We start from the raw sequence: 285,052 nt of genomic DNA on the forward strand, positions 1-285,052 counted from the left end.
AAGGGGGATTGAAACTGTGAGCCCCACACGGGGCTGATGTGTCCAACCTGATTTGCTTGTTTCCATCCCAGCGCTTAGTGCGGTGCCTGGCACAGAGTAAGCACTTAACAAATACCACAACGATTATGTCAGGACCTATGGCTGAGACCCTGGCGAGGGACCGTGTGGCTCAGTGGCTAGAGTCCGGGCCTGGGAGTCAGAAGGACCTAGGCTCTAATCCTGGCTCTGCTGCTTGTTTGCTGTGTGACCTTGGGCAAGTCCCTTCACTTCTCTGGACTTCAGTTACCTCTTCTGTGAAACGGGGATGAAGATTGTGAGCCCCATGGGGCACAGGGACTGTGTCCAACCTGATTAGCTTGCATCTCTACCCCTGTGCTTAGTACAGTGTCTGGCAAATGTAAGCACTTAACAAAGACCACTATTATTATTGTTATTATTATTATTATCACAGGCCGAAGGCAGAAGCCAGCCACTAGCACCAACATTAGATCTTGGGCCTGGAAGATCCTTCCAAAAGTTTAAAGAGCAGTATTAAGATTTATCCTACTCGCCATTTCTAAAAACTCTCTTGAAGTGTACGCACCAAACTCCTCTGACCCCCAAGATTTTTTTTTCCCTTTGGTATTTGTTAAGCACTTACTATGTATCAGGCACTGTGCTAAGCTCTAGGGAAGATACAAGCTAATCGGGTTGCAGTCTATGTCCCACATGGGGGCTCACAGCCTTAATCCCCATTTCACAGATGAGGAAACTGAGGCACACAGAAGCGAAGTGACTTGGCCGAGGTCACACAGCAGACAAGCAGCAGAGGCAGGATTAGAATCCAGGTCCTTCTGACTCCCAGACCTGTGCTCTAGCTGCTAAGGCCATGCTGCTTCTCACGGCCTTTTCTGCCTTCCGCCTGCTCTCACAGGCCCCTTGGTACTGTCAAACCATTTGATTTTTCATAGGGTTAAGGAAGGCCATTATTTCCTTCGAAGCGTTCGCAAAACAAAATGGGGCAGTTGTCTTGAAAGTGAGATGCTCATTCTTAAAAAACCATCTTTATATAGAGTATTTTTGTATATATCGATTTATACACCCCACTAGTCAGTCAATCATATTTATTGAGCACTGTAATAAGCGCTTGGGAGAGCACAATATAGCAGACACATTTCCTGCCCATAACTTAGCACTTGTTCCTCCTCTCTCTACATGAGTTTGAATTGATTTCCCCCATTAAGATTCTAAAATGCTTGTGGGCAGAAATCCAGTCTTTTTCCTTTAGCATGCTCTTCCAAGAACCTAGTACAGTGCTCTCTGTGTCTGGGAGGCTCTCAATAAATATAGTATTATGAGTGGATGGATGGAGGGATTGATTGAATGATTGATTGACTGATTGATTTCCAGATTCAGGAGGCACTCGATAAATATATTATTTGGGGTGGCTGGCATGATGATTTCCAAACTGGGAGCGGAGAGACCAGAAGGTGGAGGGGGTGGGCAGCCTTCTGGCCCCAGGGCCCCTCTCCGAAGCCTGGGGTGTCCTGGGTGTGAGTACAGCTGGGGGAGAGGGGAAGGGGGAATGGCGGGTAGGGGCAGATTACAGGAGAGTCCCAAGTCACTCCTCATTCATTCATTCATTCATTCATTCAATTGTATTTATTCATTCATGCAATTGTATTTATTGAGCGCTTACTGTGTGCAGAGCACTGTACTAAGAGCTTGGGAAGTACAAGTTGGCAACATATAGAGACAGTCCCTACCCAACAAAAGGCTCACAGTCTAGAAGGGGGAGACGGACAACAACACAAAACATATTAACAAAATAAAATAAATAGAATAGTAAATATGTACAAGTAAAATAGAATAATAAATCTGTACAAACATATATACAGGTGCTGTGGAGAGGGGAAGGAGGTAGGGCGGGGGGGATGGGGAGGCTAGGGCTTTGAAGGGAGTAGGGCTTCCCTCAAGGAGCAGTTTTGTTCATTCAATTCATTCAGTTGTATTTATTGAGCGCTTACTGTGTGCAGAGCACTGTACCCAGTTCTTGGGAGAATAACCACAGGCCCCCTCAGGGGGTCGGGGCTTGGCAATTTGGGGGTGGGAAAGGAAACGATCATTAGTCATAATAATACTAATGATAGTTGTGGCATTTGTTAAGTGCTTACTCTGTGCCAAGCACTGCTCTAAGCACTGGGGCAGATCTGAGGTTATCAGCTTGCATACAGTCCCCGTGGCACATGGGTTTATTGTCACAGTCTTCATTCCCATTTTACAGGTGAGGGAACAGAGGCCCTGAGAAGTGAAGTGACTCCCCCAAGGCCACACAGCAGACATGCAGCAGAGCCGGTTTGAGAACCCAGGTCCTTCTGACTTCCAGGCTTGTGCTCCATTTACTTATCACTCATCCTCTCTTACACTCTTTTAACTGTAGTGTAACCATCACTATTGTTATATTGTGCCCCTCGACTACTAATGTGTGTCTGTATGTGTGCATGTGTGTATGTCTTCCCCTTCTTCACCACCTATAATAATTTTGATACTTAAGCACTTACTATGTGCCAGGCACTGTTCTAAGCGTTGGGGTAGTACAAGTTAATCCAATTGGAGACAGTTCCTGTCCCCCATGGGGCTCACACATCCCCATTTCCCAGATGAGGGAACTGAGGGCCGGAGAAGTGAGGTGAGTCACCCAAGGTCACGCAGCAAACATTTGGCAGAGTCAGGATTAGAACCCAGGTCCTTCTGACTCCCAGGCCAGGGCTCTATCCACTTAGCCATACTGTTTCCTAATGTCCTGGGGTGTGTGGGGGTGGTGTGTGTGTGTGTGTGTGTGTGTGTGTTTGTTTTTTCTGTGAGCTCCCAGAGGGCAGGGTCCTTGTGCCCTCCCCGGTCTGCCCTTTCCCTGCCTCGGACACACACAGGACAGACAAGCGATTGCATCACATAAAATCTCCTTTATTTATCTTCCAATTCCGTCCCCCACCTCCCGGCTGCTGATGCCCAGCCTAGGGAAACTCCGGCTCGTGCTCACAAATGGGGTCCACGCTGCATCCGTCTGAGGGGGGTCAGGAAGGGGCATCAGGCCAGATGTTCTCCAGGCCCCCTGGCCCATCATCCCCTCGCCCCAGGGTCGCCCCCAGGGCCCCAGGGTCTCCCTTCCCCATCCCACTCTCGCTGTTCCCCCATCCATCCTCCTCTTCCGTCCTCCTGCCCCCATCCATCCTCCTCTTCCGTCTCTCTGCCCGCTATCCATCTGTTCAGTCTGGCCCCACGTCCATCCTCCCTTCCCTGTCCGTCCTCCGACCATTCCCCAATCCATCCCAGCTGGTCCTAATAATAATTATAATGGTATTTGTTAAGCGCATACTATGTGCCAAGTACTGTTCTAAGCACTGGGGTAGATACAAGGTGTTCACATTGTCCCACGTGGGGCTCAGTCTTAATCCCCATTTTACAGATGAGGGAACTGAGGTCCAGAGAAGTGAAGTGACTTGCCCAGAGTCACACAGCTGACAAGTGGGGGAATCAGAGTTAGAACCCATGACCTCTGATTCCTGGTCCCGTGCACTTGCCACTAAGCCTCGCTGCTCCCTTTCCTTTCAGCCCCATCCACCCCCCCCCCCCCCCGGTCCACCTGTCCCTCATCCAGCGCTTAGAACAATGCTTGGCACATAGTAAGTGCTTAATAAATACCATCATTATTATTATTATCTCAGTCTCCCCGTGTCCCAGGACCAGGACCAGTAGGTGCCCACCTCCCACCCCCAACATCCCCCACCACACCCCCACCCCCTCACCCCCCATCCCCAACCCCGCCTGCCCTCACCGCTGCTGCAGCAGATGCCTGGAGTGGCACAGGTGCCCCCTTCACCGCCGCAGGGCCTGTGTCCAGCCTGGCATGGGGAGGGCAGGTAGTTCTCCTCTTGGCAGCGCAGGGCCTCGGCCGTGCCCATGTAGCAGCCCAGCTCCTCACCACAGCAGATGTTGGGCCCAAAGCAGCGCCCTTTGCCCCCAGGGCCGCAGGGCAGGCACTGGGGCAGGATGGGCACAGAGAGGGAGGGCCGTCAGCCCCGAGCGCAGCCCCTGGACCCAGGTGTCCCGACCCCGTCCCTTCCCCTCCCGCCCCCCACCTCCCACTTCTCACCCTCCTGCCGTCCCGGTCTGGAAGGGCCCGTTTGCCCCCCAAGGGGCAGTTCTGGATGTAGCAGGCCGATGCCAGGGCGAGCAGGCCGAGCAGGGAGAAGAGCAAGCGGGGGCAGGCCATGGCTCCGGCTGGGCTGGAAATACCCAGGGCCAGGACCACTCATCCTTTATAACCCCCGGCCCCACCCCCACCCCATCTCCTAAGGAGCCAGATGATCGGAAGCTCACGGCCACACTGACCTCAGGGGTCAAGGCCGTGAGGATGGGGCAAGGGGCCTTGTTTGCTCCAGACCCCGGGACCGAGGAGGAGGGAGGCACTCCCCCCCTCGGCCCCCCTCGACTCTGTGGCCCGAGGTCACGACCCTCCAGCGGGTGGGGGGTGGGGGACTCTTTCCGGAAAACCAGGGGGTCAGCGGTGTCAGCACGGCTCTACATTCCAGCCTTCCCACCACCTTGGCCAAGGGCTCCGACCCCATCAGGCTGAAAACCAAGCAGGTCTTGGGGCTGAGCCCTCCTCCGCCCACCGCAGGTCCCCACACTGTCCCGGAAGACCTCCCCTCCCCTCGAATCTGGGGCTCCAGGACTCCTTGGTCCAGACCCTGGTTGCCCACTCCTAAATGCAGGCCCACCCTGCAAGGGAAGCGGCATGATAACAATGACAATGGTATTTGTTAAACGCTTTTTGTGTCCCAAGCACTGTTCTAAGTGCTGGGGTAGATATGAGGTAATCAGGTTGTCTCACGTGGGGCTCACAGTCTTAATCCCCATTTTACAGAGGAGTAACTGAGGCACAGAGGAGTCAAGTGGCTCACCTAAGGTCACACAGCTAAGTGGCAGAGCCAAGATTAGAACCCAAGTCCTGTCTCCCAAGCCTGGGCTCCTTCCACTCTGCCACGCTGCTTCTCAATGGTGTGTGGGTAGAGCATGTAATGATGATGATGATGATGGCATTTATTAAGTGCTTACTATGTGCAAAGCACTGTTCTAAGCACTGGGGAGGTTACAAGGTGATCAGGTTGTCCCACGGGGGCTCACAGTCTTAATCCCCATTTTACAGATGAGGTAACTGAGGCCCAGAGAAGTAAAGTGACTTTCCCAGAGTCACACAGCTGACAAGTGGCGGAGCCGGGATTTGAACCCATGATCTCTGACTCCAAAGCCCATGCTCTTTTCCACTGAGCCACGCTGCTTCTCAAGTACCTTGGGCAAGTTGCTTCACTTCTCTGGGCCTCCCTTACTTCATACGGAAAATGGGGATTAAGACCGTGAGCCCCATGTGGTACTGGGACAGTGTCCAACCTGATTAACTTGTGTCTACCCCAGTGCTCAGAAGAGTGCTTGGCATATAGTAAGAGCTTAAAAAGAACCATAATAATATTATTGTTATTAGACAGGACAGGGCAGCCTGACCAGACCCACCCTGCCGTGAGCTGGACACTGAAGCCTGGACTTCTGGGACTTTGGACAGAATTACCCCTCGCCTTCATGCCGGTGGAGTCAAACCCCTGGGGCCCCTTATAACTGCGGCATTTGTCCCTGTCCCACCCCCACAGTTCTCCGCACACAGTAAGTGCTCAATAAATATGATCGACTGACAGTGCACTTCACTTCCAGGCTCCAACTGCAGGGTGTTGTCATTGAGCAAATTTACCCTCGCTTGCCAGCACTCTGCCCTCTCCCCTTTCACTCAACATCGCTACTTCGGCCCCCTCAAGTGGTATCCCACCACTAGGCAGCGAGAAGCAGTATGGCCTAGTGGACAGAGCACAGGCTTAGGAGTCAGAAGGACTTGGGTTCTAATCGCGGCTTCACCATGTGTCTGCTTTGTGAACTCGGGCAAGTCGCTTCACTTCTCATTACTGATGACGAAGATGGTATTTGTTAAGCGCTTACTATGTGCCAAGCACAGGTCCCTGGACCAGGGTAGGGGCTGTTTGGAAAGGAAGGGTCAGAGACGAGATGCTAGGGGAAAACCAACAGTATCTCATGAGAGATTAAATATGAGAAGCAGCGTGGCCTAGTGGAAAGAGCCCGGGCCCGGGAGCCAGAGGATCTGGGTTCTAATCCTGACCCTACCACTTCTCTGCTTGTGACCTTGGCCCTGTCACTTCACTGTGTCTCAGTTCCCTCATCTGTAGAATGGGGATTGACTGTGAGCCCTATGTAGGATAAAGATTGTGTCTACTAGTTACCTTGTATCAACTACCTTGTATCGACCCCAATGATAGGTATATTAATGCCTGTCTTCCCCAATAGACTGTTAGCTCCTTGTAGGCAGTGAATATGTCTGTTTATTGTTATGTTGTCCTCTCCCAAGTGCTGAGTACAGTGCTCTGCACACAATAAATACAATTGACTATGGTGCCTGGCATGTAACTGCTTAACAAATACCATTTTTCTAAAAAAAGTTGAAAGAGTGAGGAGTCAAAGAGTATACCAACTGCAGGCTGTGGACACAGAGGACGGTGGTCAATTGTTTTGGAAAGTTAGGTGTAGAAGTGGAATTTGGGGGGACTTCAGCATTTGACATATTGAACTGAAGAACCAGAGGGATACTCATGTGGAGATGTCCTGTAGGCAGGAGAAAATCTGAGATGGCAGAGGTGGGAGGTCAGGATTGGTGAGACCGATTTGGGAGTCAACTATGCAGAACTGGTAGCTGAAGCTGTGCTGATGGCTGAAGGGAATGTAAAACGAAGAGCAGATCGAGAACAGAGAACCCTTGAGAGATAATTACAGTTAGGGGGTGGTATGTGGAAGAGGAGAGAGATGAGAAGCAGCATCACCTAGTGAATAGAGCCCAGGTTCGGGGAGTCTGAAGGACCTGGGTTCTAATCCCCCTTCCACCCCCTTGTTTGCTGTGTGACCATGGGCAAGTTGCTTCACTTCTCTGGCCCTACGTTCACTCATCTGTAAAACAGGGATGAAGACTGCGAGCCTGCTGTGGGATGGGAACTGTGCCCAACCCGATTCCCTTGTATCTACCCCAGTGCTTAGAACAGTGCCTGGCACATTATTCTCAGATGCCGTCGAGTTCCTTCCGATTCATAGCGACTCTACGGATCTTTTTCCATTGCATTTTCTTGGTAACAAATACAGAAGTGGTTTAACATTGTCTTCTTCTGCTCAGTAAAAACGTGTCTCGACGTTAACAATGATGGTATTTGTTAAGCGCTATGTGCCAAGCCTTATGAGCTACGTGCTGGGGCAGATAGGTGATCAGGTTGTCCCACCTGAGGCTCACAGTCTTAACCCCCATTTTATAGACGAGGTAACTGAGACAGAGAGCAGTGAAGTGACTTGCCCAAAGTCACACAGCTGACAAGTGGCAGAGCCGGGATTAGAACCCACGACCTCTGACTCCCAAGGCCAGGCTCTTTCTATTAGGCCACGCTGCTTCTCGTTGTAGCTGATCAACACTTTGATGGCTCCATAATCCGCCTTTGACCCTTTGCCATGCTGCTGCTGCCCAGCACGGGTGAATCATATTTGTCTGACGCTTCGGCTTAGACCTTTTCCATTATGGGTGACCCTGACAAGTGAGTATCTCTTAACGGCACAACTCTAAACTTCATTAGCGTATGCAAACTCTCCTGCCACTTTAAGGCGTTGCTTTGCAGTTGGCACATAGTAGGTGCTTAATACCATAAATATTACTAATAATAATACTGAGAATAAAAAAGACGGGAAAGGGTCTGCCTCTATCCCGATTAGCTTGTATCGACCCCAGCGCTTAGTAGAGTCTTCCCCACTAGCCCTTCAAAAAGGAGACGCTTTCCCATGGGGTAGAAAACCTATCTTTCCCTTTTATTCTGGAGGTTACCCCTCTGGGCACCAGAGGGAGCAGGATAAGTGGGGAGAGGGGCTGGGTAACGGGCTCCCACAATCCCGAGCCACCCCGTTAAGTTCCCCGACCCCGTGCCCAACTTGGTGCCTGGACGGAAATCCCAGCCTGCTCTCTCCTCCTGGTGGTCTCGCGCGGACACACGCGTGCGGGCCCGTGCCCGGCCTCTACGGGAGCGGAGTGCGCTTCACCACCCGGCCATCCTTGGCCACGGCAAAGTGGTAGCTGCACGGGTTGTCTAGGGCTTCTTCGATCCTCTGCTCCAAGTTCTCGGGGGTGATGAAGTGTTTCGCTTCTTCCTGTGTGCGGAGAGGAGGGTTGAGATCAGCAGTCATTCAACCGTTCATGCGATCGAGTTTATTGAGTGCTTACTGTGTGCAAAGCACTGTACTGAGCACCTGGGAGAAGAAAATACAACAATGGACACCTTCCCTGCCCATGATGAGCAGGAAGTCAAACCCTCTAGAAAGGTGACCTTTCCCTTCGGCTGTTCGTCTGGGGGCCCCCAACCCCCAGCTCTATGCAGGAAGAAGCAGTGTGGCCTAGGGCAGAGCCCAAGTCTGGGAGCCAGAAGGATCTGGGCTCTAATCCTGACTCTGTCACTTCAGTCACCCAGTCAGTCATGAAGCAGCACGACCTAATGGATAGAGCATGGTCCTGGGAGTCAGAGTCAGATGAGGTAACTGATGCACAGAGAAGTGACTTGCCCAAAGTCACACAGCTGACAAGTGGCAGAATCAAGATTAGAATCCATGACCTCTGACTCCCAAGCCCATGCTCTTAAAAAAAAAAAAAAAAGGCAAGTAGATGACCTCAAGCTGCTCTGGACCCCCTGGAACCACCCTCCTGCTGGCTGGATACTTCCGGCTCTGCCCCTCCCCTGGATCCTTGGGTGGGGTGGGGTTTAATGGAGGAAGCTGAGCTACTCCCCGCCCCCTGTGTGGATCAGGGACTTCCCAGACCCACACCCCCCACACCAGCTAGTCTCCCCGCTGCCCCCCACCCCACCCCCACCAAGAACCAGGAGGGGGGCAGAGACACCTTCACGCCTCTGCCCCCTGCCCCCGTGCTCCCCTCCGCCCCGTCATACCTGTAGCTGGAGGACCTCCTTCATCTTCTCCTGGATAAACTCCTCTGTAGCCCGGGCTCTCTGGGTGGCTTCCTGGGCCTGCCGGACCGTCAGCTCCTCCTGCTCCTTTTTCAGCCGCTGCTCCCTGAGGGCGCAGATGGAGTGGGTGGGTAGGTAAGACTGGGGGGTGAGCCATGGGCGAGGGGCACTACAGCGGAGCCAGTGGTGTGACCGTCCATTCAGACTGACTCCACCAGCCACTTCCGCATTTACTTGTTTTATGGTTTATGTGTCGAACCCAATCATCTTGTCTCTACCCTGGCCCTTAATACAGTGCCTGGCACATAGTAAGCGCTTCACAAAAACTACTATTATTATTATTAAGTGCTGGGACAGATACAGACTAATCAGATTGGACACAGTCCCTGTCCCATGTGGGGATCTCAGTCTTCATCCCCATTTTGCAGAGGAGGGAACTGAGGCCCAGAGAAGCGAAGTGACTTGTACAAGGTAACACAGGAGACAAGTCGGGGAGTCCAGCATATCTGCCGCTTGGATGACCCAGCCTCCTTTGTGGTGGTGTGGGCAGACCCTAGAGAGCTGGGGGCCTCGCCCCACCCCCCCATGCCCTCCCTGCTGAAGACCCCAACCCCCTCCTCCGGCTCACCGTAGTTCCTGCAGCCGCTGGTTCTCCGCCTGATTCCAGGCCATGAGCTGCTGATGCTCCTCGGCTTCCTGCTTCGCTCTCAGGAAGGCCATCGCTCCCTGCTTCTCCTCATACACTTTCCGCCGCACTTCCTCTATGAATTCAAACCTGTGCGAGGTGGGGGTGGGGGTGGGGTGGGGAGGGGGGCACTTGGGAGTCAGGGCTGTGCATTCCCTCCCCCGCCCCCCGGCCCCTCAATGGCAGAGACCACAATTCCCCTTCCTCCTCCGGACCCACCCAGGAGAGAGTGTGTGCGTGTGTGTGTGAGGCTTGTCTTCCCCAGATCAGTCTGCCACCCCATCACCTCCACCAACTTTCTCAAACCTTTCACTCCCTCCCTCAGCCCTCAACCCCTCAATCCTCTCTCCTTTTCCTCTGATGACTGGACCAATCGGGTCCCTCCCTGCCTCTCTCTATACTGTAAAATCCTTGAGGGCAGGGAATCTATCCGCTTACTGTTGTATTGTACTCTTCTAAAGGCTTAATACAGAGCTCTGCACACAACACAACTGAAAGAATGAAAAAAACTGACACCATTAGTTGTGAGTTCCCTAAAGTCCCCAGGTGGACAGCATGGCTTACTGGAGTCAGGCCTGGGAGTCAAAAGGATCTGGGTTCTAATCCCAGCTCTGCCACATTTGCTGCGTGACCCTGGGCAAATCACTTCACTTCTCTGGGCCTCAGTTCCCACATCTGTAAAATGGGGATAAGAGTATGAGCCCCATTTGGGACCGGGACTGTGTCCAACTTATTTAGCTTATATCTACCGCAGCACTTAAACAATGCTTACCACATAGTACCATAACTATTCTTATTGTACCTACCACAGTGTTTAGAACATCCCCGGCACTTTGCGAAACAGCACGGTTTAGTGGTTGGAGCATGGGCCTGCAAGTCACAATGTCATGGGTTCTAACTCCAGCTCCACCACTTGTCTGTTGTATGACCTTGGGCATGTCACTTCCCTTCTCTGTGCCTCAGATACCTCATTTGTAAAATGGGGATTAAGACTGTGAACCCAAAATGAATGGGGCCTGAGTCCCACTCGATTTGCTTGTACCCAACCCCAGTGCTTAGTACAGTGCTTGGCACACAGGAATTGCTTAACAAATGCTATAAATTACTATTATTAGCAAATACCATCACTCTCATTACTGTTGCAGAGAAGCAGCATGGCCCAGTGGCAAAAGACCGGTCTTGGGGTCAGAGGGCATGGGTTCTAATCCCGGCTCTCCCACTTGTCTTCTGTGTGACTTTGGACAAGTCACTTCACTTCTCGGAGCCTCAGTTCCCTCATCTATAAAGCGGGGATGAGGCCTGGGAGCCCCACGTGGGACAACCCTATTGCCTTGTACCTACCCTAGCGCTTCGAGCAGTGCTTGATGTGTCGTAAAAGCTTAAGAAATGACAGGATAACAGTGGCATTTGTTAAGCGCTTAACTATGTGTCAGGCACTATACTAAGCGCCGGGGTGCATACAGAAGCAGCGTGGCCTAGTGGCAAGAGCCCGGACTTGGGAGTCAGCGGTCACGAGTTCTCATCCCGGCCCCACCACTTGTCTATTGTGTGACTTTGGGCAAGTCACTTCACTTCTCTGTGTCTCCGTTTCCTCATCTGTAAAATGGGGATGAAGACTGTGAGCCCCACGTGGGACAACCCGATAGCCTAGTATCTCCCCCGGCGCTTGGCCCGGTGCTTGGCACGCAGTAAGCGCTTAACCAACACCACTGTCCTCATACAAGCCGCTCGCTCATTCAAACCACGTATTCAATCTTTCACCAAATGCTATGGGTTCTCCCTTCTCCGCGTCGCTAAATCCACTCTTTCCTCTCCATCCAAACTGCTACTAACCCTGCCTTACGCACTTCTCTATCCTGCCTTGACTACTTGCATAAGCATCCTCGCTGGTTTCTCTGCCCCCCCCCCAGTCTCTGACTCCAAAGCCGGAAGTCAGGGGTTCAAATCCCGGCTCCACCCGTTGTCAGCTGTGTGACTCTGGGCGAGTCATTTCACTTCTCTGGGCCTCAGTGACCTCATCTGTAAAATGGGGATTAAGACTGTGAGTCCGCCCCTCCCTCCGCCCCCCGGTCGGACCTGAGCGCCCTGAGCGCCAGTCGGTGCAGCCGGTAGCGCTCGGTGACCACCAGCAGCTCGGAGGCGTCCACGCTGGGCGGCGTCCGCACCAGGCCGGCCTTGGACTTGGTCGGCGGGTCGTGGCGGCTCTTGCGGCCCCGCACGGGTACGGACACGGGAACGGGCACGGGCACCGGCGGCGTGGGGCGGCCCGGACGGCCGGCGCGGCCCAGCGCCCGCAGCATGGCAGCCATGGCGGCCCCCTCACCGCGCCGCCCGGCCCGGCCCGGCCCGGCCCGGCCCGGCCCACCGCGGGCTCGCCGGGAAGTGGAAGACGAGGCCCCGCCTCCGCCCCCCTCACCTCCCTTCTTAGTCATTCATTCAACCATTCAATCGTATTTATTGAGCGCTTACTGTGTGCACAGCACTGGACTAAGCGCTTGGGAAGTACAAGCTGGCAACATATAGAGACGGTCCCTACCCAACAGCGGGCTCACAGTCTAGGAGGGGGAGACAGAGAACAAAACCAAACATATTAACTAAATAAAATAAATAGAATATGTACAAGTAAAATAGAGTAATAAATACGTACAAACATATATACATTTATACAGGTGCTGTGGGGAAGGGAAGGAGGTAAGGCGGGGGGGATGGACAGGGGGAGGGGGAAGAGGAAGTCTGGAAAGGCCTCCTGGAGGAGGTGAGCTCTCAGTAGGTCTTTGAAGGGAGAAAGAGAGCTAGCTTGGCGGATGCGGGGAGGGAGGGCATTCCGGGCCAGGGGGAGGACGTGGGCCGGGGGTCGACGGCGGGACAGGCGAGAACGAGGCACGGTGAGGAGATTAGCGGCGGAGGAGCGGAGGGTGCAGGCTGGGCTGTAGGAGGAGAGAAGGGAGGTGAGGTAGGAGGGGCCGAGGTGATGGACAGCTTTGAAGCCGAGGGTGAGGAGTTTTTGCCTGATGCGTAGGTTGATTGGTAGCCGCTGGAGATTTTTGAGGAGGGGAGTAACATGCCCAGAGCGTTTCTGGACAAAGACAATCCGGGCAGCGGCGTGAAGTATGGATTGAAGAGGGGAGAGACGGGAGGATGGGAGATCGGAGAGGAGGCTGATACAGTAATCCAGACGGGATAGGATGAAAGCTTGAACGAGCAGGGCAGCGGTTTGGATGGAGAAGAAAGGGCGGATCTTGGCGACGTTGCGGAGCTGAGACCGGCAGGCTTTGGTGACGGCTTGGATGTGAGGGGTGAACGAGAGAGCGGAGTCGAGGATGACACCAAGGTTGCGGGCTTGTGAGACGGGAAGGATGGTAGTGCTGTCAGCAGTGATGGGGAAGTCAGGGAGAGGGCAGGGTTTGGGAGGGAAGACAAGGAGTTCAGTCTTGGACATGTTGAGTTTTAGGTGGCAGGCAGACATCCAGATGGAGATGTCCTGATGGCAGGAGGAGATGCGAGCCTGGAGGGAGGGAGAGAGAGCAGGGGCAGAGATGTAGATTTGGGTGACATCAGCATAGAGATGATAGTTGAAGCCGTGGGGGCGAATGAGGTCACCGAGGGAATGAGTGTAGATAGAGAACAGACCAAGAACTGAACCTTGAGGAACCCCTACAGTAAGGGGATGGGAGGGGGAGGAGGAGCCTGCAATAGAGACTGAGAATGAACGGCCGGAGGGATAAGAGGAGAACCAGGAGAGGACGGAGTGTGTGAAGCCAGGGCTGGATAGCGTGTTGAGGAGAAGGGGGTGGTCCACTGTGTCGAAGGCAGCTGAGAGGTCGAGGAGGATTAGGATAGAGTATGAGCCGTTGGATTTGGCAAGCAGGAAGTCATTGTTGACCTTTGAGAGAGCGGTTTCTATAGAATGTAGGGGACAGAAGCCAGATTGAAGGGGGTTGAGGAGAGAGTTGGCGTTGAGGAATTCAAGGAAGCGCGTGTAGACAACTTGTTCAAGGAGTTTGGGAAGGAATGGTAGGAGGGAGATAGGGCAATAACTAGAAGGTGAGGTGGGGTCAAGAGAGGGTTTTTTTAGGATGGGAGAGACATGGGCATGTTTGAAGGCAGAGGGGAAGGAACCAGTGGAGAGTGAGCGGTTGAAGATGGAAGTTAAGGAGGGGAGAAGGGACGGAGCGAGAGATTTCTTGAGATGAGAGGGAATGGAGTCAGAAGCACAGGTGGCCAGAGTAGCACTTGAGAGGAGGGAGGAGAGCTCCTCTGAGGATGCTGCTGGGAAGGATGGGAGAGTAGCGGAGAGCGTTGAGAGCCGGGGGGTTAGAGAAGGGGGGGAGTGACTTTGGGGAGGTCAGACCTGGTGGATTTAATTTTATTAATGAAGTAGGAGGCCAGATCGTTAGGGGCGAGGGAAAGAGGAGGGGGAGGAACGAGGGGCTTGAGAAGGGAGTTGAATGTATGGAAGAGCTGAAGGGGATGATGGGCATGGGTGTCAATAAGGGAGGAGAAATAGTTTTGTCTGGAAGAAGAGAGGGCTGAGTTAAGGCAAGAAAGGATAAACTTAAAGTGAACGAGGTTGGCATGGTGTTTAGACTTTCGCTAGCAGCATTCAGCAGCTCGAGCATAAGAGCGAAGGAAGTGGACAGTGGCAGTGACCCAGGGCTATGGGTTAGTGGTATGAGAGCGGCGAAGGGAAGGGGGAGTGAGCGAGTCTAGCTGAGTAGAAAGGGTAGAGTTGAGAGCAGTAATCTGATCATCAAGATTGGGTAGAGAGGAAAGGGAGGCGAGGTGGGGTGTGAGGCGCTCAGAAATTAACTAATAAATCAACGATGGCATTTGTTAAGTGCTTACTGTATGCAAAGCACTGTTCTAAGTGCTGGGGTAGAGACAAAGTAATCAGAGTGTCCCACATGGGACTCACAGGCTTCATCCCCATTTTACAGATGAGAAAACTGAGGCCCAGAGAATCCCTGGCCCATCTTCTCAATTCAATTCAGTTCAATTCAACTCAATTAAATAATAATAATAATAATGACATTAATAAGCCCTTACTATGTGCAAAGCACTGTTCTAAGCACTGGGGAGGTTACAAGATGATCAGGTTGTCCCACAAGGTGGGGGGGTTTACAGTCTTAATCCCCATTTTACAGATGAGGTAACGGAGGCACAGAGCAGTTAAGTGACTTGTCCAAAATCACACAGCTGACAATTGGCAGAGCTGGGATTTGAACCCTTGACCTCTAACTCTCAAGCCGTTGCTCTTTCCTTTGAGCCATGCTGCTTCTCTGTTAAGCACTTACTGTGTGCAAAGCACTGTTCTAAGCACTGGGGTAATAATAATAATAATGATGACATTTATTAAGCACTTACTATGTGCAAAACACTGTTCTAAGTGCTGGGCGGGGGGGATACAAGGCAATCAGGTTGTCCCACGGGGGCTCACAGTCTTAATCCCCATTTTACAGATGAGGGAACTGAGGCTTAGAGTAGTTAAGTGACTTGCCCAAGGTCACACAGCAGACATGTGGCAGAGCCATGGAGACATGTGGGTAGAGACAAGGTAATCAGGGTGTCCCACATGGGACTCAAGGCTTCATCCCCATTTTACAGATGAAGGAACTGAGGCCCAGAGAATCCCCAGCCCTTCTTCTCAATTCAATTCAGTTCAATTCAATTCAAGTCAATCGAATGTATTAATTGCTTACTGTGTGCAGAGCACTGGACTAAGAGCTCGGGAAAGTTCAATAAAGCAATTAAAAGGTAAAAAATAATACAAATATGAAAAGCGGCACAGCGTAGTGGATAGGCCATAGGCCTGGGAGTCGGAAGGTCGTGGGTTCTAATCTCCACTCCCCCACTTGTCTGCTGGGTGACCGGGTGTGGGCGGGGTGGGGGGGAGTCACTTCACTTCTCTGGGCCTCGGTTACCTCATCTGAAAAATGAGGACTGAGACCGTGAGCCCCACAAGGGACAGGGGACTGTGTACAACCCGATTTGCTTGTATCCTCCCCAGCGCTTACTACAATGCCTGGCTCATAATAAGCATTTAAGAAACACCATCACAAGTCTCACTTCACTTCTCTGGGCCCCTGTGAACTGGGGACTGAGAGTGTGAGCCCCAAAGGGGACAGGGACTGTGTTCAACCTGCTTAACTTGTATCTACCCCAGTGCTTAGAAGAGAGAGTGGCCTAGAGTAACAGCTTTAAGAGTATAATAATAATAATAATAATAATAATAATAATAATAATAATAATAATAATAATAATAATAATAATTCTGATGGTGGCGGTTGTTCCGGATGGCCACCAAGTCGCCGGGCGACTAAGAATTAGTCAGCCAGCATGTGACTGTCGAAAGTTTTAATAAAGTTATATTGGTATGGCCGAAGACCGAATAATCAATCAGTCAATCAATCAATTGTATTTATTGAGTGCTTACTGTGTGCAGAGCACTGTACTAAGTGCTTGGGAAGTACAAGTTGGCAACATATAGAGACAGTCCCTACCCAACAGTGGGCTCACAGTCTAAAAGGGGGAGATGGAGAACAAAACCAAACATATTAACAAAATAAAATAAATAGAATAGAAATGTACAAGTAAAATAAATAAATAAATAGAGTAATAAATATGTACAAACATATATCCATATGTACAGGTGCTGTGGGGAAGGGAAGGAGGTAAGATGGGGGGATGGAGAGGGGGATGAGGGGGAGAGGAAGGAAGGGGCTCAGTCTGGGAAGGCCTCCTGGAGGAGGTGAGCTCTCAGTAGGGCCTTGAAGGGAGGAAGAGAGCTAGCTTGGTGGATGGGCAGAGGGAGGGCATTCCAGGCCCGGGGGATGACGTGGGCCAGGGGTCGACGGCGGGACAGGCGAGAACAAGGTACGGTGGGGAGATTAGCGGCGGAGGAGCGGAGGGTGCGGGGTGGGCTGTAGAAGGAGAGAAGGGAGGTGAGGTAGGAAGGGTCGAGGTGATGGAGAGCCTTGAAGCCCAGGGTGAGGAGTTTCTGCCTGATGCGCAGATTGATTGGTAGCCACTGGAGATTTTTGAGGAGGGGAGTAACATGCCCAGAGCGTTTCTGGACAAAGACAATCCGGGCAGCAGCATGAAGTATGGATTGAAGTGGGGAGAGACACGAGGATGGGAGATCAGAGAGCAGGCTGATGCAGTAGGGTCAGATAGCGTGTTGAGGAGAAGGGGGTGGTCCACAGTGTCGAAGGCAGCTGAGAGGTCGAGGAGGATTAGGATGGAGTACGAGCCGTTGGATTTGGCAAGCAGGAGGTCATTGGTGAACAAGGGGTAACACTTCCAGTGGGCTCATTTCCTTAAGGGAAAAGGCCCCGAAAGCCCGATACAACGGGCTTATTACCGCGTTGCTGATCACAGTGATTGGTAGATTTAAAAACAGTGGGGACTGGATTGGTGCAGATTTGGTACAGAGCTGGGCGGAGTCTACCCACTTATGTGGTTTGGTTCCTGGCCCCAGCCAGTGGGCTGCAGGGTCTAAGGCCCACACCAGATATGGCAACAGAACCGCGTACATTCAAACAATATCTGCAACCTTTCCATGGGGCATGGGGGTGGGGGCCCAATCAATCTTCCCTGCCTGTCCTCTCTCTGGTCCCCCCACCCGCCCCTCAGCACGAGCGAGAATCCTCGTGCGGCCCCGCCCCGCTGTCCACCAATCGGCGCTCGCCGTGTCCTCTGGCCCCGCTCCCCGCGGGCGGTGCCTCGTGCCCAACGCTCGCTCTCCCTGAGAGGAGAAGCGGCCGGTCGTGAGGCGAAGAGAGGCGGGTGGCCTCCGCCGTCGACCGCCACCTTCCTCCATCCCTCGCTCCTCAGTCCTGTGGCCCTCTCCCCCCCCACCCCACCGAGGGCAATCACGACATGCCCCTGGGCCAGTATCTGGAGGGGGCTTGCCGGGCCCTCAGGGTTTGGGCAGCAGGTAATAATGAGAATTATGAGAATTGTGATAATTTGTTAAACGCTTACTACGTGTCGAGCAATGTTCTAAACGCCGGGGCAGATACAAGCTGATAGGGTTGGATGCAGACCCTGGCCTAATGGGGCTCGCAGCCTTAATCCCCATGAGGTAACTGAGGCCCAGGGAAGTGAAGTGACTTGACCAACATCACCCAGCAGATGATAATAATAATAGCATTTATTAAGCACTTATGTGCAAAACACTGTTCTAAGCACTGGGGAGGTTACAAGGTGACCAGGTTGTCCCACGGGGGGCTCACAGTCTTAATCCCCATTTTACAGATGAGGTGACTGAGGCACAGAGAAGTTAAATGAGTTGCCCAAAGTCACACAGCTGACAATTGGTGGAGTCGGGATGGCCGAGATGGGATTAGAACCCAGGTCCTTCGGGTGAGGGCAGGGTGGCCTGGACCCCCAAAGTCTCAGTTTTACACCAGACTCAGCCCACTGAAAGTTTTCACAACGGGTGGGCCTTCGTTGGTTGGAGGAAGGGTAAATGACAATTATTATGAGTGATTGTGGTATTTGTTAAGCACTTGCTATGTGCCAAATACTGTACTGAGCACTGGGGCAGATACAAGATGATCACATCCCACACTGGGCTCCCGGTCTAGGGAGAGTAGCCACTGAATCCCCACTCTGCAGTTGAGGGAACTGAGGCCCGGAGAAACGAAGTGACCTGCCTGAGGTCACAAGACAGACCAGTGGTGGAGTCCGAATTAGAACCCAGGTCCTTCCCGACTCTCCTGGTCTATTCCCCTACCCCGTCCTCACCATGGGTCCTATGTCTTGACCCCCGTCAGACTCTATTTTACCCCCACAGATGAGGGGAATGACCAGTTTGGAGGCAGAAAGGGTTGTTAATGCTGACCCTGCTTTCTCTGCCCCTCCACGTTCCCTAAAGTGCCTGTCTCAGGCAAGTGGAGGGGAGAGAGAGAGAGGCAGAAACGCTGGCAGGAGTAGAGGGATGCAGCTCTCTGCCTCAGTGTCTCCGTGAGTCCTCACCTGTCTAGTTACGGTCCGAGCTTCTCTGCTACTGTGTTCGCTCGCCTCTCTCTTCCCCTCGTCCCCGAATCTTTGTGCTCATTCACACCCCATCCATCTGCCTTTTTCTTCCCATGAAGCTTTGGGCCTTTGGCCCTGCCCCTGGGAAGCTCTGCCGTCAGTACCACCTTGCCCTCTGGAAAGCACAGCTACTTTAATCAGACGCGGGGGTTGGGTACCGGGCCTGCCACACAGTGACCAAGTGTCTGATGGGATCTTCTCCCTCCACAGCGTTCTCCCGCGACAAAAGAACTGAGTCAGAGCCAGAAAACCCATCATCTGAGCAGCGAGGAGAAGATTGGAGGACTCCAATCATCCAGGTTTTTACATTTTTATTTAAATTGCAATCACTGTCAGAGGGGCTGTGGATAATGTGGCAACTGGGCAAGAAGAAGATTTGGGGTCAGCCCTGAGGCTTGCTGATCTGGTGCCTACAGAATAGCCCAGCTTTAAAACTCGGGCCCCATGTTTTCTCCATCTCTCAGTCCAAGACATTTTAGCGGCATAACTAGTCTGAGAGCATCAGTGTTTGCCCTGTGTTGGCACCTGGGGGGGTGGGGGGATGGGTCTGCGGCTCAACCAGCCTCCTGGTGAGGCCAGACAGACTCCTGGGGAGAAAACACCTATCTTGGCACTTTTCAAGCCGCACTTGAGTCCAACCCCAAATTCCGGTGGTTTGGTTGTGTCGTCCATGTCGACGGGTACATGTCTTGTCTGCTCTCTTGTCAAAGTTAGGCGCGAGGTTGTTGTGGTTCTGTGTCTTGTGATCAGATCCGATTTTAGCGCCTTGGGTTTTAAGTGAAAAGAAATTGCCAACTTTTGGATCAGGACTTGTTTGTTCAATCATTCATTCAGTCGTATTTATTGAGCGCTTACTGTGTGCCAAGCACTGTACCAAGCGCTTGGGAGAATACAGTAGAAGAATAAACAGACACATTCCCTGCCCACAGCGAGCTTACAATCTAGAGGGAGGACTGCAGGGGGGTAGGGGATCAGGATTGGATGGGGATTAGAGAAAGAGGCCAAAGGACGGCCAGAAGCAGCAGTGGGTTCCTAGGGCCAGCCACGAGGGGCCGGGGTGGTTGGGGTTGGGGAGAGTCGGGGGGCCGGTGGGATGGCAGTTTTCACCAACGAGTGTCAGGCAGCTTCCGGATCATTTCTCCCTCTGTTGGGACTGGGCCAAGATGGTGGCCTAGGGAGGGAAAAAGGAAACTGACACTCTGCAGCTTGCCATCTTCCCTTTCCCCTAGCCAACCCTACCTTGGCTGGCCAGAGGTTTCCTCGTTCATTGATTCAGTTGTATTTGTTGAGTGCCTACTGAGTGCAGAACACTGTACTGAGCGCTTGGGAGAGTTCAGTGCAACAGTAAACAGACACATTTCCTGGCAACAGTGAGCTTGCAGTCTAAAGGGGGAGACAGACGTTAATACAAATCAATAAAAGACAGACATTGACGTAAGTGCTGTGGGGCTGGAAGGAGATGATGAATAAAGGGAGCTAGTCAGGGCGACGCAGAAGGGAGTGGAAGAAGAGGAAGGGAGTGGAAGAAGAGGAAAGGGGGCTTAGGGAAGGCCTCTTGGAGGAGATGGGCCTTCAGCTCCAGCAAGACTTTGAAGTGGGGGAGAATCATTGTCGCATTTGAGGAGGGAGAATGTGGGCAAATGATCGGCACCGAGCTGGACGAGATCGAGGTACAGTGAGAAGGTTGGCATTAGAGGAGCGAAGCGTATGGACTCTGAGTATCCTCCCTGCAGCTCTGCCAGGAGGACTGATCTGGTCAGAGCAAGGTTTGAGGACCGGAATGCAGAGCCCAAGCTGTAGGGGCAGGGCAAGCCAGACCAGGCCCGAAGGGAAGTGGCCGGCTTCCTTAATCTGCCCCCCGGAAGGCCTGTCCCCTTGCCTGCACTGTGGGCTGTTGAAGAAGAGTCATGCCTTAGCCCTGAAGGAGCGGTGTGTTTAGAGGCACTTAGTACAGTGCTCTGCACAGGGAAAGCGCTCAATAAATACGACTGACTGACTGAAGGGGACAGACTCATTTATTCTCCTCCCGTCCAGGCCCCTGGCCCAAGCCGGGACTGCCCTGCTCCCTTGAGAGCCCCGGCAGTTCCTCGGAGGCTGGGTTTGAGGGTGGGAAGCAGTGTGGCCTAGTGGACAGAACCCAGGCCTGGGAGTCGGAAGACCTGAGTTCTGATCCCGGCTCTGCTGCTTGTCTGCTGTGTGCCCTTGGGCGAGTCGGTTCTCTGGGCCTCAGTTTCCTCATCTGCAAAATGGGGATTAAATCCTACTCATTCCTACTTAGACTGTAAGCCCCAGGTGTGACAGGAACTGTGTCCAACCTGATGATCTCGTATCTGTGTCACCCTTGCACTTGGATTTGCACCCTTTATTCACCCCTCCTTCAGCTCCACGACACTTATATACATCTCTATCATTTTTTATATCAAAGTCTGTCCTCCTGCTAGGCTCTACAGCCTATCTGCCAGCTCTATTATAGTGTACTCTCCCAAGCACTTAGCCTAGTGCTCTGTAAATAAACAGAGAAGGATGGCTTAGTGGATAGAGCATGGGCCTGGTAGTCAGAAGGACCTGGGTTCTAATCCCGGCTCCCCCACTTGTCTGCTCTGTGACCTTGGGTAAATCACTTCACTTCTCTCTGCCTCAATTCCCTCATCTGTAAAATGGGGAGTCGATTGGGTCCAACATGATTAACTGTATCTTCTGCAGCACTTAGGACGGTGCATGGCACACACTAACAAATGCCATAAAAACAAATTAATATGATGGATATGTCTTACCCAGTGCTGGCACCTAATAAGCAGTTAATAAGTACCACTGTTATTATTGCTGTTCTATCCCCCATGCCTTCCGGCTGGCCCCCGGACCCTCCCCAGCCTCATGCCATGGACAGCAATAAGCATGCCCGAACCCAGGACCACCCCATCTCGAGGCTGGCAGGAGCCAGGCCGGTAGTAGCCAACCGGGGTGGGGATGTGGGGTCCCCGAGGACTTACCAAGAGGGTCTTCCTTAGGGCCATCCTCTGGCTCCACAGGAAGCTGCACTCCTCCCTGCTGCACAAGTTCTCCTCCTTGGAGTCCTGGGCTGTGGGGCTGTGGGGGTGGGACATGACTTCCCCGTCCCACCCCCACCTCGGGAGAGGTCCCAGAGAGGGAAGGAACAATCAGGGCAGGGGAGAACTCTAACCAGCCCCCCGACCCCTGACGGTGTCTCTGAGCCAGAGGGAAGAATTGTATTTACACCCTGAACAACCCCTGTCCCATCTACCCTTCATTCATTCATTCAGTCGTACTTACAGAGCGCTTACACAGAGCCCTGTACTAAGCACTGGGGAGAGTACAATAAACAGACACATTCCCTGCCCACAGTGAGCATGACAGGCAAGGGAGGATCAAGTTTCCCCCAGGTGTTGGCAACAGAGGCCCCTGGATTTCTCCCTGCCCACCCCATCACCCACTTCCTCAAAACTCTCCAATTTTGGTTTCCAGCGAATGGGGGGACAAGGGGACCAAGGTCTGTGGGGAGAGAGACAGATCCGTAAAGAGGTCATCATCACCCACTTCTGGGGCCTGGGCCAGGGCCAAGTCCAGGGCCCTCTTCCCCCTGGGGTACCAACCGTGAGACCAGTCCTGGGCCAAGGAGCGCTCAGTGCCCAGGGCCAGCAGCACCAGGAGTGTGAGCAGAAGGGACCGGTGGCCGCTCCTATCAGCTGTAGTTGTGGTGGGCAGCCCGGAGGAGGCTCGCAGATGGACCTGCTGGGGGCAGGGCAGGAGATTGAGCATCTGGGGCATGGAGGGAGGTGGCTAAGGAGAGAGATAGCGGTCCCGCCAACCTGGTGGCCCACCCTGCCTGTCTTCAGAATAGCCCGGGGCAGGGAGGGGCACCGCTCACCATTCATTCATTCAATCATATTTATTGAGCACTTACTGTGTGCAGAGCACTGTACTAAGCGCTTGGGAAGTACAAGTTGGCAACATACAGAGACGGTCCCTACCCAACAGTGGGCTCACAGTCTAGAAGGGGGAGACAGAGAACAAAACAAAACGTATTAACTAAATAAAATAAATTGAATAAATATGTACAAGTAAAATGAATAAATAAATAGAGTAATAAATACATACAAACATATATACATTTATACAGGTGCTGTGGGGAAGGGAAGGAGGTAAGGCGAGGGGGAGGAGGGGGAGAGGAAGGAGGCCTCCTGGAGGAGGTGAGCTCTCAGTAGGGCCTTGAAGGGAGGAAGAGAGCTAGCGTGGCGGATGTGCGGAGGGAGGGTATTCCAGGCCAGGGGGAGGACGTGGGCCGGGGGTCGACGGCGGGATAGGCGAAAACGAGGCACGGTGAGGAGATTAGCGACAGAGGAGCGGAGGGTGCAGGCTGGGCTGTAGAAGGAGAGAAGGGAGGTGAGGTAGGAGGGGCCGAGGTGATGGAGAGCCTTGAAGCCGAGGATGAGGAGTTTCTGCCTGATGCGTAGGTTGATTGGTAGCCCCTGGAGATTTTTGAGGAGGGGAGTAACATGCCCAGAGCGTTTCTGGACAAAGACAATCCGGGCAGCGGTGTGAAGTATGGATTGAAGAGGGGAGAGACAGGAGGATGGGAGATCGGAGAGGAGGCTGATACAGTAATCCAGACAGGATAGGATGAAAGCTTGAACGAGCAGGGTAGCAGTTTGGATGGAGAGGAAAGGGCAGATCTTGGCGATGTTGCAGAGGTGTGACCGGCAGGTTTTGGTGACGGCTTGCATGTGAGGGGTGAACGAGAGAGTGGAGTCGAGGATGACACCAAGGTTGCGGGCTTGTTAGACGGGAGGGATGGTAGTGCTGTCAACAGTGATGGGAAAGTCAGGGAGAGGGCAGGGTTTGGGAGGGAAGACAAGGAGTTCAGTCTTGGACATGCTGAGTTTTAGGTGGCGGGCAGACATCCAGGTGGAGATGTCCTGAAAGCAGGAGGAGATGTGAGCCTGGAAGGAGGGAGAGAGCGCAGCGGCAGAGATGTAGATTTGGGTGTCATCAGAGTAGAGATGATAATTGAAGCCGTGGGAGCGAATGAGGTCACCAAGGTAGTGAGTGTAGATCGAGAACAGAAGGGGACTAAGAACTGACCCTTGAGGAACCCCTACAGTAAGGGGATGAGAGGGGGAGGAGGAGCCTGCAAAAGAGACTGAGAATGAACAACGGGAGAGATAAGAGGAGAACCAGGAGAGGATGTGAAGCCAAGGTTGGATAGCGTGTTGAGGAGAAGGGGGTGGTCCACAGTGTCGAAGGCAGCTGAGAGGTCGAGGAGGATTAGGATAGAGTAGGAGCCTTTGGATTTGGCAAGCAGGAGGTCATTGGTGACCTTTGAGAGGGCAGTTTCCATGGAATGTATGTGGAATGTTGGCAATATGTTGCCAACTTGTACTTCCCAAGCGCTTAGTACAGTGCTCTGCACACAATAAGTGCTCAATAAATGTGATTGATTGATTGATTGACGGAAGCCAGACTGGAGGGGCTCGAGGAGAGAGTTGGCTTTGAGGAATTCGAGGCAGCGCGTGTAGACGACTCGTTCAAGGAGTTTGGAAAGGGATGGTAGGAGGGAGATAGGGCGATAACTAGAAGGTGAGGTGGGGTCAAGAGAGGATTTTTTTAGGCTGGGAGAGACATGGGCATGTTTGAAGGCAGAGGGGAAGGAACCAGTGGAGAGTGAGCGGTTGAAGTTGGAAGTTAAGGAGGGGAGAAGAGACGGAGCGAGAGATTCATGAGATGAGAGGGAATGGGGTCAGAAGCACAGGTGGCCGGAGTAGCACTTGAGAGGAGGGAGGAGAGCCCCTCTGAGGATACTGCTGGGAAGGATGGGAAAGTAGCGGAGAGCGTTGAGAGCCAGGGGAGCTTACCGGCTAGATGGGGAGACAGACATTAATAGAAAAAAGTTACAGCTACGGACAGAGGTGCTGGGGGTGCTGAGATGGGGGCTGAAGAAAGGGAGCAAGTCAGGGCAACCCAGAAGGGAGTGGGAGAAGAGGGAGGAAAGGGGGACTTAGGGAAGGCCTCTTGCAAGAGATGTGCCTTTAGTAAGTCACTCAGTGGTATTTACTGAGCACTTTCTGTGTGCACAGCACTGTACTAAGCACTTGGGAGAGTCCAATATAACAATATGATCATCACAATCTGTGCTTTGAAGGTGGGGAGAGTGAGTCATCATCTGTAATTGTCCAGAACTGGGGAAAGACGCTGAGACCTTGAGGAACGGGGTCTCTCTCTGGCCGTGGGCCAGGGGCGGGGGCTGGCCTTGGAGCATCATCTTGACTGCGCTGGAGAGTCATCTTCATCGTCGTCATTGTCAACCCCAGCCTCTCCCTCTCCCTCAGCAGCCCTGCAGCCTCCATTCCCCCCCCCCGCCCCCTGTTCTTTCCTCCCTCCCTCCCTCCCTCCCATCGCCCCTTCCCGGAGCAGGGTTGAGTCCATGAACCCAATCAGAATGGGGCCAGCTTGGTCAAGAGGCCAAGTTGATGGGCGGTGGTGGTGAACGTGCATCTGATGGCTAATTTCCTTCCCGAGGACATGGGAGCCTGGGGGCCAGGATCCAGCCATCTTGCGCACTGTTTCCCGAGGCTGAGGAGAAATACAGGCAGGGACTGGGAACATAACTAAACCCTTGCTTCCTGCATCCTCCTTGCCATGCCTTGGCCCCCTACGTCTGGCATGTACGATAGGGGGCGGGTGGTGCACATAGGTGGCCCTTGAAGGGGTTGAGGGGTAGCAGTGGGGGGGCAACAGGAATTTCCTTAAAGGAATTTGGGTAAAATCACACTAGTTCCTGCATTTTTGTTGTGGGAGGGAGTGGTCCAGGTCACAGGGTGAAGATCATCATTTTAAAAAACTGAAAAACCCTACCTCCTCCTCCAGACTGTTATCTCCTTGTGGGCCTTCATTCATTCATTCATTCATTCATTCATTCATTCATTCATTCATTCAGTCGTATTTATTGAATGCTTACTATGTGCAGAGCGCTTGGGTGACTACCTGGTGCGGTGGATAGAGCATGGGCCTGGGACTAAGGAGGTTATGGATTCCAATCCTGGCTCTGCCACTTTTCTGCTGTGTGACAGTGGGCAAGTCCCTTCACTTCTCTGTGCTTCAGTTACCTGATCTGTAAAATGGGGATTGAGACCGTGAGCCCACATGGGACAGGGACTGTGTCCAACTCTAATTGCGTCTATCCACCCCAGTGCTTAGTACAGTGCCTGGCACATAGTAAGCACATAACAAATATCATCTCGTTCAAGCTCTCATCCTATCCCGTCTGGACTACTGCATCAGCCTTCTTGCTGATCTCCCAACCTCGTGTCTCTCCCCACTTCAGTCCATACTTCTTGCTGCTGCCCGGATTGTCTTTGTCCAGAAACACTCTGGGCATGTTACTCCAATCCTCAAAAATCTCCAGTGGCTACCAATCAATCTGCGCATCAGGCAGAAACTCCTCACCCTCAGCTTCAAGGCTGTCCGTCACCTCGCCCCCTCCTACCTCACCTCCCTTCTCTCCTTCTACAGCCCAGCCCGCACCCTCCGCTCCTCTGCCACTAATCTCCTCACCGTGCCTCGTTCTCACTTGTCCCGACGTTGACCCCCGGCCCACGTCATCCCCCGGGCCTGGAATGCCCTCCCTCTGCCCATCCGCCAAGCTAACTCTCTTCCTCCCTTCAAGGCCTTACTGAGAGCTCACCTCCTCCAGGAAGCCTTCCCTGACTGAGCCCCTTCCTTCCTCTCCCCCTCGTCCCCCCTCCATCCCCCCATCTTACCTCCTTCCCTTCCCCACCACACCTGTATATATGTATATATGTTTGTACATATTTATTACTCTATTTATTTATGTATTTATTTTACTTGTACCTATCTATTCTATTTATTTTATTTTGTTAGTATGTTTGGTTTTGTTCTCTGTCTCCCCCTTCTAGACTGTGAGCCCACTGTTGGGTAGGGACTGTCTCTATATGTTGCCAACTTGTACTTCCCAAGCGCTCAGTACAGTGCTCTGCACCCAGTAAGCGCTCAATAAATATGATTGATTGATTGATTGATTGAAGGGAAAAGACCGGAGGCAGGGAAATCAGCGAGGAGGCCAGGTTGAGATGCAACAAATTCCCGGGCCAGCATGGGGGCCATTTGGAATGGGGAGGAAGGGGTGAGTTCTGAAGACCTTGGGGAGGCAGGATGGATGAGATTTGGCAACACACTGCCCACGGTAGTTGAAAGAAAGGGAGTGGAAGGATGATGCCAACGTTGTGGGCTTGAGACATGGGGAGGGATGGGGGTGTCATCAACCGGGATAGAAAAAGTTGGGGGACGAGTGGATTTAGGGGCAAATATGAGGAATTAATACATAGTAAGCACTTAATAAATATGACTGATTGATTGATTAGTTCACTTTCAGACTCTGCTTTCGTTGCCGCTACAGTTTCTGACCGTGAACCTCTGTAATAGGTTGAACAAGAACCTTTATCCTTTCTGGAAGTCTGAGTTGCCTTTCGTTTCTCTTCTACCAGGCTCTGCTTAATACCACAAATGACCTTTCACCTCTGATCTGACACCTGCAGCTCCCCCAGTGGACTTCATTAAGTTGCTTTCGCACTGGCAGGCCTCCGTAAAGTGTAGCAACTTACCACATATTCGTTGGGACTGCCTCCAGAAAGCTTTCTCTCCCCTTTAAAATCATGTGCCCTCAGCGTACTCGTTAAGCTTGCAGTGTCCATCCTGCATGATTACTTCATGAAACAAAGTAGCTGATAAAGAAGCTGAGAAGCAGCGTGGCCTAGTGGATAGAACGTGGGCCTGGGAGTCAGAAGGACCTGGATTCCAATCCTGACTCCTCCACTTGTCTGCTATGTAACCTTGGGCAAATCACATCACTTCTCTGGGCCTCAGTTACCTCATCTGTCATAGGGGGATTAAGGCTGTGAGCCCCAGTTGGGACATGGACTTTGCCCAACCTCTTTGGCTCGTAACTACCCCAGTGCTTAGTACACTGTCCGGCACACTAAGGTGTGAAGAAGTAGTGTGGTTTAGTGGCTAGGGCCCGGGCCTGGAAGTCAGGAGGACCTGGCCTCTAATTAGACCTCGCCACTTGTCTGCTGGGTGACCTTGGCCATGTCACTTCACTTCTCTGGACCTCTGTTCCCTCATCTGTCAAATGGGGGTTAAAGACCAGCAGCCTCATTTGGGACCTACTTAGCTTGTGCCTTGTGCCTACCCCAGTGCTTAGAACAGTGTCTGCCACAAAGCAACGCTTGACAAATGCCATAAAATAAAAAAAAAAGGCGAACTATTCCTTCTCCTCCTTTCCCAGTGAGTCTTGGGGAGTGGGAAAAAATGAGGCCCCCCTGGGGAGAGAGTGGCAGAGGACTGTGTCACATGGAGGGAGTCAGGTTTCAGGTATGGTGAAGAGCGGGGTGAGTTTGCCCACACTTGGGGGCGTGGGGGCATTCCTAAGGCCACATATGGAGGAGGCTTGTGGAGTGGGGATGGGGCGGGGGGCACACAAGGGGTGGGGAGAGCGGAGAGGGAAGCAAGTCAGTGGGGTTTGATGGTCAGTGGACCTGGTGGGCAGGGACAGGACAGAGGTGAGGAGTGGGTGGGGCGAGGAAGAAGTCCTAGACCCTCAGGGTCGCAGCTTCTAGGTCCCACGCTAGAATGGCCATGGTTCCTGGGCTCTGGTCAGCAGTGACCGCAACTTCCAGGTGCTGGTCTTGAAAGCTCGGTGTTCTGTGTCTTGAAGGTGAAGGCTCGCTCCTCATCTTGGGACTGGTGGTGTTGGTGGTGGTCAATTTTAAAAGTGATTTATTTAGTCATGTTAATGTTTGTCTCCTCCATTAGACTGTAAGGGTGATATGAGTGGGGAACATATTTGCTAAATTCTGTTGTATTGTCTTCCAAGCACTTAGAACAGTGCTCTGCACATAGTAAGCCCTCATTAGGAACCACTGATTGATATATCATGTCTTCTCAAGCGCTCTGTGGTGCTCTGCACTCAGGAGCTGATCGATAAGTTCAATTCGTGTCTCCCCACTCTTCAGGGACCTCCAGTGGTTGTCCATCCCCCTCTGCACAAAACAGAAACACCTCACCGTGGGCTTCAGGGCAGTCCATCCCCGTGCCCCCTCCCACCTCACCTCGCTGCTATCCCACTCCAACCCAGCCCGCATGCTTCGCCCCTCTAGTGCCAAATTTCTCACCATACCTCCATCTTGTCTACTTCACCGCCAACCTTTCGCCCATTTCGTACCTCTGGCCTGGAACACCCTCTCCTTTTATGTACGCCAGTCCATCACTCTCTCCACCTTCAAAGCATTACTAAAGTCAAGCCTCCTCCAGGAAGCCTTCCCCGATTAAGCCCTCTCTTCCCCAGCTCCGTCTCCATTCTGCGTCATCTGTGCACTTCAATCTTTGGACATTTGATATTCGCCCCAACCCCACCACGCTTACTGTACATATCTATAAATTATATATTATGACTTATTTATTCATATTAATGCCTGTCTCCCCCACTAGGCTGTAAGCTCTCTATGGGTGGGGAACATGTATGCTAAATTCTTTTGTAGTGTAGTCCCTTACTGCTTAGAACAGTACTGGCACATAGTAAGCCCATGGTAAGTACCATTGATTGATTGATAAATACTATTTATTGACTGATGGAGAAGGGCATCAAAGTAAATGGGTAGGGCAGAAGGTGATGGTAACTCTTCCCTCTGGCTACCCCCAAGTGTGTAGTACAAAGTGTGCTTCCTCCTACCCCTCCCTCTGTCACTCAGGCCACCAGTTCTTCTCCCTGACCCTCCTTCAGCTTCCACGGGTGTCCATCGGGTCAGCATCAGCCCTCAGCGGCCTCCTCCATGTCATTCAGCACCAGGCTTAAGCAGCTGGCCTACTGCGTAGAGCATAGGCCTGGAAATCACAAGAACCTGGGTTCTAATCCTGGCTCTGCCACTTGTCTGCTCTGTGACTGTGGGCAAGTCACTTCACTTCTCTGGGCCTCCATTCCCTCATCTGGAAAATGGGGATGAAGACTGCGAACCTCCTGTGGGACAAGGACAGTGTCGAACCTGATTAGCTTGTATCTGCCTCAGTGCTGAACCAACACCACAATCATTAACACATAGTAGAGTGCCTGGCACATAGTAAGCACTTATAGCACAGTTGTTATTACTTTTCAGGCAGATTTGCTGCCCTCACAGTTTCTCTGTGTTGTCCTACAATTCGTGGGGGCCAGGCTGGGGACCCTGGGGTAAGAGGGGAGGGGGCTTGGGAATGGGCAGGCTCTGCAGCCTGTTGGCTCATCGTAGGCCAACAAGGATTTTTTTTTTCTTCCCTTAAGCCTTGTTGGAAGCTTTCCCTGAACTGCTAAGTCTTCTGGGTTAGATAGACTCACGTGTATCCATCCCAGCGTTTAGTACGGTGCCTGGCACACAGTAAGTGCTTAACAAATACCATTGTTATTACTATCATCCGAGGTTTCCAGGTTTTAGGTTCTAAACCTCTGCCTGTGGCTCCTCAGGACACTTAAGGTGGGGCTGTTGGGAAGGTCACCCTGACTTCTTACCAACTCTGAAACCCCCCTTTGGTCTCAGAACTATGTAGCTGTCTCCAGGGGCTGGCCAGCTACCCTGGCCTGCAGGCGGGGCTAGTGGCCGGCCTGAATTCAGGAGCACTGGGGAGTCAGTCTGGCACAGGGGCTGCCGAGAGGAGTTACCGGCTCCCCCAGGTAACCCCCACTCCACCTCCATGGCCTCATTTCCCCTAATTCCCTCATCTTCTCCATCCTCCTCCCATGGCCTCGCCCGAAGTGGAACCATTCCCAGCCCTGGAAGCCAGCAGGGGCTGGGTCCTCGAACCTACTCTGAAGGGATTAATGCATGTGGTTGGGCTTTAGTGGGAGGGGGACTCGGGGGAGCAGGGCATGGACCCGGGGGCAGGTTAGAGGGAGCTTCTGGGAAAGAGGAAGTGACTCTGGCCCCTGCTGCCCACCTCTCATCATCCTAGAAACCCCAGGGTGGAGCAGGAGTGCGGGTCTATGGACACCAACCCAGTTGCAGCTAGGAGAGCCTCCTCCATCCTGTCCGTCTGTCCTTGGCGCACCCCAGGGTAGACTAATGCTCCCACCTGCTCCTGCTCCCACCGTCAGGTCACCTCCTTCCCTCCACTGAGCCCCCCAGTAAAGCAGAGACCACCACTAGAAAGAGTGACGTCCCTGTCCTCTACCCACCTCCTGCTACAGGGCCCGGCCCAGCTGCCCAGGCTGGTTGGTGGGGAAATTCAGGACATTGTTCATAGGCTGGAACACTGTCCCTGTCCCGGCCCCATCCAGTACAGCAGGCTGAGATCAGGGCTTGGGCTAATGTCTCCCCGGGGAGGTGGCCATGTTGTTACTGCAGAGAGTGTAGGCTCTGGGGCCGGTCCAGCTTCCTGTTTCTCAGCTTTTGGCCCCTGGCCCGCCACCTCCCCCCCCCCCCCCCCCCCCCCCCCCACCCAGCCAGGCCAAGCAGGTAGCTCCTGGTTCCGAAGGGCTGCTCGGTAACAGCCCCCAGGGTTTAGCCAACCACCCCCTCTGCTACAGTGTAGCGACCGGAAGGAACCCAAGAGAAGTTTTAGCAGCAATTTTAGTCTTCGTTACGGACGCTTCGCAAAATCCTGCAGCAACAACCGGGTCGGGTCCAGCTGGCTTCTCCTCCACAGCTGAGACATCTGTTTTCCTTCAGTTCTTGCCCGACTCCGAGAAACGGTGATCGTGTGAGCCTGGGCCACACCCCAGCCTGGGGACCAGGGAATCCACCGTCTGTCATCGGCCAAGTGCCCCACCCCCACCAGAGCATGGGAGCCAAGCCGCTGGCTCTGGGGAGGGTGGGAGAGCAGGGGGCGGTGAGAGAAGAGGGTTATAGCTAGGTTCCTTCCAGGAGACAGACTCCAGCTGTGTCCCCCAGAACAGCTGGACCCCAGCTCATCTCCCCCACCCCTTGAGGGAGCTGCTTAGCTTGCCTCTGGAGTCATGAGGGTGGGAGAGGCATGGCCCACAGATGAGGGACAGGTCTTCAGGGAGGCCGCGCCTTGGTCCCTGGTGGCAGAGGTGGGCAAAAGGGGCTGCCCAGCTCCCACCCCCTTTTTGGGAGTGGCAGAGGGGTCACTCTTTCCCAGAGGATGCGGCCCACGGAACGGGTGGGGGATGGAAGGGGCAGATGGGAAAATATGGTGTCCCCTTTGGGCCGGGAGGTCTCTCCACAATGCCGGCCCCCCAGGGGACCCCTGGGAGTCTCCACCCAGTCTCTGCTGGCCAAATAGTTGACTGCTGCCCCTCCCAGGAGAGAGAGAGACCCCTCCCTGCCCAAAGCCTTTCTGTTTGCCTAGAGAAATCCCCTTGGGGTGGGGCCCACCAGGAGGGTTGGCTTTGCTTCCCTCAGAGTGGAAAACAGGCCTGACGTGTGCGTGCGAGCTTTGAAAGACAGTGTGGTTTTCTTTTTTTTTTTTTTTTTGGTTCCTTGTTGATGGGCGGGCGGGGATCTTTCGGAGCTCTTCTCCCCTAGGGATGAAAATTCCCCAACAAACCCCAGCCTGGAATCCTGTCCGGCAGACGCCCCAAATCCAAACACCACGCTATTTAATTCCCCAAGAAAACACTGGAAAAGGACTTGGCCGCTATCACTTTGCTACATAGAAAATCTCCAGCTAATTACGAAGCCTAGGGTACCCACGGGGTAAACGGGTTAGGGTATATATATATACACAGATCAGGGGGTATATTAACAAAGAGAATATTACAAAATAGCGAAGGCCACTGTTGCTGGCTGGCCCCAGGGCCTCTCCTCTCATTTGAAGTTGGCGTAGTCTGAGAAAGCGTCGATGTACTCCTGCACCACCTTGTAGCAGAATTCATACTGTTCCTGCCAGGAAGGAGGAGGAGACGGCAAACACGGGAGTTAATGGTGGGAGGGGCAGGAGCACTGGCCGATGAGAGAGGGAGAGCAGGGCCATCTGCTTGAGGTCGGGGCCCTGCTTCGTGCCCCACCTGCCTCCCGGAACAGGTGGCTGCCAAGAGACCATGGGTGGCTCCAAACACCCTGGCCTCGTCCTGGGGACGGTGGGGGGAGGAGGCTGAGACCAAACTGGGTAGCTGGACGGATTCTAGGACCGCTCCCACTGTCAGCCCCTGCCCCAGGCTGCTGGCATCGCTGCCTGTCAGGCACCTGGCCCGCCCCCAGCTCCCAGGTTTTTTTGGTCCGGTTCCATCCCTGTGGACCCTCTCACCGGCCAAGGGACAGATTCCTTCGGTTTGTGGCCTGGGGTTCCGTCCCAATGTGATTCTCCCCCCGGGGGCCCCTGCCCCAGATCCCAATCCACTGGGGGTTGTGGGGACTCAATTCCTCGAACCTGGGACCCGGCCCCTTCCTGTCTGCCCGGAGAAAGTCCACTCAAGCAGGGAGTGCCTACCAGTGTCTGGACCATATGTGGCCGCTGCAACCTTAGACTCTTGACGGTCTGAAAGACGTCCAGGATCCCCTCGGCTTTCACCCTCTCCAGCACAGTGCTCAGTGCACAGAACGTTCCTGTCCTTCCCGCTCCCGCGCTGACAGAAACAAACAGACATGGATGGACAGCCGTGAACTTTAGCAGCCACAGGAGCCCTAGAGAAGAACCTTCTCCACCCACACCCACCTCCTAACTCCCACCCCCGCCGGGGCCAACTTGGTTCTTGTCCAGCTCCCCATGGCCCCTCTTTTCTCTCTGGGGCTGGTGCCTGTCTGCCTAGAGCCCAGGTGACTCCTCCGTGTCCTGCTTGGCATGGGCCCAGGAGTGGGCTTCACATGGCAATGTCCCAAGCCCGAATGGAAGCAAGCATGGCAAAGGGAGAAGAACAGCTTGGTTTACTGCATAGAGCCTGGGCCTGGGAGTCAAAAGGACCTGGGTTCTAATCCCTCTCTACCACTTATCTGCCAAGGGACCATGGGCAAGTCAATTCACTTCTCTGGGCCTCATTGACCTCATCCATAAAATAGGGATGAAGACTGTGAGCCCCACGTGGGACAAGGTCTGTGTCCAACCCAATTAGCTTGTACCTTACCCTAGTGCTTAGTACAGTGCTTGGCACACAGTAAGTGCTTAACAAGTACCACACTTATAATTAAAAGGCCCAGCGATTTGTCAGGACAGGGAATATGCTCTCTCCTCAGGACCTCTCCGGAGAGTGTTTGGCACGGGGGTGCCACTCGACCACTAACATCACCCGGAGCAGTACCAATTCTAGGATGGGAACTGGGTAAGGAGGAGCAGGCAAGGAAAGAAGGGGAAGAAACCCCAGAGTCACAAGGAGTTCAACAATGGTGGCCAGAAAGGCTGGACTGGCGAGGAAGGAGGGAACCCCCATGGAGGGTGGGCCCACAGGGGAGCTGCTCCGGGAAATGGAGTGGGGCTCAGGGGTGCCGAAACTGTGGAGCCTTCCAGTCGAGAAAAAGAAGCAGGACAGGGATGGGCAGCGGCTCGACCTCAAGCTTCCGCCGCACCACCCGTGTCACCATTGACACGTCTACCTGCTGTCTGACCACTGTTAACCATTTGCCGTCCTCGTGAGGGTTTGAGTCGTCATCGTGCGAGGAGCCTGCTGATCTGGAGAGCCTCGCTCTCCCAGGGAAGACGGGGGGAGACATCTGCCACCCCCACCACCCCGTCCAGATCCCGTCCACAGCTGGTCCACCCGGGGCCCGGAGAGCCGGGATGCCCGCGGGAGCTGTGTGTGCCGGCTGCCTTCCTGGCCACCTGTTCTCAGAACCGGGACGGACCACCTCGCCACCGGAGCTCCGCTCCTTGCTTTCTCTTCTGCAGAGACCCAGCTTGGACCCTCATCTGCTTGCCCCAGGGCCATGGGGCTTGGTCCCGGACAGCTTGGGGGCCTGCCTGCTCTGTTGGCTCCACTGCCCTTAATCATAATTAGAGCACTTGTTAAGTGCTTACTGTGGGCCGACCACTGTTCTAAGTGCCAGGGTAGGCTCAAGCAAATCAGGTTGGACACAGTCTCCGTCCCCCGTGGGCTCATAGTCTCAATCCCCATTTTACAGATGAAGTTTACTGAGGCACAGGGAAGTGAAGTGACTTGCCCAAGGTCACTGTAAAATGGGAATTGACACTGTGAGCCACACATGGGACTACACTGTGAGCCCGCTGTTGGGTAGGGACCGTCTCTATATGTTGCCAACTTGTACTTCCCAAGTGCTTAGTACAGTGCTCTGCACACAGTAAGCACTCAATAAATACGACTGAATGAATGAATGAATGACAGGGACTGTGTCCAACCTGATTTGCTGGTATCCCCCCAGCGTTTAGTATAGTGCCTGGCACATAGTAAGCACGTAACAAATACCAGCATTATTATCATTATTATTATATGCTTAAAAGATACAATGTACGTATGTATGGAGTTGGGCTCCTGCGGAAGCAAAAAGTAGACAGAAATCGAGTTTGGGGCTCGGGCTGAGGGCTTGATTTTGATCTTTTCAGGTGCTTGTGCTTTCTTGGTGGGTTCGGAGGGGGGTTCTTGGACTTCTCTTCCCTCAAATGTGAGCGGCCTGACGGGACAGAATCCTGCCTCCCCCCAACTCCCCCTTACTGTAGCGAGCCCCGCCCACCCCCCCACCCTACCTTCCAGGCTCTCAGAAACAGAGTGCTCCAGGAGCAGCAGCGGCCCAGAGCACGTGTCCGCTGAGGGGTCCGGAGGCGAGGCCTTCCCCCGGACTTCCCCACCACCCTAGCCCCTGCCACTTCACCTGCAGTGCACCGTAATGGGGTGGTTGCCCGACTGCTGCTGCTGCTTCTGCACCGCAGCGATGATGTTGATCATCCCCTTTCCGTCACTGGGGATGCCCACCTCTGGCCAGCCGTGGAAGTGGAACTGGCGTACCTGCCGGCTCTTGTTCTCCTGAGTGGGCGGCCAGAGATGCAGAGAGAAAGTTAGAGAGCCAGGGGAGCTGGTACGGGGAAGGAGCCAGGCCACCCAGGTCCTTGAGCCCCCCTGCTTACATCTCCCGCATCCCACCCTCCTCCCCCCGGCCCCTACCCTTGTGTTGGTGACGAGCAGGTCGCGCACGGTGTAGCTCTCACACTCATCCTCCTTCTTCAGCTCCATAGTGATGTCTCCACAGGCCATGGGGCTGTCGCAGGGCCAGTACTGGGCACACTTCTCCTGAGGCCAGATGGGGTGGAGGCGGGCAGTGAGGAGCCTGGCTACGCCAGTGGTAGTCCCGTCTCGTGGTAGCAAAACGCTGGAGCCGAGGATGGGACTAACCGCCCTCCTGAGGCGGGCAGGACTTGGCGGCATGGCAGCTGAGGGCAGGCTAGTCTGGGGGTGTTTCCTACTGACCTGGCCCCTCTCCTCCAGCTCGGTGAGCATGACGATGGAGCAGGATTTCCACTCCCAGATCATCCTCCAGAAGTCTTCAATGGTGTGCTGCAGCGGGCCCTGGCTGGCAATGTACGAGTCCTTCTGCCGATAACCCTGAGGGGCCGGGTCAGAGACAACCAGTTAGGGCTGCCCCGGGACCGGCTAGGACCGACAAGGGGGCCCGACCCCCCAAGCTGGCAGAGGAAGAGGGGGCACGGGGGCACGATGCCTGCAGGAGGCCAGGTACCACTTACGTCAATGAATGACGCGTTCACATAGTCCGTGTTCTCCTCCCCCCTCTTCACTGGAATGATGACTCTGTTGAATTCGTCTGCCAGCGGCAGGAGCAGACAGGCATGGCCTGTGAGCAGGCCCCAGCCCCCGCCCGAAACCCACCCGGAAATTCGCCCCCTTCTCCCCCCCGCCCCCCCAGCATAACCAACCCCCTTCCCCCGGTGTGCGTGAGTCGGAGCTGGAGGAGGCACGTACAAGGAATGATCTGCAGAACTCGGTTCTTCTTCATGTTGGCGGGCAGGTTCCCCGTCCGCATCTTCTCGTTCTGGATTTTGATGGAGGTCAACTTCTGGATTTGGTGGGAGGGGGTGGGGAGAGCTTGGTTACACCCCAGGTGTCCCCAGCGTCCCTCGTTCAGCTTTGGCAGCAGGCGCAAGCCTGGGCGGGCCCACGCAGGGGCGGACGTGAGCGTGGGAAGGGTGCACACGGCCTTTTCTTGTCCAGGAAAAGGCCACCGAGGTCAGGGAGGAGACGACAGCCGGCAGGGTCGGGAGGCTGGCATGGTGGGTTCAGGTGCCACCTCCCACGTGCCGGAGACCTCTGGGCGCGAATGTGGGTGAGCAGGGGCTGGGCCGGGCGCCCCCCGAGACTGGTCTCTCCCCAGCACGCCCCGCTCCCCTTCAGGGCCCCCCTCTCCCACAGACCTTAAACTCCTCTTCGAGGCCATTGCTGCCGGTCCCGGGGACTCTGGTGTAGATCTTCTGCAGGTGACTCTCTAGCGAGGTCACCTCCAGCTCCGTGTCCCCGTACAGGTAGTGCTCCAGCAGGGCTTGGTAGATGAACACGTACTGCATCTACAACAGGTGGAAGGCCTGCCATCCGTCACCCGGCGGCAGCGGCCTTGGCATCCCTGCCCAGGCCGGGACCCCAGATGACCCTCCCCAGGCTGTGACATCGGGCAGCCGAGGGATTGAGGCTCCCTGCTGGCAGGGTCCCCTCAGGAGGGGGTGCATTGGGTGTTGGAGAAGGGAAGGGTCCGGGACAGCATGGAGTGAGTCTGGCTGCCCAAGGCCTATACCCCCCCGCCGATAATGCCCGCCTTTGTGAGTTCTTCTTCTTCTTCTTCTTATTATTATTAATAATAATAATAATAATAATAATAATAATAATAATTGTTAAGCACTTACTATGTGTCAGGCACTGTTCTAAGTGTGTGGGTAGATACAAGTCAATCAGGTTGGACACAGTCCCTTGTCCCACATAGGGCACACACTCTTCTACCCCATTTTATGGATGAGGTCACTGAGGCCCAGAGATGTGAAGTGAAGTGACCCCTTCTAGACTGTGAGCCCGTTGTTGGGTAGGGACTGTCTCTATATGTTGCCAACTTGTACTTCCCAAGCGCTTAGTACAGTGCTCTGCACACAGTAAGCGCTCAATAAATACGATTGATTGAATGAATGAATGAATTTGTCTAAGGTTACACTGCAGACAAGTGGCAGAGCCAGAACTAGAACCCAAGTCCTTCTGATTCCCAGGCCCGGGCTCTATCCACTAGACCACGCTGCTTCTTGCCCAAGGCTCCCAGGGCAGGGAACCACCAGAGGGAAAGCACCACTTACGTCAGTCTGTACCATCTGGCAGCGCTGGGCCCGGATGCGGCCCACAAAGCCGTACACGTCCACCTTCTTCTCCGTGGCCATCATGTCCAGCATGGCGTCAATGACAACAAAGGTGCCTGTGCGGCCCACACCCGCGCTGCAGCCAGAGGGTGGGGAGGGGAGATGGGCAAGCGGCTGGGCAGCGCTCACACGCTCAGGAATCCCTCGGTCCTGTTCCCCGCGTGGCCGGAGAGCAGGGGAGGGGACCCGGGCCAGGCGCCAGCCTCTGCCCCAGCCCCCGGGACCTGGCACCCAAGGCTGGATTGGGACCCATCTCCTCCGAGGGGCCTTCCTTGACTAAGCCCCCCTTTCCTCTTCTCCCACTCCCTTCTGTGTTGCTTTGACTTTCTCCCTTTATTCAACCCCCCTTCCCAGCCCCACAGCAATTTATGCACATATCCATAATTTTTTGATTTCTGTCAAAGTCTGTCTCGCCCTCTAGATTGTAAACTCATTGTGGGCAGGGGATGTGTCTGTTTATTGTTCTGTTGTACTCTCCCAAGTGCTTAGTCCAGTGCTGTGCATACAGTAAGTGCTCAATAAATACGACTGAATGAATGAATGAATGAAGCCAGGCTGTCCCTTTGCCCCAGCAGGAACTGCCCATTCTTGTCCCTTTTTTTAAAAAAATGGTATTTGTTAAGTGCTTGCTATGTGCCAGGCACTGAGGTAGATACAAGCTCATCAGGTTGAAAACAGTCCATATCCCACATGGGGCTAACAGCCTTAATCCCATTTTCCAGTTGAGGTCACTGAGGCCCAGAGAAGTGAAGTGACTTGCCTAAGGTCACACAGCAGCCAAGTTGGGGAGCTGGCATTAGAACCCAGGTCCTTCTGACTCCCAGGCCCGGGCTTTATTCACCAGGCCATGCTACTTCTCTGTTCCTTGTCCCTTTTGCCCCCGAACCGCTCGGCTTGCTAGGACTTCCATCACAGAAGCAGTCTCCCTGAAACCTGCCCTCCACGCCCCCACCACCCAACCCCCTAGTCTAGGGTATGTGTATGTTGGGGGGGGGGTACCCCCATCCCTCATGAGTCGTAGGGGATGACTGACCTGCAGTGCACCACGATGGCGCCAGCATACTGGGGGTTACATGTCTTCACCTTCTTCAAGAACTTGAGCATGCCGATGGGGGTGAAGGGCACGCCGAAGTCTGGCCAGCTGGTGAAGTGGAACTGCGTGACGAGGCGCTGGGCCTTTTTGTTGGTCACGTCCCCAACCTGGGGAGGAGGAGGGCAGGGAGGAGGGGGCAGCGTTGGCCGGGGCGGGGACGGGGGTTGGGGATGAGAAGGAAGCCTGTGCCCCTGGCACAGTCTGCCCACCCGCCCCTCCCTGCCGGGGAGTTAGTCCGCACAAGGGGCAGGGGGGGTCCAACTCCAGCCAGAATCAGGGGGCCAGAGCCTCCCCCTAGGTTGGTGTCTATCAGTGACATTTATTAAGCACTTGAACTGTGCAGAATGCTATACTAAGCACTTGGGAGAGGATGACAGAACAGTATGACCATACATTTTCCCTAGGGCGGGCCCTGCAGCCTGTACAACCCAGGTGGGCCCCGCCAAAGCCCACTGAGTGGGGCTTCAGTTGTCTGGGGACTGACTCCTGCCCTGAGCCCCTGGGGACCCAGCCATTGGCAGGAGAACCAGCTCCAGGGTACCAGCAGGTACGGGCTGGGTCAGGTGGGCCGAGCCCACACTGGAGCACAGATCCATAGAGCCTGGTAATGCCACCCGGATGGGGCTGTGGTATGGGGGTGGCCACCCCCCCCATGGCATACCTCTGACCAAAGGCGTCCCCGGCTGGGCACCAGAAGTGTCCAGTCTATCGTTGGCTCCCAGACACCTGAAACGCCTGGTCTATCGCAGGCTCCTGGGCACCAGGAATGCCTGGTCTATTGCTGGCTCATGGGCACCAGGAGTGCCCAGTTTATTGCTGACTCCTGGGCACCAGGAACACACGGTCTATCGCCAGCTCCTGGGCTCCAGGAATGCCCAGCCTATCGTTGGTTTCTGGGCAGATCCAAGTCTCAGACCCCGGGGCTTGGCGGGGCTGGGGAAGGGCCTGATGCTGCGAGGGGCGGCAGAGGCCATGGGGGGCGGGGATGACCCCCGTACCTGCTGAATACAGAACTTGCGCACGGTGTAATCGACCAGGACGGTCACATCTTCTACAGACACGCGGATGTTCCCATAGGTCCAGCAGCCTTGGTCGGGCCAGTACTGGGCGCATTTGCACTGGGGAGAGAAGGGGAAGCAGTCCATTGGGAGCCAGCCCCCCGCTACGCGAGATGGACAGAGACAGACAGAGAGACACCCACACTCCCCCACTACCCTGCCGCTGCATCAGCTCCCTGCGTGCCATCTCGGCCCTCCCCGTTCTACCCCTGTTGCACCCCAGAAGTGGCCACATGTGGCGTGGATTCCCACCCCTGGTTCCAAAACCCTCAGCTCCTGCAACTTCCCCAGAGCAGGCACTGACAGAGCCTTGGGGGACGGGGTGGGGGTCCTCAGGCTGCTCTGGAACCGGATTCATTCACTCATTCAGTCATGTTTATTGAGTGCTTACTATGTGCAAAGCGCTTGGGAGAGTCCAGTAGAAGGATAAACAGACACACTACCTGCTCACAAGGAGCTCACAGTCTAGAGGCTTAGGCTCACTGGAGGGTGGCACCCCAGGAAGCCACTCGGGCAGGTAGGGTCTCAACTACCGGTGCTTCGCCGCCTACTCCCACTAAGCCAGTGGGCCACTGAGACCCCCAGACCATAGCCTACCACCCGGAGCGCCTAGCCAGTCTCCCCGCGACCCCATGCTCAATTTCACCCGTTGTCTCTCAGTTGGCGGACCCACTTCCTGCCCTCCAGCGTGTCTGGGACTGGCGGCCAAGGTCAGAAAAGCTGGCCCCTTCGGCTCGGCTGGGCGGAGGCTGCGGAGAGGCCACCTCCCTTCTCACCTCCTTTCTCTCTTTCAGGTTGGTCACCATCACAATGGTCGCCGTGTTTTGTTCCCAGATCATTCTCCAGAAATCGTTTACCGTTTCTTCTTTTGGTCCTATGGTCAAGCAAGCCATGGTATTGATTTTGGCGCTTACCATTGGCAGGGCGCTATGCTAAGCAATGGGAGAGGCCAGGCCAATGGAGGAGGGAAATTCGATCTCTGCCCACCAGGGGAAAAAACAGTCAAATAGGTTACAGATGCCTATGGACATAAGTGCTGTGGGGCTAGGGCAACTATCATGGTGTTACGATTAATAATATAATATTAATAATAACAAAGGTAATTGTTAAACGCTTATTATGTGCTCACAAGGGGCTCACAGTCTTAATCCCCATTTTACAGATGAGGGAATTGAGGCCCAGATACGTGAAGTAACTTGTCCAAGGTCACATAGCAGATATGTGGTGGAGCCAGGATTAGAACCCAGATTTTTCTGACTCCCAGGCCCGGCTCTATCCACTAAGGGGTTCGGACCTAAGCGCAGAAGCAACACAGAAAGAGAGGGCAAATAGGGCAAGTTGGCGAATAGGCTCAGTTGTCAAGACCTTGTGGAGGTGTGATTTGCATAGGGCTCTGAAGTTGGGGAGGGAGAGATGAGACCAAGATACAGGCACAAAGTTAATAATAGCATTTGTTAAGCACTTCCTATGTGCTGGGGTAGATTCATGGTAATCAGGTTGGATACAGTCCCTCTCCCACATGGGACACAGTTTTCATCTCCATTTTACAGATGAGGGAACAGAGGTCCAGAGAAGTGAAGTGACTTGCCTAAGATTACACAGCAGACAAGTGGCAGAGCCAGAATTGACATCTAAAGGGCAAAATGTGTGGGTTGGGGTGGGTTGTAGCATAGTAGGAGATCAGCGAGATGAGATAGGAGGGGGTAAGCTGATTGAGTGCCTTAAAGCCCATGGTGAGGAGTTTCTACTTCATGTGGAGATGGATGGGCAACCACTGGAGGTTTTTGAGGAGTGGAAGCAGAGTGGCCTCCTGGGTTCTAATCCCACCTCTGCCACTTGTCTGCTGTGTGGCCTTGGGCAAGTCACTTCACTTCTCTGCGCCTCAGTTACCTCAGTTAAGATGGTGAGTGAGTCCCACGTGGGACAGGGACTGTGTCCAACCTGATTTGCGGGTATCCACCTCAACACTTAGTACAGAGCCTGGCACATAGTAAGCACTTAACAAATACCCCAAGTATTAATAATAATAATAATAATAATAATCATCATCACAATAAATCTGAGCCCAGGAGCCTTACTGCTCAGAAAGACGTGGTGTAACAGGCTTTGGTACCCGTCTCCTCGCAAGTATCCAGGGGTGGAGGCCAGCAGCAACATAGCTGAAGTCCACAGTAGCGTTCAGCAACAGGACACACCAGAGGCAGGGGCAGGCTGCAGGGCTGGGATGGGGCCAGGGCACTCAGCCTGAAACCCCAGGGCCCCTGAGCAAGCCAGAGGCGAAAAGATGCGGAATGGAACGTACCTTGGGCAGCGATGAACTTGTTCTTCTCTTGGTAGCCCTGGGAAGACAGGAAGGACCGGAAGAGGAGGAGGAGGAGGAGAAGGAGGTATGTGGGCCTGGTTATCTTCATCCCCTTGCATTCCCCCCGCCTCCCCCACCCTGATCAGCCTCTCCTCGAGGCCTCCACGCAGGAGGCTGGACCAGAGGGGCCTAGGATCTGAGGGTCGCAGCCACGGGGCATCCAAGCAGCCCAGTGTCAGATGTTGAATGGGCCCGCTTGCCAGTAGTGATAATGATAATTGTGGCATCCATTAAGCACTTGCTCTGTGGCAGGCCCTGTACTAAGCACTGGGGTGGATACAAGCAAATCGCTTTGTCCCCCATGGGGTTTCCAGCCTTAACCCCTATTTTACAGATGAGGTCATCGTGGCCCAGAGAGGCGAAGTGACTTGTCCAAGGTCACCCGGTAGCTAAGTGGCGGAGCCGGGACTAGAACCATAAGGGAGACGGGCAGAGCAGTCCTTGGGGCAGGGCCCAGGGAGACACAATCCGGGCCCCAGCTGTGGCCCAGGGAACAAGTTGCCCTGCAGCAGCGACACTGGACGGGAGGAGGGGAGGCCGGGCCAGTGTCCCCTTGGCCCCCGGGACAGCTTCTGGGCAGGGCGATTGCTTAGGGTGGGGAGGCACCGGCCAGGAGCTGTTGAAGACCCAGAGCAGGACGGGATGATTCGTTCGGTCTGTCTGTCTGTCTGCCAGTGGCAGGCAGTGCCACGGGAGGCTGGGCGGGGGTTGGGGGGAGGGTTCTAATCCCGGTTCCACCACTTCTCTGCTGTGTTCACTTTTCTGGGCCTCAGTTCCCTCATCTAGAAAATGGGGACTGAGACTGTGAGCCCCATGTGGGACAGGGACTGTTTCCAACCTGATTTGCTCGGCTCCCCCCAGCTCTTAGTACAATGCCTGGCACAGATGACATTAACAAATGACATTATTATTATTATTATTATTATTATTATTATTATTATTATTATTATTAGGCAGCTGGGCCAGTTAGCAGGGCAGATCCCAGGGAGATTTCCCCCAGCTTCTCCGTGGGCCCCATCCCATCTTGGGGTCAGGATGGATGGGGACCCTGTCTCCCCGCGTTGGTCTGTCAGCCTATCGAAGGCAGGGACTGTGGCTTGCCCTGCCCCGGTCCTTCCCTGGATCTCTACTCTCCACACGGGTTGAGGGTGACGGAAGAGCAGTCCCCCCGCCCCCTGCCCCTGGTGCTGAGTCACCCGTTTCCCGAGGATATGGTGGCCCTTACGTTGATGAATGAGGCGTTTATGTAGTCCGAATCCGGGACCCCTTCCACAGGCGTCAGATGCACCCGGGAATGGTCATCTGTGGGGGAAGACAATCGTCCAATTCTGTGAATGCCCATCTCCCCCTCTAGAGTGTAAGCTCTTTTGGGTCTGTTATACTGTTCTAGTGGACTCTCCTGAGCGTTTAGTACAGTGCTCTGCACACAGTAAGCACTCAAGAAATAACGATTGACTGACTGACTCTGACCCCGAAACCCTGCCTTCCCTCCACGGTGCCCCCCATCACAGGGCCATCGTCCCCACCCCCAACTTCGCCAGTATCCCCCATCTCCTCCCAGCCCCTCGCCCTCCAAAGCCACCTTTTGCCAGGTAGGGGACGAGGGCCTTTCTGGAGTTTAGTGGGGCAGCCTAGTGGAAAGAACAAGGACTGGGAGTCTCCAATCCTCGCTCAAGCTCCTCGCTCTCTGGGTGACTCTGAGCACGGCACTTTACTTCTTTCTGCCTCCATTTCCACATGGGTAAAATGGGGATTAAGTATCGTTCTTCCCCCGATTTTGGACTGTGAACACCCCCCGTGGGCAAAAAGACAATGTCTGAACTGGTTATCCGGTACTTCCGGTGACGCTTGGCATTATTATTGGCAGTGGGAAGGAGGGGGCACAGAGCACGGAGCAGGATAGGCGGAAAGTCGGGGAGCATAGGGTTCATTCATTCATTCAATCGTATTTATTGAGCACTTACTGTGTGCAGAGCACTGTGCTAAGCGCTTGGGAAGTACAAGTTGGCAACATATAGAGATGGTCCCTACTTGGGGAGGAGTTGTCACTAAGGACAGTATGGGAGGTGGGGATTAGGGAGGGAAGAAGGAGGAGCCCAGGAGAGGAAGCCAGGGGCCACTCAAGGCTGGCAGGGCTACCTCTGTTCCTCCAGGACTGCTCCCCTCCTTTTTATTTATTAATTTTTTTAAATGGTATTTGCTAAGTGCTTTCTACGTGTCAGGCATGGTACTAAGCGCTAGGGAAGATATGAGCTAATCAGGTTGGACACAATCCACATCCCACATGGGGCTCACAGTCTTCATTCTCATTTTACACATGTGGGAACTAAGACCCAGAGAAGCCAAGTGGCTTGCCCAAGGTCACACAGCCGACAAGTGACGGAGCTGGGATTAGCCCTCCTGCTCTGCTTGCTTGGTCTCGTGGGGGGCCTGGGACTTGGCAATTAATGATGATTATAATACTGACACTTACTAAATACCTGTTTTGTGCCAAGCCCTGTGCTAAAGGTTGGGCAGGGGCAAGGTAATCAGACTGGGACAGTCGCGGTCTCACCTGGGGCTCACAGTATAAGAGGGAGATGAGGCCCCCAGGCGCTCAGTGACTTGGCTGAGGTAGGCAAGTGGTGGAGTCAGGATTATAATCCAGAGCTCCGGACTCCCAGCCCTCTCCCCTTTCCACCAGACCAAACTCCCTCCCAGCTTCTCTCCCAGAATCCAGGGACCCACCCCTCCTTCTCCAGGGAACTACCCCTCCTTCCCTCCCTCTCTTTGTCCCTCCCTCTCTCCCTCTATCTCTCTCTCTCCCTCCCCCACTTCATCCCTTCTTTCCTGAGTCAGGCAGTTGTCCCACAAGGTCCCAGAAAGCAGCCTCGGGCTAGTGATGACGGTTCCCCGTTCCCCTCATTCCCGGTGAAGTCTGGCCGGGACCCCATTCCCTTCTCCCGGATGCCCATGCTGTGGGCCTGCGGCAGCCCCCGCCCCCGAGCCGGGAGGGCCACGTACGTACAGGGTAGGATGTTGACGTATCGGTTCTTCTCCTTGTTCTCCTCCTTGGAGGCTGCTTCACAGGTGGCCTGGATGGGGCAGGCGGGCAGAGCCTAAAGCGAAGGAAGAGATTGGCACCGTCATCGTCCTCCCCATCCCCGCCCCCGAATCGGCCTCCACCGACAGAGGCTGCTGCTACTGCTGCCCCCACCCCACGGAGAGGGCCCTGGCCACCAGGCCCGACGCCTTGTGGGGACCCCTGGAGGGGGCCGGCTGGGGGAGGGCTGGCTCCTGGCACACCAGCGCCTCCGCGTCCTCCCTGGCCTCGGCCCCGCTCTACCCGCTCCTGCCCTGCTCCAGTCAGTCGGCAGCCAGGGTAGTCTCCTCCACTTCCGTCCTCCCCCTGCTCTCCAGAGCTCAGTCCAGTAATCTCAGTCACCCTGGTTCAGCTAGGGGGTCTTGGTCACACCTGCCGTGGGACTGATTCCCACGCCCACCCCCACCCCCCAATCCCCCACCAGGGGCTCGGGCCCCGGAGCCCAGAGTCTCAGCTGCAAGGTGGAAATGGGTGCAAGGTGAATCATGAATTTAATAAATGACCACGGCACTGGTCAGATGCTTTACCCCACACCAAGCACGGCGCTGAACGTTACAACCAACATGGTACTGGACCCACGTGGGGCTCAGGATCTGAGGGCACGGGAGAGCAGGAAATGGACCCCCACTTTACCAATGAGGAAACTGAGGGCTAGAGAAGTGAGGTGAGTTGTCCGAGGACACACAGCAGATAAGAGGCAGAGCCGGGATTAGAACCCAGGTCCTTCAGACTCCCAGGCCCAGGCTCTCTCCACTAGACTGCGCTGCTTCTGTTTCCACTTAGGGGCAGGACCGGGCAAATGTCAAGAGGCAATGGCCCGGCCCCGAGGTAAGGGGGGTGGCCGGCAGACCTGAGCCGAGATCCGACAGGCACTGGGGGGATGGAAGGGGGCAGAGACCGAGGCGCCGCGCATTCCAAGTGGGACGGGCTAAGTCTTTTCTGTGCTCCCCCTGATGCCGCGCCAGAGTCGCTGGACATCAGCTTGGGCCCTGGAACCCCGGCCGTGTGGGAGAGGGAATAGGTCCGGTGTCTGGGCCCACTACCAAATTGTGGATTAGGGAGTGCCAGTCGGGGTCAGGGTGCGGATCAGCGGCATTGCCACTGCCCGAAACGGCTCAGGAAGTGTCCACTGCTGGTTTTAATACTGATAATGACAGTAATGATAATAATAATAATAATAATTGTAATGGTTAAGCATATACTAAGGTCCACTGTAAGAACGATAACAGTATGTGCCAGGCACTGTACTAAGCACTGGGGAATAACAGATTTGTCAGGTTGGACACAGCCCCTGTCCCACGTGGGGCTCACAATCTCAAACCCCATTTTGCCGATGAGGTCACTGAGGCCCAGAGAAGTGACGTGACTTGCCCAAGGTCATACAGCAGACCGGTGGTGGAGCTGGGATAAGAACCCACACCCTTCTGACTCCTAGGCCCGGGCTCTATCCACTAGGCCACACCAGTTGGTTGGAGGTGTGGGAAGCTGCCAGCCCTGGCGGACCCTGCCCCGCAGACAGGGCCTGGGGTGTCAGGTTGGGGGCCTGGTAGGCAGCAAAACTCACCGTCTGCAGGGGAATGGAGCACTGGGGTCAGGAATGGGAGGGGGTCACGGGGAAAAACGGGGGTGGGGTGGCCACGGGGTGGACGGACTGTGGCAGTCGAGCTATGGCAATCAAGCTCTCATCGAGCCCTTGCCGTGTGCACAGCAGCGCACCAGGTGTTTGGAAGGGAAACTAGGAGGGAGCAGGTAGGCACGATGCCCGTCCTCGAGGAACTCCCAGAGGGGGCACCTCCCCTGGCAGTAGCTGGATCGCCTGCCCTGCCTGGCCATTGGGCACCAGAGAGCGGGTCTTGCCGCTGGCCAGTCCCCAGCACTGCCGGCTGTGCCATGTTACTCTCCAGGCCTCTCACGGCGGGGCCCGGGCACGGTTGACAGTGCTCACGGCTCTGTGGCTTGCCAGCCCCAGGGCGTCCAGTGCTGCCACCGGGTCCAGAAGCTTACCTGCTCTCCCCCGACCCACCACATCCTGTCCCTCAGCCCAGTGCCCAATGGGAGCAGTTGGCCCTGTCCGGCTCTGCCCTCGGAGAGAGGGCCGGTCCACCCACCAAGGTGTGCTGGAGCTGCTCTCTCTGGGGGTGCTGGTGCCAGCCCCTTCCCCTCACTGCTTCTGGACCCACTGGGCCCACAAGGTCAAGACCGCCCAGGGCACAGTAAGGTCTACAGTGACCAAGTGCACAAATCAGCCCCTGGGGCACCCCACCCTCTGAGGACTTTGAGGTGTGGCACTGGAAAGGGAGGGGGCGTGCCTTATCTTGAGAATCAGTGTGGCCTAGTGGATAGAGCCCGGGCCTGGGAATCAGAGGACCTGGTTTTTAATCCTGGCTTTGCCAAATGCTTGCTGGGTGACCTTGGGCAACTCACTTCACTTCTCTCTGCCTCAGTTCCCTCATCTGGAAAATAGGGATGAAGACTGTGAGCCCTATGTGGGACAGGGACTGTGTCCAACCTGACTAGCCTGTATCTACCCCAGCGCTTAACACAGTGTCTGCCAGATAGTAAGCACTTAACGAATACCAGGATTACAATGATTAATTAGAGAAGCAGTACTAGGAGAGGTAACCGCAATTACAAAGCATCTACTCTGTACAAAGTACTACCTTAGCACCTCCAATTCTTCACTGAAGCCCCCTGTGGGGATGGTTGGGGTGGGGAGAAGTGGGGGAAGGGCTGGGTTGCAGCACCCCAGGGTTGGGGTATTGACCCTCTGAGCTTAGCGGGGTGACAGGGACAAGCAAAATGAAAATTCAGTACCCCATATGAGACCGGATTAGCTTGTACCTACCCCAGCGCTCAGTACAGTGCTGGACCCATGATATAATAATAATAATAATGATAATGATGATGGTGGTGGTATTTGTTAAGTGCTTATTATGTGTCAAGTACTGTTCTTAGCGCTGGGTAGACACAAACTAATCGGGTTGGACAGAGTCCCCTGTCCCACATGGGGCTCACAGTCTCAATCCCCATTTTCCAAATGAGGGAACTGAGGCCCAGAGAAGTCAAGTGACTTGCCCAGAGTCACACGGTAGACAAGTGCGGGAGCCGGGATTAGAACCCAGGTCCTTCTGACTTACCGGAGCCCGTGCTCTATCCATTAGGCCCTGCTGCTCCTCAAGAGTAAGCGCTTTAACCAACGCCACATTTAAGCAGGCCCCGTGCCATCAACTCTCCCCACAAGGGGGCAGCAGAGCACCCTGTGGGGCCAAGGGGGCCAGAGCAGGCACCTCTCTCCTTTCCCCCTCCCCGGGAAACCTACCCGCTGAAGGGCTCTGAGCAAATGCCACCTCCCCACCTCCCCTGGTCTGGGCCTCCTCCCTTCCTGGTGGTTGGTGGTGGTCAGCTGGGGGCTACTGGTCCTCCCTCTGGTCCCTGGGACCAGACCTGGCTCAGCGCAAGGCGGCAGCCAGTCCAGCCCCCACGGGCGCCCCCAATCCAGACGGGGCCGTGCCAGCAGCCCGCCCACGGCTCCAGACAGGGCCATCGGCTCCGAAGTTCCCACCGCCCCAACCCCGCCCCTCTCCGGGGCTTCTGCAGCTGCTGGCTTCTGGCCCATGGGATCAGGAAAGGTTCACCACGGCTAGGCTCGGCTCGGCTCGGCCGGGCCTGACTGGGAGGAGGGCCGAGCCCAGGGCCGGCCCGACGCGCGGGGACTCACGTTGAATTCTTCCCGGAAGAGCTTGTTGTCGTCCGCCATGCGCCGGTTGATCTCCTCCTCCAGCCGGTCCACGGGCAGCGGTGGGTACTTCCGGTTGGTGCTGGGCGATCTGGCCAGCAGTGGCACGCTCTGGGGCTCTGGGGCACAAATGGTCACCCTCCTCATCGTCCTCGTCATTGTCGTGGGACCCGTTAATGATAACAGTGCCATCTGTTAAATGCTTACTATGCGCCAAGCTCTTTTCTAAGCGCTGGGGTAGATACAAGGTTGGACACAGTCCCTGTCCCACATGGGGCTCCCACTCTTCAGTCCCTCTTTTACAGATGAGGTCGCTGAGGCACAGAGAAGAAGCCACTTGCCCAAAGTCACACAGCAGACATGTGCTGGAGCCGGGATTAGAAGCCACATCTTCTGACCCCCAGGTCCGGGCTATATCCACTAGGCCATGCTGCTTTGGGATTACTCCGTGCCAAACGTGGCAGTAGATACCGGATGATTAAGTCAGACCCAATCCCTGTCCCACATGGGGCTCACAGTCTAAGGGGGAAGAGAGCAGGGAGAGAACCCCCTCGTTTTACAGAGGAGGTGACTGAGGTGCAGGGACATGAAGCTACTCGCCCCAAGTCCCACGTCGGGCAGGCGGCGGAGTCGGGATCGGGACCCAAGTCCCCTGACTCCCAGGCCCGAGCTCTTCCTGTCGGGCCCACGTGGCTTGTCCCAGAGGCTGAACTGGTGGCCCAAAGCTAGGGGAGCTCAGGGCCAGGTAGACCCAGGCGGGGGAAGGAGCATGCCGCCTCCACCTGATCAGCCAGAAGGACGAAACCATCCCGTGGAAAGCCCGGCGGGGCCTCGGCCCACCCCTCCCTCCTACCTCTGACGAATGGTCTGTGTCTCCGGACACCTCCTCCTGTCCCCGCGACTCACCTATGTCATCCGTGCGGCCATTGGACAAGCGGAAGGAGTTGGAGTGGCTTCCGGCCTGCTTGTATTTCTTGAACCTGCAGCGTGAGATGGATGGTGAATGTAGAGCACCTACCACGGGTGGGGTCCCTCCCTCCCCGCTGAAACTGAAGCCGGCGTCCTTCACTCTGGTCCCTTACATTTCCCTCCACTGTTTTTTTAAAGGGTACCTGGTGAGTGCTTACTATGTGCCAGGCACTGTCCTGAGTGCTGGGGCAGATGCAAGCTAATGAAGTTGGACGCCACCCGCGTCACACTTGGGGCTTACAGTCTTCAATCCCATTTTGTAGATGAGGGAACCGAGGCCCAGAGAAGCCCCAGGTCACACAGTGCACAGGTTGGCGGAGCCAGGATTAGAATACAGGTCCTTCTGACTCCCAGGTGCGGCCTGGGCTCTCTCCATTAGGGCACACTGCTTCTCCCAAGGCAGTGGGAACGTCTCCGCTTTGTGCCCCCCAAATCCTGTCCCCTGTGCCACCTTCATCTGGACCTAGGCAGGTGATCAGTCCTGCACCCTCTTTTAATGGCCTCTCAGAAGAAGCAGTGTGGTTCATGGCTACAGCCCAGGCCTGGGAGTCAGAAGGACCTGGCTTCTAATCCCAGCTCTGCCACTTGTCTGCTTGGGCGATCTCAGGCCGGTTGCTTTGTTTCTCTGGGCTTCAGCTCCTTCATCTGTAGAAGACCATGAGCCCCACATGAGACATGGACTGTGTCCAATCTGATTTAGCTTGTATCTACCCCAGTGCGTAGTACAGTGCTTGGTGCATAGTAAGCCCTTTAACAAATACCGTTATAAAAGCAAAAACCAAACCAAACCAAACAGAAGGGAGGGCAGTGCTGAGGGAGTCCTCATTCACCTCCAACCTGCCCAGGGTGCAGGGAGTTGCATAAGGTAGCTAAATGTAGCTTGGCCAGCAGAGACAGGCACGAGTGACAACAGACCGTCTCCTACCCTCCTCTCCAGCCCAGATAGCATCATTATTAATTGTTACTGTTATTATTATTATTAATAATATTCTTATTATGGCACCCATTAAACACTTACTCAGTACCGAGCACTGCACTAAGCAGTAGGGACACAGTCCCCCATCCCCCAGGGGACTCCCATTATGTAGAAGAGAGAACGGGGATTGAATCCCCATACTGCAGATGAGGACACTGAGGTCCAGAGAAGTGAAGTGACTCAGCCAAGGTCACCCAGCGGTCAAGGGGCGGAGCCTGCATTAGCACCCAAGTCCTCTGACTCCCAGGCCTGGGCTCTTTCCGCCAGACCGCACTGCATGGTCTACTCCGCCACTCCCCTCTAAGCCACGGGGCCAAGTCTGTTCTGGGTTTGGCCCCCAACATCTTTCCTTGTTAAGGCAGCAATGTGAGTACTCCACCCTGCTTCACTGCCACCTCCTGCACCCACCCCCACCGGGAGGGGCTTGAGGGTATCCTGGGCCCTCAGGGCCATGGCAGCTGCTGCTGGACCGGGCCGAGGCAGTGACCGGGGCCAGGCGGAACCCCAGCTGGCTCACCTGAGCATGTACAGCACGATGATGATGAACACGATGACCAGGAGGGAGGACAGGGCCACCATCACAGCGATGATCGGGGTCTCATCTGAAAGCAGTTATTATTATTATTAATATTACTGAGGCAAGCAATCAATCCATCAATGGTGGCTTTTTTATGGGTATTTGTTCAGCATTTACTATGGGCCAGGCACTGTTCTAAGAGTTGGGGTAGGTCCAAGCTAATCAGGTTGGACACAGGCCCTGTCCCACATGGGGTCAGTCTTAATCCCCACTTTACAGGTGAGGGAACCGAGGCCCACAGAAGTGAAGTGACTGGCCCAAACCCACACAGCGGACAAATAACGGAGCTGGGATTAGAACCCGGGTCCTTCTGACTCCCAGGCCCCGGAGTCAGCTTCCCATTGAGCACTTACTGTGTGCACAGCACTAAGCTATGCACTTGGGAGAGTCCAATACAACAGGGTAAGCAGACATGCTCCCTGCCCATAGTGAGCTTACAGTCTAGAGGACGAGCTTACAGAGCTACAAGGTCAAAGCCCACGTTTGGGTGGCATCCTTCTCTTCCCCCCGCTCCAGCCCCATGTACCTCCCTGCTTGCTCTGCCTCACCAGACACCCAAGTGCTAGGGCCTGGGTTTTCCCCTCCGTCCGTTCTGCCCTCGCCCCTGGGGCTGGAGCCAGTGGGCACCCTGTCCTCAGCTAAGCAGACCTGGCCCAGTTGGCCCGCTCCAGAGATTCCCGGGCAGCCCCGATCCCCAGCCCCAGAGTCAACTCTGCACAGCCTCACCAGGTGCCGAAGCCAGGGGTGACGGGTAGGCACTGGAGGGGGCCCGAGGCTCAGTCTGAGGAGTGCTACCCCGGCTGAGCGATGTGCCAGCTGCTGAACCACAGAAACAGGGGTGATCCCACGAGTCCAAGACTGAACTCCTTGTCTTCCCTCCCAAACCCTGCCCTCTCCCTGACTTTCCCATCACTGTTGACAGCACTGCCATCCTTCCCGTCTCACAGGCCCTCAACCTTGGTGTCATCCTCGACTCCGCTCTCTCGTTCACCCCTCACATCCAAGCCGTCACCAAAACCTGCCGGTCTCAGATCCACAACATTGCCAAGATCCGCCCTTTCCTCTCCATCCAAACGGCTACCCTGCTCGTTCAAGCTCTCATCCTATCCTGTCTGGACTACTGTATCAGCCTCCTCTCCGATCTCCCATCCTCTTGTTTCTCCCCACTTCAATCCATACTTCACGCCGCTGCCTGGACTGTCTTTGTCCAGAAACGCTCTGGACATGTTACTCCCCTCCTCAAAAATCTCCAGTGGCTACCAATCAACCTACGCATCAGGCAGAAACTCCTTACCCTTGGCTTCAAGGCTCTCCATCACCTCGGCCCCTCCTACCTCACCTGCCTTCTCTCCTTCTACAGCCCAGCCCGTACCCTCCACTCCTCTGCCGCTAATCTCCTCACCGTGCCTCGTTCTCGCCTGTCTCGCCGTCGACCCCCGGCCTGGAATGCCCTCCCTCCCAACATCCACCAAGCTAGCTCTCTTCCTCCCTTCAAGGCCCTTCTGACAGCTCACCTCCTCCAGGAGGCCTTCCCAGACTGAGCCCCCTCCTTCCTCTCCCCCTCCTCCGCCTCTCAGTCCCCCCCCCACCTTACCTCCTTCCCTTCCCCACAGCACCTGTATATCTGTACATGTTTGTACATATTTATTACTCTATTTATTTATTTTACTTGTACATATCTATTCTATTTATTTTCTTTTGCTAATATGTTTGGTTTTGTTCTCTGTCTTCCCATTCTAGACTGTGAGCCCGCTGTTGGGTAGGGACTGGCTCTATATGTTGCCAACTTGTACTTCCCAAGCGCTTAGTACAGTGCTCTGCACACAGTAAGCGCTCAATAAATACAATTGATTGATTGATTGATTGAGTGGCAGCCCAGTCTGCCCTCCATCTGATCAGCGAGCCTTGTGCCAGCCTGACCCGCAGCTGGCTCAAGAGCGGAAGGAGCTGGGCCAAGTCAGACCCAGGGAGACTGGACGGGGGCACTGGGTTGTTGCCCTGGGTCCCCCGCCACCAGCCCCTCAGAGCTAGGCACATTGGGGCTGCTGTCAGCCAGCCAGGCTCTGGGGGCTGCCCAGCCCTATCCCTTGCTCCACCAGGGACAACTGGCAAGGTGGACAGCGGTGGATGAGCAGACTGTTAAGCTCATTGTGGGCAGAGAACGTGTCTGTTTATTGTTGTATCGTACTCTCCCAAGGTCTTAGTATAGTGCTTTGCAAATAGCAAGTGCTTAAAAAATATGATTGAATGATTGATCACCCGACTGAGGGCTCGGTGCAGAAATACAATCTCATTTCTGGGGCTTTTCCAACAACGTCCCTCACTGCCCGGCCCTGGCACCAGAATAAATACATGAAGAGATATATTCACGGAGCAATGATCTGGGGGTGGATAAATACATATGCGGTCAGGGTACCAACTCTGTTTTATGGTTTTGTTAAGTATTTTTTATTTGGCAGGCACTATACTAAGCACTGGATTAGATACAAGGTAATCAGGCTGCACACAGTCCCTGTCACTCACTCACTGAATCGTATTTATTGAGCACTTACTGTGTGCAGAGCACTGTACTAAGCGCTTGTCCCACGTGGGGTTCACGGTCTTCATCCCCATTTTACACATGAGGAAATAGAGACACAGAGAGAAGCTAAGGGGCTTGCCCAAGGTCACACAGCAGATAAATTGGGGAGCTGGGATTAGAACCCAGGTCCTTCTGGTACTGGGCGCTGTACTCTCCCAAGTGCTTACTTATGGTGCTCTGCACACAGCCCTCAGTAAATACCACTGATGATGATATAATAAAGAGCACTTCTAAGAAGTGGGCCATTTCTAATTAAAACTGTATTCTACATATTCAAAGGCTGAAATGTAGCCTTAAAATGGCTTCCCGTTCACTCAAAGGCGAGCTAGGTACGGCACTAATAGCCTCCAGACCAAAACTGTGATATTTGGTTTTCAATTCAGAAGCAACTTGTCTCCGGGGGCCCCCACAAAATCCAGTAGCCCCTGACCCAGTCACCGGAAGCTGGCACAGCCGGGCAGAGAGGCCAGTGACAGGTCGGTGGTGGGGGCAGGGTGAGGCCCCCCAGGCTGGGGTGGCCCACGTGCTCCAACCAGACACACCAACAGTCCGGGGTGATCTCACACACCCCGCCCACTGGATTCCCCACAGGAAGTCACCGGTTCCAGCTGACCTGGCCAGCAAGACTCAATCGCCCAGGGCTTTGGCGGGAAGAAAATCTGGTCCCTCCCCCAAGACGGGCCAAGTCATAGACTCCCCTTCCTCCCATCCCCCCACCCCCACAGGCAGGCGGCAGCACAGGCTTGTGCTGGGGGTGGGGAGGGGTCCTCCCCATTTGGCTGGGCTTCTCCAGGACTGAGCCAAGTCTCGTCATTGTCCGTCATTGTCCGCCTAGCTTGGGCAGGCAAGCAGGGAGCACAGTGGCTTGGAGGCTAGAGCAAGGGCCCGGGAGCCAGAAAGACCTGGGTTCTAATCCTGGCTCTGCCACATGTCTGCAGCGTGACCTTGACTAAGTCACTTCACTTCTCTGGGCCTCAGTTCCCTCATCTGCAAAATGGGGAGTAAGAGTGTGAGCCCTATGTGGGACAGGGACTTTTTCCAACCTGATTAACTTGTATCTACCCTAGTGCTTAGAACAGTGTTTGGCACATAGTAAGTGCTTAACAAGGACCATAATTATTATCTGGCTGTGGGGAGTGAATGGGTTGGGGTCAGGGAAGAAAGGGGAGGATTGGGGTGGGGGAGAAAGGGGAAGCAGCTTCTCTGGCCTCTGGCTTTTCTTACCAGACCACCCCGACGAGTTTCCTGTGGAGTGCAGGCTGGGCTCCCCCGCCTCCGAGGAGGGTTTTGTTAGTGTGTCCCGCGGCCAGCCTGCAGCCTTAGTATCTTCCCCTGGCCAGGATCATTGCCCATCCCTTATCCCACTGACTGCCACCTGGCAGGTACCCATTCCTCTGCCTGCCCCGTTCCTTGGAGGAGGAGGAGGAGGAGGAGGAGGAGGAGGAGGAAAAGAGAAGGAGGACGAGGATGATGAGGAGGATGACGAGATGGGGGACGACAAAGAGGACAAATAGGACAAGGATGAAATGGAGGAGGGTGAGGATGACACGGAGGAGGACAATGAAGAGGAGGAGGACGATGAAAAGGTGGGGGACAAGAAGGAGGAGGATGAGTAGGTTGAGGGGACAAACAGGAGGGGGGACAAGAAGGAGGCCAAATAGGACAAGGAGGAAGAGGGCTGAGCCGCAATCCTTGAGGAGGTGGCTCAGGTAACACCCCCAATCCAGGTCCCCGCCTCAGGGCCTCTGTCCTTTGTGTCCCACTAATTTGTCGTGTCTCATCTCCCCTCCCCCCACCGCCCCGCCTGGGCCCAAAGGGCATCCAGCCCACATTACCCTGGCCACTTATCTGGCTGGTTCCCCCATGGTGGAGACTTGGGCCCAGCAGGCAGGCAGGTGGGCCCTGTCCTTATCCCCCAGTTCCCAGCTCCCCTTGGGGAAGGCTTCGGGGCACGTTAGGGAGCCCCAGGGTCTGAGTGGTTTGCCTGCCTTCGGTCTAGACTAGGTTAATCTCAGGTTTAGCTGTCAGAATCCAGGGCCAGCGGCAAGGCCTCAAATAGCCTACAAGTGGTTCCCTCCCTCCCAGCCCTGAGGCCAATCTAAACACACACAGAAGCCAGAGAAAACTTCCACACCTGGTCTGCCCTTTGCTGTCTGATGAACACTCCTTGGCCTTCCTGGCCCCCTATCCCCTAAAAAACAACACCACCGCCCCCGCCGCCCCCCCCCCCCGGCCCCGCCTTCCTCTTTCCTTCTCTCCTCCTCTTGGATGCTGAACACGAAGAGATGGAAGAGGAGGCAGAGTCTCTAAAGCCACCCCTGCCCCGGCCCTTTTATAGTATTTGTTAAGCGCTTATTATTGTTATATTGTACTCTCCCAATTGCTTAGTACAGTGCTCTGCACACAGTAAGCAATAAATACAATGGAATGAATGAGTGCCAAGCAATGTACTAAGCACGGGAGTGGATACAAGCCAATCAGGTCGGACAACAAGGGGCTCACAGTAGTCACCCCCGTTTTAAAGCTGCAGTGACCAAGGCCCAGAGAAGTGAAGTGACTTGCCCAGGGTCATGCGGGAGACACATGGTGGACTGGGGTTAAAACTCAGATCCTTCTGACTCCCAGGCCTAGGCTTTCTCCACTGGGCCATGCTGCTTCCCTTGAGGGGTTAAGGATGAAAAGGGAGACAGGACTCACACCCCCACAATGACTTTACTGGTCCAGTGGGGAGGGGAGGAGAAGTATAGAGACGCTTGATATGTTCCGTGGTCACTCTCCGCTGATGAGGGAGGGCCAACCAGGTGTTCCCAGAGGGGGCCGGAGGTCCTGCTCTCCAGCATTCACCAGGCAGCAGGGGCAAGGGCTGACAGCAAAGGAAACCCTCAGAGAATCGAGGAAACGCCCCTGGCAATGGCTCCAACCCAGCTCCTTTCAACCCATGGCCTGCCCAAGCCCTTTGCCCAGCAGGAAGTGGAGAATGTGGCTTCTCTCCAGCTTGCCTCCATTTACCCAGGGTGCAGATTCATTCGTTCATTCATTCAATTGAATTTATTGAGTGTTTACTGTGTGCATAGCACCCTACTAAGCGCTTGGGAAGTACAAATGGCAACATATAGAGACGGTTGTCCCTACCCAACAGCAGGCTCAGCAGAGAGGCAACAGATAACTCATCAACCTCCACCCTCCCTCCCTCATATGGGCATACTGTACTCTGCTGAGTTACTCTGGGCAAGTCACTTAACTTTTCTGCACCCCAGTTCCCTCACCTGTAAAGTGGGGACTGAGACTGTGAGACAGACATGGGACAGGGACTGTGTCCAACCCCATTTGCTTGTATCCACCCCAGCGTGCTTAGTACCATGCCTGGCACATAGTAAGCGCTTAACAAATACTACAATTTTTAGTACACTCCCAAGTGCTTATTTCAATGCTCTGCACACAGTAAGTGCTCAATAAGTATGATTGACTGAGAGTAGTTCAGAAGAGCAGGGCTGGGCTGGGAGACGGTGTGCCCAGGCGTGCCCCGGCCCCCTCAGACTGGGGTGGGCCGACACCCAGTGCCGAGCTGGGGATTCTCACCTCTTCTCTCGGTCGAGTCTGTGTCGCCTGCATAGAAAAGGGAGAAGAGGAAGGGTTACCGGCTGGCGGGCAGGGAGAGGCACTGTGGGGCTTGAGGCGGACAATATACGGATCACCCTTACTCCCACCTTTCCCACCAACTCGCCGGCCCATCAGGGAGGTGCCTGCTGGAGTCAAGGCTCTTTAGCTGGATAGCACCGTAAGGGGTCAGGTCGTCCAGTCCCCTGCCTTCAGGCAGGACCACACCAAACCCACAGAGGGTGAGTGTTTCCCTGTCTGGTAGTCCCTATGCCGCCCACCCCCTCCCCGCGGGGGGTGCAGGTGATTAAAGATGCCTTGCTGTGGGCCTGGGTGTGGGACTGGGACTGTGTCCAACCTGATTACCCTTTATCTACCCTGGCGCTTAGAACAGGGCTTGGCACATAGTTAGCACTTCACAGGTACCATAATTATTGAGGATATAAGTGGTTGTTGTGTCCTGGGGTGGGGGAACCCAAGTTAAATTGAAGATGGGGACTAAACTACAGCCTGTGGTCTCTACGGACTACAGCCTGTAGCTGATTTGCTGACTCCTTCCCAGCTAAGGAAGACTTAGATTTTGGAAAATTTTTTATGGTATTGGTTACAGGTTTACCGTATGTACTAAGCACTGGGGTAGTTACAAGGCCATGGGGATGGACACAGACCATGTCCCATGTGGGGCTCACAGTCTCCAGGGGATGTAGCTCAGTGGTAGAGCACATGCTTTGCATGTATGAGGCCCAGGGTTCGATCCCCGGCATCGTCACGGTTTTTTAACAGTAGCCAAAGCTTTAGAATTAAAGAGTTTGCTTCCCACAAAGCATTGTGTTCTGAGAAAATATTACTGTAGTAATCCTTGGTGCAATCGGAATTAATGAAATAGTCATGACGTGACTTTTTTGAGAAGCAGCATGGCTCAGTGGAAAGAGCACGGGCTTGGGAGTCAGAGGTGGTGGGTTCTAATCCCAGCTCCATAACTTGTCAGCTGTGTGACTTTGGGCAAGTCAATGAATTTCTCTGTGACTCAGTGACCTCATCTGTAAAATGGAGATCAAGACTGTGAGCCCCCGTAGGACAACCTGATTACCTTGTATCTCCCCCAGCGCTTACAACAGTGCTTGGCACATAGTAAGCGCTTAACAAATACCATCATCATCATTTTACAGATGAGGTGACTGGGGCTCAGAGAAGTGAAGTGACGTGCCACAGGTGATCCAGCAGAAGAGTGGCAGAGCTGGGATGAGAAGCCAGGTCCCTCTGACTCCCAGGCCCGGGCACTAGCCACTAGGCCGTGCTGCTTCCCTTAACTACTTAAGTCATATTTAAGTACTTTTGCGTGCTTAGTAAATGGTGTGATACCTCTGTTCCATTAAAAAGGAATGTCTGTAAGTGAGCTCACTAAATCTACAGAGAGACCATTATAATTGACTTACTTATCCCTATTAATGTCCGTCTCCCCCGTAGACCGTTAGCTCAACAGGCAGGGAGTGTGTCTGCTAATTACTCTCCCCAGCACTTAGTACAGTGCTCTGCACATAATAAGTGCTAAACAAATATCACTGATGGACCGACTGGGCATCGGCCTGTCCCAACTCCCCTAGGCATACAGGGGCCACTGATGCCCCAACGGGCAGAAGATGGGACAGTATTCGGGGAACTGGGGCCAGCTGGGTCAATTCAATCTAGGTGGGGCTGACGATCCAGAGGGTGACAGGGGTCCCCCTTCGAGATGGGGGACCTTCTGAGCCTTGCACCCACTGCAGTGGGGAGTGGGGCTGGGGACATGCCCAGGGGCCCAGTGAGACTCAGTCCAGTGCACCAACATGATCACTTGATGCACCCAGAAAGGAGGTCTCCCCAGAGTCTCCCCTCCAGCTCTTCCTCTGCCAGGTGGCGTGGGGGAGAGCGAGGAAAGGGTTCCAGACCCTGGAGTGCTGGCTGAGAGGGGGCCTTGGCGCCACCCTGACTTTGCCCCTCACGAGGCGCCACTCGCTGGACTGCCGACTGAATGCCCGACCCAGCTGCCCCTCAAAGTCTGGACCTGTCTCGCCTCTGCCTACCCAGGAAGGATGGGGCCTCCACCCCCACCACAGGAACTCCGGGCGGTCTGCCCTGAGTGCTCTGCACGATGCTGTCACTGGAGCCCGGGGGAAGCAGCCCTGGCCGAGTGGCTGCAGCTCAGGACTGGGAATCAGAAGGACCTGGGTTCTAATCCTGGCTTCGCCACTTGCCTGTTGGGTGACCTTAGGCAAGACCCTTCACTTCTCTGGGCCTCAGTTACCTCATCTGTAAAATGGGGATTAAGATTGTGAGCCCCATGTGGGACAGGGACTGTGCCCCATACAACTTGATTGTATCTACCCCAGCGCTTAGTACAGTGCCTGGAACATAGCAAGCGCTTAACAAACCCCACAATTATTATTATACTATGATCTCCCAAGCGCTTAGTACAGTGCTCTGCACATAGTAAGTGCTCGATAAATACGACTGATGGATTATAATAGTTCTATGATTATTGTAATGATGTTATTATTATAATAATCAATACATTTGATGGATTAATTGATTGAGCCTTGGCCAGAGGGGGTAGGGCAACTTGGGCCCACCTCTCCTAAAGGTGGCCGAACAGCGCCAGTGATCAGGTGAAGAGAATCAATCCAGGATGAAGCCCTGAGCCCTCTCCCCGGGGCCCATCCCCTATGACCAGGGCAGGCAGCAGGTCAAAGCTTGGAGCAACAGTTTGGATTCCTTGCCGATATCAGCGGGAGAATTCCAGGCATCGTCACTGCGGGAAACACTGAGAGCCAAGATTCCTGGCTGGGGAGAAATCAAGAGCGAGGCCGAGGGTTGCATTTTGGGTCCTGATCTTATTTCCGCTCTTGTCCCCTTGTTCTCTGATGTGAATTTGGAACAACTTGGCTGCCGTTTCTGCTCTTCCTTGGACTATAACCTGGAAGTCTATCCTCAGCTTTGGAAGAGATCCAAGCCTTTCCTATGAGATGTGGAAGGCCTGGGAGCGCTGGCTTCTGGGTGTCCAAGTCCATCCCGAGGAGGAGCCAGGAAACCCCTCAGACCAGAGGGGTTTCCTCTAGGCTGTAAACTTGCCTCTAGACTCTAAGCTCGTCCTCTAGACTGTAGCTTGCAGCTAGACTGTAAGCTCCTCCTCTAGACTGTGGGCTTATTCTCTGGACTGTAAGCTTCTCCTCTAGGCTGTAGTTCACCTCTAGACTTTAAGCTCCTCCTGAAGACTGCAAACTCCTTCTCTAAACTGTGAGCTCATCCTCTAGACTCTAAGCTTGCTATAAGCAGGGAATGTGTCCAGTCTGTTGTTATAACGTACTCCAGTACTCTGCACACCGTAAGCACTCAATTAATACAGTTGACTGACAAAGGCTTTCCTAGCCGGGGGTGGGGGTGGTGGACAGACCACTGATTGATTCCCCCACTGGCTTGAGGGTGGTGACAGGGGTGGCGGTTTCTAGGGGGAGGGGGTAGAACAGTGGCACACCCCTGCAGGGTGTGGAATACTGGGGTTTCCCCAACTGTACCAGGTTCACGTTGGGGAAATCCTGGCCCAGTGTGCCTGCCTTCTGGCCCCTCTCCGGTCTCCAAACAGACTGTTGTGGTGTTCAAACCTTGAAAACAGGCAGCGTCCACAGCCTGGCCTAGCGGGCCACAGCAGTGAACGAGGCCTTCACTAAGCAGCGGCTCTGGCAGAGTGGAAACCAGTGCCAGGGGCTCTAGCCTGATGCCAGCCCCTTTGTGGTCACTGTATTGAAGGGACTACAGAGTGTGTGCGTGGCTGGGGGGGCGGTCCGTAGACGACCAGCCCACAGCACTCTGGCCAATCGGAGGAGCTCAGAGATGCTCCCAGAGCACCCAGAGTGAGCAACGACCACTTTGGACCAGTGCTGGTCCTCCCCGAGGAAGACACTCCAGCACCCCCAACCCCCGACACGGGGCACCGCAGGAAGTTGAGAAACTCGTCCCTCTTGGGACGACATGGGGACCCAGGGCACACTGGTCTTTCTGGGTTTGTGGTGGTGGAGCACGCTGCCACCTGACTTCCGAACCAACTCCTGGAATGACCTCCCCGGCTTTTCTGCAGGTTGGCTCTGAGCCCCCGGATGGCCACTTACCGGGCGTGGTGAAGGCCCCGGAGGTGGAGGTGGCCTCCGTGCTGGAGTTGGCCTCCCAGGACTCGGTCCACGTGCTGGAGGAGCCCCCTTCCGGGAGCGGTGTGGCATTTGGGGACGGTGAGGCGGACCCCGTGGTCCTTGCAGTGGCGGTGCCGTTGCCGGGGGTGGAGGTGCTGGCTGTGGTTCCGTGGGTGGGCGGCGGCGTGGCCTGCGGGCCGAAGGTCGGCATCCCAGGATGGAGGGAGGTCGGGGGGCTCGGACTGGTGCCCCCAGTGCTCCGGGTCACCTCCTCTTGGTTGGGGGCGGCCGCCGTGGTGGCTCTAGCTGAGCTTGGGGGAGCGGAGACACCTGCCGACGAGAACACTGGAGAGGATTAAGCACAGGGAGCCCTCAGTGAAGGTACAGGGGGCCCAGCAGAAGCAGCGTGGCCTAGTCTCCTCCATAGGCTCCTCCTCTGCCTCCCACCCCCTAATTGTAGGGGTCCCTCAAGGTACAGTTCTGGGTCCCCTTCTAGTCTCCATCTACACTCACTCCCCTTGGAGAACTCATTCGCTCCCATGGCTTCAACTACCACGTCTACGCAGATGATACCCAAATCTACTTCTCCAGCCCTGATCTCTCTCCCTCTTTCCAGTTTCGCATTGCCTCCTGTCTTTACTTGGATGTCCTCCCGTCACCTCAAACTTAACATGCCCGGATCATTTTTCTACAAAAACGTTCAGGCCATGTCTCCCCACTCCTCAAGCAAATCCAGTGGTTGTCCATCCACCTTCACATCAAACAAAAACTCCTCCTCATCAGCTTTAAAGCAGTTCATCACCTGGTCCTCAACTACCTCACCTTACTACTCTCCTACTACAACCTAACTCACGTACTTCGCTCCTCTAATGCCAACCTTCTCACTGTACCTCCATCTCATCTATCTCGCTGCCGACCCCTCACCCATGTCCTCCCTCTGGCCTAGAACACCCTCCTTTCTCAAACATGGCAAATAATGACTCTTCCCCCTTTCAAAGCCATCTTCTATAGAAGGCCACCCCTGATTAAGCCCAGCCCCTACTTCCTCTTCTCCCACTCCCTTCTGCGGTACTCTTTCTCCCTTTATTCATCGCCCCCACCTAAACTGTAAGCTCACTGTGGGCAGGGAATGGGTCCGTTTATTGTTATATTGTACTCTCCCAAGAGCTTAGTACAGTGCTCTGCACACAGTAAGCGCTCAATAAAAACGATTGAATGAATGAATGAATGAACCCGCATGGGCTTCCCACAGGGATGCTGATCTTCTAGACTTTAAGCTCACTGTGGTAAAGGAATGTGTCTGTTATATTGTTCTACTGTTCTCTTCCAAGCACTTAGGACAGTGCTCTGCCTACAGTAAGTGCTCAATAAATACAATTCTGTTGTATCGAACTCTCCCAAGTGCTCAGTAAAGTGCTCTGTACAGTAAACTCTTAATGAATACCACTGATTAAGTGATTGATTTCTAATCTCCCTACATTCTTTCCTACAACTGACACTTCAGCACTTCTGTGCCATCTAAGCACTTACAAAGGTTCCCACAAATCTCTGTGTCACTTTGGTACACATTCTGTATACTCTACTGCTTCCTCCTTTCTGCCATTTCTGTCTCACTCATTCTCCCCTTCCCCCCTACCCTGCTCCCCACCACCAAATTATAAGCTCCTTGAGAGCAGGGGTTGTATTTGCTCCCCCAAGCACTTAGGAGAGGGTTCTGCACACAGTTGATGCCCAATACATATTACTGATTGATTGCCTCTACTGCTGCTGCAGGGCCAGGGAAGTCTGATCTTTATTCACTTTTTTTTTTCCTATGGGATTTGTTAAGCGCTTACTGTTTGCCAGGCACTGTACTAAATGCTGGGGTAGATTCGAATTAATCAGGTTGGACACAATCCCTGTCCCACACAGGGCTCACAGTCTTCGTCCCCATTTGACAGTTGAGCTAAAAGGCCCAGAGAAGTGAAGCAACTTGGCTAAGGTCACATAGCCGACAAGTAGTGGAGCCAGGACTAGTACCCAGGTCCTCCCAGGCCTGGGCTCTATCCACTGGGCCATGCTGTTTGGCAGACTCCAGCAGCCCAAAGCAGATACAGTCCAACCATTTTCACTCATCTAAGTAATTCTCCATGTCCCATTTTGTGCTCCCCATTGGACATCCCTGGAAATCAGACAATTTCCCCTTCTTCAAAGCCTTACTGAAGGCCCATCTCCTCCAAGGGGCCTTCCCAGACTAAGGCCCCCTTTCCTCTTCTCCGGCTCCCTTCTGCATCACCGTGACCAGCTTCCTTTATTCACCACCCCCTGCCCAGCATCCATGTGAACATCTATCATTTATTGATTTCTGTTAATGTCTGTCTCCCCCTCTGGACTGTAAGCACATTGTGGGCAGGGAATGTGTCTGTTTATTGTATTGTACTCTCCCAGGCACTTAGTACAGTGCTCTCAGTAAGCACTCAAGAAATGCAACTGTATGAATGAAATCAGGCAGGACCCTTGTCCCTATGACTGTCCCTTGTCCCTTTAGACTGTGAGCCCACTGTTGGGTAGGGACTGTCTCTATGTGATGCCAATTTGTACTTCCCAAGCGCTTAGTACAGTGCTCTGCACATAGTAAGCGCTCAATAAATACGATTGATTGATTGATTGATTAGGCTGGTGTTGGCTTACCTGTGGTGACATTGCTGGCACTGAGGCAGGTCAGAACACCGCTTAGCCAAACCAGAATGAGCCATGTGTCCATGTTGACCTGGAAAAGAACGAGATTATCGTTATTATTATACTTGTTGTACTTGTTATTATGGTACTTCTTATGCGCTTTCCATATGCCAAGCACTGTTCTAAGTGCTGGGGTCGATGCAAGTTAATCAGGTTGGACACAGTCTCTGTCCCACAAGGAGCTCACAATCCTCATCTCCATTTTTACAGATGAGGTAATCGAGGCCCAGTGAAGTGAAGTGACTTGCCTAAGGTCACAGAGTAGACAAGTGACAGAGCAAGGATTAGAACCCAGGTCCTTCTGACTCCCAGGCCTGGGCCCTAGCCACTAGGCGGCGCTGCTTCTCTGTAGTGCTTCCCTTGCCTCTCTGATGCTTGCGCTTTCCCTAACCCTACCTCTCCCTCTAAACTGTAAATTCATCGTGGGCAGGGAAAATATCTATCAACTCTGTTGTTGTGCACTCTCCCAAGTGCTGAGTTCAGTGACCTGCACACAGTAAGCACGCAATAAATACCATGGATTGAATGACTGATTGAGAGACTATAGCCTGTCCTTCTAGACGGTAAGCTCGTTGTGGGCAGGGAATGTGTTTGCCAGCTCTGCTGTAGTGTCCTCTCCCAAGCTCTTGGTCCAATGCTCTGCACATGGTAAGCACTCAATAAATACCATTGACTGACTGATTGATGGATTGACTAGACTGTTCCTCTAGACTGGAAGCTCCTTTTGGGCAAGGAGCATGTCTAACAACTCTGTTGTACTGGAATCTCCCAGGGCTTAGTATAGTGCTCTGCACATAGTTAAGTGCCTGGTAAATACCATTATTTGATTGATTGATTGACCAAAAGCTGACTGAGATGTAATCAGCCCTGGAGGACTCTGCCCTCTCCCAAACCTGCCCAAGTCAGCACTACCTTCCCTAACCCCTCCTCCCTCTTTCACTCGCCCCTCTAGACTGTAAGCTCACTGTGGGCAGGGAATGTATCTTCCTATTGCTGTACCGTACTCTCCCAAGTGCTTAGTACAGTGCGCTGCACACAGTAAGCACTCAATCAATATGATTTAATGAATGAATGAACGAAAGGAGCAGAGAGAAGGGAGAAGACAAGAGAGAGGAAAAGGGGAGGGGAGAAGGAGAGGAAATACTTCCACAGTTATCAACACAAACCCCGCCCTTGGCTGCCTGTCACATCCTGTGGGCTTGGGCAGAAAAACAGCCTGACATCACATCCCTGGGCCTGTTTGCAGGCCAGGAGGGGCAGCTGCTGGTTCCAATCACGTCCAGCCTCTCCCCAGGCGCCCCATCCATCGATCCGTCGTATTTATTGGGTGCGTACGGTCCTAAGCACTTGGGAAAGTACTCTGTGACAGAGTTAGTAGACACGCTCTCTGACCACAGTGAGGTGCCCAAAGGTGGGGAGAGGCTTGCCCAGGCCTCTAAGACTAAACCAGAGTAAACCAATAATAGAGTCAACAGGCCTCTCTCACCTTGGTGGTCTCCACACTTCACCCCTGGTGACCCTGTTAGCCTTCTCTGGTCAGAGACAGAGACAGACAGACAGACACGCACATACACACACGTTGGAAATGGAAATAGGGACTTGAACCAGAGCCATCGCTTCCTTATAGCCCCAGAGGCCCTAAGATTTTGCCCCCATTTTTTAATGGTATTTGTTAAGCGCTTACTATACGACAGGCACTGTACTACGCGCTGGGGTGGATACAAGCTAATCCAGTTAGACATAGTCCCCCTCCCTCGTGGGGCTCCCCATTTTACAGTCGAGGAAACTGAGGCCCAGAGAAGCAAAGCGACTCGCCCAAGGTCCTACACAGCAGATGAGGGGCGGAGTCAGAATTAGAACCCAGGTCCTTCGGACTCCCGGGCCAGGGCACTAGCCACTAGGCCATGCTGCTTCTCAGTTCTGCTCTTCTCTCCAATCCCACGGCAAACACACTATGGAACGGGTCCTTCCTTCCCACTGTGGAGACAGAACAACACCCTGCCCCAAAGCACATTTCTGCAAGAATGGGATGCCAGCACATCTCACAAGGGAAGCAGGACACAGCACCAATCCTGAATGGATCAACTCAGAAGCACCAGAATTCATTCATTCATTCATTCATTCAATCAATGGTATTTATTAAGCGCTTACTGTGTGCAAAGCACTATATTAAGCACTTGGGAGAGTACTATACAACAATAAACACATTCCTTGCCCACAATGAGCTAACAGTCGGGGGGGGGGGGGGGGGGGGGGGCGGGGAGAAAGATATCAAAATAAATAAATTACTGATATGGACATATGTGGTGTGGGGCTGAGATGGGGGAAGAACAAAGGGAGCATGGTCAGGGAGATGCAGAAGGGAGTGGGAGATGTGGAAAGGTGGGGCTTAGTCTGGGAAGGCCTCTTTGAGGATCTGTTCCTTCAATAAGGCTTTAAAAGCGGGAGAGTCATTGTCTGCTGGATTTGAGGAGGGAGGGCACTCCAGGCCAGAGGCAGGACATGGGCCAGGGGTCAGCGCCAAGATAAGAGAGATGGAGGCACAGTGAGAAGGTTAGCACTAGAGGAGTGAAGTGCGTGGGCTGGGCTGTAGAAGGAGAGTAGTGAGGTGAGGTGGGAGAGGGCTAGGTGATGGAGTGCTTTAAAGCCAATGGAGAGGAGTTTTTGTTTGATGTGGAGGTGGATGGGCAACCACTGGAGTAGTCTGAGGAGTAAGGTGACATGTCTTGAACGTTTCTGTAGAAAAATGACATGGGCAGCAGAGTGAAGTATGGATTGGAGTGGGGAGAGACAGGAGGTTGGGAAGTCAGCAAGGAGGCTGATGCAGTAATCCAGATGGGATAGGACGAGTGAATTTATTAACGTGGTAGCAGTTTGGATGGAGAGGAAAGGGCAGATTGTAGTGAAGTCGTGAAGGTGGGATCATCAGGATTTAGTGATGGATTGAATATGTGGGTTGAATGAGAGAGAGGAGTCAAAGATAATGCCAAGGTTCCAGACTTGTGAGACAGAAAAGATGGTGGTGCTATCTACAGTGACAGGAAAGTCAGGGAGGACAGGGCTTGGGAGGGAAGATAAGGAGTGCTTAGAACAGTGCTTGGCATGTAGTAAGCGCTTCACAAATATCATAAGAAAGGGGGACGACGGCCGAGCCTCGGCCCCAACACTGTGGAACCGAGAACTGGGGCAAATCAGCACCCCTCTCTGATCTCTCATCCTGTCGTCATGTCCCTGCAGAGACGCAGAGGGCATCAAGAGCGAGGAGAAGGGAGCGGTTGGGGCACATTCCGGAGGGTACACAAAGATGATGATGATGTTTTTTTTTTGAATGTGAGATAGCAGGTATTTTTTAACCCTGCAGTAGCTGACCCCTCCAAACTGGTGTTCTGCCATTGAGGATATTTCCCCTTTTATCATTGCATCATAGGGAAACACACAAATCATGATTTGCTGGCGTTGGTATCATCGGATCTACCCGGCTGACAGGACAGAGTGGGAGGCTGGGCGAAGAGGCAACAGATGCAGCCTGGGATCGGTGCATAATTCAATTCCGGTTGGCATGGCAACGCTTCCGCTTTGCTCTTGATTGTTAATCAGGATGCGGCTGCTTGTCTCTTAAGGGTGCATGGGAACTGCCCTGCCCCCTCTCCCCAGCCAACTACCAAGGGCAAGAGGCGGCATGTCGGGAACAAGCCGCCTGCCCCATTCGTGGCCCAGGAATGCAAGAGGAAGGGGAAGCAAGTGGAACCACCATGGCCTAGTGGTTTAGACCCCAGGCCGGGGTGTCAGAAGAACTTGATTTCTGATCCCGGTTCCACCGGTTGCCTGCCGTGTGACCTTGGGCCTGTCACTCCCCTTCTCTGTACCTCAGTGACCTCATCTGTAAAATGGGGATGAAGACTGTGGGACAAGGACTTTGTCCAACCTGATTAGCTTGTATCTCCCCCATGCTTAAAGCAGTACCTGGCACGTAGGAAGCACTTAACAAATAGCATTAAGAAAGGAAAAAGACAAAAATAAAGGCAGCAGCAGCAGAAAATAAATGTCACCAAGGAAACAATCCACTTGCAGTATCCAAACACGGTGATAGGGGAGGAAAATGAGAAAGACCCGTTTTTTGGTTGTATAAAGCATGATTTAGGTTGGTCACCTACATGGATAGGATTTCACCACGTAGCACTTGTATTATCAGCGACTTCATTCATTCAGCCTTATTTATTCAGTCCTTACTGTGTGCAAAGCACTGTACTAAGCACGTGGGAGAGTACAACATAAAAGCCGACACATTCCCTGCCCACAACGAGCTCACAGTCTAGAGGGGGAGACAGACATTAATATGCATGAATAAATAAATAAGTAAATTACAGATATATACAAATATCTGCATATGTGCTGTGGGGATGGGAGGGAGGGTGAATGAAGGAACAAGTCAGGGCAATGTAGAAGGGAGTGGGAGAGGAGGAGAGGTGGTCTTAGGGAAAGCTTCTAGGAGGAGATGGGCCTTCAATAAGGCTTTGAAGTGGAGGAAAGCAATTATCTGTCTGATAGACTGAGGGCATGCATTCCAGGCCAGAGGCAGGATGTGGGGGAGATGCCCGAGGCGATAGGCAAGATGGAGGCACAGTGAGAAGGCTGGCATTAGAGGAACGAAGTGTGTAGGCTGGGTTGTGGTAGGCATGAGGGAAAGTGGGTGGGCACGGCGGCATCCAGGTACACCACTCCTGGTCCGCTTCCAGGGGGATTGGGCACCCCATCCCCAGCTCAAAAGATGTTATACTGTACTCTCCCAATCACTTAGTACAGTGCTTTGCACACGGCAAGCAGAAGCCACATGGCATAATGGGTAGAGCCCAGGCTTGGGAGACCGAAGGACCTGGGCTCTAATTCCAACTCCGCCACGTCTCTGGGCCACAGTTCCCTCATTGGTAAAATGGGGATAGTGACTGTGAGCCCCATGTGGGACAGGGACTGTCCAACCTGTTTAGCTTGTACCTAACATCACAGAGAAGCAGCGTGGCTTAGTGGAAAGAGCACAGGCTTGGGAGTCAGAGGTCGTGAGTTCTAATCCCAGCTCCACCACTTCTCTGCTGTGTGACCTTGGGCAAGTCACTTCGCTTCTATGTGCCTCATTTACCTCATCTGTAAAATGGGGATTAAGATGAGAAGTAGCATGGCTCAATGGAAAGAGCCAGGGCTTGGGAGTCAGAGGTCATGGGTTCAAATCTCGGCTCTGCCAATTGTCAGCTGTGTGACCTTGGGCAAGTCACCTAACTTCTCTGTGCCTCAGTTACCTCATCTGTAAAATGGGGATTAAGACTGTGAGCCCCAACCTGATCACCTTGTATCCACCCCAGCACTTAGAACAGTGCTTTGCACATAGTAAGCACTTAACAAATGTCATCATCATTATTATTATTATTATGTGGGACAGCCCGATTACCTTATATCCATCCCAGTGCTTAGAACAGTGCTCGGCACATAGAAAGCGCTTAACAAATACCATCATTATTATTATTATTATGATTGATTGAATGAATGAGTGAAAGGGTCACCTTATCTTATGGGGAAGCGGGGTGCCAGGCTGAGGATTCAGGGGCAGCCAATATTAGAGAGAGGAGAGAGGAGAGAGGAGAGAGGAGAGAGGAGAGAGGAGAGAGGAGAGAGGAGAGAGAGAGAGAGAGAGAGGAGAGAAAGAGAGAGAGAGAAAGAGAGAAAGAGAGAGAGAGAGAGAGAGAGAATGCGCGCACACACCCACACCCAGATTTATTGAGTGCTTATTGTGTGCAGAGCAGTGGTCTAAATGCTTGGGAAAGTCCAACAGAACAGAGTCGGTAGACACGTTCCCTGCACACAACAAGCTTCCAGTCTAGAGGGACAGTCAATAGTCAAATAATGGTATTTACTGAGCACTTACTGTGTGCTGAGCCCTGGACTAAGTACTTGGGAGAGGCCAGTAGAACCGTTATGGTAGAAACATTCCCTGCCCACAAGGAGCTTCCATTCTAGAGGAACAGTACGTAAGCACTTACCAAATACCAGACAATCAGGCTGTTGGTGAGCAGGGCCCTGGGTCGCCAACCCCAATCTGGGACCACCGTCTCTCTCCGGAGCACCTTTCACCTACTCATAACCTTGTCAGCCCCCTTCTAAAAACATTACTCCTTACGGGCAGGAAAGTTAACCCAGCTCCACCACTGGTCTCCTAGGTGACTTTGGGCAAGTCACTTTACTTCTCTGGGCCTCAGTTCCCTCAACTGTAAAATGGGACTCAGGAGGACTTGGGTTCTAATCCTGGTTCCAGCCCTTGTCTACTCTGTGACCTTGGGCAAATCACTTCACTTCCCTGGGCCTCAGTGACCTCACCTGTAAAATGGGGATAGGGACTGTGTTCAGTCTGATTTGCTTGTATCCACCCCAACGCTGACTACAGTGCTGGCACATAGAAAGCACTTGTTTTTACCATTGTTTTTACCAACTCTGTTAGACTGGATCCTCATAAGGGCTTAGTCCAGTTGTCTGCACACAGTCAGCACTCAGTAAATACCACTGATGGATGGGTGATTACACCGGGAAAGGCTTTTCCTCACTCCCCATTTCAACTGCCTCCATCTCTTCCCACCCACGAGCTGACTACCTACTCCCGCCCTGGCCCTCGCCAGCGATGAGGAAGAGATTTTTTGCCAGGTGGAGCCCTGGCACATTGTATCATCCCTGAAATCTGGGTGGGCCCAGCATCTGATGGCTTTATCTGGCCACTGCCCCTTGTTGACATTATTATTATTATTATTATAATGGTATTTGTTAAGTGCTTACCTTGGGCTAGTCACTGTTCTAAGCACTGGGGTAGCTCCAAAACTAATCGGGTTGGACACAGTTCCTGTCCCACACGGAGCTCACTGTGTTCATCCCCATTTTACAGGTGAGGCAAGGCACAGAGAAATTAAGTGACTTGCCTAAGGTCACCCAGCAGACAAGTGGCAGAGGTGGAATTAGAACTCAGGTCCTTCTGACTCCCAGGACTGGGTTCTAGCCACTATGCCGATGCTGTTTCCCTTGAGACCTGCCTGTTGGATTGGGGCTGGCTGTTGGCCAGGCTGGATGGAGAAACTGTCACCAGTGTTGGCTTTATGCCCGCATTCTCAATGGATGTGGGTGGCAGCACTCACCCCGAGGTTGAAAATCATCATCGATGGTATTTATCAAGCACTTACTGTGGGGGCAGAGCATTGTAATGAGCAGTTGGGAGAGTACAGTTCAACAGAGTCGGTAGACGCGCTCCCTGCTCACAAAGAGCTTCCAGTTTTGGGGGGCAGTCTACAGTCAGTCCGTCAATCAATGGCATTTCTTGAGCATGGACTGTGTGCAGAGCACTGTAATAATAACAGTAATAATACTAATAATAATGGTATTGGTTAACTGCTTACAATGTGCCAAGCTCTGTTCTAAGCACTGGCAGGGAATATAAGGAAATCAGGTTGGACATAATCCCTGTCCCACCTGGGGCTCACGGTCTTCATCCCCATTTGACAGAAACCGAGGGTCAGAGAAGTGAGGTGACTTGCCCAAGGTCACACAGAAGACAGGTGGCAGGGCCTGAATCAGAACCCTGGTCCTTCGGACTCTCAGGCCCGGGCTCTAACCACCAGGCTAAGCTGCTTTCAAGCACTTGGGAGAGGACAAGTCAAGAGACACGTTCCCTGCCTGCAACCACTCTTCCTTCCTTTCTCACAAACTGTCCCTGACCCACCTGACCATCTCCGGTTTTTTTTTGGTTTTTCAGTGTGGGAGGGAGGGGAGAAAGCGGGGAGGAGAACCAGGGCCTGGTTTTCATTCTCCGTCCCTCCTTCTCCTTTGGGCTTTAGTTAGCACTGGCTCCCAGCCCGGCTTCTAAGAGCAGGACCAATCCCGGGGCCCAGGAGAGCAGAGAGGGAGAAGCGAGGAGCAGCAAGGGAGGAGCTGAGATGAACCATCCCCACCCGGCCAGGCAGCTGTGAACGAGTCCTAGAGACATGAAGAAAGGAAACGGAAAGATTCAGTGGGGTGGGACCATGACTTTTCTTTGTTTTTCTTCCACTGACTCCCCCATCCCTGGACCAGTCCCCGCCCTCCACCGCCATGGGAAAACTGGCAATTTGAGGAAAACATAAGCCATACTACGAAATCCTGCATTTGCGAATGAAAACTCAAGACAGATACAGTTTCCACTACTGGCAGTTTCCCCTCTCCCGGAGTCTTTGGCCTTGTTTTCCAAAACAAGACATCACTTCTTGCCGGATGAGGACGGCGGGTTGTCCGGCGGCGGGGAGATGCCTGGCTCAGAGTGCCCCTGCCCCCCTCCCTCAGCCCCAGCTTCCTCGGGTTTGCGGCTGATGGTTGCTATTTTCAACTTGGAATCCTCCCCTGGTTTCTCCTCAACTGGAAGAGGTCAGAGGGGTTTGCCAGGGCCTAGTAATGCCACCTGTGCCAGGGCTGGCTGGGAAACAAATGGCAGGAGGAGGGGTGCACTCCCTGGGAGCCAGGGAGGGGTGCACTTGTCTTCCTCGACCAGAACCCAAATTGGGTCAGGAGGTGGGAGGGGGCAAGCCCGGGAGCTGGGGAAAGGTGCCCGCTTCCTTGCTTCCCAGAACCCTCAGCAGCTCCTGAGATGAGCAAGCAGGGAAGTCCCCTTTGAAGTGTGATGCTCAGTTTGGGGCTGAGCCAGGATGCTTTCCGACTTGGAACGGTTCACCGACCTCTCAAATCCATCCATTGATAAATGGTATTTATTGAGCGTTGTATTTATTGAGCATTTACTGTGTGCAGGGCACTGTACTAAGCTCTTGGGAGAGAACAGGCCAATACAGGCGGGAGATACCCTCGCTGCCCACCAAGAGCAAAGAGTCTACAGTCTACCGCACTCTCCTGCCCCAGGATTTCAAGCAGCGTGGCCTAGTGGATAGTGCCTGGGCGTGGAAGTCAGAATGACCTGGGTTCTAATCCCAGCTCCTCCACTTGTCTGCTGGGGGATCTTGGGGGAGTCACTTCACTTCTTTGGGTCTCAGTTACCTCATCTGTAAAATGGGGATAAGATGGGGAGCTCCATGTGAGCTGTGAATACTGTCTTCTATGCTTGTCTCCTATGTGACCCTGGGCAAGTCACTTTACTTCTCTGTGCCTCAGTTCCCTCATCTGTAAAATGGGGATGAAGACAAGGAGCCCCACATATTTATTTTACTTGTACATAGTTATTCTACTTATTTTATTTTGTTAATATGTTTTGTTTTGTTCTCTGTCTCCCCCTTCTAGACTGTGAGCCCACTATTGGGTAGGGACCGTCTCTATATGTTGCCAACTTGTACTTCCCAAGCGCTTAGTACAGTGCTCTGCACATAGTAAGCGCTCAATAAATACGATTGAATGAATGAATGAATGAACATGGACTACTGTGTCCAACTTGATTAGCCTGTATCTACCCCAGTACTTAGTACAGTGCCTGGCACATAGTAAGCACATTAAAAAATCATAAGAAAATAAAAGGGTGGGGGGCTGTGGGGAGGAAACACTTTCTTCTTCCCAAGACCTGTGGTGAAGCTGGCAACCCTAGGAGTCAATAACATCCATGAAAGGCTCTTTATTAGGCGGGTGATGGCGTGAGCCAGAAGGAGAGTCAGATGACCTAGTTTAAGATGCTGCTTTTCCCAGAGACAATTAACTCTTCTGATCCCAGAAGCTGTCTGATAACACCAGGGGGGACAGTGGGGCTTCCTGACAAGCTCCTAGCCCAGAGCCCAGGCCGCCGACCCCCCCCCCCGCCCCCCCACCGCCCCAACCCCCGAAACACACCGCCTAGTGGATAGAGCACGGGCCTGGGAGTCAGGGTTCTAATTCCAGCCCTGCCACTTGTCTGCTGGGTGACCTTGGGCAAGACACTTCACTTCTCTGTGCCCCAGTTCCCTCATCTGTAAAATGGGGGTGAAGACTGTGAGTATGATGTGGGACAGGGACTGTGTCCAACATGATTTGCTTGTTTTGCCCCCCAGCGCTTGGTACAGTGCATGGCACATTGTGGGCGCTTAACCAATACTACAATTACAATTATCACCCACCTACATCTTCTGAACTCCCTGAACCTAGGGGAAGCAGTGTGGCCTAATGGATAGAGCCCAAGCCCAGGAGCCTGAAGGACTTGAGTTCTAACCCCAGCTCTGCCAATTGCTTCTGGGAAACCTTGGGCAAGTCACTTCACTTCTCTGGGCCTCAGTTCCCTTGACTGTAAAATGGGGATACCTGTTCCCCCTCCTACTTAAACTGTGAGCCTCATGTGGGACAGGGACTGTGTTTGATCTAATCAACTTGTAACTACCCCAGCATTTAGAACATTGTTTGACACATAATAAGTGCTGAACAAATACCATAAACCCTCCACATCCCCCCAAAAACACACAAAACCCAGCACACCCACTTCACTTCTCTAAACACCACCCTACTCACTGACCTCCATCTCATTTATCTCGCCACTGATCCCTCACCCACGTGCTGCCTCTGGCCTGGAATGCCCTCCCCCTTCATATTCGACAGACCACCACTCTCCCCACCTTCAAAATCTTATTAAAAGCCCATCTCCTCCAAGAGGCTTTCCCCAACTAAGCCCTCAATTCCCCTACTCCCTTTCCCTTCCATGTCACCCTTGCACTTGGATCTGTACCCTTTATTCACTCTTCCCTCCATCCCACGGCACTAGTGTCCATATCTGTAATTTATTTTAATGCCTGTCTCTCCCTTTAGACTGTGAGCTCCTTGCGGGCATGGAATGTGTCTGCCAACTTTTTCTTTTTTTTTACGGAATTTGTTAAGTACTATGAGATGTCAAACACTGTTCTAAGCGCTGGGGTAGATCCAACTGAATTAGGTTGGACCCAGTCCCTGTCCCAAATGGGGCTCACTGTCTAAGCAGGAAGGAGAACAGGACGACTGAGGCCCAACGAAGTGAAGTGACTTGCCTACGGATAGAGCACAGGCCTCGGATTTAGAAGGATCTGCGTTCTAATCCCGGCTCCACCAGTTGTGTATTTTTATTTAGCACTTACTACATGTCAAGCAGTCTTCTAAACCATGGGGTGGATACAAGCTAATCAGGTTAGACCCAGTCCCCGTCCCACCCGGGGCTCACAGTCTTCATGCCCATCTTACAGATGAGGGAACTGACGTTGGAGAAGTGAAGTCAGCGGCTACGTGGCGGAGCTGGGATTAGGATCCAGGATTCCCAGGCCGGTGTGAGCTCCATGTGGGACAGACACTGGGTCTAACCTGTTTAGATTGTATCTAACCCAGCGTTTAATAAAGTGCCTGGCATACATTAAATGCTTAACAACAATGTCTTTGTCACTTTACTTCAGGACCTTGGGCAAGTCACTTCACTTCTCTGGGCCTCGGTTCCCACATTTGGAAAATGGGAATTGAGAGTGTAAGCCCCAAGCGGGACAGGGACTGCATACAATCTGGTTAACTTGAATCTACCCCATCGTATAGAACAGTGCTTGGCAGATGGTAAGCACTTAACGAATACCATAGTAAAAAACAAAAAACAAACCCCATAAACAATACAGTCATGAAGGGAGGTGACAGTTTCTCCCTGGCTTTGTGTTCTGAGCGTGGGGCACTACAAATGAATTTTCCCAGCGCCGTTCCAAACAATTTCAAGTCAGGGTATCCAGAAAAAAGAAAAACTTCATCTCCCCCTGCTATTTTTCATTTCACGCCACTGAACCCAGTTGCTGGGTTTTCTTTGCTGGACCAGATCTCAAAAATATCGGTTGCGTCTCTTATTCAGTAGAAGCTCATTTAAAATTGAAAAAAAAAAAACCCCAACAAAAACCCCCGAAACAAAAACAAAAAACCAGAAAGGTACCTTGTTGTAAAGATTTATAGGAAAGATGTTACTTTAGAGTTGTATCTCTGCAATCCCTTGAACAAGACAAAGGACAGTTGATGCAGGGATGGGAGGATCTGTGATTATAACCGTGCTGAATCAAACAATGGTATTTACTGAGCGTTTAGTGTGTAGTAGACTGTATGCTCACTGTGGGCAGGGGTTATGTCTACCAACTTTGTTCTAGTGTACTCTCCCAAGCTGTGTGCTTAGTCCAGTGTTCTGCGCACAGTAAGCGCTTAATAAATACTATTGATTGATATAGACTTTCCCTCTGGACTGTAAGCTCATTGCAAACAGGGAATGTGCCGACCCAGTCTGTTCTGTTGTCCTCTCCCAAGTGCTTAGCCCTGTGCTCTGCGCACGGTAGGCACTCAATAAATGCCGTCAATTGACTGATGGACTACAGACTGCCCCTCTAGACAGAAAGCTCATTGTAGGCAGGAAACGTGTCTACCCACTCTGTTCTACAGTCCTTTCCCAAGCGCTTAGTCCAGTGCTCTGCACCCAATAAGCGCTCAATAAATATGATTGTCTGACTGATAGATACCGAAAGCTTGGGACAACACAGTCTGTAGTCCACAGGCTCCCTGGCCACCGCAAGCTTCGGGCCTAGATGACGAAAAGCCAGAGAGAACAGAAGCGTTTCCCCTACCTTGGTTACTGTCACCGCTTCATCTGCCGCAAGTCTCTGTGATCCTCGTTAAAGGTCTTCCGGGGAAGGCACCTGCAACCAAGAGCAAAGCCAGTTAGGGAACCCGGGTTCCGAGAAGCGCAACGCTTTGCTCAATGATCGTCCGTCCAGGGCCCGGACACCCTGCCGCACGTCGAGCACTGTAGGGAGCACTTCGGAGAGGACAAATGAGTTAGAAGACATGGTCTTTTCCCTCAAGGAGCTAACGTCTGCCCCCCCCCCCCCACCTTGACTGTAAGCTCATTGTGGGAAGGGGTGAGGTCTACCAGCGCTGCTCTGTTGGACTCTCCTAAGTGCTCATTACAGTGCTCCGCACACAGGAAGCAGGAAATACCACTGATTGATGGATAGGAAGAGACGGAGACTTACATAAATTACGGCTGGGCTCTCGTTTACAGTCTGTAGACGGCAAGCTTGTTGTGGGCAGGAGCGTGTCTACCAACTCTGTTGAATTGTCATCTCCCTAGTGCTTAGTACAGTGCTCTGCACTCAGTAAACACTTGAGAAATACCACTGATTGACTGGAAGACAGAGACTTACATAAATTATGGAGAGGGTCTTGTTGTGGGTAGGGAACATGTCTACCAACTCAGTTATACCATTCTTTCCCAGTAGTATAGTGCTCTGCACCCAATAAATACCACTGATTAACAGATCCGCAGGTTGCATTAGGCATCTAGCAGAGGAGGTACAAGCTGGCAAGAAGCTTTCCTGCTCTCCTAATGGTGGGATCTTCAATTTTTGAGGTCCCTCTGTCAGGAGGAACCTCTTTCCTTTTCAATCAATCCGTGGTACTTACTGAGCACTTGTGTGCAGAGCACTGGAAGAGGACAGTACAGATGCAGAACTGATGCATGCCCTGCCCACAACGAGCTACAGTCTAGAGGACGAGCTTATGGTCTAGAGCAGGAACTTATGGCCCACAGGAGGACTTCCATTCATTTCCCTTTTGCTTTCAGAGGCTGTGTCAGGGTACAGCCCTCCCCTGGGGGCCCAGGTGCCTTTCCTCCCAAGAGCAAAATATCCGGAATGAAAACTGTGCACTGGTACAGGGAATCGCTTTCCACTTTTGAGAATCCACCTGAGGATTCAGAAGGGAGGCATTGCTTTTTGGCCCCTAGACTGTAAGCACGTTACAGGCCGGGAATGGATCTGCTAATTCTATTGTACTGGACTCTCCCAAGCACTTGATCCAGTGCTCTGCAGAGAGTAAATGCTCGATAAATACCAATGATTAATTGACTGTAGACTTGTCTCTAGCCTGCAAGCTCATTGTGGTCAGGGAACGCGCCTACCAACTCTGTTCTGTTGTCCTCTCCCAAGCACTTAGTCCAGTGCTCTGCATACCAGAAGAACTCCATAAATACGACTGATTGATTCCGAAGGGGCAAAGAATCACAAGCACGGAGGAGGGCATGGGCAAGAGGCCAGTGGGAGGACAAAGTCCAGTTAGAAGGTTGGCTTGCGAGGAACGAAAGAGCTAGCCAGACTGCCCCTCAAGACTGTGAGCTCGCTGTGGGCAGCAATGTGTCTGTTCTTATATTGTACTCTCCCAAGCACTTAATACAGAGTACTGAGCACAAGTTAAGTGCTCAGTAAATATGACTGAATGTACGAATGACTGAAAGGGATGGAAGAGAGACTGGAGAAGTCTATCAGTGGTCTATCTATACTGAGCACTTACTGCACGTAGAGCACCATACTAAGCGCTTGGGAGAGTCCAAAAGAACAGAGTTGGTAGCTACGTTCCCTGCCTATAACAAGCTTACAGTCTAGAGGGACAGCCTATAATCAGCCAATGGTGTTTACTGAGTGCTTACTGTGTGCAGAGCACTGGACTAAGCACTTGGGAGAGTGTACTAGAACAGAGTTGGTAGAAACATTCCCTGGTCACAAATTGGAGGACGAGAGAGCTGATGGGGTGTCTTAAAAGCAATAGCCCAGACTCCGTCGGGGATGGCGAGGAGCGGGGAAATCCCTGAAGATTTCTGAGGAGTGTGGGACACATGTGCAGGACCACGTTCTCATAAACTGCTCCGAGAAGCGAGGCCCGCTAAGGATTGGAGAGGGAGGGTCAGTGAAGCGGCCGACGTAGTGGTGGAGCCAGGCTGTGACAGGTGCTGAACCGACTGGGGTGGATGTTCGAATGAAGAGCAATGGGTGGATTCTAGATCCTCACCATCGTCTTCAAAGCGCTCCATCCCCCTGCCCCCTCCTACTCCAGCCCAGCCCGCACACTTTGTTCCCCTCATGCCAACCTTCTCACTGAATCACCATCTTGTCTATCTCGCTGCCGACCTCTCACTCAAGTCCTGCCTCTAGCCTGGAAGGCCCTCCCTTTTCGTATTTGACAGACAAATTACTTTCCCTGCCTTCAAAGCTTTATTGAAGGCACAACTCCTACAAGAGGCCTTCCCTGACTAAGCCCTCATTTCCTCTTTTCTCACTCCTTCTCTGCATCTATCTGCTACTCCGACTCAGCCCGCACATTCTGCTCCTCTAGCACCAGCTCACTCGCTGCCAACTCCTTTCCCATGTCCTCCCCCTAGCCTGGAACTCCCTCTCCCTGCATATATGCCACACCACTGCTCTCTCCACCTTCAAAGCATTACTAAGGTCACATCTCCTCCATAAGGCCTTCCCAGGTTACTCCCTCTTTTCCCCAGCTCCCTCTCCCTTCTGTGTCATTCATTCATTTAGTTGTACGTAGTGAGCACTTACTGTGTGCAGAGCACTGTACTAAGTGCTTGGAAAGAACAATTTGCAACAAATAAATACAGTCCCTACCCAACAATGAGCTCACAGTTTCTGCACTTGGACTGTGACCTTTGGACATTTGATATTATCCCCCACCCCAACCCCACCGCACTTATGTCCATACTTCTAAATTATATATTATAAATTACTTATTTAGTCACATTAATGTATGCTCCCTACCCCTAGAGTGTAAGCTCACTGTGGGCAGGGAACATGTCTGCTAATTCTGTTGTATTGTGCTCTCCAAAGTGCTTAGTCCAGGGCTCTGCAGATAGTAAGTCCTCAATAAAAACCACTGATTGATTGACTGAGGAAGAACCAATAGAATTCAGTGACGGGGCACGATACTCTGTCATCGGTGGAGTTGGTTTAGAGATCAGAGGATTCTGTTGATGGGGACAGAGCGCAATTTTGTGGGAAGGGGTGGTGTGGGAGAGAGAGGTGGATTAGGCAGCTGTGACTGGACAGTGGTAATTTAGAGTCGGTGTGGTCAGGAGGCCGTACAGTGACAAGTGATGATGACATCCTGGTGAGGGAGGGGACCCAACCTGGTGAGTGGGCAGGATGGGGTGGACAAGGAGGCCAACAAAAGTTGAAGTGTGAGAGGAAATGGGCATCAGGAATGCCCGGGTATATGCTGAAGGCCCTACAGGCCAGGACAGGACTGGAGAGGAGGAGAGGTGAAAAGTGAGGAGGTAATCAGAGGTGCTCAGCAAACTAGAAGGGAAGACAGTGTTGGGTGGAAGTCGACCAGAGCTGTAGTGAGAGGGGAAGCGGGCATTGGGAATGCCCAGGTATACATTGAACAATAATAACAATAATAATTGTGGTATTTGTTATGCACTTACTATGTGCCAGGCACTGTATTAAGCACTGGAGTAGGTATGAGATAATCAGGTCGGATACAGTCCCTGTTCCACATGGGGTTCACAGCCTTCATCCCTGTTTTATAGATGAGGAAACTGAGGCCTGGAGAAGCCCTCTCCATCCAAACTGCTACAACTTCAAACCAAGCACTTAGCCTGTCGCACCTTGATTACTGCATTGGCCTCCTTGCTGACCTCCCTGCCTCCTGTCTCTCCCTACATACTTCACTCTGCTGCCCAGATCATTTTTCTATAGAAATGTTCAGGCCATGTTTCCCCACTCCTCCAGTGGTTGCCCATCCACTTCAGCAAACAGCAAACAGTCCATCCCTTACCCCTTCCTACCTCACCTCTCTGCTATCCTACTCCAACCACTCCAGCCCATGCACTTCACTCCTCTAATGCTGACCTTCTCACTGTGCCTTAGTCTCGGCTATCTCACCACCCACCTCTCACACACATTCTGCCTTTGGCCTGAAATGCATGCCCTCCTCAAATCCAATAGATGGTCACTCTCTCCACCTTCAAAGCTTTACTGAAAGCCCATCTCCTCCATGAGGCCTTCCCTGACTAAGCCCTCCTTTCTTCTCCCACTCCCACCTGTCACTCTGATTTGCTCCCTTTATTCATCAGCCCCCCAGCCCCATAGCACTTATAGCCATGTCCTTAATTTCTTGATTTAGATTCATGTCTTTCTCTAGACTGTAAGCTCATCGTGAGTAAAGTGTCTACCGACTCTGTTCTGTTGTCCTCCCCCAAGTGCTTAGTCCAGTGCTCTCCACCCAGAAAGTGCTCAATAAATACCACTGATTGACTGATCGCTCACCAGAATTCCACTCTAACTCTGATCTGCGTGGCTTGGGCTCTGAGTTCCTGCCTGGATGGCCTAATGGCTAGAGCACGGGTCTGGGAATCAGAAGGTCACAGGTTCTAATCCCGGCTCCACCACTTGTCTGCTGTGTGACACTGGGCAAGTCACTTGACTTACCTGGGCCTCAGTTACCTCTTCTGTAAAATAGGAATTAAGAATGTGAGCCCCATGTGGGACGGGGAACCGTCCAACCCGATTTGCTTGTATCCCCACCCCTAGGACTTAGTACAGTGCCTGGCACATAATAAGAGCTTAACACGTACCATTAAGATTCACTACTCAAGGCAGGGGACGCTAATTCCAGGGCTGAGAGCGAAAATGTGCACGAGAGGTGGGCCAGCGGGGCCAAACCACCCACCGTTCACCCCTGGCAGAGGGTCGGAACAAGGTGAAATCAGGAGGTGATTTCCTTCGGCCTGTGAGTTTCTCCTCCCGGCCATCAGTCCCAAGCAGGAAGGGCCTGCGTTGGTCTGAATCATTCTGGAAGACTGGCCAATAAAGGACTTTTCCTGTTATGTAGTCTGGAACTGGCAGCCGTTCATCCAGTGTCCTCTGTCTCCGTGGGAAAAGTGCAAACCTCCGTTAGAACGTTAGAAGCATCGTTGGACACCTGCTCCACCCACATCCCACCCCACTACCCCTAGGTGACTATTTTGCTGAAGTAGTGACTGCCCCAGGACTTAATAATTAATAATAATGATTGTGGCATTTGTTAGGCGCTTACTATGTGTCAAGCACCATTCTAAGCGCTGGGGTAGACACAAGGTAATCATGTCGGACACAGTCCCTACCCCACTTGGGGCTCACCGCCTTCATCCCATTTTACAGATGAGGGAACTGAGGCCCAGAGAAGTAAAGTGACTTGCCTGAGGTCACACAGCAGACAAGTGGCGGAGCTGGGTTTAGACCCAGATCCTTCTGACTCCTGAGCCTGGGCTCAATTTACTAGGCCATGTTACTTCTGCTCGGTTGCTTTGGGACCACAAAATGACTGTGCTATGACCCAGAAGAACTGGATCCTGTATTTTAGCTGCTTTCTTCAGCACCACACATGCTGCTCTCTCCTAACCCATGACCATTTAATTGCGGCTGAGTAGCCGCCTCGTGCTTCAGCATCTGCTCAACCCCCATTTTTTATGGTATTTGTTAAGCACGTACTATGTGCCAGGCACTGTTAAAAGCAGGGGTAGATGCAAGCTAATTGGAGTGGACACAGTCTATGTCCTACATAGGGCTCACAGTCTTACTCCCCATTTTACAGAAGAGGAAACATAGAAAATATATGAAACATAGAAAAGTTAAGTGACTTTTTTTTAATGTCATTTGTTAAGCACTTACTATGTGCCAGGCACTGTACTAAGCATTGAGGTTGGATAGAAGCTAATCGGGTTGGACACAGTCCATGTCCCACATGGGGCTCACTCTTTCTCTTCTTTCTCACCCTGCAGACTCTAAGTCTCTTCGTATTCATGTCTGTCTCCCCCCTAGACTGTAAGCTCGCTGTGGGCAGGGAACCTGTCCTCTAATTCTGTTGTAGTGTATTCTCCCCAGCACTTGCACTAAGCGCTCAATTTGATGGTTTGACTTTAGACTTTCTGTAAGCTCCTTTTGGGAGGAGAGAATGTCTACCAAAGCCACTGTATTGAACTCTCCCAAGCTCTTATTCCGGTGTCCTGCACACATGAAGCGCTCAATAAATACCACTTGTCAATGGATTGACTCTAAACTGTGCCTCCTCCAGATTGTAAGTTCCTTGTGGGCAGAGAGCATGTCTACCAACTCTCAGTCAATCATCTTTAGTGAGCTCTTACTGTGTGCAGAGCACTGTACTAGGCGCTTGGGGGAGTACAATATAACAATAAATTGGACTCTCCCTAGTGCTTAGTATAGTGTTAGGCACACAGTGAGCACTTAATACCCTTGATTGACTGAGAATAGCAAATCTGCCTTTTCCTCAAAGATGGAGGGTCTTCCTGCTTCCAAATGTGCTATCGCCCCCTGACAGTCCAACTATTCTTTCCTGGGTCCAACTGAGATATTCCCTGTGGAGTTTTGTCTAATCCCCTGTTAACATGGACAGCCGCAGCCTCCGCCCATAAAAACCCTTCATATCAATCAATCAATCAATCCTATCTATTGAGCGCTTTACAATGTGTGGAGAACTGGACTGAGCACTTGGGAGAGTAAAATAGCACAGAATTAATGGTCATGTTCCCTGCCCATGATGAGCTTCCAGTCTAGAAGGGAAGACAGATGTTAAAATGTTTATTTAATACTACTAATTATTATTATTTTTATTATGGTATTTGTTAAATGCTTACTATGTGCCATACACTGTACTGAGCGCTGGGTTTGAAACAAGCAAGTTGGGTTGGACACAGTCCCTGGGGCTCACAGTCTCAATCCCCATTTTACAGATAACTTTATTATTATTATTATTTGAAAACAGTCCAGTCCAGTGCCCCAGCCCTCCCTTCACTGAGCAGACCCACCACGCCCCCCAGTTCCATAACCTTTTGTTATGGGTAGGGGATGTGTCTGTCCACTCTTTTGTATCATACTCCCCCAAGAGCTTAGTATGGTGCTCTGCACACAGTAAACACTTCATAGATATGATGGATTGATGGATTCAGAGGACCAATTTCCACCCTCTCACTGTGGGCAGGGAATGTGTATGTTTATTGTTTATTGCTGTACTCTACCAAGTGGTTAGTACAGTGTGTATATAGCTATAATTCTATTTATTCTGATGGTACTGACAACTGTCTACTTGTTTTGTTGCCCTTCTAGACTGTGAGCCCGTTTTTTTTTAAATGGCATTTATTAAGCACTTACTATATGCAGGGCACTGTTCTAAGCGCTGTGGGGATACAAGTTGGTCATTGTCCCACGTGGGGCTCACAGTCTTCATTCCCATTTTACAGATGAGGTAACTGAGGCTCAGAGAAATTAAGTGACTTGCCCAAGGTCACACAGCAGACGTGTGGCGGAGTCGGGATACAAACCCGTGACCTCTGATTCCGTTGTTGGGTAGGGACCGCCTCTATATGTTGCTGATTTGTACTTCCCAAGCACTTAATACAGTGCTCTGTGCACAGTAAGTGCTCAATAAATGGATTGAATGAATGAATGAATGAATACTCTGCGCACAGTAAGAGTTAAATAGATATGATTGAACACATCTCTCAAATCATTCGGGGCCATTCTGAAGTGATCATAGCAATAACAATAATAATAATAATGGCATTTGTTAAGTGCTTACTATGTGCCAGACACTGTTCTAAGCGCTGGGGAAGATACACGGTAATCAGGTTGCCCCACTTGGGTCTCACAGTGTTAATCCCCATTTTATAGATGAAGTAACTTAGGCACAGAGAAGTTACATGACTTGCCCAAAGTCACACAGCTGATAAGTGGAGGAGCCGGGATTAGAACCCATAACCTCTTTGCTCTAGGCCACACTGCTTCTTATTCAAGCCATCACATTTTTACCAACCATATATATATATATACATACATACCAAATATATCAAGGTGAGTTTGTATTTGATTTGCTTATATGCCTCTTTTACCAATTTAGCAAAATCTAATGCAGTAGAATTTCAGAAACAGTGATTAAATCACCACCCCTACAGTTATTTCAAGCCTGGGGGAGCAATGGCAAATTCTCTCCCAATTACCTCCATTGTAGTTAACTCCGGAGAAGCAGCATGGCCTAGCAGAAAGAGACCAGGCTTAGGAGTCAGAAGGGACTGGGTTCTAATCCTGGCTCCACCATTTGCCTGCTGTGTAACCTTGGGCAAGTCACTTCACTTCTCTGAGCTTCAGTTCCCTCATCTGTAAAACTATGAGCCCCATGTGGGACATGGACTGTGTCCAATCTCATTAGCTTTAGCTAATTAAAGCTAATTAAAGCTTTAGCTTTAATTCTATTTGTTCTGACAACTTTGACACCAGTCTACATGTTTTATTTTGTTGTCTGTCTCCCCCTTCTAGACTGTGAGCCCGTTGTTGGGTAGGGCCTGTCTCTATATGTTGCCAACTTGTACTTCCCAAGGGCTTAGTACAGTGCTCTGCACACAGTAAGCACTCAATAAATATGATTGAATGAATGAATTACCTTGTACCTACCCCAGCACTTGGAACAGTGTCTGGCACATGGTAAGCGCTTAACAAATACTATAAAAACAAATCACCACCACCACCATTAAAGAGCTTACAGTCTAGACTTCCAGCATTAGCGAGAGAAGAGCCTCCCATGATCCTGGGATGCACTGCAAGCGTTGGGCTAGAAAGAGTCAGGAAGAGGGAATCTTGCTGACCAGCCAATCGATCAGTGGTATTTACTGAGTGCTTACAGTGGGCAAAGCACTGGACTAAGGGCTTAGGAGAGGATAGCGTCGATTCTGGGAGGAAAAGGATAGTGGCATCAAGGGAATTTTGGGGTTTTTTGTCTTTTTAAAAATGGTATCTGTTAATCACTTGCTATGCGTCAGGCACTCAGAGAAGAGAAAACTGAGATGGACAGCAGCTCTCCAAAAGTACCCAGAGGGGTTCTAGTGGACTGGAAGTGGGCCTGGTCTTCATATCAACCAGTGATCAAAAGCAGGACACAGAGAGAACATCCCGGACATGTTAGATTAATGTCTGTCTCCCTGTCTGGCCTGGAAGCTCGTTGTGGGCAGGGATCAATCATTAATGGCATTTATGGAGCACTTACTGTGTGCAGAGCACTGGATTAGGTGCTTGGGAGAGACCAATTCGACAGAGTTGGAAAATGCGTTTCCTGCCCACAAGGAGTTTATAGTCTAGAGGGACAGCCTCTAGTCAATCAGTCCATGGTTTTTATTGAGCGCTTGCTATGTACAGAGCACTGGACCAAGCACTTGGGAGAATCCAGTCTAACAGAGTTGGTGGCCACGTTACAGCCCATTCTGCCTGCAGACAGGGAGCTGGAGGCAGGACCTCTTGGGGGCCCTGCCGGCTTTAGGAATCTATGATTCTCACTGAGTCTCCAGAAGGAAAGAGGGATAAAAAAATGCTGAAAATGAGGAGCTAAGGAAATGAACAAGATTCATTCTATTGAGGGACAGGTCTGAGGCTGACATAGCTGTTGCCAGCAAAGACTGCTCCATCTGGCATAGAAAATCTGTCACGTCCCACAGTACTCACGGCATCACTTAAATACCAAGTAACGACATTAACGGTTCTTTCTGTGTGCGTGATTTTTAATTGCTTTCTGTGTGTCAAGCACTGTTCTAAATGCTGAGGTAGACACCAATTAATTAGGTCGGACACAATCCCTGTCCCACACAGGGCTCCCAGTCTAAGAAGGAGGAACAATAGGTAGCCCCACTTTACAGATGAGGGAACTGAGGCCCAGAGAAGTTAAGCAACTTGTCCGGGGTCACCCAGCAGGCAAGTGGCAGAGGGGGGCTTAGAACCCAGGTCCTTCTGACTCCTGGGCCCGAACTCAGTCCACTAGGCCGTGCTGCTTCTCCATTTCTCCCATAAAACAAACAGGACAACTATCCACCAGCATGAGGCATCTACTCGCTCTGCCCAAATCTACAGTGTGTGCTTGATAATGATAATAATAATGATAGTATTTGTTGAACACTTACTATGTGCCGAGCACTGTTCTAAGCACTGGAATAGATACAAGGTAATCAGTTCCCACATGGGTCTCACAGTCTTAGTCCCCATTTTACAGATGAGGTAACTGAGGCACAGAGACATCATGTGACTTGCCTAAGGTCAAAACAGCGGACATGTGGCAAAGCCAAGATCAGAACCCAGGTCCTCTGACTCCCAGGCCCGAGCTCCTTCCTCTAGGCCACACGGATAATGATGATGGTGGAGTTTGTTAAGCACTTACTATGTGCCAAGCTCACAGTCTTAATCCCCATTTAACAGATGAGGGAACTAAGGCACAGAGAAATTAAGTGACTTGCCCAAGGTCACCCAGCAGAGAAGTGGCAGAGCTGGGATTAGAACCCACAACCTCTGACTCCCAAGCCCGTGCTCTTTCCACTGAGCCACGCTGATAACCAACCCACGCCCTGGCTGCAGTAGCCAGAACTCCGGCAGGCCCACGGTCACGACCCTTCCAGCTGGTGGCCACTCTGGGGAAGTGAGGGGCCAGAAGGATGGTCTGGGGGACATAATGTGGGGTCCTCATGTGGGGCAAACTGCCAAGCCCAAGGCGTCTCCAAGTTGGGCCACTAGCCCACGGGCTCGTACTGTGACCTGGCTATCACGGGGTGGCCTCTGGAAGGACCTCGTCCACGTCTGCATCCCAAGGCGCTGACAAGGGTGTTTTGCTTTCTTTCTTGGTATTTGTTAATAGCTTACTATGTACCAGGCACTATACCACTATACTGAGCGCCAGGGGAGATACAAGCTAATTAAGTTGGACACTGTCCAGGTCCCACATGGGACTCTCAGTCTTAATCCCCATTTTCCAGATGAAGGAACTGAGGCATGGCCAGCAGATAGAACTTTACCCTGTAAGTGCTCCCTTCCAAGTCCATCTTGGGACCCATGTCGGAGGGTGGGAGAGACGCCACAGGGCAGATGGCTGAATTGTGGGACTTGTGAGTCTTCTGCCCTTAGTCTTCAAAAAGCAAGGAAGGCTTCTTTTGCTCCCCCTGGGAATTGTTCCTGTAGTCCTTGTGGAGAACTGAGGTAATCTTGGGGCTAGACAGTGGCCTAAAACACGTCTTTGCCTCCTCAGCCCCCACCATCTCCCTGTTTCCCCAAGGTCTCTCCGGTATAAATCTGAGCGGGGAGAGGACCAGTGTATATCTGCCTGCTGCCCAGTGGCCCGCCAACTAATAATAATAATAGCATAGCACTGGGGAAGAAATAAGCTAATCAGATCCGACACAATCCCCTTTCCCACACAGGCCTCCCAATCTAAGTAGGAAGGCGAACAGGTATCGAGTTTTCATTTTACAGATGAGGCACAGAGAAGTGAAGGGACTCTCCCCTGGAGGAGAACCCAGGTCCCCAGACTCCCAGGCCAAGGCTCATCCTCCTAGGCCCTGTTGCTTCTTGGCAACTAACAAACAGAACAGTCTTTCTCTACTCCAGTCCATACTTCACTCTGCTGCTGGATAATTTTTCCACAAAAACATTCAGACCATATTTCTCCACTGCTCAAGAAACTCCAGTGGTTGCCCATCCACCTCTGCATCAAACAGAAAGTCCTCACCATCAGCTTTAAAGTGCTCAATCCCCTTGCCCCCTCCTATTACAACCCAGCCCACACACCTCATTCCTCTAGTGCTACCCTTCTTGCTGTACCTCAATCTCGTCTATCTCATCGCCAGCCTCTTGTCCCTGTCCCGCCTCTGGCCTGGAACACTCTCCCTCCTCATAGCTGACAGATGATGGCTCTCCCCTCCTTCCAAGGCTTATTGAAGGCCCATTTCCTCCAAGAGACCTTCCCTAAGGCCTCCTTTCCTCTTCTCCCACTCAATTCAATGTCACCCTGACTTGCTCCTTTTATTCAACCCCACTCCCAGCCCCAGAGCATATCTGTTATTTACTGATTTAATAATAAGAATAGTAATAATAATTATGGTACTAGTTAAGTGCTTACTATGTGCCAGGCACTGTACTAAGCGCTGGGGTGGATGCAAGCAAATTTGGTTGGACACAGTCCCTGTCCCTCGTTGGGCTCACAGTCTCAATCCCCATTTTCCAGTTGATGTAACTGAGGCAAAGAGAAGTAAAGTGACTTACCCAAGGTCACACAGCAGACAAGTGGTGGAGCCAGGATTAGAACTCATGACCTTCTGACTCCCAGGCCCGGGCATTATCCACCACACCATGTCTGTCTTCCCCTCTTGACTGTAAGCTCATCGTGGGCAGGGAATGTGTCTGTTACAGTGTTCTGTTGTCCTCTCCCAAGGGCCCAGTCCAGTGCTGTGCACAGTCAGCTCTCACTAAATATGACTGACTGCCTGTGGAGGACCTCACCCATTGCCCCCTGGGCCAGCGGGCAGAGTCAGAGCCACCCCACCCGGGGCCCGATGTTTGTCCATCAGTCGGGCTTTTCGGTGCCACCTGGACCTGGAGTCAGGGCTCCAACCCACTGGCCCCGAGGTGGTCCCGGCGTGGAGAGTCCCACAGGACTGCGGATGCTCACAGTCCCTCGGTGACTCACAGCCGGGCCTGGCACACTCAGCTGCTCATTCCCCACCTGAAGCCCCAAAAGCACCATTCTAGTTCCTCCCTTAATAACTGAGCTGGAACTTTCCCACCGGCAGACAGGATCCCGCAGGGCTCAGAGTCAGACCTTCACCCGTGCACACCTGGAGTAACATATGCTAGTCATCATCATCTTTGTTTTTAAATCGTCTTTGTTAAGCATGCTCACTATGTGCCAGGCACTGTACTATGTGCTGGGATAGATACAAGCTAATCACGTGGGACACAGTCCCTGTCCCACTTGGGGCTCACGGTCTCCATCCCCATTTTACAGATGAGGGAACTGAGGCCCAGAGAACCCAAGGTCGCACAGCAGTCGAGTGGCAGAGCCAGACCCAGGTCCTTTCTGACTCCCAGGCCTGGGCTCTAGCCACTAGACCGTGCTGCTTTTCTGAGCCGAATGTCACAGGTAGCATTGCCCTTTTCTAGCAACACATACTGAGCTGGCTGTGTTAACCTCTATGTAACCTAGTGCTTAGTACAGTGCATGGCCCCAGAAAGCACTTAACAAATATCGTAAACCCTCCCAAACCCCCCAAAATAAAAAAAAACTTGGACCATGTTTGCCATGCAGTCTGAAAAGAGGCCTGGGAGTGGGGAAATGCCAAAGGGACATCAATTCTGATTATTATTATTATTATTCTAATATTTGTGAAACACTCAATATGTGTCAAGCACCGTTTTAAGCAGTAGGGGAGATGCAAGTTAATGAGGTTGGACACAGTCCCTATCCCACATAGCGTTCAAAATCTGAGTAGGAGGGAGAGTAGGTGTGGAAACCCCATTTTCCAGATGAGGAGACAGAGGCCCAGAACAGGGAAGTGACTTGATGGTCACACAGCAGGCAAGTGGCGGAGTCGGAATTAGAACTCAGGTCCTCTGTCTCCTAGGCTTGGGCTCTTTCCACGGGGCTGCACTGCTTTTTTCTGTTTCCCTGTTCTCCACCATGGATGTTTTGAGCTCACACTGTGGGCAGGGAACGTGTCCACCAACTCTGTTCTACCGTCCTCTCCCAAGTGCTTATTCCAGTGCTCTGCACACAGTAAGCGCTCAATACATGCCATCGAGTGACTGATCAGTTGGATCGGAGAGTTTGCCTGCCAGGCCCGATTACCCAGCTTACCTAGGCTGGGCTGCTGTCTCTCCTCGCAGTCAGGGAACCGCAGATCAGCTACCACCCTGATCAATCAATCAATCAATTGTATTTATTGAGTGCTTACTGTGGACAGAGCCCTTACTGGTGGCTTGGGAGACCATACTGTAACAACACAACAGACGCATTCTTTGTCCGCAAAGAGCTTACAGTCTAGAAGGTCAGCCCATTGTCAGTCGGTCAATCAATGGTATGTATTGAGCGCTTCCTGTGTTCTGAGCACAGCAGACAGACATTAATATAAATAAACAAAACCTCGCATGAAAAATACTTTACACCTGGATCACCTGAGCACCGAGAAAACATTCTGGGCCGTCGATTTCAGGCTCCTCCAATTACGATCTCAGACCCACCAATTAGCCTAATCAGTTTGTCTCCTTTCGGGATTTACATAACCTGAAAAAAACCCTTGGGTTCAGGCAGGATTTCTTTTGGAAACGATTCTCCCAGATGCCCAGGCTTCCCTGTGGCTGGCTTCTGCTGAGGAATATTTCCCACCACGTCCTTCTGGGAAGCACAACCTGCACCCCCTGTGCTCCTACATCTGAGTCTGGAGAAAGGGGGCGTTCAAGGCCTGGGCGTTCCTGCCTTGGCCGTTTGCTATGGTCAGTCAGTCGATGACACTGGTTGAGCGCTTACTGTGTACAGAGCACTGGACTAAGCTCTTGGGAGAGGACAACAGAACAATATAACCGACACATTCCCGATCCCCAATGATCTTACAGTCTAGACTAAGTCGGTCAGTCATATTTATTGAACGTTTACTGTGCGCAGAACACTGGACTAAGCATTTGGGAGAGGACAATCTGCTCGAGACGGTGTGATGATTTGAGCGCAAAGGGAAGGAGCCTATCAATTAAATGGTGCCACTGATGATCCTCGGCTGCTGGAGCTGGCTGATCAAAGCACTAATCTTTGTTCCACCATTTGTCTGTTGTGCAGCTTTGGGCAAGTCACTCCGCTTCAGTGGGCCTCTGTTACCTTGTCTGTAAAATGGGAACGAAGACTGTGAGCCTCAAGTGGGACAGGGACTGTGTCCAACTTGTATCTACGCCAAGCCGCTTAGAAGAGTGCTTGTCCCATAGGAATGGCTGAACAAATGCTGTCATCATTATCATTATTACACCGATAGCATCTTGTGGAACGCATCCAACCGGGGAATCGCCGAGCGCCGTCAGTGACTATTAGATGCCACAGATGGGGGAAGGCTGAGTTTGGGGCCTTGAGCTAAGTGAGGAAGGTAATGATGATGATGGTAATTTGTTAAGTGCTTACTATGTGCCTTGCACTGTACTCAGCACTGGGGTAAATAAAAGTCAATCAGTTTGGACTCTGTCCCACATGGGGCTCACAGTCTTAATCCCCATTTTACAGATGAGGAAACTGAGACCCAGGGAAGTGAAGCGACTTGCCCAAGGTCACATGGAAGACAAGTGGCGGACATGGGATTAGAACCCAGGACCTTTTGACTCCTAGGCCCGGGCTCTAGCCACTTGGCCATGCTGGCAGAAAGGCAACTCTGGGCGGAACCCGTTCCCTGTGGATTGTCATCCACATTGTGTTGTGATTGTGTACTTGCGTTTGTTAAGAAGGCACTGGACTGAGCATCGGGGAATGCCTTTTTTTTTCTCCTTTTTTTTACAGTATTTGTTAAGCACTTACTATGCACCGGGCACTGTTCTGAGTGCTGGAGTAGCTACAAGTTAATCGGGTTGGACGCAGACCCTGTCCCACACAGGGTGCACAGTGTTTGTTCCCATTTTATAGATGAGGGAACTGAGGCATAGAGAAGTGAAGTGACTTGCCCAGTGTCACATGGCAGACAAGGGTCAGGGTCAGGATGAGAACCCAGGTCCTTCTGGTTCCCAGGCCAGGGCTCCATCCAGTAGGCCATGCTGCTTTCTCTTCATAGCAACATTTGTCTCCTGCGTAGCCTTGGGCAAGTCACACAGATTGCCTGTGTCTCAGTTCACCCCAGCTGTAAAATGGGATTTAAATCTTCCGATTTACACTGAGAGCCCCTTGTGGGGCAGGGACTGGGTCCCACCTGATGAACTAGACTTCTGCCTCAGCGCTTAATACAGTGCCTAGCACTATAGTAAGTACTTAATAAGTGCCATAAAAAGCAGGGAGGGAGGGGACAGGTATAATCGTTCTGGGGGCCTCTGATTCACAGCCTAAAAAGTTCAGGCGTGGTAGATGAACTGACGGGAAAGACATGGGAGAGACCAGTAGAAAACAATCAATCAATCTCTGACTGTGGGAGGCAAGCAGCCCTTGGTCTAGAACTACCTCATCTTTCAGTCAGGCAGTCAGTTGTATTTACTGAGTGCTTACAGCGTGCAGAGCACTGGACTAAGCGTTTGGGAAAAGTACAGTCTATCAGACACACTCCCTGCCTACAATGAGCTGACAGTCTAGATTATAAATTAATACATGACAGATGTGGACATAAGTACTGTGGGGCTGGGGGGGGTGGTGGTGAATAAAGGGGGCAAGTCAGGGTGACACAGAAGGGAGAGGGAGAAGAGGAGAGGAGGGCTTAGTTAGGGAAGGCTTCTTGGAGGAGATGCGCCTTTGATAAGGCTTTGAAGTGGGGTACAGTCATTGTCCATCCGATTGAATGACTGATTTGAAGGAAACGGTATCTACGTCCTCTCTCTCCTGCCTGGAGCTTTTCCCCGTTCATATCTTTCCCACTCCCTTCTCTCCCTGTCTTTAAAGCTGTAATAACTGATCCCCTACCTCCTCCAGGAAACCTTCCCTGACTAACTTTTGTAAAATTATTGTATTTGTTAAGCGCTATGTGCCAGGCATTGTTCTAACTGGAGAGGTATACACAAGCTAATCAGGATGGACACAGTCCACATCCCACGAGGGGATCACAGTCCTCACCCCCATTTTACAGATGAGGGTGCTGAGGCCCAGAAAAGTGAAGTGCCTTGCTCAAGGTCACCCTTGAGACAAGGGGTGGAACTGGGACTACAACTCAGGTCCTTCTGATTTTCAGGGCCTTGCTCTATCCACTAGAGCCATGCTGCTTCTCACTACAACCTAAATACCACTGATTGATTAGACTGATCACCCATGGAAATGTCCTGGTGAAAGGCCTAGCCACTGGGAAATCTCCAAACCCCAGCCTCAGGAATCAAGTTTCATTTATATTGTTCTGTTGTCCTCTCCCAAGTGTGCTTAGTCCAGTGCTCTGCACACAGTAAGCACTCAATAAATACCACTGATTGAATGACTGACTGATTGGTCTCGCTTCTCAACTGGGGATTTTTTTATGGTATTTGCTATAGGCCAGGCACTGGACTAAAGCGCTGTGGTAGATACAAGTTCAGACAGAGTCCGTGTCCCACTTGGGACTCTCATTTTACAGATGAGGTGACCGAGGCACAATGAAGTGAAGTGATTTGCCCAAAGTCACACAGCAAACAAGTGGCGGAGCTGGGACTAGAACCCAGGTCCTTCTGACTCCCAGGCCCATGTTCTATCCATTAGATTGTGCTACTTTTCCAGATTAAGATTGTGAGCCCCATGTGGGACACGGGCTGTGTCCAACCTGATTAGTTTGGATCTACCCCAGCATTCAGTACAGTGCCTTGCCCATAGTACGTGCTTAACAAATACCATTAAAAAAAAGGACATCTTAAACACTTACGATCAAAGTTCATGAGTCTCTCACCATCTCCTACTTCTAGCAGCCTGTGGTCGGCGGTGGAGGGGGGAAGTGTGGAAGGTAGTACCTCTGAGAAATCATTCTGCCTTCTAGAGTTCTTTGTAAAAAGCAAACACTCCTTTTTGTCAAATGAAACCTTTAGTAACAATCCTGTTTGGAGCCACTGAACTGATCTGGAAATGAATCAGAGGTTTTTTTTTTATCTCCAGTTAGTTACGCCTGGCACAGGCCAAAGACAATGGAAAAACAAACAAACAAAAAGAGGAATGTCTCCTCAATCTTCAGCCTGCTTTCCCCAAAAATACAGTCTGAAGACGTCACCCCAAGGGAACAGTCATGTCCAGGGAGACCATACAGGGACCTCTGCCTTGTCCCATCACTACAGTAACTGCCCTGGAAAGATCGGAATCTTAGGAAACAATGAATCTATCGACTGTATTTACTGAGCGCTTACTCTGTGCAGAACACTGTACTGAGCACTTGGGAAAGTCCAATACAACAGATTTGGGAGATGCATTCCCTAACCACCAGGAGCTGACAGTCCAGAGGGATAGTCTATAGTCAATCCATCAGTGGTATTTACTGAGCACTTGCTGAATGCAGAGCACTGGACTAAGCACTTGGGAGAGTATGATGTAACAGAGGTGGTAGATGCATTCTCTGCCCACAAGGAGCTGACAGTCTAGAGGGACAGTTTACTGTCTATCAGTCATCAATCAGTGGTACTTACTAGGTATAGAGCTCTGTCCTGAGAGCTTGGGAGAGTACTATACAACAGAGACTACTATACAACTCTGTTGGGAGATGCTTTGCCTGCCTACAAGGAGCTGACAGTCCAGAGGATCATCAACTGAACTCCCAACCCAAATAAAAGGGCCATGTCACCCTGGAGCTGGAAGCCATGCCATGTTCCTTCTTCCACAGCCTAGCCAGGGGAGCAAATTCTTCCGAAATCAATCAACGCTTACTTTGTACAGAGCACTGGACTGAGCACTTGGGAAAGTGCAGTACAGCAAGAGCTGATCGACATGTTTCCTGCCCACAATGGAGCTTAAGGTGTAGATGGGGAGAGAGATGTGAATATAGATAAATATTGGAGATAATATAATAGATAATATTGGAGAAGCAGCATGGCTCAGTAGAAAGAGCATGGGCATTGGAGTAAGAGGTCATGGGTTCAAATTCCGGCTCCGCCAACTGTCAGCTGTGTGACTTTGGGCAAGTCACATCACTTCTCTGTGCCTCAGTTCCCTCATCTGTAAAATGGGGATGAAGACTGTGAGCCCCCCGTGGGACACCCTGATCACCTTGTAACCTCCACGGCGCTTCAAACAGTGCTTTGCACACAGTAAGCGCTTAACAAATACCATCATTATTTTTATGATTGTTATTATAAATGAATTTCAGATGTGTACTGAAGAGCTGTGGGGCTAAGGGAGGGTTGAATAAAGGGAGCAAATTGGAGTACAAGAGCAGGAGAAGAGGAAATGAAGGCCTAGTTGGGGAAGGCCTCTTGGAGGAGCTCAATCAATGGTATTTATTGAGCCCTCTTACTATGTGCAGGGCACTGTACTAAGCGCTTGGGAGAGGACAATCCAACAGAATTAGTGGACATTTTCCCTGCCCATAACCAGCATGCTGTGCTTTTAATATGGCTGTCAACCAAGCGAGGAGCCACCTTGAACCTTAAGCGCTCAATAAATACGATTGAATGAAGAAGGGCCCGCAGAGGGATCCAATGCTGAAATCTGAGCTTGCCCAATTTCCCCTGCAGGAAGCCATTTGGAAAAAAAGCTGGAGAGGGGAGATGGAGCTTGGACACCTGGGAGAGCATTGCTCTTACCCAATTACAAAACCTCCCCTGAGCTCCCACCCAGTCTTGATCGATCAATCAATAGTATTGAGCGCTCTCTGTATTCAGGACACTGTACACAGTGCCTGGGAGAGTATGATACATCAATAAACAGACACGTTCCCTGCCCACAACACGCTCACAGTCTAAGAGGGAGAAGGACATTAATACAAAATAAATCAGTTACAGATTTGGATGTAAGTGCTGGGGGGCGGCAAGTACAGGGGGCAAGTCTGGGCAACATAGAATGGAGTGGGAGATGAGGAAAGGAGGGCTTAGTCAGGGAAGGCCTCTTCGGGGAGACATGCCGTTAGTAAGGTACATCAGTAAGGCCTCTCATCTGCTTTGTGTTCAGACTGGACTGTCATCTGTCAGGAGCCAGGCATTCTCAGCACTGATGCTACTTGGGGAAGCAGCGTGGCTCAGTGGAAAGAGCCTGGGCTTTGGAGTCAGAGGTCATTGGTTCAAATCCCAGCTCCGCCACTTGTCAGCTGTGTGACTTTGGGCCAGTCACTTAACTTCTCTGTGCCTGTTACCTCATCTGTAATATGAGGATCAAGACTGTGAGCCCCCTGTGGGACAACCTCATCACCTTGTAACCTCCCCAGCACTCAGAACAGTGCTTTGCACATAGTAAGTGCTAAATAAATGTCATTAATATTATTATTATTATTATTACTAGGAGACAGAGGAGGCTGAGGACAAAAGTAGGTTCTCGGAAATGGGGGGTGGGGAGGGAGTTGGGCTCTGTCTGCTATGTGACCTTGGGCAAGTCCCCTCACTTCTCGGGGCTTCAGTTCCTTCATCTGTAAAATGGGGATTGAGACTGGGAGCCCCACATGGCACAGGGAATGCATCCAACCCGATTTGCTTGTATCCACCCCAACACTTAGTACAGTGCCTGGTACACAGTAAGTATTTAACAAATACCACAATCATTATTTATATTATTATTCACTCCCCAAATCCCCCCCAACCCCTGCTTTCTCTTCACGTTTTGAACAGAGCCAGAGCCTTTTTCCCTTGTACGCATCCCTGACACCCACCCAGGTTAGGGAGGGGAAAGCAAAAGGTCACAGCCTGCCCAGCTCCGTTCCTGTAGCTCTACAAGGTTCAAAATCCACCTCCACACCCCCTTCCAGCCCCTCAGTACTTATGTTCATATCCGTCATTTATTGATTTATATTAATGTCTGTCTCCCCCTCTAGAGTTTATTAAGCTCTTTGAGGGAAAGGAGTGTGTCTGTTATATTGTACTGTCCTCTCTCAAGCACTTAGTACAGTGCCCTGCAAACAGTAAGCATTCAATAAATACGACTGATTGCCTGACTGACTCCAGGGAACTTGGGTTTTTGATGGGCCCATGCCCAAGCCTGCCATACAATAATAATAATAATAATAACAACAACAACTGTGGTATTTGTTAAGCACTCTTACTGTGTGCCAAGCACTATACAAGCGCTGGGGTAGATACAAGCTAATCAGATTCCACATGGGGTTCACAGTCCAAATAGAAGGGAGAATGGCAACCAAATCCCCATTTGCAGATGAGGGAACGGAGGCACCAAAAAGTGAAGTGACTTGCCTCGGGTCACACAGCAGACAACTGGCAGAGCAGGGATCAGACCCAAGTCCTTCGGACTCTCAGGCGCAGGCTCTAGCCACTAGACCATACTGCTTACATAAGCTCCCCTTCTAGATTGTATGCTCCTTGGGGGCCAGGGAACGGGGATACCAAACTCCATTGCGTTGTCCTCTTCCGAGTGGATCAGATGGGGTTCTGTACAGGGTAAGCACTCAATAAATTCCTTCATTCACTCAATCATATTTATTGGGCGCTTACTGTGTGCACAGCAGTGTACTAAGTGCTTGGAGAGTACAATTCGGCAACAAATGGAAGCAGCGTGGCTCAGTGGAAAGAGCCCAGGCTTTGAAGTCAGAGGTCATGGGTTCAAATCCCAGCTCCGCCAACTGTCAGCTGTGTGACTTTGGGCAAGTCACTTAACTTCTCTGTGCCTCAGTTCCCTCATCTGTAAAATGGGGATTAAGACTGTGAGCCCCCTGTGGGACAACCTCACTTTGTAACCTCCCCAGCACTTAGAACAGTGCTTTGCACATAGTAAGCACTTAATAAATGCGATTAAAAAAAAAGAGATCTGGAAAATGAGGACTCACTCCCTGTACTCCCTTCTAGTTAGACTCTGAGCCACATGTGGGACAGGGATGCAACCTAACTTGTATCTACCCCAGCGCTTAGTACAGTGCCTGGCACAGAGTAAGCGCTTCACGGATAGCACAGTTATTATTAGATGACCCTCTTAAGTGCCTGGAAGAGCACCACCTAGGATCTATCAACCCTTCAGCTCTAATCTGGAGGCACAAAGAATTAGAAATAGCGGACCAAGCCTGCAAATTGTAAGACTGTGAGAGAAACCTCCTAAGCTCAACCCTCTTGTGCAGCAAGGGACTCTTTCTCAGACAATGGTGACCAGACACTTCTAGGACAACGACGACTAGAACATTATTGTGACAGTGGTGATCAGGACATTTCTATGACAACAGCACGAGGATGTTTCTAGGGCAACAGCGACTAGGTTGCTCTCCCAGTCCCCCACCCAAACTTTTCAGCATCCTGAACTTTTAATGCTTTTTTTTCCTCCATGGTGTCTGCTAAGCACTTACTATGTGTCAAACTCTGTTCTAAGCGCTACGGTAGGTACAAATTATTTAGGTCAGACACAGTTCCTGTCCCATTCATTCATTCAATCAATGGTATTTATTGAGCACTTACTGTGTGCAAAGCACTGTAGTGAGCGCTCTGGAGAGTACAATATAACAACAAACAGGTATATTCCCTGCCCACAACGGTCTAGCATGGGCCTCACAGTCTAAGGAGGAGAGAGAACAGGTATCTCCATTTGACAGTTGAGGAAAATCAGCCACAGAGAAGTCAGTCAGTCAGTCGTATTAATTGAGCACTTACTGTGTTTAGAGCACTGTACTAAGCGCTTGGGAGAGTACAACACAACAGAATTAACGGACACATTCCCTGCCCACAACGAGCGTACAGTCTAGAGGTGAAATGACTGGCCCAAGATCGCATAGCAGGAAATTGGCAGAGCTTAGAGTAGAACCCGGGTCCTTCTGACTCCCAGACATATGCTGTCTCCACCAGGCCACGCTGCTCTTCCTTTTTAAGTGCTTAAGATGTGTCCAACACTAAGTGCTGGAGTAGATGCAAGTTAATTAGGTTGGATGCAGCCCCTATCCCACATGGGGCTCACAGTTGAATAACTCATTAGGGACTTATCCAGGTGGTCATCTAAATTCGTCTTGAATCCACTGATAATAGAATTATCATTAACAACTTAGCAGATCTCCTACCTACAACTTATTTGAGCGCAAGCAGCGTGGCGCAGTGGATAGAGTCCAGGCCTGGGAGTCACTTCGCCACTTTTCTGCTGTGTGACCTTGGTTAAGTCACTTCCCTTCTCTGGGCCTCAGTTCCCTCATCTGTAAGACGGGGGTTCCCTCATCTGTGACCCCCATGTGGGACAGGAACTGTGTCCAACCTTGATTTGCTTGTCTCCACCCCAGTGCTTAGCACATAGTAAGTGCTTAACAAATACCATAACTGCCCTTGCAGGGATGGGTGGGGGGGGTCTCCTCATGGTGAGGAGACTCGAGGAATCTGCCACCCTCTGTCCTTCTCGGTGTGGGGGTGAGGGAGGTAAGGTGGGGGAGGGTTTCCTCAAGGAGAGGTGTTTAGGCAGGACATGGTTTTGTTATGCAGTTGCCTCAGACGTCCATCACCAGAGTCTTTTCAACCGGATTTCGATCCCTGAGGCAGAGTTTTCCCACAGGCCTTGGTCATGCCAGGTTTCCAAGTCTGAGGGAGAGAAGAAAAGCCAGGCTTCGGCCAGGCCTTGGGGGGTCCAGGAGGGGGGACAGAGGGGCCCTTGGTTCAGAGTCTGCACAAATGGGAGGCTGGCATCAAGCAGGGTGGGGGGGGTGGGGAGGAGAGTCAGAGGAGGCGCCGTATCCCTTGGAAACTCTTGTTCCCTCATTTAGGGAAAAGAGGGAGGAACACAAAAGGCAGAGATGGAAGCTTCGGAATCTTAAACTACTCTCTGAATGGGCTGACGGTGCAGAGCAAGATAACGGGCTATGGACGGGCTATGGGTTCCAATCCCAACTCTGTCACTTGTCTGCTGTGTGACCTTGGGCAAGTCACTTCCCTTCCTCTGGATCTCGCTTCCCACATCTTTAAAATGTGGATAGAGACCGTGTCTAACTTGATTAATTTGGAGCTACCCTGGCACTTAGAACAGCACCTGGCACATAGTAAACACTTAACACGTACCATAATTATTATTATTCATTATTACCCCGCCACGCTTCCCCCCAACCCCTGAGGCCATTTGCTTGACTGGAGCATTTGTCACTGAATTTCCCAGAAGAGGGTCCTGAGACAGAGTGGGCAGCGAATATGTCCATTTATAGTTCTACTATCCTCTCCCAAGCACTTAATCCAGTGCTCTGCACACGGTAAGAGCTCAATAAATACGATTGAATGAACTGAATGAATGAATAAATTCTATTCAATCTTATTTATTCAATGAATTCAATCTTAATTATTGAGCGGTTACTGTGGGCAAAGTATAGCACTAAGCACGTGGGAGAGTCCAATACAACAAATAACAGACACATTCCCTGCTCACAAGGGCCACCCTCCTCTGCCATCCACCCCTGAAGAGGGACGGGGAGGTCTTTTGGTTTTCTCCCCTCCTCCGCTAGGGGCTCGAGGAGAAATGGAAGAAGGATTTCTCCCGCTGGGCGGCTGAGGCTTCCGGATGTCGGGGAACTGGCCAACACAGGAAGCTCGTAAAGGGCTGCCAAAGCCAGGCCCAGAATTACGCTCACGCATTCAGTTCAACTGCTTCCAAGATGACTAATTAGTAACAAACTAAGGGGGGGGGGGGGGCAGGGGGGGGGATTTCAATCAGGGCGGCATCTAGAAAGTGGGGGGCTGGGTAACCCAGAGGGGGCCTCCTGCCCCTCAGTAAATCAATGGTATTTATTGAGTACTTAGCTGTGCACAGAACACTGCACTAAGCACTTGGGGAAGGACAACAGAACAATCAACAGACACATCCCCTGCCCACAAGGAGCTTACAGTCTGGTTTGGCAGGCACTTGGAAAATACCAAAAATCAAAGCCCTTTCCTGCCCAAATGCCAACTAAGAGAAATAATAATAACAGTAATGACCCGTCTGTCAATTGTATTTATTGAGCACTTACTATGTGCAGAGCACTGTACTAAGGACTTGGGAGAGGACAATAGAAGAAGAAGCAGACACATTCTCTACCTAATAATAATGGCATTTGTTTAGCACTTACTATGTGCCAAGCACTGGGTTAGATACAAGATCATCAGTTTGGACACAGTCCCTGTCCCACACGGGGCTCACACTCTTAATCTTAATAGAGAAGCAACGTGGCTTTGGAGTCAGAGTTCATGGGTTCAAATCTCTGCTCCGCCAATTGTCAGCTATGTGACTTTGGGCAAGTCATTGAACTTCTCTGTGCCTCAGTTACCTCATCTGTAAAATGGGGATTAAGACTGTGAGACCCCTGTGGGACAACCTGATCACCTTGTAACCTCCCAGTGCTTAGAACAGTCCTTTACACATAGTAAGCGCTTAATAAATGCCATTATTATTATTATTATTATTATTAATCCCTATTTTACACATGAGGGAACTGAGGCCCTGAGTGGTTGAAGTGATTTGCCTGAGGTCACACAACAGATAAATGGCGGACTCAGGATTAGAACCCAGGTCCTTCTGAATCCCAGGCCCGGGCTCCATCCACTAGGCCATGCTGCTTCCTAGTGCTTGACACGTAGTAAGCGTTTAATAAATAGCATTATTATTATGAATAAGAAATACCATTACTAGCATTATGATTGTTGTGTCAAACCCAAAGGCTTCTGGAGACTGGGGAGGTCCCTGCAGCCTCGGGAATGGAGCTTGTAAATAGAAAAGTCTTCCTCTAGACTGTAAACTTCTTGAGGGGAGGGATCGTGTCTACCACCTCTGTTGTATTGTACCCTTCCAAGGCTGAGGACAGTGCTCTGCACACAGAAGCCACTCCACAAATATGGAGTCCTGAAATATGGAAATCCTGATGGATCGGGATCTGGATCGTCCCTTCTGCGATGCCCTGATTCTGTTCCCTTTCATTCATCCCTCCCTCCCTCCCCTCCACAGTTAAACACTGGGGTGATACAAGCACATCAGGTTGGACACAGTCTCTGTCCCACAAGGGGCTCACAGACTTCATCCCCATTTTACAGAAGAGGTCACTGATGTCCCAGAGAAGTGAGAAGGGTTACTCTCTTCTCTCCCAAGCGCTTTGTACAGTGCTCTGCACACAGTAAGCCCTCAATAAACCTAATTGACTGACTGACGGATCTAGTCCCCGGGGTATATTTCCCAGTCTCAGCCATGACCCAATGACAAGCTAGACTGTAAGCTCAATGTGGGCAGGGAATGTGTCTGTTCATTGGTATGTTGTCATCTCCCAAGAGCTTAGTACAGATTACCCACATTAAGTGCTCAATAAATATGATCGAATGAACGATGGAATAAAGCTTTCCAGGCCTGTACTTAGAAACTCGGTACTGCATCCCAAATGAGGTTCTCAAAAAAGACTGGAAAGGCAGTTCCTGTCACGATTCCTTGCCAGATTTTCTCTTTCCAACAGGGAACAAGAATGCATCTGGTGTGTAAACCGACAGCTAAAACTGGTATCCCCACCCCCCCCCCCCCCAACCCCGCCACCCAAACCACACTGACAAGGAACAGGAGATCTTGCTCCTCTACAAGGAAGCTTTGGAGGAGCTTAGTGTCGGGCAGGGGGAAGGGGGAGATATTTTTGAATAATCGCTAAATTAATCTGGTGCCCAAACTCCATTTCTATGATCCTCGCTCTGCCAGTCTCACATCATCATTCCTGAGCCTTCTAAAAGGTTTCCTAAAACGTCTTAAAAAAGGGGGCTGGTACACTGATCCTGGGCCTGAGAATCAGAAGGACCTGGGTTCTAATATTGGCTCCACCACTCATCTGCTCTGTGACCCTGGGCAAGTCACTTCACTTCCCTGGACTTCAGTTCCCTCATCTGTCAAAGGGAGATGAAGACAGTGAGCCCCATGTGGGACAAGGGACCGTGTCCAACCCGATTTGCTTGTATCCACCCCAGCATTTAGTACAGTGCCTGGCACAGAGTAAGTGCTTAACAAATACCACAATTATTATTGAGTGCTTTCTGTGTGCAGAACACTGTACTAAGTGCATGGGAGAGTACTAACAGAACGACCGACAGACATATTCCCTGCCCACAACAAGCAAACACTCCCAGCGCTTAGAACAGGGCCCGGCAAATAGTAAGTGCTTAACAAATACCAGCAAGTGGGGGGCATGAATTTGCAATCAATGGCCTAATGTGACCACTTGAACCCTTTCTTAGAGTTGAAGCAGCTGGGGCTCTTTGAAACAGACTCAGTCCTCTGTCCGGACGGCAGATCAAGGGCTTCGTTTCCCACCAATTTCCACCCCATGCAGCACCCAGGTGGGTATTTATGAGGTATCCCTAAAACCTTCTCCCCCCTGCCAAGCAGCCAGATGGAAGACGGAGCTTAGTTGGGGTGAGGCCAAGCCAGGCTGGGAGTTGGGGGACAACCATTCATTCATTCATCCATTCATTCATTCAGTTGTATTTACTGAACACTTACTGTGTGCAGAGCACTGTACTAAGCACTTGGAAAGTACAATTCAGCAACAAATAGAGACAATCTCTTCCCAACAATGGGCTCACAGTCTAGAATGGGGGAACCAGACAACAAAACAAGTAGACAGGTATCAATAGCGTCAATATAAATAAATAGAATTATAGATATATACACATCATTAATAAAATAAATAGAATAATAAATATCTACATATTTACACAAGTGCTGTGGGGTGGGAAGGGGAGTACAGCAGAGGGAAGGAGTCAGGACGATGGAGAGGGGAGGAGCAGAAGGAAAGGGGAGCTTAGTCTGGGAACCAGACTAAGAGACCGGGGTGGAGGAGAGTGCAACATGTGACAGCCCACCATTACTGGGATCGCAGCCATGGTATGGAGGATGGGGGCATGGAATCCCAAAATTTAATGAGACAGCATGGCCTAGTGGATAGAGCCCGGGCCTGGGAGTCAGAAGGAGCCGGGTTCTAACCCCAGTTCTGCCATTCGTTAGCTGTGTGACCTTCAGCACGTCACTTCATTTCTCGATGCCTCAGGTACCTTGTCTGTAAAATGGGGATGAAGACTGTGAGCCCCATGTGGGACGTGGCTTGTGTCCACACTTAGTACAGTGCCTGGCAGTGTAAATGCTTAACAAATACCATAAAAAAAAACAGAAAGGAAACATCAAGATGGCTAGGCAATCGATGTGGGGAAAAAAGAGGGGGATAGGCAGAGGAGTGTAGGAGGTCAGAAAACGAAGAGATACAGAAGTGGTGAACAAAGTGAGGAAAAGGAGAATGGTTCTAAAAGAAAAAAGGAAGTATCATCTCAGGTCCTGAGATGAAGAAAATAGTTTTATATATATACATATGGTATTTGTTAAGCACTTACTATGGCAGACACTCTTATAAGTCCCCTCTAGATTGTGAGTTCGATGTGGGCAGGGAATGTGTCTGTTGTTGTAGTGTATTCTCCCAAGCACTTAGTACAGTGCTTTGCTCAAAGTAAGTGCTCAGTAAGTACGACTGAATGAATAAGTGCTGGGGTAGATACAAGCTATTCAGGATGGACACAGTTCCTGTCCAACGTGGGGCTCACGATCTTAATCCCCATAATAATAATAATAATAATAATAATAATAATAATAATAATAATAATGGCATTTATTAGGCACTTACTATGTGCAAAACACTGTTCTAAGCACTGGGGAGGTTACAAGGTGATCAGGTTGTCCCATGGGGGGCTCACAGTCTTAATCCCCATTTTACAGATGAGATAACTGAGGCACAGAGAAGTTAAGTGACTTGCCCAAAGTCACACAGCTGATAATTGGCAGAGCCGGGATTTGAACCCATGAACTCTGACTCCAAAGCCCGGGCTCTTTCCATTGAGCCACGCTGCTTCCATGTTACTGATGAGGGAACTAAGTCCCAGAGAAGTGAAGAGACTTGCCCAAAGATCACCCAGCAGACAAGTGGCTGAGTCGGGCATTAGAACTCAGGGCCTTCTGACTCCCAGGCCCGGGCTCTATCTACTAGGCCACCCTGCTTCTCAGTGGCAGAAAGAGAAGGAGGCCAGGGCCACAGGGAGAAATCATTGGACAAGTTGGCAAGTAGAGAGGGAAAGGATGAAAGAGAAGCATGGACGTAAATTGTGTCCAACCTGATTAACTTGTATCTACTTGAGTGCTTAGCACAGTGCCTGGCACAGAGTAAACGCTTAACAAATGTCATTTAAATTAAAAAATAAATAAACATAAAAAGGGTGAGGATAAGAGCCTGACGGGAACACTACTGAATGGATAAGGTAGAACCATGATGAAGGGGGGGAGGGAGAGGGGCACGGAGGAGGGGAGACAAACAGATGGAGAAATGCTGAAATCCCGCGAACGCTTCCCAGATCTCCGCTGATCGATACATCTGCCGACGGCGCTGGTGGCAGCTGCAGACTCCCAATTTAGTGCCACTCGCCCGCCAACTGGTTGGCAGGTCTCCGGGCTGCCAGGAGACATCAGCAGTGCCCGGCTCAGCCCGGCGGGTGGCACTTGGACCCCAGGGTCGGTTCGAGTGGAGGCACAAGGTGTAGGAGGAGCCAGAAAGGATTGAAAACAGTACCGGGCACAGCACTTAGCGCCTTGTCACCTCTAGACTGGAAGCTCCTTGTGGGCAGGGAACATGTCTACCTACTCTGTTCTAGTGTTCTCTCCCAAGCACTGCACACAGGAAGTGCTTAGTAAATACCACTGATTGATTGACTGGCTATAGGCTATCCCTCTAGACTGGACACTCATTGTGGACAGGGAATGCACCTACCAACTCTATCCTGTTGGACTCTCCCCCCCACCCCCGCAAAGCTTAGTATAGTACTCTGCACATAACGCTCAATAAATACCATTGATTGATGGATTGATTATAGATTGTCCCTCTAAAATGGAAATGTGTTATAAGCAGGGAACGTGTCTACCAGCTGTTGTACTGGATTCTCCCAAGCGCTGAGTCCAGGGCTTTGCACACAGTAAGCGCTCAATAAATACCACTGGTTGATCGACTGACTATAGACTGTCCCTCTAGGCTGTAAGCTCATTGTAGGCAGGGAGGACATCTACCAGCTCTGTTGTAGTGCCCTTTCCCAAGTGCTTAGTCCAGTGCTCAGCACACAGTAAATGCTCAACAAAAACCAGTGATTAACTGACTACAGATTGTGCTTCTAGACTGTAAGCACATTGTGGGCAGGGAACGTGTCTGCCAACTCTGTTCTATTGGAATTTCCCAAGTGCTTAGTACAGTGCTCAGCACAGAGTAAGCACTCAATAAGTACAACAGATGGATTGCTGGAGCTCGTTGTGGGCAGGGATTATCACTTTATTGTTGTATTTTACTTTCTCAAGCACTTAGTACAGTGCTCTGCACGCAGTAAGCACTTAATACGACTGAATGAATGCGTGAATGAATGATAAAGGCTTCCCTGGCACCAAGAACAAGCTTTTTGTGAGCCCACCAGTTTTTTCAGATACATCTGCCCCCACAGACAGAGATGTTTATCGGGACTCGTTAGATCTACTGCCCCCTCTACACTCTCACTGCCCTCCCCACTACCTCAGAAGCCACACGCCCTGGTCCTTCAAAAACCAGCAACAGGAAGAATAAGTACTGGGGAATGTGTTCACTGCTTACTATGTGCCAGCCACTCCACAGAGTGCTGGAGTAGATACGGGGTTGGATGCAGTCCCTGTCCCACATGGGGCTCATCCCCATTTACAGTTGAGGTAACTGAGGCCCAGAGAAGTTAAGTATCCAAACCCTCCCAGTAATGATAATAATAAGTGTAGTATTTGTTCTGTGCTTACTATGAGCCAGGCACTGTTATGAGCCCTGGAGCAGATACAAGGTAATCAGGATAAACACCATTCCTGTCCCACATGGGACTCACCGTCTTCCTCCCCATTTTACGGATGAAGTCACTGAGGCCCAGGGAAGAGAAGTGACTTGTCCAAGGTCACAAAGCAAACAAGTGGCGAAGCCAGAATTAGAACCCAGGTCGTTCTGAGTCCCATTTGCCAGATGAGGGAACTGAGACATGGTCTAGTGGAAAGAGCCCGTGTCTGGGAGTTGGAGGACTTGGGTTCTACTCCCCACTCCATCATTTGTCTGCTCTGTGACCTTGGGCAAGTCACTTCACTTCTCTGGGCCTCAGTTTCCTTACCTGTAAAACAGGGATTAAGACTGTGAGCCCCATATGGGACAGCATTCAACCTGATTGACTTGTATCTACCCCTGTGCTTAGTACAGTGCTTGGCACATTGTGTTTGTTGCCTTATGCTGTCGAGTCGTTTCCAACCCAGAGTTACTGCCATGGACACATCCCTCCCAGAACGCCCCACCTCCACCTGCAATTGTTCTGGTATAGTGAGTGCTTAACAAATACCAGATTAATTTAAAAAAGGAAGAAGAAAGGGGCAACGGCAGCCCAGCACACAGTGGGAACTTCCTCATTCGATTCTGCCTCCCATTTCTCATCATGGACGATGCAGGGCCTGACACTTCTGCTCCCCAAACACTCTTCCCACTACCAAAACCCCAGAGCTGCCAGGGCCTTGTGGGGCCGGGGGGAAGGAGGGGGGCATAATAACAGTAATAATGATGGTATTTGTTAAATGCTCACTACGCGTAGCACTGTTCTGAGCCCTGGGGTAGATACAAGCTAACTAGGTTGGAACCAATCCCTGTCTCACAGTCTTCATCCTCGTTTTCCAAGTGAAGGAACTGTGGACCAGAGAAGTGAGGCGGCTTGGCCGAAGTTACACGGCAGACAAGTGGCAGAGCCGGGATGAGAACCCAGGACCTCGTGACTCCCAGGCTGGGAGTGTACCGATTAGGCCAGGCCCCTGCCTCCAGCCAGGCGAATGAGCAAACCATCCAGGACAGGGGAGCATGTCTGCTAGTTCTGTTGGATTGTCTTCTCCCAGGTGTGCTCTGCACACAGTAAACGCTCAATGAATACTATTGACTTGACTGTAGACTGAAAGCTTGTTACGGGGAGGGAGCATATCTGCTACTTTTGTTTGGATTGTCCTCTCCCAAGCGCTTAAGAAGTGGTCTTCACACAGTAAGTGCTCAATAAATAGTATGGATTGATATAGATTGTCTCTCTAGACTGTAAGCTTGTTATGGGCAGGGAGCACGTCTGCTAATTGTGTTGGATTGTTCTCTCCCAAGGCTCTGCGTGCATACAATCAGCACTCAGTTAATACCACTGACAGACTTTAGACTGCCTCTCTAGACTGTAAGCTCATTGCGGGCAGAAAGCATGTCTGCTAATTCTGTTGGATTGTCCTCTCCCAAATGCTTAATACAATGCTCTGCGCGTGCACACAGTAAGCACTCAATAAATACCACTGATGGACTACAGACTGCCCTTCAAGGTTGTAAGCTCGTTTCGGGCAGGGAGTGTGTCTACTAATTTTGTTGGACTGTCCTCTCCCAAGTGCTTAGTACAGTGCTCTGAACATAGTAAGTACTCAATAAATACCATTGGTTGACTATATACTGTCTCTCTAGACTCTAAGCTTGTTATGGTCAGAGAGTGTGACTGCTAAATTCTGTTGGACTGTCCTCTCCCTAGGGCTTAGAGCAGTAATCTGCACACAGTAAGTGCTCAATAAATACCACTGCTTGACTGACAGGTAGCAAGCTGTTCTTTCCTTGAAGTGCTCCAGGGATAGAGACTCAGGAGCCTGTCCTAGTGCTTTTTATAGTCAAATTCTTCCTCAGTCCAAGCAAGATCTTTCCTGAGCTCATTGCTAGTGGAAATAAAAAGATGAGCCGATCAAACAGAAATCCTGTTGGATGGCAAACCAGTGACGTTTTCAGTGGTCAGTGGTGGGGTGGAGGGCAGGGGACGGGGAGGCCTCCTTTTAATAGACAAAGTTCTCGCTTCGGGGAAAATAGGAAAGCCCATAAAGTGCGGCAGGTCAGGTTAAACAGGAAACTCTACTCATTTTTGGCTCATCTGAGGAGAATGATGCAAGGCACATGGACATGCCTATAAACAGTTCTTCAAGTATATCAAAAGCAGGTAGGCAGCAGAGAGAAACATTTGACGCTTATGGTACAAAAGGAGCATTCGGGGCTTAAAGGAGATGGATTAAAGAGCAGAATATTCTAAGGTGTCTTTTTTATGGTAGTTGTTAAGTGCTTCCTATGTGCCAAGCACCATACTAAGCACTGGCGTGGATATAAACTAATCAGATTGGACACGGTCCACATCCCACATAGGGCTCAAAATCTCTTTTTTGGTGTGTGCTTGTTTTTAAATGGTACTTGTTAAGCACTTCCTATATGCCAGGCACTGTACTAAGCGCTGGGGTGGATATAAGCTAATCAGATTGGACCCAATCCATGACACGCATAGGGCTCGACATCTTTTTTTTTTTTGTTTACTTGTTTTTAAATGACATTTATTAAGCACTTTCTATGTGTCAGGCACTGTTCTAAGTGCTGGGGGAGATACAAGTTAATCAGATTGGACGTTATCACACTGCCAACTTCTTGCTGTACCTTGATCTCATCTATCTCACCATCAACCTCTCACCCACGTTCTGCCTCTAGCCTATAATGCCCTCCCTCTTCATATCATCACCATCATCATCATCAATCGTATTTATTGAGCGCTTACTATGTGCAGAGCACTATACTAAGCGCTTGGGAAGTACAAATTGGCAACACATAGAGACAGTCCCTACCCAACAGTGGGCTCACAGTCTAAAAGGGGGAGACAGAGAACAAAACCAAACATACTAACAAAATAAAATAGAATAGATATGTAGAAATAAATTAAATAAATAAATAAACAGAGTAAAAAAAATATGTACAAACATATATACATATATACAGGTGCTGTGGGGAAGGGAGGGAGGTAAGATGGGGGGATGGAGAGGGGGACGAGGGGGAGAGGAAGGAAGGGGTTCAGTCTGGGAAGGCCTCCTGGAGGAGGTGAGCTCTCAGCAGGGCTTTGAAGGGAGGAAGAGAGCTAGCTTGGCGGATGGGCAGAGGGAGGGCATTCCAGGCCCGGGGGATGACGTGGGCCGGGGGTCGATGGCGGGACAGGCGAGAGCGAGGTACGGTGAGGAGATCAGCGGTGGAGGAGCGGAAGGTGCGGACTGGGCTGTAGAAGGAGAGAAGGGAGGTGAGGTAGGAGGGGGCGAGGTGATGGACAGCCTTGAAGCCCAGGGTGAGGAGTTTCTGCCTGATGCGCAGATTGATTGGTAGCCACTGGAGATTTTTGAGCAGGGGAGTGATATGCCCAGAGCGTTTCTGGACAAAGATAATCCGGGCAGCAGCATGAAGTATGGATTGAAGTGGAGAGAGACACGAGGATGGGAGATCAGAGAGAAGGCTGATGCAGTAGTCCAGACGGGATAGGATGAGAGCTTGAATGAGCAGGGTAGCGGTATGGATGGAGAGGAAAGGGCGGATCTTGGCAATGTTGCGGAGCTGAGACCGGCAGGTTTTTGTCACGGCTTGGATGTGAGGGGTGAATGAGAGAGCGGAGTCGAGGATGACACCAAGGTTGCGGGCTTGTGAGACGGGAAGGATGGTAGTGCCGTCAACAGAGATGGGAAAGTCAGGGAGAGGGACTGACAGATAATCTCTGACATATCTGACAGATAATATCTGTCATATCTGACAGATAATCACTCTGCCTAGCTTCAAAGCCCTATTGAAGACATCTCCTCCAAGAGGCCTTCCCTAAGCCACCCTTTTCTCTTCTCCCACTCCCTTCTGTGTCACCCTGACCTGCTCCCTTTATTCATCTGCCCTTCCAGCCCCACAGCACTTATGTCCATATATGTAACTTATTTATATTAAAATCTATCTCCCCCTCTAGACTGTAAGCTCGTTGTGGGCAGGTAATGTGTCTGCTATATTGTACTATTGTCCTCCCCCAAGCACTTAGTACAGTGCTCTGCACACAGTAAGCGCTCAATAAATACGACTGACTGACTGACACAGTCTATGTCCCACATGGGCCTCACAGTTTTAATCCCGGTTTAACAGATGAGGTCACTGATGCTCAGAGAAATGAAGTGACTTGCCCAAGGTCACTTGGCAAATAAGCGGTGTAGTCGGAGTTAGAACCCAGGTCTTTCAGACTCCCAGGCCTGGGCTCTCTCCACTAGGCCACACTGCTCCTCTAAGTAAGTCTTTTCTAAGTAAGATGTTAGGAAGGTGCCCCCGCTTTAAACTGCTTTTCACTGCAGACAGGTCAGTTGTCCTAGATTAAACTGCCTGATGCAATGGGCATGTTTTAGAACAAACTGGCAAACTCGATTTAAAAAATAAGTAAAATAAAACCACCCAGGATTCGATGACATCCATCTCATGAAGGATCCAGAAAGGAAGTTCCTACACTTGTAGCACTACTGTGTACACCCTATTGTAACAAAAGGCCACCACGCTGAATGACCAAACTCGATATAAAGTGCTCCAGGAGCGAGACTGAAAAGTACCCATTCCCCCTCCCTCTGACTGTGAGTCCCCTGTGGGACAGGGACTGTGTCTGGTCTAATTAAATTTCCAACAACAACATTGTAACAACAATATTATTGTAACAACAATAATGATAAAAATAATTATAATAATAATTATAATAATAATAGTACTTGTTAAGCCAAGCACTGTTCTAAGCGCTGGCGTACATTCAAGTTAAACAGGATGGACACAGTCCTTGTCAGCTATGGTGTTCACCATTTTCATCCCCATTTTACAGATAACAGAGGCCCAGTGAAGTCAAGTGACTTGCCCAAGGTCACACAGCAGACAAGTGGTGGAGCCAGGGATTAGACCACAGTAAGCAGTTAATGAACATCAGCAGTGTCATCATCATCAACATTGCAGTCTTGGTGCCCTCATTAGACTGAAAAGGCAGGTCTTTATAAAAGCAGCTTGGCCTAGTGGGTAGAGCACAGGCCTGGGTCTTAGAAGGACCTGGGTTCTAATCTCGACTCCACCCCTTGTCTGCTGTGTGACCGTGGACAAGTCACTTCATTTCTCTGTCCCTCCGTTCCCTCATACGTAAAATGAGGATGATGACTATAAGCCCCATGTGGGACAGGGACTGTGTCTAACCTGCTTAGCTTGAATCTACCTCAGTGCTTAGTACAGTGCCAGGCACATAAGGAGCGCTTGCAGATACAGTAAAAAAAACAACCCACAGATCGCTGCCCCCAATCCCTACGGAAATCTCTGTCATCAAGTGGAAGGCATACATATCCCCATACACATAGTTCCTTTCTTGCCAATTTACGCATGTGTGGCTTGTCCACTCTCCTCCATTAGACCATAAATCCCTCAAGGAAAGGGTAAGGACTACGTCAACCCCGTCTTCAGAAATGCCTCCAGCACAAGGCTTTGCACACAGTAGACCTTCAAATCCTGCTGCTACACAAAAAATAATTCCATTTTATCCGACAGTTCCACTAAAACTTGTATGGGAGTTGCTGTTTAGCAAGACTGACTGGTTTTTGGGCTTGTTAAGATTTCTGGCCCAGAGTAGCCAGAACAATAAAGGGAAACAAAAATCAATGTTGCTCATAGAGCACTTACTGTAATAATATTAATAGTAAGTGTGGTATTTAAGTGTTTACTATGCGCCAGACACTATCCTAAGCACTGGGGTGGTTACCAGCAAACTGGGTTGGACGCAGTCCCTATACCACATGGGGCTCACAGTCTCAATCTCCATTTTCTATATGCGGGAACTGATGTACAGAGAAATGAAGTGACTTGCTCAAGGTCACCCAGCAGACAGGTGGCTGAGCTGGGATTAGAACCCACAACTCTGACTCCCAGGCCCGGGCTCAGTCTACTCTGCCATCCTGCTTCAGGCCAACTCAGCCACCAGACAGAAAAACCACCCCACGTTGACACATATGTGCTGAGAAAGGAAACGAAGCCCACAGCACCCGGCTGAGATTTCTGGGACGGTCCAGGCGGGCTTGACTGAACAGACCCGGGAGGGCCTTTGGCTAGAACTATCTGACCTGCAGAGTTCCTGGTGGACTGGACACCCATGTCCACTGGTCATCAATTTTTAAGACGGTTCGTCAGACGGTTTCATTTCAACAACCGGAGTGAAAGGAGAGACGAGCCAGATCCGGATGTGGCCGGCCACATCCCCCTCACCCCAAGCCCAATGTGGTGACAGCATGGCCGCAGCCAGTAACCACGGAAACCCGGTGTCAACCGGTGGGGAGGCGGGAACCCGGAACCATTGATTGACAGCCGGCTCCCTGGCCTTTTAGGCTCCAGCGTCAAACCCTGAACCTGAAGGGAGGCCGAGTGGACTCTTCTCGGGTCCTGTGGGAAAGCCGGGAATGCGAGGGGGCAAGCGATGTACAGAGGCTACATGGCCTAGTGGAGAGAGCCCAGGCCTGGGAGTCAGAGGACCTGGGTTCTTAACCCTGCTCTGCCACCTGTCTGCTGTGTGACCTTGGGCCAGTCAGTTCACTTCTCTGGGCCTCAGTTACCTCATCTTTAAAATGGGGATAAAGACTGTGAGCCCCATAGGGACAGGGACTATGTCCAACATGATTACTCTGCCTCTACCCAAGAGGATAGAACAGTGCTTGGCACATAGTAAGCGCTCAACAAATACCATTATTATCATAATTAATATCATTATCCCAGCTCTGCCACTTGCTTGCTGTGTCACTTCACTTCTCTGGGCCTCTGTTTCCTCATCTGGAAAAAGGGGATTGTGGCTTAGTGAGAAGCAGCATGGCCTAGTGGAAACAGCCAGGGCTTTTTTTTTTTATGGCATTTATTAAGCACTTACTATGTGCAAAGTACTGTTCTAAGCACTGGGGAGGTTACAATGTGATCAGGTTGTCCCACAGGGGGCTCACAGTCTTCATCCCCATTTTACAGAGGAGGTAACAGGCACAGAGAAGTGAGGTGACTTGGCCAAAGTCACACAGCTGACAAGTGGCAGAGCCAGGATTTGAACCCATGACCTCTGACTCCAAAGCCTGGGCTCTTTCCACTGAGCCACGCTGCTTCTCTTGGGCTTGGGAGTCAGAGGGCATGGGTTCTAATCCCGGCTCTGCTACTTGTCAGCTGTGTAAGTTTGGGTAAGTCACTTTGCTTCTCTGTGCCTCAGTTACCTCATCTGTAAAATGGGGATTAAATCCCTGTTCTCCCTTCTAGATTGTGAACCCCATGCAGGATGGGGACTATCCCGTAGATACTAACCTGTATCTACTCCAGAACTTAGAACAGTGTTTGACACAGGGTATTCACTTGAGAAGCAGCATGGCTCAGTGGAAAGAGCCCAGGCTTTGGAGTCAGAGGTTATGGGTTCGAATCCCGGCTCCTCCACATGTCTGCTGTGTGACCTTGGGCAAGTCACTTAACTTCTCAGAGCCTCAGTTACCTAATCTGTAAAATGGGGATGATGACTGTGAGCCCCACGTGGGACAACCTGATCACCTTGTATCCCCCCCAGTGCTTAGAAGAGCGCTTTGCACATAGTAAGCTATTAACAAATGCCATTATTATTATTATTATTATTATTAACAAATACCATAGGGGGAAACACAAACATAGTAGGAGCAGACTGTGTCAGTAAAAGCAAGGTTAAATATTGTTTCCAAGAAGGGAGTGGTCCACAGCCTGGATGGTGGTAAGCGGCCAGGGAGGATTAGGAGAGATAAGAGCCCAATAAATCTGGCAAAAAGATGGTCTTTGATGATCTGAGAGTGAGCAGACACAGCAGAGGAAAGGGAGCACTCCTCATGCAACAATAATAGCATTAATTGTTGTATTTGTTAAGCGCTTTCTATGTACCAAGCACTGTTTTAAGCACTGGGGTAGACACGAAAGAATCAGTTCGGACACAGTCCCCGTCCAATACAGGATTCGCAGTCTAAGGAGGGAGGACGGGTATTCAGTATCCACCTGATGGATGAGGAAACTGAGGCCTAGGGAAGTAAAGTGACTTGCCTAAGGTCACCCAGCAGGTAAGTGGTGGAGCCTGGATGAGAACCCAGGTACTCTGACTCCCCGGCCTGGGCTCTATCCACTAGACCACACTGCTCCAATTCTTCTCAAATAAACGAGGAAACAGAATCCTCCTTACTGGACCAAGTTGGGGGAATTACTCCATGGAGGGGGTCTGGGAGTAGGGAGACCTGGCCTCTAATAATAACAGTAATAATAATAATAACAACTGTGAAGTGCTTACTATGTGCCAGGCACTGTACTAAGCGCTGGGGAGGATACAAGCAAATCGGTTTGGACACAGTCCTTGTCCCATGTGGGGCTTACAATTTCAATCCCCATTTTACAGATGAGACGAAGTAGAGTGAAGTGACTTCCCCAAGGCCACACTGCAGACAAGTGGCGGAGCCGGAATTAGAACCCATGACCTTCTGATTCCCAGGCCTGTGGTCTATCCAGTACAACATACTGCTTCCCACTAGCCTGTTGTGTGATTTTTAGACAAATCATGTAACTGAGGCCTGGGCCTCAATTTTCTCATCTGAGAAGAGGAATAATAATGCCCCTGCCTCTCCCAGACATTGTAAGGGTAAAAAAAAAAATGTGAAAGGACTTAAGAGGACAAAAGGACTCCACACACTCAAAGTTGGGCTACTGAAATCCCAAATTCCTGTAATTTAGAGTCCCCATCCACCTGCTTCTTCCAAGGAAAGGGAAACAGGAAGGACTGGAAGCTCTAGAAGAGGGCAGGGAAGGTGCCAAGGAAGGAGGCATAGGGATTCCCCAGCAAATAGGAGGACTGGGTTAGAGTCCCAGCTCCACCACTTGTCTGCTGTGTGACTTTGGGTGAGTCATTTCACTGGGCCTCAATTTCCCTGTCTGTAAAATGGGGATTAAGATCATAGGGCCCACCTGGGACATGGCTTGTGTCCAGCCTGATTAACTTGTATCTACCCCAGCGTTTAGAAGAGTGCCTGGCTTACAAAATACCATTAAAAAACAAAAACAAAAGTAGGCATGGGAGTGGGAGTAACAGCAATAGGATTTACTAAGACTTTACTGAGGGCAGAGCGGGGTACTAAGGCCCATCCCCTCCAAGAGACCTTTCCTGACTAAGCTCCTTTTCTCTTCTCCCACTCCCTTCTGCATCACCCTGACTTGCTGCCTTTTTTCATTCCCCTTCCCAGCCCACAGCGCTTATGTTCATATCTGTCATTTATTGATTTCTATTAATGTCTGTCTCCCCCTCAAGACCGTAAGCTAGGGACAATTGTTGTTATTATGTTGTCGGCTTATTGTTATTTTGTACTCTCCCAAGCGCTTAACACAGTGCTGTGCAGAGTAAACACTCAATAAATATGCCTGAATAATGAATACTCAGGGCTGACAGGGAATACACAGGTGGGCATTAGACAGGGTCTCTGTCCCCTGGCCTGGGGAAGGGGGAGGCTCACAACTGCCGGGGGGAAGGAGCTTACAAGTCCACTGGAGTTTGAAACCACAAGGAGCCTCTGCCTCATGAAGCTGATTCACATTCTTAAAAAACTCACTTAAGGAGCTGGTTCTTAGCCAGCCCTCCGTCTCTGACCCCTGCCTCAGGCAAGCCAAGTTCAACCCTGCAGGGAGGAGGCCAGGTCTGGTTCCCTGAGGACCCTTTCTTGCCCATTCAATGGCACTCACTAAGTGCTTACTCTGGGCAGAGCCCTGGATTCACTCAGTCGTATTTACTGAGCACTTACTCTGGGCATAGCACTGGATTAAAGTCTTGCGAGAGGACAATCAAACAGAGTTAGCAGACGCACTAGAGTACAGGCCTGGAAGTCAGAAATAACTGGGTTCTCCTGCCACCTCCACCACTCCTCTGCTGGGTGACCTTGGGCGAGTCACTTCCCTTCTCTGGGTCTTGGTTTCCTCGTCTGTAAAATGGGGATTAAAGATATGGGGTCAGGGATGGTGTTATCTGCTAAGAGCTTGCTTGTATCTACTCCAGTGCTTAGTACAGTGCCTGGCACATAACCAATACCACAGTTATTATTACTATTACTCGTAATGAGCTTACAGTCTATTGAGAAGCCTAGATAGAGCCCAGGCTTGGGAATCAGAAGGACATGGGATCCAATCCTGGCTTCACCACTTGCCTGCGGTATGACCTTGGGCAAGCCAGTTAGCTTCTCTGTGCCTCAGTTACCTCTTCTGTAAAATGGAGATTAAGATTGTGAGCCCCAAGTGGGACAACCTGATAACCTTGTAACTACTCCAGTGCTTAGAACAGTGCTTGGCATATAGTAAGCACTTAACAAATACCATAATAACAATAATAATAATAATAATAATAACTTCTCTGTGCCATAGTTACCTCATCTGTAAAATGAGGATTAAGACTGTGAGCCCCATGTGGGATAGGGACTGTGTCTTGTATCTACTCCAGTGCTTAGTACAGTGCTCTCCACACAGTAAGCACTCAATGAATGAATATTATTATTATCCACTTTGGTCCGATCCCATATCCAGCTCTAAGGCCTACCAGTTGAGCTAATCTGGCCAGCACACTCTAAAAAGTGGCTTCTCATTTATGCACCAGTTGGACCCATGTGGAATGGGGGCATTCTCACTGGCTGCTTCAGAGCCCGCTATTTCCACCAAAACCCAGAAAGGAGCTGTTAAATACTGGGAGGACCGTCACGTTCTCAAAACACCCTTTTTTTTTTTTCCAGGCCAACCCTTAGGAAAGCCTACCATTTTAACTGACATTTTCCAGCAATCATTTGTATTTATTAAGCACTTGCTATGTGCAGAGCACTGCACTAAGTGCTCAGGAGAGTCCAATCAATCCCATCTATTGAGTGCTTCCTATGTGGAGAGCACTGCACTAAGTGCTTGGGAGAGTCCAATCAATCACATTTATTGAGCGCTTACAATGTGCAGAACACTATACTAAGGGCTTGGAAGAGTACAATACAACAGAATTAGTGGACACATTCCCTGCTCCTAACAAGTTTACAATCTAGAGAGGGGCACAGACATGAATATGTATAAATACAGCATTCATATGTAATTTAAAGCAACATACCTAAGTGCTGGGAGGTTGGAGGTGTGGGGCGAATATGGAACACCTCTCTTATTCAACTATTTATTGAGCACTTCCTGTGTGCATGGCACTGTACTTGCAGTTGGAAGCAGTTGGAAGAGTACAAGACAATAAACGGACACATTCCCTGCTGACAACGATCTTACAGTCTTTCCCCATTCCAACCCCATACATTTAGGGCTCACATCTTCAACAGACTTTGAGCCCCACATGGGACAGGGACCATGTCCAACCTGATTTGCCTGAATCCCCCCCAACCCAGCGCTTAGTACAGTGTCTGGCAAACAGTAAGCACTTAACTACCACAATTCTTCTTCTTCTTATTATTATTATTATCAGACTGCGCTGCAGTCATCTCATCACACTCTGTGTTAAAAGTCTGGCATAAGACCCCAAAGTAACATGCCAACATGTTTGAAAGAGTCCAGCTGATACTAGCCAGTCCTCTTGAACGTTGTTTCCCCCAGTGAATGTTGAGAAACTAGATCACCGCATGTGAGGATGGAGAGTTGGAAGTGAAAAATCCCATTAAAGCAATTCCACCGAGTACCGACCTGCCCTGCCCTGCCCCCATTCCCTCATTAACTGAGCTCAGAGGGACTGTGCTTTCTTATTTTAGAGCCGCTCTTCCCACAGGGCACAGTACACCCCATATTTAGCAGTACAGGAAAGGGGGAAGAAGCAGCACGGCCTGGTGGATACAGCCGGGGCCTGGGAGTCAGAAGGACCTGGGTTCTAATCCCTGCACTGCCGGTTGTCTGCTGTGTGACCGTGGGTGAGTCACTTCACTTCTCCAGGCTTCAAGTGTCCTCATCTGAAAAATGGGGATGAAGTCTGTAAGCCTCATATGGGACAGGGACAGTGTCCAAACTGATTAGCTTGTTTCTGCCCTAGCACTTGGATCGGTGTTTGACACGTAGTAAGTGCTTAACAAATACCATTATTATTATTATTTATTCTCACCCCTTCCCTCCTTCCTTCCTTCCCTGTTCTTGAGGGCATCCCAGATGATCACCCAGAATCAGATCTGCATCATATCCCATTCCCACCAGCCTGGATGATGATGGTACGGGGCTCACAGTCTTCACCCCATCTTGCAGATGTGGTCACCGAGGCAGAGAGATGTGCCCAATGTCATACAGCAGACATGTGGCAGACACGTACCTTTGACCTGGCTCGACTAAGGGACACATCAAACCAACCCTGAAACCCAGAAGCAAGAGGCAGGTAGACCCTGTCCACTAGCAGGACCACCGCCCCTCCCCCGCAACCCCAGCTTGAAGCCCAACCCCTCCCAAACCTCCTGACAATCAGATAGAGTACTAGGGATTTGGAAACAGGGGTTGTAGAGGATAGGGCAGATCCCCTAAGCTCCCTGTTGTAAGCCCCATATTCTTTTGGATTTACTGAGTGCCTTCTGTGGGGGCAGCACCGAAATAAGCCAGGAAAGGTTACCATTATACCTGACAGGCGGTGAGGGCAAAGTAAGGTAAGGGCAGAGGAGAGGAAATGTGGGGGTGGGGGAAAGGAAGGTGGGAATAATAATAATAATGGCATTTATTAAGCGCTTACTATGTGCAAAGCACTGTTCTAAGCGCTGGGGAGGTTACAAGGTGATGAGGTTGTCCCACGGGGGGCTCACAGTCTTAATCCCCATTTTACAGATGAGATGGGAAGTCCCAGAGGGAGAGCATGGTCTCCTGGAAAGGGGCGGGGGGATGAGGGGTATTCATTCATCAATTCAATTGTATTTATTAATAATTAGGATAATTATGGTACTTGTTAGACCCTTACTATGTGCCAGGCTCTCTTCTAAGTGCTGTGATAGAAACACGTTAATCAGGGGCTCACACTCTTCACCCCCATTTAACAGATGAGGGAACTGAGGCCCAGAGAAGTGAACTGACTTGCCCAAGGTCGTACAGCAAAGAGAAACAGCGTGGCTCAGTGGAAAGAGCACGGGCTTTGGAGTCAGAGGTCATGGGTTCAAATCCCGGCTCCACCACTTGTCAGCTGTGTGACTTTGGGCAAGTCACTTAACTTCTCTGTGGCTCAGTTCCCTCATCTGTAAAATGGGGGTTAAGACTGTGGGCCCCCCGTGGGACAACCTATCACACTGTAACCTCCCCAGCACTTAGAAGTGCTTTGCACATAGTAAGCATTTAATAAATGCCATTATTATTATTCTGTGGCAGAGTCGGGATTAGAACCTAGGTCCTTGACTCCCAGTCGTGGGCTCTATCCACTAAGCCATGCTGCTGGTTATGGTGTGCAGAGCACTGTACTAAGCACGAGGGAGAGGACGATAGAACAATAGACACATTCCCTGCCCACAATGAGCCTACAGTCTACAGGGAAAACTTCCACGGGTCTCCCTGGTTTACATGGGCTGGGCCTGGGCTTGGAGAATTTCAGCCAACGGGGAGGAGGGAAGTGGAGTCTTTAAGAAGGAAACTGAAAATGTTGGTTTATCCCCTTAATGTATTTTCTTCACAAGATTTCATTCATTCTATCATATTTATTGAGCGCTTACTGTTTGCAGAGCAATAATAATAATGATGTTATTTGTTAAGCGCTTATTATGTGCCAAGCACTGTTCTCAGCGCTGGGTACTGTACTAAGCTCTCGGGAGAGTGCAATACAACAATAAACAGACATATTCCCTGCCCACAAAGAGCTAACAGTCAAGAGTCGGGAGACAGACGTGAACACAAATAAATGCAGATTACAGATATGTACATAAGTGCCATGGGGCTGGGAGTGGCCAGAGAGCAAAGGAAGCAGGTCAGGGAGACAGGGAAGGGATTGGGAGATGAGGAAAGGTGGGGCTTAGTCAGGAAAGGCCTCTGGGAGGAGATGTGCCTTCAATAAGGCCTCGAAGCAGGGGAGAGTAATTCTCAATCAGATTTGAGGAAGGAGGGCCTTCCAGGCCAAAGGCAGTACGTGGGCTAGGGTTCAGTGGTGAGACAGGCGAGATGGAGGCACAGTGAGGTTAGCACCTGAGGAGTGAAGTGTGTGCATGCTGGGTTATACAAGGGCAGCAGTCAAGTACGGCATGGAGTGGGGAGAGACTGGAGGCCAGGAAGGAGGCTGATGCAGATATCCAGGTGGGATAGGATGAATGATCATATTTAACATGGTAGCCGTTTGGATGGAGAGGAAAGGGCAGATTTATAGCTTTGTGGTGACCCACAGGATTTGGTGACAGATTGAATACGCGAGTCTCGCGTATCGCTCGCTCTGAACCTCCCTGTCTCACCGTCTCTCCGTGAACCCCGTGAACCGGCCAAATGAATCCGGAAACCCCGCTTGCTTGACTTCCAATCCGATAAAGCGGACTTCTGTCACGGGGCAAACCGAGGTGCCGCTCCCTTGTCCTCCCGAGGAAGCTGCCCCCGAGGGGCCTGAAGTCCCTCCTTCCCCGACGTGCCCGGGAGCGGAGGGCGGGGGGAAAGGCAATACCATCCCGTGCCAAGTTCCAGCCCGATTCCCGATGGAAAGCGACGGGGGAAGGGCGGGCTGGGGGCTTCCCCGGCCGAGCGGGCCCGAGGATTAGCCCCTTTCATGACTCCTGCGCGGTTTTTAGCCGCCACGCAGTCCTGCAGGATCTGACTAAAGGAACACAATTGTTCCTTTCTCAGAAAAGAAGTTTGGGTTTCTTTTTTTTTTTTATTTTCCCTCCCCCTCCTTCTCCTTGCGTGTGTGCGAGCTGCGAATGGCGGAGGACCGGCCCCTTCCAGAAAATCCCCCCAGTGACCCTTCGCATTTCCAGGGGGCCGGGTGGCCCGCCCCCTCTTCCCATCGGGCTCGGACGACGACGACGACGGGCGCCGCGGGGGGCGTTCGCATCCCTGCAGTCATCTGCTTCCCCCGCCCCGGGAGCGGGGGCCGGGGGGCCGGGGGGCCGGGGGGTCGGGGGGCCGGGACGGACGGCCCAGGGCTGAGCAGAGCCACCAACCCCCCGCCCCCCTGCCAAGGGCCTGGCCGTGCCAGTTCCGTCCCCGGGCACCCCGGCGGGCGGACGCTCGCTCTGGGTGTCTCTACCAAGTTGACTGTCAACACGGGAGTGGAGAAGGAGGGGGGAGGGAGAGGAGGCCGGGCAGGGCAGGGCGAGGGGGGGAGCCCGGCCGCTCCGCCGTCTTCTCCTTCGGCCCAGTTCCAGGTGCAGCCCGCGCCCCCCCGCCCCATCCGGCTCATCCCCAGATGGGGGCGGCCGGGCCGGGGCCCGGGCCCCCTCCCCCTCCTCCCTCCCCCCCTAATTGGAAACACGCCCAGGGTCCGCTCCGCTCGGCTCCGCGCGGCGGCCAGGGAAACGGGGTCCTCCGGCAGGGAGCGGTGCCCCCGGCTCTGTCCGGCTACAGCCACGTGCCAGCCGCCGCCAGGACCCCTCCTCACCCCGCTCCGACCCCGGGCGGGACGGCCGGGCGGGCAGCCTCCTCACTGCTCCTCCTCGGCCGCCCCCCCCCCCCCCCGCTAGCCCGGACCCCTCCCTCCTCGCCTCCCCCGCCTCCCGCCTGGACCCCCTCCCTCACCACCCTGGACTCCCTCGTCCCCATTTCTCCGGCCCGGCCCCTTCCTCCGTTCCCCGTCATCCCCCTCCCCGCCCCCGCGGCGCGCGGGCCGTCCGTCGTCACTGACCGTGCCGGGGGCCCAGGGGTGGGGCCGGTGTCGTTGCGGCGGTCCCGGCCTGTCCCGGCCCGGCCCGGCCGCCCTCCCGCTCCTCAGGGCCGCCGCCCCGCCCGCGCCGCCCGGACCCGCCGCCCGGGCCTGGCGGCCATGCTGGGGCCCCGGGGGCCGGGCCGGCCGAGGGGGAGCCGGGGACCCCCGCCGGCGGGGGCGGCCGAGGAGCGGGGCGGGGCGGGGCGGCGGACGGCCGGGGAGGGTCGGTCGGGCGGGTCGGGCGGACCGGGCGGACCGGGCTGCCGGGGCCGCTTTCCTGTCAGCGCGTCGCGCGGCTCCCGGGCCCGCCTGGCTCCCCTCCGCCGCTCGCGCCGAGCCGCCGATGCCCATTGGCCCGCTGGCGGACGCACTCCCATTGGCCGCCGCCCCCGGCCCCGCCCCCCGGCCCCGCCCCCCGGCCTGCGCCGCGCCCGCGGGCCCGCCAGGGGGCGCCCTGCCCCAACGCCGGGCCCCGAAAATCCTCCGCCCCCAGGCTTCCATTCCGACGCTTCGATCGACCGCTCGCTCGCTCGCTCGCTCGCTCACCGCCCCCAAACCGCTCGACGGAGCGCTTGGGACGCCACCGGATTAATGCAGACAATCTCGGTAACCGTAATCATCATCATCGTCGTCATCATCGCTGGGCTCGCCGGTTGGTGAGCGCTTCTTAGGGGCCAAGCACTAGACTAAGCGCCGGGGCTCCTTCCATTCACTCAACCGTATTTATCGAGCGCTTACCGTGTGCAGAGCTCTGGACCGGGCGCTTGGGCTCGGGGTTGCAAGTTAGATCACCCGGTCCCACACGGGGCTCACGGGCTCAGGAGGAAGGACGCGGAACGCGCGGACGAGGGAACCGAGGTTTGTGCATTCATTCACCCATTCGGTTGTATTTATCGAGTGCTTACCGTGTGCAGAGCACTGTACGACGCCCGTGGGAGAGGACGCTACAACAATAAACAGACGCATCCCCCGCCCACAAAGAGCTTACAGTCCAGTGGGGGGAGACAGGCATTAAGAGAAATCAGCAAGTGACAGGTGCTGTGGGGCTGGGAAGGGAGGGATGAATAAAGGCAGCCAGTCAGGGCGACACAGAAGGGAGTGGGAGAAGACGAAAGGAGGGGTTAGAGAAGCGAAGTGATTTGCCCAATGACCCCCAGCTGACAAGTGGCAGAGCCGGGGTTAGAAAACAGGTTGTCTGACTCCCAGGCCCCGTGCTCTTTTCACTAGGCCACGCTGCTTCCCCATTAAGCAAGATGTCACGGTACTGTTCCCAACCGCTTAAGTACAGTGCTTTGCACACAGTAAGTGCTCAATAAATACGAATGAAGGTGAGGATGGGGTGGGGGGTTGATGCTTTAATCAAATATCAGAGTATTTGCAGAGAACAGTGCTTTGCACATAGCAAACACTTAATAAATGACATTATTATTATTATTAGAGTAGGTCTAACTACAGACAGGCTGGCAGAGGGCACTTCATCCATTCCCTGCCTCCAGGCCTATCCTCCCCATCCCTCCCCTTCTAGACTGTCAGCGCATTGTGAGCAGGGACTGTGTCTCCCAACCCTGTTACACTGTATTCTCCCAAGCACTTAGTACAATGTTCTGCACCCATCAAGGATTCAGTAAATATGATTGATCGATCAATGGATTGATAGAGGAGTCGGTCTTGGACCCTGATTGGGGGACAGGGGCAGAAGGAGAGGATTCGCCCCTTCGTCACCAACCCCTTCGCCACCGTCACGGTCCAAAAGCTCTTCCTATCCCGGCTCGACAAACACATAAGCCTCCTATTAATAATAATGGTGACACTTGTAAAGGGCTTACTATGTGCCAAGCACTGTACTAAGCGCTGGGGTTAAATACAAGATAGCCAGGTCCCACGTGGGGCTCAGTAGGAAGGAGCTCAGGTATTGAATCCCCACTATGCAGATGAGAGGACTGAGGCACAGAGAAGCCAAGTGACTTGCCCAAGGCCATACAGCAGGTATGTCATGGAGCCGGGAATAGACCCCAAGTCCTCTGACTCCCAGACCCAGGCTCTTTCCACTAGGCCATGCTGCTTCCCTCATCTCCCATCTCTCCCCTCTACATTCATTCATTCAATCATATTTATTGAGCGCTTACAGTGTGCAGAGCACCGTACTGAGAGCTTAGGAAGTGCAAATGGACTGCAGGCCATACTACACTCTGCTGCCCAAATCATTTTTTTAATACAGAAACACTTAGGACACATTTCCTCATTCCTCTCTCTCTCACTCATCATATTTATTGAGCGCTTACTGTGTGCAGAGCACTGTGCTAAGAACCTCCACTGATCGCCCATTCACCTCCACATCAAAAACTCACCATCAGCTCCAAATCAGTCAATCCCCTTGCCCCCTCCTACCTCATGTTGCTACTCTCCTACTCCAACCCAGCCCGCACCCTTGGCTTCTCTAAGGCCAACCTTTTTGCTGCCGATCTCTCACCCACATCCTTCATCTGGCCCGGAACGCCCTCCCTCCTCAACTCTGACAATGATTCTCCCCCCTTCAAAGCCTTAATGAAGGCACATCTCCTCTAAGAGGCCTTCCCTGACTAAGCCCTCCTTTCCTCTTCTTTTACTCCCTTCTGTGTTGCCCTGACTTGCTCCCTTTCTTCATCTCCTCTCCCAGCCCCACCGCACATACCCATTTCTATCATTTCTTTCTTTATATCAGTCTGTCTCCCACTCTAGACTGTAAAGCTGGTTGTAGGCAAGGAAGGCACACAATTTCTGTTATAGGGTACCCTTCTGAGTGCTCAGTACCATGCTCTGCATACAGTAAAGGCTCAGTAAATGCTACTGATTGGGGATAGGCGAAGTCTGCCCCCCACCCCGCACCCCCATCTACTCACACCCACCCACACTTACAAAGCGGTAGGATCCTCCGCAGATCACTGGAGGATGGCAGGAATAAAGGGCACAGCCAGCCTCGACACCTCATGCCCGCCCCAGGAAAAGCAGCCCGGGCGGGGAGGAAGTGATAGGGCGGGTTTTCCCGTGCCCCAGCGGAGAGAGGGCAAGGCTAGGCCCCGTGCTCCCCCCTCCACACCACATGGCTGCCCATGGGTTCCAGGCTGCAGCAGTGGGTGGGAGTCATCTGCCACAGGGTGGGGGCTTCTCCGACCAGAGCTAGACCCAGCGGGCAGGGCTGGTGTGGGGCATCTTGGTCCCAAGAGGAGGGGTTTGGGGGCCAGCTGCCCGCCCAGACCAGCACCTGAAAGAGGCCAGAGGACGGAGCATCCAAACTTTATTTACAAGAGCTCCTAGCCAACCCCATTCACACTCTGTCCTTGGGCTGGAGAGAGCTGGGGAGGGGCACAACCCACAGTTCCCCTTGAGGGAGTCCCAGGGCTGACTGGGGAAGAAGAGACCCTGGGGGGGTGGGGGAGAGGACCCCAGCCCAGCGGCCGGCCTTGGGCTTCATTTCTTCTGGGCCTGGGCCCGCGCCCGCTGAATCCGCTCAGCTAAGGCAGGGTCGCAGCGGGAGAGGACCAGGCTGAGCTCGGCCTCGTTGCGGTGTTCCAGGGCCACCTCTGCAGCTTGTTCCAGGTCCCTGGGCACGGCCGGGAGAGGGAGGGTGCGAGAAAGGGGGATGTTCCAATGGCAGGGCAGCCCAAGGCCCAACTTCCTGCCCTGATCAGGGAGTCAGCCTGGACACACGCACATGTGCACATCACCCCCCTCCCCCCCCGCCGTGGATGAGTAAGGGGGACATTCCAATGGTAGAGTAGCCCAATGCCTAGCTTCCTGCCCTAAATCAGGAAGTCAGCCTGGACAGACGTACACACACACACACACCTGCACTCATGGCTGATCTCAACAAGTGGCCTTGACTTTGCATGCCTCGCCCCCACTCGCCCCCTGCCCCAAACCCAACCGTGGCCCAGGGCACCGCCCGCCCACTCCCCGCCATACCCAATGAGGATGGACGCCTTGACCTTCTGCTCCGGACTCACACGCAAAGCGAACTTCTTGGCCTCAAACTTGTTGTGGTGCTTCATGCAGATTTCCACAAAGGGCTAAGGACAGGGAAAAGTCGGGTGGGGGGAAATCATTCCCATCTAGGAACAGCTGGGAAGCAGTGTGGCCTAGTGGATAGATCCCGGGCTTGGGAATCAGAAGGAATTGGGTTCTAATCCTGGCTCCGCCTCTTGTCTGCTGGGTGACTCTAGGTAAATCACTTCACTTTTCTGGGCCTCAGTTACCTTATCCGTAATATGGGGATGAAGACTGTGAGCCCCAGGGGCGACTGACCAAGCACTTAATACAGTGCTCTGCCCACAATGCGTGCTCACTAAATACAATTGCCTTGACTGACAGGACTATGTCCAACCTGATTTGCTTGTACCTACCCTAGTGTACAATAGAATTAGTAATTACTCCCTGCCCCCTCCGCCCCACTCAAAGCCCTATTGAAGGGCCATCTCCTCCAAGTGGCCTTCCCTAAGCCCTCCTTTCCTCTTCTCCCACTTTCTTGTGTCACCCTGACCTGCTTGTGTTGTTCGTTCCCCTCTTCCAGCACCATAGCACTTATGTACACAACTAATTGATTTATATTAATACTACCATTACTACTACTACTACTACTACTACTACTAATGATATTTGTTAAGTGCTTACTATGTGCCTGGCACTGTACTAAGTGCTAGGGTGGATACAATATATCAGCCCCAAATCTAGAATGTAAGCTTGTTGTGGGCAGGGAATGTGTCTGTTTATTGTTCTATTGTACTCTCTCAAGCGCTTAGTACAGTGATCTGCACACAGTAAGCGCTCAATAAATATGACTGGATAAATGAATACAGTGTCTGGAACATAGTAAATGCTTATCAAATACCATTTAAAAAACAAACAACCACCAGTTACCTCCCATTTCTCCCTCCTTGCTACCCTTGCCCACTACCCCTGCCACCCAGGAGGACAGACCAGGCGTTTAGAAGTGGGGTCCCAAGGGAGCGTTGGGGGCACTGGCTTCATTCCTCCCTTGGTCCCCTACCCTCATCCCCCTCACCAGATAGCCGATGGGGGATTTCTTGCTTTTGGAGAACTTTTCCAACTCTTCCCAATCTTCTCGTTGGGCCAGGGCTGTGAGCTTCAGCCACCAGAACCTGCAGGGGCAGACAAGGGGTGAATTGCTGGTGGGAGGGAAGAGAGCAGAGCAAAGGGAAGGGAGGTGGAAGCAGCGTGGCCTAGTGGATAGAGCCAGGGTCTGGCAGCCAGAAGACTCTGCGCTCGGCCCCCCCCTCCAGCCCCACAGCACTTATCAATGTATCTGTAACTTTATTTGTATTGATGTCTGTCTCCGCACCTCTAGACTGTGAGCTCGTTGTGGGCAGGGATTGTCACTCTTTATTGTTGTATTGTACTTGCCCAAGTGCTTAGTACAGTGTTCTGCTCACAGTAAGCGCTTAATATAACCGAATGAATTAATTAGCTTGTATCTACCCAAGAGCTTAGAACCGTGTGTGGCACATAGTAAAGCTTAACAAGTACCATAATTCTGAATCATTATTTACTACTATTATCTACCCCAGTGCTTAGTACCTAGTAAGTACTGTACTGTACTAAGCACTGGGGTAGATAATAGTAATAATAATAATTCAGAATTATGGTACAGCCTGGCACATAGTAAGGGTTTAACAAATACCAAAATTACTATATGCTACCCCAGCACTTAGTACAGTCACTGGCGCATGATAGGCGCTTAACAAATACCATTAAAAAAAGGGGGGTCAGGGGAAGAGTATGTTAGCGGGAGGGCAGAAGAGCTTGGGGGTAGGGAGAGGAAGGGAAGGTGAGGGAGAGCCTTGAGGCCCAGGTGTCGGTGGTCCCCCCACCCGCTGTCACATCCCACCTCTTGTCTGGGATGCGGAAGTCACGGGCAAGTTGCTCTGCGCGCTTGTGGCTCCCGGCCAGGATGAGGGCCGACACGGTGTCGTGAAGCGACAGGTCCAGGAAGCGTTCCCCCACCTCCTCCTCCAGGCGGCGTTGCAGGCGCAGCAGCTTCATCTGTTCCTCTGTAGCCTGCCGCAGGTGGGACACCCGGTGGAGCGGGGCGGGGGGGGCGCAGAGTGGGCCCGGGGGCTGGGTGGGGCCCGGGGGGGCAGGCTGACATCGGGGGAAGAGTGGAACCGGGTCCAGGACTCTGGACACAGAGGTGGGGCCCGTCTTCCCCAACCCCACTTGCCTGGGAGGAATCCCCCTGGTCCCAGTAAGTGGGCAGCACTGAGGGAGCAGGTGGGAGAGGGAATGGGGGAGACGAGCAGGATGGGGAAGCCCCTCTAGGGCCAAACCTTGGCTGCAAACTCATTCCTGGCCTTGGAGAACTCATCTGCTGCCGCCTGCAGAGCTGCCACGCGCCCCTCAATCCGCTGCAACATGGATGGCCTGGGTCAGCCGGGGGGGTCGGAGTGGGCTGGGTAAGCTTGGGAGGTCAGGGGATGGGGACAGGGGTTTGCTCCTCAGAGCCTGACCCCAGTTGGCTGGGACAACCGACTACTGGATATCTGCCCCAGCCACTCGATCACAGGGATGGGGCCGGAAGACTCAGGGCGGGGAAACGGGAGGGGAAGACGTGAGGAAACGGGAGGGGAAGATGGGGAGGAATCTGGAGGGGAAGACAGAGGAAATGGGAGGGGAAGACGGAAGATAGAGGAGGGGAAGATGTGAGAAAACGGGAGGGGATGACAGACGATAAAGGAAGGGAAGATGTGAGGAAACAGAAGGAGATGTGAGGAAACGGGAGGGGAACACGGGGAGGAAATGGGAGGGGAAGGTGGGGGGCAAGTGAGGGAGACCCCCTTCTGGCTGGGCGCCCCCTGCACCTTGTCACTGCCAGAGTAGCTGTCACGGACATGGAAGTCCCCGAGCTCCTGGTGGTTGTCGTCCTGGTTGTACAGGTCACGCAGGGTTTCCAGCTCCTGGTGCTTGCAGAACTAGGTGGGGGTGGGGGTGGGTCCAAGGAAGGGTCCGGGAATGGGGTGGTCACACCTCAGCTGGCCCCTGGGCCCGCTCCCCCCATAGCCATGGATTCCCCCCGCCTCACCTGGCGATAGAGGCTGAGGGCGGCCGGCTGGCTGCGCAGTGTCATGAAGAAGTCCCCACGGTTCAGCTCGTTCTTGAGGTGCAGCACCACAGTGAACACTGCCACGGTGAGGAAGAAAGTCAGTAGTAATAATAATAATGATGATAATAACGATAGGACTTGGCAAGCGCTTACTCTGTGCCAAGCACTGTTCTAAGTGCCAGGGTAGATACAAGTTTCCCAGGTTGCACACAGTCCATGTCCCATGTGGGGCTCACAGTCTTAACCCCCATTTAACAGATGAGGGAGCTCAATGACTTGCCCAAGGTGACACAGCAGGTCAAGAAAGGCAGGCTGGGGGTGAGGGGGCGTAATAATGATAATAATGATGACAATATCTGTTAAGCACTTACTCTGTGCCAGGCACTGTACTAAGCGCTGGGATGGATATGTGCAAATCAGGGTGGACCCAGTCCCTGTCCCTCATGGGGCTCATATTCTCAATTCCCATTTTCCAGATGAGGTAACTGAAGCCCAGAAGGGATGTTACTGACCAAGGTCACACCACAGACAAGTAGTGGAGCTAGAATAAGAACATTTGACCTTCTGACTCCCAGGCCCGGGCTCTACCCATGGGGAAGGGGGAGGATGTCTGGGGTCCTTCCTGGCACCGCCCCCGCCCTGGGGTCAGGGGGTGGTTTCGGGGCCTGGCCCACGTGACTGCCCCTCGATCCCTTCCTCACCCAGATCGCTGTCCCCGCTCTCTAGCGCTTTGCTCAGGGCCAGTTTGCTTCTCTTCATGCTGAGCAGCAACGGGACCTGCTCCCCGGAGCGCGGCTCGTACTCCAGGAGCTGGGGAGGGGATGGAGGGTGGGGGGAGCGGCCGCGGGGAAAGGGGACATCAGGGTGGGGGGTGGGCATCAGGGGGATAGGGGCAGGGGGCACCTTCTACCTCAGACCCAGAGACCCAGACCCACGGCCCGAGCCCCGCACCTTGATGGCCAGCTCCGAGCGGCCGCAGTGGCACGCGCGGGCGGCGATCTCCGAATAGGAGATGCCTGGGGTGTCCCCCAACTTCTGATTGATGGCCCGAGCCACCTCCTCGTCGGACTTGTCCTTCTGCTGCACCTGGGGCCGGGGGAGAGGGGGAGTTGGGGGGCGGGTCCACTCACTCATCCCGACCCCCAGCGGGCCCTGCCCCAACCTCATGGCCACTGCAACCCTGACCCCGGCCAGATCCCAGCTAGAAGCCCCTCCCCGGGCACACCCGGCCTCGGCCCCAGGATCCCACCTTGTAGCAGGCCCAGTGAGCTAGCACCCGGCTGGCACCCTGACACTCGGGAAGACGCAGGTACTCGCAAATGCGGATGGCCAGCGGGTACAGACGTCGTAGCACCAGCCTGGGGGCGGGGGACAACAATGGTGCAGAGGGGGTGGTGGGGGGAAAGGAGGGGGGCCGTGATGGGGGAAGCGGGGGGACGCCGTGATGGGGAGCCAGGGGATGGATGTTCTCGAGGACCGGGCATAATGGGAGACAAGGTGTGATGGGGGGCAGGGGGCCGGGCCTGATGGGGGAACAGGGCGACTCCATGATGGGGGCGTGGGGGGGAATGCCATGATTGGGGGGCAAGAAGGATGGCATAACTTGGGGGGAAGGGCATGATGGGGATTGAGGGGCGCCGTGATGGGGTACAGGAGGATGCCGTGATGGGGGTGTTCGGGGGCAAGTGTGATGTGGGTGCTGTGCATGTTGAGGGACAAGGAGACACCATGATGTGGGGGTAAGGGGATGCCTTGATGGGGCATAGGGGAGAGGTCATGATGGGGACTGGGGGAATGCCGTTATGGCAGACAGGTTGGGATCCGAGCGTCCCACCCGCGCCCCTCCGACCCCATTCCTACCTGTCCAGCAGGACCTCAATGGTGAGCTGTTTGTACCTGGGGTGCAGGTCAAGGAAACCACCTCATGCAGCCCACGCCACCCAGCCGGGGACTGGACCCCCATCCCTTCCCCTCCCCCAGGGGGGACACCGGGCACGGCTGGGCAGGGCACACCGGACACCGGATCAGGGGATACTGGGCGTAGCTGAGGGGGATGCCGATCTGGTAGTCCCTCACAGCGTTGAGCACCCGTAGGTCCCGGCAGGTCCGCACAAAGCCCTCGGGAGGGAACTTGTCGATGAAGCACTTCCCGAAGGAGGCCGCCTGCCGGGCACATGGGTAGCGGGTGAGGGCGCCCCAGCTCTTTCCTGGCCCCCTCTCTCCCCCTCGAGCCCAGCATGCCCCCCCGCCCCCCCGGACTGACCCTGAGCAGGCTCTTTTGGATAGCGGGCTCTTGCTCACAGGCTGCCGCCTGGATGCACTGCTCCACGGCGTCGGCCAGCAGGTCCTGCTCCCGAATCTCTCGCAGGTACTCGTCTGCCTTCTGGCTCTCCTTCTGCGCATGGGAGGGGGCGGGTGGCATGGCCCGTCGGACCCTCCTCCGCCCTGGAACCCCCGCCCTCGCTCCTGGGGCAGTGTGGGTCCGGGGGAGGAGTGTGGGCTGACTGCCGGATGGAAGGATGAGCAGTTGGGGGGAGGAGGGACAGGAGGGAGGTTGGCAGGAGAGGGAGTGGGGAGAGAATGGGGGCGGTGGGAGGACGGAGAATGGGGGGAAAGGTGGACGAAGAGAAGGAGGGAGAGGAGATAGAGAGCGGGGGTGGGAAGATGGAGAATGAGGGGGAAGGAGGATGGAGAACAGGGGGGAGGGAAGATGGGAGAGTGGGGTGAGGGGAGAGAGTTGTGGGGGGGAAAACCCGGGGAGAAGGCCTGGCTCGGCCCAGCCCAGCCAGGTCAGGGCGCCTCACCTCGTACTCCCTCTGGGCTTCTAGGAGGAGGGCACCGGGGGCCATAGAGGCAATCTTGAAGATTTCCTCACTGGCCGCTGGGAAGGAGGTGACAGGGGTGGGATGTGAGTGAAGGGCGGCCCCTTCGAGGAGGCCCCCGCCCCGCCCACCAGTAGGCCCGCACCAGGGACCTCCTGCAGGAACTCGTGATGGGTCCGGGCCAGAATACGGACCCCGTCCAGCTCAGGCACCAGGTAGGAGTCCTCGTCCAGGACGAATCTGCCTCAGTTAAGGCTCCACACATGATGGGGGCGTCCCTCACACTAACCCCCCCCAACCCCGCCCTCCTGAGGCCACCCCCCTCACCCATGGTGTCCCCCTCTCCTCCAAGCCAGGATACAGGCTGCTCCTGCCCTCCTCCCCCTAACCATACCAGACAGTCCCCAGGCCCCCCTCAGGCCGAGGATACTGAATGGACTCAGGCGCGTCCCCGGCCACCATGAGGCGCCGCTCCCAGGCCAGGACCACCGCGCGCTGTTGACTGCGTGGACGGCAGCACCTGCCGGACACAGACCCCAGCCCCACTGCCCTTCACCACCCCCTTCCCGCCCCTTTTCCGGAGCCCACCGCACACGACGTCATCAGCCCCTCAGCCCACACCCCAGCCACCTCCTCTCCCCTCTGCCCAGCTACCCCCGCCCCATGCCCAACACACAAATGCACGTGTACATACACGCACATTCTCTCTTTCTCTCTGTCTCGGTCTGTTTCTCTTTCTCTGCCTGTCTCTCACTCACCAGGACATCTGCTTTGGAGGGGTTCGGATGCTGCAGTTGAATTCACACAGTTTTTCCTGGAAGGCACAGTGAGGGCACAGGGGATGGGCAGAAGCTCACTGGGACAGGAGGGAGTTCCCTCAATTGATCAATGGTCTTGATTGGGTGCTTACTATATGCAAAGCACTGTGCTAAGTGCTTGGGAGAGCACGATATTACAGAATTAGCAGATATGTTCCCTGTTCACAGCACGCTTACAATCTAGAGGAACAGTCTAAAGTCAATTGATCCATCAGTGGCATTGATTTGTTGCGTCTTACTATGGGCATGCATTCATTCGATCCTATTCATTGATCGAAGGACCACCTGGGGTGCTCCGTGAGGTGGCCAGGGCCCACTCTGCTCCTGCCCACCTACCCGCTCACTGCCCACCTTGCCCCTGTGGGGACTTGACTGGCGAGAGAGGCCAAATGGCACCATGTGACCCAACAGCCCTAGAAACAATTCCTTCATCTGGGTTATTGGTCCTGAACTCTCAGGGAAGAGGGACAACCATTCTTTGACGAGAAACTCCATCACCACCTATCTCCCAGGTGCTTGGTATCCCACTGTGCCCCAAGGAAGACCTCGATAAACACCATTGACATTGACTCCGTGACGCCATACCTTGAGCCCGTCTACCTCACTGCCGACCTATCATTCACGTCCTGCTGCTGGCCTGGAACACCCTTCCTCCTCATAGCTGACAGATGATCACTCTCCCCTCCTTCAAAGCCTTACTGAAGGCACATCTCCCAGAGGCCTTTCCTGACTAAGCCCTTTATTCCTTTTCTCCCACTCCTTTCTGTGTCGCCCTGACTGGCTCCCTTTATTCATCTCCCCTCCCAGCCCCACAGCACTTATGTCCCTATCTGTCACTGATTTCTCTATATTAATGTCTCTCTTCCCCTCTAGATTGCAAGCTCATTGTGAGTAGGTAATATGTCTACCAACTCATATTGCCCTCTCCCAAACACTTAATACAGTGTTCTGCACGCAGTAAGCGCTCAATAAAAACGACTGACTGAAGGCAACTCCTTCATAGTTCTTGGTCCATAACTCTCAAGAGAGAGAGACGACTATCCTTTGATGAGAAACTCCATCACCGCTGCTCTCCCAAGTGCTTAGCATCCCGCTGTGTCCCCAGAAAGCCCTCGATTAAAACCCAGCATCCAGATAATGCCCCCCCAACCCCCCTCCAGGACAGACCCCAGGCTTTCTCTCCTTCCCCACGCGTGCTGCAATGGTGAGAGCAGCATGAGGACCAGAGGAGGCATGAGGCGCCAGCTGACCTTGAGCGAGGCTGTGCCCATCCAAATGAGGCCGGAGTCCGTGAACAGTGCCAGGTAGCGGTAATTGAAGGAGACGGCCATCTGCAGGACGCTGCCGGCCCCCGGGGCCAGACCGGCTGGAGTCTGGGGGAGGGAAGGAAGTCATCAGAGGGCAGGGGAGAGGCGACTTACGCCATCCTCTTGTCCCCTAAACTCCTCCTCTAAACCATAAGCTCCATCCTCTAGACGGTAAGCTTGTTATGGGCAGGGAATATGTCTATTATTTTGTTCTAATGTCCTCCCCCTAATGCTTAGTACAATGCTCTGCACACAGTAAATATGACAGTGAGCAAGGGGAGTCCCCGCCACACCTTGGTCACTCACCACCGGAGAGCAGACTGTGTTGTCCAGGAGGAAGAGGTCCGTCCCCGTGGCCAGCAGAACTAGGGTCAGTCGGTCCTGAGACAACACGGTCCAGCAGGTCGGTGACTGCTGAAGCCCTTGGGGAGACCGGGGAGAAGATGTTGGAGAAGAAGCGGTGCAGCTTAGTGGGTGGAGTACAGGTCTGGGAGCCCGAGGGACCTGGCTTCTCATCCTGGCTCCGCCACCTCTCCGCTATGTGCCCTTGGGTCACTTCAACTGTGTCTCAGGTCCCTCACTGGGAAATGGGGATGAAGATTGTGAGCCCCACATGGGACAGGGTCTGCGTCCAACCTGAGAAGCAACATGGCCTAGTCGATAGAGCCCAGGCCTGGGAGTCAGAAGGTCATAGGTTCTAATCTCAGCTCTGCCACTTGTCTGCTGTGTGACCTTGGGGAAGTCACTTCACTTCTCTGGGCCTCAGTTCCCTCATCTGTAAAATGGGGATTAAGACTGTGAACTCCGTATGAGACATGGACTGTGCCCAACCCTATTATCTTGCGTCTACCCCAGTGCTTAGAACAGTGCCTGGCACATAGAAAGCACTTAACAAATACCATAATTACTATTATTATTAGCTTGTATCTTCCCCAGTGCTTAGTGCCTGGCACCTAGTAAGCACTTAACAAGTACCGCAGTAACTTCCACTGCCCAGAATGAAGGGCTCAGTTTACTGGCCTTCTCACCAGGGGCACCATGCAGCATGCTGCCAGCACACATTGGAGGGCCAAAATGGCCCAGCAACTGAGAGAAAACCAGGGTGAAACTCAACCGGACCGAGGCTGGGTAGCGTCCGACAGGATGGCAGCAAACCCATTTAGGGCCTGGGTATGGGGGGTGAAGACAAGCTTGTTGCCCAGAGGTCAAAGAAGGGTCTGGGGGGAGTAGGGGAGGGGTAAGAGACTGAATGGGAGTCAACAGTGCATTGCAGAGAGCCAAGCCAGGTGGCCTTCCTGGAGGCAGGGGCTGGACCACCGCTCCCCCTCCGGCCTCAGCCCAGACCCCAGACCCCAGACCCTCAGGGTGCTGAGTCCACTGTGGGTCAGAATCCTTTGGTCCAATCCAGGATGCTGTAATTTACTTATTTATATTTCCTTTAACTTCCGTCTCCCCCTCTAGACTGTAAGCTCATTGTGGGCAGGGGATGCGTCCACTGTATTGTCGTGCTGTCCTCCCCCAAGTGCTTAGTCCGGTGCTCTGCACACAGTAAGCAACCGATAAATGAATGAATGACACTGCCAGAGAGCAGTGCAGGTAGGAGGAGAGGTGGAACGTGGTCCTACAGACAAGGGGAGAGTGCAGAGAGAGTGACCGTCCAGGATGGGGTGGTGGGCCAGGTGGGGGGCAGGCAGCCTGCCTCCCACCCTCTGACGGGGGTCTGTGGGGAGGAGGCTGACCAGCTGCGTGACGGTTGGATGGGAAGAAAAGGAAGAAATGCCAAGGGAAAGAGTGCAGTTGGCACGCTAGGGATGGAGGCCTCTGTCCCCGAAATGATGATGATTATTATTAGTAATAATAATAATAGTCCTTGTTAAGCCCTTACTGTGTGCCAAGTACTGTACTAAGCGCTGGGGGAGATACAAGGTAGTCAGGTTGGACCCAATCCCTGTCCCACATGGGGCTCACCCTCATAATCCCCATTTTCCAGATGAGGTCACTGAGGCCCAGAGAAGTGGAGAGACTTGCCCAAGGTCACACAGCAGACAGGTGTCACAGCCAGGATGAGAACCCAGGCCCTTCTGACTCTCAAGACTGTGCTCTTATCCACTAGGCCACACTGATCTGAAAGAGGGGAGCAGACCCTGTCTGCCCTCGGCAGCTCCACTCCCCATCTGGCAGTTGGGGAGTGGTGGGAGAGAGGAGAGAAAGAAACCTGGGACGTCAGGCATCCTGCGGAGTGTGAGGTGGTCCACGTTGGCAGTCAGCGTGAAGCGGTGGGCTCCCGTGAGGACGGCGATCCCGGACCCGAACTCGGTGTGGAACACACGGGCCTCCAACACCCGGTTCTGCAGGACCTCCTGAGGGCAGGGACGGACGGATGGACCGACCGACGGATGGAGGGAGGGAGGGCGTGTCACGGGGGTCCGTCAGTCAATTGCATTTATTGAGCGCTGTTAGTATGGCACTGGACTAAGTGCTTGGGAGAGGACAATCCAACAATAACCACATTACCTGCCCACTATGAGCTTAAAGTCTAGAGAGGGAGACAGACATTAATATAGAGAAACAAATGACCGCTATGAACCTAAGTGCTGTGGGGCTGGGAGGGGGGAATGAATACAGGGAGCAAACTAGGGTGACAAAGAAGGGAGTGGGAGAAGAGGAGAGGTGGGGCTTAGTCATGCCTTCACTAAGGCTTTGACAGCGGGGAGAGTCATTGTCGGATTTGAGGAGGGAGGGCATTCCAGGCCAGAGGGAGGACGTGGGTGAGGGGTCGGCAGCGAGATAGGGCAGATGGAGGTCCAGTTGGAAGGATGGCATCAGCCGCAGCTCTGCAGGACCTTTGGGTCCCTGCTCGGTGCCCAGGCAGAGGTGTTTCCGTCCCCCCCAGTCCTGCTCCCCCTAGGGCTGCTCATGGTGCCCGGGGCTGCCCCCCACCCCACCCTCGCCACCCCTGCGCCCTCACATTGCCTAGGCTGAGATGCCGTTTGAAGTCACAGAAGAGGTCGTAGACGAGCACGGAGCCGTCCTCCTGCACGCACAGCAGCTCCTCGCTGGCTGTCCAGCCCAGCTGGGCCACCTGACCACTCTTCCACTGCGACCATGGAGGTGGGTAGGGGGAGAAGAAACCATCAGCCTCCGTCCTCTCCCAAATGCTCAGTACAGTGCTCTGCACACAGTAAGCCCTCAATACCATTGAACGACAGACTGTCAGCCAACCCGGATCCTAAACTGCTCAGAACAACAGCTTCCCCGCCAAACCTCCACCCCAAAACCATGGGCGGCACCCTGAGGTGGAGAGGGAGGGGGTGGCTCACCACCATACTGGCCAGTGCTACTCCGGATGCTGAATACGTCTCCAACACAGGCCTCCCGCTGGGGGACTTCTCTTTCCTCCACGGGTTCCTTAGCAGCGCTGAAATGAATGAATGTTTGCAAAGTGCTTACTGTGTGCCAAGCACTGTACTAAGCGCTGGGGTGGATACTAGCAAATCAGGTTGGACATGGCCTTGTCCTACATGGAGCTCACAGCCTCAATCCCCATTTTCCAGATGAGGTCACTGAGGCCCAGAGAAGTGAAGTGACTTGCCCAAGGTCACACAGCATACACGTGGCAGAGCAGGGATGAGAATCCAGGGCCTTCTGACTCCCAGGCCGGGGCTCTAGCCACTAGCCCACTACTCCATGCTGCTTCTCATTGGAAGGCATGGGGTTGGGGGTTGGGGAAAACCTGTTTATGGGGCTGCTCTCCTCCTGCATATCTGGGCACTCCGATCCCTTTCCTGCCCTTTCCTGACATCCACATGCCTCAGCAGCTTTCAAACTGTAAGCTTCTGTGTGCAGGGAATGTACCTGTTTATTGTTGTATTGTCCTCTCCCAAGCGCTTAGTACAGTGCTCTGCACACAGTAAGCGATCAATAAATACGATTGAATGAACAGGATGGGAAGAGCTGGGGAACCAGGGCTAAGGCAGAGTGGCCACTGGGATTCAGGCCACTTGAGGTCAGTCTTAGCTCCACCTTTATCTCAGGGGAGGATGGCCTAGGTGCCTCCCTGCTTTGAGGTTTCAGTTTCCCCCTCCCTGGACCACTCCCTGTGGTCCCTGGACTCTCTGAACCCACTGCTTCCCTGCCCTGCCCCCCGCCTGAAAGGTCCAGCTAAGGGTATATAGGAACATGTCTATCAGCTCTCTTGTATTCTCTGCTCCCAAGCGCTCTGTCCAGTGCTCTGCACACAGTAAGATCCCAATAAATGCCACTGATGGCTTGATGGAAGTGGGAGCAACTTGGACAACCAAAAGGGTCCCGGGGCCCTGCCCCAACCGGTGGGGCTAGAGGGAGGCTAGGGGAATGTGGGGAGGGGGGCTGGCATACCTATGGGACCTCCATAGGGCGCGGCGGCCATCAGACAGTCCCGCAGCTCCTCCGTCAGGTTCCAGTCCATGCTGTACAGCTCGGACTTCCTGCCGAAGTGGCGGGGGATTAGGGTTGGGAAGCTTAGAACCAAGAGCTGGGATGGGGCTAAGGGGGGTACTTCCAAAGTCACAGGAATGGTGTGGGAGAGAACTAGAGAGGGACAGGTGAGGAATGCCCAAGTAGGTGGAGCCACAGCAGTGATCAAGAAGCAGTGTGTCCTGGTGGACAGAGCACGGGCCTGGGAGTCCCAGGGCCCTTTTTTTAATGGTATTTATAAAGCGCATCCCCTGTGCCAGGCCCTCTACTAAATAAATGCTGCAGTTGAAGCGCTTAGTACAATGCTCTGCACACAGTAAGCGCTCAATAAATACGACTGAATGAAATACAAAGTAAATGGTTGGACACAGTCCCTGTCCCACATAAGGCTCCCAGTCTTTAGCCCCATTTTACAGAGAAATGAAGCGACTTGCCCAACATCTCAGAGCAGATTAGCAGGAGGGCAGGGATTAGAACCCTGGTCTTCTGACTCCCAAGCCAGGGCTCTAGCCACTAAGCCACGCTGCTTCCCATTCTCCCGCCTATCTTAGACTGTGGGCCTTGTGTGGTACAGGGACTATGAATGATTTGATGACATTGTATCTACCCTCAGTGCTTGGCACAGAGTAAGTGTTAACACCCCTCACCGCTAGTAATACACTAGCCAGTTCGAATATTTGGGGCTGTCCTCCCCATTAGCCTGGCTTGTTTCTTCTTTAGGTATGCCCATAGAGCCCAGCTCAGGGCACAGAGTAGGCACTCAAATCCTGCAGGAGCTGGCAGGGGGAGGCCTGTGGCGGTGGTGGGTGGAGAGGAAAGGGGAACCCAGGAAGAAGGAGCACGGGTGGGGGGAACACACACAAGAACCCCAGGAGGCTGCGGTTACAGAGACAGGAAAGAAGTGGGAGGTTGTGGGGGGGGAGGTCAGAGACCACCAGGGGAGGAGGGGAATGGAGAGGGGAGGCTGAGGAGGGGGAGAGAGGGGAGACTGAGGACGGGGAGAGAGGGGAGACTGAGGAGGAAGAGAGAGGGGAGGCTGAGGAGGGGGGAGGCTGAGGGGGGGAGTCTGAGGGGGGGAAGGGGGAGACTGAGGAGGGGGGAGAGAGGGGAGGCTGGGGGGAGGGGGAAAACGGGGCAGAGAGGGGAGACTGGGGAGGGGGAGAATGGGGAGACTGAAGAGGGGGAGAGAGCGGAGACTGGGGGGGAGAGAGGGGAGACTGAGGAGGGGGAGAGAGAGGGGAGGCTGAGAAGGGGGGAGAGAGAGGGGAGGCTGAGAAGGGGGAGAGGGGGAAGAGTCGTCGGGGGCCGGCGGGCGCGGCCGGCACCGCTCACCGGTAGAAAGCCGCCTCGCCGAGCGGGTTCCAGTTGGCCGTGTAACAGTCCATGGCGGCGGCGGCGGGGAGATGCCTTGGGAAGGGAGGAAAGATAAGGAAGGGAACAGAAAGAACGGAGGACCGCGGCCTCCTCTGCCGCCTCCGCCGGACACTTCCGCTCCGGCCCCCCGATGACGTCACGGCGGAGGGGAGGAGGGGCGGAGGGGGGAGGAGGGGCGGAGGGGGGAGGAGGGGCGGAGGGGGGAGGAGGGGCGGAGGGGGGAGGAGGGGAGGGCGGAGCGTCCGGCGCCGCCATCTTAGCCGCAGGCCTAGCCCTGCGCCCGCCCTCTGGCGGCCGTTCGTGCAGCGACGCACCGTGCCCGCCGGGCCGGGCCGGGCCGGGCCGGACTCTGTGCCCAGCAGGTGGCGCAGTGTGCCCATAAGGAGGGACTCCCTGCCCGCCCCCGCGGTGTCTGGGCCCCCTAGGTGGGGTCCCGGGCCCGCCGGGAGAAGCTTCTGGACCCACTTGGAGTGTCTGGGCCCACTCAGAGGGGCCTCTGGCACCACCGTGGGCGTGTTCTCTCCTCCGTGCCCGCCGGGCAGGATCGTGACCCCAGATCCCACGATTAGGGTCGTGAGCCTGACAGAAGTAACTCTCCACACTAGCAAACCTCCCGGAGGGGGAAGCGCGGCCCAAGCGCGGCCCCCTGATGCTCCGCCGTGCGCTGTTCATTACGAACGTGCAGGTAAAGTATTTGCTTTGTTACATTCTGGGACAGCGGGAGGGGCTATATATTCAAAACTCTAGTTTTCTAGGAGTCAGGGCTGAAAGGCTCTGTCATGATCACACAGAGTCAGCCTTCTACCCGGGAATTGGTAGAGAAGCCAGCTGTTAGAGTAGTAAACCTTCTAGCCGAAGCCGTGGCTTCATGCTGCCCAGAAGTCACTGGAGCCAGCTCTCTGCCCCTGGACCAGGGTATGACTGACCGACCCGCTCCCCCGACCTCCCTACAGGTGCTCCCTACCGATGCTTCCCACCAGTGCTCCCCAGAACCTGCCCCCAGACCGCTCGCCTCATTTTACCTGCCGTTGCTTTCCTCTTGATATGTGTCCCTCCGGAACCCCCTTGCACTTATGAATCTATCTTTAAATTGTTGTTATGAAATTTTTTTTACGGTGTCAGTGAAGCGCTTCCCATGTGCCAGACACTGAACTAAGCCCCGGGGTAAATACAAGCTAGGTTGGACCCAGTTCCCGCCCCTCATGGGGCTCACAGTCTTAATACGCATTTTACTGTTGAGGGAACTGAGGCACAGACCAGTGAAGTGATTTGCCCGAGGTCACACAGCAGACAAGTGGCAGAGTCGGGATTAGAACCCATGACCTCTGACTCCCAAGCCCAGGCTCTTGCCATTTAGGCCATGCCGCTTCTCATTAACGTTCACGTCTGTCTCCCCCTCTAGACAGCAAGCTCGCTGTGGACAGGGAAATGCGCCTGCCAACTCTGTTGTATTGTGCTCTCCCAAGTGCTTAGTACAGTGCTCTACACATCTACACATAATAACTGCTCAATAAATGCCATTGCTTGATTTTTTGATTGATTGACCCTACAGAGAGCCTGAGTGCCAGTAGCAGCACAGAGGCTGACCCGGGCCTAGCTGTGGGCCACTGTCGACACTACTGCCCGATCCCCAAATCTAAGCCTGTTCACCTCAACCTCATCCTGCTCTCCTCAATCAATCCACCTGTGGCATTTCTTCAATCAATCATAATTATTGAACACTTACTGTATGCAGAGCACTGAACTAAGTGCTTGGGAGAGGCCAGTAGAACAGAGTTGGTAGACCCATTCTCTGACCACAGGGAGTATACAGTCTCTAGGGGGAGATAGCCATTAATATAAATTGATGTTACAGATGTGTACATAAGTGCTGTGACGCTGGAAGAGTACGATACAACAATAAGCCGACATATTCTCTGTCTACAATTTCCTCTCCTTGAATTCTCTCCTTGACCCCCTCCAATCTGGCTCCCGTCCCCTTCACTCCACAGACACCGCCCTCTCAAAGGTCACCAACGATCTCCTTCTTGCCAAATCCTACGGCCTCTACTCCATCCTAATCTTCCTCAGTCTCTCAACTGCCTTCAACACTGCTCCTGGAAACGTTATCCAACTTTGGCTTCACTGACTCTGTCCTCTCCTGGTTCTCCTCTTATCTCTCTGGCCATTCATTCTCAGTCTTCTTCGCGGTCTCCTCCTCCCCTCCCATCCCCTAACTTTAGGGGTTCCTCAAGGGTCAGTTCTTGGTCCTCTTCTGTTCTCCATCTATACTCAGTCCTTTGGAGAACTTATTCATTCCCGTGGCTTCAACTACCCCCTCTGTATAATTGATACCCAAATCTTCATCTCCAGCCCAGATCTCTCTCCCTCTCTGCAGTCTCACATTTCCTCCTTCCTTCTTGGATGCCCTCCTGTCACCTCAAGCTTAACATGTCCAAAACAGTGCTCCTTGTCTCCTCACCCAGGCCCTTTCCTCCCTCAGACTTTCCTGTCACTGTAGATGGAACCACCATCCTTCTTGTCTCATAAACCCTTAACCGTCGTACTATCCTTGATGACTCCTTTCTCTCATTCAACCCACAGATTCAATCCATCACTAAATGCTGTTGGTCCCACTTTCACAACATAGCTAAAATCCATCTTTTCCTCTCCATCCAAACTGCTTCTACATTAATATAATCACTCATCCTATCCTGTCTGGATTGCTGCATCAGCCTCTTTGCTGACCTCCCAGCCTCCTGTTCTCTCCCCACTCCAGTCCATATTTCAACTCTGCTGCCTGAAACATTTTTCAACAAAAAATGTTCAGGACATGTTTCCCCACTCCTCAAAAAACTCCAGTGGTTGCCCATCCACCTCTGCATTGAGCAAAACCTCCTACATTGGCTTTCAAGCACTCAATCAGCTCGCCCCCTCCTACCTCACCTCGCTACTCTCCTACTACAACCCAGCCCGCACACTTTGCTCCTATAATGCTAACCTTCTCATGGTGCCTTGATCTCATCCATCTCACCAACAGACCTTCGCCCACGTCCCGCCTCTGGCCTGTAACGCCCTCCCTCCTCATATCTGACCGACAATTACTCTCCCCTTCTTCACAGCCTTATTGAAGTCACGTCCCTTCCAAGAGGCCTTCCGTGACTAACAACTCCTTTCCTCTTCTCCCACTCTCTTCTGCGTTGCCCTGACTTGCCCCCTTTATTCATCTCCCCTCCCAACCCCATATCACTTATGTACATATCTATAATCTATTGATTTATATTAATGTCTGTTTCCCCCTATAGACTGTAAGCTCACTGTGGGGAGGGAACACATCTGTTTATTGTTGTTTTGTACTCTCCCCAGTGCGTAGTATAGTACCCTGCCCAAACTATGCACTCAATACATACGATTGACTGACTGACTGTGAGCCCACTGTTGGGTAGGGACCATCTCTATATGTTGCCAACCTGTACTTCCCAAGCGCTTAGCACAGTGCTCTGCACATAGTAAGCACTCAATAAATACAATTGAATGAATGAATGACTGGAGAAGAGACCTTTCCATGGCAGATAGTGGTTTTCTTTTGGGAAGGATTGGGGGAAACGGGGAGGTGCAGTGTCAGGAGTAAGTAGGGACTGTGACTGTGTCCACCCCATCCCTCTTTCTGAGAGGCAGAACCATGGGGGATTTAGGATGAGGCAGTCAGCAGGGGGTATGGTTGGGGAATGCAGACAGCAGTGAAGGCAGGCATTGTATGGGAAACAGATTCCTGTCCAGTCTGCAGCCTTGCTGGGTATCTCGGGCCTCAGGAGTACTGACAGCTGTGAGGTTATCTGGGGGTCCAATTTTAAGTGTGGGAGTGTGTATCAGTCAACCTGTTGGTTTTTTGCCTGTACACCCATTCTTCCTGGGGAAGCCAGTGTTGGAGGGATTGGGGGGGAAAGTGCAAGAAAGGAGAACCTGTATTGTCTGCAGATCTCTTCTTCTCTTCCTCTTCTTTCTCCTCTTCCTCCTCCTCCTTCTTCTCTTCCTCCTTCTTCTCCTCCTCCTTCTTCTTCTTCTCAGCTTGGAGATGACTGGTTTGCCTGGATGACTAAGCAGAGAGCTTCACTCATGGCATCTCCATGATCTGAAGCCCTGATGTCATTTGGTGAAGCCACTGGTCACATGTTCAGATCTGGGGAGTAAGAGTGACCCCTGTCCCCATGGAGAGATGGAGCCATGCTGCCACACCAAAGGGAAGGGTTTGTTTTTTTTTTGTATGTGTGTGCATTCACATGAAGATTGGGGTTCATTGTGTTGGGGAGAAGAGTTAGGTAGGGGTGGTTGCTCCATGCAGAGAGGCTGGATCTGGAAAAAAGAACCCAGGGCTCTGAGCAGGTTACTGCCTTTATTTGATGTGACTGTGGGACTGAGAAGACCCAGGATCACTAATTCCTTCCTGCATCCAGTGGCTTCATGACATGACATCAGGGCTTCAGATCATGGAGATGCCATGAGTGAAGCTCTCTGCTTAGTCATCCAGGCAAACCAGTCATCTCCAAGCTGAGAAGAAGAAGAAGGAGGAGGAGAAGAAGGAGGAAGAGAAGAAGGAGGAGGAGGAAGAGGAGAAAGAAGAGAAAGAGAAGAAGAGATCTGCAGACAATACAGGTTCTCCTTTCTTGCACTTCCCCCACAATCCCTCCAACACTGGCTTCCCCAGGAAGAATGGGTGTACAGGCAAAAAACCAACAGGTTGACTGATACACACTCCCACACTTAAAATTGGACCCCCAGATAACCTCACAGCTGTCAGTTGTTAGCTGTTAGCAAAGTCTCTCCCTGCACACCCTCAGCTCCCAGAGAAGGGACTGGTCGGGGCCTGCTGGTGGTGGACTCTGGAGGGCCTAGTGTCAGAAGTATGACAAGGGTAGCATCAAAAGGTCCATGCCGTTCTTCTCTGAGAAGCAGAGCTGTGCAAACCCCTGGACTCGACTGCAAGACCAAGTAGACCTGGGGCCCTTAATTCTGTAGACGGGTCAAATCTCCCTGTGTCCATGGTACTGCACAACCTCGGGCTCTGCAGAAGGGACCCTTCTGTGTCTGACAGTGGTGGCTTTTGGAGGTCTAGTGTCAGGAGCAGGACAGGGTGACATCAGTCTGTCCTCTCCATTTCCTTCATCTGCTTAGAGAAGCAGCATGGTGTAGTGGATAGAGCGCAGGCCTGGGAGTCAGAAGGTCATGTGTTCTAATCCCGCTCCACCACTTGCCTGCTTTGTGACCTTGGGCAAGTCACTTCACTTCTCTGTGCCTCCGTTCCCTCATCTGTAAAATGGGGATTGAGACTGTGAGTACCACAGGGGACGGGGACTGTGTCCGACCCGATTTGCTCATATCTACCCCAGCGTTTAATACAGCGCCTGGCACATAGTAAACGCTTAACAAAATACCACTATTAGTATTATTATTATCATCTGCAAGAAGCAGAGCCTTGCGGACTCCAATCTGAGTCCAAGTCAGCAGGGGTGTAGTTTGGGAGGAGCAGAACAATGAGGCTTGGTACTAGAAGTTGACTTGTGCAGTTGGGCTGGACCTGCAGTCTCTGGGGAGTGAGGCCTGCCTGGAGTAACAGAGCTAAAGTTCTGAGGAGGGGACCACTAAGTATCAATAGGACAGTGTGTTGCAGTCAGCTTAGTGGGGGTGCTCTGTCTTGCCAACTTGTACTTCCCAAGCGCTTAGTACAGTGCTCTGCACACAGTAATCAATCAATCAATCAATCGTATTTATTGAGCACTTACTGTGTGCAGATTGATTGATTGATTTACACCTCATCTCTCCTGATGATAGGTTCAGTGTTTTGTAGGGGAGAGGGAAAATGGAGCCTGCAAAAAAAAACAAAAACAAACACCTAGGTTGTGTGACATCTCCTACTCCTCTCTCTCCAGCTATGAGATAAGTGAGTCTGCTGGAGCCTGAAGGGTTTGGCCATAGAGGCGGATTGCAGAGGGAAGGATGGGGGAACCCGGCCCTTCAGGCTCACCAATCTGCATGTGTATTTTAAGGCCAGGATCCTCAACTCCAGAACGGTTTCAGTCAGGACTGGTGGAGAAGGTCCAGTGACACATCGCTTCCATTAGACTCAGATTCTGCTGCCTCCTACCCAGAGGAGGGCTCTGCAGTGAGTCCTGTGTCTTGGAGGGGGTAGAGGAGGTGGAGAAGGGGAGTGTGAGTCTGTCCCATTGGCTCAGACACAGAAAGGAACACCTAAGCACCAAGCTCAGCAGGATAAATTGACTCCAGGGAGAATCTGGTATGATACCTTGGCCTTACTGCTGAAATTAAGGGGCATAATAAATGAGCCAAAGTTTGATTCAAGGTATGATTTTTTTCAGTGATGCCTAATTTCCACTTCTTAGCATATGAGAACGGATTTTTACAAAAATCATCACCTCTACTTGCAAACAGTAGCCCCATCTATGGGTAGAAGTTCAGTATCTCAGGATCCGAGGAAGAAAGAACTGTCAAAGTTTTTGCTCTCAAAAAATGTAATCAATCTGCTGTTCTTTTTTTGATGGTATTTATTAACAGCTTATTACGTACCAAGCACTATAGTAAGTGCTGGGTAGGTACCAGCTAATCAGTTTGGACACAGTTTCCATCATACATGAGGCACAGAGTTTTAATCCCCATTTTACAGATGTGGTAAGTGAGGCCCAGAGAAGTGACGTGACTTGCCCAAGGTCACACAGCAGACAAGTGGCGGAGCTGGGATTAGAACCCCTGACCTTCTGATTCCCAGCTCCGTGATCTATCCACTACACCATGCTGCTTCTCCAGAGATTTGTGATTTTTTAATGACATTTTTCGTGGTATTTTTTATGATTATATGATTTTTTCTGGTATTTGTTCATTCATTCATTCAGTCATATTTATTGAGCCCTTACTGTGTGCAGAATACTGTACTGAGCGCTTGGAAGGGTACAATACAACAATAAACAGACAAATTCCCTGCCCAAAGCGAGCTTACAGTCTGGGGGTGGGGAGACACATTAATATAAAAAAATACATGACAGATATGTGCATAAATGGTGTGGGGCTGGGAGTGGGAGATGAACAAAAGGAGCAAATTAGGGCAACGCAGAAGGGAGTGGAAGAAGAGGAAAGTGGTACTTAGTCAGGGAAGGCCTCTTGGAGGAGATGGGCCCTCAATTTAAGGTTTTGAAGTGGGGGAGAGTCACTGTTTGTCGGACTTAAGGAGGGAGGGCATGCAGAGGTCTGTATTAAGCAATAGGGAGAGTATAATACAACACATTTGGCAGACACATTCCCCGTCCACAGTGAAGTTACAGGTAAGAGAAGGAGCCAGGTTATGTGCCAGTCACTGTACTGAATGCTTGGGTAGAGACAAGATAATCAGGTCGGACACAGTTCATGTCTCACCTGGGGTGTTTAATCCCCATTTTACAGATGAGGTACCTGAGACCCGGAGAAATTAAGTAATAATTGTGGAACTTGTTCATTCATTCAGTCATATTTATTGAGTGCTTACTGTGTGCAGAGCACTGGACTAAGCACTCGGGGGAGAGTACAATATAACAATAAACGTACACCTTCCCCGCCTACAATGAACTTACAGTCTAGAGGACCGTTAAGTGTTATGTAGCAGGCACTGTACTAAGTACTGGGGTAGATACCACTTAATAGGGTTGGACACAGTCCCTGTCCCTGTGTGGGGATCGAGTGGCAGGGAAAGGGAGAAGTGGAGAATCCAGGGGGTCTGTAGCTGACCTCTCATGCTTGTTGAAGAATAGGTTGATATTTTTTTGCAGGGGGGAGGAGGAGGAATGTCTCTGTTTTGGAGAAAATGCATTGTTTGCAACTCCTCCCATTTGCTTCTCAACTGGCAGGAGCACCATCGACCACTCAGGCCAACGGAACGCTGTTGGTGGGAATCCAGGCACTAGGACCCCCTCAACCATCACAGAGTTGGTGAGAATGAATTTAACTTTGGGCTCTCCAGTGCTCAGCAACAATGTTTTCCCTCCCTCGTTGTCTCCCTTGTCTATTGCCTTCACCATCTGTTCTAGACTTTTAACTCCTGTCTTAAACCCACAGTGCCCCCAACTCCCTGCTTGTCACGAGGCACCTGTCAGTACTTAATACTGTGCTCTGCACTTAAGGTGTGTTCAATCAATGCTATCACTCCTACCAAAGAATCTAGTCACCCTGAAGCCAATGGATTTATCCTTGCCCCAAATATTCCTCACCCACTCCCCAACCACCCTTATCCTTGCCAGCTACCTCATATCTGCCTGATTTCAAAATCAGTCCCCTCAAACTCTGCCTCTGATTTCCCTTCCGTCACACTGCCTGAACATTCGCATTCACTTTTCTTCCTTTCCCGATTACCGTCTTCAACCAGACCCTCGTTGCCGAATTAATTCCTTCCCCGCTGCTTTCAAACGTTCCCATGCTTCCCCTAGTTTTAGATTAAAAAAAACCATTGCCCTTTTCCCCATAATAATAATAATAATGATGGTATGTGTTAAGCGCTTACTATGTGCAAAGCACTGTTCTAAGCACTGGGGGGGATACAAGGTGATCAGGTTGTCCCATGTGGGGCTCACAGTCTTAATCCCCATTTTACAGATGAGGTAACTGAGGCACAGAGAAGTTAAGTGACTTGCCCAAAGTCACACAGCTGACAATTGGTGGAGCTGGGATTTGTTCCCATGACCTCTGACTCCAAAACCCGGGCTCTTTCCACTGAGCCACGCTGCTTCTCTAAGCAGCTGCTTCCATGCTGCTTCCCCATGATCCCCCACCCACTGGTCACTCCTTCCCTTTCCTACCATTCCTGCCCCCAAACCTCAAATGGGTCACTCATACCTGTTGCCTCTTTTACCTTTTCAACCACCTCCTCAATCCCTCTACAAGTGAGCTCCAGTCATTTGAGAACAGATTATCATCATCATCAATCGTATTTATTGAGCGCTTACTGTGTGCAGAGCACTGTACTAAGCGCTTGGGAAGTACAAGTTGGCAACATATAGAGACAGTCCCTACCCAACAGTGGGCTCACAGTCTAAAAGGGGGAGACAGAGAACAAAACCAAACATACTAACAAAATAAATAGAATAGATATGTACAAGTAAAATAAATAAATAGAGTAATAAATATGTACAAACATATATACATATATACTGGTGCTGTGGGGAAAGGAAGGAGGTAAGATGGGGGGGATGGAGAGGGGGACGAGGGGGAGAGGAAGGAAGGGGCTCAGTCTGGGAAGGCCTCCTGGAGGAGGTGAGCTCTCAGTAGGGCCTTGAAGGGAGGAAGAGAGCTAGCTTGGCGGATGGGCAGAGGGAGGGCATTCCAGGCCCGGGGGATGACGTGGGCCGGGGGCCAACGGCGGGACACGTCAGGAAGCTATTGTGGCATGTCTTTCTCGACCTCTAAGCTTCTTCTGACACGGACAACCCTGTTAACCTGTAAAGGGTACCTAATCTCAATGTCCCCAATACAGCCCCCTCCTGGTTTTCCTCCTCTGGCTTCTCTTGCTGTTCCTCTGACACTTCCTCTGCCTCCCTCCGCTCCCCAAGTTTGGATCCTCTTCCCTTCTCATGCTACCCCCACTCCCTTAGAATTCATGTGGTCCCATAAATAACCACTACTTAGCCTCACTCTTCTCCTCCTACAACTCAGCCCTCACATTTCACTCTTGAGGTGAGCTACTCATCGTGCATCTCTGTCGCTCTCCCTTTGTCACTCCCTTCCCCGACCCCTTGCTTTCCCTTTTTCCTCTGACCCTCAAACTCCTCCCCAACCTTTTCATGCCCAAAGATGGAGCCCAAAGAACAGACTAGGTCTTGACTGACCCCCTGCTGGGCATTCCCCGCGATGCAGACTGCTCGGATCTTCACTGTGCACTGACCGGAGGGTTCCCCAGCCCTCTCCAGAGACTAAGAACCATCCCTCGCCCCCAGCCCAACAACGCCGTTTCCACGAATCTAAATATTTCATTGTCAGGGGCTATCTGCTGCATCCTCCAGAAAGCGATGGGCTTGTGTGGGGTATGTGTGCGCATCATGGGGTTGATCTTAGGGGGGGAAGGTGTTAGAAGAAGGCTTCTGCTCTCTCAGCTCCGAGGCCAGCCCTGGATCCGGGGGCCTGGGCTCTCTATCGGGAATAGATTCTGCTGACTGGACTGTGGGCCGGAGAAGACCCGATGGCCATTAAATCTATAGACAGGTCAACCTCCCTGAATCCACAGTCCGGTCTTCAGCATCGCCCTGCACAAAACTCTGGCCCCTGGAGACAGGACCACTTGGGTGCTGATGCCGGGGAGGACCTGGAGAGAAAGGGGACCCAGCATTAGGCATCGTTGACTTTTCAATGTCAGGTTGTGGGTGTGTGTCTGTGTGACCCATCCCTTATGGAGGAGGAGTAGCGTAGGGAATCCGTGCTGAGATCAAATCAGGGTGCAGGGGGCGCTGGAAGCGTGACAATAGTTCATGGAATTTGATTGTCATTGCAAGTAGTTTCCTCACGTGAAATAATAACGGTGATATTTGTAAGCACTTACTATGTGCCAGGCACTGTACTAAGCCCTGAGATGGATACAGACAAATTGGGTTGGACACAGCCTCTGTCCCACGTGGTGCTCACCATCTCAATCCCCATTTTACAGTTGAGGTATCTGAGGCCCAGAGAAGTGAAGTGACTTGCCCCAGGCCACAGAGCAGACAAGTGGCAGAGCTAGGATTATAACACATCTGTAACCTACATAAACTAAACTAGTTTACTTCTGACTCTCAGGCCCCTTCTCTATCCACTGACGGAGAGATTGATGTAAAAACTTATTGGTAGTTATTGAGCATTACTGTGTGCAGAGCGGTGTAGGACATGCTGGAGGAGTACCATACTGAGCTGACGGGCGTGTTCCACGCCCACAAGGAGCTGATGGTCAAAATCCCCGGCAACTTCAGAAACTGACAACTTAAGCCAAAAGGTTTCAGGCAGCCAACTGGATCGTTAGCAAAAACCGGGTTTTCAGTTGTGGCCGAGAGTTTGAGAACCTCAGTTTGTAGTGCATGGGACTGACTGGCGGTGGGGGACACCCTCAGGATGAGGGGGGAGGTTGAGGCCGGGGAGCAGCATGTGCCTTTGTGAAGGCACATCTCCAAGAAGCCTTCCCTGACTAAGCTCCCCTTTCCTCTTCTCCTACTCCCTTCTGCCTCACCCTGTATCGTTCCTTTTATTCATCTCACCTCCCAGTCCCTCGGCACGTATGTATATATCTGTAATTTATATATCTGTAATTAATGTCCGTATCCCCCTCTAAACTGTAAGCGTGTTGTGGGCAGGGAATGTGTCTGTCCTATTTGAGTCTCCCCAGCCCTTAGTACAATGCTCTGCGCATGGGAAGAACTCCATCAATCTGATTGATCAACTGAAAGCGCAGAACTGCACACTGGATTGAATTTGTTTTCCAGTACAAACCTGCCTTCTGTCCTCCCAGCCCAAACACCTGTTGACTTGATGTCAGGTAGGAGTCTGCACAACTCGGCTTCTCGGAGAGAAATAGGGTACAGACACTGCTAGACACTCCGTCTTCCACCTGACGGGTGTCTAGCTTAGATCCCACAAGCTTCTGCATTGAGCCCAGAAGGACTGAGGCTGTGCAGTGACCCTGCAGACAGGACTATAGTCCCAGGGAGGCTTGACCCATTTATAGAAATAAGGGCCCTGGGTCTCCTCAGTCCCAGGCAAGTCAGACAGACTAGCTTCCTGCACAGAGCCCAGGTCCCTGTCCTCCCATGAGTGGCAGCCGCCTCATCACTCTTCTTCCCCTCTATTATTCTCTCTCTCTCTCTCTTTCACACACACACACACACACACACACACACACACGCACCCCCACCCCACCTATCTTTGGGGTAGCAATGCAGTCCACTCAGCAATGGGGAAAATCTGGGAATTGACTCTGCCCATAGTGAAAGAGAGGTGATCCTCAAGGCTGGGTAGAAGCACTGAGCAGCTCCTCTGGAGAGATGCCCCAGGCCACTGAAGACTCTTGTAGCCGTCATCTATCACCCCCCAGATCCCACCTTCAGCTTCTTTAACCACTTTGACCCCTTTCTCACATTCTTTCTCTCTTTTTCCATGCCCACTTTGATCCTTGGAGACTTCAACATCCACATAGATGTCCCCGGTGACCCCTCTGCCGCCCGCCTCCTATCACTCCTCAACAACGCCGACTTCCTGCTCCACCCCACCTCCCCCACCCACTAACTTGGACGCACACGCGATCTCATCATCTCTAACCGCTGCACAATCTCCCCCATCACCAACTCTGAAATCCCTCTTTCTGACCCCAACCTTCTCAGTTGCCTCCTCTCCCACACTCTTCTTTCTCATAAATCTGTACTGTTCCCCCACAGAGACCTCCGCTCTCTCGACCCCATCCATCTCACTCAGCGCATCACACCCCACCTATTCTCCATACCCGATCTACCCCCTCTAGGTGACCAAAAAGATGCTCTCAATACCACCCTCTCTACTCAAGTCAACTCACTCGCTCCCCATCCCTTCGTCGCTCTCACACCACTAAGTCCACAGTCTTGGATCACCTGCACCATCTGCCTCCTTCTCTCTTCTGTTTGAGCCGCTGAATGCCACTGGAGGAAATCGAAACATCGGGCCGACCTTGTCCGCTTCAAGTCTGTCCTTCCTTGCCGTAACTCTGCCCTCTCCTCTGCCCGGCAGAGCTATGTCTCGTCCTGTATCGACACCCATTCCCATCACCCTCGCTAGTTGTTCCAGACATTTAACTCCCTCCTCAGGCCCTCTGCCCCCTCTCCTCCTCTATCCCTCGCCCCGACGATCTGGCCGTCTACTTTAAGAAAACTAACACCATCAGGTGTGAGCGCCCCCAAATCACCCCTCCCCATCCTCAATCTCCTCTCCGCCCCCTTTTCAACTTTCCCATCCTTCCCAGCAGCATCTCCAGGGGAGACCTCCTGCCTCCTCTCAAGTGCCACCCCCTCCACATGAGCATCGGACCCCATTCCTTCACACCTTATATAAACTCTCGCTTCTTCCCTCCTTAGCTGCCATCTTCAGCCGATCACTCTCTAATGGCTTCCGCCCCACTCCCTTCAAACATGCCCATGTCTCCCCCATCCTAAAAAAAAAGTCCTTTGACCCCACAGCCCTCTCCAGTTATCACCCCATCTCCCTCCTACCCTTCTTCTCCAAACTGCTTGAGCGAGTTGTCTACACTCGCTGCCTCTCCTCCAACTCTCTCCTGGACCCCCTCCAATCTGGCTTCTGCCTCCTTCACTCCACTGAAACGGCTCTCTCAAAAGTCACCGATGATCTCCTTCTTGCCAAATCCAATGGCTCCTACTCTATCCTAATCCTTCTCGACCTCTCAGCTGCCTTTGATAGCGTGGACCATCCCCTTCTCAACGACACGTTATCCAACGTTGGCATAACTGACTCCATCCTCTCTTGGTTCTGCTGTTATCGCTCTGGCCATTCGTTCTCTGTCTTCTTCTCATACTCCTCCTCCCCATCCCATCGTCTAACTATAGGGGTTCTTCAAGGGTTAGTTCTTGGTCCTCTTCTATTCTCCACCTACACTCGGTCCCTTGGCGAACTCAACTGCCCCCACGGCTTCAACTGTCATCTCTGTGCAGATGACACCAATCTCTATCTCCTCTCCTGTTCTCTCTCCCTCCCCTCCAGGCTCACACCTCCTCCTGCCTTCAGGACATCTCTATTTGGATGTCCTCCCCTCACCTAAAACTCATCATGTCCAGGACAGAGCGCCTTATCTTCCCTCCCAAACCTTGTCCTCTCCTGAACTTTACCATCACTGTGGACGGCACAGCCATCCTTCTCCTCTCACAAGCCCACATTCTTGGTGTCATCCTTGACTTCGTTTTTTCTCATTCACCCCACATATCCAGTCCATCACCAAATCCTGCCAGTCTCCCAGCATCGCCAAGATCCGCCCTTTCCTCTCCATCCAAACCACTACCACATTGGTACGATCACTCATCCTATCCCAACTGGATTACTGCATCAGCCTCCTTTCTGACCTCCCAACCTCCTGCCTCTCTCCACTTCAGTCCATATTTCACTCTGCTGCCCGGTTTATCTTTCTCTTCATTCATTCATTCAATTGCATTTATTGAGCGCTTACTGTGTGCAGATCTCCCAAAAGCGCTTCCCAAAAGCGCTTGGGAAGTACAAGTTGGTAACATACAGAGACAGTCCCTACCCAACAACGGGCTCACAGTTTAGAAGGGGGAGCCAGACAACAAAACAAAACACGTAGACAGGGGACAAAATCGTCAGAACAAACAGAATTAAAGCTATTTGCACATCATTAACAAAATAAGTAGAATAGTACAGTGCCAGGCACTGAACAAGATGCAAGCTAATCTGGTAAACTCGTTTTGTGCTGGGAATGTGACTGCTAATTCTACTGTATTGTACTCTTCCAAGCGCATAGTACAATGTTCTGCACGTAATCAGCTCTCACTTCAGTTGATTGATTGAGTGTCTGCTCCTTCCCTCCCCCTCCAGGGGGCTCAGTTTTTAATTCCCATTTTACAGATGAGGTAACAGGCACAGATAAGCAAAGGGACTTGCCCAAGCTTACACAGCAGACAAGGGACAGAGCAGAGATTAGAACCCATGTCTGCTGACTTCCAGGCTTATGCTTTAACCCTTAGGCCACAGCCTTGAGAAGTGAGATTGCAGAAAGGTTTTAGGTTGAGGTAATTCTCCAAGCCTCCCCAGCAGACACTCTTGGTAAATTCACTGTCAGGTTCTGCTCTTGTCATTTGCTTTCTCTCAGCAACCCTCAGTAAGGGAAACGAAGTGAGGCAGAGCTCAAGACTGGAAAGCAGTAGCAAGAGAACTTTGCTGCTTTTGTCTCATTGTCCCTCACCTAGTTCATCAACTCTCTACTTCCCCACCACTACATGAACACTCCCCTTCCCCTTAACTACTCATGGCTTTTAGAAACTCATGTCAAATCTCTAAAGGCTCTCAGAGCCACGTTTGTTTTTCAGTACTGTGAATCAATCCCAGTGTCTTCTACTTGGGAAAAAGGTCAATACCACCTGTCCTCCAGTCCCTTTCCATCCTCCTGTTCTTTCTTCCTCTGTCTTGTTTCCCTGTTCTTTTGCAGGGAAGGACCTAGAGAAAATACTGAAGTGATCCATTGCACCATTTTGAAAGGAAAGCAGGAGTCACTGGAATTTTGCTTGTTCCTTAGACAAGTTCAATAATTCAACCGTAACTTCCAAAGGATGAGTCAGAGTCCTGAGACTTATGGTTTGAAATGAACTTCTTCCCAGTTTGGCAAGTTTTTCTCTGTCATAGCTACTTGCAGATTATATCTAGCACATGTTAGAGGTTTATTTAGTTGAGCTAGCAAACAGAACCAACAGAAACGCACGGGTCATGTCACCTTCAAAAATCCCCGGTGGTTGCCTATCCACCTCCGAATCAAACCAAAAGTCCTCACTATTGGCTTCAAAGCTCGCCGTCACCTTGCCCTTTCTTACCTTACCTTCCTTCTCTCCATCCATAGCCCAGCAGGTACACTTCACTCCTCTGGTGCTAACCTTCTCACTGTGCCTCAGTCTCGCCTCCAGCCCCTGGCCCACGTCGTACCTCTGGCCTAGGACGCCCTCCCTCCTCAGATCTGCCAAACACTCTTCCCACTTTCGAAGCCCTACTGAAGGCCAACCCCCTCCCAGAGGCCTTCCCAGGCTAAGCCCCCCTTTTCCTCAGCTCCTCTTCCCTTCTGCTTCGCTCTTCCCCCCCTCCAACCCCACGGCACTATGTATATATCCACGATTCTATTTATTTATATTGATGCCTGTTTACTTTTTGTGAGTGTCTGCCTCCCCCACCCCTGACTGCAAGCCCTCTGTGGGCTCTCTTTATTGCTGTGTTGTATTTTCCAAGCGCTTAGTACAGTGCTCTGCACACAGTAAGCGCTCAAGAAATCCGCCTGACTTGACTGACTTGCCTGAGTGAATAGTTGAGCTGCACCTCTCTCTCGCCCCCTGGTGGCACCAATCGTTATACTGGGCGGCCGCGCCTCTCTATCGCCGCCTGGTGGCTTAAAAGTACGGTTCTGCAGTAAGCTTGTTCTGGAGACAGCAGAAGCTGCGCCTCTCCAAGCGCTGAGCTAAAGAGAAGCTCACCAGGTTGGACACAGCCCACGGCCCACATGAGACTCACAAGTCTTAATCCCCGTTTGAGAGATGAGGTAACTGAGGCTCCGAGAAATGAAGTGACGTGCCCCAGGTCACCCAGCAGAGACCCAGCAGAGCCGGGGCAGACCTGGGCTGGCTGTCTTAAGAGCCAGGTCCTTGTGACGCGCAGGCCCGGGCTGTAGCCACCAGGCGGCGCGGCTTCTCTCCCAAATGGTGATTCTGGGCGGCCGCGCCTCTCTATCGCCGCCTGGTGGCACTTTGCTCCAACAGCGCCGGCTTCCTTCCTGGGCGTCCTGCTCCTCTAGGTCGCCTCCGGCTCCTTTCCCCGCCGGGCTTCCCCCCCGCCCGGCCTGGCCCTCCCTCCTTCTCCACGTAGGCCAGACCGCCACTCTCCCCCTCTTCAGAACATTATTAAGGTGGCAGCTCCGCCAAGAGGCCTTATCCGATTAAGTCCCCTTTCCCTCGGGGCTCCTTAGCCCTTGTGCACCATCTCCACCTCTGGATCGGCGACCTTTGGACAGCCGCTATTTTCCCTGCAGCATTTATGCGCATATCTGTAAATTACACACTTTGTGTACAGAAATGCTGTGGGTGGGGTATGAGCATAGAGGGGTTATATAATAATAATAGCAGTGGCATTTGTTAAGCATTTAATATTGGGCAGGCACTATACAAATCACTGGGGTGAATACAAGAAGATTGTGTTGGACACAATCCTTCTCCCTCGTGGAGTTCACAATCTCAATCCCCATTGTGCAGATGAGGTAACTGGGGTACGGAGAAGTGAAGTGACTTGCCCAAGGCCATGTAGCAGACAAGTGGCGGAGCCAGAATTAGGACCCATTACCTTCTGACTTCCAGGCCCGTACACTACAGCGAGAGTGAGGTGAAAACACATTGGTAATTATTGAGCATTTACTGTGTGCTGAGCACCGTAGGACATGCTGGGGGAGAACGATACCGAGTTATTACTGTGGTATTTGTTAAGCACTTACTATGTGCCGAGCACTGTTTTAAGTGTCGGGGTAGATACAAGGTAATCAGGTTTTCCCGCGTGGGGCTCACAGTCTTAATCCCCACTTTATAGATGAGGTAACTGCAGCGCAGAGAAGTTAGCGATGGTTTGAGGGAGTCCTATGTGGGGTTCAGGGTCCTTTTCCTGTCAAGAGTTTGTAAACTGAGAACTGAAAGGGGCTTCTATATCCTCCACTCAACCCAGGGCTCAGGATTTTGTATTTCAGGATTTTGTGACATGCATAATAATGATGACATTAATAATGTCACTTGTTAAGCGCTTACTATGTATCAGGCACTGTAGGTACGGGGACTGGGGTCGTGGGGGGCGGGGGGGGGGGATTCAAGCAAATCAGGTTCAATCCAGGCCCTGTCCAACATGGGGCTCACTATCTTAATCCCCATTTTACAGTTGAGGTAACTGGGGCGCAGAAAAGTTAGGTGACATGCCTACGGTAACACAGCCGACAAGTGTCAGGGCCAGGCTTGAAACCCAGGTCTTTCTGGCTCCCAGGCCTGTGTTCTATCTACTAGGCCACACTGTTTTTGTCATGATATTAACATTCTCCACCCTCCTCCCGCTGCCCAGAGCCATCAATGTGTTTATATGTGAGAAGTTTTACTTTGGCATGTGCCGAAATGAAACGATAGTGGGTTTAAGTCTGGTTTGTGATACTTAGGGGTCGGTGGGGCTGGGGGTTATTCTGGGCAGAAGTGAGTTATTTCACTGAGGGGCGATGTGGGTTATTACACCTCTTGGGGCAGATGTGTCAGATGTCTGACATCTTTGTTGTCGGCATCGCCTTCACCTCGGTCGGCTCTGATGTCTCCAGCTCCTTCCTCATCATCTCCGTCGGCTCTGACTTCTCCCTTGTCTCCGGCTTCCCCTTCTCCATCAGGTCTGCGTCCCGTTGGCTCCGATGCAGATAGGGGTCCCACAGCACCAACCCCCTGCAGTGCACAGCTTGGGGTAGGATGACTCGAGGGAGATGCCTACTCTCCAAACGGGCTGCTCAATGCCTTGCCCGGCCTTATAGGATCATCCAGTTGCAGTGTGGGTCGGGTCAAACCGACTCTCAGACTTGGCCCACCCTGGAGAGATGGAGCTGTGGGTCACATTGCCCCCACAAAGAGAAGGTTGTGTGTGTGTTGTCTGTGTGTGGGGGGGAGCTTAAGCTTAGTACAGTGCTCTGCACACAGTGCATGCTCAATACATATGACTGGATGAATGAGAGAGAGAGAGGGAGATGGGGTTAGCTTTTGGGATAGAACAGTGAAGTGGGGGCTGCCACTCTTGTACAGCGACTGGTTCTGGAAGCCGACACGATGTGCAGGGAACTGGTTCTGTTGGGCACAGTCCAACAGTCAGCAGGGGTGTGGGCTGGTAGGAGAAGAATAGTGAGGCTTGGTACTAGAAGTTGACTTCTGCAGTTGTGCTGGACTTCCAGTCACTGGGGAATGAGGCCCTCCTGGAGGAACAGAGCTGGGGTCCTGAGGGCCACTAAGTGCTTAGTACAGTGCTCTGCGCACAGTAAGCGCTCAATAAATACGATTGAATGAATAGGGCACAGTGTTGCAGTCGTTTTAGCTGGGGTGGTGACTGTTTTTGGGGGGGAAGGGGAAAACAGTGTTTGCCCTCCCCCCCAAAAAAACAAACACAAAAACCAGGTTGTTTGCAATCTTGTTGATTCAGTTGTACTTACTGAGTGCTTACTATGTAGAGAGCACAGTACTAAGCACTTGGGAGAGTACAATATAACAATAAATTGACCTATTCCCTGCCCACAAGAAGCCTACAGACCAGAGAGGGGGAGATAGGCATCAATACAAATTAATTACAGATGTGGATATATGTGCTGTGGGGCTGGGATAGGGGAAGAATAAAGGGTGCAAGTGGTAATGAGGCAGGGAGTGGGAGAAGAGGAAAGAGTGGAGGGCGCAGTCTGGGAAGACCTCTGAAATTAGGCTTTGATTGGCACGGGAGAGTAATTGTCTGTCAGATTTGAGGGCGGAGGGCATTCTAGGCCAGAGGCAGCACTGATCTCTCTCCCTCTCTGCAGTCTCGCATTTCCTCAATCAATCAATCGTATTTATTGAGCGCTTACTGTGTGCAGAGCACTGTACTAAGCGCTTGGGAAGTACAAGTTGGCAACATATAGAGACGGTCCCTACCCAACAGTGGGCTCACAGTCTAGAAGGGGGAGACAGAGAACAAAACAAAACACATTAACAAAATAAAATGAATAGATATGTACAAGTAAAATAAATAAATAAATAGAGTAATAAATACGTGCAAACATATATACATATATACAGGTGCTGTGGGGAAGGGAAGGAGGTAAGGCAGGGGGGATGGAAGGGGGGGAGGGGGAGAGGAAGGACGGGGCTCAGTCTTGCCTTGAAGACATTTCTACTTGGATGTCCTCCTGTCACCTCAAGCTTAACATATCCAAAACAGAACTCCTTATCTTCCCACCCAAACCCTGACCTCCCCCTGACTTTCCCATCACTGTAGTCGGCACCACCATCCTTCCTGTCTCACAAGCCCCTAACCTTGGCGTTGTCCGTGACTCCTCTCTCATTCAACCCACATATTCAATCCATCACTAAATCCTATCTGTTCCACCTTCACAACATCCCTAAAATCCCCCCTTTGCTGTCCATCCAAACCACTGCCATGTTAACATAATCACTCACCCTGTGCCTCCTGGATTAATAATAATAACGATGACATTTATTAAGCACTTACTATGTGCAAAGCACTGTTCTAAGCGCTGGGGGAATACAAGGTGATCAGGTTGTCCCACGGGGGGGCTCACAGTCAATCCCCATTTTACAGATGAGGTAACTGAGGCACAGAGAAGTTAAGTGACTTGCCCAAGCTCACACAGCTGACAATTGGCGGAGCCAGGATTTGAACCCATGACCACTGACTCCAAAGCCCTTGCTCTTTCCACTGAGCCACGCTGGATTACTGCATCAGCCTCCTTGCTGATCTCCCAGCCTTCTGTCTTTCCCCACTCCAGTCCATACTTCACTCTGCTGCCCGGATCATTTTTCATTCATTCATTCATTCATTCATTCAGTCGTATTTATGAATGCTTACTATGTGCAGAGCTCTGTACTAAGCACTTGGAAAGTACAGTTCAGCAATAGAGACAATCCCTGCCCTCAACCGGCTTAGAGTCTAGAAGTGGGGAGACAGACATCAAAACAAGTAAACAGCCATCCATAGCATCAATTTAAGTAAATAGAATTATAGATGTATACACTCCAAAACACGTAAACAGGCATTAATGTAAATAAATAGAATTATAGATATGTACATAAATACACAAGTGCTGTGGGACGGGGAGGAGGGGTAGAGCAAAGGGAGCCAGTCGGGGCAGTGGGGAGGGGAGGGGAAGCTGAAGAAAAGGTGGGAGTTTCTACAAAAACCTTCACAACATGTCACCTCGCTCCTCAAAAAACACCAGTGGTTGGCCATCCACCTCTGTATCAAACTAAAACTCCTTGCCATTGGCTTTAAAGCACTCTTCCACCTTGCCCCCTCCTACCTCACTTCACAACTCTACTTCTACAACCCAGCCCGCACACTTTGCTCCTCTAATGCTGACCTTCTCACTGTGCCTCGATCTCTCCAATCTCTCATCCCTCTGTTTCTAGCTCTGAGAACTGTTGCTCCTGGAGACTGAGGTGTTGGGTAACAGATGAGGACCTCAGAGGGCAGGATGGGGGAACCCGGCCGCTCAGGCTCACTAATCCACGTGTGTCTTCCAAGGCCAGTTTCCTCAACCCTAAATGAGTTTCAGTCAGGATCTGTGGAGAAGCTCCAGTAACAGTTGACTTCCACCAGAAGCTCCTCTGCCAGGCACCTAAAGGAGGTCTTGGTGGTGAGTACCAAGTTTTTGCCCACACCCCTGCCAACTGCTTGTCCTGCCAGCACAGACACACAGAGAAGCCCTGCATTGCACCACTTGGGGTAGGATGACCAAGGTGGAATCTGACCAGCTATGTCTCTCCAAACAGATGCTGTTCAGTGCCTCACTCTGGCCTTGAGGACCAACCCCCTGAAGTGTGGGCACAGTCAAGTCAATCCGTAGATTTGCCCCACCAGTGAGGGACTGAATTGGGGACCATGGTGTCACTACAATGGGAAGGATTTTTTTTATTTATGGTGTGTGTGTGCGTGTGTGTTTATACGTATAGAGACATAGTGAGAGAGAGAGAATAATGGGGTTAGGTTTTGGAGAAGGATAGTTAGGAGGAAGCTGCCACTCTAGGTATGGAGACTGGTTCTGGAAACTGGGCCAGTGGCTCTGTACTGGGAAACTGGCTCCGTCTGACTTGACTGTGTGAGAGAAGACCCGGAGCCTTAATTCTATAGGTGGGTCAAGTCTCCCTGCAGCCATAATCCTGTCAGCTGAGTCAACATGCACACCCTCAGGCCCTGGAGAAGGGATCTATCTGGGCCTGCCCTTCGCCACTTCTTAGACTCTAGTGCCTGGAGTCAGGCAGGAAGACTATCAGTGTGTCTACTCTATTCCCCTTACTGTAGGGATTCCTCAAGGGTCAGTTCTTGGTCTCCTTCTGTTCTCTATCTACACTCACTCCCTTGGTGAACTCCTTCGCTCCCACGGCTTCAACTATCATTTCTATGCTGATGACACCCAAACCTACATCTGTGCCCCTGCTCTCTCCCCCTCCCTTCAGGCTCGTGTCTCCTCTGCTGTCAAGACATCTCCATCTGGATGTCTGCTCGCCATCTAAAACTCAATATGTCTGAGACTGAACTCCTTATCTTCCCTCCCAAACCCTGCCCTCTCCCTGACTTTCCCATCACTGTTGACGGCACTACCATCCTTCCCATCTCACAAACCCGCAACCTTGATGTCATCCTTGACTCCACTCTCTCGTTCACCCCTCACATCCAATCCGTCACCAGAAGCATCCGATTTCACCTCCACAGCATCGCCAAGATCCACCCTTTCCTCTCCATCCAAACCGCTACCCTGCTGGTTCAGTCTCTCATCCTATCCCTACTGGATTACTGCATCAGCCTCCTCTCTGATCTCCCATCCTCCTGTCTCTCCCCACTTCACTCTATACTTCACGCTGCTGCCTGGATCATCTTTATGCAGAAATGCTCTGGGCATGTTACTCCCCTCCTTAAAAATCTCCAGTAGCTACCAGTCAACCTACGCATCAGGCAAAAACTCCTCACTCTCGGCTTCAAGGCTCTCCATCACCTCGCCCCTTCCTACCTCACCTCCTTTCTTTCCTTCTACAGCCCAGCCCACACCTTCCATTCCTCTGCAACTAACCTCCTCACTGTGCCTCGTTCTCACCCGTCCCACTGTCGACCCCTGGCCCACGTCCTCCCCCTGGCCTGGATTGCCCTCCCTCCGCACATCCGCCAAGCTAGCTCTCTTCCTCCCTTCAAAGCCCTACTGAGAGCTCACCTCCTCTAGGAGGCCTTCCCAGACCGAGCCCCCTCCTTCCTCTCCCCCTCCTCATCCCCCCAGCCCTACCTCCTTCCCCTCCCCACAGCACCTGTATATATTTTTGTACATATTATTACTCTATTTATTTTACTTATATATACTATTCTGTTTATTTTATTTTGTTAATATGTTTTGTTTTGTTGTCTGTCTCCCCCTTCTAGACTGTGACCCCGCTGTTGGGTAGGGACCGTCTCTATATGTGGCCAACCTGAACTTCCCAAGCGCTTAGTAAAGTGCTCTGCACACAGTAAGTGCTCAATAAATACGATTGAATGAATGAATGAATGAATGAATTCCTCTCTGGAAAGCAGAGTTCTGAGATGGAGTTGCCGTAGAGGCAGACAGGGAGCTCAAAAGGCAGACATTGTACTCAAAACTGAGATTAGTCCAGTTTGGGATACAACTCCAGTACCTGGAGTACATGCCCAACAGTGCATTGCACATTGTAAGCGCTTAATAAATGCCATTATTATTGTTATTATGGCTCAGAGGAAAGAGCCCGGGCTTTGGAGTCAGAGGTCACGGGTTCAAATCCCGGCTCTGCCACTTGTCAGCTGTGTGACTTTGGGCAAGTCACTTAACTTCTCCGGGCCCCAGTTTCCTCATCTGTAAAATGGGGATGAAGATTGTGAGCCCCCCATGGGACAGCCTTATCACCTTGTACCCTCCCCAGCGCTTAGAACAGTGCTTTGTACATAGTAAGCGCTTAATAAATGCCATTATTATTATTATTATTATTATTATTATTATCATTATTATTATTATGCCCCTCCTAGGCTAATAGATTTGGAAGGGCGGTTAAGTATTATTTCAGCAGAGTTTTGCATTCAGTTTAAGTGGGATTGATGGTCTGTGTCTGGAGACCCCACCTCTCATGTGTTGGGGTCTTTGGGAGGAAGGAGCACTGAATGCTTGCCAAAAAAAGTCATCTGAAACCCATAGTTTTCTCTCTCCAGCTTCAAGACCATAGATGTTCCTGGTGATTTGACATCTGGTGATTTAGTTGTTGTCCTCAGCTGTGGACAGAAGGCACAGTGAGAAACCCAGACCTTCAGGATCACTAATCCAGATGTTCCTGCCAAGGTATTAGGTGTACATCAGCTAGGACTAACCGAGCAGCTCCAGTTATTCCCCACCTCCATCAAAGCGACGCGCCAGGATCCTGCACCATGCTGCCAGAGGAGGCCTCGGCGGTGAGTCCCCCCATTTGCATGTCCAAACGGCTCTGAGACCCGGAAGGAAGGCCCTCAGCCTCAACGCTTGACAGTGCGCAGGTTGGGGTGGGATGACTGAGGAGTGACTCTGACTAGCTATTACTCTTTCTTCAGAGGCTGCCCAGTGCATTTTCCCAGCCTTGAGGAGCATCCCTCCACAGTCTGGATGGTCAGATAAATTCTCAGCCTTGTTGAGCTATTGAGACGAAGCTGTGGTACTGCTACTTCAAAGGGAATGTGTCATGATGTGTGTGCATGTGTGTGTGTGAGAATGTGTTGGGGGTGGGTAGCTGGGTCAGCAAGGAAAAGCATGCCTCTGACATATACGCTGGTTCATTCATTCATTTAATCGTATTTATTGTGCACTTAGTGTGTGCAGAGCACTGTACTAAGCGCTTGGGAAGTACAAGTCGGCAACATATAGAGACGGTCCCTACCCAACAACGGGTTCTGGAAATGGGGCCTGGGTCTCTGTGCAGGACACTGGTCCTGTTTGACTATCTGTGAGACTGAAGACCCGGAGCCCTTCCGTAGATAGGTCAAACATCTCTGTGCCTTCAGGGTCACCCTGTACATCCACAGTCCCCAAAGAAGGGACTCCTCTGTGTCCGACAATGGCTTCTGGGGAAGCCAGGTAGGTGGTACTTTGTCAGGAGTAAGGCAGGGATTGTCACCATCTATCTCATCCTCTTCTGAGAAATTGAGTTCTCGGGATTCTAATAGGAGATGGATGTCCAGGGTAAGCGATGCAATGAGGTGCAGTACATAAGCTACCTCGAGAGTACATCATACAGGCTGGGGAGGTAAAAATGAAGGCAGTGTGTACTAGAAACTGACTTCTGTTTCTCGACTGTGAGCCCGTTGTTGGGTAGGAATTGTCTCTGTTGCCAAATTGTACTTTACAAGTGTTTAGTTCAGTGCTCTGCACACAGTAAGTGCTCAATAAATATGATTGAATGAATGTACCAATGTGCAGGTATCACTGGATTAAGGAATAATAATAATAATAATTATGACATTTGTTAAGCACTTACGCTGTGCCAGGCACTGTACTAAGGACTGGAGTGGATACCAGCAAATCAGGTTGGACACAGTTCCTGTCCCACGTGGGGCTCACAATCTCAATCCCCATTTTACAGATGAGGTAACAGGCACAGAGAAGTCAAGTGACTTTCCCAAGGTCACACAGCAGACAAGTGGCAGAGTCAGGATTAGAATACCAGGTGTACAGGCTTAATGCTTGGGGTACATCTCCTGGGAGAGAGGGATCCAGTGTTAAGGATAGGATAGAGCAGAGCAATGAACAGTCCTTTTATTGGAACTGCGTTGCATATCTCTAGGGGTTGAGGCCAGGAAAGTGGGAAAAAGAGAGAGAGAGAGAGAGAGAGAGAGAGAGAGAGAGAGAGAGTGAGAGAGAGTGAGAGAGTGTGTGTGTGTGTGTGTGTACACACACACACCCCTTTCTTCTCTGGGGTCCTGTAGCCTCCAACCTGAGTCTTTGTAAGGAAAGATTTGGTCCCAGGTACTGTAGGCCTTGCCATTCCCATGTTTAGTCTTCCCAGTGCACTGGAGATCCTTGACCTTTGAGTCCAGGCCTCTTGAAATATGGGAGTGTGGGGATCCATTCATTCAATAGTATTTATTGAGCACTCACTGTGTTTAGAGCACTGTACTAAGCGCTTGGGAAGTACAAATCGGCAACATATAGAGACGGTCCCTACCCAACAGTGGGCTCACAGTCGAGAAGGGGGAGACAGACAACAAAACAAAACAAGTAGACAGGCGTCAATACCATCAGAATAAATAGAATTATAGCTATATACACATCATTAATAAAATAGAGTAATAAATATGTACCAATAAAATCAATAGAGTAATAAATATGTGCAAATGTATACAAGTGCTGAGGGGAGGGGAAGGGGGTAGGGCAGAGGGAGGGAAGGGGGGGCGATGGGGATGGGAGAAGGAGGAGGAAGAGAGGAAAACTCTTTCAAATGTTTAGTGCAGTGGCTTTGCACACAGTCAGTGCTCAATAAATATCATTGATCGATTAGGTCAGGTGCCACAGCAGAGTATAGCAGAGTGGGGAAGCAGGAAGAAGGTGGGGTTCATCTGGCTATAACGCTGAAGGAAATAAACTGATAAAAACCAAGTTCCAAGTACCAAAACACATAATCCTAAAATTTCTTAAAAAGTACGCTCTCTGAAGCTCTACTAAGGTGAACTGAACCAAGAAACACCACTCTGAGAATAATCAACCAATCAATGTTATTTATTGAGCACTTACTCTCTGCAGAGCCCTGTACTAAGCCATTGGGAGAGGACAGTATAACAGAATTAGCAGACTCGTCCTCTGCCCATAACGAGCTCACTGGTAACAATGCCAGTACCACCCCGACACTGAGCTTCATCAGAGAAGATACATATTGCTTGAGAACGTATTGAGAAGCAGCTTGGTGCACTGGTTAGAGCACGGGGCTGGCAGTCAGAAGACCTGGGTTCTAATTTGACTCCGTCACTTATCTGCTGTATGACCTTGGGCAAGTCACTTAACCTCTCTGTGCCTGAGTTCCCTCATCTGTAAAATGGGGACCGTGAGCCCCACGTGGAACCTGGACCATGTCAAACATGTATAGCTCGTATCTACTCCAGTGCTCCGCACCGTGCCTGACACATAGTAAGCGCTTAACAAATATCATTAAAAAAAAATAGCTTCCCTGATAAAGTGCCAGCCCACATTTGAAATACTGTCTACAGCAACAGAATTTGGCAATGTTTCCCAGAAAGGATGCACAGGCACTGAATTTGTTTTCTCAACTGATCTATAAAACAAAAGAGCTTGCTAGCTCTGACCCCTTTGGAAAAATCATTCATTCAATCATTCAGTTATATTTATTGAGCGCTTACTGTGTGCAGAACACTGTACTAAACGCTTGGGAAGTACAAATTGGCAACATATAGAGACGGTCCCTACCCAACAACGGGCTCACAGTCTAGAAGGGGGAGACAGACAATGAAACAAAACATGTGGACAGGTGTCAAGTCATCACAATAAATAGAAATAAAGCTAGATGCACATCATTAACAAAATAAATAGAATAGTAAATATGTATGATTAAAATAAATAGAATAATAAATCTGTACAAACGTATATATAGGTGCAATGGGGAGGGGAAGGTGGTAGGGTGGGGGGGATGGGGAGGAGGAGAGGAAGAAAGGGGCTCAGTCTGGGAAGGCCTCTTGGAGGAGGTGATCTCTCAGTAGTGCTTTGAAGGGAGGAAAAGAGCTAGCTTGGCGGATGTGCGGAGGGAGGGCATTACAATCAATCAATCAATCAATCGTATTTATTGAGCGCTTACTGTGTGCAGAGCACTGTACTAAGTGCTTGGGAAGTACAAGTTCGCAACATATAGAGACGGTCCTCACCCAACAATGGGCTCACAGTCTAGAAGGGGGAGACAGAGAACAAAACCAAACATATAACAAAATAAAATAAATAGAATAGATATGTACAAGTAAAATAAATAAAAAAATAGAGTAATAAATATGTACAATCATATATACATATATACAGGTGCTATGGGGAAGGGAAGGAGGCAAGACGGGGGGGATAGAGAGGGGGACGAGGGGGAGAGGAAGGAGGGGGGTCTGTCTGGGAAGGCCTCCTGGAGGAGGTGAGCTCTCAGTAGGGCCTTGAAGAAGAGAGCTAGCTTGGCGGATGTTAGGAGGGAGGGCATTCCAGGCTAGGGGGATGACGTGGGCCGGGGGTCGATGGTGGGACGGGCGAGAACAAAGCACAGTGAGGAGGTTAGCGGTAGAGGAGTGGAGGGTGCGGGCTGGGCTGTAGAAGGAGAGAAGGGAGGTGAGGTAGGAGGGGGCGAGGTGATGGACAGCCTTGAAGCCGAGAGTGAGGAGTTTTTGCTTGATGCCTAGGTTGACTGGTAGCCACTGAAGATTTTTGAGGAGGGGAGTAACATGCCCTGAGCGTTTCTGCACAAAGATGATCCAGGCAGCAGCATGAAGTATAGACTGAAATGAGGAGAGACAGGAGGATGGGAGATCAGAGAGGAGGCTGATGCAGTAATCCAGTCAGGAAAGGATGAGAGATTGAACCAGCAAGGTAACGGTTTGGATGGAGAGGAAAGGGAGGATCTTGGTGACATTGTGGAGGTGAGACCAACAGGTTTTGGTGACGGATTGGATGTGAGGGGTGAACGAGAGAGCAGAGTCGAGGATGACACCAAGGTTGCTGGCTTGTGAGACGGGAAGGATGGTAGTGCTTTGTTAAGTGATTTGTTAAGCACCTCCTGTGTGTCAAGCACTGTACTAAGTGCTGGGAACAGGTTAATTTGGTCAGACGGTCCCTGTCCCACATGGGGCTCACAGTTTTGGTTTGAGGGAAAACAGTTTCCATTTTTCATTTTCCAGTTGAGGAAATGGAAGCCCAGAGAAGTGAAGTGACTTGCTCAAGGTCACACGGCAAGCAGTTGGCAGAGCTGGGATTAGGACCCAGGTCCTTCTGATTCCCAGACCTGGGCTCTGTCCAGTAGGCCGTGCTGCTTCTCTTTATCGGAGACAAGGTTACGTTTCACCCCCGGCACTGACTCCCAAGAGCCAGGATCGGAACCCAGGTCCTTTTGACTCCGGGGCCTGGGCTCTGTCCCCAGTCCAAGCTGCTTCTCGTTATCAGAGACGTGTTTACATTCCTTCTCCCCCATCGACTTCCACTCCCCGAAGGGAGGGGGGTGAAGGGGGAATCAAGCGCTTAGTACAGTGCTCTGCACACAGTAAGTGCTCAATAAATATGATTGAATGATGGGAAGAGGACTGTTTCACCCAGATTTCAGAAACTCTCAATCTTGTTTGTGTCTTTAGTAGTCATGTGGAGGGGGAGAAGTACCTGAACCAGCAAATAATTCCACTAACTGAGGCCAAAAAATTCAAGTACTGGGACTTTAAAGGTAGGGAGTTTTTTTTCTGGCCTTCAGTGCGTAGAATTTGCTAGTGTAGGTTTGATCTAAAATCCTCATATTATTAGAGACCACCTCATATTCCCCGTTTATCTTGTACCTCATTAGGGGCCTTAGGATCTGCAGTTTGTGGTTAAGTTGCTAGCTCTATAAGTGGCTTAACTCATTCCACTGAAAGTAGCTTTTGTTCAGCTGGGAAGGTTTGAAAACATCAAGGAGCCAGCTTAAAGACCTAAGTGCTCTTGGCACTAAACTGAAACCAATCCAGGAATATCCAAACTGATAATTGATCACTGGGATGTCAGTCCCAGCTCAAGCCCATGAATATGCCTGGCCTGTCACTAATCAGTCTGTCAGTCAATGGTATTTATATAGCACTTACTATGTGAAGAGCACTGTACCAAGCGCTTAAGAGAGTATAATAGAACAGAGTTCTAGAGTAGAGCTTACCCAACACAGTCCCAAGTGCTTGGGAGCTTATTATGGGCAGGGAATGTGCCTGCTAATTCTGTTGTATTGTCCTCTCCTAAATGCTTAGTACTGTGTTTTGCATGTAGGAAGTGCTCAATCAATACCATTGATTGATTGAGAGAGCACAGTAAAATTAGCAGACACAATCCCTGCTCACATAGAGCTCACAAGCTAGTTGGAGAAATAGACCCTAAGATACCTTATAAGCAAAAGGAATTTAAAGATGAGTAAATAAGTGGAATGGGTTGGGGGGTGTGTGGGGGTGTGTGCTTGTGTGTGAGTGTGAGAGTGTGTGTGTGTGTGTGTTCCCACTCCCCCCAATGGTCCCATTGCTTGCAGCAGAAGCAAGGTGTGTACAATAATGATGGTAATTATTAAGCACTTTCTTTGTGCCTAAAAACTGAACCAAGGACTGAAGAGAAGATAGAAGATTTTCTTCTGCCTTGCACTTGCATTTCCACCTTTTATTCACCCTTCCCTCAGTCCCACAGTACTTATGTACAAATCCATAATTTATTGATTTATTTTAATGTCTTCCTCCCTCTCTAAATTGTAAACTCCTTGTAGCCAGGCAATGTGTCTAGCAACTCTGTTCTGCTGTCCTATCCCAACTGCTTAGTTCAGGGCTCTGCTCACTATAAGACTCAAAAAATATTATTGATTGAAATGTGTCTTCCAACTCTATATTATTGTGCTCTCCCAAGCGCTTAGTATAGCGTTCTGCACACAGTAAGTGTTCAGTAAATACTATGGATCGATCGATTGAAGACAATCGCCTCAGACAAAGTTTCCATCCCACTTGGGGCTCCAGAATCTGTTCTGCGCCACTGGGCTGTTTGTTGGCAGCATGAGAAGGCATCGTGGAACTTTGTCCAGGCCCCAGGTGTTCAATCTAAAATCAGTCAATCAATCAGTGGTATGTATTTTGTGCCTCTGCACACAGTAGACACTGTACTAACCTCTTGGAAGAGTACAATACAACAGAATTGGTTGACATGAGCTTACAGTCATGGGGGGGAGACCAATATTAATGCAAATAAATTACAGATATGGACAAAAGTGCCGTGGGGCTGAGGGAGGGAGTGAATAAAGGGAGTGAGTCAGGATGATGCAGAAGGGAGTGGGAGAAGAGGAAATGAGGCCTTCGTCAGGGAAGGTCTCTTGGAGGAGATGGGCCTTAAAAGAGCCATAAAATCCCCCCATTTCCCCAGGTTCAATGCGAGCTTAACCAGGGAAGGCCTCTTGGAAGAGCTGTGCCTTAAAAGAGCCATAAAATGCCCCCATTTCCCCTAAATTCCACCTCCTGACAAGGAGGAGCACAGATGAAGGGTAAATTTGGATAAAACAAAGGCTCGCCGAAGAATGAGTGGAAAGGGGTCTACATTGTGAGGTTCAAAAAAGTCGATCTTCTAAGTGTCTTTGCCAACTCTGTGACCTTCATTAAGGCTGAGTGTAAGAGTGGATCTAGGAGGCAGTGAGGTGATGAGAGACAGCATAGAGCCCGGGCCTGGTAATTAGAATGAATTTGAGTTCTAATCTCAGCTCCGCCACTTGTCTGCTATGTGACCGTGGGCAAGTCACTCCAATTCTCGGGGCCGCAGTTCCCTCATCTGTAAAATAGGGTTGAAGATTGTGAGCCCCACGTGGGACAGGGACTGCACCCAACACAATCTGCTCATGTATGCCCCAGCACTTATTACGGTGCCTGACACATGGTTAAGTGCTTAATAAATCCCACACTTATTTTTATTATTATTCAGAAGCCACCATCTCCCCAACCAAGAAACTACTGGTACGTTGTGTGTTTCTGCAGTCTCTTCTCAGGGAACACTTTGGACTGGATGAAATTGTTTAAGCGGCTTGAAATCAATCAGTGGTATTTATGGAGTGCTTGCTCTGTGGAGAGAGCACTTTACTAAGCACTTGGAAGAGGAGAATGTAACAGAATTAACATACACATTCCCTGCCCCTATTGAGCTTACAGTCTTTCAAGACTGAAGGAAGCCCTTTTTTCCCTATCTGCCCTCCATTCTGCATCATCTCTGCTACCGTATTAATCCAAGCACTCATCCTCTCCTGCCTTGATTTCAACATCAGCCTTCTTGCTGACCTCCCTGCCTCCTGTCTCTCTCCCACTCCAGTCCATACTTCACTCTGCTGCCCTAATCATTTTTCTACAGAACCTTTCAGGACGTGTCACCCAGCTTCTTAGAACCTCCAGTGGATGCCCGTCCACCTCCGCATCAAACAGAAACTCCTCACCGTCGGTTTCAAATCACTCAATCCCCTCGACCCCTCCTACCTTACCTCTCTACTTTCCTACTACAACCCAAGCTGCACCCTTCGTTCGTCTAATGCCAACTTCGATCTCATCTATCTTGCTGATGACCTCTTGCCAACGTCCTGCTTCTGGCCTGGAGTGCCCTCCCACTTTGTATCCAGACAATTACTCTCCCCCACTTCAAAGCCTTATTAAAGGCACAAATCCTGCAAGAGGCCTTCCCTGACTAAGTCCTCCTTTTCTCCCACTCCCTTCTGCCTCACTCGGACTTGCCCTGTTTATTCATCCTCCCTCCCAGCCCCACAGCACTTATGTCCATATCTGTCATTTATTCATATTAATGTGTGTCTCCCCCTTGAGAATGTAAGTTCGCTGTGAGCAGGGACTGTGTCTGTGAATAATGTTACATTGTCCTCTCCCAAGCGTTTAGTACAGTGCCCTGCACACAGGCAGCACTCAATAAATATGATTGAGTGATTGATGCCGTTGGCTGTGTGGCAATGAAAGACACACCATTGTGAGACAGAATTCCACCTTAGATCCATCGATTCTATAAACTCTGGGCTCATTGTTTAAATTCCGTAGCTGGCAGAGAGCTGCTCAAGGTGGGCAGAACATGGGTCCTGTCACTCTCAAAGTTGGCTTCTTCTACCTGCCTCTTATGCCAACAGTTCTTCCCTGGAAGCTGAATGGGACAAAAGCAGGAAAGGGAGAAGCAGCATGGCCTAGTGGAAAGGGCCTGGGCCTGGGAGTCACCCCGGCACATAGAAAGTGCTAAACAAATACCATTAAAAAGGAAACAAAAAAACAAAAAGGCGAGACAGAGTGGAGGGGACAGTGGGGCCTGGGGTGTTGAGGGGGAGCTCAGGGAAGAGCTTGAATTGAGTCATCGATTGGTTCATGCATTCTTAATAATGACAGGCACTGTACTAAGCGCTGGGGTGGATACAAGTGAATCCGGTTCAACACAGTCCCTGTCCCACGTGGGCCTCACAGTCCCAATCCCCTTTTTACCGAAGGGGTAACTGAGGCCCAGAGAAGTGAAGTGACTTTCCCAAGGTCAAATGGCAGACAAGTGGTGGAGCAGGGATTAGAATCCATGACCTTCTGACTCCTGGGGTCTATCCACAGTGTCATGCTCCTCAATTTTTATTTATTGAATATTTTCCTAGCTGCAAAGCACTGTCCTAAGCACTGGTCAAACAGTGGATGAGAATTAGACCCCATCCTCAAGGAGTAAATAAATGGGCTGCAGGTGTCTATAATTAAAGATGTTTTTCCAGATCCTTTTAATGATGGACAGCTGCAAAAACTTCTTCTCCATAATAGCCTTCTGCCTCTTCCTTGCCTGATCCTACAGTCCCACCCCCCTGGAAACCCAGTCTCTCCAATAGGTGCCTTTCAGTGGGGTAAATGGCTCTGCTCCTTTAAAGCCCCAGAGGCTCTTGGCCTTGTTCCTATCCTGTGTAGGGTCTGTGGAGATGTGGTGGCATATTCTCCTTTGGGGTTTTGGTGAGCAGGGTCTGTGGATGCTCCCTTGATTAGGTCATTTTCTCTTTAGTTGTGACTTGATGATTTTATTGATTATGGTGAGTGAGGGGGTGGAGGAATGGGCTGGACTCCAGGGTTTGAAGTTGAGGGGTGCAGAGGGGGCACCCAAGTCTGGGATGATTCACTGAAATAGTGTGGTGGCACCTTGGTGGTTGGAGAGGGGACTGCAGTTTGGAATTACATTGTACTCACCCAAGTGCTTAGTAGTAATAATAATTGTGGTATTTAAATGGTTACTGTGTGCCAGGCCCTGTACTAAATGCTGGAGTGGATACAAGCAAATTGGGTGGTATACAGTTCCTGTCCCATGTGGAATTCCTGGTCTCAGTTGACACATGAGGTACCTGAGACTCAGTAAAGTAACTTGCCCAAGGCAAGGCAGACAAGTGGTGGATCAGTGATTAGAATCCATGACCACCTGACTCCCAGGCCTGTGGTCTGTTCTCTATATCATGCTGCTCCATTTTTATTTTGTGAATATCTGCTTTGGTGCAAAGCACTATATGAAGTGTTAGGAAAGCATAGGATAAGAATTACTCCCAGTCCTCAAGGAGTATGTGAATAGGTTGTAGGTTTCTAAAAAGACGTTTTTCCAGATCCTTTTAATAATAATCATTATGGTAGTGTTTACTGTGTGTCAAATACTGTTCATTCATTCATTCAATTGTATTTATTGAGAGCTTACTGTGTGCAGAGCACTGTTACTAAGCGCTTGGGAAGTACAAGTTGGCTACATATAGAGATGGTCTGTACCCTACAGTGGGCTCACAGTCTAGAAGGGGGAGACAGCCAGAACAAAACATATTAACAAAATAAAATGCTGGAGGAGCAGTTGCAAATCCTTGTCCTTAATGACCTTCTGCCTTTTTCTTCCCTGATCTTACAGCCCCACCCCCAGAAACCCAGTTTCTCTCCTAGGTGCCCTTCAGTGGGGAAAGTGGTACTGCCCCGTTAAATCCCCAGAGGTGTCTGGCCCTCTCCCTTGGGTGCTGCTACGTGTAGGCTGTGGAGTGGAGATGAAATGTGTTCCTTTTGGGATTTAGTGCCCAGGGTCTGTGGATGCCCCCTTGGTTAGGTTATCTTCTGTTCCGCTGTGACTTGGTGACTTTATTGATCATGGTGACTGAATGGGGTGAGGAATGGGCTGGGCTTAAGGGTTTGAAGTTGAGAGGTGTAGAGGGGAGACCCAAGTCTGGGATAATTGAAATAGTGGTAGTGACACCTTCATGGTGGGGGAGGGGGCTGCAGTTGGGAGGTATAGTGTACTTATGTGCTTAGTAGTAATAATAACTGTGGTCTTTAAGTGCTTACCATGTGCCAGGTACTGTACTAAGCGCTGGAGTGGATCCAAGCAAATTGGGTTGGACACAGTCCCTGTCCCCCAGGCCCATCAATCAATCAATCGTATTGAGCGCTTACTGTGTGCAAAGCACTGTACTAAGCGCTTGGGAAGTACAAGTTGGCAACATATAAAGTCGCTACCCAACAGTGGGCTCACAGTCTAGAAGGGGGAGACAGAGAACAAAACCAAACATATTAAAAAAATAAAATAAATAGAATAGATATGTACAAGTTAGAGTAATAAATATGTACAAACATACATATATACAGGTGCTGTGGGGAAGGGAAGGAGGTAAGATGGTGGGGATGGAGAGGGGGACGAGGGGGAGAGGAAGGAGGGGGCTCAGTCTGGGAAGGCCTCCTGGAAGAGGTGAGCTCTCAGTAGGGCCTTGAAGGGAGGAAGAGAGCTAGCTTGGCGGATGGGCAGAGGGAGAGCGTTCCAGGCCAGGGGGATGATGTGGGCCGGGGATCGACGGCGCGACAGGCGAGATGAGGCACGGTGAGAAGATTAGCGGCAGAGGAGTGGAGGCTGCCGGCTGGGCTGTAGAAGGAGAGAAGGGAGGTGAGGTAGGTGGGGGCGAGGTGATGGAGAGCCTTGAAGCAGAGGGTGAGGAGTTTCTAAAACTCTCAATCTTGCGGCTACTACCACGACTTCATTATCATCGACAGAAAACAGCAATTTTCCAGAGACAGTCTTCACCTCAAACTTTTTGCTATAGGCTTCTATTGCTTTCAGACCTGTTATAAGCTGAGTTAGGCCCATGCTTTATCCATTATTTCATGCTGCTCAACTCTTATTTATTGAGTATCCTCCTGGGTGCAAAGCACTACATTAAGTGATGGGAAAGCACTGCAACAAAATTAAACCTAATCCTCAAGGAGTCTGTTAAAGGGTTGCAGGTGTCTATAAGGATGTTTTTCCAGATCCATTTAATGATGGGCAGCTGCAAATCCTCCTCCTTAACTTTCTGCCTCCCCCCTGCCCCGATCCTATAACCCCACCCTTAGAAATCCAATTTTTTGCCTAGGTGCCCTTCAGTGGGGCAAGTAGCACTGCCCCTTTAAAATCCCATAGGCTTCTGAACCTCTTTATACCCTGTGTAGGGCCCTGGGGCACTACTTCCTGGAGTCTGTGGAAAGGAGAATGGAGTATGCCCCTTTGGAGGTTTGGTAAGCAGGGCCTGTGATGCCCCCTTGGTTATCTTATCTTTTGTTTAGCTCCGATAGTTGATGCCTATTGAATTGGTGGTGCTGATGGGTATAGGGGAGATGGGTTGGTTTTTTGATGGCTCAGGAGGGATTTGTGTTGATGCTTTTAGGGGTCAACTTAAGGCTGGGCTGACTGTTGACTAGATTCATTCATTCTTTCAATTGTATTTATTGAGCGCTTACTGTGTGCAGAGCACTGTACTGAGTGCTTGGGAAGTACAATTTGGCAACATATAGAGACGGTCCCTACCCAACAGCGGGTTCACAGTCTAGAAGGGAAGACAGACAACAGAACAAAACATATGAACTAAATAGAATAAATATGTACAAGTAAAATAGAGTAATAAATACATGCAAATATGTATATATATATATATATGTATATATCTATATATATATATGCAGGTGCTGTGGGGAGGGGAAGGAGGTAAAGCGGGGGGATGGGGAGGGGCAGAGGAAGGAGGGAGCTCAGTCTGGGAAGGCCTCCTGGAGGAGGTGAGCATGCACACACACACCCATCTGCCCCCCGCGAGAGAAGCACATGGCTTGTGGGCTGGGGTGACCTTTCTTTTTTCCAAGTGACCTGATGGGCAGGCCTGGCCAAGCCGAGCCCCCGGGCCGGCCAATGGCCTGTAGACACGTAAAGTGGGTGGGAGGAGGAGGAAAGCTGAGAATCAATCAGTGGTATTTAGTGAGCGCTGTCTGTGCAGAGCACTGTACTACATGCTCGGGAATACAGTACGGAGAGTACAATATAACAGAGGTGGCAAACAATCAGTGGTATTTGAGTGTTTACAGTAATGCAGAGCACTGTACTAAGTGCTCCAGAGAACAGTTCATTCAATCGTATTTATTGAGTGCTTACTGTGTGCAGAGCACTGTACTAAGTGCTTGGGATACAACAGAGGTGGCAATCAATCATTGGTACTGAATGCTGTCTAGGTACAGAGCACTGAACTAAGTGCTTGGGAGAATCCAGTATAACAGAGGTGGCAATCAATGGTATTTTTTGAGCGCTACATGCAGGGCACTGTACTAAGTGCTTGGGAGAGTATGATACAGCATGACATGTTCCCTGCCCATAACAAATTTAAAATTGGGAGAGGAGACAGTGTTCGGGGAGCCCCCACTGGGGCCAGTCTCACCTCTGCAACATCACCAAGATCTGCCCCTTCCTCTCCATCCAAACCACTACCCTGCTGGTTCAATCTCTCATCCTATCCCGACTGGATTACTGCATCAGCCTCCTCTCTGATCTCCCGTCCTCCTGTCTCTCCCCACTTCAGTCTATACTTCACGCTGGTGCCCGGATCATCTTTGTGCAGAAACGCTCTGGACATGTTAATCCCCTCCTCAAAAATCTCCAGTGGCTACCAGTCAACCTACACATCAGGCAAAAACTCCTCTCGGCTTCAAGGCTCTCCATCAGCTTGCCCCCTCCTACCTTACCTCCCTTCTTTCCTTCTCCAGCCCAGCCCACACCCTCCTCTCGTCTGCCGCTAACCTCCTCACTGTGCTTCGTTCTCGCCTGTCCCGCTGTCGACCCCCGAGCCACGTCTTCCTCCTGGCCTGGAATGCCCTCTCTCCGCACGTCCGCCAAGCTAGCTCTCTTCCTCCCTTCAAAGCCCTACTGAAAGCTCACCTCCTCTAGGAGGGCTTCCCAGACTGAGCCCCCTCCTTCCTGTCCCCACAGCACTTGTATATATGTTTGTACAGTTTTATTACTCTATTTTACTTGTACATATTTACTATTCTATTCATTTGATTTTGTTAATATGTTTTGTTTTGTTGTCTGTCTCCCCCTTCTAGACTGAGCCCGCTGTTGGGTAGGGACTGTCTCTATATGTTGCCAACTTGTACTTCCCAAGCGCTTAGTACAGTGCTCTGCACACAGTACAATGAATACGATTGAATGAATGGGGTGGCATGGGGGGAGAGGGGGAGTTGGTTTTATATGGATGATTCATAAATGACTTGGGTGCTTAAGGTTGGGGTACTTGGAGAATTTATTGATTATGGTGTTCAAGGGAGGTGGAGGAATGGGCTGGGCTCAAGGATTTTAAGTTGGTGAGGAGGGGAGACCTATGTCAGAGTTAATTCAAAGGTTGATGGTGACGCTTGGAGGGTGGTGAGGGGCCTCAGTTGGGAATTGTAGTGAACTCACAAGTGCTTAGGAGTATTAATAATTGTGGTACTTAAGTGCTTATGCGCCTGGCACTGGAATGGTTACATAAAATTGGGTTGGACACAGTCTCTGTCCCACATGGGACTTACATTCTCAATCCCCATCTTACAGATGAATGAACTGAGGCCCAGTTAAGTGACTTGCCCAAAACAAGACATCAGGCAAGTGGCATGACCTTCCGACTTGCAGGCCTGTGCTGTACCCACTATGCCATGCTGCTTCTCATGTCCAGTGATCAGCAAGCAGTAAGTACTCCATAAATATGATTGTGTGTGTGTGTGTGTGTGTGTGTGTGTGTGTGTGTGTGTGTGTCTGCTCATATCAATGATTTGGGTTGATAATCTAGTGTTTGGATAACTGATATCTACTGTACCAATTTATCCAGGAGGAGCTGGAAGGGTGGGGGTGCTTGTGATGGGGGTGTGGGGGTAACTTCCAGGGCTAGATAGTCAGTGTCAGCTGCTTTATTGATGTGTGGGCTATGGAGAGGGCTGAGGGTGTTATGGGGAATGTTTGATACCAATGACTTATCTTTAATGCTGATGTGGTGGTGATGGTATTGGTTAAGTGCTTACCATGTATTAAGCTCTGTTTGAAGTGCTGGGGTAGGTAGAAAGTTGGACGTGTGTGTGTGTGTGTGTGTGTGTGTGTGTGTGTGTGTGTGTGTGTTGACAGTGTTTGTGGCCCAGCCTCTGATTTGGTTCCAATATTCCTGTCTCAGAGGGGCAGGGCATGCTACGGGCTACACAGGTTTTGGTTTTTCCTGACTTGGAGATGCGTCTGGGTCCCAGGAAGAGAAGTGTCTGCTTGGTTGGGACAAGAAAATATCTCTGGAGTGGAGGAGTTGAGGGGTTGTGATGCTATGCAGTCTGTCTTCAGGGGAGATAACTGGTGCTCTGGATCCAGAGACGAGGGTTTTAGGAGGGGGAGAGAGGAATGGGGCAAAAACCATAGGGTGCACGCTCACTGTTTCTGTGTGTTTTTGTGTGTGTCTCTGTCATGTTGCCCTCCTTCTGTGCTCTTGCCAGTCCCCAGTTAGCTAGTATTTCCCACTCAACCATAAAGTCTCCAAGGCCAGTGACCTTGCACAAACTCAAAATGGGACTGTTTGAGAATGTGGTAGAAGGCGAGGGCCTGCTTCTGCAAGGCTTGTGCCCTCCCATCATCCACAACGGGGGTCCACATCCAGCCCCCCTCCCCTGGAAACCTCCACAATCCCCTAGTGGATTCAGGGCCGTGGGTCGGTCCGGAAACGTCCGTATTGGTGCGTCAAACTGTGAGCCCCTCCGATGGGGGAGGGGTGGGGTGGCAGTACTGTCACGTGCCTACCGCGGGCAGGTTTGCGCCGATCTCAGCTGGCCGCCTTGGGACTCTCTTTGGGCTTCCCAGTTCCTTTAACCCAAGATACACATTGCCCCTTCACCCCATGGGGCTCCATTTCAGCCCCCCAAAGCCTAGCAATGAGTTGGGGTTCAGTGGCTGCACCCGTGTGGAGTAGACTGTAAACTCATTGTGAGCGGGGCATGCGTCTATTATACTTTTCCCAAGCACTTAATACAGTATTCTGCACTAAATAAGTATGGTGGACTGACCCAGAGCACCATAAACACAAGAACGGTTGTAATAGCAAAAGCTGTCACCAGCAGTAGTCCTTCAGTATTTAGTAGATGCAGAGCACCCTACTGAGCGTCTGGGAGACTGTTACAAAGTGCAACTCTCTCCTTGCGTTGGAACCTAGTCTACAGAATATTTTCAGATGACTTCCCCCTGACCCGTCGTGTTTCCTACTTAAGTGGATGAAATGTATTTATATTAATGTCTGTCTTCCCCTCTAGATTGTAAACTTGTAGTAGATGGAGAATCTGTCCGATAGTAAGTGCTGGCTACATAAAATGGACTGATTGAAATGGGTGTCTTTAGCAATTGAAGCCTCTCACCCCCATCCTGCTCTTAGTATGCCGCTCTGTCAAATAACATTTGACAAACAGTACTGCTGTCTTAATGCAATATTGCCACCCTTCACTCTATGTACTGTTTTCTACTTGTACCGCCGATTCAAGCTTACCTTGGGTTCAGTGTGCACAACATAATGTAGTGACCTTGTTTGTGGCAGTCCACCAGTGGGTGACTCAATTTTAAGGTCTGTCATGTAGACAAGAAGCTTCTCGGGAGCAAGAGCCACGCATGCTGAACTCTTTGAAGCATTTGTCCCAGGTAAGAACTCAAATACCAGCAACTGACTGAGTGACTTAGATTGGAAGCTCCCAGTGGCCAGGGACTGTCTCCTACATGCAACTTGCCAAAGGGGCTGCAACCTGGGGTCAGATTCCCCAGTCAGGCTCTATGGGTGGAGAGGGGAGGAGGGGCAGGGGTGAAGGTGGAGCCTGGCACAGGGTAAGTATTCAGGGCCTCGGCTGCATGAAGAGAAAAGGGAGAAGCACAGCTTCTTTCTGCCCCTTGGAGAAGTCTCCCAGACAATCCTGCTCAGAGTTAAGAGAGAGAGAGAGAGAGAGAGAGAGAGAGAGAGAGAGAGAGAGAGTGTGTGTGTGTGTGTGTGTGTGTGTGTGTGTTGGCGAGTGGGTCGACGGGCTAAGATTCTGTGGGGGAATCCCCCACTGCCTGGGGTTTCCTGCCTAGGCGTTATAAAGCCAGCCATCTCCTCCCCTGCAGGGTGTGTGAGTGGCAGCTGCTCTGTCCTATTTCTGCCTATCTGGCTGGGAGATGTCTCTGTCTCTCTCTCTCTCTCTGTCCCCTTCCTCCTCCTCTCCCCCCCCCCCCGCCCACACACGAGACAGTCCGGCTACGGGGTGGGGGCACAGGCGACAGTACCCTGTGACCCAAGCAGGGGGGCAAAGCGAGATTGCCCTGACATCTCACTAAGTGTATCCTTAGGGTCAAGGAAGGAGCCTGAGCCCCAGATGCATCCTGGGAGACCCGGCCCCCTGGTCCATCCCTGCCTCCCCAAGGACAAGTTGGTGCGGACAGGATGGTTAGTGTTAGAGAAGCAGCGTGGCTCAGTGGAAAGAGCCTGGGCTTTGGAGTCAGAGGTCATGGGTTTGAATCCCGACTCCACCACATGTCTGCTGTGTGATCTTGGGCAAGTCACTTCACTTCTCTGGGCCTCAGTTCCCTCATCTGTAAAATGGGGATTAAGACTGTGAGCCCCCCCGTGGGACAACCTGATCAGCCTGTATCCTCCCCAGCGCTTAGAACAGTGCTTTGCACATAGTAAGCGCTTAACAAATGCCAATTATTATTATTATTATCCCTAACTCTGGGGCTATTTGGGCTCTGTTCTGGGCAAGTTGGAGGAATCAAAGAGTCAGTGACACTTATTGAACAAAGCCTAGAAGACTAGATTCTATTCTTGAGAGAGTATGGTGAAGAGGTCCTTATTTCTGTTATACACAAACACAATCCACTCTGTCCTTGTAGTCCACAAATCAGAGCAGTGCCAGACTCCAACTTGGCCCAGTAGTGACCCCTAAGCGGGCTCCTCTCAACATTTAACTTCTTCCTCCTTGGCTGGAGGACTGGGCTCCCCACTGGAGACCTGCACCCTCCACCTCCAACTGCGTTGGGCTAGCACTCTCCCCAGGGGCGGGCTCAAGCACACCTCCTCAGGCAACCAACCGTTACATCCATCTCCAGGAAGCTGCAGTGCAGTCCTGAACCAGACCACCGGGCCCCATGGACAGTGGAGTACTGACCAGCTATTTACCGATGCCACAGACGCTCATGCATTGCGCCGGCCCCACCGAGGGGGAATCGGTTGGCACCAGGCTCCTGCCCCCGGCCATCCCCCCCACTACCGCCCCCCAGCCCACAACTGTATCCCCTCCTTTCAGACTATGCCATTTCTCTTGGTGAGGGGGGGTGTCAAGGGTCAAACTGCATCACGGGATCCAAACCAGTCTCTTGCAACTCCAGGCAGGGATGGAGGTGTGTACATGTGCCTCGTGTGTGAGAATAAGGGCCGGGACTAGAGCAGGGTGAGAGGGGCCGCCCTTCTTTGGACTGTGAGAGGGTTCTGGAAATGGGTCTAGAGTTCTGTGCAGGTACTCCGTGGACTGCAGGGGCTGGTGTGAAGTCGCACTGGGGCCCTTAATTCTATAGTCAGTGAGACTTCCTGTTGCTCTGGTTCATTGGGAGTTATCTGGCCAGCTCTGGCTTCAAGAATACAGACTCCCTTTCCTGCCCGAGAGGGGGTGCCCCTTGGGTAGCGGGGTTCAGGGACAGGAGTAGTCGGGGGGGGGGGGGGGGTGTGGGTGTGTGTGTGTGTGTGTGTGTGTGTGTGTGTGTGTGTGTGTGTGTGTGTGTGTGTGTGACTATCCTATGTTCTCCATCCCTTCTGGACGAGCAGAATGAGTGGTGCAGAGGACTAGTATCAAATCTTCGAGTGGGAAGATGCAAAGTGGTATCCCCCCATCCTACCAACAGCAGTGGCATGGTCTGGCCCCCTGCTCTCCTCCTCCCCTTTCTGTCCCCTTGGCAGCCTGGTCTATGTATGCCCAAATGCATCTGTGTGGAATAAAATGTGTATGTTCTTCATCACTCATGAGTCCCTTGAGCCCTTGGCAGCCTGCACTGCTCCCCAGAAGGGTTATAATTTGTGGGTACCAGCTGTGTAATCAAAGCAGGAGTGATGTCACCAGCTTCTAACTTGTAAATTGACAACTTAGCCCCCTCTCTCTTGCCTCCCAACCCCCAGATCTCATCCCTTCACTCTCCCCCAGGCAGGGTATGGGGGCTGTAGTCTTTTACAGATGAGGTAACTAAGGCCCAAGAAGACAAATGACTTGCCTGAGGTCACACAGCAGCAGAGTGGTGGAGCCAGGTTTAGAACTCATGACTATCTCACTTCCAGGCTTGTGCCAGTGGTGGATGAGGAAAGGAAGGGCTGAGATTGGGAAGGCCTCCTGAAGCAGATATGTTATTAATAAGGGTTTGAAGGGGATAGAGTAGTTGTGTGTTGGATGTGACGAGGGAGGGTGTGCCAGACTAGATGCAGGACATGGGCTAGGGGTCGATGGTAAGATGGAGGCACAGTGAGAAGGTTAGCTCTAGAGGAGCAGAGTGGGTGAGCTGGACTATAGAAGGAGAGAAGTGAGGTAGGAGGGGGCAAGGTGGAGCTCCCTCTCCCCCTCTCGGACATGTGCTTGTGCATGCCCACAAACACACACACATGCCCCAGATAACCCACCCTATCCCCGCCCCCCCCCACCTGTAATTTTATTTTAGTGCCCGCCTCCCCCGGTAGCATGTAAGATGCTTCAAAGCAGGGATGGTTTCTACTAGCTCTGTTGAACTCTCCCAGGTGCTTGGTAACGTGATCTGCATTACCCCATTGATTAATCTCCCATGTGGCCTCTTCAGTGGTGTCCAGCCTGCTGAGCCAAACCACCCTCCTCTAGTTAATAAGGCAGCAAGAGGAGAGAGAGGACAGAAGTCTGGTGAGAAACCATGTGGTTCACATGCTCTCTTGCATAATAATAACTAACCTGGGCATTTAAGTGCCCACTATGGCCTAAGCACTGTACCAAATACTGGATAGATTCAAGATTATCAACTTAGTCTCAGTCCCCATCCCACATGGAGCTCAAAGTATGAGAAGGAGGTAGAATTGGTATTGAATCCCTGTTGTTGTCATATTATTATTATCACTGCTACAGTTAAGAATAATAATGTCATTTGTTAAGCACTTAGTATGTGTCAGGAACTGTACCAAGAGCTGCGGTGGACACAAGCAAATTGAGTTGGACACAGTTCCTGTCCCACGTGGGGCTAATACCATGAGTTCCGAAGACTTTTTTTTTTCCTAGTCTGAGTGGCAAAATCGCTTTTTTGGATGCTGGTATTTCTGGATGCTGCAGTGAGTCTGTCCAAATCTTTGTGGAATTGTGATAATTGTTATAAGCCCATTAGTGACTCAATCAATGATATTTATTGAACACTAACTGTATGTAGAGCACTGTACAAAGAGCTTGGGAGAGTCCAGTACTACTGAGTTGGGTGACGCGTTCCCTGCCCACAATGAGATTACAGTTTAGAGGGGGAGAAGACAGACATTAATATAAATTATAGAGAGAGGAAATAGTAGTGTGGAAGCATAATTGATGACTTGATGACTGTGGGGAGATGCCCCCCAAGTCAGCTGGGGTCGCTGACCAGAGGGCGGCTCCCGGTTCTTTAGATTGGGCGACGATGAGCCAAAGACCAGACATCGAGGCAGATTGATCAGTTCTGCTTCTTTATTGGGTGCACTCACATAGCTGTAGCGCAGCAAGCAAGCGAAGGAGGGGGTCTGGGTCCTAAGCAGGGCTCGATCTAAACAGCTACAGCTAAAAATAATAATAATAATAATGGCATTTATTAAGCGCTTACTATGTGCAAAGCACTGTTCTAAGTACTGGGAAGGTTACAAGGTGATCAGGTTGTCCCTTGTGGGGCTCACAGTCTTAATCCCCATTTTACAGATGAGGGCATTTAGGCACAGAGAAGTTAAGTGATTTGCCCAAAGTCCCACAGCTGACAATTGGCGGAGCTGGGATTTGAACCCCTGACCTCTGACTCCAAAGCCCGTGCTCTTTCCTACTGAGCCACGCTGCTTCTCTAGCGGCAATGCCTCATAGACAAAGCCCCCTTGTACCGGTTAGCCCTCCCCGTATTCCCAGGATGTCTATCTGGTTGGGACAGTTCCCGTTCCGCAGCCTTGGGGTGTAGCAGTTCCGTGTCCTTGCCGTGGGTTGCTCAGGAGGAGGGAGGGGGTGAATTCACAGGTAGGGCACTCTTCCCACACTCCACCCCTTCGCCCCCTCCGTATGCCTAGAGCAACCCGGAGCTGGAGACCACGATAGTTTTAGTGGCGGGTCTGCGCGAGTAACAGCATCCTAGCACCAAAGCCACGCAGAGCACGACACACCCTAGCACGACCCACTGGGACCAATGTCCCATTCCCACACTCCCACACCCTCAAAGCCATGAGAACTGCCCACGGTCTGTCACCATCTTTTGGTTCAGTGTTTGTATCTGCAGTCTGGTTTTGGTTAGGCGGAGCATGGTGCGGCTCCAGTCTCACTGTGCATCCACCAGGGCTTGTCGTATCACTTTCGTGGCCTCCTCCGCTTGCTCCAGCCAAGCTATTGAGTCCGCTAGATCTGTCGCAATGTCCCAGAGGAAGGTGTGGTGTTTGTGCCACTCTCATCTGGAGAGGTCGATACGATTACCAGTGCGCGACCCTCCTAAAGGTGTACCTATTACTACAAACAAGTGTTAAATTAGCACAGGCAGCACTAACATTTTAATTAAAAGTGATCACGGTTATGTTTATATGTTCTCCAAAAGTCCAACAGAATTTCCCACTATCCAAATACCAGTAGTCTTCCTCCTCCACCCCAGTGATGGAAATCGGCCAACTGTCCTCTGCACCCTCACACCCCCTGGGGTCTTTACTCGCGTACATCCAGAAGGAGAGAAGGGCACTCATTGATTCCTGGTCCCGTTCCACCATCCCCATCTCTCCCCCGGGGGGTTCACCCGCTTGCCATCATGCACCATCCCTAATCCCACTATATGGCCGTGGCTCGCAGGGGCAGGTTGTCCAGCGGGTGGCGTACCCTCAGCTTACAGTAATGGGCGGTACACCCACGGTATAGTATCTGAATGGCGGGCCACGCGACAGAGGCTGGATACAGGCGAGCCAGGCCCGGGGGCTGCTGTGCTCGGTTTCTTCCGTTAGGGTGGTGATATATGGTAGCAGTCCTAACTGAGTCTGGATGCAGACATCCGACCAGGCGACGTTTCGGGCCCAAGGGACCAGCTCTCCTGTGAGGTTGCCTGCCCATGTTTTCAGAGCTCCAGCTTACAAGTGACATTCTTTTCCACCCCCACCCCCGCCCCACCATGTCCTGCGACATTCCAGTGCTACTTAGCTGCTGGGTCTGGCTTTCGTTTTGGAAGTTTTGGTCTCAGGCATCCCATAGGTCTTGTATGTTCCATACCCCTAATGCTCTGCCGACCCATGCAGTGGTGTCTCTCTTCAGCCATCCGGGGGCCCTTGCCGGCTACCCACCGGCTCCATTGTCACCGGAGCTGGGCCGGGGCAGTGGAGCGGTTCAGGTGATGGGTATCTACCTACCCTGGTTCCAGTGACCAGGACATTACCTCGGTTGTCCATCGAGTGTGGGTGACCAGGTGAGCCCCTTCCAGGGTGGCTTCCCATAGGTATGCGGCCCTGGTCCCCGTGTATTCATTATCCATACCGTCCAGTATTACTTCGACAACCAGCAGGGGCATGCCCAACTTCCAGGAACCATGTGTGGCATTTTCCCATCCCGGGGTGGGGGCGTTCAGCCAATAACCATACTTGTGCCATGGAGGTGTGATCTGGGAGGGGCATTTCCCAGGCAGCATGATAGGTGCCACTAATGCTTCCCAATCCTCGTATCCGGCCAGTTTCTCGGTTTTTGGGTCGAGGCGCAACCATGCCATTTTCGTGCCCGTGTCATTGGTGATCTGCCACAGCGTGGTGCCCGCTGCGGTGATGTTTGTGACACTTGTCTTTGACATCGTGATGTTCACACTCCGATCATGAGAAGTGTCCAGCATATGGCAGGGCACTTGCACAGTGGCGTTGAATACCGTCACGGTCTCCCTCGTCCCATTGTATTCTCTGGATGCGATTACAGTGGCAGGCACCCGTCGTCCTTTAGGGGTGGCATCCCGCCACACATCGGTTCCACCGGTCAACGGTGCCGGAGTGGTGGTGTCACCTTCCAGCCGGGTAAGGGCCACAGAATGTCATGTTGCGTGGCCCACTCCTTGACCTCGTGCCCTGTAAAGCAGGTCCCCTGATCTGAACCTATGTAGCCCGGCAAGCCATATCCAGCCCCCAATCAATCAATCAATCAATCGTATTTATTGAGCGCTTACTATGTGCAGAGCACTGTACTAAGTGCTTGGGAAGTACAAATTGGCAACACATAGAGACAGTCCCTACCCAACAGTGGGCTCACAGTCTAAAAGGGGGAGACAGAGAACAGAACCAAACATACAAACAAAATAAAATAAATAGGATAGAAATGTACAAGTAAAATAAATAAATAAATAAATAGAGAATAAATATGTACAACCATATATACATATATACAGGTGCTGTGGGGAAGGGAAGGAGGTAAGATGGGGGGATGGAGAGGGGGACGAGGGGGAGAGGAGGGAAGGGGCTCAGTCTGGGAAGGCCTCCTGGAGGAGGTGAGCTCTCAGCAGGGCCTTGAAGGGAGGAAGAGAGCTAGCTTGGCGGAGGGGCAGAGGGAGGGCATTCCAGGCCCGGGGGATGACGTGGGCCGGGGGTTGATGGCGGGACAGGCGAGAACGAGGTACAGTGAGGAGATTAGCGGTGGAGGAGCGGAGGTTGCGGGCTGGGCAGTAGAAGGAGAGAAGGGAGGTGAGGTAGGAGGGGGCGAGGTGATGGAGAGCCTTGAAGCCCAGGGTGAGGAGTTTCTGCCTGATGCGCAGATTGATTGGTAGCCACTGGAGATTTTTGAGGAGGGGAGTAATATGCCCAGAGCGTTTCTGGACAAAGATAATCCGGGCAGCAGCATGAAGTATGGATTGAAGTGGAGAGAGACACGAGGATGGGAGATCAGAGAGAAGGCTGGTGCAGTAGTCCAGACGGGATAGGATGAGAGCTTGAATGAGCAGGGTAGCAGTTTGGATGGAGAGGAAAGGGCGGATCTTGGCAATGTTGCGGAGCTGAGACCGGCAGGTTTTGGTGACGGCTTGGATGTGAGGGGTGAATGAGAGAGCGGAGTCGAGGATGACACCAAGGTTGCGGGCTTGTGAGACGGGAAGGATGGTAGTGCCGTCAACAGAGATGGGAAAGTCAGGGAGAGGACAAGGTTTGGGAGGGAAGACAAGGAGCTCAGTCTTCGACATGTTGAGCTTTAGGTGGCGGGCGGACATCCAGATGGAGATGTCCTGAAGGTAGGAGGAGATGCGAGCCTGGAGGGAGGGGGAGAGAGCAGGGGCAGAGATGTAGATCTGGGTGTCATCAGCATAGAGATGATAGTTGAAGCCGTGGGAGCGAATGAGGTCACCAAGGGAGTGAGTGTAGATTGAGAACAGAAGGGGACCAAGCACTGAACCTTGGGGAACCCCCACAGTAAGGGGATGGGAGGGGGAGGAGGAGCCTGCAAAAGAGACTGAGAAAGAACGACCGGAGAGATAAGAGGAGAACCAGGAGAGGACGGAGTCTGTGAAGCCAAGGTCAGATAGCGTGTTGAGGAGAAGGGGGTGGTCCACAGTGTCAAAGGCAGCTGAGAGGTCGAGGAGGATTAGGACAGAATATGAGCCGTTGGATTTGGCAAGCAGGAGGTCATTGGTGACCTTTGAGAGGGCAGTTTCCGTGGAATGAAGGGGACGGAAGCCAGACTGGAGGGGGTCGAGGAGAGAGTTGTCGTTGAGGAATTCTAGGCAGCGCGTGTAGACAACTCGTTCAAGGAGTTTGGAAAGGAATGGTAGGAGGGATATGGGACGATAACTAGAAGGTGAGGTGGGGTCAAGAGAGGGTTTTTTTAGGATGGGAGAGACATGGGCATGTTTGAAGGCAGAGGGGAAGGAACCAGTGGAGAGTGAGCGGTTGAAGATGGAAGTTAAGGAGGGGAGAAGAGATGGAGCGAGAGATTTCATAAGATGAGAGGGAATGGGGTCAGAAGCACAGGTGGCCGGAGTAGCACTTGAGAGGAGGGAGGAGAGTTCCTCTGAGGATACCGCTGGGAAGGATGGGAGAGTAGCAGAGAGTGTTGAGAGCCGGGGGGATGGAGAAAGGGGGGAAGAGACTTTGGGGAGGTCGGACCTGATGGATTTAATTTTGTTAATGAAGTAGGAGGCCAGATCGTTGGGGGTGAGGGAAGGAGGAGGGGGAGGAACCGGGGGGCCTGAGAAGGGAGTTGAATGTACGGAAGAGCTGGCGGGGGTGATGGGCATGGGTGTCAATAAGGGAGGAGAAATAGTTTTGTCTGGCAGAAGAGAGGGCTGAGTTAAGACAGGGAAGGATAAACTTGAAGTGAACGAGGTTGGCATGGTGTTTAGACTTTCGCCAGCAGCGTTCAGCAGCTCGAGCATAAGAGCGAAGGAGGCGGACAGTGGCAGTGATCCAGGGTTGTGGGTTAGTGGTGCGAGAGCGGCGAAGGGAAAGGGGAGCGAGTGAGTCTAGCTGAGTAGAAAGGGTAGAGTTGAGAGCAGTAATCTGATCATCAAGACTGGGTAGAGAGGAGAGGGCGGCGAGGTGGGGTGTGAGGCGCTCCGAAAGATGGGTGGGGTCCAGAGAGCGGAGATCTCTGTGAGGGAGTAATACGGATTTACAGGGGAAAGGAGTGTGAGTGAGGAGGCAGGTGAGAAGATTATGATCAGAGAGAGGGATTACAGAGTTGGTGAGGGTGGACACAGTGCAGCGGTAGGAGATGATGAGGTCGAGGGTATGACCAAGTTGGTGAGTGGGTGAGGTGGGGTGGAGGAAGAGGTTGGCAGCGTCAAGGAGAGATAGAAGGCGGGCGGCAGAGGAGTTGTTAGGGATATCCATGTGGATATTGAAGTCTCCGAGGATCAGAGTGGGCATGGAGAAGGAGAGAAGGAAGGTGAGGAGTGGGTCAAAGTCGTTAAAGAAGTTGGAAGTGGGGCCGGGAGGGCGGTAGATGACGGCTACAAGAATCTGGAGGGGGTGGTAGAGGCGAATAATGTGGGCTTCAAAGGAAGGGAAGGAAAGGGAAGGGGGAGGAGGGATAGTGCGAAAGCGACATTGGGGGGCGAGAAGGAAACCGACACCTCCTCCTTTTCCGGTGAGTCTGGGGGAGTGGGAGAAGAAGAGGCCTGCACTGCAGAGAGCCCCCATCACCTGAAGCCCTTGTATAATAGCAACCTGCATGGCTGCTGCCACCGGGTAGGCAAACACCACTCCTGTATGGGTATGCACTGCGGTGACCACGTATCTCTTTTCCTGGCTTAGGGGCAGGGGCCCTACATTGGCCATAAGTCTGACAATTCTTTTGCCTACAATGTTTACAATCTCTCAAGAATTCACATACCTCCCTGTGGGTTCCTTTCCACCCTGGTCCCTCGATAGGTGGCATCCACCCCTCTATGAGCTAGTGCCTCATGTACCCCCTGGATGGTGTCGGTGGGCCCTGCCTCCCACATTTGTGCGAACGTGTCTGCCTCCTCATTCCCGGGAGTTCCCCGGTGAGCTGGCACATGGTATACAGTGAGGGGGGCCTCCCGGGCTCTTAATCTTCGGGCGATGTCACCCCACATCTGTTTTCCTACACCTCACCCCATGCTACCGTCCACCCCTTGGCTTCCCACACCCCCAACCTTGGGGCTAGGCTGCTGTATATGGCCCATGAGTTGCTTATCAAGGCATCTACGTCGGGTGCGTGGATAGGAGCATCCGTTCCTCCCCGAGTTCAGCCTATTGGCTGGCCTGACGGACCCCTTCTTCCCAGGGGATGGCATAGGGGGCGTGGACTGCAACCTCAGCCCACGTACTCGGCTTCCCTTTGGCTGACCCATCAGTGAACCACGTGCCAGTTGGTGCCTCCCCCTCCCCCTTCTCCACAGGCCAGTTCTCTCAAATTGATACCGAGGGGATCGAGGGAGGGGGTCCTCGGTCCTCAAATGTCACCACCCCCAATATACACTCGGGTACTGCCTTGATGAGTACCTGATAGGTGGCAGGGGCCATCCGGCCCACACCCAATTGGAGGGTGGTTCTCACGGCGGAGGTGCTGTGCCCCCCAGACCCTTGTATCCACATACAGGGGCCGGTGAATTTGCTGGGGTCCCAATGTATAAGGGTGACTCCTGCACCATTGTACACCAAGGTGAGGGTGGACTGAATTTCCGGGGACCCCAGTAAACAGTCAGGGTAACATATGGCTTCCTATCCCCTCCTATTGACTTGACCCAAAGGGAGTGGCCTTGTCCACTTACCTACAGCTGGTCTCTCCATTTGCTCAGGTCCGGGAACAGCAGTGCAGAAGGTGCCACCCCGGGCTGAGTGAGCGGGCCTCCTTTTTTTGCGCCCGTTGACACTTTCGGGTGCTTCAGCTTTGGGTTTGCATTCCCCTATGGTATGCGTCTGATTCTTAGGCAATTTTTTCCACAGGGCAAACAGCACTGTGTTTGGCTGCTTATGTGTCTTTTCTCGTTTGGTTCTGGCTGCTATTAAATCTCTCCAAATTTGTGGTTGGAATACCTTCTGTATTGCTCCTTCCGGAGAAATGGGCTTTGTCGGGGCCACCCCTCGAATCCTGCTAGGCTTTGCAATCAGCCCCTCCAGGTTGCCTGAAGCCAGAATAAGGTCCATGACAGACTTGCCCATCTTTTCATTCATTCATTCGTATTTATTGAGCACTTACTGTGTACAGAGCACTTTACTAAGTGCTTGGGAAGTGCAAGTCGGCAACATATAAAGATGGTTCCTACCCAACAACGGGCTCACAGTCTACAACGGGGAGACAGATAACAAAACAAAACATGTAGACAGGTGTCAAAATCGTCAGAACAAATAGAATTAAAGCTCTATGCACATCATTAACAAAATAGAATAGTAAATACGTACAAGTAAAATAGAGTAATAAATCTGTACAAATATACAAGTGCTGTGGGGAGCTGAAGGAGGTAGGGTGGGGGGGGTGGGGAGGAGGAGAGGAAAAAGGGGGCTCAGCCTGGGAAGGCCTCCTGGAGGAGGTGAGCTCTCAGTAGGGCTTTGAAGGGAGGAAGAGAGCTAGCATGGTGGATGCCTGGAGGAAGGGCATTTCAGGTCAGGGGAAGGACATGGGCCGGGAATCGACGGCGGGACAGGCGGGAACGAGCCACAGTGAGGAGGTTAGCGGCAGAGGAGCGGAGGGTGCGGGCTGGGCTGTAGAAGGAGAGAAGGGAGGTGGGGTAGGAGGGGGCGAGTGATGGAGAGCCTTGAAGTGGAGAGTGAGGAGTTTTTGCTTGATTTGTAGGTTGACAGGCAGCCACTGGAGATTTTTGAGGAGGGGAGTGACATGCCCAGAGTGTTTCTGTACAAAGATAATCCAGGCAGCAGAGTGAAGTATAGACTGAACCTGGGAGAGACTGGAGGATGGGAGATTAGAGAGGAGGCTGATGCAGTAATCCAGTCGGGTTAGGATGAGAGATTGAACCAGCAAGGTAGCGGTTTGGATGGAGAGGAAAGGGTGGATCTTGGCCATGCCTAGAGACCAAACTATCCGTATTCTAGGAAATAATAATTATTGTGGTATTTGTTAAGCACTCACTATATTCAATCATTTTTATTGAGCGCTTACCGTGTGCAAAGCACTATACTAAGCACTTGGGAAAGTACAGTACAACTGTAAACATTGAGCTTCCCTGCCCACAAAAAGTTTGCTATGTGCCAAGCACTGTACTGACAACTGGGATAGGTACAAAGTAATTGAGTTGGACACAGTCCCTGTCTCACATAAGGCTCATCCCCATTTTACAGATGAGGTAATTGAGGCAAAGATCAGTTCAGTGAGTTTCCCAAAATCGCACACCGGACAAGTGGGGCAGCCGCACCTAGAACCCATGTCCTTCTGATTCCCAGGCCGGTGCTCTCCCCACTATGCAATGCTGCTTCTCCATTTCTTCTTGACCTGCAAGCAGAAGGGTACCACCAACTCCGCCCACCGGTTCCAGAGAAGATGCTAGTATGAACGGCTGAGGTTCCAGTTCAGAAGTGCTGTTGTCGAATGCCCTAGCCTCCCCTCCGTCTCCCCTGCTAGACCGTCAGCTCCTTGAGAGCAGGGATTGTGTCTTCTGGCTCTCTCGTTCTCTCCTAGGTGACTAGTACTGTGCTCTGCACGTAGTAGATAAGGTCCTTGAGGCAGGGGATAACGTTCACTAACTATTGTGCCATCTCAAGTCTTTGGTTCAGTGCTCTGTATGCAGACTGTAAGCTCCTCGAGGGCAGGATCGTGTCTAGTTTATTGTACTCTCCCAAGTGCTCAGGACACTGTTTTGCACACAGTAAGCTCCTTCAGGCCATGGATTAGGTCTCCCAGCCCTCTCGTGCTTAATAGAGTGACTGGCACACAGCAAGCACTCACATACTATTACTGGATCGATTCTCAGTGACTCCATTTTTAACTTCAAAGTTCACTGGGCAAGTATGAATATAAATATCTTTTCATAACTAAGCATTCTCATGGTGAACCTCCTTTGTTTTAGATGGGACTGAATAAACTAAACTCTGGGCTTTACCCAGACCCTTGAAAATGAATACTGTAGGAAGGAAAATTTTCAAACTGTGTTCTCCTGCTCCCCTCCTCTCTGGGATACGCCGAACACAGACTTGACCTATGGTACGGAGCTGGGAATTTTGAATAAGCAGGTGAGAGGACTCTGGATTTCTTCCTTCCCCTCTCCTCACCCTCCCCTCCCCTCTCCAACTCCGAAAGGTTTCTGTGTTTTTTCGAGGTGTTTCTGTTTTCAAGCATGGCGAGGATCAGCCCTGTCACCTGCCTCCTCACGAGATCGGTCTGTCATCGTGGCTGAGTGGCGAGCGGCCAGGCCTCCCTTGCCTCTGACGTTTGTAAAACTGTCTTGTCGGCAGAAGGTAAGCGCAGGCTGGTGGCAGTTCTCCCGGCTTCTGCTCAGGTGCCTGCTGCCACAGTTGGAGCGCTTGCTCACCCCGTGAGAAGCAGCATGGCTCAGTGGAAAGAGCCCGGGCTTTGGAATCAGAGGTCATGGGTTCAAATCCCGGCTCTGCCAATTGTCAGCTGTGTGACTTTGGGTAAGTCACTTAGCTTCTCTGTGCCTCAGTGACCTCATCTGTAAAATGGGGATTAAGACTGTGAGCCCCCCGTGGGACCACCTGATCACCTTGGAACCTCCCCAGCTCTTAGAACAATGCATTGCACATAGCAAGTGCTTAATAAATGCCATTATTATTATTATTATTATTATTATGAGAAGCGAACCCCTTTCAGGTCAAAGCTTCAACATAAAAATGGAGAGGAGCGCCCCGGGAACCCTTTGGCTTGGATGTGCAAACCCCAGACTCTTTGGCTTGAGGGTCTTTGGAAGTAGTGGGGCTTAGTGGCAAGAGCCTGGGCTTGGGAGTCAGAGGACCTGGGTTCTAATTGAGGCTCTGCCATTTGTCTGCTGTGCGATCTTCTGTCGGCACCAGAGGGGAGTCCGATAGCAGCAAGCCTCAGGAGGAGACCGCGCTCCCTGGGCCAGCCCAGTGCTGGCCGGGTCTGGCTCTCCCTTGGCTTGTGGGGGCAGGAAGGGACCTCCAGATTCAGGGGTCTATTAGCACTGAGGAGGTGAAGCCAAGGGGAAAGAATTGGGGTTTGGGATCGATCAATTAATAGATCGATCACGCCATATCAGGAGCACTAGAGAAGCAGCATGGCCTAATGGAAAGAGCATGGTCCTGGGAGTCAGAGAGCTAGGGTCCTAATCCCGGCTCTGCCAGTTGCTTGCTGTGTGACCTTGAGCAAGCCACTTAAATTCTCTGCACCTCAGCTCTCCTGGTCTCCCCTCTCCTTGGATTGTGAGCCCCATGAGGGCCAGGGTCTGCATCCAACCTAATTGGCTTGTATCTACCCCAGTACATAGAACAGTGTTTGACACACAGAAAGGGCTTAAATACCATAAAACAGATACACAATCGAACCTGGGTTCTAGCCTTGTAAAGCTTATTAGGAGCAGGGGCAGTTTCTTATTCCATTGTATTGCGCACCCCCAATTGCTTAGCCCAGTGCTCTGCATATAATAAGTACTCAATAAATACCATTGCTTGATTGATCGATAGCTGTAGTTCTGCCACTGGCCTGCTGTTTAAATTTGAGCAACTCATTTAACTTCTCTGGGCCTCTGTTTCTTCCTCTGTAAAATGGGTCAGAATAACTTTTCTCCTTCCTCTGATTGATTAGCTCCATATGAGACACTGACTCTCTCCAATTGTGAAAGCCTCGCTTCAGCCCTTGTGCTTAAAGGAAGCCCTGAGAAGTACTGATGATAATCATAGTGGTTTTTTATGTTTGTAGAGCCTCATGGTAGAAGGAATGAGGGCTGGAAGTTTGGGTGTCTGGGTTCTCTTCCCAGCTCCCCTTTGCCCACTAGTCTCTGCTATCCTGGTGGACATCGGCGATCCTGGGGCTACAGCTAATCATTGTGATATTTAAGTGCTTACTGTGTGCCAGTCACTGTTCTTAGTGCTGGGGTACGTACAAGATTGTCACAAGAGGGAGCCATAATCTAAGTAGGAGAAAAAAAGAGGTATTTAATCCTTAAAAATATTGCCACTAATTAAATAGAGGACATGAGGTGATTTAGAAAAGAAATCAATGGAAGGTAAAAAAAAAAAAAAAAAAAAGTCGGTAAACGGGTGTTTAACTCAATTAAACCCGGTAACGTTTCTTGTAATAAATGACTGTGAATTTTAAGAGTTATCTTCTGTGACTCCTAGCCTTGGTTGTGTGTTCTATGCTTTCAGTCCACTTGGAGAGAAAAAAAAATCCTTTCATTGCCCTTCATTCACTAGGACCTATTGAGCTTGAACCTTGGTGCAGGGTACTGTGATGAGGCAACTTCTAAAAGCAGAAAGTACTGTGAAGTACTGTGGTGTTTTTTTCTATTCTGCTGTTAACTAAATTCTGGAATTAAATTTAATTTATTAATTTCATTGAACTAAAATCGTTAACGGATTTTCTGAGAAATATATTTGGCAGATCTAAGTGTTTCACTCATTTATGTCTACATTGCTAGAGTTAAAGAAAAAAAAAAACTCAACCCATTTGGCAAGTGTTGAAATATCCCTTCAGGTAAAATGCTCACTACAATATCAAATTGCGCTCCCAAATCTTCTCTGGTCAGAGGGGTCTGCTCCCAGAAATGTGGGATCAGTCCAGCCATCGGTAGTATGAAATGAGCATCTAATGTGTTCAGAGCTCTGAATGCTGGGGAGAATACAACCACAGAACCAGGAATAGAGAGAACCGTTGCTTTCCTCAACTTTCTTTCCAAACAGTTATTCTTTTACTCATCCCGTTTCTCCAGGGAAGGGGGTCCGGAGGTGAAAAGTCCGTGCGTACAATCGGAGTCCCCGGTGTCAGCATTTCCCCCTGTGATCAGTAGAACCAGTTTTTCGAAATGTCCTGATCCTTACATAGAAAGCACTTAACAAATACTGTTAAAAAAAAAAATAGGGGCCAATCAGATAGGAAACTTCCCTGTCCCGTGTGGGTTCACAGTTTATGGTGAGGGAGAATTGGAGTCAAATCCCCATTTTAGAGATGAGGAAACAAAGGCACAGAGAGCTTAACTCTCCCAAGGCCATCTGGCAGAGAACCCATGTTTCCCGACTCTCAGGACTGCGCTCTTTCTGCCAAATCACCCCACTCTCCTCCGCCACCAGAGCTTCCTGCATCCTGTTCTCGTCTCCCTTGCGGGTTATCTGGGCAAATACTACTACTACTACTAATTATGGTATTTGTTAAGTACTGACTATATGCCAGGCACTGTTCTAAGCTCTGGGTTTGGATACAAGCAGACTGGGGTGGACAACAGTCCCTGTGCAACGTGGGGCTCACAGTCGCAATTCCCATTTTACAGATGAGGTAACTGAGGCACAGAGAAGTGAAGTGACTAGACCACAGTCACACAGCAGACAAGTGGCAGAGCTGGGATTAGAACCCATGACCTTCTGGCTCCCATGCCCCTGCTCTATCCATTATGACGTGCTCAAATGTCCCACGGCTTCTTGATCTTTCTCACCTGTGGATGAGTAATAAAACTATTGAGGTCATTTTGGAAGTCTGCTTTCAAGGATGTTATGTTCTGACCAGACAGACCTGGGCATGAATCTTTCATTATCATTATCATAGTCCTCATGGGGAACTCTTCATGTATCTTAAGAAATATTCCTCTGTCCACAAAACAGAAGGAAGAATCTTTATAGGGTAATCTACGGGACCTGGGTTCTATTCCCAGCTCTACCACTGGACTGAGGCAACCTGGGGATGTCACTTGTCTATGCCTCAGTGACCTTAACTGTATAATGGAGATTAAGACTTTGGGTCCTATGGGATGTATCCAACCTGACTGTATCTACTCCAGACTTTAGTTTGGTGGCTGGCACTTTGGACGTGCTTAACAAGTACCATAAAAAAACCTCATCACTTCTTTAGGCCTCAGTTTCCTCATCTGGAAAATGGGGATTTAATATTTGTTGTCCTTCTGATTTTGATAGTGAGTCCTCTGAGGGACAGGGACCTTGTCTGGTCTGATTACCATGTATCTACCACAGCAATTAGTATAGTGCTTGGCAGTAAATACTTAACAAATATATCAATTATTATTACGTGGGAAAATCAACTATCCTCTGGCTAGAGGTCCCTGACCATAACACTGCACCTGTCACCACCGTCCTTCATTCATTCATTCATTCATTCATTCACTCTTTCAATCCTATATACTGAGCGCTCACTATGTGCAAAGCACTATACTGAGCATAAAAGACCCTGGGCGGCCCTCTATCGACCATTTGGTAGAAGACCTGTGTCCCATTGGGTATGTTATGTTGGGGAGAGCTTTATAAGCCTGAAAATGATGATAATGATTACTGTGCTGTTGAAGGGCTTACTACATGCCAAGCATTGTACTAAGCCTTGAGGGTGGATACCAGCTAATCAGGTAGGACCCGATCTCTACCTGGTCTCTATCCCACATAGGGCTCAGCCTAAGGGTGAACGAAAGGAGGCACTGAACCCCCATTTTACAGAGGAGGGAACTGAGGCATAGCAAAATTAAGCAAAGTGCCCAGTGTCCCACAGCAGGCGAGCAGTGGAGCTGGGGTTAGAACCCAGGTTCCCTGGTTCCAAGGCCCCATGCTCTTTTTCACTAGGCCAAGCTGCTTTCTTGTAGTCACCATTCCAACTGAATTGCCCACTCACCTGGCCTCGATGAAATCGCTACCAGATTATAGAGTCCGGTGACTGACCCCTCAGTGGAGTCGCTCGTTGATTTATGCCAGTCTACTAGGTCTCTGTCGTTGGGAAATTTTTCAAACTGTGTTCTTCTGCCCCCATCTTCTCTGGGGAACGCTGAACACAGTCTTGGCCTGAGGTACAGGAATTCTGGGTAAGCAGCTGGTAGGCCTCTGGGTTGCTGCCTTCCCCTCTTCTCACCCTTCTCTCTCAGTCCCTCGAACACAACCTTCTCCTGAAGTACAGAGCCAGGAATTCTGGGAAAGCCAGTGAGAGAACTCTGGATAGCTGTTGTCCCTTCTCTTCACCCACCTCTCTTCATCCCCCTGAACACAGCCTTGGCCTGAGGTACAGAACCAGAAACTCCGGGAAAGCAGCTGAGAGATCCCTGGGTTGCCGCCTTTCTTTTTGCCCTCCTCTCTCCGTCCCCCAAAAGGTTTCTGTGTTTTCTCGAGGTGCTTCTGTTTGTAGGCGTGGCAGGGGTTGGCTCTGTCACCCGCCTCCTCCCAGGAATGATTCGTCATCATGGTCGAGCAGCGAGCTGACCGGCTATTGAGTAAGGCCAGGTCCCACTTGTTTCCGGCGTTTGGCAAACCAGCTTGTCGGAAGCAGGTAAGTGCAGGCTGGGGGCTGGAATCCCAGCTTCGGCTCGGGTGGTTGCTGCTGCAGTTGGAGAGTGAGTTCACCCAATTAGAAGGGAACCCCATTCAGCTCAAATCTTCGGCATAAAAATGGAGGGAAGTTCCCCGGGAACCTTTTGGCTTGGACGCTCAAGCCCTAGACCCTTTGGCCTGAGGGTCTTTGGAAGCAGTGGGGCCTAATGGAAAGAGCCCGGGCTTTGGAGTCAGATGACCTGAGGGCTAACTGAGGCTCTGCCGTTTGTCTGTTATGTGATCTTAGGTAATTCACTTGGTTTGTCTGGGCCACCTTGTCCTCTTTGTAAAATGAGGAATAAATCCTACTCCCTCCGACTTAGGCTTTGTGGGAGAGAGACTGTTTCACCAGTTTATCTTATATCTACCCCTCTCACTTAGTTCAGTGTTTGGCACATAGTGTTTAACCGATGCTATTACTATTATTATGTGACTGTTTTAACTGTTATTATTTTAAATATTATTATCATTAGCTTCGCTCTTCATAAGGAAAGAATTTCCGTCAAGGGCACAGGTCAGAAAGCATCATGAAGGCCACCAACCTCATGGAGTCATAGGGAACGCGCTCCAGTGGAAATGACGAGGGGAGCGTGACCTTTGGAGTCTAAATGACTGGCACATAGTAAGCGCTTAACAAATACCATTAAAAAACAAACTGGAAATAACTCTCTGGATTGACCAAAAACACCTGTGGACTAGAAATTGGCTTACTTGGACCGAGTCCCCCAGGGTTAGCACTGGGGCCGGAGGGGAGTCCGATGGCAGCAAGCATCAGGAGCCGACCGCACTCCATGGCCCAGCTCAGTGCTGACTGGGCCTGGCTCTCCCTTGGCACGGGAGGCCAGAAGGGACCTCCAGAATCAGGGGTCGATTGGCATTGAGGAGGTGAAGCCGAGGGGAAAGAACAGGGGTCTTGGATCGATTGATTAATCTATTGATCGCTCCAGATCAGGAGCATTAGAGAAGTAGCATAGTCTAATGGAAAGAGCGTGGGCCTGGGAGTCGGAGGACCTGGGATCTAATACCGGCTCTCCCAGTTCCTTGCTGTGTGAACTTGGGCAAGCCACTTATCTTCTCTGCGCCTTACTTCTCCCATTCCCCCTCCTCCTTGGACTGTGAGCCCCATGAAGGCCAGGGTCTGTGTCCAACCTAATAGACTTGTATCTACCCCAGCATTTAGAATAGTTTCCGCCACATAGAAAGGGCTTAACAAATTCCACAAAAGAAACAATAACGAACCTGGGTTCGAGCCCTGTAAAGCTCATTATGGGCAGGGGATGTATCTAATTCTGTTGTATTGTACTCCCAAGTGCTTAGTACAGTGCTCTGCATATAGTAAGTACTCAGTAACATTGATGGATTGATTGATTGATCAACCCAGCTCTGCCACTGGCCTGCTGCTTAAATTTGAGCAAGTCGCTTTACCTCTCTGGGCCTCAGTTTCTTTATCTGTAAAATGGCTCAGTATAACTTTTCTCCTTCCTTGGATTGATGAGCTCCATGCGAGACATTGACTCTGTCCGATATGGAAAGCCTTGCTTCAGCCCTTGTGCTTAGAGCAGAGGAAGCCCTGATAATTGCTGATGATAATCATAGTGATTTTTTATGTTTGTAGAGCATCAGCTTGGTAGAAGGAATGAGGGCTGGATGTTTGGCTGTTTGGGTTCTCTTCCCAGCTCCACTTTGCCCACTACTCTCTGCTCTCCTGATGGATATTGGCATTCCTGGGGCTATCAGTAATCACTGTGATATTTTAGTGCTTACTGTGTTCCAACCACTGCACTTAGTCCTGGGGTAGATACAAGATTATCACCCAAGGGACTCACAGTCCAACTAGGCAGGAAAACAGGTATTTCCTCCTTAAGAATATTGCCACTAAATAAATAGAGGATATGAGGTGAATGAGAATAGAAATGAATGGGAGATTTAAAAAAAAACTAAGTAAATGGGAGTTTTCCTCAATTAAGCCCAGTAACGTTTCTTGTAATAAGTGACTTTGAATTCTAAAGTTGCCTTCTCTGACTCCTAGCTTTGGATGTCTCTCAAAGGCTTGAAGAGAAAAAAAAAAATCCTTTCTTTGCTCTATGACAATGCACTAGTACAAGTTACCACGTTAGTACAATCACTCATCCCATCCCGACCTGATTACTACTTCAGCCTCCTTTCTGACCTCCCAACCTCCCCTCTTCCCCCCACCCCAACCCCTTCACTCTGCTGCCTGGATTATCTTTCTATAGAAATGTTCTGGGCATGTTACCCGCCTCAAAAATCTCCAGTGGTTGCCTATCCACCTCCGTATTAAACAAAAATTCCTCATTATTGGCTTTAAAGCTCTGAATCACCTTGCCCCTTCTTACCTCACCTCCCTTCTCTCCTTCTACATCCCAGCCCACACACTTCGCTCCTCTGCTGCTAACCTTCTCACTGTGCCTCGATCTTGCCTGTTCCACGGCCCACATCCTACCTCTGGCCTGGAACGCTCTCTCTCCTCAAATCTACCAAACAATCACACTTCCCCTCTTCAAAGTCCTCCTGAAGGCTCATCTCCTCCAATAGGCCTTCCCTGAATAGGCCCCCCTTTTCCTCAGCTCTCCATCCCTACCACGTCAACTCGACTCACTCCCTTTGTTCTTTCCCCCTCTCCCCACCCACCAGCAGTTATGTATATTTGAATATATATAATAATTTTTATGTTGATGCCTGTTTATTTGTTTTGATATCTTCCTCCCCTCTTCTAGACTGTAAGCCCGGTGTGGGCAGAGATTACCTCTCTTTATTGCTGAATTGTACTTTCCAGGCATTTAAGTACAGTGCTCTGCACACTGTAAGCGTTCAGTAAATACGATTGAATGGATGAATGAATGAATGAAGTAGGACCTATTCATTCATTCATTTATTCAATCGTATTTATTGAGCGCTTACTGTGTGCAGAGCACTGTACTAAGCGCTTGGAAAGTACAAGTCGGCAACATATAGAGACTGTCCCTACCCAACAATGGGCTGTGCTGGGTACCCTACTAAATGAGGAGGAGGAGCAGGAGAATGTGTTTTGTGTTTCTGCTCAGTGGGAGGGTTTCTTAGCCGGACTACTAGAGAAATCGAGCAGGATACTGTACTAAATGACAAGGAGGACGCTACAATTTAGACTGTGAGCCTCACATGGGACAGAGACTGTGTCTGTCCTGATTATCGCGTTTCTACCTGTGTACTTGACTGATCAAAAGGGCTTGTTTCATGGAAAGGATGGTGTGGAGAAAGAATCCATCAATTCCTTGTACTTATTTTTCTTTTGTTTTATTCACACAATTTCATTTATCTTCACGTGTCCTTAGTGAGTTGGAAGGGGAAGTTATCACTTGGTGGAGAGAATTCTGGAGACCCTGGCGTTCAGGCACAGGAATTCCAGCTAGATGAGCAGCGGAAGCTAGACTATGAGCTCGAGGTGGGCGGGGAATGTGTCTGATGTTCTCATATTGTACTCTCCCAAATACTTAGTACAGTGCTTTGGGTGCAGTAAGTGCTCAATAAATACAATTGAATGAATGAGCGAATGAATAATAATTATGTTTTTTGTTAAACGCTTGTTAAGTGTGCTAGGCCCTGGACTAAGCCCTGGGGTGGATACAAGCCAATCAGTTGGACACAGTCCCTGTCTCACATGGGGCTCACAGTCTCAATCCCCATTTTACAGATGAAGTAACAGAGGTACAGAGAAGTGGCTGACTTACTCAACAGCAGACATGTGGCAGAGCTGGGATTAGAACCCATGACATTCTGCCTCCCAGTCCTATGCTCTCTGCCATGTTGCTTCTAGGATGTAATGAAGTTGGTATCACCTTTTTCGGAAGTTTGTTTCTAATGTGGCCGTTTACTTTTTATTTTCAGTGATGAGGTAACTGCTACTGAGAGCTCACCTCCTCCAGGAGGCCTTCCCAGACTGAGCCCCCTTTTTCCTCTCCTCCTCCTCATCCCCCCACCTTACCTCCTTCCTCTTCCCACAGCATTTGTATATATTTGTACAGATTTATTGCTCTATTTATTGTACTTGTACATATTTACTATTCTATTTATTTTGTTAATGATGTGCATATAGCTATAATTCTATTTGTTCTGACGATTTTGACCCTGTCTACATGTTTTGTTTTGTTGTCTGTCTCCCCTTGTAGACTGTGAGCCTGTTGTTGGGTAGGGACTGTCTCTCTAGGTTGCTGACTTGTACTTCCCAAGCACTTAGTACAGTGCTCTGCACACAGTAAGAGGTCAATAAATACGATTGAATGAATGAGTAAAAGCAGAAAGTTCTGTGAAGTACCATGCTGGGTTTTTTTCTATTCTGCTGTCAACTAAATTCAGGAACAATTCATTAATGATTTTCTGAGAAATTTGTTTGGCAGATCCAAGTGTTTCACTCCTTTTAAGAATATGGCTACATTACCGGAGTTAAAGGGAAAAAAAACCCCAACTCAATCTGTTTTACAAATGTTGAACTATCCGTCCAGGTAATATGCAGTTTCATTTTTGCAAAGAAAACATTCATCCTTTCAGGTCAAATGTTCTCATGACTATGATCGGATCCTCCCAGCAGCAGTGTCAACTTTTATTAAGAAGCAGTGTAGCCTAGTGAAAAGAGTACAAGCCTGGGAGTCAGAGAACACGGGTTCTAATCCTGGCTCCACCACATGTTTGCTGTGTGACCTTGGACAAGTCACTTCACTTCTCTGTATCTGTTACTTCATCTGTAAAATGAAGGTTATGACTGTGAGCCCCCTTTGGGACAGGGACTCTCTCCAATCTGATGATCTTGTAACACCCCAGTACTTAGAACAGTGCTCGGCATATAGTAATCGCTGAAGAAATACCACTATTATTATTAGTAGTAGTAGTAGTACTGCCAATTAATATTACGATAATAATTGTGGAATTTTAAAATTTATGTGCTGTGGTAGGCAATCAGGTCTAAAGCAATCCCTGTCCAACTTGGGGTTCACTACAATATCAAATTTCTCTTTCAAATCTTCCGCAGTCAGAGCAGTCGGCTCCCAGGAATACTGGCTCAATCCAGCCCTCAATAGTATGGATTGAGCATCTAATGTATTCAGAGCTCTGAATGCTGGGGAGAGTATAACCACAGAACTGGGAATGGAGAGAACCGTTGCTTTCCTTAACTTTCTTTCCAAACAGTTATTCTTTTATTCATCCCGTTTCTACAGGGAAGGGGGTCCGGAGGTGAAAAGTCCATGCGTACAATCAGAGTCCCCAATGTTGGAATTGTCCCCCATGACTGGAAGAACAAGTTCTTTGATACGTCCTGATCCTTCCATAGTAAGTACTCCATAAATAACGTTAAAAAAAATTAGAGGCCAATCAGATATGAAAAAGCCCCTGTCGCATGTTGGCTCACGGTTTACGGTGGGGGAGAATAGGAATCATTTCCTCATTTCCCAGATGTGGAAACAGAGGCACAGAGAAGTGAAGTGACTTGACCAAGGACAGACCGCAGACAAGTAGCAGAGCTAGGATTAGAACCCATGAACTTCTCTGTCTCCCACTCCCTTGCTCTATCCACTACACCTTGCTCAAATATCCCAGGGCTTCTTCATCTTTGCTTCCTGTGGATGAGTAATAAAAATGTTAGTCATTTTGAAAGTCTGCTTTCAAGGATGTTATGTTCTGACCGGACAGACCTGGGCCCGAATCATTATTATTTTCATGATCGTTATCATCATCATGGAGAACTCTTTATTTATCTTAAAATATATTCCTCTGTCCACAAAACGGGAGAAAGAATCATTATAGGGTAGTCTAAGGGACCTGGGTTCTAATCCCAGCTCTACCACTTGACTGAGGGGTAACCTTGGGAAGTCACTTGTCTGGGCCTCAGTGACCTTATCTGTAAAATAGAGATTAAGACTGTGGACTTCATCCAACCTGACTTTATCTGTCCCAGTGCTTAGTTTGGTGCCTGGCACTTTATAAGTGTTTAACAAGTACCATAAAAAAATTCATCACTTCTTTAAGCCTCAGTTTCCATATCTGGAAAATGGTGATTTAATATTTGTTTTCCTTCCTACTTAGTGAGTCCCATGTGAGACAGGGACCATGTCTGTTCTGATTATTTTGTATCCACTGCAGCAATTAGCGCTTGGCAGTAAATACTTAACAAATATATTAATTATTATTACTTGGGAGAAGCCAGTATCAGGGACCGTATCTGTTCTGGTTATTTTGAATCTACCGCAGCAGTTAGTTTAGTGCTTGGCAGTAAATACTTAACAAACATATCAATTATTATTACTTGGGTGAAGAAACTATCCTCTGGCTAGAGAGCCCTGACTGTAAGACTGGCCTCTTCCACCTTCCCCCTTCATTCAGTCATATTTATTGAGCGCTCACTGTGTGCACAGCAGCGTACTAAGCACAAAAGACCCTGGGCGGCCCTCTGTCAACCAGTTGCTAGACGATGTATGTGCTGTTGGGTATGTTCTGTTGGTGAGAGCTTCATCAGCCCGATAATAATTACTGTTCTATTGAAGGGCTTACTATATGCCAAGTATTGTACTAAGCACTGGGGTGGATACCAGCTAATCAGGTAGGACCCAGTCCCTATCCCACTTGGGGCTCAGTCTAATGGTGAAAGAAAGCACCTATTGAACCCCCATTTTACAGATGTGGAAATTGAGGCACAGAGAAATTAAGTGATGTGCGCAAGGTTCCACAGCAGGCACACAGCGGAGCCAGGGTTAGAACTGAGGTTCCCTGGCCCCAGGTCCTGTGCTCTTTTCACGAGGCCAGGCCACTTTCCTGTAGTCACCGTTTCAATGGAATCATCCGGCTCACTCAGCCTCAGTGGAATCACTACCAGCTCATAGAGTCTGGCACCTGACCCCTCAGTGGAGTCTTGTAAACCACGTCACTCCTTGATTTATGCCACTCTGTGAGGTCTCTGTCATTGGGAGAGAAGGTTATAGGTGAATACCTCACACTGTTGACCAGTCTAATGACCTAATAATTGTAAATCTTTAAGGTCTGTTTTCATTAATCAAGATCTTTGAAGGGGGAATACATTTTTCTTTTCCATGTATTCATCAGGCTTTGCACAGAGTGAATAATTCAGCTAGAAAAAAGTATCTGTTTTTAGAACCTTTCCCATACTGAACAGCGGAGTGTGTTAAGAAGTGCATAATTCACTGGGCAAGTATAAATATAAATATCTATTCGTAATTAAGGATTCTCATGGTGAATCTCCTGTATTTTAGATGGGACTGAACAAATTAAACTCTGGGCTTTAGCCAGACCCTTGAAAATGAATACTGTAGGAAGGACATTTTTCAAACCTTTTTCTCCTGCCACCCTCCTCTTTAGGGTACGCCAAACACAGCCTTGAACTAAGGTTCGGAGCCGGGAATTCTGAATAAGCAGGTGAGAGGACTCTGGGTTGCTTTCTCCCCTTCTCCTAACCCTCCTCTCTTCATCCCCCTGAACACACAGCCTTTGCCTGAATTACAGAGCCAAGCATTCTAGGGAAAGTGGGAGAGAGGACTCTGGCTTCCTGTTTTCCCCTCTCCTTGCCGTTCTCTCACCGCGCCTCGAATACAGCCTACGCCTGAAGTACAGAGCCAGGAATTTTGGGAAAGCAGGTGAGAGAACTCTGGGCAGGATGTCACCCCCTCTCTTCACCAACCTCTCTCTATCCCCTTGAAAACAGCCTTGGCCTGAGGTATGGAGCCAGGGACTCTGGAATGGATTTGGGAGATCTCTGGGTTTGCTGACTAACTTTCTCTTTGCCCTCCTTTCTCCATCCCTAAAAGGTTTCTCTGTTTTCTCAAGGTGCTTCTGTTGGCAGGCTCACTGGAGGTCGGCTCTATCACCCACTTCCTCACAAGAACGATTCGTCGTTGTGGCCGAGCAGGGAGGTGACCGGCTGTCGAGTGAGGCCAGGCTTGGCTCGTTTCCGACATTAGGAAAACCGGCTTGTCGGAAGAAGGTAAGCGCAGGGTGGGGCCTGGACTCCTTGCTTCTGCTTGGATGCCGACTGCCGCAGCTGGAGCACGTGCTCACCCCATGAGAAGGGAACCCCATTCAGGTCAAAGCTTCGGCATAAAAATGGAGAGGAGCGCCCTGGGAACCCTTTGGCTTGGATGCTGAAACTCTAGACACTTTGGATTGAGGGTCCTTGGAAGCAGCGGGGCTAATGAAAAGAACCCGGGTTTGGGAGTCAAATGACCTGAGTTCTAAGTGAGGCTCTGCTATTTGTCTGCTATGAGATCTTTCTGGGGCAAGTCACTTCACTTCTCTGGGTCACCTTCTGCTCAGCTGTAAAATGAGGATTAAATCCTACTCCCTCCCACTTAGACTATGTGGGACAGGGACAGTGTTTCTCCAGGTTTATCATATATCTACCCCTCTTGCTTAGTTCAGTGTTTGGCACACAGTAAGTCCTTAACAAATGCTGCCATTAGGAATATTATTATGTAAGTCTTTAACCAATACTATTATTATTATTGTGTAAGCATTTTAACAAATATCATTATTACTGTCATTATCAGCTTCGCTCTTCAAAAGGAAAGAATTTCCAATAAGGGCACAGGTCAGAAAGCTGCTTGAAGACCCCCAGCATCACGGAGTCATAGGGAATGTGCTCTAGTGGAAAAGACAAAGTGAGAATGACTTTTGGAGTTTAAATGACTGGCCCCTAGTAAACACTTAACAAATACCATGAAAAGAAAATCAAACCCAGAAAAAATTCCCTCGCGTGACCAAATGCACTTGCAGACTAGGGATTGTCTTACTAGGTCCAAGTCCGCCAGGGCTCGCACTGGGGCCAGAGGGGAATCCGGTAGCAACAAGTCAGGAGCTGACCGCGCTCTTTGGGCTGGCCCAGTAATAATAATAATAATAATAGTAATGATGATGATGGTATTTGTTAAGCACTTACTATGTGCAAAGCACTGTTCTAAGCGCTGGGATAGATTCAAGGTAATCAGATTGTCTCACATGGGGCTCACAGTCTTAATCCCCATTTTACAGATGAGGTAACTGAGGCCCAGAGAAGTGAAGTGACTTTTCCAAAGTCACACAGTTGACAAGCAGTGGATACAGGATTAGAACCCATGACCTCTGACTCCGAAGCCCAGACTCTTGCCACTGAGCCACGCTGCTTCTCATGCTACTGGCGGGGCCTGGCTCTCCCCTGGCATAAGAGGGCAAAAGAGACCTCTAGATTCAGGGGTTGATTGGCATTGCGGAGGTGAAGCCCAGGGGTCTGGAAAGAACAGGGGTCTGGGATCAATCAGTTAATAGATCAGTCACTCAATCCATACCTCCAAATCAGGAGCATTAGAGGAGCAGAGTGGCCTAATGGAAAGAGTGTGGGCCTAGGAGTCAGAGAGCCTGGGTTTTAATCCCAACTCTGCCAGTTGCTTGTTGCATGACCTTGTGCAAGCCACCTAACTTCTCTGTGCTTCAGTTCTCCTGTTCTCTCTCCTCCTTGGACTGTGAGCCCCAGGAGGACCAGGGTCTGTGCCAACTTAATTGACTTGTATCCACCCCAGTACATAGAAGAGTGTTTGACACACAGAAAGGGCTTCACACATACCACAAAACAAACAAAAACAGAATCGAACCTGGGTTCTAGCCCTGGCAAGCTCATTAGGGGTAGGGGATGTATCTAATTCCATTGTATTGTACACTCCCAAGTAAATGTTCCGCACGTAATTAGTACTTAATAAATAACACTGATTGATCATTCCAGTTCTGCCACTGGCCTTCTGTTTCAATTTGAGCAAGTCACTTAACCTCTCTGGGCCTCAGTTTCCTCATATGTAAAATGGGTCAGCATAACTTTTCTCCTTCCTTTGATTGTGAGTTGCATGAGAGACACTGACACTAACCAAAATTAAAGCTTTGCTTCAGCCCTTGTGCTTAGAGCAGAGGAAGCCCTGATAATTACTGATGATAATCACAGTGATTTTTTTTATGTTTGTTGAGCATCAGCTTGGTAGAAGGAATGAGGGCTGGAAGTTTGAGTGTCTGAGTTCTCTTCCCAGCTCCCCTTTGCCCACTACTCTGTGCTCTCCTGATGGATATTGGCGATCCTGGGGCTATCAGTAATCATTGTGGTATTTTAGTGCTTACTGTGTTCTAACCACTGCACTTAGTCCTGGGGTAGATACAAGGCTGTCACCCAAGGGACTCACAGTCTAACTAGGCAGGAAAACAGGTATTTCATCCTTAAAAATATTGCCACTAATTCAATAGATGATATGAGGTGAATGAGAATAGAAATGAAAGGGAGATTTAAAAAAAGTAGGTAAACTGAAGTTTTCCTCAATTAAACCCAGTCACTTTTCTTGTAATAAATAACTGTGAATTTTAAAGTTGGTTTCTCTGACTCTGAGCTTTGTAGGTCCATTCTAGGCTTTCAATCTATTTGGAGAGAAAAAAAAAATCCATTCATTCATTCGTTGATTTAATTATATTTATTGAGTGCTTACTGTGTGCAGAGCACTGTACTGAGTGCTTGGAAAGTACAGGTCGGCAACAGATAGAGACAATCTCTACCCAACAATAGGCTCACAGTCCAGAATGGGGAGACAGGCAACAAAGCAAAACAAGTAGACAGGTGTCAATACCATCAAAATAGATAAATAGAATTATAGATATATATGCATCATTAATAAGATAGAGTAATAAATGGAGCACGGGCTTTGGAGTTATAGGTCATGGGTTCAAATCCCGGCTCCGCCAACTGTCAGCTGGGTGACTTTGGGCAAGTCACTTAACTTCTCTGTGCCTCAGTTACCTATCTGTAAAATGGGGATTAAATCTGTGAGCCCCCTGTGGGACAACCTGATCACCTTGTAACCTCCCCAGCGCTTAGAACAGTGCTTTGCACATAGTAAGTGCTTAACAAATGCCATAATAATAATAATAATAATTATTATTATTAAATATGTACAAATATACACAAGTGCTGTGGGGAGGGGAAGGGGGTAGGGCAGAGGGAGGGAGTGGTAGTTATGGGGAGGGGAGGAGGAGCAGAGGAAAAGGGGGGTTCAGTCTGGGAAGGCCTCCTGGAGGAGGTGAGCTCTCAGTAGGGCTTTGAAGGGGGGAAGAGAGCTAGTTTGGCAGATGTGTGGAGCGAGAGCATTCCAGGCCAGAGGTAGGATGTGGGGCGGGGGTCGTTCATTCATTAGGACCTGTTGAGCACCTTACTTTTTGCTGGGTACCATAGTGAACGATGAGGAGGAGCAGGAGAATGTGTTTTGTATTTCTGGCCGGTAGGGGGGTTTCTGAGTCAGTCTATTAAAGAAATCAAGCAAGGTACTGTACTAAATGACGAGAGGGATTCTACAATTACAATAGACTGTGAGCTTCAAATGGGACAGAGACCATGTCTGTCCTGGTTATCGTGTTTCTTCCTCATTACTCGATGGATTCGAAGTGCTTGATTGATTGGAATGATGGTGTGGGGAAAGATTCCAAAATGTCATTGTACTTATTTACCTTTTGTTTGATTCACACGTTTTCATTTATTTTCATATATCATTAGCAAGTAGGAAGGGGAAGTTATCATTTGGTGGAGAGAATTCTGGAGACCCTGGTGGTGAGGCACAGAAATTCCAGCTAGATGAGCAGCAGAAGCTAGGCTGTGAGCTCGAAGTGGGCAGGGAATGTGTATGATGTTCTCTCGTACTCTCCCAAGCACTTAGTACAGTGCTTTGCACACAGTAAGAGCTCAATAAATACAGTTGAACGAATGAATAATAATTGTGTTTTGTTAAGCGCTTGTTAAGTGTGCCAGGCACTGGACTAAGTGCTGGGGTTGATACAAGCGAATCAGTTGCACACAGTCCCTGTCCCACATGGGGCTCACAGTCTCAATCCCCATTTTACAGATGAAGTAACTGAGGGCCAGAGAAGGGAAATGACCTGCCCCAGGTCACACAGCAGACACGTGCCAGAGCCAGGATTAGAACCCCCATGACCTTCCGACTCCCAGGCCTGTACTCGATGCCCTGCTGCTTCTAGAATGCAATGAAGTTGTTATCACATTTTAGGAAGTTTGTTTCTAATGCTGTCATTTATTTTTTGTTTTCAGTGATGAGGCAACCACTAAAAGCAGAATGTACTGTGAAGTACTGTGTTGTTGTTGTTGTTTTTTTCCTATTCCGCTGTGAATTGCATTCAGGAACGATTCATTAATGATTTTCTTAGAAATCTGTTTGGCAGATCTAAGTGTTTCACTCATTTTAAGAATATGACTACATTGCTAGAGTTAAAGAAAAAAGAAACTCAACTAATTTGACAAATGTTGAAATATCCCTTCAGGTCAAATGCTCACTACAATATCCAACTTCCCTCCCAAATCTTCCCCAGTCAAGCGGTCCACTCCCAGGAATGTTGGCTCAATCCAGCCATCGGTAGTATGGATTGAGCATCTAATGTGTTGAGAGCTCTGAATGCTGGGAAGAGTACAGCCACAGAACCTCGAAGGGAGAGATCCGTTGCTTTTCTTAACTTTCTTTCCAAACAGTTATTCTTTTATAAATTCCATTTCTCCAGGGAATGGGGCCCGGAGGTGAAAAGACCTTGCGTATGATCAGAGAACCTGGTTTCAGCATTTCCCCCATGATTGGTAGAACCGGTTTTTTGAAACTTCCTGATCCTTACATAGGAAGCACTTAATAAATACCATTTTTTTAAAAAAAAGTAAAGGCAAATCAGATAGGAAGAAATTCCTGTCCCATGTGGGCTCATCTCATGGTTTATGGGGAGGGAGAATAGGAGTCATATACCCCTTTTACAGATGAGGAAACAGAGGCACAGAGAACTTAACTCACCCAAGCTTTAGTGGCAGAGACGGGCTTAGAACCCACCTCTCCCAACTCTCAGGACTGGGCTCTTTCTGCTAGACCACCCCTCTGTCCTGTGCCACCAGAGCTTCCTGTATCCCGTTTGCATCTCCCTTGCTGATTATTTGGGCAAATTACAATAGTAATAATAATGGTATTTATTAAGTACTTACTATGGGCCAGGCACTGTTCTAAGTGCTGGGCTTGGATACAGGCAGATCGGGTTGGACACAGGCCCTGTCCCACGTGGGGCTCAGAGTCTCAATCCCCATTTCACAGATGAGGTAACAGGCAGAGAGAAGTGAAATGACTTGCCCAAGATCACACAGCAGACAGGTTCCAGAGCTGGCATTAGGACCTGTTACCTTCTGGCTCCCATGCCTAGGCTCTATCCCCTGTGCCGTCTTCAAATGTCTCATGACTTTTTGATGCTTGCCCCCTGTGGATGAGTAATAAAAATATTGAGGTCATTTTTGAAGCCTGCTTTCAAGGATGTTATGCTCTGACCGGGCAGACCTGGGCATGATATTATTATTGTTATCATTATCATTATCATCAACAGCATGGGGAACTCCCTATTCATCTTCAAATATATTTCTCTGTCCTCAGAACAGGTGAAAGAATCATTTTAAGGTAGGCTAAGGCACCTGGACTTTAATTCCAGTTCTACCAGTTGACTGATAGGTAACCTTGGGAAGTCACTTGTCTGTGTCTCAGTTACCTTATCTGTATAATGGAGATTAAGACCGTGAGCCCTATGGGCTGAATCCAACCGTATCTATCCCAGTGCTTAGTTTGGTGTTGGCAGTATGTTCGTGCTTAACAAGTACCATAAAAAAATTCATCACTTTTTAGGCCTCAGTTTCCTCATGTGGAAAATGGGGTTTTAATATTTGTTGTCCTTCCGACTTAGATAGTGAATCCCACGTGGGACGGGGCCATGTCTGTTCTGATTATCGTGTATCTACCACAGCAATTAGTATAGTGCTTGGCAGTAAACATTTAACAAATATATCCAATATTATTTCTTGGGAGAAGCAACTGTCCTCTGTCTAGAGGGCCCTGACTGTAAGACTGCCCTCCGCCACCACCTCCCTTCATTCATTCATTCAAACCTATTTATCAAGTGCTCACTGTGTGCAAAGAACTGTACTAAGCACAAAAGACCCCAGGCAACCCTCTGTCACCTCTCTGTCGGTCATAGATTTGTATCCAGTTGAGTATGTTATGTTGGTGAGAGCTGTATAAGCCCGAATATAATGGTAAAGATTATTGTGCTATTGAATTGCTTACTATAGACCATGCATTGTTCTAAGCACTGGGGTGGATACCAGCTAATCAGGTAGGACCCAGTCATTATTCCACATGGGGCTCAGCCTAAGGGTGAAAGAAAGCAGGTATTTTAACCCCCGTTTTACAGAAGAGGAAACTGAGACACTGAGAAATTAAGTGAGGTGCCCAAGGTCCCACAGCAGGCGAGCAGCGGAGCTGGGGCTAGAACCCAGGTTCCCTGGCTCCAAAGTCCCATGTTCTTTTTCACCGGGCCAAGCTGCTTCCCCGTAGTCACCGTTCCAACTGAATCACCCGCCCACTCGGCCTCCATGGAATTGCTACCGGGTCATGGAGTCCGGCGACTGACCCCTCGGTGAAGTCTTCTAAAGAACATCACTCCTTGATTTACGCAAATGTATGGAGTCTTTGTCACTGGGAGAGAAGGATAATACATCACACTGTAGAATCTTCTCGTAATCTAATCTTTATATGTCTTTAAGGTCAATGTTCATAAATAAAGATCTTTGAAGGGAAGATACTTGTTTCTTTTCCATGTATAAATTAGGCTTTGAATAGAGCGAAGAATTCAGCAAGAAAAGAATCTCTTTTCAGACCCTTCCCCATAGTGAACAGGGGAGTGTGTTAAGATGTGCATAGTTCACTGGGTAAATGTGAATATAATCATCTATTCATAACTCGGCATTCTCATGCTGAAGCTCCTTTATTTTAGACAGACTGAATAAACTAAAATCAGGGCTCTATCCAGGCCCTTTAAAATGAATATTGTAGGAAGGAAATTTTTCAAACCGTGTTCTGCCCTCCTCCTCTCCAGGGTATGCCAAACACCGTCTTCATTCAATCATATTTGACCCAAGGTATGGAGCCAAGAACTCTGGGTGCCTGACTTTGCCTCTCCTCGCCCTTCTCTCACCGCCCCTCGTACACAGCCTACACCTGAAGCAAGGAACCAGGAATTCTGAGAAAGTCGGTGAGAGAACTCTGGGCAGCTGTCATCCCCTCTCTTCACCCACCTCTCTCCCATCCCCCCCAAAACACAGCTTTGGCTTGAGGTACTGAGCCAGGAACTCTGGGAAAGCAGTTGAGAGATCTCTGGGTTGCTGCCTTCCTTTGTCCATGCCCTTCTCTCTCCATTCATCAAAACGTTTCTGTGTTTTTTCGAGGTGCTTCTGTTTGCGGGTGCGGCAGGGATCGGCCCCGTCATTGGCCTCCTCATGAAAGCAGTCTGTCGCCGTGGCCGAGCAGTGAGGTGACCGGCTGTCGAGCGAGGCCAGGCCTTGCTCTTTTCCACTGTTTGGAAAACCGGCTTGTTGGAAGAAGGTAAGCGCAGGTTGGGGGCTGGACTCCCGGCCTCCGTTCGGGTACCTGCTTCCGCAGTTGGAGCACATGCTCACTCCGTGAGAAGGGAACTCCATTCAGGTCAAAGCTTCGGCATAAATATGGAGACCCCAGGAACCCTATGGCTTGGACACTTGAGGCCCTCGCTTTCAGAGTCTTTGGAAGCAGTTGGGGCCTAGTGGAAAGAGCCCGGGCTTGGGAGTAAAAGGACCTGTGTTCTAACTGAGGCTCTGCCACTTGTCTGCTACGGGACCTTTCTTGGGCAAGCCACTACACTTCTCTGGGCCACCTTCTCATCACCTGTAAAATGAGGATTAAATCTAGACTGTGAGCCTGTTGTTGAGTAGGGACCGTCTCTGTATGTTGCTGACTTGTACTTTCCAAGCGCTTAGTACAGTACTTTGCACATAGTAAGCACTCATTAAATATAATTGAATGAATACTTCTTCCCACTTAGACTATGTGGGACATGGGCTATGTTCCTCCTGTTTTTCTTATGCCTACCCATCTTGCTTAGTTTAGTGTTTGGCACACAGTAAGTGCTGAATAAAAGCTGCTGTTATGAAAGTGTTTAACAAATAGTCATTATTATTTTGTGAGTGTTTTCACAAATATTATTATCATTATCAGCTCGCTCTTCAAAAGGAAAGAATTTCCATTAATGGTCCAGGTCAGAAAGCAGTATGAAGATCACCAACCTCATGGAGTGGTAGGGAACATGCTCCAGTGGAAAAGATGAGGTGAGCGTGAATTTTGGAGTTTAAATGACCTGCGCATAGTAAGCGCTTAACATAGACCAATAAAATAGAAAACAAAAAAACTCTCTGGCTTGACCAAATGCACCTGCAGACTAGGGATTGACTTACTAGGTCTAAGTCCCCCAGGATTCGCATCGGGGCCGGGGGGCAGTCCGATAGCAGCAAGTGTCATTCATTCATTCATTCAGTCGTATTTATTGAGCGCTTACTGTGTGCAGAGCACTGTACTAAGCGCTTGGGAAGTACAAGTTGGCAACATATAGAGACGGTCCCTACCCAAAAGCGGGCTCACAGTCTAGAAGGGGGAGACAGACAACAAAACAAAACATATTAACAAAATAAAATAAATAGAATAAATATGTACAAATAAAATAGAGTAATAAATACGTAGAAACATATATACATATATGCAGGTGCTGTGGGGAGGGGAAGGAGGTAAGGTGGTGGGGAGGGGGAGAGGAAGGAGGGGGGTCAGTCTGGGAAGGCCTGAGGGGAGCAAGTCAAGGATCCCCATCGGGACTGGGCCCAGGGTCACGTTGCAGCTGCGGATGCCTAGCTGGAGCCATTGCCCACCCCCGCACTGGGGCCACTGCCCACCCCCAACTGGGGCTACTGCCCGCCCTCCACTTGAGCCACGGCCCACCCCTCCATTCCGGACAGGGCTGTAAAGGCTCAAATGGAGGTTTTGAAGCCCGCTCCCCTCCACCCTCATTCCTCTGAAAATCCCTGCCCCTCTCCACCCCTGCCCTTAAAATGAGAAGGTGGCACTTTTGGCTGCAGACAGCTTCACTCCCCAGGCCTGTGCCCTTCCTCCTCCCCCTCCCCCACTTTGGGGTACTATTAAACACTTTACCTCCTCCAAGAAGCCTTCCCAGATTAGCCTTTCAGGCTCAGCCACTCCAGCTCTCCTGGTATAGTGTGGGTGTCCCTCCCCACCCCCATCAGGCTGCCAGCGTGGATTAGTGGATGGAGCATGGGCCTGGGAGTCAGAAGAACCCGGGTTCTAATTCTGGTTCTGCCACATGTCTGCTGTGTGATGTTGGGCAAATCACTTCTCTGAGCCTCAGTTCCCTCATCTGGAACTGATGAGGGACTCTGTCCAACCCGAATACCTTGAATTTACTCCAGTGCTTAGAACAGTGCTTGGCACATAGTAAGTGCTTAACAAGTACCATAATTATTATTATCATTATTACTGGCAGCCTCTTGAGGGCAGGGACCATGTCTCCTCCTCTTCTTTCCAACCCTCCCTGTCTACGTCCCGAGGGCCAGGACCCCAAGGCCCCTATGGCAGGGGCTTTGTCACTGTCATTCACTGACTCGCTCGCTCTTACTGGCTTATCCCAGCTCCACCACCTTGGCTGCTGAGTGACCTTGGGCATGTCACTTCACTTCTCTGTGCCTCTGTTCCCTCATCTGGAAAATGGGGATTGAGACTGTGAGACCCACGTGGGACAAGGACTGTATTCAATCCGATCTACCCCAGTGCTTAGTACAGGGCCTGAAACCTAGTAAGCACTTAACAAATGATGTTTATTATTATTATTATTATTATTATTATTATTATTATTATTATTAACTGCGCTCCCAGGGCCGGTCCAGTGCTGATTGGGCCTGGCTCTCCCCTGGCATGGGGGGGCCAGAAGGGACCTCCAGATTCAGGGGTCGGTTGGCATTGAGGAGGTGAAGCCGAGAGGAAAACACAGGGGTCTGGGATCGATAAATGCACTGCTCCAACTCAAGATCATTATAGAAGCAGCATGGCCTAGTGGAAAGAGCATGGGCCTGGGAATCAGAGGACCTGTGTTCTAATCCCAGCTTTGCCAGTTGCTTGCTCTTTGACCTTTGGGAAGCCACTTGACTTCTCTGTGCCTCAGTTCTCTTTTTTTCCTCCTCCTTGCACTGGGATTCCCATGAGGGCCAGGGTCTGCATCCATCCTGACTTAAATCTACCCCAGGGCATAGAACAACATTTGGCACATAAAAAAGGCTTAACAAATACCACAGAGCAAACAAAAACAAAATCGAACCTGTGTTCTAGCCCTGTAAAGCTCGTTATGGGCCAGGGATGTATCTGTTGTACACTCCCAAGCGCTTAGTACAGTGCTCTGCACATAGTGAGTACTCAATAAATACCATCGATTGATTGATAGTCCCAGCTCTGCCACTGGCCTGCTGTTTCAATTTGAGTAACTGACTTAACCTCTCTGGACCTCAGTTTCCTCATCTGTAAAATGGCTCAGTATAACTTTTCTCCATCCTTTGATTGTGAGTTGCATGAGAGACACTGACACTAACCAAAATTAAAGCTTTGCTTCAGCCCTTGTGCTCAGAGCACAGGAAGCCCTGATAATTACTGATGATAATTAGAGTGTTTTTTATGTTCGTAGAGCATCCGCTTGGTAGAAGGAATGAGGGCTGGAAGTTTGGGTGTCTAGGTTCTCTTCCCAGCTCCACTTTGCCCACTACTCTCTGCTATCCTGATGGACGTTGGCGATTCTGGGACTCTTGGTAATCATTGTGATACTTAAGTGCTTACTGTGTGCCAACCAGTGTGCTTAGTGCTGGGCTAGATACAAGATTGTCACCCAGGGGACTCACAATCTAAGTAGGAGGGAAAGCAGGTGTTTAATCCTTAAAAATATTGCCACTAATTAAATAGAGGATGAGAGGTGAATTAGAATAGAAATGAAAGGGAGATTTTAAAAAAAGTAGGTAAACGGAGTCTAACTCAATTAAATCCAGTAACATTTCTTGTAATAAATAATGGTGAGTTTTCAAGTTCCCTTCTCTGACTCCTAGTTTTGGATTTCCGTTCTAGGCTTTCCTTCCATTTGGAGAGAAACAAAAATCCTTTCATTGCTCTTCCAGCACTTACTATAGTGCCTGGCACACAGTAAGTGCTTAACAAATACCATAATTATTATTATTCATTCACTAGGACCTATTGAGCACCTTACCTTCTGCAGGGCACCGTACTGAACGATGAGGAGGAGCTGGAGAATGTGTTTTGTGTTTCCTCTCAGTTGGAGGTTTTCTGAGCCAGATTAGTAGAGAAATCAAGCAGGTAGTGTACTAAACGACGAGGAAGTTGCTACAATTTCAATAGACTGTGAGCCTCATATGGGACAGAGACTGTGTCTATCCTGATAATCGTGTTTCTGCATCAATATGTGATTGATCCAGAGTGCTGGATCGATTGAAATGATGGTGCGGGAAAGATTCCACCAAGTCCTTATACTTATTTACCTTTTGTTTGATTCACACGGTTTCATTCTTCTTCATGTGTCATTAGCAAGTTGGAAGGGGAAATTATCGTTCGCTGGGGAGAAGTCTGGAGACCCTGGCGCTGAGGCACAGAAATTCCAGCTAGATGAGCGGGGGAAGCTAGGCTGTGAGCTTGATACGAGCAGGGAATGTGTCTGAGGGTCTTTCATACTCTCCCAGGCACTTAGTACAGTGCTTTGCACACAGTAAATGCTTAATAAATACAATCGAATGAATGAATAATAATTGTGTTTTTTGTTATGCGCTGGCTAAGTGTGCCAGGCACTGGGTGAAGCAGTGGGGTGGGTACAAGCAAATCAGCTGGACATAGTCCATGTCCCACATGGGGCTCCCAGTCTCAATCCCCATTTTACAGATGAAGTAACTGAGGCACAGAGAAGTGAAGTGACTTGCCCAAGGTCACACAGTAGACTCGTGGCAGAGCTGTGATTAGAACACATGACCTACTGATTCCTAGGCCTGTGCTTTCTGTCATGCTGCTGTTTGTGTCTTCCAACAGTTTGGTTTTGCTGTTGTCCCTGAGTCTCCTGGTGTACAGACCAGACCTCATCTGGCCTGTGATGAAGAATCAGGGGAGGTCCTAGGCTTGGTCGTTAGGTGAGGCTGAGAAAGTGGAGAGAGAGAGCTGGGGGGCAGAAGGAAAGGGGTGACCATAGAAGCAGGACTCCTGACAGGCAGCCAGAGTTCTGACAGGGTGGAAGCCACGGCGGGGCAGACCTGGTTCTGACAGGGTGGAGGCCCAGGTGGGGCAGACTTCAGGAAGTTTGATTTGCCACCTAGTGGGCCTCAGGGTGGGAGCACAGATTAGCCCCAAGACTGCTGTCTCTCATACTCTCTGACCTACGTCCTGCTCAAGTGTCCTGACCAAGCTCCCTTTAAAGGAGGGAGACGGCTTGCTGGCTGGCTAGCTTCTGAGCCACCAGAAGCCTCTCCCTGTTTTTCTCCCTCTCCCATGGTCTCCTGGAGATTGGGCCTCTGTGCAAGGCCATACACATGTCAAGGCAGTGACTGGGCTGTCAACTCCCTGATGGCTACCATGGCCATTGGACAAGGCTTCTCATTGCTCTGCCTACTGTTCTCCCTCAGGGCAATTTCCCAGGTGTTGGCAGTGGCTGAGTACACTGTGCTCTGGTGAAGCACTCACACAGAAAAGCAACTTACTGCCTCACTCATTCACGGACCCTGTCTGTCTGTCTGTCTGTCTGTCTGTCTGTCTCTCTCTCTCTCTCTCTCTCTCTCTCTTTCTCATTAGTGGGGAGATGGAAGAGAAGAGGAGAGGTTGGGTGTATAGAATAATGCCTTAACTTTCATTCATTCAGTCGTATTTATTGAGCACTTACTGTGTGCAGAGCACTGTACTAAGCGCTTGGGAAGTACAAGTTGGCAACATATAGAGACAGTCCCTACCCAACAATGTGCTCAGTCTAGAAGGGGGAGACAGATAACAAAACAAAACATATTAACAAAATAAAATAGAATAAATATGTACATATATACATATATACAGGTGCTGTGGGGAGGGTAGGATACGGTAAGGTGGGGGGAGGGAAGGAGGGAACTCACTCTGGGAAGGCCTCCTGGAGGAAGTGAGCTTTCAGTAGGGCTTTGAAGGGAGGAAGAGAGCTAGCTTGGAGGATGTGCGGAGGGAGGGCATTCCAGGCCAGGGGGAGGACATGGGCTGGGGGTCGACGGCAGGACAGGCAAGAATGAGACATGGTGAGGAGGTTAGCAGCAGAGGAGCAGAGGTTGCAGGCTGGGCTGTAGAAGGAAAGAAGGGAGGTGAGGTAGGATGGGGCGAGGTGATGGAGAGCCTTGAAGCCGAGAGTGAGGAGTTTTTGCCTGATGCGTAGGTTGATTGGTAGCCACTGGAGATTTTTGAGGAGGGGGGTAACATACCCTGAGCGTTTCTGCACAAAGATGATCCGGGCAGCAGCGTGAAGTATAGGTTGAAGTGGGGAGAGACAGGAGGATGGGAGATCAGAGAGGAGGCCGATGCAGTAATCCAGTCGGGATAGGATGAGAGATTGAACCAGCAGGGTAGCAGTTTGGATGGAGAGGAAAGGCCGGATCTTGGCGATATTGCGGAGGTGAGACTGGCAGGTTTTGGTGACAGATTGGATGTGAGGGGTGAACGAGAGAGCGGAGTCGAGGATGACACCATGGTTGCGGGCTCATGAGACGGGAAGGATGGTAGTGCCATCAACAGTGATGGGAAAGTCAGGGAGAGCGCAGGGTGTGGGAGGGAAGATAAGCAGTTCAGTCTTGGACATATTGAGTTTTAGATGGTGGGCAGACATCCAGATGGAGATGTCTTGAAGGCAGGAGGAAACATGAGCCTGTAGGGAGGGAGAGAGAGCAGGGGCAGAGATGTAGATTTGGGTGTCATCAGCGTAGAGTTGATAGTTGAAGCTGTGGGAGCAAATGAGTTCACCAAGGGAGTGAGTGTAGATAGAGAACAGAAGGGGACCAAGAACTGACCCTTGAGGAGCCCCTACAGTAAGGGGATGGGAGGGGGAGCAACATGACTTTTAACTCTATCGTAACTCTATTCCACCCCATCCAGCACCTTGCACACAGGTAATGCCTAGTAAGCTGCAATGGTGGGTGAGGACGGAATATCTGGGAGAACCATATGGGCCCTCTCTATCGTCAAACACACCGTTCCGACGTCCCAGCCTCGAACGTCGGTGGACTCTTTGGAAAGGTGTCATCTCCTGCAGGTCTTTGGGAGAGGGAACGGTGTTTTCTTTTTTGTTTCTTTAAATGGTATTCGTTAGGCACTAACTATATGCCAGGCACTCTAAGCACTGGGATAGGTACAAGCTAAACAAGTTGGACACAGTCCATGTCCCACGTGGAGCTTACAGTCTTAATTCCCCATTTTACAGATGACGTAACTAGGGCAGAGAGAAGTTTTTTGTTTTGGGTTTGTTTTTTTTTCCAATAAATGGTCTTTGTTAAGCGCTCGCTATGTGCCAGGCACTGTACTAAGCGCTGGGTAGATACAGGCTAATCAGGTTGGACACAGTTCCGTCTCCACAAGGGGCTCACTGTCTCAAATCCCTATTTTACAGATGATGCAACTGAGGCCCAGGGAAGTGAAGTGGCTTGCCAAAGTGTGGCTTGCCCAAGTTCACACAGCAGACAAGTGGTAGAGCTGGAATCAGAACCCATGACCTTCTAACTCCCAGGCTCGGGCTTTATCCACTAGGCCTTGTTGTTTCTTCTGGGAGTTCTGTAACGAAAATTTCACACTCAACCCTAGTTTTCCATGAGTTTAGTTTAAACAAGAGGCACAGTATCCTGTGTGTGAGGGACTCGAGCCTTCCTTTGCAAAGTAATTAATTACTTGAAGAAAATGCAGACGTATTTCTGATTTATTTATGTAGGAATCCTTACCCTCTCATTTCCTAAGTACTTCTGTTGCCACTGAGCAAACTTTCTTCTCTCTTTAAACACAATGCAGTGTCCAATGAAATCAATAAGGAAATGATGTAGAAAGTAAAAACATTAACTTTGAGAGGGTTGAATGTGGGATATGCATTATTTTTAATCTCAAGGATTTTTTTTTATGTGTTTAGTATCTTTAGAGCTTGATAAACTTAAAAAAGAATGTTTGAGGTCCAGTTGCCTCTTCTGACTTCCAGTCACAGGAACATTCAGCCTGCTGAGTTATTCATTCATTGGATCATATTTATTGAGTGCTTACTGTGTGCAAAGAACTGTACTAAGTTCTCGGGAAAGTACAATATAAATTTAATAATGCTTCATCAATCAATCAATCATATTTATTGAGCGCTTACTGTGTGCAGAGCACTGTACTAAGCACTTGGGAAGTACAAGTTGGCAACATATAGAGACAGTCCCTAGCCAACAGTGGGCTCACAGTCTAAAAGAGTCATCAGTTCTGTGCACTGGGCCAGAGGCAAGGTAATGAGGTCGGGCACAGATTGCGAGTTCTGTGGGAGATAGGGACTGAGAGGTGGGGAGAGTGGGTTCTCCTTTTCAGATGAGGAGTTGGAGGCCAGAGAAGTTAGGCGATTTACTCAAAGTCACACAAGCGCCACACACCCACATCCTCAGAGTTAAGACCCAGCTGCTGGCTGCCTCCAGAATAATAATAGTAATAGTAATAATGATGGTATTAAGCGCTTACTATGTGTGATGCACTGTTCTAAGCACTGTGGGGGGGATACAAGGTGATCAGGTCTTAATACCCATTTTACAGATGAGGTAACTGAGGCACAGAGAAGTTAGGTAACTTGCCCAAAGACACAAAGCTGACAAGCGGCAGAGCCGGGCGGGATTAGAACCCATGACCTCTGACTCCCAAGCCTGTGTTCTTTCCACTGAGTCATACTGCTTCTCTATGGCTTCTCTAGTGGCAGTATCTCCTGCCACTAACAGTGATATACTCTCCCACTCTCTTAGGACAGTGCTCTGAAGACCATAAGTGCTGAATAACCACTCATGTCCCAAACAGAACCCACTGGAGCAGTGTCCTGGCCTGGAATGAGGGTCCCTGCCTTCAACTACTTCTGGTCATAGGAGAGCTGACCATAACGAGCCAGTCTCTCCCCGCCCAACCCCAGCTGTATCTCTATGGAGACAGGAGGCCCCACCCCTTCAAGGCCTGGTGCTGTTTTATCTTTTGTCTCTTTGTCTCTCTTCCCTTAATAATAATGATGGTATTTGTTAAGCGCTTACTATGGGCCAAGCGCTGTTCTAAGTGCCAGGGTAGATGCAAGGTAATCAGGTTGTCTCATGTGGGGCTCACAATCTTAATCATCATTGTACAGAGGAGGTAACTGAGGTACAGAGAAGTTAAAGTGACTTGCCCAAAGTCACCCAGATGATAAGTTGCAGCCTTAGATCCCTTAGAAGCTTTGGTTCCAAAAGAGCCATTCTGGTTGCCAAGGATCTTTTCTGAATGCCTTTGTTTTTCCCTCAGGGCATGCTTAGGTGGTGGAATACCACTTGTCCCCTGGCCCTCTTGCCAATGGATCTGACCAAAAAAAGACCTTTTATGTAGTAGATTTCAGACAATAGATGTTCTTCAGGATTTCAAAATTAAGTAGGCGATTCCATATGACTCTGAGCAGGCTAAAGGTACTGTCTTGATTCCTCTCCTCTCCCTGCCTTGGGAATTTTTCAAACTATTGAAGTTGCTAAAATTAAATTCTGGGAAGAATATGTTTGGGAAGCTCTTCGGGCCTCTGGGGATTGAAAATAAAATCATCTTTAGCAAATAGCATCAGTTAGAGGAACATGACAGAAAATTGATGATTTCTCCCCACAGACTCCTGAACTTCTTTTGGAAAAATTCACTTGAAAGAAATATTTGATCATAGCATGCAAGTGTATGTGCATGTGTGTGTATGTGTGTATCACTGTAGAAATGGGATAAGCTAGGATGTCCTTCAGATTGGGAGATGTTCTGTCTGTCCCCAAATGGGTGGCCCGTGAATTTTGATCAATAGCATTTATTGAGTCCTTACTCTGTGTGAAGCATTGTGCTGAGCACACCGGGGAGCATGCGGTGAAGTGAGTAGACCTCATCCCTGCTTTGATAGTTATGATTTATTGATTGTGCCTGGGAACCCTCCCGAGCTCATGGGTTGGGACCCTTGGGTTTAATGGTTTAATCAGAGTTCAAAGGATAAGACTGAGGAAATGCATTCCTCTGTCAAAACATCCTGTGTCACAAAGTTGTTCTCTCTCTCATTTTCCCTCCTTCTCCCTCCCTCATTAGGGGGACAGAACCAGGCTTCAGAGCTCCAGGGAAACGGAATCGGGTCTCAGAGCCCCGCCCCCAGGGGACAGAACCGGGCCTCCGAGCCCTGGGGAGCAGAACAAGGCCTCAAAGCTCCAGGGGACAGAACTGGACCTTAGAACCCTGAGAGGACAGAACCTGGCTTCAGACCTGTTTTTCCCAGCAGGCTTCATTTCTGGAGAGGATCCTAGAGGCCCCCATAGGGAATGAAGCCTGGTCTCCCCTTCCCCCCGCTGACCCGGTCCCCCCGGTGCACCTTCCCGGTCACCAGTCTGCCCCACAAGGCTGTGGGAATTGTTCAGGGAAACCAGGCTGTGGTGAAAATGGGGGGAATTCATTCCTTCAGTCATTCATTCAATTGTATTTATTGAGCACTTACTGTATGCAGAGCACTGTACTAAGCACTTGGAAAGTACAATTCGAAAACAAATAGAATCTCTCCAGCTCGGGGCTTCTGACTCGAAGCTAGACTGTAAGCTTGTTGTGGGTGGGGAACATGTCTGTTTATTGTTATATGGTACTCTCCCAAGCGCTTAGTACAGTGCTTTGCCCACAGTAAATGCTCAATAAATATGATTGACCGAATGAATTAGTCTTGGGTAGGGAACCTATCCACCAACTCACATAGTAAGTGCCCAATAAGTACAATTGATCGAGAAAGATCTTCCACGATAAACTCAAAGAGTACTCAGGAAGGGGATTGAGGTAGTAAACCCATGCCAGGGTCCAGAGAGTGTCTTCAAGGGCAGACCTGCTTCTTCCAGGCAAGGGTTAAGTGGATATTCTGTCTCACAGGTGCCACCACTCTGAAGCTCTGCCCACTGGATGACTGCAGGGTTCTCAGCTGGGTGACTGAGGGCTCAGCAAGTGGAAGCTTTCTCTGAGGGCATTCAGTCAGGCCAAGAAGGTAAGTAGAGACCACTGCCTATCACACATTTTCTTGTTTCTAAACCCCCATTCCAACCCAAGCCCCAGAGAGGGTGACCCCTTGACAGATGAAGCCTTAGGAATCAACAGACGGTAACCTGAAAGTTTAGTTTGTTTTTCTTAGGCAATATCACCTACCACACAGCACTGTCTTGCCCTAGAGTCGAGGAGAGAATGATTCTGTTTTGACTTAAATCTATACAGTTTTTTTGAAGTTGTTTAAAGGTGGGTTAGAGGCATCTCACCCAAGCTTGCAGACTCCTGAGGGGGGAAAAGATTGTTAGATACTTTGGTCAACATGAATTGTCTCTCTGGGCAGTGACCCAACCATTGAAAAGTAGTCAGCTATAGAGGGAGCCTTGAGACCAGTGCATCTGTGTTGTAAGGTTGAAGGGGCACTGTTGCGTGTCTAAATGTGGTGAAAGTGAGGAGATGGAGGAATTGAAGCGACTTTGTTACGCTTTTGAAATGTTAAGCCCTTTTGTGTTTCCTCACATGGCGGGCAGCCGTGCCAGCATCCGTGTGCTAAGTAACACAGTGGATTCTTCTGTGCAGGAACAACCTGGAAGTGGTCAACTTCCAGTTCTGGAAACCCGTCTCACTGTTTGACAGGTCTAGAGCAGCGTGGTCAAGTGGATAAAGCACGGGCTTGGGAGTCAGAAGGACCAGGTTTCTCAACCTGTCTCTGCCACTTCTCTGCTGAGCCTCAGTTACCTCCTCTGTAAAACAGGGATTAAGACTGTGAGCCCCATGTGGCACAAGAACTGTGTCTGATCTGATTAACTTGTACTACCATCTGCTGCAGCACTTAATACAGTGCCTGGCACATAGCGCTTATCAAGAGCCATTTAAAAAAAACAACACACAAAAAAAAGAAAATGAGTCAAAGCACCACGACCCTCATGAAGCCCGCTTAGGATCCTGCCCACATTCCTCTGAGAAGCCTTCCCTAACTAAGCCCTCCTTTCCTCTTCTCCCTCTCCCTTCTGTGACTTGCTCCCTCTGTGCATTTCTGCCCCTGCCACAGTCCCCCAGCACTTTTTAGACTGTGAGCCCACTGTTGGGTAGGGACTGTCTCTATGTGTTGCCAATTTGTACTTCCCAAGCGCTTAGTACAGTGCTCTGCACATAGTAAGCGCTCAATAAATACGATTGATTGATTGATTGATTGTCTATATCTGTTATTTATATTAACGCCACCCCCCCGACTGTAAGCTCGTTGTGGGCAGGGAATGTGTCTGTTTCTTCTTATAACATACTCTCCCAAGTGCTTCGTATAGCGCTCTGCACCCCATAAGTGCTCAATAAATATTAGTGAATACCTCTGTGAAGCCTGACCTGCGCTCCCAACCGGTGCGTTCTCGCTCTGACCGCACCCAAAACCAGAGTGGTCTTTCAGCCAATTGGTCATTGGGCAGTGCATAAGGGCCCCTAGCAGAGGTGGAACAGCCGCTCTGTCCATCCGTCAAAGGAACTTGTTCAGCACTTACTCTGTGCAGAGCACTGTGTTAAGCACTTGGGACAGTACAATACAACAGTATTAGCAGACACTTTCCTTGCCCTTAAAGAGCTTAGAGTGTAGAGAGGAACTACTGTTATTACTGTTGGGAACTGTTGTCCAACAGTAGTTCATTTCCTGTTTGACTGGATTTCTGGAGACCAGAGCCTCCTTTAGCCTTGTAGTGACGGAGATCACAGCTGCTTATTTCAGGGGAGTGAAGCCCACATACCGCTTTCTTTTTCTGTTTTGCTATTTGCTATGCAGTTACTATGTGCCAGGCGATGTCTGTACTAAGCGCTGAGGTAGATACAAGCTAATCAGGCTGGACAAAGTCTCCCCCTTCTAGACTGTGAGCCCACTGTTGGGTAGGGACTGTCTCTATATGTTGCCAACTTGTACTTCCCAAGTGCTTAGTACAGTGCTCTGCACACAGTAAGTGCTCAATAAATACATAATACATAATAATAAATAAATAAATAAATAAATACGATTGATTGACAAAGCCCTTGTTCATTCATTCATTCAATTGTATTTATTGAGCACTTACTTTGTGCAGAGCACTGTACTAAGTGCTTGGGGGAGTACAATACAACAATAAACAGACACATTCCCTCCCCACAACGAGCTCACAGTCTGGAGTGGGGGCAGATAAGCATGAATACAAATCAAGAAATTTAAGATATGTACATAAGGGCTGTGGGGCTGGGACGGGGGAAGAGCAAAGAGAGCAAGTCGGGGTGACGCAGGAGGGAGTGGGAGATGAGGAAAGGAGGGGCTTAGTTTGGAAAGGCCTCTTGGAGGAGCTGTGCCATCAATAAGGCTTTGAAGTGGGGGAGAGTAATTGTCTGTCAGATTTGCGGAGGGAGGGCGTTCCAGGCCAGAGACAAGACGTGGGTTATGGGTCGGTGCCGAAACAGGCGAGATGGAGGCACAGTGAGATGGTGAGCGCCAGAGGAGCGAAGCGTGCGGGCTGGGTTGTAGAAGGAGAGAAGCGAGGTGGGGTAGGAGGGGACAAGGTGGTGGAGTGCTTTAAAGCCAATGATGAGGAGTTTTTGCTTAATGTGGGGGTGGATGGGCAACTACTGGCGATGTTTGAGGAGTGAGATCATCATCATCATCATCAATCGTATTTATTGAGCGCTTACTGTGTGCAGAGCACTGTACTAAGTGCTTGGGAAGTACAAGTTGGCAACATACAGAGACAGTCCCTACCCAATAGTGGGCTCACAGTCTAAAAGGGGGAGACAGAGAACAAAACCAAACATACTAACAAAATAAAATAAATAGAAAAGATATGTACAAGTAAAATAAATAAATAGAGTAATAAATATGTACAAATATATATACACGTATACAGGTGCTGTGGGGAAGGGAAGGAGGTAAGATGGGATGGAGAGAGGGCCGAGGGGGAGAGGAAGGATGGGGCTCAGTCTGGGAAGACCTCCTGGAGGAGGTGAGCTCTCAGTAGGGCCTTGAAGGGAGGAAGAGAGCTAGCTTGGCGGATGGGCAGAGGGAGGGCATTCCAGGCCCGGGGAATGACGTGGGCCGGGGGTCGATGACGGGACAGGCGAGAACGAGGTACGGTGAGGAGATTAGCAGCAGAGGAGCGGAGGGTGCGGGGTGCGCTGTAGAAGGAGAGAAGGGAGGTGAGGTAGGAGGGGGCGAGGTGATGGAGAGCCTTGAAGCCCAGGGTGAGGAGTTTCTGCCTGATGTGCAGATTGATTGGTAGCCACTGGAGATTTTTGAGGTGAGATGATATGTCCTGAATGTTGTCATAGAAAAATGATCCGGGCAGCCGAGTGAAGTATGGACTGGAGTGGGGAGAGACAGGAGGCTGGGAGTTAAGCAAGGAGGCTGATGCAGTAATAATAATAATGTTATTTGTTAAGGGCTTACTATGTGCCAGGCACTGTTCTAAGCGCTGGGTAGATACAAGGAGATCAGGTTGTCCCACGTGAGGCTCACAGTCTTAATCCCCATTTTACAGATGAGGTCCCTGAGGCGAAGAGAAGTTAAGCGACTTGCCCAAAGTCACACAGCTGATTAGTGCTGGAGCCAGGATTAGAACCCACAACCTCTGACTCCCAAGCCTGTGCTCCTGTGCTCTTTCCACTAAGCCATACTGCTTCTCAATCCAGTAATCCAGGCGTGCTAGGATGAGTTATTGGCGTGGTAGATGGAGAAGAAAGGGCGGATTTCAGCACCCTTTGTGAAGGTGGGACCGACGGGATTTGGTGATGGATTGAATATATGGGTTGAATCACAAAGAGGAGTCGAGGATAACGCCTCTCCATCCAAACTGCTTATGTAAAATCCCCATTTTACAGATGAGAAAACTGAAGCAGAGAGCAGTTGAGTGACTTAACCAAGGTCACCTAGCAATTGGCAGTGCTGGGGTCAGAACCCAGCTACTCTGACTCCCAAGCCAGTGCTTTTTCTACTAGGCCCTGCATATATCCAATGGGAATTAAATCCCTGTTCTTCCTCCTACTTAGACCGTGAGTCCCATTTGGGACCAGGATGGTAGCCAACCTGAATGGTGCTTGACACATAGTAAGTTCTTATCAAATACCACAATTATTATCACTAATCATTACCCTTTCGTGTGTCGTTCTCTCCCAAGAACCTGGTTAAGTGCTTGGCACACAGTAAAGTTCTCAGAAAATCATCAAATGGGAGAGAAGCAACATGGCCCAGTGGATAGAGCACAAGCCTGGGAGTCAGAAGGATCTGGGTTCTGTTTCCAGCTCCACCGCTTGTCTGCCATGTGACTTTGGGCAAGCCATTTTACTTCTCTACCTCAGTTCCCTCAGTATACAGTGGGATGGAGACTGTGAGCCCCATGTGTGACAGGGATAGCATCCAACACAATTTGCGTGTACCTACCTCAGCGCTTAGATCAATGCCCGGCACTTAACAAATACCACAATTATCGTTATTATTATTTACTGAGAGCTTATTAAGTACAGAGTGCCGTGCTAAGCGCTTGGGAGAGTGAAATGCAACAGAGTTGGCAGACACGCTCCCTGACCACAACGAACTCGCCATCTAGAGGTGGTGGGACAGACATTGAAAAAAATAAATAATGAATACCATTGATGGATTGAGACGCCGAACGGATAATCCTCGATACCGGACGATACAAACTGGGGGAGGCTGTCGGAGTTCCCGCCGAGCACCAAGGCAGAGGTGGTCCTCGGGCTCATACATATGACGCCAGAGTTGGAGAAGAAACGTTGCAGAAGGTGGAAGCTCAGGCGGAGAGGATGGGCTGCAATCCTTAGCCTGAATTCTCTGAAACGGAATCTGCCCCAGGTGATCGATCAATCAATCAATGGGATTTATTGAGCACTTGCTATGTGCAGAGCGCTGGACTAAGTGCTTGGGCAAGTCCAGTACAGTAGTTGGTTGGCATGCCCCCTGCCCACAAAGAGCTTTCAGTCTAGAGGACGGTCAATCAGTCAGTGGTATTTATTCAGCACCTACCATATGCAGCGCACTGGATTACGCGCTTGGGAGAGGACAATATAGCAGAATTAGCAGACATGTTCCTGGCCCACAACAAGCTTACAGTCTAGAGGGGGAGACAGAAATGAATATGAATAATATAATAATGATAATAATAATAATTGTGGCATTTGTTCCGCACTTACTATGTTCCAGGCACTGTACTAAGCACTGGAGTAGATAAAAGATAATTCAATTGGGCACAGTCCCAGTCGCACATAGGGCTCACAGTCTGAATCCCCATTTTATCTGAATCCCCATTTTACAGATAAGTGAATTGAGGCACAGAGAAGTGAAGTGACTTGCATAAGGTCACTCAGCATACAAGTGGCAGAGCTGGGATTAGACCCCAAGTCCTCTGACTCCCAAGCCTCTGTTTTTTCCACTCGGACAAGTTCTGAATATTCTGAATAATCATACTATTAGTCTTCTGGGCACTGGGGGAGGTGTTTCTCTAAAATACTCAGGACCGGCAGATCTTCACAGTTTCTTTCTTCCTCTAGGCTTTGACCAAAAAGGACGTATTGAGTATCCCACCACGTTTTCCTGTCAGTTTTCTCTCATTTTTTCCCACACACTGTCCTTGTGAGGCTTAGAGGCCTTAGTATTGAATAGACAGGTGTGTGTGTGTGTGTGTATACACCCTCGTTGAGGCCATCAGTTTATGTGCCGTATGTTTTGAAAATTGCTTTTTTGTTATACATTTTGCTGCCTTAAACTTTGTAGCTCCAGTTGGGAATTGGGGTTGCACAAGTGGGCTAAACACAGAAGGCTGAAGAGTGTAAATTCGCCTCTAGACTGTAAGTTGGTTGTGGTCAGGGAACACGTCTACCATCTCTGTAATGCAGCCTCCCAAGCACTTAGTTCTGTGTTCTGCACACAGTAAGCGGCTCAGTAAATACCGTCGATCCAAGGTCGTATTCACTTGTCACCTAGCTGAGCCTGGAGACGAAGGTAACCGTATCCTAACGAACGATAATAATAGTCATTACAGTATCTGTTAAGAGCTTACTACATAGTAAGCACTGTACTAAGCCATAATAAAGCCGAGCACCATAGTAAACACTGGGATAGATACAAGGTAATTGAGTTGGACAAAGTGCTTATCCCATATAAGGGTCACAGTCATAATCCCCATTTTACCGACGAGGTAACTGAGGCACAGAGCAGTTAAGTGAGTTGCCCAAGGTCACACAGCAGACAAGTGGTGGAACCCAGATCCTTCTAACTCCCAGGCCGGTACTCTATCCACTAGGCCATGCTGCTTGTCTGTTTCTTCTTGACCTGCAGGTGGAAGAGTACCACCAACCCTATCCCCTGCTTCCAGAGATGATGCTTGTATGAAAAGCTGAGGTTCCAGTTCCAGTTCTGAAGTGCGGTTTTGAATGCCATATCCTCACCTCTGTCTCCCCTCTTAGACCATCAGCTCCTTGAGAGCAGGGTTTGTGCCTTCTGGCTCTCTTGTACTCTCCTAGGTGATCAGTACAGTGCCCTGCACGTAGTAGACAGTAAGGTCCTTAAGGCTTGGGATCATCACATTCATAAACTACTGTGCCTTTCGAGTGTTTAGTTCAGTGCTCTGCATGCTGACTGTAAGCTCCTTGAGGGCGGGATCGTGTCCACTTCAGTGTGCTCTTCCAAGGGCTCAGTACACTGTTCTACACACGATAAGTTTCTTTAGGGTGTCGATTAGGTCTACCAGCCCTCTTGTGTTTAGTAGAGTGCCTGGTACACAATAAGCACTCTAATACCACTGCAGGATCGATCCAGTCAACACAGCGACTCCATCTTTACCTTCAAAGTTACCAAACATCCTCCACGGTTGCATGGGTTTGACTAGGTAATAGTAGTCATAATTGTGGTATTTGCTAAGCTCTTATCATGTGCTAAGCGCTGTTCTAAGTACTGGGGTAGATACCGGCAAAACAATTTGGATACAGTCCTGTCCCACCTGGGCCTCACAATCTAATCCCCACTTTACAGATGAGGTAACCGAGGCACAGAGGTGTGAAGTGACTTGCCCAAGTTCACACAGCAGGTATGTAGTCTGGTGGGGATTAGAACCCAGATCCCTCCGACTCCCAGGTCCGTGCTATTAGGCCTCGCAGCTCCTCATAGTCTCATTGGTTGTCCTGTTGCAGTCTGCTCCTTGAGGGCAGGGATCCAGTCTTTTAATTACATTGTATTTTTCTAAATATTGATAATAATAATGATAATGATGGTATTTGTTAAGCGCTTACCATGTGCCAAGCACTGTTTTAAGAGCTGGGGTAGGTACAAGGTAGTCAGATTGTCCCATGTGGGGTTCACAGTCTTAATCCACAGAAACTTCAGGCAGAAACTCCTCACCCTCGGCTTCAAGGCTGGTCATCACCTCGCCCCCTCCTACCTCACCTCCCTTCTCTCCTTCTACAGCCCAGCCTGCACCCTCTGTTCCTCTGCCGCTAGTCTCCTCACCGTGCCTCGTTCTTGCCTGTCCTGCTGTCGACCCCCAGCCCACATCATCCCCCTGGCCTGGAATGCCCTCCCTCCCCACATCCGCCAAGCTAGCTCTCTTCCTCCCTTCAAGGCCCTACTGAGAGCTCACCTTCTCCAGGAGGCCTTCCCAGACTGAGCCCCTTCCTTCCTCTCCCCCTCCTCCCCCCTCCATCCCCTCCGCCTTACCTCCTTCCCTTCCCCACAGCACCTGTATATATGTATATATGTTTGTATGTATTTATTACTCTATTTTACTTGTACATATCTATTCATTTTATTTTGTTACTATGTTTTGTTCTCTGTCTCCCCCTTCTAGACTGTGAGCCCACTGTTAGGTAGGGACCATCTCTATATGTTGCCAACTTGTACTGCCCAAGCGCTTAGTACAGTGCTCTGCACACAGTAAGCGCTCAGTAAATATGATTGATTGATTAATCCCCATTTTACAGATGAGGTAACTGAGGCACAGAGAAGTTAGTGATTTGCCCCAAGTCACACAGCTGACAAGTGGCAGAGGTGAGACTAGAACCCATGACCTCTGACTCCCAAGTCCGTGCTCTTTCCAGTAAGCCACGCTGCATTCAGGAGATGCCCAGCCCAGCATGCTATGGGCACATGGCCCTCAAGAAGTACTGTTGATTAGGAAGTTGAGCATTAAAGAATGCCCTTTCTAGTAAGATATCTTTGGAAGAAACATCTCCCTTGGGGCGCCCAGTGTCTTGTCCAGCAGTACTCTCAGTTTTCTTTTTTTCACCGGATTGAATGAGGGAACTTAGTTTAAAAAAAAAAAAAAGAAAAAGAAAGATTTTTTTTTTCCCAGGAACAGATAGGGTTAAGTCCTTGTCATGTACCAAGAGTAGCTTAAACTGTAGACTGTAATCTCCATGTGGGCAGGGAATAGATCTGCCAGTAGCAGAGAAACAGTATGGCGTAGCAGTTAAAGCACAGGCCAAGGACTTGGGTTCTAATCCTTGCTTTTCCTCTTGTCTGCTGTTTGACCTTGAGCAAGTCACTTGATTTCTCTGTGCCTCAGTTACCTCCTCTGTTAAATGGGGATTGAGACTGTGAGGCCCATGTGGGACATGGACTGTGTCGAATTTGATGACCTTGTATCTACCCCTGTGCTTAGAATGGTGCCCGGCACATAGTAAATGCTCATCAAACGCTCACTGTTCCACTTGGGGCTCACGGTCTTAAGAGGAGGGAGATTGGGTCTCTCACCCCCATTTACATATGAGGAAGCTGAGGCCCAGAGAAGTTAAGCAAGCCCGAGTCGACAAAGCCAGCATGTGGCAGAGGCAGGATTAGAACCCAGGTCCCCAGGCTCCTGGGCTTGGACTTTTCCACTAGGCCATGTTGCTACTCAGAGGTGACCCAGTGGTGGGTGAGCGTGATCCAGATGTCCTAGGAGTAGCAGCAGCAGCAGCAGTGATCTTTACTAAGCCTTTACTGTGTGCAGACTGTTCTAAGCCCTGGGCAGTAATAAGCAGGTGGGAGTTAGACAGGGGCTGTGTCCCTTAAGGGTCTTACAGTTCATGAATACAGGTAGTGGAGAGGCTGGAGGCAGGCACATGAGAAGCAGTGAATCAATCAATTGTATTTATTCTGTGCTTACTGGATGCAGAGCACTGTGCTGAGCACCTAGGAGGGTAAAATATAACAGGGTTGGTAGACAATCAATCAATCAATCAATCGTATTTATTGAGCGCTTACTATGTGCAGAGCACTGTACTAAGCGCTTGGGAAGTACAAATTGGCAACACATAGAGACAGTCCCTACCCAACAGTGGGCTCACGGTCTAAAAGGGGGAGAGAGACACGTTCCCTGCCCACAATGAACTTACGATCTGGAGGGGGAGACAGACATTCATGTAAAGAAATTAGACATGTATCCGAGTGCTGTGGATGTGAGGGATGGATGAATTAAGAGAACAAATCCAAGCTCAAGGGCGACACAGAAGAGAATGGGAGAAGAGGAAACTTAGGGAAGGCCTCTTGGAGGAGATCTCCATCTGGATGTCTTCCTGCCATCTAAAACTCTATGTCCAAGACTGGAGCTCCTTATCTTCCCTTCCAATCCCTGTCCTCTCCCTGACTTTCCGGTCCCTGTAGACGGCACTACCATCCTTCCCGTCTCACAAGCCCGCAACCTTGGTGTCATCCTCGACTCCACTCTCTCGTTCACCCCACACATCCAATCCATCACCAAAACCTGCCATTCTCACCTCCACAACATCGCCAAGATCCGCCCTTTCCTCTCCATCCAAACCGCTACCTTGCTGGTTCAATCTCTCATCCTATCCCGACTGGATTACTGCATTGGCCTCCTCTGTGATCTCCCATCCTCCTGTCTCTCCCCACTTCAGTCTATACTTCACTCTGCTACCCGGATTATCTCTGTACAGAAATGCTCTGGCCATGTCACTCCCCTTCTCAAAAATCTCCAGTGGCTGCCTGTCAACCTACGAATGCAACAAAAACTCCTTACTCTCGGCTTCAAGGCTCTCCATCACCTCGCCCTCTCCTATCTCACCTCCCTTCTCTCCCTCTACAGCCCAGCCTGCACCTTCTGCTCCTCTGCTACTAACCTCCTTACTGTGCCTCATTCTCGCCTGTCCCGCCGTCGACCCCCGGCCCACATCCTTCCCCTGGCCTGGAATGCCCTCCCTCCACACATCCTCCAAGCTAGCTCTCTTCCTCCCTTCAAAGCCCTACTGAGAGCTCACCTCCTCCAGGAGGCCTTCCCAGGCTGAGCCCCCTTTTTCCTCTCCTCTTCCCCATCCCCCCGCCCTACCCCCTTCCCCTCCCCACAGCATTTGTATATGTATGTATGGATTTATTACTCTATTTATTTTACTTGCTCATATTTACTACTTTATTTTGTTAATGATGTGCATGTAGCTGTAATTCTATTTATTCTGACGATATATGTTGCCGAATTATACTTCCCAAGCGCTTAATACAGTGCTCTGCACACAGTAAGTGCTCAATAAATATGATTGAATGAATGAATGAGATGTGCCTTCAATAAGTTTTTGAAGGTGGGGAGAGTGATTGACTGTCCTTGGCCCTTATCCTTGACTCCTCTTCTCATTCAACTCACATGCTCCATCCATTTCAGGATCCCGCCAGTTCCACCTTCACTACATCGCTGAAATCCACCTCGTCCTTTCCATCCAGACTGCTTCCACTTTAACCCCAGCATTTATTCTCTCCCACCTTGATTACGGTATCAGCCTCCTTTCTGATACCTCCTTGGTCCACCTACCTGCCTCTTGTCTCTCCCTACGGTGTGAAGTCCATACTTCACTCTGCTGCCCAGATCGTTTTCCTACAAAATCGATGGTTGTCAAACAACCACCTCAAACAAAAACTTCTCACCATTGGTTATAAAGCACTCTGTCACCTTGCCCCCTCCCACCTCACGTTACTACTCTCTACAAACCAGCCTGCGCCCTTCTCTCCTCTGATGCCCACTTTCTCACCAGGGCTTTGATCTCTCCTGTTTCGCTGTCGACCTCTCGCCTACGTTCTGCCTCTGGACTGGAATGCTCTCCCTCTTCATATCTGACTCGTTCATTCATTCAGTGGTATATATTGAGTACTTACTATGTGCAGGGCACTGTATTAAGCACTTGGGAGAGTACAATAGAACAATGAACAGACACATTCCTTGCCCACAATGAGCTTACAGTCTCGAGGGGAGACAGACATCAATACCAATAAATAAATTACAGATATGTGTGTAAGTGCCGTGGGGCATGGAGAGAGGATGAATAAAGGGAGCAAATCAGATGCAGATTTGCAGATGCAGAAGGGATTCATTCATCATTCATTCAATCGTATTTATTGGGCACTGTACTAAGCGCTTGCAAAGTACAAGTAGGCAACATATAGAGATGGTCCCTACCCAACAATGGGCTCACAGTCTAGAAGGGGGAGACAGAACATGTAGACAGGTGACAAAACATGTAGACAGGTGAGAAGAGTAGACAGATTGGGAGAAGAGGAAAGGGGGGCTTAGACAGGGAAGGCCTCTTGAAGGAGATGTGCCTTCAATAAGACTTGGGCGCGGGAAGAGTAATTCCCTGCTGGATTTGAGGAGGGAGGGCGTTCCTGTCCAGGGGCAGGATGTGGGCGAGGGTCGTTGGTGAGATGTGAGATCGAGGTACAGTGGGAAGGTTAGCATTAGAGGAGCTAAAGGAGTAGGCTGGATTGTAGTAGATGAGTAGTGAGGTGAGCTAGGAGGGGGCAAGATGGTGGAGTGCTTTAAAGCCAATGGTGAGAAGTTTTTGTTTGATGCGGAGGTGGATGGGCATCCCCTGGAGGTTCTCGAGGAGCAGGGTGATATGTCCTGAAAGTTTTTACAGAGAAATGATCCAGGCAGAAGAGTAGAGTGTGGACTGCAGTGGGGAGAGATAGGAGGCTGAGATGTCAGCAAGGAAGCTGATGCAGTAATCCATGTGAGACAGGATAAGTGATTGTATAAACACTGTAGCCGTGTAGATGGAGAGGAAAGGTAGATTTTAGCTACATCGTGACGGTAGAACCTACAGGATTTAGTGATGGATTGAATATAATAGTAGCTATGGTATTTGTCCAGAGCTTACTAGGTGCCAAGCACTGTTCCAAGCACTGGAGTAGATATAAGGTAATCAAGTTTTCCCCCATGGGGCTCACAGTCTTACTCCCCATTTTATAGACGAGATAACCGAAGCACATAGAAGCGCTTAGAACTGTGCTTTACACATAGTAAGCGATTAATAAATACCATCATCATCATCATTATTATTAAAGAGGCTTGCCCAAAATCATACAGCTGCCAATTGGCAGAGCTAGGATTAGAACCTATGACCTTCCCAGGCCCATGCTCTATCCACTATGCCATGTTCATTCCACTAAATGATTGCGGGAGGCGAGGGAAGATTCAGTCTGAAATCTTTGATGTTCTGAGTCATCATGGCCAAAGCAAGATCTTCAGGTGAGTCCCTCCTGCACCCGCCTGGAAACAGGGAGACCCCTTGGAGCTGGGAGATGATCTCATTGGGGAAGATGATCTTGGCTTGCTGGGAGACGATCCCCAGGGGAGAAACCATCGAGTGAGGTCCCGGCCTGCTGGGAGTGACCCCCAAGGGAGAAACGATTGGGTCAGCCCTCGGCCTGGCGGGAGATGATCCCAGGGTAGAAGAGAGTGGGGAGGACTCTCAGAGAGTCACTCTGCAGCACCTTATCCTGAAGGAATAATAATAATAATAACAATAATGATTCCTATGTGTCAAGCACTGTTCTAAGCACTGGGGTAGATAGGAGGTTATCAGTTTGGACACAGCCCCTGTCCTGCATGGGGTTCCCAGGCTAGTCAGGAAGGAATGCACTTTAATCCCCATTTATCAGATGTGGAAATGGAGGCACAGAGAAGTGCAGTGATTCGCCTAAGGTACCACAGCAGACAAGTGGCAGAGCTAGGATTAGGACCCAGGTCTTCTGACACCCAGGCCCAGGTTCTTGCCACTAAGCCACGCTGCTTCTTTGTGGAAGTTTAAAGACGTAACTGAGTCAGTGAGAGAGCAGGACCGGGAAGGACGTAGAAGAGCCAGGTGATGGGCATGGAGACCCTCAGCTATCATGAAAGGGAGAGGTTAGTGAGCTGTATGTCTGGGAGAGTGGCACCCGGGAAGAGCTTGTGCTGTGGACCCTTCACGGACGCCGGGCACAAGGAGGGATCGGAAAGGATCCCTGGGAGTTTGGAGTCGGGCGGCCAGGACTTTGAAGGGCATGGAAGGAGGTTCACACCCCTGAGGGTGAGAAGGATGTGAAGCATGGAATATGGTATAGGGAAATACAGAGGGTCCCTGCACGGGGAGGTGTGAAGTAGATTCAGGAGAAGCCTGTTCTAAACTGGATTTGCTACCTTGTCAAGAACATAGTCGGTATTGTTTAGATGTCAGAGCCAGGCGTCCCCCTGCGACAGGGACCAAAGGAGAAGGTCCTGGTGCCGAGAGGGCCCTACGCCACCGGCACGAGAGGGAGCGGTTCGTCTGCGAGCCTCCTCTGGCTGACCCCGGATCGGGTGGTGAGCTATTCACCGGTGACCGCTGTGCGGCCACTTAAGAGCCTGGGGTTCAGTAGCTTGTGGGGAGAGGGGAAACCGGAGGGCTGTGTGACCCGGCGGAGGCTACCTGGGGTCCACACACCCGTCAGACGAGTCCAGGAGCTTTTAGGGCCAGCGTTTATTGATCAATCAATGAATCGATCAATTCAGTGCAGAATTGCAGAGCACTGTACCAAGCTTGGGAGAGTACAGTAGAGCAGAATCAGCAAACACGTTCCCTGACCATAATAGAGCTTACATTGTAGAGATCTAGGGCCGAGGGCCACTGGTCACATTGTCGTCATTGTCACAGACCCCAAAGGGGAGTGAGGTCAGTGTCCTGTGGCCACAAGCAACTCCCCTCTTGCTGCCAGCGTAGGGTGGATTATCGACCTCCCGGTGGTTTTCATTCATTCATTCGATCTTATTGAGCGCTTTTGGTGTGCGGGGCACTGTATTAAGTGCTTGAGAGAGTCCAGTATAACAGGATTAGCAGACACATTCCCCGCCCACCATGATCTTACCGAACTGTGCATCATTTATAGATGTACGAATGGGGATTCGGTACCTGTTCTCCCTCCTGATTGGACTGGGAGCCTCAGGTGGGGCCTGCGTATCTACCCTAGCGCTCAGGAGCCGTCTACTAGATTGTAAGCTCCTGGTGAGCAAGGATGATGCCCACCTACTCTACTGTACTCTCCCAAGTGCTCAGTACAGTGCTCATGCAGTACCATCGCTTGTTACTAGCATTAGCCCTAGTGATGGAGCAAACTCAGTTCTACTGTTGTTAGGATTAATAACCTTCAGTGTGTCCCTTTTCTACACGTGAGAGAGCTTGGCATCAGGAAAACGGAGCCGCCTACTGCCTGACTTAGCCTTCATTGTCGAGCAGTTGCAGAGAGCTTGTGCTGGCCGGAGAGCTTGGAAGGTGGGGGACCCTGGGTTGGGGGAAATTGGATGGGAACATGAGGAGGCAGGGAAGGGGAGAGGCAGGGAGACTTGGAACCGGGGCACATTTCAGCAACTGAAGAAGCAGCGTGGCCTAGGGGCTGGGGCACGGACCTGGGAGTCAGAAGGCCCTGGGTTCTAATCCCTGTTCCGCCACTTGTCTCCTGTGGGATTCTGGGCAAGTCATTTCACTTCCCTGGACCTCAGTTAGTTCATCTGTAAAACGGAAATGATGAAGAAATGAAAAACGTGGATTAAAATTGGAAGCCCCCCTGTGGGACATGGACCGAACCAACCTGATTAACTTGTGTCTACCCCACTGCTTAGTACAGTGGCTGGCATATAGTAAGTGCTTAACAGATACCACACAAATGAAACAAACACAAACAAAACCTCAAGCAGTTTAAGTAGTATAAAACTCTTAGGCCAGCTCCCTGTGGTCTCTTGGTTTCTCTCTCATCCACCTGCCATTCTGGCACAGCCCTCCAATCTCCCACTTCTTCCTTTCTCTGCTCTGCCCACTCGAGAAGCACCACTGATGGATCGATTCTCTTCCCAGCCCACCTTTCCTTTAGGGTACCTGTTCAGTGCGTATTATGTGCAAAGCACTGTTTTAAGTGCTGGGGTAGATGCAAGCTAATCAGGTCGTACACATGGGGCTCACCGTTTGAGTAGGTGAAAAGTAAGATAGAATCCCCATTTTTCAGATGAAGTAGCCGAGGTCCAGGGAAATTAAGGGATTTGCCCAAAGTCACCTGCCAGGCACGTGGCAGACCTGGGATTAGAACCCAGGTCCTATGACTCCCAGGCCCGGGCCTCTCTCTACTACAGCCCGCTGTTTCTGCGGATCCCCATCCTTCCTATTCTGCTCTCTGTCCGTGTGGTGGGCACTTTGTTGTTTAACTGATTGGTTGATAATGACAGCAGGCCCTTCGTCGTTTGATCGATAAGGACGATGGGCCCTTCGGCGTTTGAGCGACTGCTCGATAAGGACGGCGAGCGTTTCGTTGTTTGCAGTATGTTTTTTTGCGGCCGGAGAGGTCCGGTGAGGAGAGGCCAGATCTGGGAATTGGGACACCTGGGTTCCAGCCCCGGTTCTGCCCGGCGCCGGCCGACGCGAGCCGAGAGGGCAAGTGGGTATTCTGTCACAGGCTGTGTTCCTACCGGCCAAGCCGCAAGTGCTGGAAACACTTGGGTGGACCGCCCATCGTTCCCATGAGCCCCCGTGGGACGGGACCACGTCCAACTTGATAAGCTCGCATCTACCCTAGCGCTATGTCGGATCTAATTCTGGCTCTCCCACTCATCTGCCGTGTGACCTCGGGTAAGTCACTTCACTTCTCTGTGCCTCGGTTCCCTCATGTGTAAAATGGTGATTAAGACCGTGAACCCCATGTATGACAGGGACTGTGTCCGACATGATCAGCTTGTATCTACCCCGGTGCTTCCTACAGTGCCTGCCACAAAATAAGGGATTAATGAATAGCAATTTTTTTAAAAAAAGGAGTGACTTAAGGGACATTTGGCGATCAGGCTTTAGTTCCAGAAAGTGGGCAATCCTGGGTATTGTCCATATTCCAAATGTTTACCTGGCTTTCGAAAGAACTCTCTCATTTTGAAGCGTTTATGTAATACACGAAATCCTGCCTGATTATGTAATTAGTGTAAATGCAGGAGGTAACATGGAAATCCTATCATTACATCATCACTTCTCGGCCTTTTGGCTGAGCTCAAGTGTAGTATCTGTTCTTATCAGTTTAATATCTGATATGCCTTCGATGTGAAGACGCTGTGTTAAGCAGCTTTTTGGAGAAAGGAGGCGGGTTGGCAGCTTGCTCCGTCCCCTCCATGCATCGGCTGCGTGGAGAGAAGCAGCGTGGCTCAGTGGAAAGAGCCTGGGCTTTGGAGTCAGAGGTCATGGGTTCAAATCCCGGCTCTGCCAACTGTCAGCTGTGTGACTTTGGGCAAGTCACTTAATTTCTCTGTGCCTGTTACCTCATCTGTGAAATGGGGATGAAGACTGTGAGCCCCACGTGGGACAACCTGATCACCTTGTATCCCCCCAGTGCTTAGAGCAGTGCTTTGCACATAGTAAGCACTTAACAAATACCATCATTATTATCATCGACCTGGTATTGCAGTACTTCCAGGATAGGTGCCTTTCCCCCTTTGGGGAATTGTATTTAGAGAAGCAGCGTGGCTCAATGGAAAGAGCATGGGCTTTGGAGTCAGAGGTCATGGGTTCAAATCCCAACTCCGCCAACTGTCAGCTATGTGACTTTGGGCAAGTCACTTCACTTCTTTGGGTCTGTTACCTCATTTGTAAAATGGGGATTAAAACTGTGAGCCCCCCATGGGACAACCTGACCAGCATGTAACCTCCCCAGCGCTTAGAACGGTGCTTTGCACATAGTAAGTGCTTAATAAATACCATTATTATTATTATTATTATTATGATCACTAAGTGTGATGGCATACTTGGGTGATGTTCTAGCGTGGAAAAGTGTATTCAACTCATGGAATTAACAAAAAAATTACATCCAAGTATTACATCCAACCTCTAGAATCGAAACCCTTGAAATCTAGATTGAGCTTTCTTTTGCTACCCAGATGGTTTTTTATTCTGTTTTGCATCAGAACAAGGGCTTTTCGAGAAGGACCCGGCATGTGCTCGGGGGAGAGATCTCCCTCCATTCTGAGAGCTGGCCTCCCGAAAGCATGATGTCCATCTGACCTCTGACCTCCCGCCCTTTAGAGTGTTTCGATGGGGTTAAGTGTCAGTTAATTCTGTGAAGGTCGTGCTGGAGGGTCACTTTTTTCTCATGCACCTGCTCCACCAAGAAGTCCTAAAAAGGAACAGTGCCTTTTAATTTGGGGGAGAGGGAATGTACAGTGCTAGGAATTGGGGTTTTAAAGGGAGGGATTTGAGAAGCAGCATGGTCTAGCGGATAAAGAATGGGCTTGGGAACCAGAAGGACCCACGTTCTAATCCCGACTCCACCACCTGTCTGCTCTGTGACCCTTGGGCAAGTCACTTCGCTTCCCTGCACCGCCCCATCTGTGAAATGGAGATTATGTTGGTACAATAAGTCATATGTACTCTTGGGTTAAGTTTAGGGTAGTTAAAGTAAAAGACCCTGAGCCCCATGTGGGCCCTGGACTGTGTCCAAACTGATTAGCTTGTATCTACCCCAGCCCTTAGCAGAATGCCTGGCACATAGTAAGCCCTGAAAAACTACTATTTTTTTTTTTAAAGCCACCGCAAGCACAGGACAGTAATCAATCAGTCACTGGCATTCATTGATTGCTAAGCACTAAGTGCTTAGGAAAGTACTGTAGAACAGAATTAGCTTGCAGGTTCCCTGCCCATAACAAGCTTACATGTCTAGATGAGGACATGAGGCCACCTTCTAAATAACAATGTTACCTTTGTTTTTTTTAAATGATATTTGTTAAGCCCTTACTATGTGCCAGGCATTGTTCTAAGCACTGGGTAGATAGATACCGGTTAATTAGATTGGACACAGTCCCTGGCCTACATGGAGCTTACATTCTTACTCCCCTTTTCACAGTTCTAGAGGCCCAGAGAAGTAAAGTGATTTGCCCAAGGTCACCCAGCAGACAAGTGACACAGAGCTGCAATTAGAACTCAGGCCCTTCTGACTCCCAGGCCTGGGCTCTATCCCCTAGGTCACACTGCTTCTAATCAAAATGGTTTTCTCATTGAGGACAGAATAAGTCTGAGGGCTCCAGTAAGCAGCCAGTACAGTGCTGTGCCCCCAGTAGAAGCTCAGTATTCATTCAATAGCATTTATTGAGCGCTTTATGTGTGCAGAGCACTGTACTAAGTGCTTGGAAAGTATAATTTGGCAACAGATAGAGACCATCCCTACCCAACAGCGGGCTCGTAGTCTAGAAGAGGGAGACAGACAACAAAACAAGTAGACAGGCATCAATAGCAACAAAATGAGAGCTGTACATCAGGAGGCATCCACTACAGTACTCTGCAACCAGTAGGTGCCCAGTGCAGTGCTCTCCATGAGGTAGGCACCCAGTACAATGTTTCATACACAATAGGTGCCTAGTAGAGTGCTCTGCATACAGTAGACACCAATTAGAGGTCTCAATACATAGCTATCTAGCACAATGTTCTGCACATGGTAGACGGCTAGTTGAAGTGGTCTGCATGTAGGCATCTACCACAGTGCTCTGTACATGGTAAGTATCTCCCCCTCTAGACTATAAATTATTTGCGGGCAGGGATCATGTCTTCCAATGCTATCCTATTGCACTCTCCCAAGTGTGTAGAGTAGCCCTCTGTACACAGCTGATTGTAAGCTTTCCGAAGGCAGGGCTCACATTTACTAACCCTAATGTGCTCTCCCAAGTCCCTGGTACAGTGCTCTGCCCCTAGTAGACTGTAGTAGACTCTTGGAAGGCAGGGAGCATGGCTACTAATGATATCAAACTCTCCCAATTGTTTAGAACAGTGCTTCTCACACGTTTGACCGTAAGTTCCTCAAAGGCAGGGATCATGTGTACAGTTTCTCACACACTTGGCAAAAGACAGAATTGGCAACCCTCGGGATGATTGTTCAACTGTGAGAAGAGATTTGAAAGGAAACGGAAATGAATTTAAAATAATTTCCTCAGGCAATTGGAGAAGGAGGATTCATTCATTCAATCATTTTTATTGAGCACTTACTTCGTGCAGAGCACTGTACTAAGCACTTGGGATTGTACAAGAGAAGCAGATTGTGCTAGAGAAGCAGCGTGGCTCAGTGGAAAGAGCATGGGCTTTGGTCGTGGGTTCAAATCCCATCTCCTCCAATTGTCAGCTGTGTGACTTTGGGCAAGTCACTAAACTTCTCTGGGCCTCAGTTCCCTCATCTGTAAAATGGGGATTAAGACTGTGAGCCCCATGTGGGATAACCTCATCTCCTTGTATCCCCCCAACACTTAGAACAGTGCTTTGCACATAGTAAGTGCTTAACAAATGCCATCATTATTATTATTACAATACAACAATAAACAGACAAATTCCCTGCCCACAGTGAGCTTACAGTCTAGAGCAGGGTAGACAGACAAGTATAGAAAAAAGAATATGACAGCTATGTACATAAGTGCTGTGGGGCTGGGAGTGGGGAAGAACAAAGGGAGCGAGTCAGGGTGATGCAGAAGGGAGTGGGAGAAGAGGATAGGAGGGCTTAGTCAGGGAAGGCCTCTTGGAGGAGTTGGGCCTTCAGTAAGGCTTTGAATTTGACAGAGATACCAAGGGGAGTTTTGAACAGCAAAGACTTCTCCTGCTACCCCAGGAACAGGTTTTTGTTTTTTTTTTGGATTCCCTTCCCTTTGCTCTATGAGCTCATGTCTGCCACAAGACCCATGCTTCAGAAACCCCCTCTCCTGGGCTCAGCAGTGAACCCCCAGCTGCCCTAAGGAAGGAGGAAACCCTTCCCCATGCCCTGGCAACTGTGGCAGACACAGAGAAGAAGGGACTTGGGGAGGAGTCAGCCCATGTAGCAGTGGGGGAGGGAAGCAGGGTGGCCTAGAGGATGGAGCCCAGACCTGGGAGACAAACAGACTCGGGTTCTCATCCCGGCTCTGCCACTTGTCTGCTGGGTGACCTTTGGTAAGTCACTTCACTTCTCTGGGCCTCAGTTCCTCACTCGGAAAATGGGGATGAAGACTGTGAGCCCCATATAGGACATGGACTGTGTCCAACTTGATTAGCTTGTTTCTACCCCAGCATCTAGCACAGTGCCTAGCATATAGTAATCCTTTAACAACAGATATCACCTCTTTGTTTTCCCCCCTCTTCTTTTTTTTTTCCCAAGGGTGTGAAGACTTGGCATGGGTCTATGGGCCTGGACTCAATCTCTCCTCTGTCTTTCTTTACACAGAAAATCACCAATCAGGTCTCAGGAAGAAAGGTCCCATGGGAGTGATGACAAGGAACGATCCTTCTGGGCTCCAAAGGGATATTTATTCCTGGGATCCAGCACTGATCGGGGGGTGAACAATCTGTGTTTTTTTGTGTCTCATGGATGTGTGTTGTAGGAGATTCACTGTGCCTGTGTTTTTCTAGGCAGGGATTGATTTGATTGTAATAATCAAGGAGGGTCAGTTTGGAGGGGGGAAGTCCAAGGAGGGAAAGGAAGACATTGTTTCCTTTGCATTGGGTTTGTGATGGCAATTCTATCTTGTTGTTTCCAGCCTTAAACTGAACCTTCTTTTTTACATTTTTATACTTCTAGAAAAGAAGTTAAATAACTTTTGAACTGACACGGAGCCAAGAAAAGAGTCCATCATTTTCTCCCTGTCCTGATATCCCACACCACCAAGGAATTGCCAGGGTAAGCCTCGGTCCCTGGGACTTAAGGTACGGGGTCCCCCCAGGGAGGGACGGAGAATCCGGCGCCGTCCTGCCAACCCAGGGACCTCAGTCTCAGCAGTCGAGCCAGACACGGACGGGCCCAAGAGGGTGCTTGAAACCATCTGGCCTCTTGTTAGTGGCTTGGGGCCTTTGCTTTTATTCATTCATTCATTCAATCGTATTTATTAAGCACTTACTTTTTGCAGAGCGCTGTACTAAGTGCTTGGGAAAGTACAGTTCAACAATAAAGAATGACGATCCCTGCCCGCAATGAGTTCACACTCTGAAAGAGTAGACAGGCAGCCGTACAAATGAAAAGACATCAATACAAATAAATAAAATGACAGATATAGACATAAGTGTTGTGGGGCTGGGAGAGGGGGAAGAGCCAAGGGAGTGAGTCAGGGTGATGCAGAAGAGAGTGGGAAATGAGGCAGAGTGGGGCTTAGGAGATGAGGAAGAGTGGGGTTTAATCTGGGAAGGCCTTTTGGAGGAGATGTGCCTTCGGTAAGGCTTTGAAGTGGGGGAGAGTAGTCTGGTGGATTTGAGGAGGGAGTGTGTTCTAGGCCAGAGATAGGACATGGGCCGGGGTCGTCGGCAAGAGAAGACGGGCGAGATGGAGGCAGAGTGAGAAGGTTAGCACCAGAGGACCAGAATGTGTGGACTGGGTTTTAGAAGAGATGGGAGGTGAGGTAGGAGGGTGTGAGGTGATAGAGTGCTTTAACACCTGTGGTGAGGAGTTTTTGTTTGTTACGGAGGTGGATAGGCAACCAATAGAGGTCTTTGAGGAGGGAGTTGGTATGTCCCGAAGGTTTCTATGGAAAGATGATCTGGGCAGCAGAGTGAAGTATGGACTGGACTGGGCAGAGGCAGGAGGTTGGGAGGTCAGTAAGGAGGAGACTGATGCAGTAATCTCTGCGGGATAGGATGTGTGATCATATTACTGTGGTAGAAGTTTGGGATGAAGAGGTAAGGGTGGATTTTAGCAATGTTGTGAAGGTGGGACCAGCAGGATTTGGTGACGGATTGAATGTGTGGGTTGAATGAGAGAACGGAGTCTAGGATGACACCGTTACGGGCTCGTGAGACTGGAAGGACAGTGGTGTCATCTGCAGTGAGGGGTAACTCCAGGAGAGGACTTTCCGTTTCCACTACTATGAGCAGATAGTTTCCTGAGAAAGAAATGTCTTTTTAAATACATTTTTTAAATGGTATTTGTAAAGCACTTACCTATGGGCCAGGAACTGTATTGGTGCTGGGCTAGATACAAGCTAATTGTGTTGGGCATAGTTCCTTTCCCATGCGGGGCTCACAGTTTTAATCCCCATTTTCCACATGAGTGAATTGAAGCCCAGAGAAGTGAAGTAGCTTGCCCTAGGTCACACAGTAGACAGTTGGCAGAACCAGGATTAGAATCAGGTCCTTCTGACTCCCAGACCCATGCTCTATCCACTAAGCCAGCCTGCTTCTCAGTACTTAGCACACAGTAAGCGTTAAATGAATACCTCAATTATTAATTATTACAAATATCATTATTAGTGTCAATCAATCAATCATATTTATTGAGCACTTACTGTGTGCAGAGCACTGTACTAAGCGCTTGGGAAGTACAAGTTGGCAACATATAGAGACGGTCCCTACCCAACAGTGGGCTCACAGTCTAGAAGGGGGAGACAGAGAACAAAACAAAACATATTAACAAAATAAGATAAATAGAAAAGATATGTACAAGTAAAATAAATAAATAAATAAAGTAATAAATATGTACAAACATATATACATATATACAGGTGCTGTGGGGTAGGAAAGGAGGTAAGGCGGGGGGATAGAGAGGGGGAGGAGGGGGAGAGGAAGGAGGGGGCTCAGTCTGGGAAGGCCTCCTGGAGGAGGTGAGCTCTCAGTAGGGCCTTGAAGGGAGGAAGAGAGCTAGCTTGGCAGATGTGGGGAGGGAGGGCATTCCAGGCCAGAGGGATGACGTGGGCCGGGGGTCGACGGCGGAACAGGCGAGAACGAGGCACGGTGAGGAGATTAGCAGCAGAGGAGTGGAGGGTGCGGGCTGGGCTGTAGAAGGAGAGAAGGGAGGTGAGGTAGGAGGGGGCGAGGTGTTGGAGAGCCTTGTGTCATTACTACAAGACTACTTGTGTAGTCACTACTTGTGTCATTACTACAAGAGACGTTTAGGACTGTTTCTCCCATTTACCCTCAAAAACCTTATCTTAATGGGTGGGAGAGATGGTATTTGTTAAGCGCTTATCATGTATCAAGCAGTCTTCTAAGCACTGGGGTTGATACAAGCTAATCAGGTTGGACACAATCCATGTCCTCCATGGAGCTCACAGTCTTCATCTCCATCTTCCAAATGAAGTTAAGTAAAGAGAAGTGAAGTGACTCACCCAGGGTCACCCAGCAGATGGGTAACAAAGCCGGAATTAGAATCCAGGTCCTTCTGACTCCCAACCCTGTGCTCTCTCCACTAGGCCATGCTGCTACTCAGTCCTTGGCACATTGTAAGCAGTTAACAAATACCACAATCATTAATTATTTCATTTATCATTACAAGAGAAGTATAAGATGGTTTCTCCGACTTACCCTTAAAAAACTTAGCAGGTGGGAGAGATGAGTAAATGAGGCAAAAACTATGAAGACAAAGTCTTCCATTGAAGTTGGTGGGGGATCCTCGGCCCTGAGACTTTGAACCTGAGAACCCGTTCAGGATGATACACAGAGTTGGTGCCTTGCACAGTGCCATCTACACTAGGCCATGTTGCCTTGCATTACCTCCCACTTTCCCGTGATCTTGTCCTCTAGACCGTGAGCAGAGAATGTGCCTGTCCTCTCCCAGGCGCTTAGTACAGTGATCGCTCAATATATACAGTCGAATGATTGAATGAATGACATTTCTATTTGGATGCCCCGACGACACCTCAAACTTAACATGTCCCAAGTAGAACGCCTCATATTCCCTCATAAACATTCCTTATTTCCACCCAAATGCTCCTCTTCAAAATTATTTCCCATCACTGTAGACAGTCACCATCCTCCCTTCCTCTCAAGCCTGTAACCTCGATGTTATCCTCAGCTCATCCTTCATTCAACCTGCATATTCAACCTATCACCGAGTCCTGGAGGTATTCTCTTCCTGTTTCTGATATTCACCCTTTCCTCTCCATCTAAACTGCTACCCCGCAGATCCAAGCACTTATCCTATCCTGAAGGGATGGGAGGAGGTTGGCTGTATGGAGTGGATAGATCGCAGACCTGGGAGTCAGAAAATCATGGGTTCTGCTTGCAGCTCTGCTCCTTGTCTGCTGCGTGGCCTTGGGCAAGTCATTTTACTTCTCTGGGTCTCAGTTCCCTCATCTGTAAAATGGAAGCTCAGACTGTGAGCCCTATGCAGGACAGTGACTGCTGTGTCCAACCCTATTTGTTTGTATCCAACCCAGTGCTTGGTACAGTGTCTGGCACATAGTAAGCACTTAATAAATACCATAATAACAATAACAATATTATTAACAATAATAGGCTCATGATCCTGGACCACACCAGACAACGGCCCTATTCCCTCCCCTCAATTCTCCCCCATCCCCCTTTCCTCAACCAAATACTGGCCCCATTTCCCCCTTCCTCTACACCAGACATTGATCCTGTTTCACCTCCAGGTAGGATCTTGGTAGCACATTCTTTGTAGGCTGAACAGAGGTCACGGGTACACATGCAGAGATCAATCAATCATATTTATTGAGCGCTTACTGTGTGCAGAGCACTGTGCTAAGCGCTTGGGAAGTACAAGTTGGCAACATATAGAGACGGTCCCTACCCAACAGTGGGCTCATAGTCTAGAAGATGACACAGAAGGGAGAGCAAGCTGGGGAAAAGAGGGCTTAATTGGGGAAGGCCTCTTGGAGGAGACATGACCTGGGAAGGTGGGGCGAGTAGCGGTCTGGTGTAGATGGAGGGGGAAGGAGTTACGGGACAGAGGGAGGATGTGGGAAAGGGGTCGGTGGTGAGATGGTTGAGATGGAGGCAGTGAGCGAGGTAGTGCTAAGAGAGTGAAGCGTTCAGTTTGGGTCATAGTAGGAGATCAGTGAGGTGAGGTAGGAGAGGGAGAGTTGATTGAGAGCATTAAAGCCGATGATAAGGGGTTTCTGTTTGATCCCTGTTTTACAGATGAGGTGACTGAGGCGCAGAGAACGTAAGGGACTTGCCCAAGATTACACAGAAGACACGTGGTAGAGCAGGAATGGAACCCAGATCCTCTGACTCCCGGGCCCAAGATCTTACCACTAGGTCACACTGCTTCTTATTCTTAGGTTTGTAGGTCTCTGTGTGGGAATGGATTCCCCAGCATATTTACCATGGAGGAGGGTAGTAATATCATAATAAGGGTACTTGTTAAGACCGTACTATGTACCAAACACTATTCTAAGCTCTGGGGTAGATACAAGTTAATCAGGTTGGACACAGTCCCTGTCCCACATGGGGCTCACAGTCTTCATCCCCATTTTCCAGATGGGGTAACTGAGGCTCAGAGAAGTTAAGTGACTTGCTCAAGGTCACACCGCTGTCACACGGCAGAGCCAGGATTAGAACCCAGGTCCTGCTGACACCCAGGACCGTGCTCTATCCACTGAACTGGTATTTCCTTGGACTGACAGGGCTCCTTTCTGGGCTTAGGCTAATTTCTAGAATAGAGTAAGAAGTTTGATGAATGGTAGTTGTGGTATTTGTGGCATGTGCTAAACTGGGGGAGAGAGGAAATAGGTCCCACATGGGGCTTACAGTTCGAAACAGGTCTTGAATCCCTGTTTGGCAGATGAGGGAACCGAGATGCAGAGAAGTGAAGTGACTTGCCCAAGGTCATACAGCAGACAAGTGGCGGAGCTGAGATTAGAAACCAAGTTCTCTGACTCCCTGGCTGGTGTTCTGGACACTGTAAGCCCTCAATAAATATGACTGATTGATCGGTTGCTCTTTCCATTAGGCCACACCCCTCCCCCCACATACCGGTTAAACATCGATCGAAAGGATTTACTGAATGCTTACTATGTGCAGAGTGCACTGTACTAAGCATATGGGGGAGTATAATGCAATAGAATTAGCAAACACATTCCCTGTCCATAAAGAGCTTAGAATCTGGGCACTAAAAAAACAGCTTTTTGATTTTCCTATATCCGCTTATTAGAACTTCAGTATTTTTGGCTTCATAAATGTGACGAATGTGAGTCAGGGGAGAGAAATGAGAAGATTTGCCAGTGGGAACAGGGATTTTGAGGCTTTTTTGCCGCTCGGTTTGTTCCCTAGCGGATAAGGCACAGGCCTGGGAGTCGGGAGGACCCAGCTTCTACTCCCGGTTCTGCCGCTTGCCTGTAATGTATTCATTTATATTAATATCCGTCTCCCCCTCTAGACTGTAAGTTCGTTGTGGGCAGAGAATGTCTATTATATTGTTCTATTGTACTCTCCCAAGTGCTTAGTACAGTGTTCTGCACGGAGTGAGCACTCAGTAAATGGGATTGACTGACTGTGGGGAACATTAGGGAAGTCACTTCACTTCTCTGGGACCTCAGTGACCTCATCTGTAAAATGGGATTAAGACCGTGAGCCCCATGGGGGACATAGGCTGTGTCAAACCTGGTTACCTTATATGTACCTCAGTGCTTAGAACAGTGCCTGCCTGGCACATAGTAAGTGCTTAGCAAATACCATTCCTTCATTCATTCAGTTGTATTTATTAAGTTCTCCCTGTGTGCAGAGCACTTTACTAAGTGCTTTGGAGAGTCCAATACAACAGTGGGCAGACACGTTCCCTGCCTGCCTCCTACTTAGACTAGGCCCCATGTGGGACCCAGACTTTGCTGAACTGTTATTATTAGTATCATTATTATTATTCGTATCATTATTATTATTATCATCATCATCATCATTATCATTATGAGCCCCAAAGGGACAGGGACCCTGTCTGTCCTGATTATCAGATGGATACAGTGCTTGTCCCACAGCCTAAGTAGGAGAGAAAACTGGTATTGAATCCTATTTTAAAGATGAGGGGAAAAAAGGCTCTGCTAAGTGAGGTGATGATGATGGTATTTGTTAAGCACTTACTATGCGTCAAGCACTGTTCTAGGGCCCTTGGTAGACACCGGTTCATGGAGTTGGACACTTTCCTGTCCCACTTGGGTGTCTCAGTCTTAATCCCCATTTTACAGGTGAGGGTACTGAGGCACAGAGAAGTTGAATGACTTGCCCAAGGTCACCCAGCAGACGAGTGGAGCTGGGATTCAAACCCAGAACCTCCGACTCCCAGCCCTGCATTCCTTCCACAAGGCCAACTGTTGGATCTACTGCCGGTGTTTTTATGGGTAAACTTGTAAGTCTTTACTTACCATTCAGAGGTTTTATTATCCACCTAGATCACCCCAACCACAATCAACCAAGACTTGCCCCAGTAAAATCATCCTGGAAGTTCAATTATAAATAGGCATTAATTTCGGATTGATCTCTCCATTTTACAGATGAGGTGATTGAGGCCCAGAGAAGTGAAGAGACTTATTGAAGGTCACCCAGCAGACCATGGACAAAAGCTGGAATTAGAACTCGGGTCATTCTGACTTCCAGGCCTGGACTCTAGTGGCTACCAATCAACCTATGCATCAGGCAGAAACTCCTCACCCTCGGCTTCAAGGCTCTCCATCACCTTGCCCCCTCCTACCTCACCTCCCTTCTCTCCTTCTACAGCCCAGCCCGCACCCTCCGCTCCTCTGCCGCTAATCTCCTCACCGTGCCTCATTCTCGCCTGTCCCGTCGTCGACCCCCGGCCCATGTTATCCCCCTGGCCTGGAATGCCCTCCCTCCCCACATCCACCAAGCTAGCTCTCTTCCTCCCTTCAAGGCCCTACTGAGAGATCACCTCCTCCAGGAGGCCTTCCCAGACTGAGCCCCCTCCTTCCTCTCCCCCTCGTCCCCCTCTCCCCCTCTCCATCCCCCGTCTTACCTCCTTCCCTTCCCCACAGCACCTGTATATATGTATATATGTTTGTACGTATTTATTACTCTATTTTACTTGTACATATTCTATTTATTTTATTTTGTTAATATGTTTTGTTTTGTTCTCTGTCTCCCCCTTCTAGACTATGAGCCCACTGTTGGGTAGGGACTGTCTACCTATGTTGCCAACTTGTACTTCCCAAGTGCTTAGTACAGTGCTCTGCACACAGTAAGTGCTCAATAAATGCGATTGAATGAATGAAGCCACTAGCCACTAGGCCTCACTCTGTGTCCTGGTAGACTGTTCCCCTTCCTCCCTCTAGCCCCCAGGTAGTTGCTCAACAAGGCATGGAGCTCAATTCCTCTTCAGCCTGACCTTCTCTGTCAAGATTTTCTGTTTCTTTTAAGTGACATTTCTTAAGCTGTTACTATTTGTCAAGCACAGGTCTAAGCAGTGGAGTAGCTACAAGTGAATTATATAGGACAGTCAGTCGTATTTACTGAGAGCTTACTGTGTGCAGAGCACTGTACTGAGCCCTTGGGAAGCCTTCCCCGACTAAGTCCTCCTTTCCTATTCTCCCACTCCCTTCTGCATCACCATGACTTGTTCCCTTTATTCATCACCCCCTGCTCAGGCCCTGAGCACTTATGTCCCTATCTGTCATACACTGATTTCTATTATTGTCCGTCTCCCCCTCTAGACTCTAAGCTCACTGTGGGCAGGGAATGTGTCCACTTATTGTTCTATTGCACTCTCCCAAGCATTTTTCCCAGTGCTCTGCACACAGTAAGCACTCAACAAATACGATTGACTGGCTGACTCATCAGCCTGGCTCCCTCCCTCTTTTTTTTTCCTTTGAAATGGCATTCGTTAGGTGCTTACTCTGTGTCGAGCACTATTCGAAGCCCAGGAGTTACATACAGGTTAATCGGGTTGGGCACAGTCCCTGTCCTACCTGAGGCTTACAGTCTTCATCCCCATTTTACAGAAGAGATAACTGAGGCCCAGAGAAGTAAAGTGACCTGTCCAAGGTCACACAGCAGACAAGTGGCGGAGCTAAGATTAGAATTCAGGTCCAAATTCCCTCCGCACATCCGCCTCCCTCTGCACATCTACCAAGCTAGCTCCCTTCCTCCCTTCAAAGCCCTACTGAGAGCTCACCTCCTGCAGGAGGCCTTCCCAGACTGAGCCCCCTCCTTCCTCTCCCCCTACTCCGCCTCCCCACCCCCCTGCCTTACCTCTTTCCCCTCCCCACAGCACCTGTATATATGTTTGTACATATTTATTACTCTATTTATTTTATTTGTACATATTTATTCTATTTATTTTATTTTGTTAATATGTTTTGTTTTGTTGTCTGTCTTCCCCTTCTAGACTGTGAGCCCACTGTTGGGTAGGGACCGTCTCTATATGTTGCCAACTTGTACTTCTCAAGTGCTTAGTACAGTGCTCTGTACACAGTAAGCACTCAATAAATACGATTGAATGAATGAATGAAAGGTCCTCTGACTTGCAGGCCCCAGGCTCCAGCCACTAGGCTAGGCGGCTACTCCACAGCATTTGGGGCCCATCGTTTGGTAGGGACCATCTCTATGTGTTGCCAACTCATACTTCCCAAGCGCTTACTACAGTGCTCTTCACACAGTAAGCGCTCAATAAATATGATTGAATGAGTGAAGGAATGAAGAAGCCACCAGCCAAGTCAAATGGGGCTCAAGCGCCAGGCCAGCGCCCTGGCTCGTTGTGAGTGGGGAATGTATCTGTTTATTGTTCTATTGTGCTCTCCCAAGTGTGTACGCTGCACAGAGTAAGTGCTCAATATATATACGATTGAATGAATGAGCGAATGAATAACTCGGCCCAGCTCACCTCAGCTCGGGCCTCTTGGGTAACTTGGCCTGGCTCAGACCCCAGGATGGTCAAATCCATGACTTGATCCCAGTATGAAAATCAGTTTGGAAGAAACCCCCCTGAAACCTAGGGGATAATGGAGGGAGGGAATGAGTGTTAAATATCACCTGAGGTTCTTTATATTTCCCATCACTAACCATGTAGTCGATCAGTCCAACAACCATTCATTTATCAAGCTGGACAGCCGGTCGTATTTATTGAGAGCTTACTGTGTGCAAAGCACTGTATTAAGCACGTGGGAGGCCTTCCCCGACTAAGCCCTCCTTTCCTTTTCTCCCACTCCCTTCCGCCTCACCCTGACTTGCTCCCTTTATTCATCCCTCCTCCCAGCCCCAGAACACTTATGTCCATATCTGGCATTTAGTATCCATGAATGTCTGTCTCCCCCCGTAGGATGAGCGCATACTGTGTGCAGAGCACTGTACTAAGCTCTTGGGAGAGTACACTGTAACACATAGACACATTCCCTGCCCACAGTGATCATACAGTCAAGAGGGAGAGACAGACAGGAATATAAATCAGTATATTATGGATACATACATAAGTGCTGTGGGACTGAGGGAGGGGTGAATAAAGAGCCAATCCAAGTGCTTTTTTTTTTTTACTGGTATTTGTAAAGTCCTTGCGGTGTGCCAGGTACTGTACCAGTTTGGGAGTGATCCAAGCTAATCAGATTGGATACAGTCCATGTTCACAGTCCAACTGAGGCGCAGAGAAGTGAAGTGTCACCTAGCAGGCAAGTGGCAGAGCTGAGATTAGAACCCAAGTCCTCTGACTCCCTGGCTTGTGCTTGGCATACAGTAAACCCTCAATAAATATGACTGATTGATTGGTTGCTCTTTCCATTAGGCCACACCCATTCCTCCACATACTGGTTAAAAATCAATCGAAGGTATTTATTGAACGCTTACTAGGTGCAGAGCACTGTACTAAGCACTTGGAAGAGTACAATGCAGTAGAATTATTGCATTGCAGACATGTTCCCTGACCATAAGGAGTTTACAGTCTGGAGTCTGATAAACCAGCTTTTTGATTTTCCTATTTCTGCTTATTAGAACTTCAATATTTTTGGCCTCATAAATGTAACAAATGTGTGGCAGGGGAGAGGAATGAGAAGGGTTGTGGTAGGAACTGGGATTTTGAGGTTTTTCTGCTGCTTGGTTTGTTCCCTAGTGGATAGAGCACAGGCCTGGGCGTCGGAAGGACCTGGCTTCTGATCCCGGGTCTGCCACTTGTCTGTAATTCATTTATTTATAGTAATGTCTATCTTCCCCTCTAAGTCTGTAATCTCATTGTGGGCAGAGAAATGTGTCTGTTATACTGTTCTACTGTACTCTCCCAAGGGCTGAGTACAATGTTCTGCAACTAGTCAGTGCTCAGTATATGCAACTGACTGACTGTGGGGGACATTAGGCAAGTCACTTCACTTCTCTGAGCCTCAGTGACCTCATCTGTAAAATGGGGATTAAGTCTGTGAGCCCCAAGGGGGACATGGACTGTGCCAATCCTGATTATCTTGTATGTATCCCAGCGCTTAGAACAGTGCCTGGCACATAGTGCTTAACAAATACCATTCATTCATTGTCAGTCATATTTATTCAGTTCTTCCTGTGTGCAGAGCACTGTACTTTGGAGAGTTATGGAGAGTCCAATACAACAGTGGGCAGAAATATTTCCTGCCTGCCTCCTACTTAGACTGTTCCCCATATAGGACACAGACTTCACGCATGTTCAGTGGAACGAGCACCGGCTTGGGAGTAAGAGGACTGTGAGCCCCACCTGGGACAACCTGATCACCTTGTAGCCTCCCCAACACTTAGAACAGTGCTTCATAGAAAGTGCTTAACAAATACCATTATTATTATTATCATTGGGATTTGCTTAAGTATTACCGATATTGTCGTCATCATCATCATCATTATCTTTATGAGCCCCAAACGGGACATGGACTGTGTCCGACCTGATTATCAGATGGATACACTGCTTGTTCCCGCAGCCTAAGTAGGAGAGAAAACAGGTATTGAATCACATTTTACAGATGAGGGAACAAAGGCTCTGCTGAGTGAGGCAATGGTGATGGTATTTGTTAAGCACTTAGTATGTGCCAAGCACTGTTCTAAGGCCCTGGGTAGACACAAGCTCATGGAGTTAGACACTTCCCTGTCCCACCTGGGTGTCTCAGTCTTAATCCCCATTTTACAGATAAGGGTACTGGGGCACAGAGAAGTTAAGTGACTTGCCCAAGGTCACCCAGCAGATGAGCGGAGCTGGGCTTCAAACCCAGAACCTCCGATTCCCAGCCCTGCATTCCTTCCACAAGGCCAACTGTTGGATATGTTCCCAGTAATTTTATGGATAGACTTGTAAGTCTTTACTTATCATTCAGAGGTTTTATTATCCACCTAGATCACCCCAAACACAATCAACCAAGAATTACCCTAGTAAAGTCATCCTGGAGCTTCAATTACAAATAGGCATTAATTTAGGATTGATCTCCATTTTACAGATGAGGTGACTGAGGCCCAGAGAAGTGAAGAGACTTAGCCCAGGTCACCCAGCAGACCAGGGACAAAGCTGGAATTAGAATTCAGGTCCTTCTGACTTCCAGGCCTGGGCTCTAGCCGCTAGACCTCGCTGCTTCTCCTGGTAGAGTATTCCCCTTCCTCCCTCTAGCCCCAGGATTGTAGGCCAGACTGGGAATGGAGCTCAGTTCCTCATCAGCCTGGCTTCCTCCCTCTTTTTCCTATTTCTTTGAAATGACATTTCTACAGGGCTTACTATTTGTCAAGCACTGTTCTAAGCACTGGAGTAGATACAGGTTAATCAGGTAGGTCAGTCAGTCAATCATTAGTAAAATTAACACCATCAGGTCTGAGCTCCCCAAAGTCACACCTCCCCCCTTCTCCATCCACCTCGCTCTCAACTCTCTCCTCTACTTTCCCATCCTTCCCGGCAGTATCTTCAGATGAGATCTCCTCCTTCCTCTCAAGTGCCACCCCATCCACCTGTGCTTTGGACCCCATTCCCTCTCATAAAAGCTCTTGCCCCTTCCTTCCTCCCCTCTTTAACTTCAATCTTCAACTGCTCACTCTTCACTGGTTCCTTCCCCATCCTAAAAAAACCCTCTCTTGACTCCACTGCCCCTTCTAGTAATCACCCTATCTTCCTCCTACCCATTCTTTCCTAACTCCTAGAACGAGTCATCTGCAGTCACTGCCTCAAATTCCTCAACTCCAACTCTCTCCTAGACCCCCTCCGATCTGGCTTCCATCCCCTACAGTCCACCGAAACTGCCCTCTCAAAGATCACCAGTGACCTCCTTCTTGCCAAATCCAATGGCTCCTACTCTATCCTAATCCTCCTCGACCTCTCGGCTGCCTTCGATACTGTGTACCACCCCCTTTTCCTCAACAGGCTATCCAACCTTGGCTTCACAGACTCCGTCCTCTCCTGGCTCTCCTCTTATCTCTGTGTTCAATCAGTCTCCTTCTGGTGCCCCTCCTCCCCTTCCCATCCCCTTACTGTAGAGGTTCCCCGGGGGTCAGTTCTTGGTCCTCTTCTGTTCTCTGTCTATACTCACTCCCTTGGAGAACTCATTCACTCCCATGGCTTCAGTTATCATCCCTATGCTGATGACACCCAAATCTACATCTCCTCCCCATTCTCTCTCCCTCCCTCCAGGCTTGTGTGTCCTCCTGCCTTCAGGGCATCTCCACCTGGATGTCTGCCCGCCACCTAAAACTCAGCAGTTCCCAGACTGAGCTCCTTATCTTCCCTTCTAAACCCTGTCCTCTCCCTGACCTTCCTGTCACTGTAGACGGCACTACCATCCTTCCCATCTCATAAGCCCGCAACCTTGGTGTCCTCCTTGACTCTGTTCTCTCGTTCACCCCACACATCCAATCCGTCACCAAAACCTGCCGGTCTCACCTCCACAGCATCGCCAAGATCGACCTTTTCGTCTCCATCCAAAGCGCTACCTTGCTGGTTCAATCTCTAATCCTATCCCAACTGGATTACTGCATCAGCCTCCTTTCTGATCTCCCATCCTCCTGTCTCTCCCTGCTTCAGTCTATACTTCACTCTGCTGCCCGGATTATCTTTCTACAGGAATGCTCTGGGCATGTCTGGGCTGCATCAGCTTCCTCTCTGATCTCCCATCCTCCTGTCTCTCCCCATTTCAATCTATACTTCACGCTGCTGCCCAGATCGTCTTTGTGCAGAAATGCCCTGGGCATGTTATTCCCCTCCTCAAAAATCTCCATTGGCTACCAATCAACCTACGCATCAGGCAAAAACTCCTCACTCTTGGCTTCAAGGCTCTCCATCACCTCGCCCTCTCTTACCTCATCTCCCTTCTTTCCTTCTACAGCCCAGCCCGCACCCTCCGCTCCTCTGCCGCTAACCTTCTTGCCTGTCCCACCGTCAACCCCGGGCCCACATCCTCCCCCTGGCCTGGAATGCCCTCCCTCCGCACATCCGCCAAGCTAGCTCTCTTCCTCCCTTCAAAGCCCTACTGAGAGCTCACCTCCTCCAGGAGGCCTTCCCAGACTGAGCCCCCTCCTTCCTCTCCCCCCATCCCCCCCGCCTTACTTCCTTCCCCTCCCCACAACACCTGTATATATGTATATATGTTTGTACATATTTATTACTCTATTTTACTTGTACATATTTATTCTTTTTTATTTTGTTAATATGTTTTGTTTTGTTGTCTGTCTTCCCCTTCTAGACTGTGAGCCCACTGTTGGACAGGGACCGTCTCTATATGTTGCCAACCTGTACTTCACAAGCGCTTAGTACAGTGCTCTGCACACACTAAGCACTCAATAAATACGATTGAAGGAATGAATTAATTAATGTCACTCCCCTCCTCAAAAATCGCCAGTGTTTGTCTGTCAACCTTCGCATGAAACAAAAACTCCTCCTATTGGCTTCAAAGCTCTCCATCACCTCGCCCCCTCCTACCTCACCTCTCTTCTCTCCTTCTACAGCCCAGCCTGTACACTCCACTCCTCTGTTGCTAACCTCCTCCCTGTGCCTTGTTCTCGCCTGTCCCGCCATCGACCCCTGGCCCACATCCTGCCTCTGGCCTGGAATACCCTCCCTCCACACATCCGCCAAACTAGCTCTCTTCCTCCCTTCAAAGCCCCACTGAGAGCTCACATCCTCCAGGATGCCTTCCCAGACTAAGCCCCCCTTCTTCCTCTCCTCCCCTCCCCATAACCCCACCCCGCCCTACCCCTTTCCTCTCCCCACAGCACTTGTGTATATTTGTACGTATTTATTGCTCTATTTATTTTATTAATGATGTGTATATATCTATAATTCTATTTCTTTTGACGGTATTGACACCTGTCTACTTGTTCTGTTTTGCTATCTGTTTCTCCCTTCTAGGCTGTGAGCCCGTTGTTGGGTAGGGACTGTCTGTATATATTGCCGAATTGTACTTTTCAACCGCTTAGTACAGTGCTGGGCACACAGCAAGTGCTAAGTAAATATGACTGAATGAATGAATGAATCGTATTTATTGAGCGCTTATTGTGTGCAGAGCACTGTACTAAGCACCTGGAAGGCCTTCCCCGATTGAGCCTCCTTTCCTCATCTCCCACTCCCTTCTGCGTCACCCTGAATCGCTCCCTCTATTCATCCCCTCCTCCCATCCCCATAGCACTTATGTCTGTATCTGCCATTTATTCATTTCTGTTATTGTCCATTTCCCACTCTGGACCGTAAGCTCATTGTGGGCAGGGAATGTGTCCATTTAATGTTCTATTGTAGTCTTCCAAGTGCTTGGCCCAGTCCTCTGCATTCATGCATTCATTCAGTTGTACTTCTTGAACGCATACTGTATGCAGAGCACTGTACTAAGCATTTGGAAAGTACAATTCAGCAACAAGCACACAGTAAGCACTCAATAAATATGCCTGACTGATTGGCTCTTCAGCCTGGCTCTCTCCCTCTTTTTTATTTTTTCCCTTTTAAATGTCATTTGTTAGGTGCTTATTCTGTACTGTTCTAAGCACTGGAGTAGGTACAAGCTAATCAGGTTGGGCAAAGTCCCTGTCATTCATTCAGTCAGTCATTTATTAAGCACTTACTGTGTGCAGAGCACTGTACTGAGCACTTGGAAAGTACAATTCAGCAACAGAGGGAGACAATCCCTGCCCACAAAGGGCGTACAGTCTAGAAAGGGGGAGACAGACATCAAAAACCAGGAAGCAGGCATCAATCAATCAATCAATAGTATTGAGCGCTTACTTTGTGCAGAGCACTGTACTAAGCGCTTGGGAAGTACAAGTTGGCAACATATACAGTCCCTACCCAACAGTGGGTTCACAGTCTAAAAGGGGGAGACAGAGAACAAAACCAAACATACTAACAAAATAAAATAAATAGAATAGATATGTATCAGTAGCATCAATAGAAATAAACAGAACCAGAGATATGTATCCATATCAGAATAAGTAAAACAGGCATTAATAGAAATAAATAGAATTATAGATACGGACATATATACACAAGTGCTGTGGGATGGGGAGGTAGGGCAAAGGGAGCGAGTCGGGGGAATGTGGGGTGGTGGGGGGAGCTGAGGAAAGGTGGGGCTTAGTTTGGGAAGGCCTGCTGGAGGAGGTGAGCTTTCAGTAGTGCTTTGAAGGGGGGGAAGTGTGATTTGTTTGGTGGATATTGGACACCTCCCTGTTCCACATGGGTCTCTCAGTCTTAAATCTCCATTTTACAGATGAGGTTACTGAGGCTCAGAGAAATGAAGTGACTTGCCCAAGGTCACACAGCAGACAAGTTTGCAGAGCTGAGCTTAGAACCCAAGTCCTCTGACTCCCTTGCTGGTGATCTGCACACAGTAAGCCCTCAATAAATATGACTGACTGATCGGTGGCTCTTTTGACTAGGCCACACCTCTTCCCCCACATACTGGGGGAACATCCATCAAAGATATTTATTGAACGCTTACTAAATACTCTATAAATATATATATATATAAATATTTATTTATATATATATATTTATAAATATATATAAATATCTATATATACATATATATATATATATATATATGGGAAGCAGCGTGGCTCAATGGAAAGAGCCCGGGCTTTGGAGTCACAGGTCATGGGTTCGAATCCCGGCTCCACCACATGTCAGCTGTGTGACCTTGGGCGAGTCACTTAACTTCTCTGAGCCCCAGTTCCCTCATCTGTCAAATGGGGATTAAGACTGTGAGCCCCACGTGGGACAACCTAATCAACTTGTATCCCCCCAGCGCTTAGAACAGTGCTTTGCACATAGTAAGCGCTTAACAAATGCTATCATTATTATTACTAGGTGCAGAGCACTGTACTAACCACTTGGGGGAGTACAATGCAATAGAATTAGCCTACACGTTCCCTGCCCTTAAGGAGCTTACATCTGGAGTCTACAAAAAACAGCTTTTAGATTTTCCTATTTCCACTTATTAGAACTTCAATATTTTTGGCTTCATAAATGTGATGAAAGCGAGGCAGGGGAGAGAAGTTAGAAGGTTTGCCTGTAGGATGGATTTCTACAGGATTTGCCTGCAGTGTAGGATTTTGAGGCTTTTTTCCCCCTTTTAAATGACATTCGTTAGGTGCTTATTCTGTGTTGAGTACTGTTCTAAGCACTGGGGTAGGTACAAGCTAATCAGGTCGTGCACAGTCCCTGTCCTACATGGGTCTCACAGTCTTCATCCCCATTTGACAGAAGAGACAACTGAGGCCCAGAGAAGTGAAGTGACTTCCCCGAGGTCACACCACAGACTAGTGCCAGAGCTGAGGTTCGAATCCAGGTCCTCTGACTTCCAGGCCTTGGCTCCAGCCACTAGGCTAGGCTGCTTCTCCAAAGCTTTTGGGAAAAAGTCACCAGCCAAGTCAAATGGGGCTCCAGCTCCGACCTCTGACTGCCAAACCCGGGCTCTTTTTATGGAGCCACGCTGCTTCTCCATATCTGCCGTTGATTATATGGATGTCTGTCTTCCCCCATAGAATGAGCACTTACTGTGTGCAGAGCACTGTACTAAGCTCTTGGGAGAGTGCACTGTAACACATCGACACATACCCTGCCCACAGTGATCTTACAGTCAAGGGGGAATAGATATGACTATAAATCAATAAATTCTAGATCCCTACATAAGCGCTGTGGGGCTGAGGGAAGGGTGAAGCAAAGGGAGCCAATCCAAGTGCTCTATTTTTTTTTAACTGGTATTTGTTACATCCTTACCACGTGCCAGATACCATGCCAGTCTCGGGGAGATACAAGCTAATCAGATTGGACACAGTCCATGTCCTTCATGGGGCTCACAGTCTTCACCCCCACATTCCCCTGCCACTCCCAGCCCTACAGCACTTAGGTCTAAATCTGTCATTTATTTGTATTGCTGTCTGTCTCCCCAGCTCTAGACTGTAAGCTCCTTGTGGACAGGGAATGTGTCTGTTTATTATCGCAGTTGTATTTATTGAGCACTTACTGCATGCAGAGCACTGTACTAAGCACTCGGGGAAGTACAATTCAACTATAAAAAGTGACATTCCCTGCTCTCAGTGTAGAAAATTGTTGTATCCTCTCCCAGGGCAGTGTTCTGCATACAGTAAGAGCTCAATAAATATGATGAAATGAATTGAATGATCAATGACTGGACATAAATGATTTCTATTTATGCCCGTCTCCCCCTCTAGGCCGCAAACTCATTTTGGGCAAGGAGTGTGCTTACCAGTTCTTGTATCATACTTTTTCCCGTGCTTAGTACAGTGCTCTGCAGGCAGTCAGCAGTTAGTTGACTGCTGCGTGTCCTGGGGCAACTTCTCTCTGCCTCTGCTCCCTCATCTGCAAAATGGGGATTCAAGCGCTCTGTGACCTTGGGGAAGTCTTTTTACTTCCCTCAGCTTCTCTTTCCCCTATTTTCAGGGGTTTGATGCACATTCTCCATCTTCTTTGGACTGGGACCTCCTTCTGGGGCAGGTTGGGTCTGACCTGGTGATCTGGTGACACGTACCACCATTATTACCATTGTCATCCTTATTATCAGGAGAGGAAAAGTAATGTCTGTCACTCCTAATAATAATAATTAATAATTATGGCATTTATTAAGCACTTACTATGTGCAGAGCACTGTTCTAAGCTCTGGGGGGGATACAAGGTGATCAAGTTATCCCACGTGGGGCTCACAGTCTTTATCCCCATTTTACAGATGAGATAACTGAGGCCCAGAGAAGTCAAGTGACTTGCCCAAGGTCACACAGCAGACACATGGTGGCGCCGGGATTCAAACCCATGACCTCTGACTCCAAAGCCCGGGCTCTTTCCATTGAGCCACGCTGCTTCCCTAGTCGATTTGAAGCTCCCTTGAGGACAGGGATCATCATCAATCGTATTTATTGAGCGCTTACTATGTGCAGAGCACTGTACTAAGCGCTTGGGAAGTACAAATTGGCAACATATAGAGACAGTCCCTACCCAACAGTGGGCTCACAGTCTGAGGATTCTGCCTACTTGGAAGAACTTCACAAACTGTTCATTGTGTTTAGAGGGTATGTCGGGGACAAGTTTATTTCCATAGGTGCTAGCAGGGAGTGCTGGTTAAGTGGCAAAGTTTTCTCTGCCCATCAAGCAATACAGAGTTTCTTTATATACCATTGGTGTAATGTTCATATTATCAGAAGAGTACAGTATCACAATACAATAAAGACTACAGTGGAAGATAATACAATAAAGAATACAGTATTTGTATCAGAAGACTACAAAGAGAAATACTTTACAATAGGAAGCGGCAAACATCACAGGCGTTTTCTATCCAACCCCAGATCTGCTTTGTTCTAGATCATCTGAGACTACTGCTAAGCAGGGCCAGTGGTCTTGATTAGCACAAGGGAGTAGTTTCACCTTTGTAACTAAATTGTCCTGAGTAAATCCAAGAAAGTGATTAGTGCTACTCCAAGAGCCAGAATTATCTTGAATAAATCAAATTAAGTGATTTGAGTGGTCAAGCAGGCCTAAGGCTGAAACAGCTGGCAGAGGGAGGTCAGAGACAAAGAAAAGAGGACAACTGCAGGGCCAGTTGAGCCTAGTGCTTCTATGCTACCAACTTCAAGCACCATGCCCTAGTGAGAAGAGCACAGGCTTGGTAGTCAGAGAATCTGGGTTCTAATCCCAGCTCTGCCAGTCACTTGCTGTGGCACTTTGGCCAAGGCGCTTCACTTCTCTGTGCTTCAGTTTCCTCAACTGTAAAATGGGGATTTAATAATAATAATAATAATAATAACAATAATGGTGGCATTTGTTAAGCGCTTAACTATGTGCCAGGCACTGTTCTAAGGGCTGGGGGAGATACAAGGTAATCAGGTTATCCCACGTGGGGCTCACATTCTTAATCCCCATTTTACAGATGAGGTAACTGAGGCACAGAGAGGTTAAGTGACTTGCCCAAAGTCACACAGCTGACAAGTGGCGGAGCTGGGATTAGACCCCACGGCCTCTGACTCCCAAGCCCGTGCTCTTTCCACTGAGCCATGCTGCTTCCCTTTGGAGAGAAATACCTATTATCTCTCCAATTTAGACCATGCCTTTCATGTGGGACAGGGATTGTGTCTGAACCAATTAACTCGTACCTGCCACAGCACTTAGAACCTTGCTTGACACATAAGTGTTGAATAAATGCCGTTGTTATGACTATCATTATTACTATCGGTAGTAGTAACTCTATCATATTGCACTCTCCCAAGTGCTCTGCACAGTGATATTTATTGGATCTGGTATTTATCTGCACTCAGTTGATACCAGCGATTGACCGACCGATTGAAAATTGGATAGATCGAGTCCTTTGCCGTGGATGTGTCCAGCTCAGTTCCCTAAATCTTTCAGCCCCAACGTGACCAAACACCCACAGAAGCCAGCCCCACAGAGGCTCGAGCCATGGAAAGGCGGCGGTCCACCACCCGGCACCCACAGACGGACGGCCAGGCCTTCCTCTGGAGTGACCCCGGGCAGCCCCCACTCTCAGCGTCTGCCCCGTGGGCTGGGGCATGGCCGGGCCTCCCCGCTTCATCGTTCAATTGCCGATATTTATCGAGCACTAAGTTCGTGCGGAGCCCTGGCCTGAGCTCCCGGAGAGTCCGATCCAACAGACTCAGGAGGCACGTCCCCTGCCCGTGAGGAGTTTCCGGCCTAGAGGGGGGAGACGGACATTAATGGGAATAAATAGTGGGCGGAGATGTTCCCTGCCCATTTAAAGAGCTTTATTGTGCAAATTGGGCCCGAGGACAAAGACCTGCCCCACCCCCTCCCAAACTGCCCTTCGGTGGGCTTCCTTTGCCAGACCAGGGTGGTACGGATGACCAAGATGATGAAAACTGTTCATCCATTCACTCAATTGTATTTATGGAGTGAGTTTCTGTGTGCAAAGCACCATACTAGGTGCTTGGGAGAGTACAACACAACAATATAATGGAAACCTTCTCTGCCCACAATGAGCTCACAGTCTAGAAGGGGAGACAGACATTAGGAGAAAAGAATAAATAAATGAATTCCAGCCATCTGGCCCACAGTAAGTGCTGACTGCATGCCAAACGCCGGGACGGACAGGGGATGTTCTGGTTGGAAACGGCCCCAGCCCCTCACGGGACTCCCAGGCTGGCAGGGAGGGCCCGCCTGTTTGTCATTGTATTGTCCTCTCTCATGGGCCTTAATACAGTGCTCTGCACACAGTAAGCGCTCAATAAATACCAATGAGTGACTGACTGCCTCTTGTGTCTGACAGCCTGGAGGTTCTTCAGGAGCGAGGAGACGGGGACTGAACATTTTTGTAGAACAATCAATCATCCCTCTGATTCAACTGATATATTCAGCATGTCGCCAGATCCTGTCAGTTGAACCTTCACACCATGAATAAAATCTGCTCTCTCCTCTCCATCTGAACGGATAGCACGCTAAGCTGAGCACTTATCCATTACGGCTTCGATGGCTGATTCGACTTCTCCGCCTCCCGCCACTCCAGCCCTTACTTCACCTTGCTGCCCGGATGATTCTGCTACAAAAACATTCAGTTCCCATCTCCCCACTCTTCAAGAACCTTCAGAGGTTGCCCGTCCACCTTCGCGTTGAGCAGAAACACCTTACTGTCGGCTTTAAAGCGCTCGGTCGCCTTGCCCCCTTCTTCCTTCACCTCGCCGCTCCCCCAGTACATCCTGGAATGCCCTCCCTCCTATAATAATAATAATAACGATGGTCTTTATTAAGCGCTTGCTATGTGCCAAGACCCCTTCTAAACACTAGGGTAGATACAGGGTAATCAGGTTGCCCCTCGTGGGGCTCACGCTTTTAATCCCCATTTTATAGATGAGGTCACTGGGGCAGAGGGAAGTGAAGTGATCCGCTCAAGGTCACACAGCAGACAAGTGGCGGAGCCAGGATTAGAATCCACATCCTCTGACTCTCAAGATGGTGCTCTTTCCACTCAGCCACAACGGTGCACTTTCCACTAAGCCACACTGCTTCTCGTCTCTGACAGACGACCGCTCTGCACACCCTCCGAGACTTACTGAAGGTACATCTCTTCCGGGCCTGACCCCACTAAGTCCTCATCTGTTCTCCCGCTCCATTCTGCGTCACCCTGATTTTCTCCCTTTATTCACATCATCCCCTCAGCCCCCATTGCCGTTGTATCGTCCCAACCGCTTAGTGCAGTGCTTTGCACACAGTTAGCACTCATTAAGTATGATCGACCTATGGAATGTTAGGCATCGAATCCCCATTTTACAGCTGAGGAAACGGAGCCCGGGAGAAGTGAGGTGACTCACGAGTCGAGGTCACGTGGCGGGGCGGGCCTCGGAGCAGGGAGGAGAACCCGGGTCCCGTGACTCGGCAGGCCGGCGCTTTCCTGCCGGGACGGGACACAAACAGACAAGCTGTGTGGGTGCGCGAAGAAGTGTCCCCACCGTGGACGTGTTTTCCTCCAGCCCCAGCCTGGACCGCCAGATGGTTGTAGAAGCTTTATCTACCACTCGGGAAGCCACAAGGCCCACCTCTTCCCCAAGCAACCACGAAACCTCATCCTACTTAATCCCGCCCGCCACGGAGTCTCAGAGCGACTCCACGTGCAGAGGCCCGGCTGGGAGACTGCTCGACGAACGGGCCCCCGACCGGCTTCTCAGCTCTGGATTTCTCCGAGGGCTCGGTCCACTAATCGCAGAACACTATACTAACTGCTTGGGAGAGTACAGTACAACAGAACTGGTTGACAAATTCCCTTCCCACACTGAGCTTACAGTCTAGAGGGGGGAGACCAATATTAATATAAATAAATAAATCACAGATGTGGACAAAAGTGCTGTGGGGCTGAGGGAGGGGGTGAATAAAGGGAGCAAGTCAGGGAGATGCAGAAGGGAGTGGAAGAAGAGGAAATGAGGACTTCGGGAAGGCCTCTTGGAGGAGATGTGCCTTAAAAGAGCCATGAAATTCCCCCATTTCCCCTAAATTCCACCTCCCTAAAATGAGGAGCACAGATGAAGAGCGAATTTGGGTAAAATAAGGTCATGCTGAAGAATGAGTGGAAAGAAAAGGATCTACCTTGTGAGGTTCAAAAAAGTCAATCAACCAAGTGTCTCTGCCAACCCTGGGACCTTCATTAGGGCTATGAGTAGGAGTGGATCCAGGAGGAGGTGAGGTGATGGGAAGCTGCATGGCCTAGTGGCCAGAGCCCGGACCTGGTAATTAGAATGAATTTAAGTTCTAATCTTAGCTCCGCTGTGTGACCATGAGCAAGTCACTTCACTTCCCTGGGCCTCAGTTCTCTCATCTATAAAATAGGGATGAAGATTGTGAGCCCCACGTGGCACAGGGACTGTGCCCAACCTAATTTGCTCATACCCACCCCTGAGCTTACTACAGTGCCTGACACATAGTAAGTGCTTAATAAATCCCACAATTATTTTTATTATTATTCAGAGGCCATCACCTCCCCAACCAAGAAACTACTGGTACATTGTGTGTTTCTGGAACTTCTTCTCAGGGAACACTTTGGGCTGGATGAAATTGTTTTAGCAGCTTGAAATCAATCGGTGGTATTTATGGAGCGCTTGCTCTGTGCGCAGCACTATACTAAGGATTGGAAGAGGACAATGTAATAGAATTAACAGACACATTCCCTGCCCCTATTGCGCTTACAGTCCTGGAAGACTGAAGGAAGCCCTTTTTCCCCTAGCCGCCCTTTCTAGACTGTGAGCCCGCTGTTGGGTAGGGACCGTTTCTATATGTTGCCAACTTGTTCTTCCCAAGTGCTTAGTACAGTGCTCTGCACACAGTAAGTGCTCAATAAATATGATTGAATGAATCACCTCTGCTACCATATTAATCCAAGCATTCATCCTACCCCACCTTGATTGCAGCATCAGCCTCCTTGTTGATTCATTCATTCAATCGTATTTATTGAGCGCTTACTGTGTGCAGAGCACTGTACTAAGTGCTTGGGAAGTACAAGTTGGCAACGTATAGAGACGGTCCCTACCCAACAGTGGGCTCACATTCTAGAAGGGGGAGACAGAGAGCAAAACAAGACATATTAACAAAATAAAATAAATAGAATAATAAATATGTACGAGTGAAATAAAGAGAATAAATACATACAAACACATATAGATATATACAGGTGCTGTGGGGAGAATAAGGAGGTAAGGTGGGGAGATGGAGAGGGGGAGGAGGGGGAGAGGAAGAAGGGGGCTCAGTCTGGGAAGGCCTCCTGGAGGAGGTGAGCTCTCAGTAGGGCCTTGAAGGGAGGAAGAGAGCTAGCTTGGCGGGTGTGCAGAGGGAGGGCATTCCAGGCCGGGGGATGACGTGGGCCGGCGGTCGACGACAGGACAGGCGAGAACGAGGCACGGTGAGGAGATTAGCGGCAGAGGAGCGGAGGGTGCGGGCTGGGTTATAGAAGGAGAGAAGGGAGGTGAGGTAGGAGGGGGTGAGGTGATGGAGAGTCTTGAAGCCCAGGGTGAGGAGTTTCTGCCTGATGCGTAGGTTGATTGGTAGCCACTGGAGATTTTTGAGGAGGGGAGTGACATGCCCAGAGCGTTTCTGGACAAAGACAATCCGGGAAGCGGCATGAAGTATAGATTGAAGAGGGGAGAAACAGGAGGATGGGAGATCGGAGAGGAGGCTGATACAGTAATCCAGATGGGATAGGATGAGAGCTTGAACGAGCAGGGTAGTGGTTTGGATGGAGAAGAAAGGGCGGATCTTGGCAATGTTGCGGAGGTGAGACTGGCAGGTTTTGGTGACAGCTTGGATGTGAGGGGTGAACGAGAGAGCAGAGTCAAGGATGACACCAAGGTTGCGGGCTTGTTAGATGGGAAGGATGGTAGTGCCGTCAACAGTGATGGGAAAGTCAGGGTTTGGGAGGGAAGACAAGGAGTTCAGTCTTGGACATGTTGAGTTTTAGGTGGCGGGCAGACATCCAGATGGAGATGTCTCCCTGCCTCCTATCTCTCCCCCACTCCAGTCCATACTTCGCTCTGCTGCCTTGATCATTTTTCTACAAAACCATTCAGGACATGTCACCCAGCTCCTTGGAACCTCCAGTGGATGCCCGTCCACCTTCGCATCAGGCAAAAACTCCTCACCGTCAGTTTCAAATCACTCAATCCCCATGCCCCTTCCTACCTCCCCTCTTTACTTTCATACTACAACCCAACCTGCACCCTTTGCTCCTCTAATGCCAACCTATGCACTGTACCCCGATCTTATCTATCTTGCCTGGAATGCCCTCCCACTTTATATCGACAGACAATTACTCTCCCTCACTTCAAAGTCTTATTAAAAGACATACCTCCTTAAAGAGGCCTTTCCTAAGTCCTTCTTTTCTCTTCTCCCACTCCTTTACCCACTCTGACGTCATCTGTTTATTCTCATCCCCCCTCCCAGCCCCACAGCACTTTCATTCATTCAATTCATTCAATCGTATTTATTGAGTGCTTACTGTGTGCAGAGCACTGTACTAAGTGCTGGGGAAGTACAAGTTGGCAACATATAGAGATGGTCTCTACCCAACAGCAGGATCACAGTCTAGAAGGGGGAGACAAACAATCAATCGTATTTATTGAGCGCTTACTGTGTGCAGAGCACTGTACTAAGCGCTTGGGAAGTACAAGTTGGCAACATATAGAGACAGTCCCTACCCAACAGTGGACTCAAAATAAAATCAATAGAATAGTAAATGTGTAAAAGTAAAATAGAGTAATAAGCAAAATAGAGTAACAAGTGAAATAGAGTAATACTCTATGTCCATATCTGTAATACACTTATGTCCATATCTGTAATTTACTTATATTAATGTGTGTCTCCCCCTTTAGGATGTAAGCTCGCTCTGGACAGACACTAACTATGTCTGTTAGTAATGTTATATTGCCCTCTCCCAAGCATTTAGTACAGTGCTCTGTACACAGTATGCTTACTTACAATACATCTGATGGAGTGATTGATGCCCTTGGCTGTGTGGAAGTAAAATACCCACCATTGTGAGGCTGAACTCCACCTTAGATCCATCGACTCTGTAACAAACTCTGAGCCCATTCAGTTCAAATTCCTTAGCTGGCAGAGAGCCGCTCAAGGCGGGCAGAATGTGGGTCCTCTCACTCCCAAAATACTACCTACTTCTTACGCCAACAGTTCCTTCCTGGAAGCTGAACAGGACAGAAGCAGGAAGGAGAGAAGCAGCATGGCCTAGTGGAAAGGGCCTGGGCCTAGGAATCACCGTGGCACATAGAGAGCACAAACAAATACCATTAAAAAGGAAACACAAAACAAAAAGGAGAGACAGATTAGGAGGGACAGTGGAGCCTGGGGACTGGGGAGGCCTCAGGGAAGAGCTTGAGTTCATTCATTGATTCATTCTTACTAATGGCAGGCACTGTACTAAGTGCTGGGGTGGATACAAGCAAATTGGGTTCTACATAGTCCCTGTCCCACATGGGGCTCAGTCCCCATCCTCATCTTACAGAAGGGGTAACTGAAGCCCAGAGAGGTGATGTGACTTTCCCAAGATCAAACAGCAGACAAGTGGCAGAGCAGGGATTAGAATCCATGACCTTCTGACTCCCGTGCTCTATCCACAACGTCATGCTCCTCAATTCTTATTTGGTGAATATCCTCTTGGGTGCAAAGCACTGTCCTATGCTTTGGGAGAGCACTGGATGAGAATTAGACCCCATCCTCAAGGAGTAAATAAATGGGTTGCAGGTGTCTATAATTAAGGATGTTTTTCCAGATCCTTCTAATGATGGGCAGCTACAAAACCCCTTCTCCTTCATAGCCTTCTGCCTCTTCCTTCCCTGCTCCTACAGCCCCACCCGCACAAATCCAATCTACCCAAAAGGTGCCTTTCAATGGGGCAAATGGCACTGCCCCTTTAAAGCCTCAGGGGCTGCTGGGCCTCTCCTTGTCCTATGTAGGGCTCATGGATCCTATTTCCTTCAATTGTATTTATTAAGTGTTTTTTGTGTGCAGAGCCCTATTTCCTGTAGGCGGTGGAGGGGAGATGGACTATGCTTTTCTGGGGGTTTGGTAAGTAGGGTCTGTGGATTCTCCCTTGATTAGTGTACTTTCTCTTTTGCTGTGATTTGGTGACTTTATTGATTATGGTGACTGAGGAAGTGGAGGAAGGGGCTGGACTCAAGTGTTTGAAGTTGACAAGTGAGGAGGGGAGACCCAAGTCTGGGATAATTGACTGAAATAATGGTAGTGATACCTTGGTGGTTGAGGAGGGGATTGTGGTTTGGAGTTACATTGTACTCACCCAAGTGTTTAGTAATAATAAGAACTGTAGTGTTTAAGTACTTTCTATGTGCCAGGAACTGTAGTAAGTACTGGAGTGGTTACAAGCAAATTGGGTTGGACCCAGTCCCTAGCCCACGTGGGGCTCACAGTCTCAATTCCCATTTGACAAGTGAGGTAACTGAGGCCCAGAGAAGTGAAGTGACTTGCCCAAGATCAAACAACAGAGATGTGGTGGACTGGGGATTAGAATCCATGACCTTTTGACTTCCAGGCCTGTACTCTATCCACTACATCATGCTGCTCAACTCTTATTTATTGAATATCCTGCTGGGTGCACAGCACTGTACTAAATGCTGGGATACCACTAGATGAGAATTAGACCCAGTTCTCAAGGAGTATGTGAATGGGTTGCAAGTGTCTATAATTATAAGGCTGTTTTTCCAGATCCTTCTAATGATAATATGGTATTTAAGTTCTTACTATGTGCCAGGCACTATTTTAACTGCTGGAGGGGCAGCTGAAAATTCTTCTCCTTAATGATCTTCTGCCTTTTCCTTCCCTGATCCTACAGCCCCACCCTCAGGAACCTGTTTTTTGGCCTAGGTGTTCTTCAATGGGACAAGTGGCACTGCCCCTTTAAAACCCTATAGGCATCTGGGCCTCTTCCATGGGCGCTACTTCCTGTAGGTTGTGGAGAGGAGATGGAGTATGTCCCTCTGGGGGTTTGGTGCACAGGGTCTGTGGATGCCCCCTTGGACACGCCAACAGCCGGGAACTGGCCAGCATCAGGGTCAGCGCTCGCCTCCAGTAGTGGGCAGTTCCGCTTCCAGTGCCTGTGTCTCCAGCAGAGGAGGCACGGTCCAGGTGGCTGGTGGCCGCGACCAGGCCCCCACGCCTGGGGGCACTCCTGAGCCCAATGGCCAGACTGGCAGGCCTTCGTCAGGGCTGCCACAAGTAACTGGGCCTGCTCTCTGCCCTTCACTTTGGCCCTGTGGTCCTTCTCATCTCAGACTGCCTGGTCACGGTTTTTAAAAACTCTAAAGGCAGCCTCTATCAACTGATTCGTGGGGGTTTATGGCCCCAACTGCTCCTTCTGTAGTTTTCGGTGGATATCTTCAGCCAATTAATAAAGTACAGATTTAGAATTACACTTCCCTCTACCGAGTCGGGATCAAGCTGGGTGTACTTTCGAATCGCCTCCACCAGCCTGAGTCTAAATATGGCACGGTTCTCGGTAGAGTACTGAGTCACAGCTCAGACCCGATCATAGTTAACTTGCTTCCTAATTCCTTTCTCCATGCCCGCCAGTAGGCATGTAATCATATGATCCTGGAGCTATCAGTACTCTTCCCCTGATAACTCCACTCTGGTTTGGAGCAAGGGGCAGCTATAAAACAACAGGTTAAGATCTTCCCATGACAGATTGTACTGCAGGGTCAGCCTCCAGAATTCTTCCCGAAAGTGCGTGGAGTCTGCAAAATATTGTCCCAATTTCCGTTTTGCCATTTCCAATTTGCTCAAAGAGAAGGGTGCCTATACCCGCACTATCTGTCCCCTTTCCCCTGTGACCTCCCTCAAGTGCAGTATCCTTTCCTCTGTCTCTGGAAGGGCATAGGGTTTGCCTCCCCGGGTACTGGAAGGGCTTAGGGCCCACGAGGTGGACTGGTATGGAAAGCCATCCTCCGGGGTCCCCGGCCAAGGAGAGGCTCGTCCAGTACATCTGGGGAATCGGGCATTAGAGCTGGACCCCCGGGAGGGGCCCAGGAAAAACATATGTGGCAGTTCTTTCCCTCAGGGCTCTGGGACAAAGCCATAAAATCTTGGACATACAGGATTTCTGACCATTTCTCTAACTGCCTGCAATATAAGAAGTCCAGCTGGAGAATGGTATTATAATTTAGTAACCAATATTCGGGCCAGACCTCCTGATCCTCTAATTTATACTGGGGCCATTTTGTGGTGCACAAAAAAATCAGTTACTGGCATTTTAAATTGGCCAAACCAAATTTGTCCTTATTAAAACGTTCCTCTTTTGAGGTGATTGAAAAGAAAAAAAACTTCCCGTAATGAGTGGAAAACGTTCCTTTTTTGAGGTTCTGTGTCTGTTTCAGGTTATGACCCACCCGGTTGGCCTTCCTTCCCCCCCAGTGAACCTGGGAACTAGAGGGTGCCTCCGCGAGAGCAGACAAGAACAATTCCGGTTCTGTGTCTGTCTCGGGCTATGTCCGAGTGCCGCGTGGCATCCCACTGGCGCTGAAATATCTGGACCGTCTCCTGATGAGAGGTCCTTTTCCTAGACCGACCCAGTCGGCCTTCCTTCCCCCCATAGTGTACCCAGGAACTAGAGGGTGCCTCCGCAAGAGCAGACAAGAACAATCCCAGTTCTGTTTCTGTCTCAGGTTATGCCCATGCACCGACTGGCATCCCACTGGTGCTGAAATGCCCGAACCATCTCCTGACGAGAGGTCCTTTCCCAGACCGACCTGGTCGGCCTTCCTTCCCCCTTAGTGTACCCGGGCACTAGAGGGTGCTTCCGTGAGAGCAGCCAAGAACAATTCCGGTTCTGTGTCCCTCTCGGGTTATGCCTGAGCACCGCGTGGCATCCCACTTGCCCAAGCTGTGGTCCCTCCACCTCAAGGCATCCCCTAATGAGAGGTCCCTTCCCCGGACCGCCTCCTGATGAGAGATCCTTTTCCCGGACCGCCTCCTGACTAGAGGTCCTTTTCCCGGACCGACCCAGTCGGTCTTTCCTTCCCCCCTAGTGTACCCGGGAACTACAGGGTGCCTCCACGAGAACAGACAACAATTCAAAAAAGAACTCACCACTCTGATGGCTTCAGGCTGTGCTGTGGTCAGCCAGGACGGCGGCAGTCACATCTACTGGGCCCCCGTACAGGTCACCAAAATGATGGTGGCGGTTGTTCCAGATGGCCACCAAGTCGCCGGGCGACTAAAGAATTAGTCAGACAGCATGTGACTACCGAAAGTTTTAATAAAGTTTTATTGGTAAGGCCGAAGACCGAATAGGGGGTAACACACCCAGTGGGCTCATTTCCTTAAGGGAAAAGGCCCCAAGTGCCCGATACAATGGGCTTATATACTGCTGTTGCTGATCACAGTGATTTGGTAGATTTGAAAACAGTGGGGACTAGATTGGTGCAGATTTGGTACAGAGCTGGGCGGAGTCTATCTCCTTCTTTGGTTTGGTTCCTGGACCCAGCAAGTGGGCTGCAGGGTCTAAGGCCCATACCAAATATGGCAACAGGACCGCGCACATTCAAACCATATCTGCAACCTTTCCATGGTGCTTGGGGGGCCTCCATCAATACTGTACTCACCTAAGTGCTTAGTAGTAATAATAGTTGTCGTATTTAAGTGCTTAGTATGTGCCAGGCACTGTAGTAAGTGCTGGAGTGGATATAAGCAAATTGGGTTGAAACAGTCCCTGTTCCCCAGGCCCGTGTTCTATCCATTATGTCATGCTGCTCAATTCTTATTAAATATCCTTCTGGGTATAAAGCACTACATTAAGTGCTGGGAAAGCCCTGGATGAAAATTAGACACTGTCCTGGAGGAATATGTGAATGGGTTGCAGGAGTCTATAATTAAGGATGTTTTTCCAGTTCTTTTTAACAATGGGCAGTTGCAAATCCTCCTCCTTAATAACCCTCTGCCTTTTCTTTCCCTGATTCTACACCCCCATCCCCAGAAACCCAATCTTTCCACTAGGTGTGCTTCAATGGGGCAAGTGGCACTGCCCCTTTATAGCCCTAGAAGCTTCTGGAACTCTTCCTACCCCATGTAGTGTCCATGGGCACTACTTCCTATAGGCTGTGGAGAGGAAATAGAGTAGGCTTATCTGGAGGTTTGGTAAGCAATGTCTGCTATGCCCCCCTTGGTTATCTTATCTTTTGTTTAGCTCTGATAGTTGATGCCTATTGAATTAGTGGTGCTGATGGGTGTGGGGGATGGGTTGGTTTCTGATGGCTCAGGAGAGATTTGGATTGATGCTTTTAGGGGCAATTTAAAACTGGACTAATTGTTGATTAGATTGGGGGTGGGGTGGCTTATATGGGGAATGGGTTTTACATGGATGACTCAGAAATGACTTGGGTGCTTAAGGTTGGGATACTTGAAGGCTTTATTGATTTTGGTGTTTGAGGTGGGTGGAGGAATGGACTGGGCTCAAGGCTTTGAATTTGAGTGGTGGGGAGGGGAGACCTGAGTCTGGGATAATCGATTGAAAGGGTGACAGTGACACCTTGGACGTGGGGGAGGGGGCTGCAGTTGGGAGCTAGACTCATGCAAATGTTTAGGAGTATTAATAATTGTGGTATTTAAGTGCTTATTAAGTGCCAGGCACTGTACTAAGCACTGGAATGGATACAAGCAAATTGGGTTGGACACAATCTCTGTCCCACATGGGGCTCACGTTCTCAATCCCCATTTTACAGATGAATGAACTGAGGCCCAGTCAAGTGACTTGGCCAAGACAGCAGACAAGTTGGTATGACCTTCTGACTCCCAGGCCTGGGCTCTACCCTCTATGCCATGCTGCTTCTCTCATCCAGTGATCAGCACACAGTAAGTACTCCATAAATATGATTGTGTTAAAGATTTGAGTTGATAATCTAGCATTTGAATCACTGATATCTGCTGTACCAGTTTATCCAGGAGGTGGTGGATAAAGCTGGAGGGGGTTGGGGGGAGGTTCTGTGTGTGTGTGTGTGTGTGTGTGTGTGCGCGCGCGCGTGCGCTCACGCACATGCACACACACACTTACGATGGAGGGACCAGCCAGGGCTGGTTAGTCAATGTCAACTGCATTATTGATGTATTGGCTATGGAGAGGGCTGAGGTTAGTATGGGGAATGTTTGATACCAATGTCTTGTCAATAAGGCTGATGTGGTGATGATGATGGGATTGGCTAAGTGCTTACTATGTGTCAAGCACTGTTTGAAGTGTTGGAGTAAATAGATAGTTGGACACTGTGTGTGTGGTTGATAGTGTCTGTGGCCCAGCCTCTGATTTGGTTCCAATACTCATGTCCTAGAGGGGCAGGGCATGCTATGGGCTTCATAGATTTTGGGTTTTGCTGACTTAGAGATAAGTCTGGGATCCAGGAAGAAAAGTGTCCACTTGGTCGGGACAAGAAAACGTCTCTGGAGCGGAGGAAGTTGAGGGGTTGTGATGGTATGCAATCTGTCTTCAGGGGAGATAACTGGTGCTCTGGATCCAGAGATGAGGGTTTTAGTGCAGGGAGAGAGGAATGGGGCAAAAACCATGGGGGTGCATGCTTATTGTTTCTGTGTCCGTTTTTGTGTGTCTGTCATTGTGCCCTCCTCCTGTGCTCTTGCCAGACCCAAGTCAGCTAGTGTTTCCCACTCAACCATAAAGTCACCAAGGCCAGTGACCTTGCACAAACTCAACATGAGACCCTGCATCAGGAATGTGGTAGGAGGTGAGGGGCTGCTTCTGCAAGGCTTGAGCTGCCCCCCTTCCCCCCACCAACCCATCATCCACAGGGGGCTGGGGGGGGCGTGCATCCATCCCCCAGACCCTGGAAGCCTCCCCCCATCCTCAGTGGATTCAATGCCGTGGTTCAGTCCCAGAAGTGTTGGTATCGGAGCGTCAGACTGTGAGTTGCTGGGGGTAGGAACCGAGACCCTCCGAAGGGGAAGGGGTGGCGTGGTACAGTCATGTGTGCCTCGAGGGCAGGATTGCGCGGACTGCAGCTCGCCGGCTGGAGACTTTCTTTTTGGGCTTCCCAATACCTGTACCCCAAGATACATATTGCCCCTTCTCCCCCCGTGGGGCTCCATTACAGCCCCCTAAAAACCCAGCAATGAGTTGGGGTTCAGTGGCTGCACTTGTGTGGAGTAGATTGTAAGCTCGTTGTGGGGGGGGGAGGAATGTGTCTGTTATACACTTCCCAAGTACTTAATACAGTGTTCTGCACTCAATAAAGATGCCAGACTGATCCAAAGCACTACAAACACAAATGGGGTTGTAGCAGCAGAAGCTGAGTCACCAACAGTAGTTATTCAGTACTCAGTTGCAGAGCACCCTACTAAACGCCTGGGAGACTGAGGTACAAAGTGCAAATCTCTTATTGAGTTGGAACTTAGCCTGTAAAATATTTTCAGATGATTTCTCCCTGACTCCTCGTGGTTCCTATTTAAATGGATGACATTTATGTTAAATGTCTGTCTCCCCCTCAAGACTGTAAGCTTATAGTGGCAGGGAATATGATAATAAGGGCTGGTTAAATTCAACTAATTGAAATGGACGTCTTTAGCAATTGAGGTGTCTCACCCCCATCCTGCTCTTAGTACAGTGCTCTGTCAAATAGCATTTGATAAACACTACTGCTGTCTTAATGCATTACTGCCACCCTTCACTCTATGTACTGATTTACTGTTTTTTTTTCTACTTGTACTGCCGATTCAAACATACCTTGGGTTCAGCATGTACAACTTGATGTATCTGTACCATCCCACCTGTGTGCGCCTCAATTTTAATGTTTGTCATGTAGACTGAAAACTTTGTGAGAGCCAGGGCCATGCGTTCTATGCAGTGTTGAACTCTTTGCAGTACTTGTACCAGGTTGTTCCAAAGACCAAACTTGGGGTCAGATACCTCATTCAGGCTCTATTTTGGGAGGAGGAGCAGGGGTGGAAGACCAGCCTGACACTGGGTAAGTATTCAGGGCCTTGGCTGCATGAGGAGAAAAGTCAAAATCTCAGCTTCTTTCTGCCCCCTGGAGAAGTCTCCCAGATAATCCTGCTCTGAGGTGAGATCCTAGGGAATTGGGGGTGGGTGGTGGGGAGGGGATCAGCAGGGGCAAAGACTCTGTGGGAGAAACCCTGACTGTTTGGGGTTTCCTGCCTTGGGGTTATAAAGCCAACCCGGGCCTCTTCTGCAGGGTGCGTGAGTGGCAGCTGCTCTTTCTTGTCTATGCCTTTTTCTCTCTAGCTCTCTTGCACACATGCATGCTCTCTCTCTCTCCTCTCTCTCTCTCCTTGCTCTCCGCTGCCAGGTGCAGATGTAGGTGGGGCTGGGCAGAGGCGGCAGCACCCCCTGACCTGAGGAGGGGGGGCAGAGTGAGATTGCCCTGACACCTCACTAAGTGTATCCTTAGGGCCAAGGAAGGAGCCTGAGCCTTCTGAGCCGGGAGACCTGGATCCCTGTATCCCTGGACCATCCCCGCCTCCCCAAGGACTCGTTGGTGCGGACAGGATGGTTAGCGTCATGCCCTAACCCTGGGGTTGTGTGAGCACTGTTTCGGGAAAGTGGGAAGAATCAAAGAATCGATAACATTTATTGAGCACTTAAGTCTAGGGGACCAGACTACACTCTTGAGAGAATATAGTGAACAGATCCTTAATTCCATTACACATAAACACCCTCAACTGCATCCTTTTAGTCCACAAACCAGAGCAGGGACCAACTCCAACCTGTCCCAATCGTGACCCCTAAGCAGGCTCCTCTCAACATGTAACTTCCTGCTCCATTGCTGGAGGTGTTGGCTCCCCACTGGAAACCCATCCAAACCTTCTGTACCCTCCACCCCCAACTGTGATGGGCTGGCACTCTCCCCAAGGGCGGGCTGGGGTATACCTCATCAACCAACCAACGGTCACATCTGTCACCAGGAAGCCACTATACAGCCCCAAACTGGACCATCAGGCCCCATGGACAGTGGAGGACTGACCAGCTACTCACTGGATGCCACGGACACTAATAGATTGAGTGCGCCGCCCCCACCGTGAGGGGCTCAGTTGGCACCAGTTTGCTGCCCCCTGGCTGCCCTCCCTTCTGCCCCCCAGCCCACAACTGTATCCCCTCCTTCCAGATTGCCATTTCCTTTGGGGGTCAAGGGTCAAACACCCTATCATGGGTGCCAAACCAGTCCCTTGCCACTCTAGGAGGTGATGGGTGTGTGTGTGTGTGTGTGTGTGTGTGTGTGTGTGTGTGTGTGTGTGTGTGTGTGTGTGTGTGTGTGTGTGTGTGTGTGTGTGTGTGTGTGTGTCAGAGCGAGGGCCGGGACCAGTGCAGGGTGAGAGGGGCCGTGCCCTTTAGGATGGGGAAAGGATTCTGGAAACAGAGGTCTAGAGTTCTGGACAGGTGCTCCATGGACCTCAAGTGGGTGTGCAGTTGCTCTGGGGCCCTCTATATGGGCACTCTATAGTGCTCTGGGGCACTCTATAGTCAGTGCAACTTACTCCTGCCCTGGTCCATTGAGAGTTATCTGGCCAGCTCTGACTTCAAGAGTAAAGACTCCCTGTTCCCACCCAAGGAAGGGTGCCCCTGGGGGGTGGGGTACAGGGACAGGAGTAGTTGGGGGTGCGCCTGTGTATATATATGTATGTATATATATGTGTATATATATATATATATACACATATACATATATATATGTGTATGTGTATACACCAACTCTCTCCTCGACCCCCTCCAGTCTGGTTTCCATCCCCTACATTCCACGGAAACTTCCCTCTCAAAGGTCACCAATGACCTCCTGCTTGCCAAATCTAATGGCTCATACTCTATCCTAATCCTCCTCGACCTCTCAGCCGCCTTCAACACTGTGGACCACCCCCTTCTCCTCAACATGCTATCCAACCTTGGCTTCACAGACTCCGTCCTCTCCTGGTTCTCCACTTATCTTTCCAGTTGTTCATTCTCAGTCTCTTTTGCAGGCTCCTCCTCCCCCTCCCATCCCCTTACTGTGGGGGTTCCCCAAGGTTCAGTTCTTGGTCCCCTTCTGTTCTCGATCTACACTCACTCCCTTGGTGACCTCATTCTCTCCCACGGCTTCAACTATCATCTCTACGCTGATGACATCCAAATCTACATCTCTGCCCCTGTTCTCTCCCCCTCCCTCCAGGCTCGCATCTCCTCCTGCCTTCAGGACATCTGCATCTGGATGTCTGCCCGCCACCTAAAACTCAACATGTCCAAGACTGAACTCCTTTTCTTCCCTCCCAAACCCTGCCCTCTCCCTGACTTTCCCATCACTGTTGACGGCACTACCATCCTTCCCGTCTCACAAGCCCGCAAACTTGGTGTCATCCTCGACTCCGCTCTCTCATTCACCCCTCACATCCAAGCCGTCGCCAAAACCTGCCGGTCTCAGCTCCACAGCATTGACAAGATCCGCCCTTTCCTCTCCATCCAAACCACTACCCTGCTCGTTCAAACTCTCATCCTATCCCGTCTGGACAACTGCATCAGCCTTCTCTCTGATCTCCCATCCTCGTGTCTCTCCCCACTTCAATCCATACTTCATGCTGCTGCCCAGATTGTCTTTGTCCAGAAACGCTCTGGGCATGTTACTCCCCTCCTCAAAAATCTCCAGTGCCCACCAATCAATCTGCGCATCAGGCAGAAACTCCTCACCCTGGGCTTCAAGGCTCTCCATCACCTCGCCCCCTCCTACCTCACCTCCCTTCTCTCCTTCTACAGCCCAGCCCACACCCTCCGCTCCTCTGCCGCTAATCTCCTCACCGTGCCTCGTTCTCGCCTGTCCCGCCATCGATCCCCGGCCCACGTCATCCTCCTGGCCTGGAATGCCCTCCCTCTGCCCATCCGCCAAGCTAGCTCTCTTCCTCCCTTCAAGGCCCTACTGAGAGCTCACCTCCTCCAGGAGGCCTTCCCAGACTGATCCCCCTCCTTCCTCTCCCCCTCATCCCCCTCTCCATTCCCCCCGTCTTACCTCCTTCCCTTCCCCACAGCACCTGTATATATGTATATATGTTTGTACATATTTATTACTCTATTTATTTATTTATTTTTCTTGTACATATCTATTCTATTTATTTTATTTTGTTAGTATGTTTGGTTTTGTTCTCTGTCTCCCCCTTCTAGACTACAGTAAGCCCACTGTTGGGTAGGGACTGTCTCTATATGTTGCCAACTTGTACTTCCCAAGCACTTAGTACAGTGCTGTGCACACAGTCAGCGGTCAATAAATACAATTGATTGATTGATTGATGTGTGATTATCCTATGTCCTCCATCCCTCCTGGACGAGGAGAAGGGCAGGGGGAAAGGACTAGCAGCAAATCCTAGAGTGGGAGGATGCAAAGTGGTTTTCCCCCATACTACAAACAGAAATGGCATGGCCTGGCCCCTTCCTCTCCTCTTCCCCTCTCTGTCCCCTTGGTGACCTGGGCTGTGTAAGCCCAAATGCATCTGTACGGAATAAAATGTATCTGTTCTTTGTCACTTGAGCCTCTGGCAGCTGGCCTTGCTCCCCAGAAGGGTTATAATTTGGGGGTACCAGCTGTGTAATTAAAGCAAACATGATGCCACCAGCTTCTAACTTGCAGGTACACCCTACCACTTTTTCTCTTCCCCCAGCCCCCACCCCCCAGATCTCATTCCTTTGCTCTCAGCCAGGCAGGGTAAAGGGGGCTTGAGTCTTTTACAGATGAGGTAACTAAAGGACAAGAAGACAAATGACTTGCTCGAGGTCACACAGCAAATAAGTGGTGGAGCTACGATTAGAACCCATGACCACCTGACTCCCAGGCCCATGCCAGTGATGAAGGAGGAAAGGAAGGGCTTAGTCCGGGAAGGCCTCTTGGAGAAGATGTGTTATTGATAAGGGTTTGAAGGGTTAGAGTAATAGTGTGTTGGTTGTGAGGAGGGAGGGCGTGCCAGGCCAGAGGCAGGACAGGTGCTAGGGGTCAGTGATGAGATGGAGGCACAGAG

At 50.5% G+C, this 285,052-nt stretch overlaps 5 protein-coding genes, 2 long non-coding RNA genes and 2 other non-coding genes across 11 annotated transcripts; 5 read left to right on the forward strand and 4 right to left on the reverse strand.

Annotated features, from left to right (window-relative positions):
* Positions 1-2,944: 2,944 nt before the first annotated feature.
* Positions 2,945-4,267, reverse strand: OXT (oxytocin/neurophysin I prepropeptide). Its single transcript, XM_038745434.1, has 3 exons — positions 4,133-4,267; positions 3,815-4,019; positions 2,945-3,043 (listed from the first exon to the last, which is right to left on the reverse strand). The coding sequence occupies exons 1-3, from the start codon at positions 4,250-4,252 to the stop codon at positions 2,994-2,996; spliced, it is 375 nt and encodes a 124-aa protein (XP_038601362.1). The 5' UTR covers positions 4,253-4,267; the 3' UTR covers positions 2,945-2,993.
* Positions 4,268-7,912: 3,645 nt separating this feature from the next.
* MRPS26 (mitochondrial ribosomal protein S26) lies at positions 7,913-12,083 on the reverse strand. The gene is made up of 4 exons (XM_038745409.1): positions 11,845-12,083; positions 9,712-9,858; positions 9,066-9,189; positions 7,913-8,274 (listed from the first exon to the last, which is right to left on the reverse strand). The coding sequence occupies exons 1-4, from the start codon at positions 12,075-12,077 to the stop codon at positions 8,143-8,145; spliced, it is 636 nt and encodes a 211-aa protein (XP_038601337.1). The 5' UTR covers positions 12,078-12,083; the 3' UTR covers positions 7,913-8,142.
* A 5,426-nt stretch (positions 12,084-17,509) lies between these two features.
* LOC119926575 lies at positions 17,510-46,230 on the forward strand. Its single transcript, XM_038744669.1, has 4 exons — positions 17,510-17,704; positions 19,018-19,106; positions 42,601-42,650; positions 45,683-46,230. Exons 1-4 carry the CDS (start codon positions 17,647-17,649, stop codon positions 46,092-46,094), a joined length of 609 nt encoding a protein of 202 aa, XP_038600597.1. The 5' UTR covers positions 17,510-17,646; the 3' UTR covers positions 46,095-46,230.
* Positions 32,262-124,106, reverse strand: PTPRA (protein tyrosine phosphatase receptor type A). Its single transcript, XM_038744667.1, has 23 exons — positions 124,034-124,106; positions 77,585-77,656; positions 64,974-65,052; positions 62,286-62,648; positions 58,126-58,152; positions 51,906-51,990; positions 50,350-50,423; positions 49,426-49,562; positions 45,633-45,723; positions 43,851-43,927; positions 42,566-42,602; positions 41,040-41,137; positions 40,204-40,323; positions 39,146-39,312; positions 38,053-38,188; positions 37,135-37,284; positions 36,686-36,779; positions 36,451-36,527; positions 36,176-36,310; positions 35,873-35,998; positions 35,583-35,734; positions 33,256-33,391; positions 32,262-32,708 (listed from the first exon to the last, which is right to left on the reverse strand). The coding sequence occupies exons 3-23, from the start codon at positions 65,044-65,046 to the stop codon at positions 32,634-32,636; spliced, it is 2,430 nt and encodes an 809-aa protein (XP_038600595.1). The 5' UTR covers positions 65,047-65,052; positions 77,585-77,656; positions 124,034-124,106; the 3' UTR covers positions 32,262-32,633.
* On the forward strand, positions 58,841-58,912 carry TRNAA-UGC. The gene has a single exon. It is a non-coding gene; the product is annotated as a tRNA-Ala (tRNA).
* Positions 124,107-127,311: 3,205 nt separating the features above from the next.
* VPS16 (VPS16 core subunit of CORVET and HOPS complexes) lies at positions 127,312-142,027 on the reverse strand. The gene is made up of 24 exons (XM_038745581.1): positions 141,882-142,027; positions 140,472-140,560; positions 139,415-139,512; positions 139,063-139,191; positions 138,310-138,454; positions 136,401-136,516; positions 136,038-136,160; positions 134,728-134,783; positions 134,400-134,489; positions 134,115-134,209; positions 133,952-134,028; positions 133,411-133,542; positions 133,183-133,310; positions 133,008-133,043; positions 132,397-132,505; positions 132,099-132,233; positions 131,849-131,957; positions 131,127-131,224; positions 130,906-131,016; positions 130,375-130,452; positions 129,936-130,105; positions 129,093-129,189; positions 127,997-128,100; positions 127,312-127,634 (listed from the first exon to the last, which is right to left on the reverse strand). The coding sequence occupies exons 1-24, from the start codon at positions 141,932-141,934 to the stop codon at positions 127,502-127,504; spliced, it is 2,511 nt and encodes an 836-aa protein (XP_038601509.1). The 5' UTR covers positions 141,935-142,027; the 3' UTR covers positions 127,312-127,501.
* A 415-nt stretch (positions 142,028-142,442) lies between these two features.
* On the forward strand, positions 142,443-180,025 carry LOC119927044. Its single transcript, XR_005450386.1, has 4 exons — positions 142,443-142,608; positions 149,792-149,873; positions 165,606-165,842; positions 179,983-180,025. It is a non-coding gene; the product is annotated as an uncharacterized LOC119927044 (long non-coding RNA).
* Positions 180,026-205,740: 25,715 nt separating this feature from the next.
* On the forward strand, positions 205,741-254,197 carry LOC119927010. 3 transcript variants are annotated; one of them, XR_005450381.1, is made up of 9 exons: positions 205,741-205,846; positions 207,887-207,943; positions 208,352-208,508; positions 215,483-215,638; positions 215,832-215,988; positions 226,621-226,732; positions 247,181-247,292; positions 247,535-247,633; positions 254,166-254,197. It is a non-coding gene; the product is annotated as an uncharacterized LOC119927010 (long non-coding RNA). The 3 variants fall into 3 exon arrangements; XR_005450379.1 differs by lacking the exons at positions 205,741-205,846; positions 207,887-207,943 and adding an exon at positions 208,017-208,161; XR_005450380.1 differs by lacking the exons at positions 205,741-205,846; positions 207,887-207,943; positions 254,166-254,197 and adding exons at positions 208,017-208,161; positions 251,821-251,851.
* Positions 242,982-243,172, forward strand: LOC119927719. Its single transcript, XR_005450696.1, has one exon. It is a non-coding gene; the product is annotated as a U2 spliceosomal RNA (small nuclear RNA).
* Positions 254,198-285,052: the final 30,855 nt, after the last annotated feature.

The sequence above is a fragment of the Tachyglossus aculeatus genome, chromosome 4, assembly GCF_015852505.1.
Source record: "Tachyglossus aculeatus isolate mTacAcu1 chromosome 4, mTacAcu1.pri, whole genome shotgun sequence".
Taxonomy (NCBI): domain Eukaryota; kingdom Metazoa; phylum Chordata; class Mammalia; order Monotremata; family Tachyglossidae; genus Tachyglossus; species Tachyglossus aculeatus.

Excerpts from the sequence above, each read along its gene's own strand:
- OXT (XM_038745434.1), bottom strand. The coding sequence starts at position 4,252 with ATGGCCTGCCCCCGCTTGCTCTTCTCCCTGCTCGGCCTGCTCGCCCTG. Across the intron at positions 4,020-4,132 it reads CAGACCGGGACGGCAGGAGG|TGCCTGCCCTGCGGCCCTGG; the intron begins GTGAGAAGTGGG and ends ATCCTGCCCCAG. Across the intron at positions 3,044-3,814 it reads AGGCATCTGCTGCAGCAGCG|ACGGATGCAGCGTGGACCCC; the intron begins GTGAGGGCAGGC and ends GACCCCCCTCAG.
- MRPS26 (XM_038745409.1), bottom strand. The coding sequence starts at position 12,077 with ATGGCTGCCATGCTGCGGGCGCTGGGCCGCGCCGGCCGTCCGGGCCGC. Across the intron at positions 9,859-11,844 it reads CTGGCGCTCAGGGCGCTCAG|GTTTGAATTCATAGAGGAAG; the intron begins GTCCGACCGGGG and ends CACCTCGCACAG. Across the intron at positions 8,275-9,065 it reads AGGAGGTCCTCCAGCTACAG|GAAGAAGCGAAACACTTCAT; the intron begins GTATGACGGGGC and ends CTCCGCACACAG.
- LOC119926575 (XM_038744669.1), top strand. The coding sequence starts at position 17,647 with ATGCCCCTGGGCCAGTATCTGGAGGGGGCTTGCCGGGCCCTCAGGGTT. Across the intron at positions 17,705-19,017 it reads CCTCAGGGTTTGGGCAGCAG|CGTTCTCCCGCGACAAAAGA; the intron begins GTAATAATGAGA and ends CTCCCTCCACAG. Across the intron at positions 42,651-45,682 it reads AGGAGGAGGAGGAGAAGGAG|GCTGCTTCACAGGTGGCCTG; the intron begins GTATGTGGGCCT and ends TCCTCCTTGGAG.
- PTPRA (XM_038744667.1), bottom strand. The coding sequence starts at position 65,046 with ATGGACACATGGCTCATTCTGGTTTGGCTAAGCGGTGTTCTGACCTGC. Across the intron at positions 50,424-51,905 it reads ATCGTGCTGTACATGCTCAG|GTTCAAGAAATACAAGCAGG; the intron begins GTGAGCCAGCTG and ends CTCACGCTGCAG. Across the intron at positions 35,999-36,175 it reads AGCTGGAGGAGAGGGGCCAG|GAGAAGTGTGCCCAGTACTG; the intron begins GTCAGTAGGAAA and ends ATCTGGCCTCAG.
- VPS16 (XM_038745581.1), bottom strand. The coding sequence starts at position 141,934 with ATGGACTGTTACACGGCCAACTGGAACCCGCTCGGCGAGGCGGCTTTC. Across the intron at positions 131,017-131,126 it reads CCCTCAGCCTCTATCGCCAG|TTCTGCAAGCACCAGGAGCT; the intron begins GTGAGGCGGGGG and ends ACCCCCACCTAG. Across the intron at positions 130,106-130,374 it reads GGAATGAGTTTGCAGCCAAG|GCTACAGAGGAACAGATGAA; the intron begins GTTTGGCCCTAG and ends CACCTGCGGCAG.